This window comes from Lepidochelys kempii, chromosome 2 (genome assembly GCF_965140285.1).
Source record: "Lepidochelys kempii isolate rLepKem1 chromosome 2, rLepKem1.hap1, whole genome shotgun sequence".
NCBI classification, from domain to species: Eukaryota; Metazoa; Chordata; order Testudines; family Cheloniidae; genus Lepidochelys; species Lepidochelys kempii.
The window spans coordinates 148984903-149273260 of record NC_136381.1 but is presented as its reverse complement, the minus strand read 5'-3'; the positions used below and the strand labels follow the sequence as shown (position 1 = coordinate 149273260).

The window sequence follows — 288358 nt, the reverse complement described above, 5'->3', positions numbered from 1 at the left end:
GCCACCGTGGGAGCAGATCTCCTCACAGAGCCCCTGCTACACAACTCCCAGCTCCGTGTGCAGGTGGCAGAGTCCTGCTCGGTGCGCCAGAGTTTGGTCCTGGCAGAAGTCACGAGAGTCGGAGACCTCCTGGACTACGACCGGGGGAGACTGGCTGGATCCCCTGACGCTCGCCCGGCACATGGGGCTCTCCAGACCTCGTACCCCCCCGCGCGTACTTCAGGAGGTGAAGGCCACCTTGATGCCCGCTGCTCGGGCTTATCTTAATCGAGCCCTGCGCGAGGGCACACCCTGCCCACCCTCTAGCCCAGGCCCACCAGAACTTTCAATTGGGCCCCTACCCCGTAGATCCCAACAAACCCCTCACCCTTTCACTGCAAGCCGGCTGCATGAACTGCGGCCAGTCAGCTTCCAAATCGCGCCATGGAAATATTTGTACATACTCACACTTCATACCCTTCATGCCCACACCCTGGTATCCCGCCCCGATACAAAGTGGTGGGACCTCCTGCCACCTTTGGAGGGTGAGTGACCTCGGTGGGCCAGCCTGTATTCCACCTTGGTCCCGAGGCCCGTCGGGGACATTAGTTGGCGGCTCCTTCATGGAGCTGTGAGCACGGGTGTGTTTTTGACACGGTTCACCCCCATCCCGGATACTTGCCCTTTTTGCAGTGTGAGGGAAACCCTGGCGCATGTATATTTAGAGTGTGCCAGACTGCAGCCCCTTTTTCGGCTCCTCATGAATATTTTATTATGCTTTTGGCTACTCTTTTCCCCTCACCTTTTTAATCTACACACTCCCCATCCGTGGCCCCACAAAATCACGAGATCTCCTGGTTAACCTCCTCCTGGCCCTAGCTAAAACAGCCATTTATAAGACCAGAGAGGGGAGGTTGGCTAATGAAGCATCCTGCGATTGTAGGGCCGTTTTCCGATCCTCAGTACATTCACGTATCCGGGCGGAGTTCCTCTGGGCGGCATCCACCGACTCCCTTGATGCCTTCGAGGAGCGGTGGTCGCTATCCGAGGTTCTCTGCTCAGTGACCCCGTCCAGTTCCCTCCGTCTGACCCTTTGATTGAGGGGAAGAGCCAGAGACCCCAGCCCCAGCCGTTGCCACTGTGGATACCATCATCACTGTCACCTAGAAGGTGTCCTATCACACGTGGGTGTACGTCCGCCCTCCCACCCCCGCAAGCCGCCCACCCCGCAGCCATGCCCATCTTGCCGGGCACTCTCAGGAGAGGAATAATCGGTGACACTGGGCATGGCCCTAGGTAACTCGAGGGGGTGGAAGACCATGAGTGTCGAGGAAGTCCCCCCACTCTGGTCTCAGTCTAGGCTGAACGCTTCTCCCTCCTGAAGGCTGCTGTGTTATGCCTTGTGTTTGCTTTTGTTTTGTTGCATAGTTTTGCTTTATCCTTTTTGGTGATTCTTTGTAAGTGTTACACAAATAAAATTTTTTTTCTGCTTCAAAAAAAAAAATTACTCTCGTGTAGCCATCTGGCCCAACCCTGTTCCAGCGTCTATATATTGCTTGTAGTTTTTTAGATTTATTATTTAGTATCAAAATGCAATTTTTATTAGATTTAGAAAAATGATTCCATTTTTTATCTGGAGAAGATCACTAACATTTCCCAAGTACTCAGTAAGTGTAATCCCAAAATAATTATTTAATATGTTGTTTACAGAAGGAGAAATCTGAAAAGAAACATAAATCTCAAGATTTGAATATGCAAATACATCAGACTTTCTTGGGTGTTTTTAAAGTTTTTTTTTAAAAAAATCTGTTCTTTCTCAAAAGACATCAGATTTTTTTTCATCAGTGTAGTTCCAGTTGTTAAAATGCATTGTGCCCTTGAGCTATAAAAAATTAGACACAATTCTGCATGAGGATTTTAAACCCACACATATGCATGCACACACATATGCACACACACCCACTGATTGCATAGACATAATATTTGGGGGTTGGCTTCATATCTGAAAATTATATTTTTTTCTAAAATTCAGCTATGGGCCTTATTAGATTTCACACTTATTATAAACCTGGAAGCCCTTTCCCCTCTCTTTCTTGGTTGTATACTTCTGACCTGATGCAATCTGCCTGCAGGGGCAAATACAGTTATCTCCTTCTAAATTAAAATTGTAACTCATTTGGTACAGTTTACACAAGGCTTCTGCTTGACACATGCAATTACTATGAACATAGGAGGAACATGATTGCTGTGCGCCACCAGAAATAGAGTTTAATCAGAAAACATGGAGTTGTTCCAACAGATTTATAATTTCACTGCTTGCTATTTGTTTATGTTCTTGAGTGTTCAGATAATTAGATACACTAGTTCTTGCTTCTCAAGAGGCCAGAAAGGGCAAGATTCCTATTTTTACATTAAAATTAAATTATAATATCAACAATCTATAACTTTTCGTTGAGGTGACAAATTCACACTACACTAATTTTAGTGCTTACAAAATGTTACAAATAATTTATTTTGTAGTACTTGAATATTTCCCGCAATGTAGGCATTTGTGAATTAATTACTTATCCAAATTTACAGCCCAGTCTGACAACTTTTACTCACAAGAGAATCCTTATATAGGTCACCTATTCTAAATTTGTTTTCTTAAATAACCCTTAAATGAACATAAGGTTTATTTTCTGTTCTATTGCTATACTTAGTTTATAAAATGTACTACAGTTATTAAAGCAAAATTACAGATCTGGACAACCTCTCAAATTCTAAGATGTTCAAAATCTGGAGCTGAAACCAGATCTGAATTTTGGGCCTCAAGCCCATCTCTAAAAGGACATTTAAAATGAATTTAACTGAGTTAAATTAAACTCTTTAAGTTGAAAGAACAAAGCGACACTAAACATTGCATTTAGGAAGCAATGGTGTAAATTTCAATTACAGGATACCCTGCAATGTGCATCAGTACGTTCTCCTGAGAGTGGAGAACATTCATGAATTGACTCCTGCTGCCAATAAAACATCTGAACGGTAAATATTAACTAATTAATGAATTAATATAAATGTGTGACTTCATAGAATTATACAGGCTGTATAAATTGGGTTCAATAATATGTTCATGTTAATTATATTTTAATGCAAAGTTTTCCAAACTTATGGGTGGGACCCATGTGAGGGCTACAGACCAAGTTGAAGATTGGGGGGGTGGCACAGGGCAGTTTAAAATAGTGTGGGTGGAGAAAGTTGCGTGACTCCAGATACCAATATGCTCCTGCAACTCTGGCTAAAATTGTGGGTGCTTCTTTGAAACTCACCGGCTTTCTATTCCTGCTCCTATTTTGGCCATTAATGAAGTCAACACAGGAACAATTCATATTTGCAGGACTGCAGGCTCAAGCACCAGCCAGTTGTTTCAGACATATTTCCTCTGCTCCTATAATACTCTGCTCAACTGCAAGAGCATACATGATCTGTCTCTGTGACAGGGTGCTGAGCAAAGGCTTGCTGATTCATCCCTCTGTTACGCCAGTTCCCATTTAAGGGAATAAATTACAGCTGTCTGGAGGTAACCTGGCCCTAATTGGGAAAGCAGAGACAGCTGTCACCAAATTAGCCTGGGACTGCATAAAAGCCTGGCGGGGGAGGGCAGAAAAAAAGGGAAAAGGCAGGGAGTAGAAGCAGGGAGGTAGCTCTTCCCTGTCTGTAAATAGTGAAGGGCCAACTCTATATGGTGGCGGGAACAAGCCTGTGAATAAACTGCACCAGTGGTTACTAATCCCAGGGTCTTAGCTCTTTCCTCTGCTAGGTCCACAAAGTTACTCTAAGGGGGCCCTGCCATGCTCTGCTACATGCGAGGGCTTGTCCAGGGTCCCATGACAGAGCAAGTGTTTAGCAGCTTAGAGATAGAGGAGAACCTGCAATGGCTAATCAAGCAGCAGAAGGAGGTATAGAAGGTAATGCAGAGTTTTCAGCAAGCCCACCCGCTGAGAGACAGGCCTTGCTCACCTGGCCAGCAGAAGAGTGCAGCAGGGACAGAAGGACAGTGAAAAAATTTGGCAGCATGTGACCTCCAGAAGAAGAAAGGTGAGCATCCATGTACCAGTAATGCAGATAAAGGTAAGCAACTGTTTTCATGTTCTCTCCACAGGTACTAATGTGGAGAGTGGACAGATGATACATCTGAGGGAAGGGAGCAGAAGGAGACTCCGCCGATTAGAAGGCATGAGATGCCCTGTCCTAGGGATGGGGGTTCCATGACTACCACTCCCAAGAGAAGGAGGCAGGTGGTGGTGGTCAGGGACTCTCTCCTCAGGGGGACTGAGTCATCTATCTGCTGCCCTGACCAGGAAAACAGAGAAGTCTGCTGCTTGCCAGGAGCTAGGATTCATGACGTGACGGAGAGACTGCCGAGACTCATCGACCCCTCGGATCACTACCCCTTCCTGCTTCTCCACGTGGGCACCAATGATACTGCCAAGAATGACCTTGAGCAGATCACTGCAGACTACGTGGCTCTCGGAAGAAGGATAAAGGAGTTTGAGGCACAAGTGGTGTTCTCATCCATCCTCCCCATGGAAGGAAAAGGCCTGGGTAGAGACCGTCGAATCGCAGAACTCAAAAAATGGCCACACAGGTGGTGTGGGAGAAAAGGCTTTGCATTCTTTCACCATGGGATGGTGTTCCAAGAAGGAGGAGTGCTAGGCAGAGATGGACTCCACCTAACGAAGAGAGGGAAGAGCATCTTTGCAAGCCAGGCTGGCTAACTTAGTGAGGAGGGCTTTAAAACTAGGTTCACTGGGGGAAGGAGACCAGAAGCCCTGAAGTAAGTGGGGACGTGGGATACCAGGAGGAAGCATGAGCAGGAAAGCACAAGAGGGGAGGGCTCCTGCCTCAGACTAAGAAAGCAGGACAAAACAGCAAGTTATTTCAAGTGCCTATACACAAATGCAAGAAGTCTGGGAAACAAGCAGGGCGAGCTTGAAGTCCTGGCACAGTCAAGAAATTATGATGTGATTGGAATAACAGAGACTTGGTGGGATAACTCACATGACTGGAGTACTTTCATGGATGGATATAAACTGTTCAGGAAGGACAGGCAGGGCAGAAAAGGTGGGGGAGTTGCATTGTACGTAAGAGAGCAGTATGACATTGCATTGTACGTAAGAGAGCAGTATAAAACTGCAGGAAAACCTGAGAGTCTCTGGATTAAGTTTAGAAGAGTGAACAACAAGGCTGATGTCGTGGTGGGACTCTGCTATAGACCACCGGACCAGGGGGATGAGGCTTTCTTCTGGCAACTAACAGAAGTTACTAGAACGTAGGCCCTGGTTCTCATAGGAGACTTCAATCACCCTGATATCTGCTGGGAGAGCAATACAGCGGTGAACAGACAAACCAAGAAGTTTTTGGAAAGTGTAGGGGACAATTTCCTGGTGCAAGTGCTGGAGGAACCAACTAGGGGCAGAGCTCTTCTTGACCTGCTGCTCACAAACAGGGATGAATTAGTAGAGGAAGCACAAGTGGATGGGAACCTGGGAGGTGGTAGAGTTCAGGATCCTGACACAGGGAAGAAAGAGCAGCAGAATACAGATCCTGAATTTCAGAAAAGCAGACTTTGACGACCTCAGGGAACTGATGGGCAGGATCTCCTGGGAGAATAACATGAGGGGGAAAGGAGTCCAGGAGAGCTGGCTGTATTTTAAAGAACCCTTATTGAGGTTACAGGGACAAACCACTCTGATGTGTAGAAAGAATAGTAAATATGGCAGGCGACCAGCTTGGCTTAACAGTGAAATCCTTGCTGATCTTAAACACAAAAAAGAAGCTTACAAGAAGTGGAAGATTAGATAAATGACCAGGGAAGAGTATAAACATATTACTGAGGCATGCAGGAGTGAAATCAGGAAGGCCTAATCACACCTGGAGTTGCAGCTAGCAAGAGATGTTAAGAGTAACAAGAAGGGTTTCTTCAGGTCTGTTAGCAACAAGAAGAAAGTCAAGGAAAGTGTGGGCCCCTTACTGAACGAGGGAGGCAACCTAGTGACAGAGGATGTGGAAAAAGCTAATGTACTCAATGCTTTTTTTGCCTCTGTCTTCACGAACAAGGTCAGCTCCCAGACTGCTGCATTGGGCAGCACAGCATGGGGAGGAGGTGACCAGCCCTCTGTGAAGAAAGAAGTGGTTCGGGACTGTTTAGAAAAGCTGGATGAGCACAAGTCCATGGGGCCGGATGCACTGCATCCAAGAGTGCTAAAAGGAGTTGGTGGATGTGATTGCAGAGCCATTGGCCATTATCTTTGAAAACTCATTGCAATCGCGGGAGGTCCCAGATGACTGGAAAAAGGCTATGTAGTGCCCATCTTTTTTAAAAAAAGGGAAGGAGGAGGATCCTGGGAACTACAGTCCAGTCAGCCTCACCTCAGTTCCTGAAAAAATCATGGAGCAGGTCCTCAAGGAAACAATTCTGAAGCACTTAGAAGAGAGGAAAGTGATCAGGAACAGTCAGCATGGATTCAAGGGTAAGTCATGCCTCACTAATCTAATTGCCTTCTATGATGAGATAATTAGCTCTGTGGATGAGGGGAAAGCAGTAAATGTGGTGTTCCTTGACTTTAGCAAAGCTTTTGACATGGTCTCCCACAGTATTCTTGTCAGCAAGTTAAGGAAGTATGGGCTGGATGAATGCACTATAAGGTGGGTAGAAAGTTGGCTAGATCGTCGGGCTCAACGGGTAGTGATCAATGGCTCCATGTCTAGTTGGCAGCCGGTATCAAGTGGAGTGCCCCAAGGGTTGGTCCTGGGGCAGGTTTTGTTCAATATCTTCATTAATGATCAGGAGGATGGTGTGGATTGCACTCTCAGCAAATTTGCGGATGATACTAAACTGGGAGGAGTGATAGATACGCTGGAGGGGAGGGATAGGATACAGAAGGACCTAGACAAATTGGAGGATTGGGCCAAAAGAAATCTGATGAGGTTCAAAAAGGATAAGTGCAGGGTCCTGCACTTAGGATGGAAGAACCCAATGCACAGCTACAGACTAGGGACCGAATGGCTAGGCAGCAGTTCTGCGGAAAAGGACCTAGGGGTGACAGTGGACGAGAAGCTGGATATGAGTCAGCAGTGTGCCCTTGTTGCCAAGAAGGCCAATGGCATTTTGGGATGTATAAGTAGGGGCATAGCGAGCAGATCGAGGGACGTGATTGTTCCCCTCTATTCGACATTGGTGAGGCCTCATCTGGAGTACTGTGTCCAGTTTTGGGCCCCACACTACAAGAAGGATGTGGATAAATTGGAGGGAGTCCAGCGAAGAGCAACAAAAATGATTAGGGGTCTGGAACACATGAGTTATGAGGAGAGGCTGAGGGAACTGGGATTGTTTAGTCTGCAGAAGAGAAGAATGAGGGGGGATTTGATAGCTGCTTTCAACTACCTGAAAGGGGGCTCCAAAGAGGATGGCTCTAGACTGTTCTCAATGGTAGCAGATGACAGAACGAGGAGTAATGGTCTCAAGTTGCAGTGGGGGAGGTTTAGATTGGATATTAGGAAAAACTTTTTCACTAAGAGGGTGGTGAAACACTGGAATGCGTTACCTAGGGAGGTGGTAGAATCTCCTTCCTTAGAGGTTTTTAAGGTCAGGCTTGACAAAGCCCTGGCTGGGATTTAACTGGGAATTGGTCCTGCTTCGAGCAGGGGGTTGGACTAGATGACCTTCTGGGGTCATAGAATCATAGAATATCAGGGTTGGAAGGGACCCCAGAAGGTCATCTAGTCCAACCCCCTGCTCAAAGCAGGACCAATTCCCAGTTAAATCATCCCAGCCAGGGCTTTGTCAAGCCTGACCTTAAAAACCTCTAAGGAAGGAGATTCTACCACCTCCCTAGGTAACGCATTCCAGTGTTTCACCACCCTCTTAGTGAAAAAGTTTTTCCTAATATCCAATCTAAACCTCCCCCACTGCAACTTGACCTAATATCCAATCTAAACCTCCCCCACTGCAACTTGAAGGGTCCCTTCCAACCCTGATATTCTATGACTGGATGAATGGACTATAAGGTGGATAGAAAGCTGGGTAGATTGTCGGGCTCAATGGGTAGTGATCAATGGCTCCATGTCTAGTTGGCAGCTGGTATCAAGTAGAGTGCCCCAAGGGTCGGTGTTCGGGCAGGTTTTGTTCAATATCTTCAATGATCTGGAGGATGGCATGGATTGCACCCTCAGCAAGTTTGCTGATGACAGTAAACTGGGAGGAGAGGTAGATACGCTGGAGGGTAGGGATAGGATACAGAGGGCCCTAGACAAATGAGAGGATTGGGCCAAAAGAAATCTGATGAAGTTAACAAGGACAAGTGCAGAGTCCTGCACTTAGGTCAGAAGAATCCCATGCACCGCTACAGACTAGGGACCGAGTGGCTAGGCAGCAGTTCTGCAGAAAAGGACCTAGGGGTTACAGTGGATGAGAAGCTGGATATGAATCAACAGTGTGACCTTGTTGCCAAGAAGGCCAATGGCATTTTGGGATGTATAAGTAGGGGCATTGCCAGCAGATCGAGGGACGTGATCGCTTCCCTCTATTCGACATTGTTGAGGCCTCATCTGGAGTACCATGTCCAGTTTTGGGCCCCACACCACAAGAAGGATGTGGAAAAATTGGAAAGAGTCCAGCGGAGGGCAACAAAAATGATTAGGGGACTGGATCACATGACTTATGAGGAGAGTCTGAGGGAACTGGGATTGTTTAGTCTGCAGAAGAGAAGAATGAGGGGGGATTTGATAGTTGCTTCAACTACCTGAAAGGGGGTTCCAAAGAGGATGGATCTAGACTGTTCTCAGTGGTAGCAGATGACAGAATGAGGACTATTGGTCTCAAGTTGCAGTGGGGGAGGTTTAGGTTGGATAGTAGGAAAAACTTTTTCACTCAGAGGGTGGAGAAACACTGGAATGCGTTACCTAGGGAGGTGGTGGAATCTCCTTCCTTAGAAGTTTTTAAGGTCAGGCTTGACAAAGCCCTGGCTGGGATGATTTAGTTGGGGATTGGTCCTGCCAGGAGGTTGGACTAGATGACCTCCTGTGATCCCTTCCAACGCTGATATTCTATTCTATGATTCGGGAGCAGGCTAGTATTCCGTAACAGCTCCTGCACAAAGTGGTGAGTCCCACCAGAGGGGATGGTGTTTGGGCACTGGGCTTAGTACTTTGTAAAACTGGCCCAACAGATAACCCCAAGACCGTCCTACGCATCTTTGAGCGGGTGGGGGCAGGATGAGACAAGGTAACTTGTGACTGACTCCTATCTAGCCAGTGAAGCCCAAGCAGCCTACGTGGCCTTAAGTGAAGAGCAGGCCAGCAATTATGAAGCAGTAAAAGCATCCCTCCTGGATAGGGTGGGGCTCCCTGTGGAGAAGTACCGCCAGAAGTTCCAGTTGGTGAGGTGGACGGAGGGTTTGTGGCCCCAGATGTTTGCGCAAAAGTTAATGGACTGGGCCACCCACTGGCTGAGGCTAGATGCCCAGACAGTCAGGGAGATTATGGACAGGCTCATCCAACAGCAGTTTTTACAGGGCCTCCCAGAGAACATAAAGGTGTGGGTGAGGAGGCACTAACCAAATATGGTTGAGGTGGCCCTAAGGCTTACAGAGAAATACGCGGAGGCGGACTTCCCCAGGAAGCAGGGATAGCCAAGCAAGGAAGTGGATACCAGAAGAAGGCCCAGAGAACCCATGCCCAGAAAGGCCCTGGAGAATAAATGGGAGGACACCTGTGGGGCTCCCATGGCATCCAGACTGGTTGTCTGCTGGCAGTGCAGACAACCAGAACACAAGAAGGGGGACTGCCTGCACATGGATTGTGGGTGGGCGGGCAGAGTTTTTTGGCTGGGCAAATGCTGGAGGGCATGGGAAGGGGTGGAAGCTATCCACCATTCCAGTTATGGTGGGGAGGACATCCAAGCAAGGCCTGGTGGACTCTGACTGGGCCTGCTCTCTGGTACAAAGGAAGCTGGTGAGGCTGCACTGGTGGATTCACGGTGTGAAGATGGACATAGAATGCATCCATGGGGATCGAAGGCAATGCCCTATGGCCCCTTGAAGTTTGGGGCAGGTTTAAGTGGCAACGGGTTTGGGTAGTAAAGGGCTGCCATATCCAGTGGTAGTTGCTACAAACTGGGACCATTTTCCAGGGAACCTGGACAGAGGGAGAAAACCCAAGATAAGAAAAGGGGAGGTTCCCCAAGGATGAGCAGAAAACACCTAGACAACAAAGCCTGAGAAGGAAGAGGGAAGCTATGGTAAAGCCATCCACCCCAGGTCCTTGACCGCAGTGCAAGCCCGGCCGAGGTCCTTATTAGCAGACCCCCAAAGGAAGAGACCCAGGCCCTGCTGGATAAGCTTGGGGCACAGGAAGCCCTGAGGGTCCGAGAGAGGGCCAGGACCAACCCCAAGCTCATGATGGAAGCAGGGAAAACAGGGGAACACCCAGGGGGTTGTGAATGGTGCAAGGACCTGTGGGTTGTGGTGGAGCCTTCCACCCCTCACCTGTGGGTTGTGGTGTGCCGTCCACCCCACACACAAAGTAGTTTCTGGGGGTGGGGGATGGAGGAACTCCACACAGCAAACCCTGGGACTGACCCGAAAGAGAAGAAAAGACTCCCCAGTAGACACCCCCCCCCAGTAGAGGGAGGAGAGGAGCATAGGGATGAACCTGGCAATTGAGGAAGGTGTGAGACAGGGTGCTGTGCAAAGGGTTGCTGATTCAGCCCTCTCTCACGCTAGCTCCCATTTAGGGAAATAAATTAGAGCTGGCTGGAGATAACCTGGCCCTAATTGGGGAAGCAGAGACAACTGTCGCCTAATTAGCCTGGGGCTGTATAAAAGCTGCAGGAGAAGGAAGCCAAAGGAAGAGCAGAAAGAAAGGGAAAAGGCAGGGAGTGGAAGCAGGGAGGTAGCTCTTGCCTGCCTGCCTGCCTCCCTCCTGCAGACAGTGAAGGGCCAACTATACATGGTGAAGCAATGGTGGGAACAAGCCTATGAATAAACTGCACCAGTGGTTACTAACACCAGGGTCTCAGAGTGACTTTGTTGACCTAGCAGAGGCAAGGCCAAGGAAGCCCTGCCATGCTCTGCTACAGGCTCCATGGAGCCACAAAAGGATTTTCCCCAACTGCTCACTTGCTGACTGGGGGAAAAAGTGAGAGGAAGCCACAAAAGAATAAAAATTGCGAGCAAAACAAAATTAGAGCAGAAAAGACAAAGACTACGGGGGGAGGTGGGGGCAAGAATGCAAGAGCATGACACCAAGGGATGTAAGGGAAGTGCTCATCTCCATTGCAAGTGAGGCTTTTTTTCCTGTGAAGAGGCCTGTACTATCAGATGTCCAATGAAACAAAAGCTCAGCTTGTTACATAAAATTGTGACAGTCATTGAAAGTGGGAGAAAATAGGCTGGTATTACCTGAATTGTTTAAGTTAAAACTATGATAAGGGGATCATGGTAAAGTCTCGGGTTAGCATAAGAACAAGCTAAAAAGACTCCAGAAAAGGAAGAAAACATTTATACATGAAACCACCAAAATTTGTTTGGTTAATTCTTATGGAATAAAGGTATTGCCTCTTCCAGAAGACTGTTTATCTAAATGGGAGCTGTGGGACATGTGGACTGGAAGGATCAGACTTTACTACTATGGCTTATCACATCCACCATTCCCTGGAGCCACAAAATCCACCATGGGGCCTCTGTCTTCCTGATCCTATAAGGTGCATTTTCTAGACCTGCCAGAGAGAGGGAAACAGATGACATTGACCTCTTCTTTGGCTTCAGCTAAATCCTGAACAATACCTGGGATGTGAGACCTAGGATCCTGCTCTTACCTCTCCTTTGTCTGTCAGTTTCCCTTCTTACTTTATTTCTCCCCTTTTCTAATTCTTCCTTTTTGTCTTCGGGTTTAAATGGCAACACTACTGTGAGCTTTTGAACAGAAAGGGAACTAAAAGCAATGCCTTAAATGGCCCAATGCAGATACAAATTTGCCATTTCTTGGAGTTGATGATTAGACCAATTTCTGGGTCTCTATTTCTCTAGCAGCAACTGAAAGTCAATATTAGAAACAGAAGCTACATTTTCTCTTTGCTGTTCTTTTCTCTCCCATTTGTGTTTTGTCTTAAAACAAGATTGGATTCCAGTACCACAACAGCAAAAACAACAATTCCAGACTATCTACATTAATTGTCCTTTTAGGAGAGAAAACAATGCCACCTTTAATACTATCTTACAGGCTTTTTTTTAAATAGGGAAAATTCCTGTATAGAGAGAACCAAATAAGGAGTGTTAAAACATTTGAAATGTACAGTTATTTATTTTAACTGTTTTTCCTTTTTTTCTGTCTTTAATAGAAAATTGTCAAGGTTCCTTCCCCACTCTGAACTCTAGAGTACAGATGTGGGGACCTGCATGAAAACCTCCTAAGCTTACTTTTACCAGCTTAGGTTAAAACTTCCCCAAAGGTACAAATTAATTTTACCCTTTGCCCTTGGAATTTCCACTGCCACCACCAGACTTTAACTGGGTTTACTGGGAAACGTAGTTTGGACACGTCTTTCCCCTCAAAATCCTCCCAACCCTTGCACCCCACTTCCTGGGGAAGGTTTAGTAAAAATCCTCGCCGATTTGCATAGGTGACCACAGACCCAAACCCTTGGATCTTAGAACAATGAAAATGCATTCAGTTTTCTTACAAGACGACTTTGAACAGAAGTAAAGGAATCACCTCTGTAAAATCAGGATGGTAGATACCTTACAGAGTAATTAGATTCAAAACATAGAGAATCCCTCTAGGCAAAGCCTTAAGTTACAAAAAAGACACACAGACAGGGATAGTCATTCTATTCAGCACAGTTCTTTTCTCAGCCATTTAAAGAAATCATAATCCAGCACATACCTAGCTAGATTACTTACTAAAAGTTCTAAGACTCCATTCCTGTTCTATCCCCGGCAAAAGCAGCCTACAAGACACAGACCCTTTGTTTCTCTCCCTCCTCCCAGCTTTTGAAAGTCTCTTGTCTCCTCATTGGTCATTTTGGTCAGGTGCCAGCGAGGTTACCTTTAGATTCTTAACCCTTTACAGGTGAGAGGTTTTTTCCTCTGGCCAGGAGGGATTTTAAAGGGGTTTACCCTTCCCTTTATATTTATGACAAAGATTAAAAAATTAATTGTGGGTATTACAATGGAAGCCATCAGCAATAATTTGACAAGAAACCCTGGACCACACTTAACTGTTAAATGTAGTAACAGCGAACAAGAATTTCATATTTTATCCCTTGCTGGTCCTAACACTCCTCCTTTTCAATAGATTACTGTTTTAATATCAGCCTTCATAGAATCATAGAATATCAGGGTTGGAAGGGACCCCAGAAGGTCATCTAGTCCAACCCCCTGCTCGAAGCAGGACCAATTCCCAGTTAAATCATCCCAGCCAGGGCTTTGTCAAGCCTGACCTTAAAAACCTCTAAGGAAGGAGATTCTACCACCTCCCTAGGTAACGCATTCCAGTGTTTCACCACCCTCTGAGTGAAAAAGTTTTTCCTAATATCCAATCTAAACCTCCCCCCCTGCAACTTGAGACCATTACTCCTCGTTCTGTCATCTGCTACCATTGAGAACAGTCTAGAGCCATCCTCTTTGGAGCCCCCTTTCAGGTAGTTGAAAGCAGCTATCAAATCCCCCCTCATTCTTCTCTTCTGCAGACTAAACAATCCCAGTTCCCTCAGCCTCTCCTCATAAGTCATGTGTTCTAGACCCCTAATCATTTTTGTTGCCCTTCGCTGGACTCTCTCCAATTTATCCACATCCTTCTTGTAGAGTGGGGCCCAAAACTGGACACAGTACTCCAGATGAGGCCTCACCAATGTCGAATAGAGGGGAACGATCACGTCCCTCGATCTGCTCGCTATACCCCTACTTATACACCTTTATCACCCACATGTTAAATTTTTAAACAAGCAGCTTCATGCTTTCTCTCATGCTTCCCTTTTTATATGGGAGTAGCTCCCTGTAAACATCTACAGCACTACTTAATTGTTCTCTTTCAGATCTACCCTTAAAACTCCTTTGCTGCGATGACTACAAAAAAAACTTGACAATGGTTAGGCAAATGATGTGTTTGGACTTTTACTTTCCACATATGTTTAGGGGTTAAAAAAATCAAAGGCACCTGTTCCAAGCTCTTCTATGATGTCATCACCAGTTTTTTAGTCCTTATGGAACTAGGAAATAATGTGATCATGCTGAGGTGACTAGACATTATGGTAGGTGCCTGAGGACACTTGTATTTGTAGATTTACATAATCGTCTGTCTGGGAGAAGGATAACCTGAGTAATCTAGCTCTCTCCACTACGCAAATTGTTGTTCATTGCTGGCTGAGAAAGTCTGAGAAAGATGTGCAATGCACAGATATCAACAGCAGAGTCTAAAAATGCTTGCTGAATTTAGAGTCCCTTTCCGGTAACTGTCAAATAGTTAGTCATTTAGACATTTCAGGAAACTCAATTTCCCCCTTCATTCAGTCCCCAGTTTGTGTTAGCAGTCACAGGTATGTGGAATGGTGAAGGTGTGCTCTCTCCTCTAACATTTCCTGTTCCCTCACCACCACCACCACAATATGCTGAGAGCAAGGCCCAAACTGAGTCCTCATACATGCTCCCCAAGCCAGAAGTATCAAAAGAACATGTTTCTAAACCACTAACATCTAATCTTGCCCTCATCAGTGACCCAACAGTATCTGACACAGACCCCGACTCTTTTACAGTTTCATTCCCCACCACTGACACCTTTCAGCAGCACACTGTTGCTCTCTCCCTACTGCATAGGGAGAGCAGAGTTGTCGAGCATAAGCTAGTGCTGCTGTGCCTTACGGACACAACATATGTGGCCCTCTGAGAAAGCAACCAGAAAAGAAGGGACAAAAAGATGATAGGATGCAGGTGAAGCAATCATCCCATTCCCCACCCCCTCCACCTTATGAGCTGTCAAGGTTCCTTCCCCACTCTGAACTCTAGGGTACAGATGTGGGGATCTGCATGAAAACCCCCTAAGCTTATTTTTACCAGCTTAGGTTAAAACTTCCCCAAGGTACAAACTATTTTACCTTTTGCCCTTGTACTTTATTGCTGCCACCACCAAATGTCTAACAGATATATAACTGGGAAAGAGCCCGCTTGGAAATGTCTTTCCCCCCAAAATCCTCCCAAACCCTACACCCCCTTTCCTGGGAAAGGTTTCATAAAAATCCTCACCAATTTGCATAGGTGACCACAGACTCAAACCCTTGGATCTTAAGAACAATGAAAAAGCAATCAGATTCTTAAAAGAAGAATTTTAACGGAAGAAAAAGTAAAAGAATCACCTCTGTAAGATCAGGATGGTAAATACCTTACAGGGTAATTAGATTCAAAACACAGAGAATCCCTCTAGGCAAAACCTTAAGTTACAAAAAGACACAAAAACAGGAATATACATTTTTGTTCAATATCTTCATAAATGATCTGGAGGATGGTGTGGATTGCACTCTCAGCAAATTTGCAGATGATACTAAACTGGGAGGAGTGGTAGATACGCTGGAGGGGAGGGATAGAATACAGAAGGACCTAGACAAATTGGAGGATTGGGCCAAAAGAAATCTGATGAGGTTCAATAAGGATAAGTGCAGGGTCCTGCACTTAGGACGGAAGAACCCAATGCACAGCTACAGACTAGGGACCGAATGGCTAGGCAGTAGTTCTGCAGAAAAGGACCTAGGGGTGACAGTGGACGAGAAGCTGGATATGAGTCAGCAGTGTGCCCTTGTTGCCAAGAAGGCCAATGGCATTTTGGGATGTATAAGTAGGGGCATAGCGAGCAGATCGAGGGACATGATCGTCCCCCTCTATTCGACATTGGTGAGGCCTCATCTGGAGTACTGTGTCCAGTTTTGGGCCCCACACTTCAAGAAGGATGTGGATAAATTGGAGAGAGTCCAGCGAAGGGCAACAAAAATGATTAGGGGTCTAGAACACATGAGTTATGAGGAGAGGCTGAGGGAGCTGGGATTGTTTAGCCTGCAGAAGAGAAGAATGAGGGGGGATTTGATAGCTGCTTTCAACTACCTGAAAGGGGGCTCCATAGAGGATGGCTCTAGACTGTTCTCAATGGTAGCAGATGACAGAACGAGGAGTAATGGTCTCAAGTTGCAGTGGGGGAGGTTTAGATTGGATATTAGGAAAAACTTTTTCACTCAGAGGGTGGTGAAACACTGGAATGCGTTACCTAGGGAGGTGGTAGAATCTCCTTCCTTAGAGGTTTTTAAGGTCAGGCTTGACAAAGCCCTGGCTGGGATGATTTAACTGGGAATTGGTCCTGCTTCGAGCAGGGGGTTGGACTAGATGACCTTCTGGGGTCCCTTCCAACCCTGATATTCTATGATTCCATTCAGCACAGCCATTTAAAGAAAACAGAATCTAACTCATATCTAGCTCGATCACTTACTAAATTCTAAGATTCCATTCCTGTTCTGTCCCTGGCAAAAGCATCACACAGTCAGAGAGAGAGGCTTTGTTTCTCCCTCCCCCCAGCTTTTGAAAGTATCTTGTCTCCTCATTGGTCATTTTGGTCAGGTGCCACCAAGGTTGTCCTAGCTTCTTAACCCTTTACAGGTGAAAGGGTTTTTCCTCTGGCCAGGAGGGATTTAAAGGTGTTTACCCTTCCCTTTATATTTATGACATGAGCACATTGTAATTGCAGATTGTTTTTCATATTCATAGATTTTAATACCAAAAGAGACCATTATTATGATCATCTAGTCGATTTCCTGCATAACACAGCCCAGAGAATTTCATCAAATGATTCCTGCTTTTAGACAATTTCTGGTTCAGCTAAGATATTAAGGTATATCTTTTAGAAAGACGCCCAAACTTCAAGTGATAGAGAATCCACAATATAGGTAAATTGCTCTAATAGTTAATTACCCTCACTTATTTATTCTTAGTCTAGCTTCAGCTTCCAACTATTGGGTCTTGTTGTGCCTTTATCTGTTAGATTAAAGGGCCCCTCTACTATCGGAAATCTTTTCTGCCTATACAGACACTTCTTATCTTTCTCTTGGTTAAACGAAGTCGACTGAGCTTCTTTAGTCTCTAACTTTGTCTGTTTTTCCAGACTTAAAACAATTCTTGTAGTTTTTTAATTTGTCATCATCCTTTTTAAAGTGCAGACACCAAAACTGGACACAGTTTGGCTTTGGGCATAGTCATCATCATGGTATTAAAGGGTAGATTTTTGGCCTATCTATGAGAGTATGGCTAATTTCACTATTATGTAATCCTTTTTTATTTCCCACTTGCAAAATAGTTAACAATCACCTATCCCTAATATAGCTGGTCAAAACAGAATTTCCAATTCACAGGATATCTTGACATTTTGTAATTTCCCTCCCCCTCCCCCAGTCCCCAATTTGGGGCAGCAACTTGAATTTTTGAAATTTTCAGTAAACTGGACTTTCTGAAACATTTCAATTTCAGAAAATTTTTGGTTTTGGAATTTCACAGATTCTAAGGCCAGAAAGGACCACTGTGATCATCTAGTCCAGTGTGTCTCAACCTTTCCAGACTACTGTACCCCTTCCAGGAGTCTGATTTCTCATGAGCCCCCCCACCCCACGTTACACCTCACTTAAAAATTACTTGCTTACAAAATCAGACATAAAAATACAAAAGTGTCACAGCACACTATTACTGAAAAATTGCTTACTTTCTCATTTTTACCATACAATTATAAAATCAATTGGAATATAAATATTATACTTTCATTTCAGTGTATATAAAGTAGTATATACGAGTCATCTGTATGAAATTTTAGTTTGCACGGACTTCACTAGTGCTTTATATGTAGCCTATTGTAAACCTAGGCAAATATCTAGATGAGTACACCCTGGAAGATCTCTCTGTGCTGACAGGGGTATGTGTACCCCTGCTTGAAAATGACTGATTTAGTCTTACCTCATGTGTAACACAGGCCATTTCAAAATTTCAGTTCAGATTTCAGAATTTTGTTCATAACTTTAAAATGTATTTCAAGTGTTATTATATGAGGGTTTTTAATTTTTATTTTACATTCGTTTTTGATGTCTTAAAATGACAATATAATTGTTGAAATATTGTATTTGTTTGTTTTTGAAATCAGCATAGACGCCAACTCCGTGGGTGCTCTGGGACTCAAGCACCTATGGAAAAAAAACTAGACGGTGGTCAGCACCCACTTGCCACAGCTGTTCAGTGGGGCCACCAATAAGCTGTTTGGTGGTGGGCAGGAGGCCCTCGGAGGAGGGCAGAGAGCGGTGGGTGGGAGGACTCAGGAAGGGGCGGAGTGGGGGCAGGACCTTGGGGCAGAATCGGGGTGGAGAACCCACTGGGAAAAATAATTTAGCGCCTGTGAAGGGCATTTGCTACTTAATACTGATTAACATGTCTTGTCTTTTCTAGATCAAAAAGTGTCTCTTGTTTGTGTTGTAATGAAACAGTTTCATACAAAGGACTCAGACTTTAAGGTCAGAAGGGACAATCGGAATCATCTAGTCTGACCTCCTGCACTTTGCAGGCCACAGAACCTCACCCACCCACTCCTGTAGTAGACCCATAACCTCTGGCTGTTACTGAAGTCTTCAAATCATGATTTAAAGACTTCAAATTAAGGAGAAGCCACCATCTACACTAGTTTAAACATACAAGCGACCTGTGACCTATGCCTATAGAGGAAGGCAAAAAAAAAAACCACAGAGTCTGACCTGGGGGAAAATTCTTTCCTGACCCCAAATCTGGCAATCAGTTAGACCCTGAGCATGTGGGCAAGACTCACCAGCCAGACACCTGAGAAAGAATTCTCTGTAGTAACTCTGAGCCCTCCACATGTAGTGTCCCATCACCAGCCATTGGAGATATTTGCTGGAAGCAGTTGCAGGTGAGCTACATGCCTCTGTAGCTCATCTCCTTCTATTATCCCCTCTATAAATTTATCAAGCTCAATCTTGAAGCCAGTTAGGTTTTTTGCTTCCACTGTTCTCCTTAGAAGGCTGTTCCAGAACTTCACTCCTCTGGCAGTTAGAATTCTCTGTCCAATTAGAAGCTTAAACTTGTTCATGGCCAGTCTATATCCATTTGTTCTTGTGTCCACATTGGTGCTTAACTTAAATAACTGCTCTCTTTCTCTGGTATTTATCCCTCTGATTTATTTATAGAGAGCAATCCAGTCAAGGTTCCTCCCCCACTCTGAACTCTAGGGTACAGATGTGGGGACCTGCATGAAAACCTCCTAAGCTTACTTTTACCAGCTTAGGTTAAAACTTCCCCAAGGTACAAATTAATTTTATCCTTTGTCCTTGGAATATCCACTGCCACCACCAAACTCTAACTGGGTTTACTGGGAAATGTAGTTTGGACACGTCTTTCCCCCCAAAATCCTCCCAACCCTTGCACCCCACTTCCTGGGAAAGGTTTGGTAAAAATCCTCACCAATTTGCATAGGTGACCACAGACCCAACCCTTGGATCTGAGAACAATGAAAAAGCATTCAGTTTTCTTACAAGAAGACTTTTAATACAAATAAGAAGTAAATAGAAGTAAAGGAATCACCTCTATAAAATCAGGATGGTAGATACCTTACAAGGTAATTAGATTCAAAACATAGAGAATCCCTCTAGGCAAAACCTTAAGTTACAAAAAAGACACACAGACAGAAATAGTCATTCTATTCAGCACAGTTCTTTTCTCAGCCATTTAAAGAAATCATAATCCAGCACATACCTAGCTAGATTACTTACTAAAAGTTCTAAGACTCCATTCCTGTTCTATCCCCGGCAAAAGCAGCCTACAAGACACAGACCCTTTGTTTCTCTCCCTCCTCCCAGCTTTTGAAAGTCTCTTGTCTCCTCATTGGTCATTTTGGTCAGGTGCCAGTGAGGTTACCTTTAGCTTCTTAACCCTTTACAGGTGAGAGGTTTTTTCCTCTGGCCAGGAGGGATTTTAAAGGGGTTTACCCTTCCCTTTATATTTATGACAAATCCTATCTCCCCTCAGCCTTCTTTTGGTTAGGCTAAACAAGCTAAGCTCTTTCAGTCTCCTCTCATAAGGCAGGCTTCCCATTCCTTGGATCATCCTAGTAGCCCTTCTCTGCACCTATTCCAATTTAAATTCATCTTTCTTAAACATGGGAGACCAGAACTGCACACAGTATTCCAGATGAAGTCTCAGTGCCTTGTATAAATGGTACTAAACACTTCCCCCTCTCTACTAGAAATACCTCTCCTGACGCATCCTAGGATTGCATTAGCCTTTTTCATGGCGCATCATATAGGCAGCTCATCGTCATCCTGAGTTCAACCAATACAGCCAGGTCTTTCTCCTCCTCTGTCACTTCCAACTGATAAGTTCCCAGCTTATAGCAAAAATTCTTCACCAAGCATTCTCAAAACTACGATACCCGCACGAGGAAATAAGGAAACAGATCAACAGAGCCAGACTTGTACCCGGAAGCCTCCTGCTGCAAGACAAGCCCAAGAAAAAAACCAGCAGAACTCCACTGGCCATCAAACGCAGTCCTCAGCTAAAACCTCTCCAGCGCATCATCAGTGATCTACAACCCATCCTGGACAATGATCCCTCACTTTCACAGGCCTTGGGAGGCAGGCCAGTCTGGGAGGCAGGCCAGTCCTCGCCCACAGACAACCCACCAACCTGAAGCATATTCTTACCAACAATGACACACCACACCATAGTAACTCTAACTCAGGAACCAATCCATGCAACAAACCTCGATGCCAACTCTGCCCACATATCTACACCAGTGACACCATCACAGGACCTAACCAGATCAGCCACACCTTCACCGGTTCATTCACCTGCACGTCCACCAATGTAATATATGCCATCATGTGCTAGCAATGCCCCTCTGCTATGTACATTGGCCAAACTGGACAGTCCCTATGTAAAAGAATAAAGGGACACAAATCAGATATTAGGAATGGCAATATACAAAAACCTGTAGGAGAACACTTCAATATCCCTGGACACACAATAGCAGATTTAAAGGTAGCCTTCCTGCAGCAAAAAAACTTCAGGACCAGACTTCAAAGAGAAATTGCTGAGCTTCAGTTCAGTTCATTTGCAAATTTGACACCATCAGCTCAGGATTAAACAAAGACTGTGAATGGCTAGCCAACTACAAAAGCAGTTTCTCCTCCCTTGGTGTTCACACCTAAACTGCTAGAAGAGGGCCGCATCCTCCCTGATTGAACTAACCTCGTTATCCCTAGCCTGATTCTTGCTTGCATATTTATACCTGCCTCTGGAAATTTCCACTACATGTATCCGATGAAGTGGGTATTCACCCATGAAAGCTTCTGCTCTAATATGTCTGTTAGTCCTGTGGCACCTTATAGACTCTTTGCCACTTTTACAGATCCAGACTAACACGGCTACCCTTCTGATACTTGAGGGGACTGTGACTCAAGTGTAAAACTGGTATAGTGATCCACGAGTTCACATTTGTTACTGGCTTGATGAAAACTAATTAATACACCAGTTTGGGGTATCTGCCCTTGTTTTCTGATGGTCTGCTCTGAGATAGGCACATACAGTTGATCCACTCCAGATAGTGTTTCAGAGTTGCAGCAGTGTTAGTCTGTATCCGCAAAAAGAAAAGGAATACTTGTGGCACCTTAGAGACTAACAAATTTATTTGAGCATAAGCTTTCGTGAGCTACAGCTCACTTCATCGGATGCAGAAGAGTGTGACAGCTTCCACTTTGCCCAATAGTAAGCCCCTTCGTTTTCAGTTTAAACTGATTTTTTACTGAAAAATTCCTGGGTTTTCCAAGAAGTAGTGTTTAGCTTTTTCCAATTTCACCCTATTTTTGTATCAAAAATGTAAAACATAACTTGTTTTATCAGGAAAATACAATAGATTGGATGAGATACATGTATTATGATAAATACATTAGTCTTTGTGTATATGCAAAGCTGCCTGTTGAAGTAAGGCTATGTTTTAATCTAGAAGATACACACAATAAACAAACAGGCATGCACGCAAGCTCTGACATGCATCTGTATGTGAACGTACTAATGAATCTCATGCACACCACATACATATTTCAAGCTGCTAGCAGATAACGGTTTAAAGGTATGACATACTAAAATGGGACAAAAATGAAAATCTATCAGAATACATTTCAGAATGCAAGGAACTACTCAAAAGTTTAAAAAAGATCAAAACCAGGAGAAAAGGATGAAGTTGGGTGTATGCACTGCAAATGGCATTGCCCACTTATTAAATGTAAATATTTATAGGCTAATAGTTCTAAGTCTACAACAGTAAACTGTTTATTCAAATAAAAAGTTTTTGGAGGGAATAGAGATATATTGTTTTCTTAAACTCAGAGGTGTCATGTTTTGAGTTCTGTTTTAGTTCTGCAGCAAACCATATTGATGAACAGAATTCAAACCATTTATCTACTGAAGACTTTTTTGCCTGTCTTTCTATTCACCAAAAGAAACCCTGATATTTACCCAGAAAAATTAATAGTTTTTGCACTGATTTTTTCACTTGATTTTGTGGTTGTACTAATAAACATTGAAATTTCTGGGAAAAATTAAATAAAATAAAAACTGAAAAACAAAGGTCCCTGCCAATAAGCTATCCTGGTAGAGGATATTCTACCACTGAGTAAGACCTGTCAAATGGCTACCAAACATCCCTCTTCCTCCTCATTCACTCACAAAGCCTCCATGCCATGAGATGCAAGGAGCTGAGCATGGTATGGAAGTGTGGCCATTATTCTGCATGAGCAAGTCAGGATGGAGAGAAAGGGATATGGGAAGCTGAATAGCAGCACAAGGTCAGAAAACCAGCCCTATTTCAGCCACACGGGAGTGATGAGGATGAGCTTGGCCCAATCTGCTTTCAGTTTGAGGATAACCTGTGGCGTGATTGGGATTGGAGGAAAAGCATACAGGAGAGCCAATTGCCAGCTAATGTAGAAGGTGTCCCACAGGGATCCCACACTGAGGCCTCCTCAAGAGCAGAACAGATGGCATTTCCTGTTGTAGTGAACAGGTCGATCATTGGAACATCCCATGCTGCAAAGCTCATAGAATCACAGAAGATTAGGGTTGAAGAGACCTCAGGAGGTCATCTAATCCAACTCCCTGCTCCTCCCAAAGCAGGACCATCACCAACTAAATCATCCAAAGCAGGGTATTGCCAGCACGCAGTGCCAGAGGCGAGCAACAGCAGGGGGTTCGCTGCCCCGTGTGCGTCACCCAATGATCACAATGGGGTGGCGAAGCAGAAAAGTTTATTTGAAGCTTCAAAGAAGGTACAGGGAGATTAGAATCTCAAATCCTGCACACAGAGCAGGAAGTTACACAGGCTTTTATACATCCTTTCTTCAGCATACTTATCCAATAGCAAGCTGCCCTAAGTATCCATATAGCCAGCCAATCCAATTACCAGCTAGTTCCCTTGTTCTCTGTACCAGCTGTTAAATTATACATAAAGCTGCTTTATTCAGCATTGTTCTTCCATATCTGTCTTGTTTGGCCTTGTTTAGTTTCAGGCAGTCTGACTCTGCAACATATTGTTGCAGATCCTCAGCATAACTGCTGCGAGTTCCTCCCGGCGGGGGGGGGGCAAGGACACTTGGGCCTAGTGCGAGGGGGCTTCATCGACACTCATGGTCTTCCATCCCCTCGAGTTACCTAGTGGCCATGCCCAGTGTCCCCAACAAGGGCTTTGTCAAGTCGGGCCTTAAAAAGCTCTAAGGATGGAGATTCCACCACCACCTCCCTCGGTAACCCACTCCAGTGCTTCACCACCCTTCTAGTGAAATAGTTTTTCCTAATAGCCACCCTAGACCTCCCCCACTACATCTTGAGACTATTGCTCCTTGTTCTGTTATCTCCCACCACTGAGAACAGCCTAGCTCCATCCTCTTTGGAACCCCTCCCCCCCCTTCAGATACTCTTCTCTTCTGCAGACTAAACAAGCCCAGTTCCCTCAGCCTCTAATAAGCCATGTGCCCGAGCCCCCTAATCATTTTCATTGCCTTCCACTGGACTTTCTACAATTTGTCCACATCCTTTCTGTAGTGGGAGGCCCAAAACTGGATGTAATACTCCAGGTGTGGCTTCACCAGTGCCGAATAGAGGGGAATAATCACTTCCCTCAATCTGCTGGCAATGCTCCTACTGCAGCCCAATATGCCATTAGCCTTCTTGGCAACAAGGGCACACTGTTGACTCATATTCAGCTTTTCATCCACTGTAATCACCAGGTCCTTTTCTGCAGAACGGCTGCTTAGCCAGTCAGTCCCCAGCCTGTAGCAATGCATGGGATTCTGCACTTGTCCTTGTTGAACCTCATCAGATTTCTTTTGGCCCAATCCTGGGACACTCTGGACCGTATGCCTTCCCTCCAGTGTATCCACCTCTCCCCCCAGCTTAGTGTCCTCCACGAACTTGCTAAGGGTGCAATCCATCCCATCATCCAGATCATTAATGAAGATGTTGAACAAAACCGGCCCCAGGACCAACCGACTCACTGAACACTGGGCTTCAGAGACCACTCGTGGTTTAGGGAAAAATTCCTGATGAGATGGTCCATGAGATGAGTCTGGACTGTGACAAGTGACCAGCTACCACAGTGATAGCTCATCAATGCAGAACTGCCACAGCCTGATTGACTCTTGGCAGAGTGCCCTGGAGTGTGCGCCACCTTGCCTGTTCACATAATACATCAAAATGTAGGATGGCCTAGGATCCTTGAAGGAGTGTAGGGTCTTGTCCGTCTTGACTTAAAACAACAACCCAGCCATCAAAAAGCAAATCCTCTATGGCTTGCTGCACGTCAGGAGCAAAGCCTGAATTCTGCAGCCATGACACCATTCTCACCTAACTCTGGTCTATGATGTCCAGCACAGACTGCAATGTTGTCTTGGCCACCAAACAACCTTCATTGATAAAGGCCCAAAATTCCTCTCTGGAGGCATGGACGAATCATGACTCCCTATACTGTGGGGGGCACAATCCAAAGGGGAGACATGTGACTACCCTATGTGTCTCCTCTGCCCAACGACACACACCCCCAACCCTGTACCCAGCATGGGGCTTCTTCGCTCTCCCTGCCCCATCAGAGTTACCTGGGGGAGGGCTCCGTCCTTCTCCTGCCATGCCTGCCCCATGGCACTTTTGACTGGTCTCCCTGGCAGCTGGGCCCAGGCGGGGAATGGGAGAGAGTCGCTTCTCACGTGCCTGAAGCTGGCCGCTCTGGGTCACTGTTCTGTGCAGCTCAGCAGCTGCCTGCGAGAGACTGGCTGGGGAGGTAGCAGTGGTGGCCTGCTCCCTGCCCAGGCCCGGCTGAGGCCAAATGTGCCAAGGGAGACAGGAGACTCCAGCTCACTCAGCCCCTGTCCCTGGCAGCCAGGCTTGGGCTAGGGGCAGCCCTCTGCCACCCCAGCCAGGCTGTCTCTCAGCAGCAGCCATACTGCACAGAGCAGTGAGCAAGTGGTCTGCATGAGAAGTGACTGATCCTGCACCTTCCACTCCTCGCTCGGGCCCAGCTGTTAGAGACAAGGGACAAGTATGCTGGGGGGCAGGCACAGTGGGAGAAGGACAAACAGAAGTCTGTCGTCCTCCCCAGCAAGCCAATCAGAAGTCTGGGGGGCACTTGACTCCGCATGACCCCCCTACATGTCACCTCTGTCTGGAGGTTTCAGGCAGCTGGTCCACAAACCTGGACATAACAGTCCAAAGTACAAAGTCATACATGGACAGCAATGCCTGCTGGTTGGCAATCCATATGTGCACAGCTAACAGTTTCACAGAATTGTTTTATTGTGAATATGCAAAGTTAGCAAAGCATTTATACATTGAAAATTATGTCCATGTCAATCTTTCCTGGTCTTATGGACTATACATTCATCTTGTGAAATGGTCACATGTCTGTCAAATAGCTATTCTTGCCTCTTAATTGCTCTGATGGGAGAACGCTTGCCAGTTAAATGCAGAGGCAACAGAAGAACTAATCCTAATGTTTGCCCCTGCTCATATTCTAAAATATACACATTCGAAGATGTACATGATGGTGTATTGTGTGTCTTGAGATGTGACTATTTATCAATTTAACAGAACTGCTGTGCACACTTAAGCCACAGCCCTGATAAGATTTATATGGGTGCTTAATTTTAGACACTGAGTAGTCCTGTTGAAGTCAATAAGCTTACGCATAGCCCACAAAGTTAAGTATTTGCATGAGCCTTTGCAGGATTAGGGCCTCAGATGGCACATGTTCATAAAACAAAACCAAATTTAGTTCTAATTTCTTAATTTTTAAATATCTCCATGTGAAATTTCAAGTTCAAACTTCACTTATATTTTGCTGCAATCTTGTTAAAAAAACTTGTGGGTAGGTTTTTAAAATTTATTTTTAATGGGGAAAAATATAATTTTGTACCCACACCAAATTTTAGCACAGCCAAAATATTTTTACTCAAATTTCCAACAACAAGACAGCTTTGGGCAAAAAAGAAGAATGGAAAATTTCCTACAGAAATAGAAATGTTTTTGTAAATTATGAGCATGTTTATAGCAGAAAATTAGTAGGTAATGGTCACAACTGGGTGCATCGTATACTAACCTTAAATTGATAGAAAAGGACACATTTTCATTAACCCAAAGCAAAACTACTCTGCAGTCATCTAGTGATGTTATGCACCTTAAAAAACAGCTTTTAGAGCTTTAACAATAACTCTAGTATAGATACAATATATAGAAGAATTAAAATGAGATATTGATAGTTATTTTTATAGCTACTTTGCAATTTCTGTTATCACTCTTTCATTGTTTCTAGGTTGTTTTAAATAAAAACTGGTAAATTTTACAACATCCCTTTTTATACCTAAAATGGACACCACTGTAATGGCATAAGAACATACTTTGTTTTTTATATAATAGACTTTATTCTGTATTCCTTTTGTGACTTGAACTAATCTCCTTTAATCTTTGGAAACAATAGAACTAACACTAAATTACTATATTCGCTTTTTTAAAATTGCAAAGTAGAGCTCTCTGTCTTATCATCCTGTTGCTTGCACTGTTTGCTGGTTTAGCAAGTACAAAATATTAGATGGCCACCAGGTGGTACTATTAGCTTTATAAATGTCATATGCAGGTAGAAATATGAACTGGTGAGATGGAGATAAAAAAGATCAGTAGATAGCATAAAGCTCACTTTTATACACTCCCCTGATTTAAGTTAGAGCAGCGTTCAGTGCTAGTTCTCCAGCAGCCAACAGTCCCAAGCAACCAAAATGGCAGCAAGGGTCTGGCAAACTGTAGGGAAGCCCCAGACATACCCCTTTGCTCTGTCCAGCAGCAGAGAGGGATAAGGTTTAAGAGCCATCATACCAGGTCTGTGTCATCAGAAGATCCCCTGGAGTGATTTTCCCAAGGCCAGATGCACTAGCTTTATCTTCAGATTCTACCAGTGGCACCAGAAAGTCACATTCCACCCAAGAAGTTGGCCCAAAGTGTCTGTAAGTGCACTAGAGCACTGGCCAGGTTTCCTGACTAGTAAACAACTTTTAAAATGCATCTAACACAGTAAGAGAATGTATTATTAATTATTGTAATTACTATTATTTGTATTGCAGTGGGACCCAAGGGTACAATCACAGATCAGGGTCTATGCCCTGTTAGACACTGTACAAAGAATTGTTTACTGCACATACACCTCTCCTGTTAAATGTGTAAAGCCACTAAAAGTAATAGTGAGGTGGTGTGGGCTGCTTTCTACAATATGCAAGTCCGTTAGACTCAGATAGTGAAGATAAGTGACTTTCCCAGTAGCTAGCTGCAGCTTGGTCGACATTACAAACTTATGCTGATATAACTACGTTGCTCAGGGGAGTGGATGGAGAGCTTCTCCCATCAACGTAGCTACTGCCTCTCGGGGAGGAGGAGTACTTATGTCAATGGGAGAAGCTTCACTAAGCGCTACAGCAGTGCAGCTGTAAGTGTAGACAAGCCCTAGAAACTTGCATAAGAAATGGCTGATTGAAGGATCTGCAATGACATTGAGATTGTCCTGATAACATGAAATTATGGAAGCATTGTCCATGACTCCACAGTTAAGGCTGAACTAAATTTTGTACTTAAAGCTGGAATTCAAACTCTTTATTAGATATTAGGAATATACTTTATCTCCCTAAAAATTATAGCACATGCGCTCTCACACAATTTTGTGAGAATTTACTAGTTCCACAAATTGTTTATTATTTTACACTAATTTAAAAATTTGGTACATTTAACTCCAATTATCTCCGTAATGGATAAAACACATTGAAATCTTGTGCATAAACCACATTTAAATAAAATAGATTGTAGCTAAACTAAGTTTGCTGTATCTCATTGTTATGACTATAAACTACATCGGGGGGCAAGACAACAACTCAAGTCACTTAACTAGAGCTGATCAAAATTTTTCACATATTAATTTTTTCTGTTGGAAATTACAGTTCTATCAAAATGTGGAAAAATGTTGCTTTGAACAAAATGTTTACATTTTCTGATTGGAGAACTGAAACAAAGAACTTTGTTTCAAGTTGACCATTTTAAAATAAAATATTTTGCCTTTTGAAATATTGATTCAAAACAACATTTTTCATTTTGATCAAAATTGTTTAATTGTTCATTTTGATCAAACATTACATTATTTTCGACATTTCCTGTTTGAAATTTTTCAGTTTTTTGTTTTGTAAAAATGTTTAATATTTCAAATTTTTGTTCAGATTTAAAACAAACTAAATTTCAAAATATCAAAAATTCTCAAAGGAAGAAAATTCTATTTTCAAAACACGGATGGGGGAGGGATAGCTCAATGGTTTGAGCATTGGCCTGCTAAACCCAGGGTTGTGAGTTCAATCCTTGAGATGGCCATTTAGGGATCTGGGGCAAAAATTGGGGATTGGTCCTGCTTTGAGCAGGGGGTTCATAGAATATAGATTATCAGGGTTAGAAGGGACCTCAGGAGGTCATCTAGTCCAACCCCCAGCTCAAAGCAGGACCAATCCCCAATTAAATCATCCCAGCCAGGGCTTTGTCAAGCCTGACCTTGAAAACTTCTAAGGAAGGAGATTCTACCACCTCCCTAGGTAACGCATTCCAGTGTTTCACCACCCTCCTAGTGAAAAAGTTTTTCCTAATATCCCACCTAAACCTCCCCCACTGCAACTTGAGACCATTACTCCTTGTCCTGTCCTCTTCCACCACTGAGAATAGTCTAGAACCATCCTCTCTGGAACCACCTCTCAGGTAGTTGAAAGCAGCTATCAAATCCCCCTCATTCTTCTCTTCTGCAGACTAAACAGTCCCAGTTGCCTCAGCCTCTCCTCATAAGTCATGTGTTCCAGACCCCTAATCATTTTTGTTGCCCTTCGCTGGACTCTTTCCAATTTATCCATAACCTTCTTGTAGTGTGGGGCCCAAAACTGGACACAGTACTCCAGATGAGGCCTCACCAATGTCGAATAGAGGGGGACGATCACGTCCCTCGATCTGCTCGCTATGCCCCTACTTATACATCCCAAAATGCCATTGGCCTTCTTGGCAACAAGGGCATACTGCTGACTCATATCCAGCTTCTCGTCCACTGTCACCCCTAGGTCCTTTTCTGCAGAACTGCTGCCTAGCCTTTCGGTCCCTAGTCTGTAGCTGTGCATTGGGTTCTTCTGTCCTAAGTGCAGGACCCTGCACTTATCCTTATTGAACCTCATCAGATTTCTTTTGGCCCAATCCTCCAATTTGTCTAGGTCCCTCTGTATCCTATCCGTACCCTCCAGCGTGTCTACCACTCCTCCCAATTTAGTATCATCCGCAAATTTGCTGAGAGTGCAATCCACACCATCCTCCAGATCATTTATGAAGATATTGAACACATGAACAAGTATGAACTGTTTAAATCCAAGGCGAGAGTCAGAATGGGGATAACACCCGAGCATTCTTGTCAGAGGTTCAGAGCCCTAAGGTGGAAACCAGACTTGTCATTTACCCGACATGCCTACCACATTGTGAAACATTGGGATGCCTGGATATCAGGAGCAAGTGTTGAATCTCCAGTAAATTTGCCCTTCCTAATGCAAATGGAACAATTCTTAGAGGGTGTTCCTGAGGAAATAGAAAGATACATCCTGGATGGGAAGCCCAAAACTGTAATAGAGGCAGGAGAGATTGTAGCCAGATGGGTGGAGGTGGCAGAGAAGAAGAAAACTGGTCACAGTTGGAGCGGAGACCAGAAGGGACAACCCCAGACCACACCCGATTACCGGGGGCCACCCAAGGCCCCACCTACCTCCCAAAGAATCCTCCAGACACCTTATCGTCCCACCACCCCGTTCTCCAGCAACCCACCTCGCCCCAGTGACCCGTCAGCTGGACGATGTTTTAAATGTAATGAGCTGGGGCATGTAAAGGCCAACTGCCCCAAGAACCCCAACAGATTACAGTTTATTGCTCCGGAATCACACCAGAGGTCCGCAGGCCCAGATACTTCCCAGATACCCTTGGAGCACAGGGAAACTGTGAGTGTGGGCGGGAAGAAGGTCACCACGTGGAGGGACACCGGAGCACAAGTGTCAGCTATCCATGCTTCCTTAGTGGACCCCAATTTAATCAACCCAGAGATCCAAGTGACGATTCAACCCTTCAAGTCCAACTCTTTCGATTTGCCTACAGCCAAGTTGCCTGTCCAGTACCAGGGCTGGTCAGGAATGTGGACTTTTGCAGTCTATGATGATTATCCCATCCCCATGCTGTTGGGGGAAGACTTGGCCAATCATGTGAAGCGGGCCAGGAGGGTGGGAATGGTCACCCGCAGCCAGGCTAAACAAGCTATGAGGCCTAGCTCTGTTCCGGAAACTATCTATCAGGACCCAGTCATAGGTGATGGACCCAGACCCCAGGCCAATGTCTGCAACAGCAATAGTAGATCCGGGGCAAAGATAAAATTAATCTGTACTTTGGGGAAGTTTTAACCTAAGCTGGTGAAAGTAAGCTTAGGAGGTTTTCATGCAGGTCCCCACATCTGTACACTAGAGTTCAGAGTGGGGAAGGAACCTTGACAGAGGTGAACTCTGCAGATGCACCTCTGGACTCTGGGTCTGCACTGTCCAAGGACAGCAACTATGAGTGGGGTTCACAGAAGGGATGGGCACATTAAAGGGACTTTTGGGTTGCTGGATTTAAGAATGTGAGGGGAAAAGGACACTGCCCAACTTACATGGTGGTGGGTTTTTTGCTCATGGTTTGTTTATAAATCCTGTTTGTGATGTTTCCCCAAATTAATGCTGCATTATCTCCCTCCTTTTATTAAAAGCTTTTTGCTACACTCAGTGCTTGCAAAAGGGAAAGTATTGCCTCTTAGAGGCACTCAAGGGGTGGTGTGTAATTGTTCAAGCTCACTTGGTGGGGGCTCGAGCCAGTCTTCTGTTGTATTGTTGAAAAGGAACCTGTAGATACTGAACCCAGCCCTTGTTGCTGCCAACTCTGACTGGCAGAAGGGTTACACAAATATAGTGCCCATCTTTACGAAAGGGAAGAAGGAGAATCTGGGGAACTACAGCCTCACCACTGTTCCTGGAAAAATCATGGAGCAGGTCCTCAAGGAATCTATTTTGAAGCACTTGGAGGAGAGGAAGGTGATCAGGAACAGTCGACATGGATTCACCAAGGGCAAGTCATGCCTGAGCAACCTAATTGCCTTCTATGATGAGATAACTAGCTCTATGGATATGGGGGAAAGGGTGGATGTGATATACCTTGACTTTAGCAAAGCTTTTGATACAGTCTCCCACAGTATTCTTGCCAGCAACTTAAAGTATGGATTGGATGAATGGACTATAAGGTGGATAAAAAGCTGGCTAGATCATGGGGCTCAATGGGTAGTGATCAACGGCTCAATGTCTAGTTGGCAACCAGTATCAAGCGGAATGCCCCAGGGATCAGTCCTGGGGCTGGTTTTGTTCAACATCTTCATTAACGATCTGGATGATGGGATGGATTGCACCCTCAGCAAGTTTGTGAATTACAGTAAGATGGGGGGAGAGGTAGATACACAGGGAGCTGTAAACAGGGAAGTTTGAGTGGGAGTTTTTAAGGGGAGTTTGTATTGTGGTGCTTGTTTGGGGTTTGTTTTTGCTGTGGGTGGTGTTTTGGTGTAGTTTGTGTTTCCCAGATTAACAGGATTTAGGTGGGAAGGCTATGACAGATACAGAGGCAGAAGTGGGAGTGACTCATGTAGTGGAAGACACAATGAAGATGACTGGATGTGGAAGCTGCAGTATGTACATGATCCTGGAGGGGGTACCTGGTAAGAGTTTTGTCTGCGTGAAATGCCATCTGATAGAGCTGATGGAAGAGAAGATCCGAGGTTGCAAAATGCAGGTGGAAAGTCTGGTTGAGTTTAGAAGGGGGTTCGAGCAGATTATGGAGCAAAGACATGAGGTATCTGAAGGGAAAAGCTCAGACTTGCAGATGGAAGCAGGACTGAGGAATTCTGAGGGGAGACCGTGTGAGGAAAGTGGTCAGTGGAAGCATGTGACTAAAAGAACCAGGCAGAGGAAAAGACAGGCTAGTGAAGGAGAAATAGAGCTCAAGAACAGGTTTGCAGAGTTGGAAAATGAAGAAGGGGTGCAGCAGGTAGTCACTGAACGTGGAAGGGCAAGGAAGAAGAGAAGAGCGGCTAGTCCTACAGGAAAACGGGAAGAGTCAATGGAGACAACACCAAATATGAGCCCCAGGAGGATACAGGATGGGTTGAAGAGGATTACAAGGGAGAATAGGAATGGAAAGAACTTGCAGCCAGAGGGAACAGGGGATAGACTGGAGAATAGCACCGTCACCAGGAAAAGGCAGGTCTATGTGATTGGGGATTCTTTACTGAGAAGAATAGACAGGCCTGTAACCAGAGGTGATCCAGAGAACAGAAAGGTGTGCCGTCTTCCAGGTGCTAAGATACGGGATGTAGACCTGAGGTTGAAAAGGATCCTAAAGGGAGCAGGAAAGAATCCCCTAATTATCCTTCATGTGTGAACAAATGATACGGCTAGATTCTCGCTGGAAAGTATTAAGGGAGACTATGCTAGGCTGGGGAAGACGCTTAAGGAAATCAAGGCTCAGGTGATCTTTAGTGGGATTATGCCTGTTCCTAGAGAAGGGCAACAAAGGTGTGATAAGATTATGACTAGCAACAGATGGCTTAGGCAGTGGTGCTATAAGGAGGGCTTTGGGATGTATGGCCACTGGGAGGCATTCATGGACAGAGGAGAGTTCTCTCAGGATGGACTTCATCTGAGTAGGGAAGGAAATAGACTTCTAGGATGGAGGCTGGCACAACTGATCAAGAGAGCTTTAAACTAGGAATTTGGGGGAGATGGTTGGGAGATGTCCAGGTAATCGCCATGCCGGATTTTAACATTGAGAGGGAAGAAAACGAAGTAAGAGAGGATACAGCTGTGGGTAGGAGAATGGACATAAGGAGGAAGGGCAGTGTGGATTCCAGTCTAATAGGTTATACTGGCTGTAGAATGACTGTGCCCAATAGAATAGGTACAGAATGTGAGCGAGGCCAAACAGCAAAAATTAAGATGTTTGTACACCAATGCGAGGAGCCTAGGCAACAAAATGGAGGAACTAGAGCTACTGGTGCAGGAAGTGAAACCAGATATTATAAGGATAAGAGAAACACGGTGGAATAGTCGTCATGACTGGACTACAGGTATTGAAGGGTATGTGCTGTTTAGGAAAGACAGAAATAAAGGTAAAGGTGATGGAGTAGCACTGTATATCAATGTTGAGGTAGACTGTAAAGAAATAAGAAGTGATGGAATGGATAAGACAGAGTCTGTCTGGGTAAAATTACATTGGGGAAGAAAACTACTCGAGCCTCCCCTGGGATAGTGCTTCGGGTGTGCCGGGATCTAATTTGGATATGGATAGAGCCCTCTTTAATGTTTTTAATGACGTAAATACTAATGGAAACTGCGTGATCATGGGAGACTTTAACTTCCCAGATAGACTGGAGGATGAGTGCTAGTAATAATAATAGAGCTCAGATTTTCCTAGATGTGATAGCTGATAGATTCCTTCATCAAGTAGTTGCTGAACTCACTAGAGGGGATGCCATTTTTAGATTTGGTTTTGGTGAGCAGTGAGGACCTCATAGAAGAAATGGTTGTAGGGGACAATCTTGGTTCAAGTAATCATGAGCTAATTCAGTTCAAACTGAATGGAAGGATAAACAAAAATCTGCAACTAGTGTTTTTGATTTCAAAAGGGCTGACTTTCGAAAATTAAGGAAATTAGTTAGGGAAGTGGATTGGACTGAAGAACTTATGGATCTAAAGGCAGAGGAGGCCTGGGATTACTTTAAATGAAAGCTACAGAAGCTATCAGAAGCCTGCATCCCTAGAAAGGGGAAAAATTCATAGGCAGAAGTTGTAGACCAAGCTGGATAAGGAAGCATCTCAGAGAGGTGATTAAGAAAAGCAGAAAGCCTACAGGGAGTGGAAGATGGGAGGGATCAGCAAGGAAAGCTACCTTATTGAGGTCAGAACATGTAGGGATAAAGTGAGACAGGCCAAAAGCCATGTAGAGTTGGACCTTGCAAAGGGAATTAAAGCCAATAATAAAAGGTTCTATAGCCATATAAATAAGAAGAAAACAAAGAAAGAAGAAGTGGGACCGCTAAACACTGAGGATGGAGTGGAGGTCAAGGATAATCTAGGCATGGCCCAATATCTAAACAAATACTTTGCCTCAGTCTTTAATAAGACTGAAGAGGATCTTAGGGATAATGGTAGCATGACAAATGGGGATGAGGATATGGAGGTAGATATTACCATATCTGAGGTAGAAGCGAAACTCAAACAGTTTAATGGGACTAAATCGGGGGGCCCAGATAATCTTCATCCAAGAATATTAAAGGAATTGGCACATGAAATTGCAAGCCCATTAGCAAGAATTTTTAATAAATCTGTAAACTCAGGGCTTGTACCATATGACTGGAGAATTGCTAACATAGTTCCTATTTTTAAGAAAGGGAAAAAAAGTGATCCTGGTAACTACAGGCCTGTTTGTTTGATATCTGTAGTATGCAAGGTCTTGGAAAAAATTTTGAAGGAGAAAGTAGTTAAGGACATTGAGATCAATGGTAAATGGGACAAAATACAACATGGTTTTACAAAAGGTAGATCGTGCCAAACCAACCTGATCGCCTTCTTTGAGAAAGTAACAGATATTTTAGACATAGGAAACGCAGTGGATCTAATTTATCGAGATTTTAGTAAGGCGTTTGATACCGTGCCACATAGGGAATTATTAGTTAAATTGGAAAAGATGGGGATCAATATGAAAATTGAAAGGTGGATAAGGAATTGGTTAACAGGGAGACTACAGCGGGTCCTACTGAAAGGTGAACTGTCAGGCTGGAGGGAGGTTACCAGTGGAGTTCCTCAGGGATCAATTTTGGGACCAATCTTTTTATTACTGACCTCAGCACAAAAAGTGGGAATGTGCTAATAAAGTTTGTGGATGATACAAAGCTGGGAGGTATTGCCAATTTAAAGAAGGACCGGGAAATCATACAGGAGGATCTGGATGACCTTGTAAACTGGAGTAATAGTAATAGGATGAAATTTAATAGTGAGAAGTGTAAGTTTATGCATTTAGGGATTAATAACAAGAATGTTAGTTATAAACTGGGGACGCATCAATTAGAAGTTTTGGAGGAGGAGAAGGACCTTGGAGTATTGGTTGATCATAGGATGATTATGAGCTGCCAATGTGATATGGCTGTGAAAAAAGCTAATGCGGTGTTGGGATGCATCAGGCGATACATTTCCAGTAGAGATAAGGAGGTTTTAGTACCGTTATGCAAGGCACTGGTGAAACCTCAGCTGGATTACTCTGTACAGTTCTGGTCTCCCATGTTTAAGAAGGATGAATTCAAACTGGAACAGGTACAGAGAAGGGCTACTAGGATGATCCAGGGAATGGAAAACCTGTCTTATGAAAGGAGACTCAAGGAGCTTGGCTTGTTTAGCCTAACTAAAAAGGTTGAGGGGAGATGTGATTTGCTCTCTATAAATATATCAGAGGGATAAATACCAGAGAGAGAGAGGAATTATTTAAGCTCAGTACCAATGTGGACACAAGAACAAATGGATATAAACTGGTCATTGGGAAGTTTAGACTTGAAATTAGACTAAGGTTTCTAACCATCAGAGGAGTGAAGTTTTGGAATAGCCTTCCAAGGGAAGCAGTGGGGGCAAAAGACCTATCTGGCTTTAAGATTAAATTTATCCAGTTTAATCTTAATGGAGGAGATGGTATGATGGGATAACATGATTTTGGTAATTAATTGATCTTTAAATATTCATGGTAAATAGGCCCAATGGCCTATGATGGGATGTTAAATGGGGTGGGATCTGAGTTACTGCAGAAAATTTCTTTCTTGGGTATCTGGCTGGTGAATCTTGCCCATATGCTCAGTGTTTAGCTGATCGCCATATCTGGGGTCGGGAAGGAATTTTCCTCCAGGGCAGATTGGAAGAATCCCTGGAGTTTTTTTGCCTTCCTCTGTAGCATGGGGCACGGGTCAATTGCTGGAGGATTCTCTGCTCCTTGAAGTCTTTAAACCATGATTTCAGGACTTCAATAGCTCAAACATAGGTGAGAGTTTTTTCACAGGAGTGGATGGGTGAGATTCTGTGGCCTGCGTTGTGCCGGAGGTCAGACTAGACTATCATAATGGTCCCTTCTGACCTTAGTGTCTATGAGGAAGGTAGGGATTGGGTCCAGAGTGACCTAGACAAATCTGAGGATTGGGCTAAAAGAAATCTGATTAGGTTCAACAAGGACAAGTACAGAATCCTGCTCTTATGACAGAAGAATCCCATACATTGCTGCAGGCTGGGGACTAACTGGCTAAGCAGCAGTTCTGCAGAAAAGTCCCTGGGGATTACAGTGGACAAGAAGCTGAATCTGAGTCAACAGCGTGCCCTTGTTGCCAAGAACGCTAATGGCATATTGGGCTGTATTAGTAGGAGCACTGCCAGCAGATTGAGGGACATGATTATTACCCCCTATTCAGCACTGGTGAGGCCACATCTGGAGTTTTGGGGTCCCCACTATGGAAAACATGTGGACAAATTGGAGAGAGTCCAGCTGAGGGCAACAAAAATGATTAGGGGACTGGAACACATGACTTATGAGGAGAGGCTGAGGGAACTGGGATTATTTAGTCTGCAGAAGAGAAGAATGAGGGGGGATTTGATAGCTGCTTTCAACTACCTGAAAGGGTGGGGGGGCGGGCATTCCGAAGAGGATGGAGCTAGGCTGTTCTCAGTGGTGGCAGATAACAGAACAAGGAGCAATGGTCTCAATGCAGTGGGAAGGTCTGGGGTGGCTATTAGGAAAAACTTTAACTAGGAAGGTGGTGAAGCACTGGAGTGGGTTACCTAGCGAGATGGTGGAATCTTCATCCTTCGAGATTTTTAAGGCCTGACTTGACAAAGCCCTGCTTGGGATGATTAAGTTGGTATTGGTCCTGCTTTGAGCAGGGAGTTGGACTAGATGACCTCCTGAGGTCTCTTCCCATCCTATTCTATGATTCTTACTCCTGAGGGCATTTTGCTCCAAAAAATTAAAATTCTGCTCACAATATTTTAAATTTCTCAAAAATTCTGCAAATTTTATTTTTCAAATAAATGTGGAGGCTACAGCATGGCAGTGGGGAGCACAAGCCACTGGCTGCACAGAGGTGGGAGATCACTGTGCAGCTTTCCCCCTCCCCCAGGACACAGACTCTGGTGATGCTGCCCCCAACCCTGACACAGTACAAGGATGGTGCCTGCCACAGAAACACCCCAGGGCCTTGCCCCTCTGAGCCAGGTGCACCAGGTGTGGGCAGGCAGGCTCAGAAAGGCAGGATCCAAGTGTGGAAGGGCTTAGTTGGGGGGAAGATCCAGGTGTGGGTTGAGAGGGTTCTGTGTGGGGCAATCTGGATGCAGGTGGCTCAGTACGGGATCCAGGTGTGGAAGGGATCTGGATGCACAGGGGTTTGGGGGGGATTGTGGGTGCAATGATAATGTGACTCTCCAGGGGGGTCCAGGTGAAGGTGGTTGGGGCAATGGGGGGGATCTTGGTGTGGGAGGGATAGAGCTTGGCAGGGAGTGTGGGGGGGCTCAGTGGGGGCTCCAGATACTGGGGGAGTGGGGTGGGGATCAAGGTGCAGCTGGTTGGGGCTCAGTGGGGTGGGGAGCTGGGTGCATGTGGCTTCTCAGGGTGGTACAAGTACAGGGGAAATGGGATTCATCAGGGGGGTTTCTGAATGCGGGGGATGAGGTTCGGTGGAAGGATCTGAGTATGAGGGGGTCTGGATGCATGGGGGTTGGGCAGATGGAGGAGCAGCTTCCTGTACAGGGATCCCTCCCCCTGCAGGTGAGGAGCGATAAGTGCAGGAAGTGGAGGGGGGAGTTTTCAGAGCTTCCTGCAGCCAGGGAATAAATCTGGGGTGGGTCTGACCCAGCCTCAGATGCTGTGCAGGGATAGAGTAAGTCCCCATTCTCCCCAGCCCAGCCCGGACTAGCAGCTGATCCTGGCACAGGGTAGGAGCCACCAGCCAGGTCTTCCCCAGTTCCGCCTCCTGCCCCATTGTGATTTACCTCTCCTCTGGCTGCTCTGGGCACCCAAAACATACTGCTGGGGAGGGTCGCATGACCGTTCTTGTGGCTTCCCTTTGCTTCCACATCATAAAGTCATTTTTCTGCAGGGAACCAAAGAAATCTGCGGGGGACATAAATTCTGCATATGTGCAGGAGTAGATTCTATGATACTGTGTCCAGTTCTGGTGCCCATAATTCAACAAGGATGTTAATAAATTGGAGAAGGGTTCAGAGAACAGTCACCAAAACGATTAAAGGAATGGAAAACATGCCTTACAGTGACTATCTATTTAGCTGAAAAAAGAGACAGTTAAGGGCTAATTTGATCATAGTTTATAAATATCTATGTGAGGAAGAAAAATATTATTAATAGGCCCTTCAATCTCTAGCAGACAAAGACATAACAAGATCCAATGGCTGGAAGTTGAAGTTAGACAAATTCAGATTAGAAATAATACATGTTTAAGTATGAGGGTAATTAACCACTGGGAACAACTTACCAAGGGTTGTGGTATATTCTCCAAAGCTGGCAATTTTTTTTAATTTAAATTGGATAGTTTTCAAAAAGATATGCTGCAGTTCAAACAGGAATTCAAGAAAACCCATGGCCTGTGTTATGCAAGAAATCAGGTGAAATGATTACAGTAGCCTCTTTTGGCGTCATAAGCTATGCTTTTTATAAAACCATTTTATATAAATCCTTTCTATGGCCCCAAATACAGTGTTTACTATATAGGTCTTGCAGATTTTTTTTCTCCATACCTCCCACATTGCGTTTTTTCAAGTTTTTCAATCCTATTTTGTTATTTTCTCTTCACTTTTCTAAATCACTCTATCATAGAATATCAGGGTTGGAAGGGTCCTCAGGAGGACATCTAGTCCAACCTCCTGCTCAAAGCAGGACCAATCCCCAATATTTGTCCCAGATCCCAAATGGCCCCCTTCAAGGATTGAACTCACAACCCTGGGTTTAGCAGGCCAATGCTCAAACCACTGAGCTATCCCTCTCCCACTTATTTCTGAGCCCTGATTGGTGATGTTTACAGCTTCTTCCAATTTAGTGTAATTATGAATTCCAACCATATACAGTTTACTCCCTCTTCCAAATCATTCATGAAGAGTCGATACTGATCCCTATTAACAACACTAGACATCTTACCCCCAATCTGATACACTGTCTTGTATCATTACCTAATTTTTATTGTCTTTTATCCAGTTTTTACTTCACCAGGCAATGTGTTTACCAAAACTAATCTGCATTAATTATTAAATTTGCATAAGACAATGTTTTACTGAAAGACAAATCTACAGGATTCTGTAGTTGCATTAACATTGTAATTCTACCAAGAAAGCAATCAAGTTTCTCTGGCAATTTTTTCCCCATAAAGTTCATGGTTATACCTATTCTTCCTGGTTAGGTTGCCCTTACCCTCTAGATATGTAATGAGAAAAGGAGTACTTGTGGCACCTTAGAGACTAACCAATTTATTTAATTGGTTAGTCTCTAAGGTGCCACAAGTACTCCTTTTCTTTTTGAGAATTCAGACTAACACAGCTGTTACTCTGAAACCTGTAGATATGTAATGTTATTTCTAGGACTGTCAAGCAATTTAAAAAATGAATCACTGTTAATCACCGTTTTAATCACACTGTTAAACAATAATAGATTACTCAATGCTTTTTTTGCCTCTGTCTTCACAAACAAGGTCAGCTCCCAGACTACTGCACTGGGCAGCACAGCATGTGGAGGAGGTGACCAGCCCTCTGTGAAGAAAGAAGTAGTTTGAGACTATTTAGAAAAGCTGGACGAACACAAGTCCCTGGGGCCGGATGCGCTGCATCCGAGAGTGCTAAAGGAGTTGACGGATGTGATTGCAGAGCCATTGGCCATTATCTTTGAAAACTCATGGCGATCGGGGGAGGTCCCGGATGACTGGAAAAAGGCTAATGTAGTTCCCATCTTTAAAAAAGGGAAAAAGGAGGATCCTGGGAACTACAGGCCAGTCAGCCTCACCTCAGTCCCTGGAAAAATCATGGAGCAGGACCTCAAGGAATCAATTTTGAAGCACTCAGAGGAGAGGAAAGTGATCAGAAACAGTCAGCATGGATTCACCAAGGGCAAGTCATGCCTGACTAACCTAATTGTCTTCTATGACAAGATAATTGTCTCTGTGGATGAGGGGGAAGCAGTGGATGTGTTATTCTTTGACTTTAGCAAAGCTTTTCATATGGTCTCCCACAGTATTCTTGCCAGCAAGTTAAAGAAGTATGGTCTGGATGAATGGACTTGTCATAAATATAAATTCCTCCTGGCCAGAGGAAAAACCCTTTCAGCTGTAAAGGATTAAGAAGCTAAGATAATCTCACTGGCACCTGACCAAAACGACCAATGAGGAGACAAGATACTTTCAAAGCTGGAGCCGGGGAGGAGAAACAGTTTCTCTCTGTCTGTGTGATGCTTTTGCCGGGAACAGAACAGGAATGGCGTCTTAGAACTTAGGAAGTAATCTAGCTAGATATGCGTTAGATTCTGATTTTTTTAAATGGCTGATAAAATAAGTTGTGCTGAATGGGATGTATATTCCTGTTTTTGTGTCTTCTTGTAACTTAAGATTTTGCCTCGAGGGATTCTCTGTTTTGAATCTGATTACCCTGTAAGGTATTTACCATCCTGATTTTACAGAGGTGATTCTTTTACATTTTCTTTAATGAAAATCCTTCTTTTAAGAACCTGACTGATTTTTCCTTGTTCTTAAGATCCAAGGGTTTGGGTCCGTGTTCACCTATGCAAATTGGTGAGGATTTTTATCAGGCCTTCCCCAGGAAAGGAAGTGTAGGGCTTGGGGGGATATTTTGGGAGGGGGAGACGTTTCCAAGTGGGCACTTCCGCTGTTATTATTGTTAGACACTTTGGTGGTGGCAGCTTTTAACCTAAGCTGGTAAGAATAAGCTTCGGGGGTCTTTCATGCAGGTCCCCACATCTGTGACCTAGAGTTCAGAGTGGGGAAGGAACCTTGACAGGACTATAAGGTGGACAGAAAACTGGCTAGATCATCGGACTCAACAGGTAGTGATCAATAGCTCCATGTCTAGTTGGCAGCCGGTATTAAGCGGGGTGCCCCAAGGGTCAGTCCTAGGGCGTGTTTTGCTCAATATCTTCATTAATGATCAGAAGAATGGCATGGATTGCACCCTCAGCAAGTTTGCAGATGACACGGGACTGGAAGGAGTGATAGATATGTTGGAGAGTAGTGATAGGATACAGAGGGACCTAGACAAATTAGAGGATTGGGCCAAAAGAAATCTGATGAGGTTCAACAAGGACAAGTGCAGAATCCTGCACTTAGGACGGAAGAATCCCATGCACTGCTACAGACTAGGGACCGAATGGCTCGGCAGCAGTTCTGCAGAAAAGGACCTGGGGTTACAGTGGACAAGAAGCTGGATATGAGTCAACAGTGTGCCCTTGTTCTCAAGTAGGCTAATGGCATTTTGGGCTGTATAAGTAGGATCATTACCAGCAGGTCGAAGGACGTGATTATTCCCCTCTATTTGGCATTGGTGAGGTCTCATCTGGAGTACTGTGTCCAGTTTTGGGCCCCAAACTACAAGAAGGATGTGGAAAAATTGGAAAACGTCCAGCGGAGGGCAACAAAAATGATTCGGGGACTGGAACACACGACTTATGAGGAGAGGCTAAGGGAACTGGGATTGATTAGTCTGCAGAAGAGAAGAATGAGGGGGGATTTGATAGCTGCTTTCAACTACCTGAAAGGGGGTTCCAAAGAGGATGGATCTAGACTGTTCTCAGTGGTAGCAGATGACAGAACAAGGAGTAATGGTCTCAAGTTGCAGTAGGGGAGGTTTAGGTTGGATATTAGGAAAAACTTCTTCACTAGGAGGGTGGTGAAACACTGGAATGTCTTACCTAGGGAGGTGGTGGAATCTCCTTCCTTAGAAGTTTTTAAGTTCAGGCTTGAGAAAGCCCTGGCTTGGATGATTTAATTGGGGATTGGTCCTGCTTTGAGCAGGGGGTTGGACTGGATGACCTCCTGAGGTCCCTTCCAACCCTGATATTCTATGATTCTATAATTGGCCGGTGCAGTCAGTCCCAGAAGAGACGAATCCATCGCTTACACCCCAGCCCTGCACCCCCCTAGGGACGGTCCTGCCAGCAGACTCCTTCCTTCCCCCACTACGTCTGGCTGGCCAATGCCCCGGGAAAGCACAAGACTCTCCAGTCCAGGGCACTGGCCAGTGTTAGAATATAGATATTCAGGCCTGCCTGTAAAGGCCTGTACTTTAAGAACTTAGCTGTATTTTTATCACTTAGCTAGTTATAGAGGTATAAAACAAAGAATCAAAATCACAAGTCTGGCTGTGTATGGGCCTTCTCTCACTAGGATAGTCTGAAGCCTTGTTCTCAGGCTAAGGCCTTTGGCTAATTAGCAGGGCAGCCATAAGCTGGGAAGCATATGGTCACATCCTCACATCCCAAACCAATCACATTGAAATAAAGTGGTATTGAGCTGTTAGGAAGACTATCCTGTCCTGATACTGCCCATCACCACCAGATAAAGAAACAAATCTTAAGATGCTTAAAGAAAACTTAGTTTAATAGCATCCTGTCTGGCAAGAAATCACTTATCAATGGTTGTGGTTGTGAAACTCTCATTTCTGTATTGTTTTATCTTTATGGCCCCCACTTTTCTATGATTAATCTGTATGGTTCTCTAATTGTTTCTGTCTGCTGTGTAATTAATTTTGCTAGGTGTAAATTAATTAGTTAGATAATTATGTTACAATATGTTAGGATTGGTTAGTTAAATTTCAGTAAAATGATTGGTTAAGGTATAGCTAAGAATATTGCTATATAAACTGGGGGGAGGGGAATCCATGGCTCAGCTTGTGGGGTGAGAGGGTGCGGGTATGTGGCGGGACGGGTTGTGTGTGTCTGGCTCCCCCAGCTGGGCTCGGGGAGAAGGTGGGGGAGGAAGGGAGCAGAGAAAACTGGGTTGTCATAGGGGCTTTTTAATTCTCTACTCCTGCGGGAATTTTTGTGTGTGTGTCTGTCTGCATTTTTACAGACATATTTGCTGACTGGTACTTTGAAATAAATTACCAAACTATTAAAACTCGTGTAATTTTATAGTGTTATTTTGACAACTAAAATTTGCCGAATTTTGCAAATATTGTGCACAGAATTTTTAATCTTTTGGTGTGGAATGCCCCCTGGAGTAATTCTCAAATAATAAGATTATAGCAATAGCGATATATTGCTGCCCACCTGACCAGGATGGTGCCATTGACTGTGAAATGCTCAGGGTGACATTGACTGTGAAATGCTCAGGGAAATTAGAGAGAATATTAAAATAATAAAATTCAGTAATAATGGGGGATTTCAGCTATCCCCATATTGACTGGGTACAAGTCACCTCAGGACAGGATGCAGAGACAAAATTTCTTGATGCCTTAAATGACTGCTTCCTGGAGCAGCTAGTCCTGAACACACAAAAGGAGAGGCAATTCTTAATTTAGTCCTAAATGGAGCACAGGATCTGATCCAAGAGGTGAATATAGCTCGACCGCTTGGTAACAGTGACCAGAATATAATTAAATTTAACATCCCTGTGAGGGGGAAAACACCACAGCAGCCCAGCATAGAAGCATTTAATTTCAGAAAGGGGAACTACACAAAAATGAGGAAGTTAGTCAGGGCTGGCCTTAGGGAAAATGGCACCCTGGGCAAACTTGCATTAGAATCATAGAATATCAGGGTTGGAAGGGACCTCAGGAGGTCATCTAGTCCAACCCCCTGCTCAAAGCAGGACCAATCCCCAACTAAATCATCCCAGCCAGGGCTTTCTCAAGCCTGACCTTAAAAACTTCTAAGGAAGAAGATTCCACCACCTTCCTAGGTAACCCATTCCAGTGTTTCACCACCCTCCTACTGAAAAAGGTTTGCTTAATATCCAACCTAAACCTCCCCTACTGCAACTTGAGACCATTACTCCTTGTTCTGTCATCTGCTACCACTGAAAACAGTCTAGATCCATCCTCTTTGTAACCCCCTTTCAGGTAGTTGAAAGCAGCTATCAAATCCCCCCTCATTCTTCTCTTCCGCAGACTAATCAATCCCAGTTCCCTCAGCCTCTCCTCATAAGTCGTGTGTTCCAGTCCCCGAATCATTTTTGTTGCCCTCCGCTGGACGTTTTCCAGTTTTTCCACATCCTTCTTGTAGTTTGGGGCCCAAAACTGGACACAGTACTCCAGATGAGGCCTCACCAATGTCAAATAGAGGGGACCAATCACGTCCCTCGATCTGCTGGCAATGCCCCTACTTATACAGCCCAAAATGCCATTGGCCTTCTTGGCAACAAGGGCACACTGTTGACTCATATCCAGCTTCTCGTCCACTGTAACCCCTACGTCCTTTTCTGCAGAACTGCTGCCGAGCCATTCAGTCCCTAGTCTGTAGCAGTGCATGGGATTCTTCCTTCCTAAGTGCAAGACTCTGCATTTTTCCTTGTTGAACCTCATCAGATTTCTTTTGGCCCAATCCTCTAATTTGTCTAGGGCCCTCTGTATCCTATCCCTACCCTCCAAAGTATCTACCTCTCCTCCCAGTTTAGTGTCATCTGCAAACTTGCTGAGGGTGCGATCCACACCATCCTCCAGATCATTAATGAAGATATTAAACAAAATCAGCCCCAGGACTGACCCTTCGGGCACTCCACTTGATACCGGCTGCCAACTCGACATGGAGCCATTGATCACTACCCATTGAGCCCGACAATCTAGCCAGCTTTCTATATATCCACTTTATAGTCCATTCATCCAGCCCATACTTCTTTAACTTGCTGGCAAGAATACTGTGGGAGACTGTGTCAAAAGCTTTGCTAAAGTCAAGAAACAACACGTCCACTGCTTTCCCCTCATCCACAGAGCCAGTTTTCTCGTCATAGAAGGCAATTAGATTAGTCAGGCATGACTTGCCCTTGGTGAATCCATGCTGACTGTTCCTGATCACTTTCCTCTCCTGTAAGTGCTTCAGAATTGATTCCTTGAGGACCTGCTCCATGATTTTTCCAGGGACTGAGGTGAGGCTGACTGGCCTGTAGTTCCCAGGATCCTCCTTCTTCCCTTTTTTAAAGATGGGCACTACATTAGCCTTTTTCCAGTCATCCGGGACCTCCCCCGATCGCCATGAGTTTTCAAAGATAATGGCCAATGGCTCTGCAATCACATCCGCCAACTCCTTTAGCAGTCTCGGATGCAGCGCATCCGGCCCCAGGGACTTGTGCTCGTCCAGCTTTTCTAAATAGTCCCAAACCACTTCTTTCTTCACAGAGGGCTCGTCACCTCCTTCACATGTTGTGCTGCCCAGTACAGGAGTCTGGGGAGCTGACCTTGTTTGTGAAGACAGAGGCAAAAAAAGCATTGAGTACATTAGCTTTTTCCACTTCCTCTGTCACTAGGTTGTCTCTCTCATTCAGTAAGGGGACCACACTTTCCTTGACTTTCTTCTTGTTGCTAACAGACCTGAAGAAACCCTTCTTCTTACTCTTAACATCTCTTGCTAGCTGCAACTCCAGGTGTGATTTGGCCTTCCAGATTTCACTCCTGCATGCCTCAGCAATATGTTCATTCTCTTCCCTGGTCATTTGTCCAATCTTCCACTTCTTGTAAGCTTCTTTTTTGTGTTTAAGATAAACAAGGATTTCACTGTTAAGCCAAGCTGGTTGCCTGCCATATTCACTATTCTTTCTACACATCCGAATGGTTTGTTCCTGTAACTTCAATAAGGATTCTTTAAAATACAGCCAGCTCTCCTGGACTCCTTTCTCCTCATGTCATTCTCCCAGGGGATCCTGCCCATCAGTTCCCTGAGGTTGTCAAAACCTGCTTTTCTGAAGTCCAGGGTCCGTATTCTGCTGCTCTCCTTTCTTCCCTGTGTCAGGATCCTGAACTCTACCATCTCATGGTCACCACCTCCCAGGTTCCCATCCACTTTAGCTTCCCCTACTAATTCTTCCCGGTTTATGAGCAGCAGGTCAAGAAGAGCTCTGCCCCTAGTTGGTTCCTCCAGCACTTGCACTAGGAAATTGTCCCCTACACTTTCCAAAAACTTCCTGGATTGTCTGTGCATTGCTGTATTGCTCTCCCAGAAGGTATCAGGCTGATTTGAAGTCTCCCATGAGAACCAGGGCTTGCGATCTAGTAACTTCCGTGAGTTGCCGGAAGAAAGCCTCATCCACCTCATCCCCCTGATCCGGTGGTCTATAGCAGACTCCCACCATGACATCAGCCTTGTTGCTCACACTTCTAAACTTAATCCAGAGACACTCAGGTTTTTCTGCAGTTTCATAACGGAGCTCTGAGCAGTCATAATGCTCTCTTACGTACAATGCAACTCCCCCACCTTTTCTGCCCTGCCTGTCCTTCCTGAACAGTTTATATCCATCCATGACGGTACTCCAGTCATGTGAGTTATCCCACCACATCTCTGTTATTCCAATCACATCATAATTCCTTGACTGTGCCAGGACTTCCAGTTCTCCCTGCTAGTTTCCCAGGCTTCTTGCATTTGTGTATAGGCACTTGAGAGAACTTGTTGTTTGTCCTGCTTTCTTAGTATGAGGCAGGAGCCCTTCCTTTTTGCGTTCTCCTGCTCGTGCTTCCTCCCGGTATCCCACGTCCCCACTTACCTCAGGGCTTTGGTCTCCTTCCCCCGGTGAACCTAGTTTAAAACCCTCCTCACTAGGTTAGTCAGCCTGCTTCCAAAGATGCTCTTCTCTCTCTTCGTTAGGTGGAGTCAGTCTCTGCCTAGCACTCCTCCTTCTTGGGACACCATCCCATGGTGAAAGAATCCAAAGCCTTCTCTCCAACACCACCTGCGTACCCATTCATTGACTTTCACGATTTGACGGTCTCTACCCAGGCCTTTTCCTTCTATGGGGAGAATGGATGAAAACACCACTTGCGCCTCAAACTCTTTTATCCTTCTTCCCAGAGCCATGTAGTCCGCAGTGATCCGCTCAAGGTCATTCTTGGCAGTATCATTGGTGCCCACGTGGAGAAGCAGGAAGGGGTAGAGATCCAAGGGCTTGATGAGTCTCGGCAGTCTCTCCATCACATTGTTTCTTGCCAGGAGCTAGGATTCACAGACTTCTCAGTTTTCCCATTTGGGGGGCATGCCATGCCCACAAGGGCCAGATGCACCAAACTGCCCTAGCCCCCGTGGGCTCCCCACCCTCCCTTCACTCCTAACTGGTGCACTGTGCCCCCTTCACCTCTAACCCCTGCCCCCTCCTGCACCTTAACCTGCATCAACCCCTCCACTCCTCTCCTGTGCACTAACTCCTGCACCGTGCCTTCTTCACTCCTAATCCCTGCACTCCCCTTCTGTACCCCTAACCCCTGCACTGTGCTCAGGGCTGGCTCAGAACATTTTGGCACCTGAGGCTGGGAGCTCAAATGATGCCCCTATGCCCCCTTGCTTGGGCCAAAACTTGAAAGGTCTCAATTCTGCCTTCTTCCTGTTCTACTCCTCTCATTGTACTGCTCTGCTACCTACCCCAATAAAGGAGAACTAACAACTATAAATGCCTTGTTCAAAAATTTTAAACTCCTGAACAGCAAATGTAACTTTTCTTGTCTGTATAGTAAACACTGGCATTTTTATCTGTTTGAATAATCAAAGTGGCACTTTCTGGGCCTTCTTGGTTGCAAAGATTTGAACTGCTTCCTGCTGAAGGTCCACAGTCTGGGCCAGCTCATGCTCTATTGAGATGGTTGCAAGGCTTACCAGCCTCTCCTGTGTCATTGTGGAGCATAGATGTGTTTTTATTAACTTCAGCTTGGAGAAGCTGCGTTCTCCACTGGCAACTGTTCCAGGAAGTGTTAGAAGTATGCACAGAGCAACAAAAGCATTTGGAAAGAGGGTGGTAATCTTATTTGTGCACATATATTCCAGAACAGCCTTTGGAGTTGATCCTGCTGAAATGTATCTTGAAAGGGCTTTCAGTTCATCACCGAAATCGCTCGCATCAATATCGCGCATGTCATCATGTGTCAATACTGTCTCTAGTGCCCTGCATTGCTGGGGTAGGTCTTCTTCAGGTATAGTGAGGAGATTTGGAATATCATACAACATCCCAAATATACTCCTGTGTTCCTTGAGCTGCATGACACGTTCTTCAACTGACTGTATTGCACAATCTAGCACCTGGTTAAAGAATTCAACTTTGAATTGTTGTTTGGGGACTCTTATGGGATTATCCCATGTCTCGTAATCAAAATGTCTTCTTCAGTGACTCTTGTATTCTTGAACGTGTGGGAAAATAGCTTCAGTGTGAAGTTCCTCTGCCAACTTCTGTGCACTCTTCAGAACATTTTGAAATCCCTCATCTGACTGGTAAGACTATAGGTACGACTTTGCTTTGTCCAGTTGTTCCATTGCTCCAGATATATCAAGGTCAACACCTTGGAGTCTCTTGCTTACAACATTTATTTCATTTTTAACTGGCTCCTACTACTTCAGTTGACTGCCTGTTCTCCTCAGGTGGGTTCAGGGAAGCAGCAGGAAACAGGAAGCTCCCTGAGAAGCTGGTGTTAATCGGTCCATGCTCCTGGGGGGTGCTAGAGAGGTTCATAAGAGGCTCCTCCTCCTCCTCTCTCTCTCCTTGCAGCTCCTGCTGCTTTCTGTCATTCCCGCTCACCTTTTCTCCTGCCTACCTGTTATGTCTCTTGTGCCCTCCTTCCTCCAGCACAGCACTCCACCATCTCCGTGCATGTAGAGCAGAGAGAATACGTATGCACCAGCAGCAGACACAATTTTCTACACTCTGGGTCCTAGTGGCACCCCCGCCCCCTCCCCCCACCACAGTCTGGCCAGTCGCCTCATGGTAAGGCCAGCCCTGACTGTGCCCCCTTCACGCCTAATCCCTCCACTCCCCTCCTGTACCCTAACCCCTGCACTGTGCCCCCTTCACACCTACCCCCTTCACCCCTAACTTCTGCATCCCCCTCCTGCACCCATGTGGAAAAAATGACCTGGATGCACAGACGGAGTAGCTGCCATTGCTGCTCGCTCCCCCACTGAACTGCTGCTCCTCTGACCTGCGCACCCCCTAGGGGGCTGTGAGTGGAGGAGTGAGGAGCAACATCAGGGCTCCTTGCATCCAGATCACTTTCCCCACAAGGGCAGCATAAGAAGGGGGCAGGAGAGCAGCAACTCCTGATGCTCGCTTCATAGTGCACACAGCCTAGTGTGTTTTGGGGGGACTCTGTGAGTGAGAGAGAGTATGAGCACACTGTTTCTTTAAGAAAGCACTCAGGGTCAGGTGCCTGAAGGTTTATTCAGATACAAGCAGCTGCCAGCAGCTCCTGGACCCAGAGAGGCGGCAGCAGCACACACAGAGACCCCCTATCCTGTCACCCCAACTCCAGTGGAAACCAGATACACAGGCGAGGGGAGGGGAACACACCAACATCAGCTTCCCTTCCTCCCACTCCGCAGAGCAGTCCAGAGTGGCCAGGGGCAGCTCCAGGTAAGGAACCGGGGGCGGGGGGGAGGAGAGAAATAGGAGCAGTGGCACCTGCGTACAGCAGTAGAGCCAGGGGTTACCCCTGCTCCAGAGAAAAGTCACCTGGCTCGGCTGGTCATCCAACTGCCCGCTGCACCTCAGGTCCCTCCCCTCTCTCCAGATGCTGCTGCTCCACCTTCCTGCAGCCTCTGTCAGCCCAGCTGGCTCTCGGCAGGTCAGGTAAGAATCAGGCAAACCCTGCACATGGCGCCCTCTTTGGCAGGCCGCCCTGGGCTGCTGCCCGGAACACCCACTCCCAGGGCAGGCCTTAAGTTAAACAGAAATTAGAAGGTCCAGGGCCAAAAAGTGAAATTCCTGCAAGCTGTATGGAAACTTCTTAAATGTTGGGAATCATTCAGAAAGGGATAGATAATAAGAGAAAATATCACGTTGCCTCTATAAATCCATGATACGCCCACATCTTGAATACTGTGTGTAGATGTGGTTACCTCATCTAAAAAAAAAAGATATATTGTAATTGGAAAAGGTTCAGAAAAGAGCAACAAAAAGGATTAGGGGTATGGAACAGCTGCCATATGAGGAGCGATTAAAAGATTGGGACTTCTCAGCTTGGAAAAGAGACGACAAAGAGGGGATATGATAAAGGTCTATAAATTCATGACTGGTGTGGAGAAAGTAAATAAGGAAGTGTTATTTACTCCTGCTTATAACACAAGAATTAGGGGTCACCCAATGAAATTAACAGGCAGCAGGTTAAAAACAAACAAAAGGAAGTATTTCTTCACTCAACGCACAGTCAACCTGTGAAACTCTTTGCCAGAGGATGTTATGAAGGCCAAGGCTATAACAGGGTTCAAAAAGAAACTAGATAAATTCATGGAGGACAGGTTCATCAATGGCTATTAGCCAGGATGGACAGGGATGGTGTCCCTAGCCTCCGTTTGTCAAAAGCTGGGAATGGGCAACAGCGGATGGATCACTAGATGATTACCTGTTCTGTTCATTCCCTGTAGGGCACCTGGCATTGGCCACTGTCGGAAGACAGGATACTGGACTAAATTGATGTTTGGTCTGACCAAATATGGCTGTTCCTATGTTACATTAATAATACATAAAACTCCTAAATAATCAAAGCCATTTTGAGCAACTGCTTTACTTAAATGTAATTAAATGACTGTTTTTAAATAAAGATAGTGTAACGAAAAATCTAGGTAAGCAAATAACATAACTTACTGATGAAAATTCCTATCAGGCAAGTACACTAGAAAAGAACATATGCAAGTTCAAAGCTCTAATGTGTTGGAATTCAAAGGATTTTGTAATATTTACACAAAGATATACTTATGAGGTCTGCAGAAAGCTTAAGACATCCTTAAAATGTCCTTATCTAAATTAAATAATTTGTTCTGGAAAAAAGTAACATTCTTTAAGACGGAAAATATTGACATAGTACTTCTTATGTCAAGCTGAAGAAATAAATAGGCCAGTAATGTTACATAAGTGCAATATTAGCTAATTTGTAATTGTGCATGGATTTCAAAGGACACTGAGAGAGAGCTTCTTTTGATTATATAAAATTTATCCAGAGAATTTAAGAGAATATATGTTCCGCCTCAGCCAACAGATCTGCAGATTTACAAATATTGTTGTTCACAGATTTCCTCCCAGAAGTTGCTAAGAACAGTATAATGGTACAGTATTTCCAACTTTATAGGTATGTCTACACTGCAATTAGACACCTGCAGCTGATTCAGGCTCTCTGGGGTCAGACTAAGGGGTGGTTTCATTGCAGTGTAGACATTTTGGCTTGGGCTGCAGTCCAAGTTCTGGGGCCCTTCCACCTCACAGGGTCCCTGAGCCCAGGCTCCAGACCAAGCCCAAACATCTACACCAGTGGTTCTCAACTTTTCCAGGTGACTGTATTCCTTCCAGGAGTTTGATTTGTCTTGTGTACCCCCAAGTTATGCCTCACTTAAAAACTACTTGCTTACAAAATCAGACATAAAAACACAAAAGTGTCTCAACACACTATTACTGAAAAATTGCTTAGTTTCTTATTTTTACAATATAATTATAAAATAAATCAATTGGAATAATGTTAGTTTGTACTGACTTCACTAGTACTTTTTAGTAGCCTGTTGTAAAATTAGGCAAATATCTAGAGGAGTTGATGTACCCCTCTGCATACACCCAGAGGTACGTGTACCCCTGCTTGAGAACCACTGATCTACACAGCAATTAAACATCCCCTTAACCCAAGCCACACAAGCCGGAGTCAGCTGGCACAGGCCAGCCATGGGTTTTTAATTGTGGTGTAGACATACCCCAAATGTTCACTTTTGCTGCAGGATCCTCCACAGCCCTCCTTCTAGGGGCTCTATCTCTGTCCTGACAAGCTTCCCCAGCTATTACTCGCTTCGCTCTACCACAGGAGACTTCTTACTCCCTGTGAATCAGCAGCCCATCTTATAGGAGGTGCCACTTCTGGGCTGCTGTCACATGACTTACAGGCCAGTGACTGGGGCCTTTACCTCTTACAGATGCAGTTCACCCTGTGAAAGGAGAAAACTATGGCATTTTTATTTCCCTAGGTTGAGCTTTTCCCTTGGGGCTAGAATCATTTTTTTAAAATAAATAAATAAGTAAACAGAGCCCACAGCTAAGAAATCTAGAGACATGAAGAAAAGGTAAGGTCTATGAAGAGAAAAAAAGGCTACAAATAAAGCCAACTACAGCTATATTAATTTATTGAAAAATATTTATTATTTAAAATTTATTTCTAAATTAATTTGCCTTAAAGCCAAACTTTTCATAGGCTACATCTGCACTAAGAGTGAGGTGTGTAACTCCCCAGAGCTAGCATGAGTATAAATAGCAAAGTAGCCACAGTAGTGGCAGTGGAGGCATCATTGAACCAAGTACATATCCACCAGTTTAAGGTTGGTTTGCACTCAATACAGTTCAGACGTGCCTCTGCTGCTGCTGCTACTAGTGCTACTGTAGCTACACTTTTATTTATACTCGTACTAGCTTGATGAGAGCTAGCATGACTATGTGTGCATAGGCAGTGGTATCACACCCATCTTATAATGCAGGACATAGTTAGGACATGGTGCTGAGTTCTTCAAGACTATTCATTTATGCATGCCTTTCACAGAGGGTTAATTTGTGACTGCTCCACAGCTAGAGCAGAGCTGTCTGGTAGAGGTGTGCCAAATATGGAACTCTCTCTCCTATTGAAGCTGCTCCATTTATTATAAAATAATTAGATATTTATTCAAGCAGGAACCTGAACCCACCCAGGTCTGCCCACCACACCAGTAGGCTACACAGTCAGTCGCACTTTTTTCTTTGCTACCCCAATGACTATTTAAGAATTTCATGCAAAGTAGAATTTCAACAGAAAAGAAATGAACCCTAGAAGATTCTTCTGTAATCCAGGAGTTAGGACACTTACCTGGGACAAATGGGTTCAAATGTCCAATTTGAATCAGGCAGAGGAATGGTTTGAACTTCGGTCTCCTGCATCTTAGATGCATGTGCTGGGTAGTGGATACGGGGGTGGGGGGATGCAACACAACTTCTTTGAGAGTGGTAGCCATATTAGTCTGTATCAGCAAAAACAACGAGGAGTTCTTGTGGCACCTTAGAGACTAACAAAATTATTTGGGCATAAGCTTTTGTGGGCTAAAACCCACTTCAGCAGATGCATGGAGAGGAACATACAGTAGGGAGGTATAAATACACAGCATATGAAAAGATGGGAGTTGCCTTTCCAAGTGTGGGGGTCAGTGCTAACAAGCCAGTTCAATTAAGTTGGAAGTGGGCTATTCTCAACAGTAAACAAGAAGGGGTGGAAATCACTTTTGTAGTGCTAATGAGGCCAATGTAAACAAGGTGGCCCATTTCAAACAGTTGACAAGAAGGTGTCAGTATCAGCAGGGGGAAATTAGTTTTCGTAGTGATCCATGAACTCCCAGTCTTTATTCAGGCCTAATTCAATGGTGTTCAGTTTGCAAATTAATTCCAGTTCTGCAGTTTCTCATTGAGTCTGTTTTTGAAGTGTTTTTGTTGAAGAATTGCCACTTTTAAGTCTGTTATTGAGTGTCCAGGGAGATTGAAGTGTTCTCCGACTGGTTTTTGAATGTTATAATTCTTGATGTCAGATTTGTGTCCATTTATTCTTTTATGTAGAGACCGTCCAGTTTGGCCAATGTACATGGCAAAGGGGCATTGCTGGCACATGATGGCATATATCACATTGGTAGATGTGCAGGTGAACAAGCCCCTGATGGTGTGGCTGATGTGGTTAGGTCCTATGATGGTGTCCCCTGAATAGATAGGCAGACAGAGTTGGCCACAGGGTTTGTTGCATGGATTGGTTCCTGGGTTAGTGTTTTTGCTGTGTAGTTGCTGGTGAGTATTTGCTTCAGGTTCGGGAGCTGTCTGTCAGCAAGGACTGGATAGTCTCCCAAGGTCTGTGAGAGTGAGGGATCGTCCTTCAGGATAGGTTGTAGATCCTTGATGATGTGCTGGAGAGGTTTTAGTTGGGGGCTATAGGTGACGGCTTGTGGCGTTCTGTTAGTTTCTTTGTTGGGCCTGTCCTGTAGTAGGTGTAGTACTTCTGGGTACCCTTCTGGCTCTATCAATCTCTTTCTTCACTTCCGCAGGTAGGTATTGTAGTTGTAAGAATGCTTGATAGAGATCCTGTAGAGATCCTTAAAGACGGGCACTACATTAGCCTTTTTCCAGTCATCCAGGATGTCCCCCAATCACCATAAGTTTTCAAAGATAATGGCCAATGGTTCTACAATCACATCCGCCAACTCCTTTAGCACCCTTGGATGCAGTGCATCTGGCTCCATGGACTTGTGCTCATCCAGCTTTTCTAAATAGTCCTGCACCACTTCTTTCTCCACAAAGGGCTGGTCACATCCTCCCCATGCTGTGCTGCCCAGTGCAGTAATCTGGGAGCTGACCTTGTTCATGAAGACAGAGGCAAAAAAAGCATTGTATACATTAGCCTTTTCCAGATTCTCTGTCACTAGGTTGCCTCCCCCATTCAGTAAGGGGCCCACACTTTCCTTGACTTTCTTCTTGTTACTAACATACCTGTAGAAACCCTTCTTCTTACTCTTAACATCCGTTGCTAGCTGCAACTCCAAGTGTGATTTAGCCTTCCTGATTTCACTCCTCTATGCCTCAGCAATATTTTTATACTCTTCCCTGGTCATTTGTCCAGTCTTCTACTTCTTGTAAGCTTCTTTTTTGTGTTTGAGATCAGCAAGGATTTCACTGTTAAGCCAAGCTGGTTGCCTGCCATATTTACTATTCTTTCTACACATCGGGATGGTTTGTTCCTGCAGCCTCAATAAGGATTCTGTAAAATACAGCCAGTTCTCCTGGACTCCTTTCCCCCTCATGTTATTCTCCCAGGGGATCCTGCCCATCAGTTCCCTGAGGTTGTCAAAACCTGCTTTTCTGAACTCCAGGGTCCGTATTTTGCTGCTCTCCTTTCTTCCTTTTGTCAGGATACTGAACTCGACCATCTCATGGTCACTGCCTCCCAGGTTCACATCCACTTTTGCTTCCCCTACTAATTCTTCCCGGTTTGTGAGCAGCAGGTCAAGAAGAGCTCTGCCCCTAGTTGGTTCCTCCAGCACTTGCATCAGGAAATTGTCCCCTACACTTTCCAAAAACTTCCTGGATTGTCTGTGCATCGCTGTATTGCTCTCCCAGAAGATATCAGCGTGATTGAAATTCCCCGTGAGAACCAGGGCCTGTGATCTAGTAACTTCTATTAGTTGCCGGAAGAACTCCTCTTCCACCTCATCCCCTGGGTCTGGTGGTCTATAGAAGACTCCCACCATGACATCACCCTTGTTGCTCATACTTCTAAACTTAATCCAGAGACTCTCAGGTTTTTCTACAGTTTCATAACAGAGCTCTGAGCAGTCATACTGCTCTCTTACATACAATGCAACTCCCCCACCTTTTCTGCCCTGCCTGTCCTTCCTGAACAGTTTATATCCATCCATGACGGTACTCCAGTCACGTGAGTTATCTCACCAAATCTCTGTTATTCCAATCACATAATAATTCCTTGACTGTGCCAGGACTTCCAGTTCTCCCTGCTTGTTTCCCAGGCTTCTTCAATTGTGTATAGGAACTTAAGATAACTCACTGATTGTCCTGCTTTCTCAGTATAAGGCAGGAGTCCTCCCCTCTTGCACTCTCCTGCTCATGCTTTCTCCTGGTATCCCACTTCCCCACTTACCTCAGGGCTTTGGTCTCCTTCCCCCAATGATCCTAGTTTAAAGCCCTCCTCACTAGGTTAGCCAGCCTGCTTCCAAAGATGCTCTTCCCTCTTTTCGTTAGGTGGAGCCCATCTCTGCCTAGCAATCCTCCTTCTTGGAACACCATCCCATGGTCAAAGAATCCAAAGCCTTCTCTCTGACACCACCTGCGTAGCCATTTGTTGACTTCCACAATTTGACAGTCTTTAGCTGAGCCTTTTCCTTCCACAGAGAGGATGGACGAGAACACCACTTGCGCCTCAAACTCCTGTATCCTTCTTCCCAGAGCCACACAGTCTGCAGTGATCTGCTCAAGATCATTCTTGGCATCATCATTGGTGCCCACATGGAGAAGCATGAAGGGGTAGCGATCCAAGGGCTTGATGCATCTAGGCAGTCTCTCTGTCACATCGTGAATCCTAGCTCCTGGCAAGCACCACACATCTCAGCTTTTCCGGTCAGTACAGCAGATGGATGACTCAGTCCCCCTTAGGACCCTGACCACCGCCACCAGCCTCCTTCTCTTGGGAGTGGTGGTCGTGGAACCCGCATCCCCAGGACAGTGCATCTAGTGCCTTCCAGTTGGTGGAGTCTCCTAAGTGAAAGAAGTATGGGCTGGATGAATGGACTATAGAAAGCTGGCTAGATCATCAGGCTCAATGGGTCGTGATCAATGGCTCCATGTTGAGTTCGCAGCTGGTATCAAACGGAGTGCCCCAAGGGTCAGTCCTGGGGCTGGTTTAGTTCAATATCTTCATTAATGATCTGGAGGATTGTGTGGATTGCACCCTCAGCAAGTTTGCAGATGACACTAAACTGGGAGGAGAGGTAGATACGCTGGAGGGTAGGGATAGGATACAGAGGGCCCTAGACAAATGAGAGGATTGGGCCAAAAGAAATCTGATGAGGTTTAACAAGGACAAGTGCAGAGTTCTGCACTTAGGACAGAAGAATCCCATGCACCGCTACAGACTAGGAACTGTGTGGCTCGGCAGCAGTTCTGCAGAAAAGGACCTAGAGGTTACAGTGGACAAGAAGCTGGATATGAGTCAGTTGCCCTTGCTATTCAGAGCAGGAGATCAATGATGAGTTGGCCTTTATGGAGGCTCCCACAACTTAGCCTCATTCATAGACTTATCTATTCACATTGTTATACAACTGTGGGAGCAAAGAGAAGAGAAGAAGGGAACCACATTGCCACCCTCCCCTCAAGCTCTGTTTTGGGACCGTCTCGGGCTGCCAAGGCTCTTGCCAAGAAGTACATACATCTCCCATCATCATTGTGTAATACCCATTTCAGCATCTGCACAAAGTGCTCTGCCAATACATTTTATGTTGGGTGATAGACAGCCAGCCTAGTATGTTTTGCATAATTTTGCCATGTAAATGTCTGAAAATCCTCAGAAATATGTTGTGGACCATTATCTGTAGGAAAAAAAAAACTCCTCACATTACCCATAGGTGGCAATCATATTGAGAAGCATTTCAGTTGTTTTTACAGAAGAGGTTGTTGTCATGTGCGCCACCTATGGCTACTGAGAATAAGCATTAACCATTATTAAATACATATGCTTATTTTTTTTCTGTAAAGTCAACGTGCAGCCATTGCCAGGGCTTCATAGCCATTTCCATAGGAAGCATGGTGCCTTTTCTGGCATGATTCAATGGCTATTACAGAAGTCTCAATAGCTACTTTCAATTTCTATACCCTTCCATTTTTATTACCCCTTGGTGCTGGTCATGTAATTCCACTAGCATCCTTTTCTGTCAACGTTTTGGTATTATTACTTATAGCCAGCAACCATCCTCCATGGATAACTCCAGTTTCCTGAAAGAGTAATTTTAATTTCTCTGTATTATGTGATGGGGCTACCCCGAAACTGCATAATCAATCACCTTAACCAAAATGGGTCTTTTATTGTTTCCAGAGCAATTTCCTTATGTATAATAGGAAGCTCATTTGGAAAGAGACTCTATATACAGAATATTCCTCTCTATATTTCCCTGTGTATAGGGCCACACAGGACAGTGCATCTGCATGAGTGTGTTTTTCTGATGATCTACAATAAATGTCAAACTGGTAGGCAGCTGAGATCTGCAACCTAGCTGCTGCAATTGGTGGAACACCTACCTTTGGGTATTTTTAACAATTGTTTATGATCAGTGATGAGGGGTTCCCCCTCCAAACAGGTATGCACAGAATGTAACCCCAAAACTGGTGCTTAAAGCCTCTTTTTCTATCTGTGAATAGTTTCTCTCATCTTTTGATGATGTGATGGAAGTTAAGAGTTTTCACTCCCATCTTTACAAATATATACGACAGCCCCAACTCATACAGGAGAGGCATCACAGGCTATATTAAGGGAAGTTCTGGATTACAATGTTCCAAAAAGCTGGAACTACTCAGTTTCTTTCTCACTTCCTCAAAAGCCTTATTTTCGTTTTCTGTCCAAACCCACTTCATATTTTTCTGTATCAGGACAGACATTGGACTGATTAATGTTGATAAGCTTGAGAATATGTATATATATTTGATAAGTTTGATAATGTGTGTTATATATATATTATTTTTCTCTGTGATGTTTTTGTCCTTAAAATAAAGGTGTTTACTTAAAAATAGTTATGAGGTAACTTGTAACTGCTGGGCAGCCAAATAGTGGTGGCTGCTGACTGAGGGCCCAGTTCTGCAGGCAGCAGTGCAGAAGTAAGGGTGGCAATACCATACCATGCCATCCTTACTTCTGCAATGGTGCTGGCAATGATTCTTCCTTCATAGCTGGGCTCCTGGCCAGCAGCTGCCGCCCTCCAGCTGCCCAGCTCTGAAGGCAGTGCTGCAGTCTGCAGCAGCGCAGAAGTAAGAATAGCACTGCCGCAACCCCCCCTACAATAACCATCTCCTTTTTGGGTCAGGATCCCTAAAATTACAACACTGAGAAATTTCAGGTGTAAATAGCTGAAATCATGAGATTTCCTATTTTTAAAATCCTAGGACTGTGAAATTGACCAAAATGGACCATGAATTTGATAGGGCACTACTCATAGCCTTTGGAGAGAAAGCAACAGAGGTGCTAGCCGTTAGGCAGACTGGCCTGCTGGGGATATCACAGTGTAAGGCGGGAAGCTGTGATGCCTTAAAACCCCTGGTCAGATACGAGTGGGGCAAGAGTCCCTGCCCAGAGACTGGTGGTGGCTGGAGACTTGAGATCTGATTGGGCACTCCTGGAGTGGATCATGGTGTGGGAGAGGGGAGTACAGGTGCAGTTACTCAGAAACTGTGACTGTACTAAATATAGCTTTGTATTTTTCTTTCAGTTCCCTCATTCCATCTTTCATGTGGTGTACCATACTCCAATACAAGTTAAGCTTGTATAGCCAATTTCTGCCCATTAGTGGGGGGCCACTTCCTTCACTTCCAAGTAACTTTAATAGTGGACACATACCTTGATAAATTACAGAGACAGGTAGACTGCCTATACTCTTATCTGCCCTTTATTGTGATTTTGTAAAAGCACATTAGTTTCTCTTAGTCTTACCACCAGGAAATATTTTTTTGTACAGAAATCACAGATGTTGCCACTGCTGTATCTATTTCCATTTTCTATATCATATCATTTACTATTATGCTACCATAAAAAGGGAGAGGCAAGTGATATGTCTGTTTGCACACAGTTCTATGAAATGATACTGTCAAGGTTCCTTCCCCACTCTGAACTCTAGGGTACAGATGTGGGGACCTGCATGAAAGCCTCCTAAGCTTATTTTTACCAGCTTAGGTTAAAACTTCCCCAAGGTACAAACTATTTTCCTTTTGCCCTTGGACTTTCTTGCTGCCAGCACCAAGCGTCTAAAAGATATATAACCAGGAAAGAGCTTGCTTGGAAACGTCTTTCCCCAAAATCCTCCCCTAACTCTATACCACCTTTCCTGGGGAAGGCTTGATAAAAATCCTCACCAATTTGCAGAGGTGAGCACAGACCCAAACCCTTAGATCTTAACAACAATGAAAAAAGCAATCAGGTTCTTAAAAGAAGAATATTAATTGAAGAAAAAGTATAAGAATCAGCTCTGTAAAATCAGGATGCTAAATACCTAACAGAGTAATTAGATTCAAAACATAGAGAATCCCTCTAGGCAAAACTTTAAGTTACAAAAAGACACAAAAACAAGAATATCCATTCCATTCAGCACAGCTTATTTTCTCAGCCATTTAAACAAAACAGAATCTAACACATATCTAGCTAGATTACTTACTAAGTTCTAAGACTCCATTCCTTTCTGTTCCTGGCAAATGCATCACACACACACAGAGAGAGAGAGAGAGCGCGCCTTTGTTTCTCCCCCGCTCCAGCTTTGAAAGTATCTTGTCTCCTCATTGGTCATTTTGGTCAGGTGCCTGTGAGGTTATCCTAGCTTCTGAACCCATTACAGGTGAAAGAGTTTTTCCTCTGGCCAAGAGGGATTTTAAAGGTGTTTACCCTTCCCTTTATATTTATGACACGCCCCACAAATCACAGATAGAGTGAAACGCTTTCTGTGATTTCTTCCTGGAGCTCTAGGAGAAAACAGAGTTAATAAGACACATGGACCTCTAAATATACTACCAAGTATATAAAGACTAACAATATTTTCCACATCTCAAGGACGATTTTAACCAGATGATTCTGGGAAATTTTCACGGGAGAGTGCATCAGCCACTTTGTTAGAAGCTCCTGAGATGTGTTGGATGTCAAAATCAAAATCTTGGAGAGCTAAACTCCACTGACTAAGTTTTTTGTTATTTCCCGTGATGGTATGAAGCCACTGTAGCGCAGCATGGTCGGTTTGCAGGTGAAAACGCCGTCCCCAAACATATGGGCGTAGCTTTTCCAGGGTGTAGACAATGGCGTAACATTCTTTTACACTGACTGACCAGTTGCTTTCTCCCTCAGACAGCTTCTTGCTGAGAAACACTACAGGGTGGAATTCTTGATCTGGTCCTTCCTACATTAAAACTGCTCCCATACCATGCTCGGATGCATATGTGGTTACTAGGAACGGTTTGTCAAAGTCTGGGGCCCTTAGTACAGGGTTAGACATGAGTGTCGCTTTAAGCTGGTTACAGGCCTTCTGACATTCTTCAGTCCACTGAACGGCCTTTGGATGTTTCTTTTTGGTTAGGTCTGTCAGTGGGGCAGCGATTTGGCTGTATTGTGGTACAAGTCACCTGTATAACCGGCCAAGCATAAGAAGGATGGAACCTGTTTCTTTGACTTTGGGACAGGCCACTTTTGGATAGCATCCACTTTGGCCTGTTCCTTGACCCATCTACTGTCCAAGGTAAGTCACTCTATTTAGGCCTATTTGACACTTCTTAGCCTTAACAGTTAATCCTGCCTCCCTTATGCGCTCAAAGACTTTTTTTAGATGTTCTAGGTGTTCTGCCCAGGAATCCAAAAATATGGCCACATCATCAAGGTAGGCGACTGCATATTCTTCTAATCCCGCTAGGAGACCATCCACAAGTCTTTGGAAGGTGGCAGGTGCATTCCGCAGCCTAAAAGGGAGTATGTTAAATTCATACAGCCCGACATGTGTGGTGAAGGCTGACCTTTCCTTGGCGGATTCATCTAGCGGTACCTGCCAGTACCCCTTGGTTAAGTCCAAGGTAGAGGTGAACTGGGCCTGTCCCAGTTTCTCTAATAGTTCATCTGTGCGTGGCATTGGAGAGTTGTCTGGGCTAGTGACAGCATTTAGCTTACTTTTTTGCGTGGACTACTGTATCTCCTCATCTGGTATGGGATCTAAAACGACTGGAGATACCCATGCACTGCCAGAGGGGCTGATTACACCCATCTGTAACATATCCTGCATCTCCCGTTATACACAGTTTTAGCTTGAGGAGACACCCGGTAAGGTTGGACTTTAATTGGGTGAGCATTATCTGTGTCAATGGAATGGTATGCCCGTTCAGTAAGTCCTGGGGTGGTTGAGAACGTCGGCGCGTAGCTAGTGCACAGCTCCTGGATCTGCTGTCGTTGCATACACCCAAGGGTCATGGAGAGTTTCACCTCTTCCACGCCACCAGCACTTTTCCCTTCGTAGTAGACACCTTCAGGCCACTCAGCATCATCTCCTCCCTGGGCTGTAAACTGACAAACCTTTAATTCTCTGGAATAAAAGGGCTTTAGAGAATTAATATGGTATATCTTAGGCTTTCGGTTGGAGGTGGGGAATGCTATGAGATAATTAACGGCTCCCAGGTGCTCCTGAACCATGAATGGCCCTTCCCACGACACTTCCATTTTATGGGCCTGGAGCGCCTTTAAGACCATGACCTGGTCCCCTACTTCGAAGGAATGCTCTCTGGGATGTTTATCATACCAGGCTTTTTGCTCTTTTTGAGCATCCTGTATGTTTTCTTTAGCAAGGGCTAGAGAGGTTTGGAGGGTGTTTTGTAGGTTGGTTATTAAGTCCAGAATGTTAGTTCCTGGAGAAGGTGTAAATCCCTCCCATTGCTGCTTCACCAACTAGACAAATTGGAGGATTGGGCCAAAAGAAATCTGATGAGGTTCAATAAGGATAAGTGCAGGGTCCTGCACTTAGGACGGAAGAACCCAATGCACAGCTACAGACTAGGGACCGAATGGCTAGGCAGCAGTTCTGCAGAAAAGGACCTAGGGGTGACAGTGGACGAGAAGCTGGATATGAGCCAGCAGTGTGCCCTTGTTGCCAAGAAGGCCAATGGCATTTTGGGATGTATAAGTAGGGGCATAGCGAGCAGATCGAGGGACGTGATCGTCCCCCTCTATTCGACATTGGTGAGGCCTCATCTGGAGTACTGTGTCCAGTTTTGGGCCCCACACTACAAGAAGGATGTGGATAAATTGGAGAGAGTCCAGTGAAGGGCAACAAAAATGATTAGGGGTCTGGAACACATGAGTTATGAGGAGAGGCTGAGGGAGCTGGGATTGTTTAGTCTGCAGAAGAGAAGAATGAGGGGGGATTTGATAGCTGCTTTCAACTACCTGAGAGGTAGTTCCAGGGAGGATGGTTCTAGACTATTCTCAGTGGTGGAAGAGGACAGGACAAGGAGTAATGGTCTCAAGTTGCAGTGGGGGAGATTTAGGTTGGATATTAGGAAAAACTTTTTCACTAGGAGGGTGGTGAAACACTGGAATGCGTTGCCTAGGGAGGTGGTGGAATCTCCTTCCTTAGAAGTTTTTAAGGTCAGGCTTGACAAAGCCCTGGCTGGGATGATTTAATTGGGGATGGGTCCTGCTTTTGAGCAGGGGATTGGACTAGATGACCTCCTGAGGTCCCTTCCAACCCTGATATTCTATGATTCTATGATAATGGCTCCTTAACCTCACAGCCATATACAAGTTCAAATGGGGAAAACCCTAAACTGGAATGTGGTACAGCTCTGTAGGCAAAGAGCAACTGCTGCAATATTAGGTCCCAATCATTGGAGTGCTCATTTACGAATCTACGTATCATGGCCCCCAAAGTTCCATTAAACTTCTCAACCATGCCATTTGTTTGATGATGGTAAGGAGTGGCAACCATTTACCTCATGAGCTTCCCAGAGGTTTTCCATAGTTCCTGCCAGAAAATTAGTCCCTGCATCTATGAGGATGTCAGAGGGCCAGGCTACCCTGGCAAAAATGTCTGCTAGTGCCTGGCACATACTTTTAGCCCTGGGGTTTCTTAGAGCTACTGCTTCCGGCCATCGGGTGGCAAAATCCATGAAAGTCAGTATGTATTGCTTTCCTCTGGGTGTCTTTTTTGGAAAAGGACCCAGAATATCCACAGCTACTCGCTGAAATGGAACCTCAATGATTGGGAGTGGCTGGAGAGGGGCTTTGACCTGGTCTTGGGGTTTTCCCACTTTTTGACATACCTCACAAGACCGGACATAGGTAGACACATCCTTGCCCATTCCCTCCCAGTGGAATGACCTCCGTAAACAGTCTTTGGTCCTGTTCACCCCAGCACAGCCACTAGGATGATCGTGGGCTAAACTCAAGAGCTCGACACGGTACTTAGTTGGAACTACCAACTGTCTCTGAGGATGCCAGTCTTCCTGGTGTCCACCAGGAAGAGTTTCCTTGTATAAAAGTCCTCTTTCTACAACAAACCTGGATCGATTAGAAGAGCTGAGGGGTGGTGGGTTGCTCTGGGCCACCATCCAAGCTCTCTGGAGGCTTTCATCTGCTTCCTGTTTGATCTGGAACTGTTCCCTTGATGCTGGAGACATCAGTTCCTCATTGGATTGTGAGCCTATGCTTGGTCCCTCTGGAAGCGATGTAGGGGATGGGGATGTTTCCGTTGACTGTGAACCGCTCTCTGCTGGTGCACTATGTTGGGGTTCAGGCTCCAGCTGAGCCTCTTGTGTAGGGTTATTGGTTGCTGCTGGTTCAGGTTCAGTGGGGCCCTCTGGTGTTGGGGTTGCAAGTTCTGGATTCAGTGCTGGCAATGGGTCTGGTGCTAGTTGTTCTGCTGATTCCAGTCCTGGGACTGGCTCTGTCTGGGTTTCTGGGATTGGATACACTCCTGCTGTTACAGATGTTGGCCTGGGGTCCGGGTCCAGGTCCATCACCTCTGCCTGGTCCTGGTAGAAGTTTCGGGAACAGAACTCGGTGTGATGGCTTGTTTAGCCTGGCTGCGGGTGACCATTCCCACCCTCTCAGCTAGCTTCACACGATTGGCCAAGTCTTCCCCCAACAGCATGGGGATGGGATAATCATCATACACTGCAAAAGTCCACGTTCCTGACCAGCCCTGGTACTGGACAGGCAACTTGGCTGTAGGCAAATCGAAAGAGTTGGACTTGAAGGGTTGAATCGTCACTTGGATCTCTGGGTCAATTAAATTGGGGTCCACTAAGGAAGCATGGCTGGCTGACACTTGTGCTCCGGTGTCCGTCCACGCGGTGACCTTCTTCCTGCCCACACTCACAGTTTCCCTCCGCTCCAAGCTTATCTGGGAGGTATCTGGGCCTGAGGACCTCTGGTGTGATTCCGGTGCAATGAACTGTAATCTGTTGGGGTTCTTGGGGCAATTGGTCTTTACATGCCCTGGATCGTTACATTTAAAACATCATCCAGCTGACGGGTCACTGGGGTGAGGTGGGTTGCTGGAGAATGGTGTGGCGGGACGATAAGGTGTCTGGAGGGTTCCTTGGGGGATAGTTGGGGCCTTGGGCTGCCCCCGGTAGTAGGGTGTGGTCTGAGGTTGTCCCTTCTGGTATCCGCTCCAACTGCGACCAGTTTTTTTCTTTTCTGCCACCTCCACCCATTTGACTCCAATCTTCCCTGCCTCGATTACAGTTTTGGGCTTCCCATCTAGGATGTATCTTTCTATTTCCTCAGGAACATCCTCTAAGAACTGCTCCATTTCCATTAGGAAGGGCAAATCTTCTGGAGATTTAACACTTGCTTCTGATATCCAGACACCCCAATGTTTCACAATGTGGTAGGCATGTCGGGTAAATGACATGTCTGGTTTCCACCTTACAGCTCTGAACTGCCGACAGAAATGCTCAGGTGTTAGCCCCATTCTGACTCTCGCCTTGGTTTTAAACAGTTAATATTGGTTCACGTGTTCCTTAGGCATTTCAGCCGCCACCTCAGCTAAGGGTCCACTGAGCTGCGGCCTCAGCTCTACCATGTATTGGTCTGTAGAGATGCTGTACCCAAGGCAGGCCCTTTCAAAGTTTTCTAGGAAGGCTTCGGTATCATTGCCTGCCTTGTAGGTGGGCAACTTTCTGGGATGGGAAGTGGTACCTGGAGAAGGATTGCTAGGGTTTGTTGGTATATTCTGTAAAATCAGGATGGTAAATACCTTACAGGGTAATCAGATTCAAAACATAGAGAATCCCTCTAGGCAAAACCTTAAGTTACAAAAAGACACAAAAACAGGAATATCCATTCCATTCAGCACAGCTTATTTTTTCAGCCATTTAAACAAACAGAATCTAACGCATATCTAGCTAGATTACTTACTAAGTTCTAAGGCTCCTTTCCTTTCTGTTCCCAGCAAATGCATCACACACACACAGACACATACACACACACACAGCCTTTGTTTCTCCCCCGCTCCAGCTTTGAAAGTATCTTGTTTCCTCGTTGGTCATTTTGGTCAGGTGCCAGCAAGGTTATCCTAGCTTCTTAACCCTTTATAGGTGAAAGGGTTTTTCCTCTGGCCAGGAGGGATTTTAAAGGTGTTTACCCTTCCCTTTATATTTATGACAGATACATTTCACACATTCTTTCATCCAGGGGACAACCTGATTCTGAGCTTGACTCCTCCACAGTCACATAACAAGTGCAGGTTTCAGAGTGGTAACCGTGTTAGTCTGTATCAGCAAAAACAACGCAGAGTCCTTGTGGCACCTTAGAGACTAACATATTTATTTGGGCATAAGCTTTCGTGGGCTAAAACTCACTTCATCAGATGCATAGAGTGAAAAATACAGTAAGCAGTATATATATGTATGAAAAGATGGGAGTTCTCTTACCAAGTGGGAGGTCAGTGCTAATGAGGACAATGCAAATAAGGTGGAAGTGGCCTATTCTCAATGGTTGATTAATTTTGTTGTGCTAATGAGGCCAGTGCAATCAAGGTAGAAGTCATCCATTTCCAACAGTTGACAAAAAGGTGTGAGTATCAGCAGAGGGAAAATTTTGTAGTGACCCATCCACTCCCAGTCTTTATCCAGGCCTAATTTGATGGTGTCTATGTGGGTACCCATAGCAATGCTGCTGACTTGAAGGTATAAATTGTCCCCAAATCTGAAATACTTGTGGATGAGGACAAAGTCAAAAAGCTCAGCCACCAGGTTTACCATGATATTATCAGGGATACTGTTCCTGATGGCTTGAGGTCCATCTTTGTGTGGAATGTTGGTGTAGAGAACTTCTACATCCATAGTGGCTAGGATAGTGTTTTGTGGAAGATCACCAATGGATTGTAGTTTCCTCAGGAAGTCAGTGGTGTGAAGTCAGGGGCACTACTATAGGTACCCACATGGCCCCACAGTATGCCAACATTTTTATGTCTGACTTAGAACAATGCTTCCTCAGCTCTCACCCCCTAGCTCATCCCGCTACTCTACTTGCGCTACATTGATGACATCTTCATCATCTGGACCCATGGGAAGGAGGCCCTTGAGGAATTCCACCAGGATTTCAACACTTTCCACCCCACCATCAACCTCAGCCTGGACCAGACAATACGAGATCCACTTCCTGGACACTACAGTTCAAATAAGTGATGGTCACATAAACACCACCTTATACCGGAAACCTACTGACCGCTATACTTACCTACATGCCTCCAGCTTTCATCCAGACCACATCATAGGATCCATTGTCTACAGCCAAGCAATAAGATACCTCATTTGCTCCAACCCCTCAGACAGAGAGAAACACCTACAAGATCTCTATCAAGAGTTCTTAAAACTACAGTACCCACCTGCTGAAGCAAAGAAACAGATTGACAGAGCCAGAAGGGTACCCAGAAGTCACCTACTACAGGACAGGCCCAACAAAGAAACTAACAGAACACCACTAGCCGTCACCTACAGCCCCCAACTAAAACCTCTCCAACGCATCATCAAGGATCTACAACCTATCCTGATGGACGATCCCTCACTCTCACAGACCTTAGGAGACAGGCCAGTCCTCGCTTACAGACAGCCCCCAAACCTGAAGCAAATACTCACCAGCAACTACACACCACACAACAAAAACACTAACACAGGAACCAATGCATGCAATAAACCCTGTTGCCAACTCTGTCTGCATATCTATTCAAGGGACACCATCATAGGACCTAATCACATCAGCCACACCATCAGGGGCTCATTCACCTGCACATCTACCAATGTGATATAGGCCATCATATGCCAGCAATACCCCTCTGCCATGTACATTGGCCAAACTGGACAGTCTCTACATAAAAGAATAAATGGACACAAATCTGACATCAAGAATTGTAATATTCAAAAACCAGAAGGAGAGGACTTCAATCTCCCTGGACATTCAATAACAGACTTAAAAGTGCCAATTCTTCAACAACAAAAACCTTCAAAAACAGACTTCAATGAGAATCTGCAGAACTGGAATTATTTTGCAAACTGGACACCATCAAATTAGGCCTGAATAAAGACTCGGTGTGGATGGGTCACTACAAAAAGTAATTTTCCTTCTGCTGATAGTCACACCTTCTTGTCAACTGTTGGAAATGGACGACATCCACCTTGATTGCATTGGCCTCATTAGCACTACAAAAGTAATCAACTGTTGAGAATAAGCCACTTCCACCTTAATTGTATTGTCCTCATTAGCACTGACCCCCCCACTTGGCAAGGCAACTCCCATTATTTTCATATATATACTGCTTACTGTATTTTTCACTCCTTGCATCTGATGAAGTGAGTTTTAGCCCATGAAAACTTATCCCCAAATAAATGTGTTAGTCTCTAAGGTGTCACAAGGACTCCTCTTTGTTATAACTAGTGCAGTGGCTCCTAGCTTTAGGCACTGACAGCTTTCTATGGCATATGGTTTTATGCCATGGTGCACTCTGGCAAGCCTGGGCATCAGCTTAGTGCTCCTTATGGTGTGATGTCCCTAAACAGTGGAAACATGGCTCTCTCCATTCTGTATCAGAGGTGCCAAATTGTATCAATATCTTCTTCAGCCCCTGCTTGAGTCCTTTCTTCCCAGACATGGCACAATGAGACTAGTTTATTGTCAAATTGTGGCTCATTTTCCTTTGTTGATTCAAACAGATCAGTCTCCTCAGTCCCATTTAGTGGCAGTTCATTGTTACACACAATATTCTCTGCCTCTTTTAGAAAATAACCAAAACAATAAGTAGCATACAGTTTTTTCACACTTTCAAAAAATTTAGAGAGATTTTCTCTTTCTATTTGTTTTCTTAGATTAAACCTGTATCGTTCTGTTAAAAAATGGGTGGTAGGCACAATTTTTTTTAGAATTTCTATTATGTCATTATACTCCAGTTCACCCAGTTCTTGTGGAAAAATATAAATTTTTAAGCACTCCAAGTGCTGTTTTGCCCACCAGTGTTAGGAAAACAGCCCTTTGTTTATAAGTGTGTTCTATAGTATTTACATAAAAACACTGCTCAAGTCTCTGAATATAGGTCAGAAAATCTTACCCTTTTCATTAGACTCTCTCTAATATAATAATCCTCATCACCAGTTTTCTGTGTTATGTTCACACCATACACATAGAGAAATGAGATAAAAGTATAAATACTCTTCCTGGAAGGTTGCAACATAACACTGTGTAGTGAGGTGGACTGGCACTCCCCAGACTCAGAGGAAGAGGGTGGCTCCACTTCCTCATGGGCCCTACCCCCTAGCTCCACCCACCAGAAGCTAAGGGGCGGAGATGGTATAAAGGCGGGACCCGGAACCTCAGTCAGGGCCCAGACACTGGAGGGGACAGATGCATCCCCTGAGCACTCATGCTGGGAGGTGGCAGCAGCAGGCCTGCAGAGTGCAGATGACTAGCCTGGACCCAGGACAACCCAGCCCCATAGGAAGCAGATGACTGGCCTGGACCACCCGGACTACTGGACAACCCGGCCCCACAGGAGACAGACTGCTGGTCCGGACCGCCAGCTGGTCCAACCCTGGCAGAGCTTCTGCTGGCAACTGAGGCCCCACCAATCGCCTTACCTCACTAGACCAGCAGGTACCCTTGGAGGGGGAGCGTGGAAGTGACCCAGGGATAGTAGACCCCTGTCTGGCTGCAACGCTGGCAGAGGGTGAGTCAGCGTGTTGCGGCTTGGATCCCTGTTGACATGGTGGCAGACCCCTCCACCACCCTTAGTGCCCTGGGCTGGAACACAATGGAGTGGGAGGGCCTGCATCCCCCTTGCCAGCCAAGCGGTGCCTGGCAGTCTCACCCTCCCTCAGGCTAGCTGCAGGAAAGCCTGAGTAAACTGACTTTGGTTTGCAGACCCACCTGAATACAGGTTGGAGCTGAGAGACTTTGTTTACTGCCCTGCTCTGAACCAGAGCCTAGGCGGATTGACTGTTTGTTGCTCAGGCTGAGTGCAGATACTGAGTGCTGAGCGTGATACTCTTTGCTGCCCCACCCCAACCAGGAGCTGGGGCTCCATAACTGTGTTTATTGTTCAGCTCTGACCACAGGCCTGAGCTCATGTCTCCTGTCGCCCCACTGATTCCCCACATCAGGAAACCCCCAGAGACATTGTGGAGCGGATTGCCCACCCACAGACCCAGGGGAGGAGGAGCCACTCCCTCAACAGACTACACACTACTTTATCATTCAGAATAATAACAGAACAGAAACAGAGAGAAAGAAAACAGGTTACTCCGCAAGGCAGTGAGACACAATTCAACTACTTTGCTTTAAGCTAGTTCTTTTCAGACTGACTCTGCTTGCACACTTTCCATACAGCCTCTTTGCCTGCATGCAGGATCAGGAAATCCCCTTGCTTTTAAAGTAATATCTTGCAATTCCAACACAGTCTTCAATATACCACACAAGACACAGAACAAAAGTTAATAATTACAAATTATAACAAGAGTTTAATTCAAACTACAGGGTTGTTTAAAATTGTAGTTTTTGTTTTCTTTTTTCAATTTTTTTCTCTGTTTCTGACATGATTAATTTGCACAGCAAACGTTGCTTATGTTATTGCATTTGCAAGAAAGATTTTTTTTAAAAAGTTTTTTATTACCGTTAGCACTGCAAAATAGTTTTATTACTACAGAATCTGTTAGTACTGTGCTCAGCTATGTTGTCATTAAGAAATAATCTTAATTATTAAGATTAGCTAGTTTCTATTCTGCCTCAGCAAAATTGCTAATAAATCCTCATTGCAGAATCTGTATTACTGGTGCCGACACAGAATAAAAACATTTCGATTTTCTGTTCCCAACTTGAGTTTGCATTAAGGATTTTTGAAAACACAGCCTTTGATTTATACACTGAACAAATTTGTGATGGGAGTCATTGAGAGAAAATAAATATGGAGCTCCATGATATCAACTGTAAAAAGCTCAATTTATAGAGTACACCCTCACTTGAAGGGCATTCCGAGAGGGAGCAACCGGTTCTACTGCATATAAAGAAAGTTGAACTACCATTTTAAAAATCAAAGCAAGGACTAAGACTCATTGTTCTCTGGTATGAAGGATATTTCATTTTTGTGCAGTACGGTGGTGAGACTACTGTATTTGCTTTTTATAAAGCTTAGTTTGATTTACTTTTAAAGACAACCACTTTGGGTTCAGATGTTAAATATTGAAGTGTCCTCTTCCCTCCTCTTGGCTCTATGAGATGTACTTCATAGTCAATATCTGTATGCTTTTTATACATAGTAATATTATTTATACAGCTTATATATATAAACCATATAGGTTAGCATGGAAAAGACCTATTAGATCATCCAGTCCAGCTTTGTGCCAGTGCAGGATGGCTGCTACAGTATTACTTTGGACAAAACAATCTAGTTTTAAAAGTTCTAAGTTCTATAGGTTTCAGAGTAGCAGCCATGTTAGTCTGTATTCGCAAAAAAAAAAGGAGTACTTGTGGCACCTTAGAGACTAACCAATTTATCTGAGCATAAGTTTTCGTGAGCTACAGCTCACTTCACTGGATGCATTTCTTGCTATTTTCATGCACAAGTGCCACAAGTACTCCTTTTCTTTGTAAGTTCCACAGTCTCTCCTGGGAGGTATTTCCAAAGCCTAATATCTTATCAGGAATTCAGTCTAATTTTTAAATTTCATCATAATGCACCTAGTTAGATTTCATTTTTGTATGGTAAATATTTTTTCTCTATTCTTTCTGTTTACTGTACATCCTTCAATTATTTATTCTCTGCTAAAATCATTGCTTAGGCAAGCTACATTATAGATAGCAACTCCATAGTCATGGTTGCATTGTGATTTTCACTTAAAGCAGGACTATACGCCCTGTTTTATACTCTAATGATTGCATTTAGTCTCCAATTTTGCTTACAAAAAATTATGCTAGGGTTGATTTAACATGCAATATTTATATCATGTAGCCTTTTGGGATATAGGACTACAAAACACCAGAACTGAACTCCTGAAAACCAGCACAGTTAAAATATTGACATCATGGCAGTATACCCGCACAATTTTTCCTCTACCTGCTTAGGGATTTAAAAAAAAAAAAATCAGAACAGGTGAAATCTTGCAGTCCAGTCTCAGGGAAGGGGCAGCTAAAATGGCTTTACTGCTGAGTTGCCTGTGGACACCAGCACTCACCTTCTTCTGAAGCCTTCCCCTTGCATGCCCCCATGCTAGAACTTGTGGAAGAGGCCTTGTCTTACTCAATGCCTGCACTGGGGCAATTGCCTTCAGGGCTTTTAAAGTCTTTCTATGCTGCCACAAAGTAAAGGGGCCATAACAAAAGGGAGAATCCCTTCCCTCAAATTTAAGAAAAAACAGGAAATGAACAGTTAATGTCTCCTACAACACAATTTGGTTGTGCACAGTTGAGGGAGCATTTGAAATGGTCATAAGAGTCTGTGTAATCACATAAAATCCCAGAACCTCATAGAAACCTCATTTACTTCCTTGTAACAGTCAATGCAGCACCAATCTCATATATAATACACAAACCTGCTATGAAAATAGCAATAAATGCAGCAAAATGCTTGCAAATTTAATACAAAGAAATATGACACACATAGCCTTTACTAATGTGTAACTCCCTTGGGTTTTAAAGAACATGACCCTTTGAAAACCTCATCCTGTAGGAGAGGAAGTTCTGGTTGTTCCAGGCAGAAGAAGTGCTGATTGTGCCAGGGGGAGGACAGTGGAGAAAAAGTGTGACAGGGGCGTGGTGTATCTGGAGCGCCAGACAAGAGTGCACAAATCCTCATGTAGCAAAGCAGCCAAGAACTAGGCCAAAGTCCAGGAGGTACACAGCTGCCAGCTGTGTACACCCAAGGACAGGAGCCAGGAGGAGCACCATGCCAGGCAGGAAACATCTGAGAGGGACAAACTGGACCCAGACTCAATATCACTGTTGCCCAGAACTGCATGGGACCATGAGTACTGGGGCTTGTGAATTGCATTGGGATAAGGAGGTAGGCTGTAGCTAATTAAGTGGAGAGATTGTTGGTCTGTGTAGATTCGCAGAGAGTAGCAGAAGAGGGCACCAGAGGGGTTTGTTGGAGAAAGTTTACTGGTGCCGAAGATGACCAGGAGCACCCAAGACTCCCTGCTGGACTGGAACTCTAGCTCAGGATTCCTGAGCTTTAAGTCTAGACACATTGCTCAACATCTTTGCTTTTATACTGTGATACCACTAGGCCTGTAAGTCCTTGTCATGTAGGGGACCCTATTTTATCACTCCCCCAATCTTCTTCTCCCGCTGGTTTTTCTCCATTCATCCCTCTGTAAATAAATATTTCCCTTTGCTATATTTGTTGTACTATTCAGTGTGTGTGTGTGTGTGTGTGTGTGTTTGTTTACTTCAGGGGGGTTGGAACGGGTGCCCCGGAGGTGGAAGGGAGTTTCCACGTTGTGCTTCTGGGAGTATCTTTTCTTGGCTGGAGCCTCCTGCAGAGCACATTCCATCTTAGCCATGAGAGTATCATAGTTAAACGATTCTAAAAAGAAAACTTTGTATAAATAGTAGATGAACTCTAATTATTTCTTGTAAATTTCTATACCTCCCTCACTGGACATCACAATTCTAGAAGATACTACAAATGTCATAAGCATTTATATGAAGAATGTAAAATTATTTCACCTCACTTCAGAATCAGCTGTTGGCTTAGGAAAATTGAGAAGAAATAGATTCTAAAGCCAGAAGGGATCATTAGATCATCTAGTCTGATCTGTTTATTAAAGGCTATGAAATTACACCCAGTTATCTCTGTTTTGAGCCCAACAACCTGTGTTTGACTAAAGCATATCTAAGGTGCCACAAGTACTCCTGTTCTTTTTGCGGATACAGACTAACACAGCTGCTACTCTGAAGCATATCTTCCAGAAAGGCAACCAGTCTCAATTTGAAGACATCAGGAAATGAAGAATCTACCACATCCCTTCATAGTTGGTTCCAAACACCCTAACTGTTAAAAAATTAGTGCCTTATTTCCAATTTGAATTTGTCTGGCTTCCAGCTATTGGTTTTTGTTATGCTTTTGTTCAAAAAGAGACCCAGTATTTTCTCCCTGTGAAAATACTTACACTCTGTAATCAAGTCACCTCTGAATCTTCTTTTTAAATAAGAAAAAGAAATTAAGCTTTGCAAGTGTCTCAACTGTTAAGGCATTTTCTTGACATTGTTTTTGTGGCTCTTTTCTGCATCCTCTCCATTTTTCAACATCCTTTTTGAAACATGACACCAGAACTGTATGCAATATTCCAATATCAGCCTCACTAATGTTGTATACACTGAAGTAAAATCACTTCCCTACATCTATTCGCTACTTCCATGTATACATTCAAGGATTGCATTAGCCCTTTTTGCCACAGCATCACACCAGGAGCTCATGTTGAGTTGCTTGTCCACTGTGACTCCGAAATCATTTTCAGTCACCGCTTTCCAGCATAGTTCCCCATTATGTAAGGCCTGCTTTCCTTGTTCCTGGATGTATAACTTTATATTTAGCTCTATTAAAGTGCATTTTGTTTGAATGGGTCCATCTTATCAACAGATCCAGATCACTCTGTAGGACTGCCCTGTCTTCATCATTACCACTCCACCAATCTTTGTGTCTTCCACAAATTTTATCAGCAGTAATTTTAAGTAAACTTAATTTTAAGTTTAAGATCACTGATGAAAATGTTGAACACTGAGCCTAATCCAATCCCCGTGAAACCCCACTAGAAACAACCCTGCTTGATGAGGATACCCCATTGACAACTACTTTTTGAGATCTGATGGTCAGTTCTTAATCCCTTTAATGTGTGCTTCACCAATATTGATAGTGTTAACTTTTAAATCAGAATGTCATATGTTACTAAGTCAAATGCCTTACAAAAGTTTAAATATATTACATCTACATAAAGAACTTGTGGCACCTTAGAGACTAACAAACATAGTTAACAACATTAGCACTCTTTCAGTCTTCTGGAATTTCCCTGGTATGCCAAGATTTATTAAAAAGTCACATCTGCCAGCTCTTTTAGGACTCTTGGATGCAAGTTATAGAGACTGCTCATTTAAAAATATGTATCCTTAGTAGCTATTAACAGCCTCCTTGGTTACTAATGGCTTGGAAGGGACTTCATCGTTCTTATGTGACAAGCACATCATCCTTCTTCTTTCCAAATACAGAACAGAAATATTTATGGAACACTTCTGCTTTTGGGCATCATCATTAACAATTTTACATCTCCCTCTAATTATGGGCCTATATCATTGCTATGATTTCTTTTGTTCCTAATATACTTCAAAGCTCCTGCTTATTGTTTCTAGTGCTGCCATCCATGAATTTTTCCCTGATTTCTTTAGCTTCTCTCACCAATTTTCTACACTTCATAATGTCAGGAATGAGGACTTGCAGCTGCCCAGCCTCTGGGCAGCCTATGAGCTCAGCAGAGTTGCAGCAGGGCCACCTGATTGACCACTCCACCTGATTGGCCAAGGATCTCAGCAAGCTTGTTCTTAAGCCCAACAGCAACAACTGCTCTCTTGCTGTTCAATGTACATGCCTGCAGCTTCATTCTCTCCTGAGCTTGCCCCTAGCCTTGCTCCAGCCCTGATCCTGCCTTGCTCCTGTCCTACCCAGACCACTCCAGCCCAGCTTCCCTGCTAACTTTCTGAGTCCAGCTCTGCCCTTAGGTTTTGGTTTCTGACTCTGACCCCTCAGCTCTGGTTACTGGCTTCCAGACTCTAGCTCCTGCTCTAACCATGAGGTTTGGCTCTGGCCCCAACCAGTAGATCTGACAGCCCACATCCTGGTTTGCAACACAACTTCTAATTTACATTCATTGCTATAGATTTCCTTCCCCTCCCCTCTTTGCCCCCCCCCACATATATTTTTCTAATTGCTGCTTTCATTTTGCCACTGAACCAGGATGGGTTTTTAGCCAAAGTTGTCTTCTTTCTTGGGTGTGGAATGATGGCTTTTTGGCCATTCAATAAACAATTCCTAAAGAACACCCAATCTAAACATTTACACCAGTCAATTTCACTCAATTGGAGGACAAAATAAGGAGGAGATAGGCTATTCCACCTATCACTCCCTTTTGGGGTCCTTAAAAAGAGACCCTGTGGAGAAAAATGGGCTACTATAATGAGTTTCACTATCATGGCTGCCACCCCCACCATCTCCTGGGACCCTTCATCATCCTAATTCTGAAAGATGTCCTGACCAGACACGGCTAGAGAGAGGGAGTGAGATGAAATCACCAGCTCCAGCTGAATCCTAACCACCACCTGGGATGTGAAACTTTGTCTCTCTTCCCTCACACAAAGTTTTCCTTCCTACCTTATTTATCCTCTTTCCTATCTCCCTTCTTTTTCCTTTTGTCTAATACAGTGGTTCTCAAACTTCTGTAGTGGTGACTCCTTTCACATAGCAAGCCTCTGAGTGCAACCCCCTTTAAATATATAAAAAAGTGTTTTTAATTTATAACACCATTATAAATGCTGGATGCAAAGCGGAGTTTGGGGTGCAAGCTGACAGCTTGTGACCCCCCCATATAATAACCCAACCCCCAGTTTGAGAACCCCTGGTCTAATAAGAGTCTAGCTTAGCTGGCCAAGACCGCATATTTTGCAACACTGCTATAAGCCTGTGCCCAGAAAAAGACAATTGAAAGCAATGCCCTAAACAGCCCATTACTGGTAAAAGTTTTCCAGGTCTTGGAGTGGCTGAAAGACACTGTGTTTTGCCTGTTTTTCCAGCAGCGAGGCTACAAGCGGGGGTCAACACTAGAGACAGAATCTGAATTTTCTATGTGTGACAGGTTCAGTCACAGAGACCCCCTTGAGACTGCCACCTGATGTACTGAGACTACCTCTGAGCCCGTTTCCCCTGCCAGCTTGGGACTTCAGAACCTTGCCTTGTTGAGCCAGACATGCTAGCCTGCCTGATGCAAACACAGACCCAGGTCTGAACCACATCCCCAAAACTGCAGACTTAACTGAAAACAGCTTAAGAAGTGCTCCTGTCTCCAGCACCCAGACACCCAACTCCCAATGGGATCCAAACCCCAAATAAATCCATTTTACTCTGTATACAGCTTATACAGGGTAAATTCATAAATTGTCCACCCTATATAACACTGATAGAGAGAATGCACAGCTGTTTGCGCCCCCAGGTATTAGTCACTAACTCTGGGTTCAATAATAAGCAAAAGTGATTTTATTAAGTAGGATTTAAGTGATTCCAAGTAACAACAGACAGAACAAAGTTACCAAGCAAAATAAAGCAAAACATGCAAGTCTAAGCCTAATACATTAAGAAGCTGATTTCAGATAAAATCTCACCATCAGAGATGTTCCAATGAGCTTCTTTCACAGAACAGACTCCTTTCTGGTCTGGACCCAATACTTTCCCCGGTACAGTCCTTGTTCCAGCTCAGGTGGTAGCTAGGGGGTTTCTCATGATTGCTACCTCCTTTGTTCTGTTCCACCCCCTTTATAGCTTTGGCACAAGGTGGGAATCTTTTGTCTCTCTGGGTCCCCACCCTTCCTTCTAAATGGCAAAGCACCAGGTTTAAGATGGATTCCAGTACCAGGTGACATGGTCACATGTCCTGTGAGACCCCAAGCCTTCATTCTTCCTGGCCTGACTCACAGGAAGGCTTTCAAGTAAACAGAGCCATTTACAATCAATCGTCCTAGTTGATGGAAGACATCAAGATTCCAAACCACCATTAATGGCCGACACTTGTGGTCTATTCCCACCACAGCAGTCACCTGGACCCCAACTTTCACCTCCAGGATACATGTCTCTGTGCACCTCTTCCACTCCATTACAGCCAGTTTATGCTTCTGGGTCTCAATTTCTGCTTGTCTCTGGGCCTCAATTTCTTTGTCTTTTAAGTCCAAGGTTTGTTGGTAGGCAGCCTTTTCTTTTTCCAAGGCAAATTGCGCATCAATTTCCATTTGTCTTCCTTTGAGACTGTCACTCAATGAGCTGGGATACCACAGAGAACCCCCTCCTGCCAGAACAGGCGCTCCTCCACTCCTGTCTTCCTGAGTTAGACACTCCAGTCAGCTTCAGCACAGACCCAGAGGTTAGGCCACACCCCTCTGCAGTTCACTGAAACTGAGATCCACTCAGCTCAGGGGCTTCTTAGTTAACAGAGACTTTCCCAGCATCCAGTGTTCAGCCTTTCTGGGCAATTTGCAGCTTGTGCAGTTCTAGCTTCTTCTGATCTTCACTCTTACTTATTTTGCTTACTTTTCTGTCCCTATTTCCCTTACCCAAAATAAGCAAACAGAAAATAACAAACCAGTAACCACTTTGTCTGTTCTCCAGCCAGCACACTTAAAACTCACTTAAAATCACGACCAGCATTTCAAAGCAATCAGCTCTGCACAGATTCTGTTCGACTCACAGGAAGGCTTGCAAGTAAACAGAGCCATTTACAACCAATTGTCCTAGTCAATGGGAGACATCAAGATTCCCTTAATGGAATCTTGCATAATTACAATATGACCTCAGAGTTATATTTCATATTTCTAGTTCTGATACAAGAATGATACATTTATACAAATAGGATGATCACACTCAGTAGATTATAAGCTTTGTAATGATACCTTACAAGAGATCTTTTGCATGAAGCATATTCCAGTTACATTATATCCACACTCATTAGCATATTTTCATAGACTCATATGGAATGCAATGTCACACTATGGCCTAGTCTACACTAAAAAGTTAGGTTGATGTAAGATGCCTTGTATCAACCTAGTTGTGCATGTGTCTACATATATTTGTCTCCCATTGATGTAGATACCCCATTACAGCAACACAGTAACACTTCAACCCCGAATGGTGTTGTGCTATGATTGACCTGCTGTCATTGAGGCAGCATGAGTATAGATAGTTTGTGACCACATCAATCCTAACAGTCCTCCAGCAGCTGTCCTCCAGCTCTGCTCACAGTTGTGAACTCCACTGTCCAGGGATCATGGAGACCAGAAGCCCCCTAACCTCTTCAAAACCCCATGTATTTTTGAAATGCCTTTTCCTGATTGCCCAGCGTGGTGAGCACACCTATCAGCTCTCTCTTGTTCTGTGCAACTGCCCAACCAACCATGCCAGCTCTGGACATGCTTCTGTCTGGAGTAGACACTAAACTGGGAGGAGAGGTAGACACGCTGGAGGGTAGGGATAGGATACAGAGGGCCCTAGACAAAAGAGAGGATTGGGCCAAAATAAATCTGATGAGGTTCAATAAGGACAAGTGCAGAGTCCTGCACTTAGGATGGAAGAATCCCATGCACAGCTACAGACTAGGGACTGAATGGCTCGGCAGCAGTTCTGCAGAAAAGGACCTAGGGGTTACAGTGGACGAGAAGCTGGATGTGAGTCAACAGTGTGCCCTTGTTTCCAAGAAGGCCAATGGCATTTTGGGCTGTATAAGTAGAGGCATTGCCAGCAGATCGAGGGACGTGATCGTTCCCCTCTATTCAACATTGGTGAGGGCTCATCTGGAGTATTGTGTGCAGTTTTGGGCCCCACACTACAAGGAGGATGTGGAAAAATTGGAAGGAGTCCAGTGGAGGACAACAAAAATGATTAGGGGACTGGAACACATGAGTTATGAGGAGAGGCTGAGGGAGCTGGGATTGTTTAGTCTGCAGAAGAGAAGAATGAGGGGGGATTTGATAGCTGCTTTCAACTACCTGAGAGGGGGTTCCAAAGAGGATGGATCTAGACTGTTCTCAGTGATAGCTGATGACAGAACAAGGAGTAATAGTCTCAAGTTGCAGTGGGGGAGGTTTAGGTTGGATATTAGGAAAAACTTTTTCACTAAGAGGGTGGTGAAACACTGGAATGCGTTACCTAGGGAGGTGGTGGAATCTCCTTCCTTAGAAGTTTTTAAGGTCAGGCTTGACAAAGCCCTGGCTGGGACGGTTTAGTTGGGGATTGTTCCTGCTTTGAACAGGGGGTTGGACTAGATGGCTTCCTGAGGTCCCTTCCAACCCTGAGATTCTATGATTCTTATGGGCCTGTGGGGAGAAGAGGCTGTGCAGGCACAGCTACAGAGCAGTCACAGAGCTATGGACATCTATGAGCAGATTGCATGGGGAATGCTGGTGAAGAGGTATGACTGGGATCAGCAGCCACACCATGTAAAAATGAAGGAATCGCATCAGGCATACCAGAAGGCCAACAATCTGCCACTTTTACAGCAAGTTGCATGCCTTATTAAGTGGAGACTCCACCACCAATGCACAGAGCCCCATAGATATCTCCAAGGAGACCGAGATACAAACCCCTGCTGTGAACAGCGTGGCAGAGGAAGATGTCAGACATGTGACCGGGGAGTCCAGCTGTGTTGTGAGCCAGGATCTATATGAGGCTCCAACACCATAGTCTAGTCATTAGCTGCACCCGAGCACAGGCAAGATTGACGTTGGGGAAGGAACTTCAGATAAGTGTGTTCATGCATTTCCAATGTTTAAATGTACAGATGGCACCTGACCCCAATGTACCAGGACACCGGTTTCATCTTTTCATTAATTTACTCATGCTAGAAGAGGTAGTGAAACCACAAACAGAGGTAGAGTTATCTCCTTTTCATTCCCCTGTAGAGTTAGCCAGAGTGGGACAGGCAGAGCAGTTTGCTTATGTACACCTGGATGTCTCTTGCATCATCCTGAGAGATCTTGATTAAACTTTCATGGAGGGTACTCTGCAGTCCTCCCCTGAAGGTTTCTACGAAAGGCACCCTTATTGCTTCCTCTGCAGTAGGGCGCTTTGGCACACCAGTCCATAATGACTTCAGCAAGCAGTATTGCAGTAAACAGGCTAGCAGCTGTTACCCTAAAAGTATCCCAATGTAAGAGAGCAAGCAGCTCACTGGTAGTGAGTTTCAGTGGGCCTGACCAGTTCAGTGTACCAACTCACTAATATCATGACCTGTATCTAAAAGGTGTCGTAAGATATCAATAGAAAACTAATAACATACTGATCATTAATATTATTGGATGGTGTATATATGGAGGACAAATGCAAAATTACAAACATATTAGGAATTTTGTTCTTCAAGCGTGCTGCCTGTCAGAGCTGATGCTACCCCACCCTAGACAAAGGAATGTGACTCCACAACTTTGAAGGTACTTCCAAGGTACATTAAGAGACAATGGGAATCAATTTACCTAAAAGGTAAACAAAACCATCAAGCTAACAAGGGAAGGAGATATCCTCCCCTGCTATGATGCTGAGTGATTATTGCAGGGGCAGATCAATCTGCACTTTAGCAAACACCAGTGTGGGAAGAAACCAGCATGAAACTTCCTTCACTACCAGACCCCATGTATCTTTACTCTGAGGGAGGAATCCTTTGGAGGAATCCATTTCAAAGGTTCACTAGACTATAGAAGAGAAGGGCAAAGAACCCGGGGTTACCTTTCACCTAGGAAGACAAGGGGAATGAGCACCCCCTTGTACTTTACTTCTATGGACGGACCTGACTGAGAGATGAAGAATGACTGGTGAGAGAAACCATCTTAAACAAATACGATATCTTGCTTGATTAAGTTGTAGACTTTTAACTGAGTGTCATGGGGCTCGTACATCATGTCCCCTTTCGGAGAGGAATAGAGGGACACACGTCATGGCCCCATGACTGAGTTTGGATGTCTGCCCCTGGCCTTGGGACTGTATGGCCTAATGGCCAGAATCAATAGAATTGGCCTGTCAGGACTGGGTGGCCTAATGGCAAAAGTCAGTAGGATAGAGCCAATGGAATTGCCCTTCTGGTCACCATTGTGTGGCCCAGCAGTCAGGGTCAATAGAGTTGGTGAATTGGGCCACCACTCCAGGGTGGGCGGCGGCAAGGGTAGGAGCACCTGGGCCCTCCCTCTCCACCAGGTCCCAACCCAGGGCCCTGTTGGTGGCAGGGTTGCCTGCCACCAGCTTGGCAGAGATCCTGCCAAAACACACCAAGCTAGTCTCCACAAAGTTTACCTGGGTCACTTCCTACCAATTTCTCCACAGCTAGCCAGCTCGGGATCCCCACAGTCTCTCCTCCCTCTGCAGCATCCCAAGCTTGGGCGTCATGGGTCATCTCCATCTAGCTTGCCTCTGTTTCCTGGAATACAGGCAGTCATTCCACAGGAGCCAGCGGTGCACCTCCCTCCTCTCTAAAGATCAGCCCAGACCAAGTATGCCCAGCAGAACCGAGGGTGCAGGGCCTCCTCAGCCCAAAGAGAAGGATTAACCCCTGCTGCACCAGATGATGCTGGTACACCCCATCACACTGAGTATTTTCACTTTTATTTGCTCATAACCATCTCTACCTCTTTCTTTTTTGTGGCTTCACCTAACCTATATCCTGTTAATAAACTTGTTTTATTTTAATCAAAACCAACTCACTGTTGTATTTGAATTGAAGTGATTGTTAACTCCAACTAATGTGGCAAACTGCTGAGTATTGTCTCTTTAAAGATGCAAACAAACCTTCTTATTTCTCTGAGTGGTCCAGGAGGGGACTGGATATTTCAGGGCAGATGGTCTTGGGGAAATTCAGGACTGGGGGTGTGTTTTGGTCAGATGGCTAGTAATAATCAAGGCTGCTGGAGACCAGAGTGTGGCTGTGGTGTAACAAGTAGGCTGCTGGAGTCAGAGTTGCTGATCTGGGGATGCATATTACAGACATACAGTGCATGCTTGTATGCTGGCTGGGAGTAGCTAGAAAAGAAAGCTACAGTAATAGAGCATTTTAAGGCAACCAGAATTATAGGGCAGATAGTGACACAAACTCTCACTGCTCTGCATTTCACCCCAAAACATGATAGCAGCATATTGGCCCAGCCATCTTCAGGATGTCATTAGCAGCTGTGCTTTCTGTGCCTGTTACCCTGAAGAGTGAGATACCAGCTAAAATCACCACTGCATGTGGAAAAGAGTGCCAAGGCTTCAGTGCCATTGCCTTGCCCTCATACCGATGGAAATGGGGCAAAGTTTTACTTCATGCAACTGAACAATTCCCTCTGCATTCCCCACCCCCACCCCAAAGCACTTCGCCCGAGAGCAGGCTGACCACTAGCCCCACCTTGCCCATTTGTCTGGTGTGGGGGGGGGGGGGGTGGAACAGGAAAGGCACCCTATATTGGTTCAGGAACTCCCAGAATTTCCAACGATCCCCATCAAACCATTCAGAGAGTGCCACAGCAGGAACCAGTTCAGGGAATGGGTGCTCTGTTTAGGCATGTAGCGTCACTGCTTCTCCCTGTGAGTGTGCTAGTTGCTCATATATGATCTGTGCTTCCTGGGCCAGCAACAGGAATAACTACTCGTACAGGCCAGTCAGCCTCACCTCAGTCCCTGGAAAAATCATGGAGCAGGTCCTCAAAGAATCAATCCTGAAGCACTTGCATGAGAGGAAAGTGATCAGGAACAGCCAGCATGGATTCACCAAGGGAAGGTCATGCCTGACTAATCTAATCGCCTTTTATGATGAGATTACTGCTTCTGTGGATGAAGGGAAAGCAGTGGATGTATTGTTTCTTGACTTTAGCAAAGCTTTTGACACGGTCTCCCATAGTATTCTTGTCACCAAGTTAAGGAAGTATGGGCTGGATGAATGCACTATAAGGCGGGTAGAAAGCTGGCTAGATTGTCGGGCTCAACGGGTAGTGATCAATGGCTCCATGTCTAGTTGGCAGCCAGTATCAAGTGGAGTGCCCCAAGGGTCGGTCCTGGGGCCGGTTTTATTCAATATCTTCATAAATGATCTGGAGGATGGTGTGGATTGCACTCTCAGCAAATTTGCGGATGATACTAAACTGGGAGGAGTGGTAGATACGCTGGAGGGGAGGGATAGGATACAGAAGGACCTAGACCAATTGGAAGATTGGGCCAAAAGGAATCTGATGAGGTTCAATAAGGATAAGTGCAGGGTCCTGCACTTAGGACGGAAGAACCCAATGCACAGCTACAGACTAGGGACCGAATGGCTAGGCAGCAGTTCTGCGGAAAAGGACCTAGGGGTGACAGTGGACGAGAAGCTGGATATGAGTCAGCAGTGTGCCCTTGTTGCCAAGAAGGCCAATGGCATTTTGGGATGTATAAGTAGGGGCATAGCGAGCAGATCGAGGGACGTGATCGTTCCCCTCTATTCGACATTGGTGAGGCCTCATCTGGAGTACTGTGTCCAGTTTTGGGCCCCACACTTCAAGAAGGATGTGGATAAATTGGAGAGAGTCCAGCGAAGGGCAACAAAAATGATTAGGGGACTGGAACACATGAGTTATGAGGAGAGGCTGAGGGAGCTGGGATTGTTTAGCCTGCAGAAGAGAAGAATGAGGGGGGATTTGATAGCTGCTTTCAACTACCTGAAAGGGGGTTCCAAAGAGGATGGCTCTAGACTGTTCTCAATGGTAGCAGATGACAGAACGAGGAGTAATGGTCTCAAGTTGCAGTGGGGGAGGTTTAGATTGGATATTAGGAAAAACTTTTTCACTAAGAGGGTGGTGAAACACTGGAATGAGTTACCCAGGGAGGTGGTAGAATCTCCTTCCTTAGAGGTTTTTAAGGTCAGGCTTGACAAAGCCCTGGCTGGGATGATTTAACTGGGAATTGGTCCTGCTTTGAGCAGGGGGTTGGACTAGATGACCTTCTGGGGTCCCTTCCAACCCTGATATTCTATGATTCTATGATTCTATAGGCTCTGTGCTTCAATTGCACACTGTATAGCTTGGGTCTTTAGTTCAAGGTTCTCCACCTGCAGAGGAGCAACTTGGTTCTGTGCCACCACAGAGCGACTGGTTGGAGGGTCGCCTGCCCCTTTCATCATCTTCAGAGGGGAGGAGCGGAAAGCAGTATGAGAAAACTGTTGGGGCCAGGACAGGGGCAGCTTGCGTGCACTGGTCAGCTGCGAAATTGCTGTCAGGCTGAGTAGAGGGGTTGGAAGCAAGTGGAGTCAGAATGCCAGGAAGTCATGGTGAGGCACCAAGTTGCAGGCAAATAATAGAGTTGGAGTAGAGGCAGGTCAGGATTTCAGGAAATCAGGATCAGGTTATAGACAACAAGAAAATAACGAAGTTGAGAACAAACCAGGATCAGAAGCCAGAGTCTGGGGTTTCCAGCAAGTCTGGAGCAGAAGCAAACTGGCTGGCTGCATTGTTGCTCAGACAACTCCCTATAAGGGTTTCCTGGTTTAAATACTAGGATCAGCCAATCAGCAGGCTGTAAGGGGCTGCCATTCAGGCCCTGCTGTGTGGACTTCCTGCAGAAGCTAGCTCCACAGATTAACTCGGGTTAAAGTAATAATCTGAACTTTTGTCTCTTTAAAGGAGCAACAAACCTAGTTAATTCTCTAAGTGTTCCAGAAGAGGGATAGATACTACAGGACAGAAGGTTTTGGGGAAATTCAGGACTGGGGGTGTGATGGGGTGTCAGAGTTCCCTCCCCACTCTGAATTTTTGGGTATAGATGTGGGGACCCGCATGAAAGACCCCCTAAGCTTATTTTTACCAGTTTAGGTTAAAAGCTTTCCCAAGGCACAAACTTCACCTTGTCTTTGAACAGTATGCTGCCACCACCAAGAGATTTAGACAAAGAACAGGGAAAGGACCACTTCAAGTTCCTATTTCCCCAAAATATCCCCCCAAGCCCTTACACCACTTTCCTGGGGAGGCTTGAGAATAAAAAAGATGAGCACAAACCAGCCTTGGATTTTTAAGACCCAAAAAACCCAATCAGATTCCTAAAAAACAGAACTTTATTAGAAGAATAAAAAAAGATAAGAGAACAACTCTGTAAGATCGAAATGGAAGATAATCTTACAGCCCAGATTCAAAACATAGAGAATCCCTCTAGGCAAACCTTAAGTTACAAAAAGACACAAAAACAGGAATACACATTTCCTCCAGCACAGCAAATTTCACAAGCCAAAACAAAGAAAACCTAACGCATTTTCTAGCTAGATTACTTACTAACTTTACAGGAGTTGGAGGGCTTGCATCCTTGATCTGTTCCCGGCAAAGGTATCACACAGACATACAAAAGCCTTTCCCCGCACTCCAGATTTCAAAGTATCTTGTGCCCTCATTGGTCATTTTGGGTCAGGTGCCAGCCAGGTTACCTGAGCTTCTTAACCCTTTACAGGTAAAAGGACATTGCCTCTGGCTAGGAGGGATTTTATAGCACTGTATACAGAAAGGTGGTTATCCTTCCCTTGGTATTTATGACATGGGGTCATCCTGCAAGTAGTAATCAAGGCTGGTGGAGACCTGGATGGGGCTGTTACATTGTAGGCAAACTGTTGGGGTCAGAGTGCTGAACCATTCAGGGAACTGCATGCTTGTCTGTGAGCTGTTGGTGTCCAGGCTGAAAAGCAGTAGAGCACAGGGTTTCAGGGCAGGTGGTGGCAAAACTCTCACTAGTCTGGGTTGAACCTCAAATCATGACAGCGATATGCTAACTGCAACAGCTTTATGTCTATGTAACTTACGTCAATCAAAGTTGGTCGTGTATACATGGCCTGTGTGTGCTATTCTTCTTTCTCCCCTTTTGTGTGTGTTTGTCTTGTTTTGTCTTTTGGGAAACAGGATCTTTAACAACAACAGCAACAATGACAGGCTAAAGGCCATTCCAACTAGCTTCTTCTCTTTTTCTCCAAAAGGACAGTTATTGCCTATTTAATATCATCTAAGAGACTGCCAAACAAGGAGGGTTTTTCTTCTAAAAACTCTCTTCAGCTAAAGGCAACAAAGGATATTGTTAAAATGAAAGCCTTACTTAATACTTTACATTTCAAATGCTTTAACTGATTACCTTTTTTTTTCTGTATCTTTAATAAAAGGTGAAATGATGTTTAATTGCGTGTTTGCTATACTATTAGGCAGACTGAGGTCTCTATGACATGAAACCCTGCTTAACACAGTTTAATGTTGGACAGTGACTGGGTTATGTAAACACCTTTTACCCTTTGAGTTTGGACCATGTATTCATTCTAAATGAATAAAACACCACATCCACTCCCACACACTTTACAGACGGGTACTTAAGGAGTAACTCATCCTGATCTCTGGTTTGATTCAGTGGTCTTTAATTACACAGTCCTGGGCATTGTTAGTTAACACATTGGTGCAGATGCAATAAAAATTCTGAAAATACAGAAGGCATCAGGATCCAACGGGTTTTGGGCCAGATTTCTACTACTCATTAAGAGATATTTATATTGAAGTGTTTCCTATAAAATTGACATTCAGAGATGGGCAAGGAAAATTATTAGAGTAATGGAAAATTTCCATATGAAGATTGATTACTTTAAAATGGAGATGAGTAAGAGGACCACTAATAGGCATAATGCAACCTTTAACTGAGCTGGTTAGGAAGAAGCTTTCCCTATGGTCAAGATGTAATACACAGGCGCCTCAGCAAAGGGTCCCCTTTTCTTTGCAAACAACTCTCACCTCAGACCTAACAAACTTGCTACACCAGACATTTCTTACAGGATATTTCTCCATAAAGAATAGCATGTAAGGCATCTACAGAAAGCTTGTAACTTGTTAAGATTCATAATCATTGAGTTGTATGCATGGATACCATTTCAGTAATAATGTAATTATACTGAAAATATACTTTATGGACTCAGAGTAAAAGTTAATCAGGGATAAAATGTCTCAGTGATGGCCCATTCACGCAGGAGGGAATTTTCACTCTGTCCTGTTCAGCTGATGCTGTAATGCAAGACTTAATGGTCTAGCTTGCCTTGCTCCATCCCAAGACTTAACAATGGAAAACCATCAGAGACAACTTCAGACAACTGAAACCACTTGGAGATAAAAAAGTAGTATTATAACAGACAATCACGTTGCGTAGGGATAAACACAAAGGACTATTTCTGTATAACAGAGGGTTTGGAAAAGCACTGTATCCTTTGATCTTGGGGATTGGGAACATTCTCACAAAAAATTAAATCCTGGTTCCTGTGAAGCCTGTCAGCTCTGCAACAGACTGAACTTTGGGGTGGAAATCTTCTGTATTCCTTAGGAAAGATGACTAATTAATCATTGTAGACCCAGGTTTGTGGTTTTTTATTTTGTTATTGTATTATTTTGTTTTGTATTTTAACCATTTATTTCGACAACTCTCTCGTTTCTAGTCAACTCCCCATTCTTTCTTCAATTATTTCTTTTGTTTTATTATAAGTATTGAACAGTGTTGTGTGTTATACAGGAGCAGTGATTTAAACTGGTAAACTGAGTACGCTGCCCTTTGAGGAGTGCTGAGGATCTGGGAATTCTGTGATAGCCAGGGAAAGGGGCTAGATGTCACAAAGGAATGATTCAAAGTGATTCTGGGACTGGGGTGTACCTACTGTTAATCTGCAAGAAACAGGTCTGGCATTGCCCAGAGAAGAGTGCTTGAGTGGCTGAAAGGCTGGTGGTGTTAGGGAGCTAATGCCCAGATACCAAACACAACACTGTCTTGCTGGGGGCAGGAGGGGGTAACAAGGTGACTCTCAGTCCTGAGTGTCCCAAGAATGGCCACACAAGTTATTTCATAGCTGCCAAATTTAGGGGGTTTTGTACCGTCCTCTGAAACATTTGGTACTGGCATCTCTAATACAGGAAACGGGACGAAAAGGACCATTGGTGTGATCCACTGGCAATTCCCACAATCCTATTTAACCATCTTCTATCCTGTTTCTAGACAGGGCATGTCAAAATCTTGCTGCGTTTTCCATCACATTTACAAGATCCAGCCCTTCTTCCATCTGCATCATCAAAATTCAGGTTGAAATTATCTTCCATCTTGACCCTAGAATAGGCCAGGTAATAGGCTGGCAGTCCAGCGCTTCTTTTTGAGGATGCCATCTTTTTTTTCCAGAATCTCAGCTTTCATTTTAAAAAAGTAAGTTTTAAAAATATTTCTAGCTCTTATGATTGCACAGAAAATTTTGAAAACACAAGATAAATGTAACCAATTTAATGATGTGTGCCTGAAACTAAACCACCTGAAACAATAGCTCTGAGAGGTGTAAACTGCCCAGTTACCTCAGAACTCCAGTACCCCAACAACAGCCCCCCAACTCCTGGAATAGCTCCCTCTATGCTCCCAGAACAAAACCTTAACCTCCACCTGAAAACAGTCTCCCCTGTCCCCCAAAACAAACACCCAACTCCCTGGGGAAACAACCCCTCCCCCGAACTCAGATACCCAATTATAATTTAAATGTCAATATTAACTATTGCACTGATTTCAAAGTATGTAAGAAATGTGAAAAGAATCACAGATTTGTATAATCTACCGCAGTGGTTCTCAACCAGCCGGCCGTGGCCCCCTGGGGGTCTGCGAGCCCTTTCAGGGAGTCCAGGGGGCCCTGTGGCTGAAACCCAGACACTGAGCCTTAGCACCCCCGCAGGGCTGAAGACCCAATCCCCGCCGGCACCCTTCGCAGGGCTGAAGCTGGGAGGCACAGGGCTGAAGCCCAGATCCTCAGCACTCCCTGAGGGGCTGAAGCCGGGACGCCTAGGAGGTGCAGGTCTGAAACCCCAAGCCCTGGTGATGTAATAGCACAAACAGCTCCCTGGCAGAATTTCCTATCTAGGTTTTATTGATCATGCTCACCCGAACTGAACAGGCTCAGTAGGTAACTGCTATTGGTGGGAAAATGTGCCAACTGCTGTTTCTGCCATTACTCTGGGCAGTGCAGGGCAGCTGCTGCTCTGACTGGTGCCATGGAGCAGGCAGCCACAGCATTCCCTCCTCTCCTGCTGGTGCCGCAGGATGAAGCTGCTCCTCAGTTCCTGAGTCCCAGCCCACTTTGCTCCCGCAGAGGCAGCCAGTAAGAGCCGCCTGGGTGGGGACACCCGGCTCTGTGGCTAACAGACCCTTCCGGGAACAGGGGCTGCAGGGGAGCCCTCCCAGCACACAGTCCCTAGTACCCCTCTTCCTGCACCCTGAGCTACCCCGTCTGCACAAAAACCCAGCCACCCCCTTCCCTGCACCCTGAGCTACCTGCACAGCCCCTAGCCACCCCACTCCTTGCACCCACAGCCACCCAGTGTGTACACAGCCCCAGATACACTCTCTCTGCACCTTGAGCTACCCCATCTGCACACAGCCCCTAGCTACTCTGCCCGAACACCCTGAGCTACTCCACTGCCTGCACACAGCCCCTAGTTACCCTTCCCTGTGCCCTAAGCTGTTGAGGTGAGTCAGGGGGTGGAGGTGGCACTCCCTGGACCGCTGTCCCCTGCTCTCCCCTCCCCCCGCAATAGAAGTAAAACTATGTCTATGCCCAAAGCCCCTGCCCGAAGGCCCTCCCCCACCCAGGCCCAGGAGCTTTTATAGCATGTTGAAGGAGGCCTCAGAGAGAAAAAGGTTGAGAACCCCTGACAGGGCCGGCCCACAACATTTTGGCATCTGAGGTAGGGAGCTCAAATGACGCCCCATGCCCCCTCTCTTGGGCCAAAACTTTGAAAGGTCTCAATTCTGCCTTCTTCCTGTTCTACTCCTCTCATCGTACTGCTCTGCTACCTACCCCAACAAAGGAGAACTAACAACTTTAAATGCCTTGTTCAAAAATTTTAACTAACACTTAACTTTCAAACACCTGAACAGCAAATGTAACTTTTGTCTGCATAGTAAACACTGGCATTTTTATCTGTTTGAATAATCAAAGTGGTGCTTTCCATGCCTTCTTGGTTGCAAAGATTTGAACTGCTTCCTGCTGAAGGTCCACAGTCTGGGCCACCTCATGCTCTACTGAGATGGTTGCAAGGCCAACCAGTCTCTCCTGTGTCATTGTGGAGCGTAGATGTGTTTTTATTAACTTCAGCTTGGAGAACCTGCGTTCTCCACTGGCAACTGTTCCAGGAAGTGTTAGAAGTATGCACAGAGCAACAAAAGCATTTGAAAAGAGGGTGGTCATCTTATTTGTGCACATATATTCCAGAACAGCCTTTGGAGTTGATCCTGCTGAAATGTCTCTTGAAAGGGCTTGCAGTTTGTGATAAATATAAAGGGAAGGGTAAACATCTTTAAAATCCCTCCTGGCCAGAGGAAAAACCCTTTCACCTGTAAAGGGTTAAGAAGCTAGGATAACCTCACTGGCACCTGACCAAAACGACCAATGAGGAGACAAGATACTTTCAAAGCTGGAGCCGGGGAGGAGAAACAGTTTCTCTCTGTCTGTGTGATGCTTTTGCCGGGAACAGAACAGGAATGGCGTCTTAGAACTTAGGAAGTAATCTAGCTAGATATGCGTTAGATTCTGATTTCTTTAAATGGCTGAGAAAATAAGCTGTGCTGAATGGAATGGATATTCCTGTTTTTGTGTCTTTTTGTAACTTAAGGTTTTGCCTAGAGGAATTCTCTATGTTTTGAATCTGATTACTCTGTAAGTTATTTAGCATCCTGATTTTACAGAGGTGATTCTTTTACTTTTTTTCTTCAATTAAAATTCTTTTTTTTAAGAACCTGATTGCTTTTTCATTGTTCTTAAGATCCAAGGGTTTCGATCTGTGGTCACTTATGCAAATTGGTGAGGATTTTTATCAAACCTTCCCCAGGAAAGGGGTATAAGATTTGGGAGGATTTTGGGGGGAAAGACGTTTCCAAACGGACTCGTTCCCAGTAAACAGTGTTAGATGTTTGGTGGTGGCAGCGAAAGTCCACGGCAAAAGGTAAAATAGTTTGTACCTTGGGGAAGTTTTAACCTAAGCTGGTAAAAAGAAGCTTAGGAGGTTTTCATGCAGGTCCCCACATCTGTACCCTAGAGTTCAGAGTTGGAAAGGAACTTTGACAGGGTGGCAGAGCGGTGGTATTAACTTGAAATCATTTTGAGATCAATTTGAGATTTTTTTGAACAAGAAGCACAGATTTGAAAAGGAAATATTTGTTTTTTTTCCTTTGGGCTGCTGGAAAGCAGGATTTAAAGTTAAAGCACTTAGAGTTTTATTTTCTCTGTTTTGGGGCCAGAGCAGAGACAAAAGGGAATTGTCTTTTGTGAGCTGGAGTTTTCTCTACCAAAAGGCAGGGTAGTTAACCTCCTGCAGGGAAATTCACAAGTCTTCAAAGACCTGAAGTTGTTTTTTACCTAAGAGGAACTAGAGGGGTTTTCTATCTATTTGCCTGGAGACAAAGGTGTTAGTTTTTTTGTTCTTTTTTTAAAGGATTTCTCTGTAGGCTGACAATCACTATCAGAGAACATAGGTATCCGGACAGCACAGCAAAATTTTACAAGCCAAGCTTTTGTTTTGTTTTGTTTTCTTTCTAACTCTTGGGTGTAAAGTTAGTTAAAAACAGAGAGGTTAGGATGACAGACTCCATGGTTCAACAAAAGCTGGAATTAGCCAGATCTGAGTCTGAGGAAAAACAAAAGGAACATGAAAGACAGATAGAACTCATGCGGATGAACATGGAGGAGAAGGAAAAAGAGAGGAAGCATACACTGGAGATGGAGAAGGCAAAGGCTCAGCAGAATATACCAAAAAACCCTAGCAATCCTTCTCCAGGAACCACTTCCCATCCCAGAAAGTTGCCCACCTACAAGGCAGGCAATGATACCGAGGCCTTCCTAGAAAACTTCGAAAGGGCCTGCCTTGGGTACAACATCTCTACAGACCAATACATGGTAGAGCTGAGGCCGCAGCTCAGTGGACCCTTAGCTGAGGTGGCGGCTGAAATGCCTAAGGAACACGTGAACCAGTACAAACTGTTTAAAACCAAGGCGAGAGTCAGAATGGGGCTAACACACGAGCATTCCCGTCAGCGGTTCAGAGCTGTAAGGTGGAAACCAGACATGTCATTTACCCGACAAGCCTACCACATTGTGAAGCATTGGGATGCCTGGATATCAGGAGCAAGTGTTAAATCTCCAGAAGATTTGCCCTTCCTAATGGAAATGGAGCAGTTCTTAGAGGATGTTCCTGAGGAAATAGAAAGATACATCCTAGATGGGAAGCCCAAAACTGTAATCGAGGTGGGAGAGATTGGAGTCAAATGGGTGGAGGTGGCAGAAAAGAAAAAAACTGGTCGCAGTTGGAGTGGATACCAGAAGGGACAACCTCAGACCACATCCTACTACCGGGGGCAGCCCAAGGACGCAACTACCCCCCAAGGAACCCTCCAGACACCTTATCGTCCCGCCACACCATTCTCCAGCAACCCACCTCACCCCAGTGACCCGTCAGCTGGACGATGTTTTAAATGCAATGAGCCGGGGCATGTGAAGGCCAGCTGCCCCAAGAACCCCAACAGATTACAGTTCATTGCACCGGAATCACACCAGAGGTCCTCAGGCCCAGATACCTCCCAGATAAGCTTGGAGCGGAGGGAAACTCTGAGTGTAGGTGGGAAGAAGGTCACCGCGTGGAGGGACACCGGAGCACAAGTGTCGGTTATCCATGCTTCCTTAGTGGACCCCAATTTAATTGACCCAGAGATCCAGATGGCCAGAAGCAGTAGCTCTAAGCAACATCAGGGCTAAAAGTGTGTGCCAGGCACTAGCAGACATTTTTGCCAGGGTAGTCTGGCCCTCCGACATCCTCACAGACGCAGGAACTAATTTCCTGGCAGGAACTATGGAAAGCCTTTGGGAAGCTCATGGGGTAAATCACGTGGTTGCCACTCCTTACCACCATCAAACAATTGCATGGTGGAGAAGTTTAATGGAACTTTGGGGGCCATGATACATAAATTCGTAAATGAGCACTCCAGTGATTGGGACCTAGTGTTGCAGCAGTTGCTATTTGCCTACAGAGCTGTACCACATCCCAGTTTAGGGTTTTCACCATTTGAACTTATACATGGCCACGAGGTTAAGGGGCCATTACAGTTGGTGAAACAGCAATGGGAGGGATTTACACCTTCTCCAGGAACTAACATTCTGGACTTTGTAACCAACCTACAAAACACCCTCCGAACCTCTGTAGCCCTTGCTAAAGAAAACATACAGGATGCTCAAAAAGAGCAAAAAGCGTGGCATGATAAATATCCCAGAGAGCGTTCCTTCAAAGTAGGCGACCAGGTCATGGTCTTAAAGGCGCTTCAGGCCCATAAAATGGAGGTGTCGTGGGAAGGGCCATTCATCGTTCAGGAGCACCTGGGAGCTGCTAATTATCTCATAGCATTCCCCACCTCCAACCGAAAGCCTAAGGTATACCATATTAATTCTCTAAAGCCCTTTTATTCCAGAGAATTAAAGGTTTGTCAGTTTACAGCCCAGTGAGGAGATGACACTTAGTGGCCTGAAGGTGTCCACTACGAAGGGACAAGTGCTGGTGGCGTGGAAGAGGTGAACCTCTCCATGACCCTTGGGCATATGCAGCGAGAGCAGATCAAGGAGCTGAGCACTAGCTATGCACTAACAATCTCAGTCACCCGAGGAGTGACTGAGATTGTTAGTGCATAGCTAGTGCTCAGCTCCTTGATCTGCTCTCGCTGCATATGCCACTCCATTGACACAGATAATGCTCACCAATTAAAGTCCAACCTTACCGGGTGTCTCCTCAAGCTAAAACTGCTATAGAACAGGAGATCCAGGATATGTTACAGATGGGTATAATCTGCCCCTCTGGCAGTGCATGGGCATCTCCAGTGGTTCTAGTTCCCAGCCTAGATGGGGAGATACATTTTTGTGTGGACTACCATAAGCTAAATGCTGTCACTCACCCAGACAACTATCCAATGCCACACACAGATGAACTATTAGAGAAACTGGGACGGACCCAGTTCATCTCTACCTTGGACTTAACCAAGGGGTACTGGCAGGTACCGCTAGATGAATCCGCCAAGGAAAGGTCAGCCTTTACCAGACATGTCGGGCTGTATGAATTTAACATACTTCCTTTCGGGCTGCGGAATGCACCCGCCACCTTCCAAAGACTTGTAGATGGTCTCCTAGCGGGATTAGGAGAATATGCAGTCGCCTACCTTGACGATGTGGCCATATTTTCGGATTCCTGGCAGAATACCTGGAACATCTACAAAAAGTCTTCGAGTGCATAAGGGAGGCAGGACAAACTGTTAAGGCTAAGAAGTGTCAAATAGGCTTAAACCGAGTGACTTACCTTGGACACCAGGTGGGTCCAGGAACTATCAACCCCCTACAGGCCGAAGTGGATGCTATCCAAAAGTGGCCTGTCCCAAAGTCAAAGAAACAGGTCCAGTCTTTCTGAGGCTTGGCTGGTTATTACAGGCGATTTGCACAGCAATACAGCCAAATCGCCGCCCCACTGACAGACCTAAGCAAAAAGAAACAGCCAAATGCCATTCAGTGAACTGAAGAGTGTCAGAAGGCCTTTAACCAGTTTAAAGTGACACTCATGTCTGACCCTGTGCTAAGGGCCCCAGACTTTGACAAACCGTTCCTAGTAACCACATATGCGTCCGAGCGTGGTGTGGGAGCAGTTTTAATGCAGGAAGGACCAGATCAAGAATTCCACCCTGTAGGGTTTCTCAGCAAGAAACTGACTGAGAGGGAAAGCAATTGGTCAGTTAGTGAAAAAGAATGTTACGCCATTATCTACACTCTGGAAAAGCTACACCCATGTGTTTGGGGACGGCGTTTCCATGTGCAAACCAACCATGCTGCGCTACAGTGGCTTCATACCGCCATGGGAAATAACAAAAAACTTATTCGGTGGAGTTTAGCTCTCCAAGATTTTGATTTTGACATCCAACACATCACAGGAGCTTCTAACAAAGTGGCTGATGCACTCTCCCATGAAAGTTTCCCAGAATCAACTTGTTAAAATCGTCCTTGAGATGTGGAAAATATTGTTAGTCTTTATATACTTGGTAGTATATTTAGAGGTCCATGTGTCTTATTAACTCTGTTTTCTCCTAGAGCTCCAGGAAGAAATCACAGAAAGCGTTTCACCCTATCTGTGATTTGTGGGGCATGTCATAAATATAAAGGGAAGGGTAAACACCTTTAAAATCCCTCCTGGCCAGAGGAAAAACCCTTTCACCTGTAAAGGGTTAAGAAGCTAGGATAACCTCACTGGCACCTGACCAAAACGACCAATGAGGAGACAAGATACTTTCAAAGCTGGAGCCGGGGAGGAGAAACAGTTTCTCTCTGTCTGTGTGATGCTTTTGCCGGGAACAGAACAGGAATGGCGTCTTAGAACTTAGGAAGTAATCTAGCTAGATATGCGTTAGATTCTGATTTCTTTAAATGGCTGAGAAAATAAGCTGTGCTGAATGGAATGGATATTCCTGTTTTTGTGTCTTTTTGTAACTTAAGGTTTTGCCTAGAGGGATTCTCTATGTTTTGAATCTGATTACTCTGTAAGTTATTTACCATCCTGATTTTACAGAGGTGATTCTTTTACTTTTTTTCTTCAATTAAAATTCTTTTTTTTTAAGAACCTGATTGTTTTTTCATTGTTCTTAAGATCCAACGATTTGGGTCTGTGTTCACCTATGCAAATTGGTGAGGGTTTTTATCAAGGCTTCCCAAGGAAAGGGGGTGTAGGGTTTGGGGAGGATTTTGGGGGGAAAGACGTTTCCAAGCAGGCTCTTTCCTGGTTATATATGTTAGACGCTTGGTGGTGGCAGCAATAAAGTCCAAGGGAAAAAGGAAAATAGTTTGTACCTTGGGGAAGTTTTAACCTAAGCTGGTAAAAATAAGCTTAGGGGGGTTTCATGCAGGTCCCCACATCTGTACCCTAGAGTTCAGAGTGGGGAAGGGACCTTGACAGTGGCCTTTAACCTTAGTCTCATCTCAAGCTCTTTCCAGGTATGGAATGCTCTCTGGTGATTTGCTACCTTCTCATGGCATGCCAGATTTCTAGCCAGATTTTTCCAGTGCTTTGTTCCTGTAGAACCCAATGTGGCTGGAACATTAGACTGGAAGAGTTTGCAACAAAAACAGTATGCAGCATTCTGGGTTTTTGAGTACATAAGCCATGGCTTCTCCACTTTGTCACCATTAGGGATTTCATGCCAGTAATGTGTTGGATGGAAACTTCTATTTTCATTGTCTTTGGGGAACATGAAGTTTTTCACTTGCTGTGGCCCACGCAGTACAAGGAAGTCCCTCAGGCTACTGCTCAAGTGGGTCCACAGTCCTGGATCATCTAGACTTAAGGAACTAAACTCAACAGCAGCTGTTTCTTGTGCCTCCACCACATTCTTCTCTGATCTACACTTTTCTTCAGGAATGTGTATGGTTACATCCATTTGAGATGGAGATATGGATGCTGCAGCACCTGCACTCTGACTAACTGGATGATCAGGCATCTCCTCACCACTCACATCATCACTGGGGCCAGAGGCTCACCGTGAACATTTGTATCTCAGGAGAGCTCCTTCCTGCTTAGATAGAAAAGCTTCCTTTGCTTGCTTTCTTTTTCTGAATGCTGTCTCCGCGGGGCGTTTTCTTCTTTCACTCATGACTGGTGTTCTGTGCCAGCTATAGTGGCTCTCAACACTCAATTGAAGGGGACAAATAAGCAGGCTGGTAGCAGGGCCTGAGTGAGGGAAGATAGCTTCTTAAGGGCCTAATTGGCTCCTACTACTTCAGTTGACTGCCTGGTCTCCTCAAGTAGGTTACTCCCTGAGAAGCTGGTGTTAATCAGGCTCCTGGGGGTGCTAGAGAGGTACATAACAGACTCCTCCTCCTCTCTCTCTTCCTGCAGCTCCTGCTGCTTTCTCTTATTCCCTCTCACCTTTTCTCCTGCCTGCCTGTTATGTCTCTTGTGCCCTCCTTCCTCCAGCACAGCACTGCACCAGCTCTGTGTATCTAGAGTAGAGACAATACATATTCACCAGCAGCAAACACAATTTTCTACACTCTGGGTCCTAGAGGTGCCCCCACACAGTCTGGCACCTGAGGTGGCCGTCTCAGTTCAACTTATGGTAAGGCCAGCTGTGACCCAATCTACTGTGAATGGTGTCTCATTTTAGTGCTACCATTGATGACATTTGAGAGAAGATTGCCACTTTCCCCCAATCTGACCTGTAGAGCCAAAAGTTTAGAAACAGCCCAGAAGGCATTTGAGCCCCTAAGAAGGGGAAGCCAATCCCATAGACCCCAGCTGGCAACATTACCAACCTTGGTGATTTTTTGCAGATTGGGCCACTTTTGAAAAGCTATAGCAACAATAAATCTTGAATCTGCAATAGCTGACTTTCTGGGCTACAAATTTCTTTATGAAATTTGGATGATTTTATTGCAGCAACCTGGTGGCCTCTCAAATCAGCAGATACTGAGATGCATGCACAGCTCGATCAAAACCACCTTTGCCAGCCAGCAGAAGACATGATGCAGCTTATGTACCATTAGGAACAGAGCCCCATCAGCCGCGGCAAAGTAGGGCTTCTCATTGCCCGCTATTAGGGGTGTGGCTAAAGTTTTGTTGGGGGGGGAGGCTGTCTTCCAGTGGGGGTTAGGGTTTTGTTTTGGGGTCATGGAGGACTGTTCCAGGGGTGGGTTTGGGTTTTGTTTCCTAGGAGTTGGTTCCAATGGGGTTGTGGGGTTTTTTTTCCTGGGAGCGATTTGGGGGGCGATTCTGGAGGAGTTGGGGGGGAGGCTGATGTAGGGTGGCGGTGGGTCCAGGAGTTGCGGGAAGGCTGGTGCAGGCTGGGTCGGGGAGTTGCGGGGCGGAGGTGATGTGGCGGGGCGTGATAGGTCCGAGAGTCGCGGGAGGGAGGGCTGATGCGGGCTGAGTCCGGGTGCTCCGGGGTGTGGGGGCGGCTGATGCGGGCTGAGTCCGGGTGCTGCGGGGTGGGGGCTGGGTCGGGGGATGATGCGAGTTGGGTCCGGGTGTTGCGGGGGGCGGCTGCTGGGGGTGTGGGGCAGGGTCCGAGAGTTGCGGGGGGACTGATGCGGGGGGGGTCCCTCCTCTCGATTCCCGGCGGGTGTCCCGAGCTGCCTCCCACACGCATAGAGAGGAGCTCCGCTGCAGCCTCCTTGCCGTCCAGGCGCATGCGCGGGTCCCCGGGAGGGCGGGGCAGGCGAGCGGCTGCGTTGGTCCGATCCGGGTCGCGCATCCTCCTGCTGCCGCCGCTGCCGGGTTCTGGGTTGCGCAGCATCGTCCGCCGCGCTCCCCGCTTTGCCGCGCCCCCGCCAGGACCAGCCCGGTCGTCGTGCGCGCCCTACCCTACGATGAGGCTGAGCAGCCGCGGCCGGGGATGCTGCGCGGCGGGCGGCAGAGAGCGCGGCCCGCCCCCGCCGCCGCCGCGGAGCCCCTTCGTGCACAAGCTGCGTCCCAGCGCTCTGCAGAAAGCCAAGGTGGGTGCCCGCTTCTTCCGCCCGCCGGCGTGCCTGTGCCTGTCTGGCCGCGCTGGGGCGGGGATCCCCGCTGCTGCCTTGCGGGGCCCCGCCGGGTCACAGGGCGCATGGCCCGGCTGAGCCGCTGACATGCTGCCCGCCCAAAGCGTTGCCGCCTTCCCCGCGGGACCCCGCCTGGCTCACCAAAGCCCCTGCTGCTCGGCAAATCCTCTGCACTGCGCTGGCCCCAGCGCGAGCCCCCGGAGGAAAGACTTGCTAGAAACATCTCGTTTACGTGAACTGCACGATAAAAGGACTAAGGGGGAAATTTGAAAGCAAACATAATTCACCAAATTTTTTCTTAGGCAAAAAGTCGTGTGTGTGTGTGCAAGTTTATATTCACAGGAGTTGTGTGCAAGTAAACATTTTTTTATACGTTTATCAGCCGTGCCTTGGAGGTGCAAGTTTTAACGCAGTGAAATAAATACGTTTTATCATCGTTTGGTTTTCATATTCGTGAGGGGCTATGTTATTGCCTACCACATTGCTCATAAATTTCCCTGAGTGCATGGATACTGTATGTATTCTTTTGCATGCAAAAAACATCTTGAGAGAAGAAAACAATGACAAGAAACAAATGTTTCCAAATTAAAAATGACCTTTTTCTAGATTGGGAGGGATTGTATGATTTGAGAAGGATAGGTGGGAGAATTGCCTTTCATAAGCCATAGAGTATGGCAACACTTTGAATGTTTGCAAGTTCTTTCTTGGGTAAGCCTTTTTTTTTTAATTTAAGGATATGGTGTTTGTTTCACTGAAAAGCTGTGAGCTATCCATGCAGCAGGTGGGTCATTATGACATGAAAGTGAATAGATCATGAAAATAGTGATTTTGTTTTGTTGTTGTAACTACATGGTAACAAAATACCATCATTGGAAGTAATGAATTTGTTTGGTTGCTCCTAGCAGAATTTTGAAAGGAGATATTCTTAATTTCCTAAGAAATTATATATCCCTCCTTTATCCTCCTGGGTGCAAGTATGTTTTTCAAATGGAAAGTCAAGAATTCAGAAATAAGTAAATGCCAGAACTAAGATAGCCTATGCGACTTTAATTCAGTGGCCTTGTGAGCATACATCTTTTAATAACATGACTGCTTACTGTCTTTTTCCACTGGACCCCTGCCTCATTCAGGTCATAAGATGGATGGTGCTCTTCAATAGCTATTCAATATTACTTTTTATCCTTGTCATTCAGTGTGTGGCTTCAGGCTTTATTAATGATCTGCTGTTCAAAGTCGACACTAAATTAATTTCCTTATGGCCTTTTCTTCCTAAAGCATTCGTCACTAACATCTGAGTTTTCACAAACGTTAACTAATCTTCACAATATGCCTGTCAGGTAAGCTGTTGTTTTTAAAGCTGGGCTGAAAAAGGGAATCCCTTTCTGTGAAAAATCTTGCATTTTTTTTAAAAAAAATGCATTTGAATAATGCTGAAAATGTGAACTGTTTACACAGAAAGGGATTTAAAGCAAAATTTTGATTAGGGAGGGTGGAACCAGAATTTTCTGGCTGCCTCTCCCCCCAGGCTGTTGCCAGTTTCCCTGGTTAAATTGACAAGAGCCTTCCACTGAGCTGCTGAAGAGGCAGAGCACTTTGACTCCTCACCTCCTCCTTAGGCCTGGGGAAAGAGAGGCAGACCACCTGGTTTCTTTTCCTGTCCCAAAGCTGGAGAGGAGGTAGGGAGGCAAGGTAAGGCAGAGTGCCCTGGTGTTCTGCCCCTCTCTCTCTCCCAGAGCTAGCCCTCCTGGAAATCTTGCGTCCATTTCACTGGAAGAAAGAGAAATTGACAACAGCAATTCAGGCAGGGAGCCATCATTTCTATTTTCCCAGCGGAAAATTGAAATAGGTTGGCAAAACTGAAATTTGTCTCAAAGAAAATTTTGGTTTTGAAAAAGGGCATTTTTTGGTCAGAAAAGCATTTTGACAAAAAACTTTCAAGGAGCTCTAGGTGTTTTTTCCGAATTTAAAGATGGGAGTCTTTGCTAAGATCATAAAGTATTTACTTTTGGGTGCACAAGCTGACATGCCTTGGGCTTGATTTTTTTCATAGTATTTAGGGGGTTTTTTAATAGCATTTTATATGTTCAAAATACAGCTCACAGGTACCTCAGTGATAGATATGAGTGCTCAGCCCTTCTGCGAATTAGGCCCCAAGATGTCCCAAGTTAAACAATCATCAGATGATGTCCCCTGTGGAAAAGCTTTTGGCTTAAGTGACTTTCTCAGAATGACAGAACTGTGAGGCACTGACAAGGCCAGATTTCAATTTAGGGTGGATGCAGATGTTTTAACCAACTTTTTCTTTCTTAAACCTCTGGCCTTATTCTCTACCTTCTTATGGCTTGTGGGTGGGATGCCCTGTTCCTGTTGGTGCTAGAGGAGGAGACTGGTGGTGGTGGTGTTGCATGGCTTCTGCTTAGCTGTTGCTGGGAGGGAGAGGAAGTAGTATGGAGCTCTCTCTCCACCCCATCCACTCCCCAACTGTTTCTGCTGACCAACCGCATGCCTCCAGCTGCCTGGAGCTGTAGCAGCATAACTTCCTGCTTCCTTGCAAAATGCATGTGGGTACATGTGCTCCTCCTTGAACTTTCCACCCCTTTCTTCTGTTAGCCTACACTGGGCTGGTGAGCCTCCTTCTGCCTGACTACCAGCCTCCGCTCCCCCCTTTGTGTTTCGCTGTTCTCATCCATTTTGCATGGGTCCCCCTTCCCAACCTTGTGACTTGCTGCTCCCACCTGTCTGTCTCAGGGAGATCTGTCCCCTTTGCAGCTCTCTGCTTCTGCCTGTCTGTCTCATGTGGGTCGTCCCCCCCCCTTTTCAGTTTGCTGCTTCCATGGGTCCCCTGCCTCTTTGTGGTTCAGTGCTCCCATCTGTCTATCTCGCATGGGTCCCCCCCCCATCCACCCTTTGGTTCGCTGCTCCTGCAAATCTTGTGTGGTGCCTCTTGTGATCGCCTCTCTCCTGCTGTTTGTTGCTCATTGCCTTTCCTAGCCCAGTTTTCCTGTGTATTTGTGCATGCCTGTGCTTGTTTCTCCCTTCCCCATCCACTGTGCTTTTCTGCTTATATATGCTCTCTCACTCCGAGTGCAACCGGAGTCTATCATCTTTCCCCACATAATGTTTGCTGTATTCCCTATTTCCTATCATTTGTTTGATTAACTTTGCATTTATGCCTTCCTTACGCATATGCAGGCTAGTGGGGAGGAGTGGTTAGCCTCTTCCCCTCCCCGCCTTTGGTGGCTCTTTCCCCTCACCCGAACTTGATGGAGGACCTGGAAACAGCCCTGCGTGAGGCTTCTGCTCCAGCAGCTTTGTTTGCGGAGGGAAGGGAGGTGCTGCGGGGCAATCTCTGGCCACTGTCATCACTCCACTTTGGCTCTCTGCGCCATCTACCCCCCAGGTCTACCACCAACACCTTTTCCAGTGCCGTCATCTCCACCAGGAAGGCTGCGGAAAGCACAGACAGGGACTCCACTGTCAAAACTGGGACCACCAATGGAGCCCTCTCAGTCAGCAAGGACCATGACAGAATAAAAGGGAAGAGCCTGCCCAGAAGGCTCCTTCTGCAGCAGTGGTTACTACTACTGCTGCTCTGCTGTCAGCTGAGGCTCCCCCTCATCCTTCTGTCCTTTCCACCAGCTCTGGGGGTGCTGCCAGAGCTCAGGGGTCCTAACCCAGTAACCATAACACCTACTACCAAGGCTGCAGGCATTGGGTCCAGTGTGATGCCCACGACTGGTGTTGTGGAAGAGCCCCCGACTCTGTCCCTCTAATTCCTGTGATTGATGGTGCTGCCCTCAGCAGTATGGCTGCTGTGGACCCCAAGCTCATTCCTGACCCGTCCCCTTTATGGCATTCCAGGGTGCAATCCAGACCAAGGAGGGGCTGTGTCACCCTTTCTCTGCAAACTGGGGCACCTCACAATTCTTTGCTGCTGTAGCTCCCAACCTTGCAGATAACACCCTGAGTGTCTGTGTATAGCTGCATCCTGCCAGCCACACATCAGTCACACTCTGGCTTCCACCAGTCTTGGTTATCAGTTGTGGAATGACCCCAACCCATTCCCAGATTTCCCCCCAAAACATGTATTCTGCACTGTCCAACTCTCTCCTGGAACCTTAGTCCATTGCATCTCTAAGGAATCAATGTACAACAGTCTGCTACTTTTAAATGACGTTCCCAGACAACTCACAACACTGGATTAATTTTAATTAAAGAATAAAACAAGTTTATTTAACTACAAGAAAGTTTTGAGTTAGTACAAGTATAAGACATTAAATTCAGAAATGGCTACAAGAGAAGTAAAGATAAAACACTTCCTAGTACTAACTTAACAAACTAGACTTGGTTCAAGTCTTTTACCACGTTTTCCCCGTAACACTGCTGATGAAACTCTCAAGGGAGGGTCTTCTCCCAAAGTCCAACAGCTGTTTATTTTGTCATCCTAGGTGAAAAGGAGAGACATGGACAGACAGAGATACCTTGGAGTTTTGCCCATTGCTTTTTTTGGTTCAGTCACCCTTTGTAATGTATTTTCCTGAGGGTTATCCCTAGATAAAGGTCATTCCTGCTGTGAGGTTGGAGTCAAGGAGTCTGATGGTGAAAGAGGTTCCATGCTGCTGTTTGATAAAATGCAGATCTGTTTGTTCCTGCCCATGTCCTTACCAAAGAGTAGCCATTGGATGGCATACCCTGAGTCTTTGCAGATGCCAATTACTCTAGACCTTTGGTGTGGGGGTATTCTGTGATCCTGTGATCATTCCGCAGAAGACTGTTGCCAGTCGAGCTACTGAAGCCAGATGGTGGCTGGAGATGGGGGGACAGGCTGTACACTCTCATTGAATTTTCAGGTGTCCTGGACAACTTTGTTCTCCCTAGACCGATGGCCTGAGGTGCTGGGGGCTGCTGATGTGCTAGGTCACCTGCTGCATCTCTAAAAGAAAAGGAGTACTTGTGGCACCTTAGAGACTAACCAATTTATTTGAGCATGCGCTTTCGTGAGCTACAGCTCAAGTGAGCTCAAGCTGTAGCTCACGAAAGCTCATGCTCAAATAAATTGGTTAGTCTCTAAGGTGCCACAAGTACTCCTTTTCTTTTTGCGAATACACACTAACACGGCTGTTACTCTGAATGCTGCATCTCTGGATCTGGGTGGGAGGGATCAACCTCATTTACTCTGGTACTGGACCTGAAGTGGGTGTGATTCTATTAGCAGGCATCCACCTTCCTCAGCATCTTGGATCATTGCAAGTGTCTGGTCCTAGGTGGGGAATTTAACTCCACCCTGAACATGCTGGACCGTGTTGGGAGATAGAAGTGCCAGACCACTGTGGATATTCTCATGAAGATAATTGACCATTACTTCCTGGTCCAGACAATTCTACCAGTTTGGCTGGGTGGAGGAGTCTCTATCATGCCATTTGCAGCAAGGCCACATCTACATCTCCTGTTTTAACATCTTGTAGGGCCACTTCTCCAGCATCAGCAAGGCCCTCTTCTTGGACCGCCACCTGGTGGTTGTGACAGTCTCTTTGACTCCTGAGCAGCCAAGGCCAGCCAACTGGCATTTCAGCAACAGCCTGCTGGAAGCCATGGCTTTCATGGCATCATTCTGGGAATTCTGGCTGGCCTTGTGGGGGCAGAGGCACATCTTTCCCTAGATACAGAGGTGGTGGGATGTGGGAAAGGTAGGTGCCTGGCTCTTCCACCACAACTACACCCAGGGAGCCAGTTGGAGGAGTGGTTTTGTGATAGAGCATTTGGAATGGGAGGTTTTGGAGCTGGAGAGGCACCTGGCTGCTTGCCCTGGGGATCCATCTGTCTGCAGAGTGTGTCGGGAGAAGCAGGGTGGGCTCTGGGCTCTAAATGACCATGGGCCAAAGGTACTTTTGTTCAGTTTTGTTCAGTTTCAGTAGCTCCTTCAGGAGATGGATTCTGATTCCCACTTTTTCTATACACTGGAGAGTAAGAGCAGTGCCAAAAACCACATTTCATGGCAGGGGTTGGCACAGTAGTGATGTGTGAGAAAGGTTGAGCACTTTCTGTGCTAACTTCTCCCCACATCTGACCAATGTTGATGCTTACAGAGTTCTCTGGGGTAAAATCCGTATGGTCAGTGTAGGTGACAGGGACTGGTTGGAGCTTTCTCTCTCTTTTGGAAATCCTTTGTCTGATGCCCACCAATAAATCTCTGGGTGTTGGTAGGCTGAGGGTGGAGTTCTGTCACGTGTGCTGGGATATGTTGTCTTGGACCTGTCGTGTTCACACTGCTGCCAAAGAAGGGGGCCTTTGATGACCTGAGGAATTGGCATTTGATATTGCTACTAAGCACAGATTGCAAGATCGCATTGAAGGCTGTGTCACTAAGGCTGAAGTCCTTGTGGGCAGACCTGGTCCACTCCAACCAGACCTATGCTTTTCTGGGCCAGATAGTCTTCAGTAATCTATATCTAGTCTAGGACCACCTTCATGTGGTGTGTAGGGATGGTCTGTCACTTGCCCACTTCTCCTTTGATCAGAAGATGGCGTTTGACATTGGTGGATCAGGGTATCTCATGGACATTCTCCTGGTGTTCAGATTCCTCCAGGTGATGTATACTTCTGAGGAGTGTTTGATAAAGGTCAGATGGACCCTGACCGAGCCTGACATCTTCAGTCAAGAAGTGCGTTCAGACTGCCTGCTCTGCGACCAACTGTATGCCAGTACCATTGAGCCCTTCCTTCATTTACTCTGCCGCTCTCTTGGTGGTCACTTTTCTGCCACTAATCCCTTCCTACTGTGGAAAATTGTCTGACCGTCTGCGGAAATGGACGAGGCTACTCCAGTACCTTTCCCTTTGTTGGAGGGTGCTGGTTATTAACCAGCTGGTCCTGTCCATGCGCTGCTACTAGTTCAAAATTGACAGCCTTCCCCCAGGGACCCTAGCCAGCTCCAGAGTATGATCCTGGAGTTCTGTCTGGGGAACCATTGGAGGTTCTTGAGCCTCCCTCCAGGAAAGGATGCGTAGGCCATGATCTGGATGTACAGCCAGGTCCACACTTTCTGCTTTGAGGCCCTTCTGAGATTCTTTTATGGTGCATGGAATGCCTTCCTCTGAGGGCTCCAATGTCACTCCCAGCTCTTTAATCTCCCCCTGAGAGGTCTCTCTCGAGACCTCGGAGTTGCTAGTCTTTTCTCAGGACCTGGAAACTATTTTCAGTGAACAGGTCTGTAGTGGCCACTGACAGGGAAGACCTCCTCACAGACCTCCTGTTACAAAACACACACTTTGGCGTGTGGGTGGTGGAGTCCCCCTTGGTGCACTGAAAGATGGCTCTAGCTGGCATCACCCGAATCGGAGACAAGGACTATGGTCGGAGGGACTGGGTGAACCTTGTGGCACTTGGCCAGTGCATTGGGTTACCCATCCCTTCTGTACCCTGTCATGTTCCAGGAGGTGAGAGTAGCCTGGTCCCCTGCCTCTTTCGCTTATCTTGAGTAGGTCCTGCAAGAAGGCATTCCCCACCCATCCCTCACTTTTGATGCTCCAGAGCTCGTCATTGGGTGTTGCCCTATGAGCCCCTCTTTCACTCCGCTGAATGCCTTTGATGCACCACTTGAGCAAGCTGAAATGACATCCAGCTGGTCTTTCACTGAACCACACCCCAGGAACATCTCTATGCGTTTGTACTCCCAACCAAGTGATGGGACCTGCTGCCACCTGTAGTCCTAAGCGCTCTATGGAGTCATGAGCTCAGGTGCATGGCTGACATGGTTCATGAAGTCTTCTGACAGTTGCCCGTTTTGCAGCGAGAAGGAGGCCCTGGTTTTGACAATCAGGGTCCATACACCCCAGGGAGAAAACGGGGGGCCTCAGCTGCTAAAAAATAAGCAATTGAGCCAGTTGGTTGTAGACAAAATTGTTGTGTATTAAAATATGTTGAGTTAAGTTTATTTGTGAAAGCTTGTAATGTCGTAAACTTGATGGTCATTACGAGATGTATACATGTTGTAGTTATGAGTGCATGCATGTATATGTGTGGCAAAAACTGTAACTATAGTGAAACTACAGTATCACATCACAGCAGTGTAGTGAGGCAGTCAGGCAGGGAGGGCACCTCCCAGACTAAGTGTTTACACAAAACTGGCTCCAAGCACCTAGCATTGTGCAGCCAGAAAGAGAAAATGCTAAGCCATTAAAGTTAATTGGAAAACATTGGAACAACTTGAAACTGAAAAGAACCCCTCAGCCTGGGAAACTTGCCCAGCTCTGTGTAACCATGAATTACCATGGAATGTGTGTGCGAGGAAAAGGAGAAAAAAAAAAAAAGAGAACCCTGCAAACCCTATTAAAAGAGAGGGCACTTGATGTGAAGGCTATCCAGAAACTGAGCGCCAACATTTAAGCTAGCTGCTGTCCATGAAATACTGGATCCTCTCCTGTGCTGTCGGGGAATGGCTTCACTGGCACTTTTGCTGCACAATGAGGTAGTACCCTCCATGTGGCATGATTTGATACAAAAACAGAATGGCACGCTCCATGGAGCTGTATGGAGGGTGCCATCTTATAGAGGAAAAACTGCATCCTCCTCACAGTGTGACCTCGCAGGATCCGTATGTGCTTGGCCACACTGGCAGGGATGGAATACCTGCATGTCAAATATTAGGATTGCACCACTGATCCCCTCTAGGTCAGAGGGCACACTGGGAAACTGTTCAGAGACAATATGTAACTTGTATTAGAAACAGGAACTGAGGTATTATGTAAAGCCTGAGATTGCACCTTTATTTTCTGTATAACTTGTATGTGTTTGCTTTTCCTTACCATTTTATCTTTGATTCTGTGATTTTTCTGTTAAATAAACTTTTTGTTTACTTTTAACTCAAGCTGGTCTCTGTTGTGCAAACTGTGTGGATTGTGTGTGCATGCCAAAGTGAACTGATAGTTGAAGGCAGGTTTCACATCTTTGAGGATGAACCAAAGGGAAAAAGTCTGAGTATCTGGTAGTTAAGAATGCAGAGACAGGTTTGGGGGGGGGACTCGGGACCAGAAGGGATTGTTGAGGTCACCCTGAAAGAAGTAACTATGGTGGTGGAAGCCATGGTGGAACCATTATGCTTGTAGGCTGGCTACTGGTGTCAGAATGGTGAACCACAGCAGCTTAGCATTAAGACATCCAATGTTAGAAGGCAGGTGGTAACAGAACCCTCTGTTCTGGGTGATCCCCAAAATGTTATAGTGGCACAGTTGTTACAGGGCTTGCACCACAATGTCAGTGAACGGAGGTTTGCACATGAAACACTTGTGGTAACAGACCCTAATGGATCCTAAAGTAAGGAAGCAAAGTACAAGCTTACAGTTTATTTCATAGAATATTAGGGTTGGAAGAGACCTCAGGAGGTCATCTAGTCCAATCCCCTGCTCAAAGCAGGACCAACACCAACTAAATCATCCCAGCCAAGGTTTTGTCAAGCTGGGCCTTAAAAACCTCTAAGGATGGAGATTCCAACACCTAGATGGAGATTCCAACACCAAGTCTATCAACACCATGGAGATTCCAACACCTAGTAACCCATTCCTGTGTGTCACCAACCTCCTAGTGAAATAATGTTTCCTAATATCCAACCTAGATCTCCCCCACTGCAACTTGAGACCATTGCTTCTTGTTCTGTCATCTGCCACCACTGAGAAAAATCTAGCTCCATCCTCTTTGAAACCCGTCTTCAGGTAGTTGAAGGTTACTATCAAATCCCGCCTCACTCTTCTCTTCTGCAGACTAGATAACCCCAGTTCCCTCAGCCTCTCCTTGTAAGACATGTGCCCCAGCCCTGTAATAATTTTTGTTGCCCTCCACTGGACTCTCTCCAATTTGTCCACGTCCCTTCTGTAGTGGGGGGACCAAAACTGGATGCAGTACTCCATGTGTGGAATAAAGGGGAATAATCACTTCCCTCAACAAAAATGGCTGCTTGAACACCTTTTAGGAGCAGTGGGCACTGTCTAGGGTTCTCTGCTTAGAATTCCACTCTGGATCCCTTGTTTTGGCCCTTTGACTTCGATTCCTGTCACTAGTTTCTTAGTTTTTGTCCCTTAAACTCAGCTGTGGCCTGGGCTTTGTGGTTCCCTCCTTCTCCCACCTCAATTGAGGGAGTGGCCTTTAGTTTTTGGCAGGCCTAGGCCCACCCATCCTAGTTTTCACTTTCCAGTTTTCACAACAAATGAGGCAAACATTTGGCAGACAATAGCTTCTTTCTCTATACTCCTGCAGAGCGCCATCCATCCATCTTGTGCACTGAATGAGGCAGGGGTACTGTGAGGAAAAATAGTGTGTAATCATTTAAAGACCGTATTAGAAGGCATACGGACAAGGATATTTTGCGTACTTGACTTCACAACTGTAACACACTTTTAATGTATTTTTTATATAATTTGATGCTTTAAAAAAGCAAACTGAAAACTGCAAATTCTATCAAGTGACTCCTATTACTGACTCCTTCATATGTTACCAAGAGTGTCGGAACTTTTAAATCCACGCCACAGTGCTCTAAGCATTGCAGACCCCTTTGAGTGCCTTGTGGAGAAAACAGGCACCTTTGTAATTTTGTCTGAATACATTTTTCTCTTACTACTTGTCTGCTGTTTTTAAGGCAGTTTTCTGAACAATACATAGCAAACGACTACAGACCTGTCACAGTATGTAGAGCAGCTAAGAGGAGTAGCTAGTACAAGGAAACAGGCATGTGTAATTCCATGGACAAGTTAGTGGTAGAAAGGTGAGGGATTTGTCATTTGAGTAAAAATCTACAGAATCATAATTTCAGTGGCATTACCTTCTGCAGTGTTCAGTGTACTTACTGCCACCAAACTCCTGGCTCCGAGCTCCAAGTCCTCCAGTTGCTGGAAATCTTCTAATCGGAAATAGGTTGTTTGGTATAATTTAAAAGCCCTTTCTTCTAGGAACATAATGGTACCAAACTTGACAAATCTAGAACAATTATGTAGATATATATTCAAGAAAATATTTAAAAATCAACTTACTGATTTTTATTTAAGCAATATGTTGCTTAAATAAAAAAAAAAATCTTTGGTAATCCTAGGGAAGGTAGCTTTGACATGTAGGACTGAAAATATTTATTCATCAGTTGTTGCCATCATCATCATCTCCGTTTAGGACACCACTGCTCCTTGTCCATGCTACACTCGTACATCTCTGTACAAGGCAGATTGCTGGCCAAACATTTGCAGGGCGGTGAGAATCTGGTCTTGCAAATGAGCATTTGATTATCTGCATGATTGATTTGGGACACATGGTATTTCATACATAACTGGTGTGATCCAAGACCAATCCATGCCTGATAGTCAAGGGTAGTTTTGGATGATATTCCACTGCTTGATAATTTGCCCTCTTGTTAGCAGGTATACTTATTCACTGTGGCAATTTTTCTCCATTTGTGGTTTTCTTGGAAAACACCCACCAGCAGCTTTGCAGAGAGTGTAGTGTTTGTCTTTAAACAGTAAACTTGGCATATGAATGCCTGCAGTGCATTTCTGACCTCATCAGTGACTGTCTCAGCCATTCTGAGTACCTTCAAAGCAGGAGAGAGTCTTTGGAGGTAGATTCAAATGCCTTCCAGTAAGATAATTTTGTTTTTCCAAACTAAATGGAAGAAATTGCACCTTTTTTTTTTCTTCTGAGTCAGTTTAGTTAAATTAATATAATCCTCCTGTGTGGATGCTCTTAAGATCATTTAGGAGTGACCATACAATGGGCTCATACCAGTTTAACTAAATTGACATACACAGTTTTAACAAAATGTTTTTCTATAAACCCAGGTTTCAGAGTAGCAGCCATGTTAGTCTGTATTCGCAAAAAGAAAAGGAGTACTTGTGGCACCGTAGAGACTAACAGATTTATTTGAGCATAAGCTTTCGTGAGCTACAGCTCACTTCATCGGATGTATTCAGTGGAAAATACAGTGGGGAGATTTATATACATAGAGAACATGAAACAATGGGTGTTACCTTACACACTGTAACAAGAGAGTGATCACTGAAGGTGAGTTGTTACCAGCGGGGGGGGGGGGGGGGGGGAACCTTTTGTAATGATGATCAACGTGGGCCATTTCCAGCAGTTGACAAGAACGTCTGAGGAACAGTGCGGGGTGGAGGTGGGGAATAAACATGGGGAAATAGTTTTACTTTGTGTAATGACCCATCCACTCCCAGTTGCTATTCAAGCCTAAGTTAGTTGTGTCCAGTTTGCAAATTAATTCCAATTCAGCAGTCTCTCATTGGAGTCTGGTTTTGAAGTTTTTTTTGTTGAAGAATTGCAACTTTTAGGTCTGTAATCGAGTGACCAAAGAGATTGAAGTGTTCTCCAACTGGTTTTTGAATGTTATAATTCTTGACATCTGATTTGTGTCCATTTATTCTTTTACGTAGGGACTGTCCAGTTTGACCAATGTACATGGCAGAGGGGCATTGCTGGCACATGATGGCATATATCACATTGTAGATGTGCAGGTGAACGAGCCTCTGATAGTGTTGCTGGTGTGATTAGGCCCTATGATGGTGTCCCCTGAATAGATATGTGGACACAGTTGGCAATGGGCTTTGTTGCAAGGATAGATTCCTGGGTTAGTGGTTCTGTTGTGTGGTTGCTGGTGAGTACTTGCTTCAGGTTGGAGGGCTGTCTGTAAGCAAGGACTGGCCTGTCTCCCTAGAGCCGTGAGAATGATGGGTCGTCCTTCAGGATAGGTTGTAGATCCTTGATGATGCGTTGGAGAGGTTTTAGTTGGGGGCTGTAGGTGATGGCTAGTGGTGTTCTGTTAGTTTCTTTGTTGAGCCTATCGTGTAGTAGGTGACTTCTGGGTACTGTTCTGGCTCTGTCAATCTGTTTCTTCATTTCAGCAGGTGGGTATTGTAGTTGTAAGAACGCTTGATAGAGATCTTGTAGGTGTTTGTTTCTGTCTGAGGGGTTGGAGCAAATGCGGTTGTATCATAGAGCTTGGCTGTAGACAGTGGATCATGTGATGTGGTCTGGATGAAAGCTGGAGGCATGTAGGTAAGTATAGCGGTCAGTAGGTTTCCGGTATAGGGTGGTGTTTATGTGACCATCGCTTATGAGCACTGTAGTGTCCAGGAAGTGGATCTCCAGGCTGAGGTTGATGGTGGGATGGAAATTGTTGAAATCATGGTAGAATTCCTCATGGGCTTCTTTTCCATGGGTCCAGATGATGAAGATGTCATCAGTGTAGCGCAAATAGAGTAGGGGCATTAGGGGACCGGAGCTGAGGAAGTGTTGTTCTAATTTTTGTTATAAACTGGGGACAGATCAAGGTCTTTCTCCTCCTCTGTTACTCCCAAGTGGAGTATTGGTTGATCACAGGATGACTGTGAGCCACCAATGTGATATGGCCGTGAAAAAAGCTAATGCGCTCTTGGGATGCATCAGGCGAGGTATTTCCCATAGAGATAAGGAGCTGTTCATACCATTATACAAGGCACTGGTGAGACATCATCTGTAATATTGTGTGCAGTTCTGGTCTCCCATGTTTAAGAAAGATGAATTGAAACGGGAACAGGTACAGAGAAGGGCTACTAGGATGATCCGAGGAATGGAAAACCTGTCTTATGAAAGGAGACTCAAGGAGCTTGGCTTGTTTAGTCTAACCAAAAGAAGGCTGAAAGGAGATATGATTGCTCTCTATAAATATATCAGAGGCATAAATACCATGTAGGGAAAGGTTTCAGAGTAACAGCCGTGTTAGTCTGTATTTGCAAAAAGAAAAGGAGTACTTGTGGCACCTTAGAGAGTAACCAATTTATTTGAGCATAAGCTTTCGTGAGCTACAGCTCACTTCATCGGATATATACTGTGGAAAATACAGAAGATGTTCTTATACATACAAACCATGAAAAAATGGGTGTTTACCAGTACAAAAGGTTTTCTCTCCCCCCCACCCCATTCTCCTGCTGGTAATAGCTTATCTAAAGTGATCACTCTCCTTACAACGTGTATGATAATCAAGCTGGGCCATTTCCAGCACAAATCCAGGGTTTAATAGGAAGGAAAAGAATTATTTAAACTGAGTACCAATGCGGAAACAAGAACAAATGGATATAAACTGGCCATCAGGAAGTTTAGACTTGAAATTAGACAAAGGTTTATAACCATCAGAGGAGTGAAGTTTTGGAACAGACTTCCAAGGGAAGCAGTGGGGGGAAAAGACATATCTGGCTTCAAGACTAATCGTGATAAGTTTATGGAAGGGATGATATGATGGGATAGCCTAATTTTGGCAATTAATTGATCTTTGACTATTAGCAGTAGATATGCCCAATGGCCTGTGATGGGATGTTAGATGGGGTGGGATCTGAGTTCCTACAGAGAATTCTTTCCTGCGTGTCTGGCTAGTGAGTCTTGTCCACATGCTCAGGGTTTAGCTGATCGCCATATTTGGGGTTGGGAAGGAATTTTCCTCCAGGGCAGATTGTCAGAAGCCCTGGGGGTTTTTCACTTTCCTCTGCGGCGTGAGGCACGAGTCGCTTGCTGGCGGATTCTCTGCATCTTGAAATCTATAAACCATGATTTGAGGACTTCAGTAGCTTAGACATAGGTTAGGAGTTTTTTACAGGAGTGGGTGGGTGAGATTCTGTGGCCTGTGTTGTGCAGGAGGTCAGACTAGATGATCATAATGGTCTCTTCTGACCTTAAAGTCTGTGATGCTATGTGAGGTATCAGGGGAAAGGTTATGATCTGCTGAAACCCACTGTTCCATCTAATATATGTTGTTTATGCATATGAAGTTATGAGAATTGTGTTGTATGATGGTCACTAAAATGTGTTGTGGGTTTGGGAAGAGCCCAGATACTAGCTTCCCAAAGACAGTAACCAGGGGGATAACCAATGCCCGGGCTGGTGTTGAACAACTGTCAAAAGCCATTGTCCAACAAGGGAGCTACAATGCAGTGACTCACTTGCCCAACGCCACACCAGGGGAATTGCTCAACCTTGCAATGCACACCAGATATCCCTGGACTTCTCTTCTCCAAGCACATGGACTAAGGGTATAAAACAGAACACAATGGCCCCATGCTTTGCCTTTTCTCTTCTGCCTACCTACGCTGCAAGCAACAAGGACGCTCAGAAGACTGAAGACTCCAACAGAGGAGACTGGTCCAAGTTTAAGAGACAAACCTGTATATTAAGGACTGTAAGATCCAGTGGGGTGAGAACATTGCTTGATCTAAATACTTTCTAGTGTGATAAGGGTTAAGGTTCAGACTGCATGCTTATATTTTCTTTTCTTTTCTTTTGGTAGCCACTCTGACTTTTTGCGTATCACTTGTAATCACGTAAAAACTGTCTTTTGTAATCAGTAAACTTGTTTTACTGTTTATCTTTACCAGTGAGTTTGCCTGAAGTGCTTGGTAAATCTGCTCAGGTTTACAAATGCTGGTATATATCTACTTTCCATTGATGAAGTGGTGAACCAATTAATAAACTTGCATTACTCAAGAAAGGGACTTGAACAGCGCAAGACGGTATAATCTGAGGTACAAGGCTGGGAGCTTGGGGGATTTCTCTGGTGCTTTTCTCTGTGTGATTTCATGAGTGGTTCATGCAATCTAGCTGGGTGTGGGGCTCCACATGCTGTTGTGCTGAGAGATAACAGTGCCTGGAGGGGTTCGCTGCTTGTCACTAGCAAAGCATTGTGAGAGAGAGCCCTGGCTGGAGAGTTAAGGTGGCACAGTTGTGCCACAGTCCCAGGCTGCACCCTGGGGATCCCATCACAATGTACTTTTAGTGTAACTTTGTGTGTAATATATAATATATTTTTCATATAATAACAAAAGTATATTTTTTTATTTTTCAAATGATTGACCCTTTTTGTCTCAAAATTTATTTAAGGAAAAAAATAGTTAAGAATTCACCCTTACGCATGGAAATTTTTTTTTTTAACTAACATTCTTTTTAAGTTTCAGAGTGGTAGCTGTGTTAGTCTGGATCAGCAAAAACAACTGAGACCTTGTTCTTTTTAAGTGTTTCTTAAAATAGTAAACTTTTTTCCCATCAATCTAGATTACATATTAAAATAACAAAATTGTTTGGGTTTTGCAGATTGCCTTCATGACCTTGACTTTGTTCCCCATCCGACTCTTTTTTGCTGCTTTTATGATGTTACTGGCCTGGCCTTTTGCATTCATTGCTTCAATGGGATCTGCTGAGAGAGAACTGGAAAGGCCTCTCTCCTGGTGGCGAAAGTGAGTCAATGCATTCGTTGATTTGGTAAAGCATACACTGCGGTACAATAAATAGATAACCATTATATAACTTAGCAGCTTCAAGGAGAGAAGTCCTGGAATAACCTGACAGTACTAGACAGTTTTCTTTTTAATATGGGAAAGGCAAATCTGTGGCAAGTGTAAAATCTATCATTTTTGAGAAGTTAAAAAAATGAGAAGTTAAAAATATGTGAATTGACGAATACATATCTGCATTATCAGTTGGCCCTTAGATTGCAGAGAAAGAGGGGGATTTAACTTGGTTTTGTGAAGCACAATTTTTGCAGTGTCATTTTAATATTCTTTAACTTGCATTATTTCTATAAATATCTATTTCTCCTTACTGCAAAGAAGGTTTTCTGGAAAGGTTAAGAAACCACCAACAGTTATGTAATTTTTAAATTAAGGTCTCTGCTAAAGTCAAGATGACATTTTATAGAAAATATTCTTAATAATCTTAAAGGTCTGTACCCAGTGATGGTTTTCTTAGTGGTCAAAATCAGTTAGTGTTCATTGCTTCAAAATTGGGGATTTCTGTGTAAGAAAGATGCCTAAAATACTCAGGAATTAAATAAAATATAACTGAACTAGATGCTGTTGGTTTGAAAATGGCTTACACATGTTCAGAAAATGAGAACAAAATAACTTTAATAAATGTTTCTGGTTCAATAAAACAGAATACTTAGGTTTGGAAGGATTAGATTTTTATTGATAAATGTCAGTAAACATCAATTTCACCATATACATACAAATCAATAAAAACATTTCCATTGATTATCAAAATTTTCATGTAAGCTAAGTAAGAAAAGGCTTGGTACAAATGGAATAGCAAATGAACAGTAAAAACAGATATAATGTATTGTTTTAAGTATATTTGCTTTGTATATCTTGATGTGATATTGAAAATGTGTTTTAACTGTTTAAAGCTTTAATTTCTTGAATATACACAACACATTGATTTAAAAACAATGTTTGTAACACTTTTACATTACTGAAGTAATGTAACCATTATCTAAATTGTTTACAGAGTAGTGGACTTTTTGCTGAAAGCAATCATGAGAACAATGTGGTTTGCTGGAGGATTCCATTGGATAAATGTAAAGGGCAGACAGGCTTTACCAGCAGAAGCAGCAATATTAACTCTGGCTCCACATTCCTCATACTTCGATGCCATTCCTGTGACCATGACTATGGCTTCCATTGTGATGAAGGCAGAAAGCAAAGATATTCCTGTATGGGGAAGTAAGTTCAGTTAGTCAAAATTTTATTTTCCAAGTAAGATTAAAAATAAAGTCCTAGAAATGTCATGACTGCATATTAAATTTGGCAGATCGGGGATGGACCGTAAGCAAAGCAACAAAGTTGTTAGAACAAGTGAGGAAGTAAAATTTTACAGGGTTGTTTTGATTATTAAATGAGTTAACTGAAAAATATGACATGGTTGTTTCAAAAGGTAAATGACTGTAGGAAGCAAAACCAAATATTCCACAGAATCCAGAGGTAAGTCATGAATTCAAGTTTTTCAGAACACAACATCCAGAGGGCAGAGTGTGGACTGTAAGAGCAGGGAGAGAGACAACTGTTTAAAGTTCTGGTATGTAGGGACACTGTAGAACAAGTCCACCCAGAATTTCTTTCCTTTGATTTTTCCACTTGAGGAAGCTGGTCTCGTGAAAGGAAGAGACCTAGGTGGAATGGAGGGACATATTTCTTCTGACTGAGATAGGGGAGGCTGATTGTCCCTCCTGCACCAAGCACGTGGCTCTAGGCAATGGTGCTACAGATCTGAGAGAGAGGCAGACTGGGGTGGTTTGGAGTTTGGTCACTAGAAACATAGATGGCTCAGAGATACCAGTTCTTCAGCTATCTTGCAAACAGCTAAACAAACTTCTAGTCAGTGTGGGACGAAGCCTGTGGTTGTGGTACATATTGATGACATAAGGAGGTATAGGAGAGAGGTTGTGGAAGCTGAATTCAGATTGTTAGGAAGGTCACTGGTTGGAAGCATTTCAGAGAAAAGCTACTAGTTTCATGCACGGGGTCAGCTAGACAGAGCTCAGCATCTCAGTATATGGATATAAAGACCTATAAAAAGAGAGTGGGTTTAAATTAGACCCTGGATGGGGTACACTTTGGGGTAGAGAGAGCCTAGATAGATGCGATGAATTCCACCTTAATCAAGAGGAACCAGACTATTGACACATATGAATAATAAAGTTTTTGGGACTTGGTTAAACTGGAAATTGGAGCAGAACTGACAAATGTTGAGCAATCAAGTCTGATGAAGACATCTGTTAGAGAAGTCAGTGATACAGATGTATCTCTATATCAAGTGAAGGATAGGCTAGAACTACAGCAGAACCGGAAACGTCAAGGTCACAGAGCCAAATTCTGTTAAATTAAGTCAGAATACTAAAGACTTTTGTAGAAGTAGACACATGGTTAAAAACAAAAACTACAAATTTCTGAATATAAGTGAATGAAGCCTAAAAGCAAAAAATAGTTCATCTGAAAGTAGAAGAGGATCTTGCTATAAGAGTGATTACTGAAATGTGGTGGAATGACAAAAATCGGTGGGATATTATGTCTGCCTAAATTCCACAAAGGAAGGCTAGATTGTGTAGAAGAAAGTACTTCTGTTTAAAAGATTACGTAGTGATCGAAGTTCCAAGGAGATGTGATCATGAAGTTGAATCTGTAGGGATACATAGAGTGAAGATAAAATTCAAATTTGACAGGTACAAAGTAATGCACACTGAGTAATTCAAATTATTTCCTCTATAAACTTCACTGGGTTCTAAATTAACTGTATTAACCTAAGGAAAAGACTTGGAGCAAAATCCTGCCCCTTTCGAAGTAAAAGGCTAAATTCCCATTGACTTCCCCAGAGCCAGGATTTAATCCGTGAGTGTTGTTATAGACAGGTCCACGAACACTTGTGCTCAATGTCCAGCAGCCGTCAAAAATCAGTCACGCTAGACTGTATAAGAAATTAGATGGAAAAATATGGAAAGCATTATATCATCATGTAAATCAATGGTACATTCTTATTTGGAATACTGCATTCAGTTCTTGTCACCCCCATCTTCACAAGAACAGATTTGGAGAGTGTCTGAACATGGACAATAAGACTGATTAGAAACATGGAAAAGAGAGAAAAGATTGGAACTGTTCATTTTAGAGAGGAGATGAACAGGTGGAGCATAATAAAAAAGGAGTTTGATCAGTAATGTAGTCACCTTTTATGGTAATGAAAGATTAAGGAATGTTCAGTGAAATTGAAAGGTAGCAAATTCAAAACTGGTAAAAAGAAATACAACATACTGTGGTCATTAAAGGGACCAAGAGCTTAACAGGATTCAAAAAAGGATTAGACATTTATATGAATAACAGCAAGTATTTAAAAAATAAATAAGAGCCTTGAATGGGATGTAAATCATTAAATTGCAGGGTATAAACCTACTTCTAACCTTTGGGTTTTAGGAGGAAACTTGCCCTGTAGAGCTGCTTCTTCTGAAGCAGTTGGTAATGCTCATTGTCGCATAGGATACTGGAGTAAATGGAACTACTGGTCTGATTCAGCATGGAAATTCCTGTGTTCCTATCTATATTCTGACTTTGGATATGCTTCATATTGGAGTTATGTTGTTTATGATCCACCAAAACTGGGTCCCTATATTTTTTGGATTGCAGAGTTGATTCTGAGAGAGTTTTTTTTTTTAATAATCTAGTACATTACTTTGAAACTAATGAACACGTTGAAAGGTTTAATTATTTGTATTTTGTCAGTGCTGTGACCTAGAAATAATTTAGTCTGAAATTTGTTTTTGGATTCTTAAGGCTTTGTAGTATGTGATTTTTAGCAGTGGTTTTATTGCAAACAAATTTCTAGAGTTACATCACAACTCTGCAGGGCAGTAAGAAGTTACATATGACTGTCTTAGGAAGGGTGGTCCCCAAATATCTCTGGCTCTGAGTAATTGAATTTTACATAATTGGTAACACCAAAAGCAAGTGGTTAACTGAAGAATTTCAATTTAAGTATTCAGTGTAGATCCCTACTCTTAGGAGGACTTGAACTTCTGACACTGATGGCCAGAATACTCTGGAAAGCAGTGTATGCTCTATGCAGAGCTGAATATTGTGAGATACAAAGAAATGTAGCTCCATTTCCATCTCATACCTTTAGACTAGTATGTGAGGTTTCTGCTCTCTGGCTCCTCAACCTTTTATCATTATGTCTGTTTCTAGGCTGGGCACATTACTGTAAAATAGGATGTAGAAGGCATTTTTGGAGAAAAGTAGATAAACAAGTTATCTTTCATAATTTTAATGTGCTGAAACTGAAAAAAAAAAATGTTTACCAGGGTGAAGTTTGAACATTTCACTTTCTAAATTGGAGATGATAATTTAAATACAATTTGAAAAATTAGTATATTTCTATGGTTTTTATTCCACTACATACAGTTATTATATATTCCGCACATTGTTTAGACAAGCATAATTTAACAGTTTCTACATATGCCAATGTGCTCCTTGCAGCTACAGGCTGCAATCTATGCCAGTGTGGCATTTCTGCAGCTACAGCATTGTGATATACATTCTTTGATGCATCCACAGTGGTAATTTCTGTACAGCTGTCAGGTATTGGCTACATTGACATAAGCTTGGGTATCCGTCCTCCATTGTGTTTGGTCCAACCCATATTCTCCAGTGGGATAGCTGCATTTGCTTGCCTCCAGATCATGACTTGAAAGTGAGCTCTTTGGGTGTAATAGCATGGTGCATCTCTAGTTGGGACAGAGCATCTGGTGATAGATACTTGGAGAAGAATATCACCCATGCTTTGTCACAGTTGTTCCTCATCAGGCAAATTGTACGTGTTACAACTCTTCTGCTGAAATGGGAAGGATGATCTACAGAATCAACCAACTTCCTTAAAGTCCCTGTTTCTCCATGAATATTGTCAAAGCCATTTTCTTGCTGTGCCAAGCAATATGGGAAACTGTATCACAGCCTGTCAGGACATGGAAGGAGAGTATTGTTCCTATGTCTGCTTCACGATATACAGGCAGAAGCTTCATTCAGATAGTATGCACAAGAATGTGCATAAAAAAAACCCAAATACAATTTGCTGCAAGGCATTTTGTCAGTGTGCTACTAACAGAAGAACGTCAGTGTCTTTTGCTGACACGATGACACAATCAGCATCTATATGCATACAGTGCAGTACAGTCCTGGTGTCTGCCTCTTCATGGTCAGCTTTGCAACTCACTTGTGTCCACAGGTGGGTTTGATGTACGGTCTTCTTTGAACCCTCCGGATATGAAAATTGTTTTGGTATGTGGAGCATTGGGTAGGAGTTTTTCAGAGATGAAAGAAGGCAGATCAGCTTTATTTTTCGGATGGGTCAAGTGGTCTGGTGAGCAGTTGAGTGGAACAAATCTGTCTTCAATCATTTTCCAAATTGTTCTAGAAGCTTTGGAGCACTTCTGTTGCATCATTCCGTTAATAGAATCCTGTGTGTACTTGTCAAAGGTATAGTCCTGCTGAAATGCTGTCCAGAATGATGAACTCACTCCACAAAAACGTTTGCAAGGTTTCCAATGATTGTACATTGAAGAGGTTTTCCTAGTGCCATTACATGTTTTTGGCTATCCATCACCAGAGAGGATGTACTATCAAGTGTTATCTCACAAGGAGAAGGATCTTTGGTTAACATGTCTATCATAACAGGCTTATTTCTAACTTCAGACACCTGTTTACCTCAGCAAGAGTAAATGGAACTAGCATTAGCTCAGGACACAATGTCCTTATAGGCAGTAACTATGCACTTAGTATCAGAAGATCAGCCTTTATTGTGACTACCTTGTCTTTGCTTTTCATTTCTTTTCCAGCTGCATAGAGGGAGGAAAATGTCAGAGCCCTTGTCCTTTTCATGGAATTTGGTTTGGGCACTTCCTTCCTTTGGTGTCATGAGCCTTTCCTGAACAAAGATATTAAGGGCATTTCTGCACTACGAAATTAGGTTGATTTTATAGAAGTTGATCTTTAGCAACTGATTTTATACAGTTGATCATGCATGTCCCCACTAAGCGCATTAGGTCATAGAATCATAGAATATCAGGGTTAGAAGGGACCTCAGGAGGTCATCTAGTCCAACCCCTGCTCAAAGGAGGACCTATCCCCAGTTTTTGCCCCAGATCCCTAAATGGCCCCCTCAAGGATTGAACTCACAATCCTGGGTTTAGCAGGCCAATGCTCCAACCATTGAGCTATCCCTCCCCCTCACTGAGCTATCCCTCCCCCTCCCCAGGTCAGCGGAGTGCATCCTCATTACCGTGACTAGTATCGACTCAAGGAGTGGTGCACTGTAGGTAGCTATCCCGCAGTCCCCGCTGCCCATTGGAATTCTGGGTTAAGCTCCCAATGCCTGAGGGGGCAAAAACATTGTCACAGGTGCTTTTGGGTACATGTGGTGAGTCTCCCCTCCTCCCTCTCTCGTTGAAAGCAATGGCAAAAAATCATTTTGCGCCTTTTTTCCTGGATTATCCGTGCAGACGCCATAGCACAGCTGTGCACTGCTTTTGTGAACATTGCAAACACTTGCGCATTATCCTGCAGTATGTGCAGAACCTAGCTAGGAGCCGCCGGCATGAGGAAGATTCAGAGGAGGACATGGACACAGACGTTCCTGAAAGCACGAGATGTGGCAGTTGGGATAGCATGGCGGCATGTTGATACAGTGGAACACAGATTTTGGGCCTGGCAAACAAGTACAGGCTGGTGGGAACCGCATAATGTTGCAGTTATGGGATGATTCCCAGTATCTGCAAAACTTTCGCATGCGTAAGGCCACTTTCATGGAACTTGTGAGTAGCTGTCCCCCACCCTGAAGCGCAGGAATACCAAGATGAGACCTGCCCTGACAGTTGAGAAGCGAGTGGCGATAGCCATATGGAAGCTTGCAGTGCCTGACTGCTACGGTCAGTCGGGAATCAATTTGGAGAGGGCAAATCTACCGTGGGGGCTGCTGAGATCCAAGTAGCCAGGGCAATCAATACCCTTCTGCTAAGAAGGGTAGTGACTCTGGGAAATGTGCAGTGCATAGTGGATGGCTTTGCTGCAATCAGGTTCCTTAACTGTGGTGGGGCGATAGGCGGAATGCGCATTCCTATCTTGGCCCTGGACCACCTTGCCAAAGAGTACATAAACCACAAGGGGTACTTCTCAATGGTGTTGCAAGCACCGGTGGATCACAAGGGCCATTTCACCGACATCAACGTGGGATGGTCAGGAAAGGTGCATGACACTCGCATCTTTCTGAACTCCAGGCTGTTTGGAAAGCTGCAAGAAGGGACTTTCTTCCTAGACTGGAAAATTACCATTGGGGATGTTAAATTGCCAATAGTTCATAGAATCATAGAATATCAGGGTTGGAAGGGACCTCAGGAGGTCATCTAGTCCAACCCCCTGCTCAAAGCAGGACCAATCCCCAACTAAATCATCCCAGCCAGGGCTTTGTCAAGCCTGACCTTAAAAACTTCTAAGGAAGGAGATTCCACCACTTCCCTAGGTAATGCATTCCAGTGTTTCAACACGCTCTTAGTGAAAAAGTTTTTCCTAATATCCAACCTAAACCTCCCCCACTGCAACTTGAGACCACTACTCCTTTGTTCTGTCATCTGCTACCACTGAGAACAGTCTAGATCCATCCTCTTTGGAACCCCCTTTCAGGGAGTTGAAAGCAGCTATCAAATCTCCCCCCTCATTCTTCTCTTCCGCAGACCTAGCCTACCCCTTGCTCCCACAGCTCATGATGCCGTACATTGGCAGCCTGGACAGCAGTAAGGAGCAGTTCAGCTATAGGCTGAGCAAGTGCAGAATGGTGGTAGAATGTGCCTTTGGGCGTTTAAAAGGATACTGGTGCAGTTTACTGAGTAGGTTAGACCTCAGTGAAAGCAATATTCCTATTGTTATTGCTGCTTGCTGTGTGCTCCATAATATCTCTGAGAGTAAGGTGGAGACGTTTATGGCGGGGTGGGAGGTGGAGTCTGATCACCTGGTAGCCAATTTTGAACAGTCAAGCATCAGGGCAATTAGAAGAGCACACCGAGACACGCTGCGCATCAGAGAGGCTTTGAAAAACAGTTTCATGACTGACCAGGCTATGGTGTGACAGTTGTGTGTGTTTGTCCTTGATGCAAAGCTGCCCGCTTTGGTGAATGTACTTCCCTGTAAGCTTAAATCCCCCTCCCCCCTTTGACCATTATCTGGCACAGGAAATAAAGTCCTTATTGTTCTGAATCCATTCATTATTTATTAAAAAAAACTTGAGATCACTGGCAACGCTGACTAGTAAAAGGAAGCCTGGGTGTACAAAGCATTTGATAACGGGGTGTGGTGGGGGAGGAGGGAAGGACAAGGCCACATTGCTTATTGTAGCCACACTATAAATCAAAGCTGTTTGAATGACAGCCTTCTGTTGCATGGGCCATCCCCTGGAGTTGAGTGGCAGGGTGCCTGGAGCCAGCCTCCCCCTGTGTTTTTAGGCATCTGGATGAGGAGGATATGGAACTTGGCAAGGAGGGCAGGCGGTTACACAGTGGCTGCAGCAGGGGTCTGTAGTCTAGTTTCCTTTCCTGCAGCTCCACCAGACACCTCATCATGTCTGTTTGCTCCCCCATTAGTATCTCCTCCTGAGTATTATGATCACGCTCACTGTATGCTTTCCTGGCCTCTGCCACCAATGCCTCCATGCATTCAGCTGTTCCGTATCAGTGCAGGAGGATTGCATGAGCTCTGAAAACATGTCATTGCAAGTGCTTTTTTTTTTCACCTTCTAATCTGCGATAACCTCAGGGATGGAGTTGATGCGGGGAGCATAGAAACGCTTGCAGTTGCAGGGGGAAAAAAACGGGAGAGTAGGCTTTACAGAAGATACATTTTTGAGAACAAAAGGGGAGACTCTTTCACAGTGAATCAAGCAATTCACAGCAGACAGTTGTTGAAAGTGCTGTCCAGAACGGTCACATTGGAGCACTCTGGGATAGCTCCTGGAGGCCAATACCATTGAATTGCACAGTGCTGTGTCTACACTACCCGAAATTCAACCCAGGAAGGTTGATTTTAGTGCTGCTCTCCTTGTCAGGGAGGAGTACAGCAGTCAATTTTAAGAGCTCTTTAGATCGGCGGCAGGGGGTTGATTGTTTAGACGCATTCATTATAAAATCGACGTAATGCTGCTAAATTCGACCTGACCTTGTAGTGTAGCGTAGTTACTTCTGGCCAAATATTTCCTCATTCAGCAGAGCTTCCTGAGTCACTTTTGTAGCCAAATCTTTCTTTGCAATGTTTTGCAGTGTGCTGGAGGCTGGCTCACTAGTGAATAATTTGAATTTTTGAAGTATCATTAGCTCTTTATTTTCATCAACATGGTCACCTTGCTTTTGTGCTGGTGTTGATTCATTGTATGTCATTTGAAGATCAGATCCAAGACTGAACGATTTGCTGGTTTGGATTGCAATTTGGGTACATAGGTTATAGGAGAGAGCCCATCTGCTGAGTGCTAAGGCCATAATTCCGATACCTTTAATTCCTTCTCTTTTACCAGTGACATTGAGGCACTCTTGAGAGTGATCCAGATCTACCTGAGAAAGGGATGCGAAGGAATTTGACAGGCACTAATAATGTTTGTCTCTGAAACAGGCTGAGCATGTAAGACAATTAACTCATAAGTACCATCAAGATGTAAAACAAGTTTTTCTTTGAAGGTTGCCGTATGACTTACAAATGAATGTGGGACCTTTCCACCAGTTTCATTTGAGAGAAAACAATGAATACATACCTGTGAAAGTTCCAAAACACAGCCTTTTTCTGCTCAGTGCTTTAACTCATTTCTAAGCCAGACCATTGCCAAGTCAGTTCCACTGTGAGGGATTTGATGCTTAGTTTTTGTTGCTTTTCTCAAGAAATGCTTATAGCAATTGGGTGGTATTTCCCTTCTGTGATTATAAGGTCACTTACACCAGCTACATATAGACTGAGTTCATGTTCATACTCTGCTACCTCAAGTATTTTTTTTTTCATTTTGAATGTTGTTACAGAAAAGTTTTTTTGTTTGAAATGTCCATCCTGACAGAAAATTCAAAGACTCCAGTTCATTGGGGGAACCTTACTCTGAAGCACTGTTGAGGTTTTGGTGATTGTAAAACAAGATTAGATTTGCTGTTCACCCTTACTGGTTGATGAAGTAGCTTCAACAGATTTACGAAGTCTGCTAATTTTACTGTTATTTGTTTATATTGATAAATGTCTTCATTCAGATGGAAGAGCTATTTGGAGTCTGTCAGTTGCATCCCTGTTTTGGAAATCCCTGAGTTCATCTTGCATTGGCTGCCTCTTGTATTGTAACCAATACCTGTTCCTAGAAGCAGAAATAATCCTTTTTCGTTGTTGGCAAATAATGCAATGTCCATAAGATAAATATTGAGGGATACTTCAGGTATAAGATTGCATCTGTTTCATCTTTAGAATAATGACGATGAAAATAAATATAATTAATAACTACCACATGAATATTGCATACATAATAAATATTTGCTAGTATGTATCTTATGCCATGCCATAGGTATCTAAATCAATACTCAACTCATTTACACTGTAAGCAAAAGCCAGTTAGGTTAGATTAGTGTTTCGGCTAATGATTAGCTAATAATAATTTATATTTTTGAAAGAGGAGAACTTATGGAAATAACTATATCATAGTGTGTTGTGTATGATTCTTTGTGTAATCCTTATCAGTGCATTTAACTCCTCCAAAAATACCTGGAAAAGTAGTTAGTTTACTTAGTCGTAAATGTCATTCTCACTGCAAAACCTAACAAAATTTAAGTGCATATCATCACATGACTAGAAGAAGTAGAGTATGATCTTCAGCAGATATCATTCCCTGCATTTTCTGATAGTACAGTATTCCAAATTGGGAATGTATTCCATATTTAGTATCTCTCTTTTACTTTCTGTTTATTTTTTTTAATTACAAATGGTAACCATTTTTCTTTTTTGTTTTTACTTATCTTGAAGTTCAAAATTCAGTTTGGTAAACATCATTTTCAGATTCAGCCCTTGGTTTTAGGATTAGTTATTTATTTAGTTAAAATTCTTTAGTTCCCCCCTCCCCCAACTTCACCCATTGGCAACGAAATACTTCCTCTCAGGCTATTTATGCCTTTGGTGTTCAGGCAAAATCTCTCTAGACTCTGAGTCCTATCTATCCTTCTGTGATGCTTCTGTGCCCCTGAATGATGGGCACATCAAGTGCTTTTCTTGTGGATGAAAACCATATCCCAGATCAGTACTCCATCTGCCACTCCTCAGAAAGGACATAGAGATCCAGGGATATTAATCCCCAGCTTTTCCTGTTCGAGCATTCAATGGGAGCAGCAGATTCTATGATGAGTGAGACCCAAACAGAAGTGGGACTGTGGCCCTGTGAGCTGGGACTCTGATCACCTTGAGCCACTGGTACCAGTGATGTGGATGTGGCTCGAGCATCTGCTGCCTTTCCAGACACCTCTGAGCCCAGCACTGGCTCCTGGTACTGCCTTGAGCTTTTCTAGCTAGGGCAAAAAGAAGCACAGCTCCAAAACTAACTCTAGACATCAGGCTCCCTCTCCGACACAGATTGGAAAAAAAATTGGTCACCATGTCCATGACTCTTCTAAAGTCACACCTTCTAAATCAGTGACGAGCCTGGCTCTACAATCACTCCTGAGACCCCCTTACTGAGCGTGCCAATAAGTATGTTGCCACTAAACCATATCCAGGGAAGCTCTCCTGCTTTAGTACTGATTTCCTCTGTGCCAGTCTTGGTGTTGCAACCATTGATACCAATCATACTGGTACCAACCAGATTTTCAATATCAGTGGGTTCTTCTGAGTAGGCAACAAGAATCCTAAATCTAGTACCAATTATGATACCAAGACCCACGATACCAATACCTATAGTACTCTCACTCCTATGGGCATTATAGTGCCCCCTCATCCTAGAGCACCAGTAACACCAGGGAAATCTGACTCCTCTTTGACATCTATTCCATCACCTCTTCCTCCCCATCAACCCATTAGGGAGCCATCATCTGAACCCAACCCTTGTTCATCCTCACAGAACCAAGGCTGAGATCTCATTCTCTGGCTAGACTCCGGAGCACAACTAAGCCATCTGAGCCAACATGGGTGACAGGAATAGAGCCCCTAGAGGATTAAGGAGAGGGAAGTGTTGACTACCAAGAGGAAGATGTCTTCTAATCCGCCTGCAGTTCCCTCACTATCTCCTCCCCCGTTCTGGAGGATACTGGAACTTCAAATATCCTTTCCCCTCCAGATGACTTGAAATTCTTCCAAGATCACTTGAGCCATAGTGCTAACACTCTGGACATACAACTCAAAGTTGTCTAAGACAATTGATGACATTTTTTGATAGTCTTCATTCTTCTGCAGCTGACAGACTAACTATGCCAATCAATGGTGGGTTTGAGCCTGTCAAGGCAAATCCATCCTGTATATCTCCCACAACTAAGGCCATGTCTACACTGCTGCAGTTGATGCTCTCTCCCATCGACTCCGGTATTGAAGCTGCCCGAGAAGCATCTCCTGTTGATACAGCACGGTGTAGACACCTTGGTAAGTTGACCTAAGGTACGTTGACTTCAGTTACATTATTCACATACAGAAGTAGCATAACTTAGGTTGACTTACTGTGGTAATGTAGACAAGGCCTAAGAGAGCTGATCAGCATTACTAGCCCTTCCCCTTCCCTCCCACCCAAGAGGTTTCAAATATTTCTACATGAACTAAGCTGTGTGCTGTTAGGTATTTGGAGTACATGAGAAATCTAAACAGCTGGCAGGTCTCAAAATGACATTGTAGGACAATGACCCCAAAAGGCTGGAACTCTTTGGCTGAAAGGTCTGTTCTTCCACCAGTCTCCAAATGCACATAGTAAATTATCAAGTTGTTCTAGTGAAATGTGACTACCTCCAGTGGAATAAAGTGCTTCAGTTTCTGGAAGAGCTGAAGGCCATCTCAACTGGAGGCCAATTTGTCAAGACAGTGTTGCTTCTATCACATCTGCCTGTGCTATGCCTACCTCAGTTTCCATGCACAAATTACCATGATTTCAATGCTCTGGCATTTCTAAAGAAGTCTAGATAATAGAAGACCTGACCTTTAAGGGGCTGCAGCTATTCCACAGCAAGACAGATACTGCTGTCCATACTCCAACTCCAGAGCCACTCTGTGGTCTTTGGGCCTCTATATCTTATCTCTAATCCAAAGACATACAACTGTCAAGTGCTCTTCAGACAACTTGCTTCTCTTACCAACAACAGAAGACAGTTGGCCTTCTTGAAAAGGCCTCATTGTTCAAGAAGTTCAGCCTCCATTGGTACTATCCACATGGCATCATCAACCAGGCATCAGGTTTGATGACTTTTGACAAGAGCCCTGTACCAATTCTTGTGGATCCCCTCATTTTGGCAATAGCCTTGCCTTTCTTTTGTCAGCATAGGCTGGAATCACGATGGACTGGTGGGTCCTGGAGATAACTGACAAAGACGATTTAGTGTGATTCCATCTCTACATATTCCTCCACCCACTTCCTCATTCCTCTTCAGGGATCCTTCTCATGAGACATCATTAAGAAAAGCAGACTCCCTATTGCAATATGAGCAGTAGAAGAGTTGTTGCAGGAGGTTTTATTGCTCTTATTTTCTCATCTCGAAGAGGTCTCTGCTCCATTCTAAATCTGAGAAGACAAAACAGATTAATCCACCTTAAGTTCAGAATGGTGACCTCAGTCTCAATTATTCCCTCAGAGGACCACCAAAATTTGTTTGTGACACTTGACCTTGAGGACACCTATTTTTACCTGGCAATTTATGCAACACACAGAAAATACTTGCATTCAGTAGTAGAGAAACAACCACTACCTGTATACATTTCTACCCTTTGGTCTGTGCACAGCACTAAAGGGGTTTGCCAAACGATTGACACTCGTGGTTGCTCACTTACGACATTCAAGGCATTGACATACCTCTCCTGACAATTAGCTAATGTGAGGAAAATCCTCTTGTGACACTCTGTATCTATCTACAGTACCCACCTGCTGAAGTGAAGAAACAGATTGACAGAGCCGGAAGAGTACCTAGAAGTCACCTGCTACAGGTCAGGCCCAACAAAGAAAATAACAGAACGCCACTAGCCATCACCTTCAGCCCCCAACTAAAATCTCTCCAACGCATCATCAAGGATCTACAACCTATCCTGAAGGACGACCCATCACTCTCACAAATCTTGGGAGACAGGCCAGTCCTTGCTTACAGACAGGCCCCCAACCTGAAGCAAATACTCACCAGCAACCACACAACAGAACCACTAACCCAGGAATCTATCCTTGCAACAAAGCCCATTGCCAACTGTGTCCACATATCTATTCAGGGGACACCATCATAGGGCCTAATCACATCAGCCACACTATCAGAGGCTCGTTCACCTGCATATCTACCAATGTGATATATGCCATCATGTGCCAGCAATGCCCCTCTGCCATTACATTGGCCAAACTGGACAGTCTCTACGTAAAAGAATAAATGGACACAAATCAGATGTCAAGAATTATAACATTCAAAAACCAGTTGGAGAACACTTCAGTCTCTTTGTTCCCTTGATTACAGACCTAAAAGTTGCAATTCTTCAACAAAAAAACTTCAAAACCAGACTCCAACGAGAGACTGCTGAATTGGAATTAATTTGCAAACTGGATACAATTAACTTAGGCTTGAATAGAGACTGGGAGTGGATGGGTCATTACACAAAGTAAAACTATTTCCCCATGTTTATTCCCCCCTTGCACCGCCCACTGTTCCTCAGACGTTCTTGTCAACTGCTGGAAATGGCCCACCTTGATTATCATTACAAAAGGTTCCCTCCCCCCTCCGCTCTCCTGCTGGTAATAGCTCACCTTAAGTGATCACTCTCTTGTTACAGTGTGTAAGGTAACACCCATTGTTTCATGTTCTCTATGTATATAAATCTCCCCACTGTATTTTCCACTGAATGCATCCGATGAAGTGAGCTGTAGCTCATGAAAGCTTATGCTCAAATAAATTTTAGTCTCTAAGGTGCCACAAGTACTCCTTTTTTTTCTGTATCTCAAAGTAGCACCCTGGAACCCCCATATGCACCATTGTGATATGACTATAATATGTTTTGTACAAAGTTTGCCTTGTGAGATATCATTTTGTAAGTCTTGATCTGTTGAACAATAATATCCTGTTGGATTTTATGCACGATTGTATGTGAAATTATGAAGTATTTCTATGTGTTACTGAAATATGCCTTTCAATTGCAACAAAGGAGGACTCAGACAGCGTTAATGGCCCATCAAGAAATATGCCTTTCAATTGCAACAAAGGAGGACTCAGACAGCGTTAATGGCCCATCAAGAAAACAATCCACTATCCCGGAGGCTTCTTATGAAGGCACATACAAAATGGAAACTGCTTGACTAATGGGGACTCACTGACCCCCATGTCACAGCAAGCATCGTTCTAGCAGCTGGAAGAAGGTATGAAAAGAGACAGTGATATCACCACTTGGCATTTCTACTTCCCCCCGCACCCCCGTATCTCAATACCTAGAGGAAAAAGACTTTGAACTGGGGAGGAATGGTCCCAGCCTGGAAAGGGACTCCAGTCTGTGTATTGAGGAACTGTAACCTGCGTGTACCATCTGTTAGGGTGAGACATTGCTTGATTTAAATCTTGCTTAGTGTGCTAAGTGAAAAAGGAAGTGATATTTTACCCATTTAATCAACACAAGAACCAGGGGTAAAATAACACTTCCTTTTTCACTTAGCACACTAAGCAAGGTTTAAACCAACACAAGAATTAGACTGTGAATTTATTTTTGTTTCTTAGGTAACCAACTTTGATCTCTATGCCTGCTAGTTAAAATCACTTAATCTGTTTTTTTGTTGTTAATAAATCTGTTTTATAGTTTACCTAAAACTGTGTTTTGGTGGAAGTGCTTGGGAAATCTCAGATCGGATTACAAAGGCTGGTGCATGTCCACTTTCCTATGAAGAGGAGGCAAACTAAGTAATGAACTTACACTGGTCTGGCTTCTGACCAGTGCACAACAGTACAGTTTGGGGGTGCAAGGCTGGGGAGTTGCGGGGGAATTAGCTGGAGGCTCTATTTTGATGGTTCATGAGTGGATGCAAGATCATTCATGTAACACAGTTGGGTGTATCCCTTCCTGTGGATGTCTGTATAAGTGCAGTGGCTGTTAGGCTTGTAGCTTGACATCAGCATCAAGAGGCAGCCCAGGTTGGTGGGACAGATGGCTTAGTAGTCCCAGAGTCCAGGTTGCACCCCAGGGACCCATCACAGAGGTGAGGTGACCAGTTCTTTATGCACAATCCTGACCTCATCTCCCTGGGACTCAAGTAAATTAAAGTTAACTCCAACGCGAATCATAAAGTTTACAGAGGTAGTCATGGACTCAAAATAAGCAAAAGTTTACATCCCTTTGGAAAAGTTTTCACTACAACTTCATCTCTAGCCTCCAAAAACTTGGAGAACTTGCCTCAGATTTCTGGGGCATAAGAACATAAGAATGACTATACTGGGTCAGACTAATGGTCCATCTAGCCCAGTACCCTGTCTTCTGAGTGGCCAGTGCCAGATGCTTCAGAGGGAATGAACAGCACAGGGCCATTATCAAGTGATCCATACACTATCATTCATTCCCAGGTCATTGATGGACCTATGCTCCATTAATTTATCTTATTCTTTTTTAAACCCAGTTATAGTTTTGGCCTTCACAGCATCTCCTGGTAACAAGTTCCACGAATTAACTGTGTATTGTGTGAAGAAGCACTTCCTTATGTTTGTTTTAAACTTGCTGCCTATTAATATAATATAACCAGGTGACCCTGGTTCTTGTGTTGGTTAAAGGGGTAAAATATCACTTCCTTTTTCACTTTCTCCATGCTATTAATCGTTTTATAGACCTCTCCTCCCTTAGTCATCTCTTTTCTAAGATTAACAGTCCCGCTCTTTTTAATCTCTCCTTTTATGGAACCTGTTCATTTTTGTTGCCCTTTTTTGTTGTTCTGTCCAATTCGAATATATCTTTTTTTGAAATGGGGCAACCACAGTACAGTAGAACCTCAGAGTTACGAACTGACCAGTTAACCGCACACCTCTTTTGGAACCGGAAGTGCGTAATCAGGCAGTAGCAGAGACAGAAAAGAAAAAAAAAATAGCAAATACAGTATAGTACTGTGTTAAACATAAGCTATTAAAAAATAAAGGGAAAGCAGCATTTTTTTCTGATAATAAAGTTTCAAAGCTGTATTACGTTAATGTTCAGTTGTAAACTTTTGAAAGAACAAGAACAGGTATAACGTTTTGTTCAGAGTTATGAACAACCTCTGTTCCCAAGGTGTTCGTAACTGAGGTTCTACTCAATTCAAGGTGTGGGTGTACTTTGGATTTATATAGTGGCATTATATTTTCTATCTTATTATTCATCCCCTTCCTAATGGTTCCTAACATTCTGTTAGCTTTTGTGACTGCAGCTGCACATGGAGCACATGTTTTCAGAGAACTATTTATGATAATTACAAGATCTTTCTTGAGTGGTAAGAGCTAATTTAGAACCCATAGTTTTGTATGTGTAATTGGGGTTATTTTTTCCAATGTGCATTACTTCACACTTATAAGCATTGAATTTCAACTGCCCTTTTGTTGCCCACTTATAAAGTTTAGTGAGATCTCTTTGTAACTTGTCACAGTCAGCTTTGGACTTAACTGTCCTGAGTAATTTTGTATCATCTGCAAACTTTGCCACCTCACTGTTTATCCACTTTTCCAGATCACTTATGAATATGTTGAACAGCACAAGTCTCGGTACAGAGCCTTGGGGGACCCCACTGTTTACCTCTATTCTGAAAATTGACCATTTATTCCTGTACTTTGTTTCCCGTCTTTTCACCAGTTACAGATCCATGAAATCACCTTCCTTTTTATCCCATGACTGCTTTGTTTGCTTAAGAGCCTTTGGTCTGGGACCTTGTCAAGGGCTTTCTGGAAATCCAAGTACACTATATCCACTGGATCACCCTTGTCCACATGCTTATTGACTCCCTCAAACAATTCCAATACATTGGTGAGGCATAATTTCCCTTTACAAAAGCAGTGTTGACTCTTCCCAACAACTCGTGTTCATCTGTGTGTCTGATAATTCTGTTTTTTACTATAGTCTTAACCAATTTGGTTGGTACTGACATTAGGTTTACCAACCTGTAATTGCCAGGATTGTCTCTTGAGCCTTTTTTTAAAAAATTGGAGTTACATTCGCAATTCTCCAATCATCTGGTATACAGGCTGATGTAGGTGATAGGTTATATACCACAGTTAAAAGAAAAGGAGTACTTGTGGCACCTTAGAGACTAACAAATTTATTAGAGCATAAGCTTTCGTGAGCTACAGCTCACTTAATCAGATGCATGAGCTATAGCTCACAAAAGCTTATGCTTTAATAAATTTGTTAGTCTCTAAGGTGCCACAAGTACTCCTTTTCTTTTTATGGATACAGACTAACGCGGCTGCTACTCTGAAACATACCACAGTTAGGAGTTCTGCAATTTCATATTTGAGTTCCTTCAGAACTCTTGGATGAATACCATCTGGTCCTGGTGACTTATGACTGTTCAATTTATCAATTTGTTCCAAAACCTTCTATACTGACACTTCAATCTGGGATAGTTCCTTAGATTTTTCGCCTGAAAAGTGTGGCTCAGGTATGGAAATATCCCTCACATCCTTCACAGTGAAGACCAATGCAAAGAATTCCTTTAGCTTCTCTGCAATGGCCTTGTCTTCCCAGAGTGCTCCTTTGCACCTAAATTGTCTAGTGGCCCCACTGACTGATTGACAGCTTCCTGCTTCTGCTGTATATAAACAGATTTTTGCTGTTAGTTTGTCTTTTGCTACTTGCTCTTCAAATTCTTTTTTAGCCTGCCTAATTATACTTTTACACTTGCAAGAGCTTATTCTCCTTTCTGTTTTCTTCAGTAGGTTTTGACTTCCGATTTCTGAAGGATACATTTTTGCCTCTAAGCCCCTTTTTACTGTGTTTAGCCATGGTGGCGTTTTTTTGGTCCTCTTACTATTTTTTTGTTTGGGGCATACATGTAATTTTTGAGCCTCTGTTATGGTGTTCTTAAAAAGTGTCCATGCAACTTGCAGGCATTTCACTCTTGTGACTGTTCCTTGTAATTTCCTTTTAGGAGTCTCCTCATTTGTGTAGTTTCCCCCTTTTGAACTTAAATGCTACTATGGTGGGTTTCTTTGGTATTCTTCCCCCTACAAGGATTTTAAATGTTATTACATTGTGAGTGGTAATACCTGCACCACTTATGTACACAGGGTGTCATGTACGTAGATGGTGCAGGTTGCCAGCCTTCAGTCCTGGTCTCCTGAATTGGTGGTAGAACGAGATAAGGAAAAAGGTACTCTTTCGTGGAGTTGGAGTGGGTTTTTTCCATTACACTAATGATACATGAAGAGCTCACCTAGACTACTTCCAGATGCTGAGTGTTTGGTTCCCACAAGTTTCATCTCAGAGCTTACAAAGGAACAACTACATTGGAATGATGTTCCTCCAAAACATTCCTGCCTCTGCTGAAAGGGAGCCACAGTCCAAATTCTATAAGACAATACTATGCCATGCATTATACTTACCAGGAAGAGGGAGCAAGTTTATCACTTGTCAGTCAAGAAGCTTTTGAACCTTTGGAACTGCTCCATCTGACATCAAATTGCACCCTGCATCTCCCAGGTGTGCACAATGATTTATCAAGTTATCTGAGCAGGAAATATATGACCAATCTTAGAAATCCAGGTCTGGAAGGGACCTGAAGAGATCAGTGTACTCCGTCACCCTGGGTTGAGGCAGGATTAAATATACCTACACCATCCTTGAAAGATATTTGTCTAATCTGTTCTTAAAACCTCCAAAGACTCTGTCCAACAACCAATATTTCACAATTAGGGACTGCTAAGATTGAACTCTTTTCCACCAATCACATCACCAAATTTGCACTTTTTCAATCCGGGGGAGGCACAAGTTCAAGTTTCCTACACAATGTTTTCTTGATACCCTAGAAGAAGGACTGCTTCTACTGACTTTCTTAGTACTTTTGTTAGGACTCTGGGTAAGGCAGGGTGCAACATCTGTGATTCTGATAGCCCCTGAATCAGCCAGACAGTTTTCATTCTCAGACTTGTTTTGTCTATCAATATGGCTCTCAATTTCCTCAGCTGACCTGCTCCATCTTATCTCTGAGTTCTGGACAAATTTTTCACCAGGATTTTTCACCTATGCTTGACTGCCCCGATATAGATTGGCTAAGCAACATGGACAAAAGTTGCCCTTCAAAAGTCAAAGCAGACTTCCATAAGAACAATATACGAGTCCAGTGGAAAAGATGTTCTCTGTGCCTTGGAACAGCACCTTAACCCACTAAAAGAGCTGGCTGAGGAGATCTTTAGCCTGCTGATAATTTTTAATAAATCATGTAATACCAGGGAAATTCCAGAAGACTGAAAAGCAGTTAATGTACCAATATTCAAAAAGGCGAGTTAGACCAGTTAGCTTGACATCAGTTCTGGGCAAATTAATGGAAAAACTGGTGTGGATTCAATTAATAAAGAATTAAAGGATAGGACTATAGTTAAACCATTCAATATGGTTTTATGGAAAATAAGTCTAGTCAAACAAACCTGATTTAATTTTTTGAGATGACAAGTTTGGTTGATGTAAAAGACTTAGGTTTTTGAAAGGCATTTGACTAAATACCACATGGCATTGTGATGAATAAATTATCACTATACAGTATCAATAAAGCATATGTTAAGTGGATAAAGAAATGGGTAGCTCACATCTCAAAAAGTAGCTGTCAATGAGGAATCATTGTTGAATGAGGATGTTTCTAGTGGGATTTCACAGGAATCAATACTAGGGCCAATGCTTTTCAACGTTTTCATTGATTTAGAAATAAAATCACTGCTGATTAAAATTTGCAGATGACCAACAGATTGGCAGAATGGTAAATAATGGTGAGACCGGGGCAGTCATGCAGAGCAATCTGGATTGCTTAATAACCTGAGGCCATAAAAAGAAATTTTTTTACTACCGAGTTATATTTAGGAACAAGGAATTGGGGCCACAGCTACAGTATGGGGAACCGTATCCTGGAAAACAGTGACTCATCAAGCCCTGGGATCGCTACCCCTTCCTGCTTCTCCACGTGGGCACCAATGATACTGCCAAGAATGACCTTGAGCGGATCACTGCGGACTATGTGGCTCTAGGAAGAAGAATAAAGGAGTTGGAGGCGCAAGTGGTGTTCTCGTCCATCCTCCCCGTGGAAGGAAAAGGCCTAGGTAGGGAGCGTCGAATCGTGGAAGTCAACGAATGGCTACGCAGATGGTGTCGGAGAGAAGGCTTTGGTTTCTTTGACCATGGGATGGTGTTCCATGAAGGAGGAGTGCTGGGTAGAGACGGGCTCCATCTTACAAAGAGAGGGAAGAGCATCTTTGCCAGCAGGCTGGCTAACCTAGTGAGGAGGGCTTTAAACTAGGTTCACCGGGGGAAGGAGACCAAAGCCCTGAGGTAAGTGGGAAAGCGGGATACCGGGAGGAAGCACAGGCAGCAATGTCTGTGAGGGGAGGGCTCCTGCCTCATACTGGCAATGAGGGGCGATCAACAGGTTATCTCAAGTGCTTATATACAAATGCACAAAGCCTTGGAAACAAGCAGGGAGAACTGGAGGTCCTGGTGATGTCAAGGAACTATGACGTGATCGGAATAACAGAGACTTGGTGGGATAACTCGTATGACTGGAGTACTGTCATGGATGGTTATAAACTGTTCAGGAAGGACAGGCAGGGCAGAAAAGGTGGGGGAGTAGCACTGTATGTAAGGGAGCAGTATGACTGCTCAGAGCTCCGGTACGAAACTGCAGAAAAACCTGAGTGTCTCTGGATTAAGTTTAGAAGTGTGTGCAACAAGAGTGATGTAGTGGTGGGAGTCTGCTATAGACCACCGGACCAGGGGGATGAGGTGGATGAGGCTTTCTTCCGGCAGCTCACGGAAGCTACTAGATAGCATGCCCTGATTCTCATGGGTGACTTTAATTTTCCTGATATCTGCTGGGAGAGCAATACAGCGGTGCATAGACAATCCAGGAAGTTTTTGGAAAGCGTAGGGGACAATTTCCTGGCGCAAGTGCTAGAGGAGCCAACTAGGGGGGGTGCTTTTCTTGACCTGCTGCTCACAAACCGGGTAGAATTAGTGGGGGAAGCAAAAGTGGATGGGAATCTGGGAGGCAGTGACCATGAGTTGGTTGAGTTCAGGATCCTGACGCAGGGAACAAAGGTAAGCAGCAGGATACGGACCCTGGACTTCAGGAAAGCAGACTTCGACTCCCTCAGGGAACGGATGGCCAGGATCCCCTGGGGGACTAACTTGAAGGGGAAAGGAGTCCAGGAGAGCTGGCTGTATTTCAAGGAATCCCTGTTGAGGTTACAGGGACAAACCATCCCGATGAGTCGAAAGAATAGTAAATATGGCAGGCGACCAACTTGGCTTAATGGTGAAATCCTAGCGGATCTTAAACATAAAAAAGAAGCTTACAAGAAGTGGAAGGTTGGACATATGACCAGGGAAGAGTATAAAAATATTGCTCGGGCATGTAGGAATGTTATCAGGAGGGCCAAATCGCACCTGGAGCTGCAGCTAGCCAGAGATGTCAAGAGTAACAAGAAGGGTTTCTTCAGGTATGTTGGCAACAAGAAGAAAGCCAAGGAATGTGTGGGCCCCTTACTGAATGAGGGAGGCAACCTAGTGACAGAGGATGTGGAAAAAGCTAATGTACTCAATGCTTTTTTTGCCTCTGTTTTCACTAACAAGGTCAGCTCCCAGACTGCTGCGCTGGGCATCACAAAATGCGGAAGAGATGGCCAGCCCTCTGTGGAGATAGAGGCGGTTAGGGACTATTTAGAAAAGCTGGACGTGCACAAGTCCATGGGGCCGGACGAGTTGCATCCGAGAGTGCTGAAGGAATTGGCGGCTGTGATTGCAGAGCCACTGGCCATTATCTTTGAAAACTCGTGGCGAACCGGGGAAGTCCCGGATGACTGGAAAAAGGCTAATGTAGTGCCAATCTTTAAAAAAGGGAAGAAGGAAGATCCTGGGAACTACAGGCCAGTCAGCCTCACCTCAGTCCCTGGAAAAATCATGGAGCAGGTCCTCAAAGAATCAATCCTGAAGCACTTGCATGAGAGGAAAGTGATCAGGAACAGCCAGCATGGATTCACCAAGGGAAGGTCATGCCTGACTAATCTAATCGCCTTTTATGATGAGATTACTGGTTCTGTGGATGAAGGGAAAGCAGTGGATGTATTGTTTCTTGACTTTAGCAAAGCTTTTGACACGGTCTCCCATAGTATTCTTGTCAGCAAGTTAAGGAAGTATGGGCTGGATGAATGCACTATAAGGTGGGTAGAAAGCTGGCTAAATTGTCGGGCTCAACGTGTAGTGATCAATGGCTCCATGTCTAGTTGGCAGCCGGTATCAAGTGGAGTGCCCCAAGGGTCGGTCCTGGGGCCAGTTTTATTCAATATCTTCATAAATGATCTGGAGGATGGTGTGGATTGCACTCTCAGCAAATTTGCGGATGATACTAAACTGGGAGGAGTGGTAGATACGCTGGAGGGGAGGGATAGGATACAGAAGGACCTAGACCAATTGGAAGATTGGGCCAAAAGGAATCTGATGAGGTTCAATAAGGATAAGTGCAGGGTCCTGCACTTAGGACGGAAGAACCCAATGCACAGCTACAGACTAGGGACCGAATGGCTAGGCAGCAGTTCTGCAGAAAAGGACCTAGGGGTGACAGTGGACGAGAAGCTGGATATGAGTCAGCAGTGTGCCCTTGTTGCCAAGAAGGCCAATGGCATTTTGGGATGTATAAGTAGGGGCATAGCGAGCAGATCGAGGGACGTGATCGTTCCCCTCTATTCGACATTGGTGAGGCCTCATCTGGAGTATTGTGTCCAGTTTTGGGCCCCACACTTCAAGAAGGATGTGGATAAATTGGAGAGAGTCCAGCGAAGGGCAACAAAAATGATTAGGGGACTGGAACACATGAGTTATGAGGAGAGGCTGAGGGAGCTGGGATTGTTTAGCCTGCAGAAGAGAAGAATGAGGGGGGATTTGATAGCTGCTTTCAACTACCTGAAAGGGGGTTCCAAAGAGGATGGCTCTAGACTGTTCTCAATGGTAGCAGATGACAGAACGAGGAGTAATGGTCTCAAGTTGCAGTGGGGGAGGTTTAGATTGGATATTAGGAAAAACTTTTTCACTAAGAGGGTGGTGAAACACTGGAATGCGTTACCTAGGGAGGTGGTAGAATCTCCTTCCTTAGAGGTTTTTAAGGTCAGGCTTGACAAAGCCCTGGCTGGGATGATTTAACTGGGAATTGGTCCTGCTTTGAGCAGGGGGTTGGACTAGATGACCTTCTGGGGTCCCTTCCAACCCTGATATTCTATGATTCTATGACTATGAAAAGGATTTAGGGGTCATAGTGGACATGTAACTCAACACTTTCCCAATGTGATTCTGTGTCAAAAATGGCTAATGTGTGTATAAACTGGGGAGTAGTGAGTAGGAGTAGGGATATGAATTTTTACCTTTATATATGGTATGGCTAGACCAATTGTGGAATACTGCATACAGTTCTGGTGTCTGTGATTTTAAAAGGGTGTTGAAACTTTGAAAAGGGTACAGAAAAGAACCACAAAGTGATTTGAGGGCTGCAGAACAATGCCTTACAGCGGGGGTGCCCAACCTACGGCCTACATGGCCCACCAGAGCATTTTGATAAGACCTGCAGCCTGCTTCAACACAGTATATTAACAGCCACTTCATTAGCATTTGTCGTCATGTTTACATCATTTTAATTTACATAAGTGGGGATTTAACTGGGAATTGGTCCTGCTTCGAGCAGGGGGTTGGGCTAGATGACCTTCTGGGGTCCCTTCCAACCCTGATATTCTATGATTCTAAGTGTGTAACTGGACAATACTGTACATAGAAACAACCTACCTAAATACATACGAAGCAAGTTGAACTTAAATATAAGTCAATGAACTTAAAATATAAGTCAGTACAGGTGACTTTAAATCTTATTAAAATATGTGGAATCTGTTTGGCCCACACAAGGTTATACTTAGGTTTATGTGGCCCTCCTATGTAATAAGGTTGGGCACAGGAAGAGACTTTGGGAGCTCAGTCACTTTAGCTTATCAAGAAGATTAGAAGGTGACTTAATTATGATATATAAATTCCTTCACAGGAGAAAATACTGGCTTACTAAAGGTGATTTTAATCTAGCCCAGAAAATCAAATAGATGATGTGTTGCCTATGAGGAGAACTGCTTAATGGAGACTTGTAAAGTAGCAATATGAAGTTCCAAACACCTTTACCAAGCCAGGTTTGGGGTGTGCCTTGTGAATTACTGCACAACAGAAGAAATCCTGCTTTCCAGTAGGATTGTGAGGGGGATCTCAATGAGGGAGATGCTTACAGAGATTCTCCTCTCTTAAGTCACAGGAGGAAATGTTCTGGCACATGGGTGATCAAACATAACTATTTTGCTGCCCCAAAAAAGTAAGTGTGCATTAAACGGTACAGTCAAATTCCTATTTTAGAATCACATTCACATAAAGTTTCCTGTTACAAATAAGGTCTTGGTCTATTACAAGTCCATTTAAAAAATCTAGTTTAATTTTCATTTTTCATTTAACTCTTTGCATTTCTCTCAGGTAATGAAAATGGATCAAGGATTTGCTTTAATTTTACATTGAAATATAACAATATAAGCCAATCAAAAAGAGTCGTTATTTGCTTGTAACAAAGACTGCTGTTCAAAGGATGGCCATGATATAACATGAATTTATTTAGCTTAACAAAGAAAAGATTTAAGGGTGACTTAATTACAGTCTGTAAGTACCTACAGGGGGAACAAATATTTAATAATGGGCTTTTCAGTCTAGCAGTGAAAAGTATAATGCTAGAAATTGAGGCAACACAAATTCAGACTGGAAATAAGGCGTAAAAATTTAATTAACCATTGGAACAATTAACCCAGGTCATGGTGGATTCTCCCTCACTGACCATTTTTAAATCAAAGATTAGATGTTGTCTCTCAAAGCTATGCTCTCGGAATTATTTTGGGGAAGTTCTGTGGCCTGTTATACAGGAGGTCAGACTAGATGATCACAGTGGTCCCTTCTGTCCTTGAATATTTCATATATTCATAGATTTTTAAAGCAGTTCTATGCAAAATTTGTGTTTTTTCTTTTCAGCTTTAATAAAATATATACGACCGGTATTTGTGTCTCGGTCAGACCAGGATTCTCGCAGAAAAACTGTTGAAGAGATAAAGAGACGTGCTCAATCTGATGGCAAATGGCCACAGGTATGGTATAACCTCTTTTATGTGATATTTGACATTTGTTGGTTTTGAGAAACAAATTTTAGTCTTTTTTTCTCCATAGAGGAAACGCTAGACCAGTGGTTCTTAACCTGGGGTGCACGCACCCCCTGGGGGTGTGAGATACCCTTTCTGGGGATGTGAGGCCAGATTTTTTTTAGAAGGTAAATCTTCGAAAACACAAATTGAGCACAGGCACATAAGTACAACTATTTTGTTTCGTCAAACCTATATATTTATTAACATACTTTTTTTTAACAATTACTGAAATATACAAACAAAAATATATCTAGGTTTAAAGAACTGACCTACTTCAACAATTTTTGATAAGGGGTGTGAGAACATATTTTGATTTTTGATAAGGGGTACGAGAACATATTTTGAGTGTAAATACACTAGATTAGATAAAACAAGTTTAACTAAAAAGAGATTTTGGGAGTACAAGTGATGAGGCATTAAAGTCAGAAATGGTTACAAGAAAAATAAAGATAAAACTTAACTAGTGCCTTATTTAACAAACTACACTAAGCAAAGTTTATTTCACCACATACTCTCAGCAGTCTCACTGACCAAGCTTCTTAGGTCAGTGTTACCAGATTTGTCCATTACCTTGGGGTACGCTCATTTCTTAGGGTTACTCTTCTGGGGGTAGGAGAGGAGGTTCTGTAATTCTGTCAGTGTACTGCTTGTGTCACGTGTTTTCATATGGAGCTCTACTTCTCCCTTCTGCAAGTTCCCTCCCAAAGGAGCTGTCCTGCAGGATCTAGGTTCCCCAGGGCTGGGTTCCTCCCGCCCAGGAATCACAGACACACACACACACACCATGTCCGTTAGCATGTGTGTGGTCCTCTGAGCGGACCGGGTCAGTCAGCACTCCCAAGCTTTCACCTTATATGCCCTTGGACTCAGAAGGCTGGGTCGAACAGCACTTCCAAGCTGCCACCCTCATATGCCACGGCCACCACACCAGAATAGAATATGCCTGAGCAGACTGGGTTGAGCAGCACTTTCAGGCTGCCACCCTTATCTGCCCCTGGACTCAGCAGGCTGGGTCGAGCAGCACGTTTAAGATGCCATCCTCCTATGCCACAGGTTCAGTACGTTCCTGTCCCCACTTTCACGTTACAGCTGTTCTGGTAGTAACCCACTTGATGAGCAAACCCCACAGGATTTTTGGGCACTACACGGATCTTTAGCTTAGGTAAGACGTTGCTGTAGAGCAAATGGGGAAGCCAAAAACACGAGGGAGGGAGGGAGGGAAGCAATCAGCTTAACCATAAAAGTTATTTATTGCCTGGTAATAACCATACAAGGAGTGCCAAGCAAACAAAACAGTTACAATATTAAATCTAGCTTAAATTTGATTACAAAATTCAGGTTTAGAAAACGATACCTGATCACCCTAGTCAGGGTTAGAAAGCTATACCTAGAGTAGGAAAAAAAACAAAAACAGAGAGAGAGAGAGAGAAGGAGGGAGAGTTGGGGTCTCACCACTCCGTGAAGCTTGAACTGGTCGGGGTTCCCAGGTGGTGGTGGTAGCTGAGGGTCTGGAGTGCTGGAGATAGGCAGAGCCCCCAGCACGATCATTCAGGAGAAGATACAGTCCCAATGGAACTGATTCAGATTTTGGATCCAGGCATCAGAACCCTTACTTGAGCGTGAGTAGTGATTTTTGTAGGGAAACAACAGTGGTTCAAGGGAGAACACTAGATTTGTTTATGGGTAAACTGATGGTTCAGAGGAGTATACCAAAGTCATTTTGTTCAGGCTAGACAATAGGAACTGATCATTCCTGGCTATGGGCGGTGTTCCTTCGAGGGAGTTCACAATACAATTAGGCAGCTTCAGTATTTTGGATACAAATAAAGGATTTATTACTAGATTTGGTGTGATAACTACTGAGCTGGGTGTGTGCAGGCGTGTGTTCATTAACATCTGGAGCAAAGATCCTCCATCATGCAGTGCTTCCCTGCTTTTCTGGTCCCAGAGTTCAGTGCGGTTCTTGCCTTGGAACCTCTGTTCTCCATTTTGTATGCTAATGGAGATGCCTCCCTGTCCCATCTTTGATGCAAATAAGGCTAGGAGAGTTGCCTTAATCCTGTCACCCTTGTCCGGAGGGGTTTAGGTGTGTCTCCCACTCTTTACAAGTCTTTCTTCTGGTCAGTTTTGGCTCAAGCAGAGGCTGGGGTGGGGCGTCCTTCATGAGTCCGACAGGCTGAATACTGCGCCCTGGTACCCCAAGAACACGTCGCTGACAGGTAACATCAGGACCCCTTCTCCAGTTCAGTAGCTGCTTCCTTTGTTCCTTTTGGTGTAGTGAATCGATGGACAGATTCCTACATGCTCTGAATACTGAAGTAGTTATCAGTGTTGACATTTAAAGTATTGTTGCAAAGTTAGCACCTGTGGAAATGAATGTAACAGTTACATCTGAGAACCATTGGTTGTGCTATGCTCTCTTCAAACTCAAGCAGGCCTCTCTCCATCAGTTACACCTGGTTAGTGTGTTTTTTAAAATGAAACTGAGAATCTGGAAAATAGTTTGGTGGTCTGTTCCCCCTGTTCTCCCACCAACTAGTCCTTCATGCTGCCCTGTGCCGTGGAAAACACTGGTTTAAAGAATAAATAAAATATCCTATTCCACAGTTTGTGCCAGATTCTATGCATCTGAAAGTCTTCGTGACTTCAAAAGACCATGCTATCATTTAAACATTTTCTTTAATTTGCTTACTTTTTCTTAAATTACTATAATTCAAATGTGAGGAGTTTTAATATTGGTTTTGAAAAGATGTAAATACAACAAATATTCTGTAACAGTAAATTTTGTTTTTGCTTCAAGATAATGATATTCCCAGAAGGAACTTGCACAAACCGATCTTGTCTAATTACCTTCAAGCCTGGTAGGTATGAAGCATATCTTTCTTTATAGAATGTTCTCATATTGCATGATTTTTAAAATATATTGGTTGCCATTGTAAACGGTTTGCTGTTATAGAATTTGAATAAAAAAACTGCTAATGAGGTGTGGTTGAAGTGGAAGTTTTTGATCCTATAGATGGACTCTAGTTTTATCGTTACACAAAACGTACATCTAATTAAATTATCATTTTTGACTGTTTTCTGGAATGTGTATAAGAATCTGAAAGACAAGTGTTTCTCCGACTGAATTTTTGCATTCCCTATGATGGTGAAGTGGTCTTAGCACCCCTCTGAAACATAGTCTAAGGATTCAATGCACATCTGTAACTATTTGAGGCTACTACAATACTTGCTTCTGGGCAGTCTGTAGTTGACTCTCCTCTTCCCATTGGATGCCACACTTGTTCTTCAGCGGCGGTGCCCTCTAGCCAGGCCTATGCTAAGACTTTTGGCAGTATAGTAATGTCAGTTAAGGGGACTCCCCCCTACCCCTTACCCTTTAGCCCTGGTCAACATTTCTGTACTCCCAAAAGCCCTACTGTAAACACAGTTATAGTAGTACAAAAGTGCTTTTGCTGGTATAGCTTATTTGGCATAGTTTGTCAACTCAGTATAAGCTATACCAGCAAAAGCACTTCTATACTAATATAAATGTGAGTATATTAGGAGGTGTTGCTGGCTCTCCTGCTCCCCATTGCACTCTAGACCACCCAGAAACCTGCTACCAGATCCCTTTACTGCCTCAAGTTCCTATTGTACCCACACTTCCAGTTTCCCACTGATCCAGCCCATTCTGCTCTCCACCCCCACTGCAAATGTACTCAACCTCCCTATTTCCCCTGGCCCTAGCTGTCTTAGTCTCCACTCCCTTCACCCACTTCCTCTGAAATCTTATTGCCTCTGACTTTTCCACTTGTTTCTTGGTGCCATAAGTCCTTTTCAAAGTTATTGCTTTGCAGAATACATTTCCCCATTCTGTATGGCCTACATTCTTTGTTCCTAGCTGGGTGACCTTCCAGATGCATTTTAATACAGGCAAATGGTTCATATGAGCTGTTCTTGCCAGGCACTCCAGATTACTCTGTGTAAGTGGTAAATGACAACAGATCACCTGACAGATCTTTATCTGCAAACTTTACTGGTAGAGATTGTATATGTTCTTCCTGATCACTGGTAGACATTAAATACCACTGAGACAAGAACAGATTGTGCTTGACTCCCCTCAAAGCACCTTAAGTTGGTGGTGGTAGATCCACATTAACAATTACATTTTGTACAATAGTTTCTAATATTTCGTTATTTATTATAGAGTGCTATTTTTCATCAGAATGTATTGTAGTACAAAGTCAAATGCCCTACAGAAGTTTATGTCCACATAGTTACCTTTATCAACAAAACTGGTAACTTCATAAAAATATATCAAATTTGTTTGCGAGACTTTTTTACGAGATACTTGACTATCAGATCTTTACCAAATTCACATCTGACAATAACTGTTAAAAGGCAGAAACAACAAATATATATAAAAAATCAACAATCCTGACCATGAGTCAAATTAAGGCTGTAATAAAATGTGTCTTCATAATTGATTGTTTTATGTAGGTTTTGGTGGATTTTGAATGTCTATATTTCCATTCTTGTAAATGCTTGTTTCTTCTAAATAAGATAGGTATATACACTGTCAATTACCAACACTGTCTTTTTTTTAAATGACTTTTTCTGTGGAATATTGGTATATATTTTGCTACTTCCAGATCTTGTATTCTTTCCACTAACATGTTATGAATTTGTGCTACTATATACACCAGACTAACCATGTAACCAGTAGTCACATAATCTTTTTTGATAATGAGTAATTTATTTGACAATAAGAAAATATGCCAAAGAGTAATGATGTGTAATGTGTGCTTTCCAGGAGCATTTATTCCTGGAGTTCCTGTCCAGCCAGTAGTTTTACGTTATCCGAACAAATTGGTAAGTTCAGCTTGCTCTGCAGATTAATGGTTACTTTTTGTTACTTTTTTGGACCTAACATTGCCAGCCCCACTAGTTGGAACTAGGAACAATTAGAAAAGAGAAACTGTCCACAGATTGTAGGAGGGAATGTACAGACCATTGGACACTTGGGCAATGAATGTATGGATGAGTAAAGCAAAATGGCCAAGAAAAAGTGTTTAGTCCACCGGGTCATTTTCAGTTCATTTATTATGCTTTTCTGGGATGATGGGTAAACATCCTGCCCATAAAAAGACAAAAAGGAAGGGACTGTAGGCCTTGCAGGAGCCCTAGGCATAACTAGCTGTGTGAACCAAAGATTGTGAAGCAGAGTAGGACTGGCCTTAGCAGAATAGTAACTCACTTGGTGTCTGCTAACCAAGTAAGCACGTTCCTGACTGGAGAGGATGGTACAAAAAGACACAGATCTCTCAAGTAACTATTTAAAAGCATTCATAAGAGATGATACAAGAATGCACTGACCCCTTGTAAAGATAAGGAGGGGATGACAGGATATGGATAGGGATCTTTTTTTCGAGCTCAGGTGTATGAGGATTAGGGTGGTAACTAACACCAACTGGAGTATAGTAGCTAACTTGTTTGTATCAATGTAGAAAAGGAGAAATGATACGAGGGGAATCTTTGTGCTAGTCTAGGAGACAGGATCCTGGTATTCTGATTGAACTGGTATCATTGTTGCAGGCATACATGTGTTAGTGTACCTGTAGCTCCTATGAGGCACTTGTACTGTGCTTTGTCAACAATAAACCTGGCTGAGCGCCTTTGCCACTGAACCGAACCTTGTGGTCTTTCTTTATGAAGAATGTCAAGGGTTGTTCAATCAGCAAGCTGCACTCTCTGGTAGTGCAGCTAACACTGCAGCTCCAAGGACAACAGCACTAGTAACAATAACTTAGCAGCCTTAACAACACTCCACAACACTAATTCCACCTGCTTTTCTCATGTATTCCTTTCATGCTCCTTCATATTCTGCTGCATGATAATTTCCTTTGTTTCCCTCATCTTTACTTAAAGCCACGACAACAGTTTTGCTTATTCGATTGCTTTGCAGATTTCCATGGCTTGTTCTCCAGTCAACTAACAATTTCTGCATAAATATGTGCTTTCTCATCTCTGTAGCCTACCACCAGCCTGTCTCTTACCAGGAACTCCTCAAAGGGGCCTTAAAATGGCAAGACTGGCTCTTGAGCATTGAGCTTGTGACACATTCTTCAATACAGTAACTCCCCACTTAACGTCCTCTCGCTTAATGTTGTTTCAATCTTACGTCCCTGCTCAATTACAGAACATTAAATTAATTTAAAGTTGTGCAATGCTTCGCTATAACGTCGTTTTGGCTGCCTGCTTTGTCCACAGCTGGCAGCCCCGCATCAGCTCCCCTACGCCCCCCCACCCCACACAGCGCCTCCTGCCCGCCAGCAGACTCCGCGGATCAGCGCCTCCCCCCTCCTCCTACCGCCTCCTGCCTGCGGAAATCAGCTGGCTTGCAGTGTTCAGGAGGGAGGAGGAAGGAGTGAGGACTCGGAACACAGGCTCCCCCTCCCTCCCCTGCCTCTTTAACGCCGCAAATCAGCTTGCTGCGGGCAGGAGTCAGGGAAGGGAGGGGCAAGGCTGCACACCAAGTCCTCGCTCCTCCCCCCTCCCTCCTGCCCCCTGAACGCCACAAGCCAGCTGATTGCCGTGGGCAGGAGCGAGGACATGGTGTGCCTCTCCCCTGCCTCTTGCCCACGGCAATCACCTGGCTTGCAGCACTGAGGAGGGAGGGAGGGGGAGCCTGCGCACCATGTCCATGCTCTTCCCACTGCCTCCTGAACACCGCAAGCCAGCTGATTGCCGGAGGCAGAGGAAGGAGGGGGGAGGAGCAAGGACACAGCGTGCGGAGTAAAGGGGGATGAGGGGGGGAAGAAGAGGCGGGTTAAGGGTGGGGAAGGGGTCGAGTGGGCGGGATGAGGGTGAGCCCCTTGCCCCAGTGCTTGCAGAGTAGGGGAAGCTGCTGCTGCTGTGCAACATGCTTCTCCTAGCTTACAGCACCTTCAGCCTCTTTGCCTGTCTCATTGTCTCCAGTGCCAGTGGGCTGTGCCTGTGTGGGGTAAGGCCGGGGCACCTCCCAACTATAGTACTGTACTGTATGGCAAAAAATAATGTCCCTGGAACCTAACCCCGCCCCCCCAACGCATTTATATTCATTCTTATGGGCAAATTGGATTTGCTTAACATCGTTTCACTTAAAGTTGCATTTTTCAGGAACATAATTACAATGTTAAGTGAGGAGTTACTGTACTTTCTTGTTTCTTTTGCACTCTTGTGTGGAAGAGGAATCTTTCTGGATACACAAGCTTCAACCTGTGCTATGACCCTATCATAATTAGTGCTGTCCATGAGTGAGAGCTGGAAGCTATTATAAATACATATTTAGAGCATCTATACCAGCCAGATAACATCACTTTTCTGGCACTACTCGTTGTCTGTGTTTACATAACAGGGTAGTGAGAGCCTATTATAAGCTTCAGCCAGTCTGTCTCATGCAGCGCGGAACCCCGCCTTCCAAAATACAGACTGATCATTGGTCTTTGCAGCCACTGCCCATATCCTTACTCAGTAATGATAGCCAATCCACAGGTGCGGCGGAATGCCTACATAAGTTACAACTGTTTGAGGTGACTTTTGGGTTGAGAGTTTTTTGCCCAGGAATGTTAACAGATGCAACAAACTGCTAGAATTTCCCAGGTCAGAGAGGTCATATCAGCTGCTTAAAGTGGTGGCTAGAATACTGAGTTGAATCCATTACCTAATGATATCACTGCCCAGAAAAGAGATACTATGAAATTACCCACTTTTGAGAACTGATTGTCCTATTTGCTAGTCAAATAGTGGCAATCTAGGCAGGAGGCTTAATTTCTCTGGTATCTACAGGACTGTGGTTGCTGTTGTAGGCCATAGGTGTACTCTCTGATTTGAAAGATTCAGGCAAACACTCAGAAGCTTGAGGGAGGGTGCCTGAAAAGGAAGGACTCCTACAAAAGAAACCCACACTTAATAGGTCTGCACTCCCAAGGTACTTTAGCCGCACCAGGATCACCAGTAGCAACCCTTCTAACAATGGAAGATTACAATTGGTTGTTGGAAGTTGCCACATCACCCTAGAAGTAGGGTGAGTCTTAAGTCACATTCCAGCATTGGCTGTGGTGGAAAGTGCCCCTTTTTCTTTGAATATAACATATTTTTGTTTTTATCGAGATCAGAAACAATTTAAACTCAGGATTTAACTTCAGCCATTATAGTCAATTCACTGTTTCTTTTTCTTGGCTCCTGACCTTTCAGATTCATTTAAGTATATTTAAACTTTGATTTTTGTGTTTTTGTACCTGCTACTTTCTTTTATTCTGTTTCTGTTTTAAGAAATGATGAAGGTATTAAAGCAAGATTTTGACATTATCCATAACTTTCAAGATCCTGGGACTCTTAATCTTATTGATTCTAAATTGAGTTTGGGTACCTAGCATCAAATTTAGAAATACACAGTTAAGAGGGAGTAGTGCTTAAACTACTATCTGTCTGATATTTCCTTTTTGAAAACTAAACTCCTTATCTTTCTTCCAAAACCTCTTTACTCCTCCATTTTCCGTTGGTATCTTATTATACCCATCTACCTAGTTGCTCAAGCCAGTAATCTGGAAGTCATTGTAAACTCCTCCCCCTCCCTTACACCGCAAAATTCAGGTCTTTGCCAAATCTTGCATTTTCTTCCTCCAGCATTTCTAAGCTTCTCACCTCTTCCCCCTCCTCCCCCCCCCCCCCCCCCACACAATTAAAACTCATTTTTTATAGGCCCTCAATCTTCCCTTTTGGCTGCTGTCCCCTTCTCCTTTCTTGCCTCCTTGACACCAATGTTGTTACCCTCTTCCAATTCCTGTCCATTCAGAACATGGGCACTAAGAAAACCTTCCTCACTTGATCTAAATATTGCATCTCACCATTATTCGTTTCTTCACTGGATCAAGTTTGTTTCTTGATCTCCTCTTCTAGGCCCTGCATAACTATCCCTTCCTACTTTCTACCCCATCTCTTATGTTATGTTTCACTCCTTTTACTCCAGCCTTGATACCGAGCTTGTCCACTTCTTCCACAATAATTTCTGTGCTTTTTTCCAGGCTTCCACTTTTCTGAACTAGTCCACAAATGCAGTACCCTCTCCTGTTTCAAATACCTCTTAAAGTCCCACTTCTACTATAATGCCAACAAAAAGGTAGCCAGCTCATATTGGCAAGGTAGAGGTGCAATTGAGAATAGCTTTATTTCTGTGTGCCTTTACTGGCAATTCTCTTGTCACAGTCAGCGCAGACCTCCAACAAGATTAAGCTAATTAAGGAAGAATTTACAAGGCGGAGTCCATAGAGTAATCGTAATGTTTTCAGAGTAACAGCCGTGTTAGTCTGTATTCTCAAAAAGAAAAGGAGTACTTGTGGCACCTTAGAGACTAACCAATTTATTTGAGCATGAGCTATTACCAGCAGGAGAGTGAGTTTGTGTGTGTATGGGGGTGGGGGGGTGAGAAAACCTGGATTTGTGCTGGAAATGGCCCAACTTGATTATCATGCACATTGTAGGGAGAGTGGGCACTTTGGATAAGCTATTACCAGCAGGAGAGTGAGTTTGTGTGTGTGGTTTTTGGAGGGGGGTGAGGGAGTGAGAGAACCTGGATTTGTGCAGGAAATGGCCCACCTTGATTATCATACACATTGTGAAGAGAGTGGTCACTTTGGATGGGCTATTACCAGCAGGAGAGTGAGTTTGGGGGGGGGGGGGGGGCGAGAAAACCTGGATTTGTGCTGGAAATGGCCCAACTTGATGATCACTTTAGATAAGCTATTACCAGCAGGACAATGGGGTGGGAGGAGGTATTGTTTCATGGTCTCTGTGTGTATATAATGTCTTCTGCAGTTTCCATGGTATGCATCCGATGAAGTGAGCTATAGCTCATGAAAGCTCATGCTCAAATAAATTGGTTAGTCTCTAAGGTGCCACAAGTACTCCTTTTCTTTTTGTAATGTTTTCGGGGTTTTTTTGTGTACTGCATCTTCAATTTTCTATGGCTGTCTTTCTTCAGAGAAAAAGAAGTATTTTATGTTCAGGCCAATACAGAGTCAGAGGGAGAGCCAATGTAATCTCTCAAGACAGTACTTCTGTTCCTTTACTGTTTTGTTCTCTTAAGCAAAAGTTAAGGATGCTGCCTAAGTGTTTGCTTTTTGTATGTGAAAAATTTGTTAATCAGGGAAACGAATCTGCACTGTATTTATTTCTAAATATATTTTTCAGTGTTTTGTGTTTCGAGGGATTTCTGGGTCTGTAGGTGGGCTATAAATTGGATTATTTTGTGTGTAAAAGCTGGGCTTAACCAATATTTGTTTTGTAGCTTTTCAAAGGCAGATTGAAGTTCCTGTCTTAGTGGACTTACTTTAATATAAGATAGATTTTTAAAATAGTGGATTGTGGTTTCCATGAAAATTTAAAGCATGTACCATGCATTGTTCTGTGAAAGAGTAATTGAATTTGCAATGTGTCTTTTTTTGTTTGTAGGATACTATCACATGGACATGGCAAGGTCCAGGAGCGTAAGTCAATCCTATTTTATTCCTTTGTGCCGCAATTGCTTTCCTGAATTAGTTTGGTATTGTTATATGAAATGGTACAAGTGTGCTTTTAAATATTTTAGCTCTATTCTCACCCAGAAGAAGTCTGGAGATAGAGGGTTTTGTATAAGAAATTAATGACAGATTTTGAATCTTGTAGACCAAGAGGAAAAGTGAATTCTATGGAAAATGCCCTGCCATCAGCCTCCTCCTATATCTGAGCTATTAGCTGAGTGCCTTAATTGATCTTACCTGCTGTAATATAGCATCAAGATAAGAGTTGGTTTTTCAGGCAGCCAGAACTCTAATCATTTAAAGCTTTGTAGGTTTAAACCAGCACCTCAAATTGAATCAGAAACCAGTATGGGCTAAGGTGTAAGATGTTTTCTGGGAAAATATCTCTGAGTGGGCTGCCACACTCAGAACTTGTGAAAGTTTCTTCCAGACAGCTCTGTTCAATCAACATGGTACTTGACAAATGTCAAGCAAAGAAGACTCTACATTTGTCTGTCCCCCACCAGAAAAGGGTCTGTTCCATAAAGGCAAACAATCCATTCTGAATCCAGGCGGTCTGTGACTCCTGACAGTACAAAACATATAAAACTTTGCTACTGATTGGAGGTAACTCAGATTCACCAGGCTGTTCCTCATCTGCTTCAGTTCCTTGGTGAATCAGTGCCTTAGGGACTTCTGTAGCTGTAGTGGAAGACAAAATATTTTAGAACCCTACTCTCCAGGCAGCCAAATAATGGTTTAGTAGTTTCTCTGTGCCGTCTGAAACAGAACTGGTTCTGTTATGTTCCAAGGCTAGACTAATAAAACATCTTCTGCTTTTACACCCAACTTCAAAATAAAGGTGGGTAATAGTTTGTTGCACAAGTCAAAACAAAAAGTCTCAGCAACTTCTGACTTCTTTATTTAAACGACATAGGTGTTCATCATGACACTTTTTAAAGCAAATTTACTACTTTGTTAAAAGTATATAAATGTGGACTTGTTACATAATGAATGTCACTTTTTCTGCAGCTTCAGATTTCCCACTTTATTGCCTTGCTTTTAATATGCAACTTTGGAATAAACATTCTTAGACAGATGGTCACAGAAAGCAGTAAAAACACGTAAAGGTGCAATCCAAAAGTAGTTTTATTTTCTAAAGATGCATCTTACCTGAAAAACATAATGTTAGGTGAAGAGTTCAGCATGCTGTGTATTGCTTATTTGCTACATTCAAAACTTGTCTTTTTTTATTTTTTAAGGCTGGAAATTCTGTGGCTTACCTTGTGTCAGTTTCACAATTTTGTGGAAATTGAGGTTAGTATAAAAGCAGTACTGCTTTCTATTTTAGGCAATACCAAACTTCATTTCTTGTAGACTGTGTAAACATGATAAACTATTATTTCTGCAGCAAAACAGTGTAATTAAAATGTATAATCAGACTTAAAATGTTAACACTGCATTGCACGCAGACTGAATATAACTCACATTTTGCATAAATAGCTCTGTTGAAAGCTTGACTCACCAAGTTTCAGCAGAACTAGCCTTCCTCTGCACTTGCAAGATTAACCTCTTAATCACCATGTAGTTCTGTCTGCTAAGGGATGGTTATGCATAAAAATGCTTTCGAAGGGCATGTTAACATACTGGTAACTATTTATACCTTATTTTAGATGTTAGTATTGATGTGCAACTAAGGATTTTCTTCCGGAATAAAAGTAACTGCATACAATTTCTTCTCATCCAAACAAACTCTTACTTCATGCCACAAATATTAAAGTTGCACAGTTAAGCACACAAGAGTCAAGAAATGAAAAGTTAAGGTTTCCTGTACAACCTTAACTTTGTTCCCTTGTTTATTTTTACTACAATAGTCTTCTTTTACATGATCACATACTATTTTTCTCAAAAGATATAGTTTAATATACATTTTTCTATAGCATTGCTTATGTATTTTATAGCACTTTGTACTGTATTTCATTCTTGAATGCTTATACTATTTTGATTGTTATAATTGTCCAGGGTATCTTTGATTGTTTTATTTTAATGTTTTCTTCTCTCAGGTACATATTTTAATAACTTGCCAGCTGTTTCTCTCAGAATAACACAACCGTCCTTAGGTGCAGTAGATTCCTAGATTAAGGCCAGAAGGCACCATTGTGATCATCTAATCTAATAATTTAGCAGAGGAGATAAGGCAGTTAGTTTGCAGTTAACACTTACTATTGCTCTGTTACACAGTGTACCACTGGTTAAGTATAAGTTACTTTTAAAAACAATATATGGCATAAAGAGGGTAGTACACAGTAAAGTTGCTAAACAAATTTGTCTCAGGTCATAGAAACACTTGTACAATATCTTATTGGAGTATTTGCATGCAGTTAACTTTTGTGTTTCCTGATTTTTTTCAGTGCTTAACCATGTGTTCTTTAATGTTCTTAGCATAATTAAATTAATTTCCCAGACTTTTTATGAAAAAGTAAAAAGTAGTTCCCTTCCAGGGCTTCAGAATTCTGTTGGTTTACAAAAATTGGCAAATAAATCTGAAACTATTTAACTAGAAAGCACTGAATCTTTGTCCTATGCCATTCTTGTGCACCTCATAGAAAGGTGAGCTTAAAAGTTATGTGGCAGGGGATGACATTTTATTCTTTAAGGCACATTAGAGTGGAGCTCCCTCCTGTACACCTCCATAATCTGCGTAGGAACACTAACTCAGTTACTTTAACTTTACAACATCTACAGGCTATAAAGGGTCTGGTTCTGTTACCCTTTGTCATTCTTGGATAGTATCTTATGTTGCCCTTGGTCCAAATTTATGTTTGTGGTAAATTGAATGGAAAATCAATATTACTGTTTACACAGTTAATTGTTTCTCGGAGAAATTAAAGCCAGCGGAATCAGACTCTTGGTGTGCAGGAACCTTCTTTCAACCCCTGCTCACTTTATTATCTTGAACTTTATATGTTACATAAGGTGACCCAGGGATAACGACTTTTAAGTCAGTGGAATTCATTTAGATATATACAATTGTAATTGAGAAAAATATGCCTTTATGGGGTTCTGTACAGAGAGAAGGTCACACTCCCTGTCCCAAAGAAGGATTAATCATTTTATATTGGTGCACTTAACTTTGTGAACAGATTGAGAAGTTTTCCAGATTTCAAAATGGAATAATAATATTTAATCAGCTAGTGTTAAAAAGAAAGAAATAAAAAGAAAAGCTGAGACCCGAACAACCATCTCTTTGACAACTGGGTATTTGAAATAAAATGAAAAAAAATTCTGCTACTAATTGAGATAAAGTAACTTTTATAAAAAATATATTTCACAAGTAGACTGTTAAAGGTTTTTTAGTAAAATCTATATTTTTGTACATTTTGAACAAGTTTAAATAGAATCCATTCCAAATACATTTTAAAGTTCTCTACAGACATTATGCACTGGGTATCTATTCAAGGATGTTGGGCTTCCAGTGTAAGACAGCAAAGAACTCTTAGCTGTCAAAGGTATCTTGGTTCTCTAAATCAGTGTTTCTCAACCTTTTTGATACTAGGGACTGGCTTGCTGCCTTCCTAAATGGTGTCATGGAGATCTCAGGAACCCTCACTGGTCCATGAACCCATTGTTGGGAAACAATGCTCTAAATTACTGGTAGCTCAGACACATTTTAACTTGCCCCTGGAATATCCAGTGTTGCTCCAGTTTCCTCTTTGGCTGGCTAAGATTGCCAGCTTCCATTTGATACCTATCCAGAAAGTAGAAATGACTTGATAGGCTTCCAAAACAAATTATTGTCCCCTTGATATTAAATGGGGTTTAAGACCGCATAATCTGTTCAAATTACTCTACTCTCCCAGTGTATTCAACAGTTTAAAAAATGGAGTGGATTTTCAAGAGTTTAGCTTTGGTTTAACACTCCTCCCATTGAAATTAATCTGAGTTTTACCATGGACTTTAATAGAAGCAGAGGTAGGCCATTCTGAGTACATTTTAAAATGCATGGGATTTTGCCTCAAGCCCATGGGAGAGTTTGGTGCTTCAGATAGCTTTGGCTAGATGATAAATTGGCCAAACTTATTAAAGTAACTTCTTACTTAACATTGTCCCGGTTAACGTTGTTTCACTGTTACGTTGCTGATCTATTAGAGAACATGCTTGTTTAAAGTTGCACAATTCTCCCTTATAACGTTGTTGGGCAGCCGCCTGCTTTGTCCACTGCTTGCAGGAAGAGCAGCCCGTTGAAGCCAGCTGGTGGGGGCTTGGAACCAGGGTGGACCGGCAGTCCCCCTATCAGCTTCCCTAAGTTTCCCAACAGGCTATTAATTGCCGGGCAGTTCAAGTGTCCCTCCCCCCACTGCCATGTGCTGCTCCTGCCCTCTGCCTTGGAGCCGCTCCTGGGAGCCTCCTGCTTGCTGTGCAGACAGTGTGGGGGAAGAGGGGTGCTGATGTCAGGTCCCCCTCCCCCCGCTCCTGTACCCCATCTCCGACAGGGCTCAGAATGGAGGGAACTTGCTGGCAGCAGCTGCTGTCTCAACTTGCTGATCTACTTAAAAAGGCAGTGTACTAAGAGTGGGGTCAGCATACTTAAAGGGGCAATGTGCGTCTCTCTCGCATGCACGCGCACACACATACATGGTGTGTGTCTGTCTCTCACACATGCGCTCCCTGGCACTTTGGAAAGTGGAGGGAGTTGTGCACTCCATTGGGATAGTGTGGGTTCATCATCACATTCAGCCACTGCCATGCATTTATAGTGTCTCCACCCTCAATTTGTGCTGCCTTGTAGAGTGTGAGGCTACATTAACAACGTGTTAACCCTTGAGGGCTCAACCAAGTGCTAGTTCATCATTTAGCAGCAAGGCATTCCCTGGGAAATATCCCACTCTCTGACTCTACCACCTCAACCAAGTCTGGCAAAAAAAATTTCCCTGAAATTTTCCTAACTCCTCCATTTACATTAATTCTTATGGGGAAATTGGATTCACTTAACATCGTTTCACTTAAAGTAGCATTTTTCAAGAACATAACTACAACGTTAAGTGAGGAGTTACTGTACATAGCACCCACAAACTCTAATATTGGTTACTGAGACACTCATAGTGAAAGGTCTTGCTCATAAAGAGTCACGGTACTCTGTTGCAGACTACCAGACCTATTTAACTAAATAATTTAGTCATGTGGAATGTCTTCAGCAAAAATTTAGTGTTCAAAAAAGTTGCTTTAGCAAGTATAAGCTGGGCCTGGCCTGGCCCAAGATGTTGGATGGCCTTTGATGCAGGCAATACAATGGTGAAAGTTGTGATGCCCATAGATACTCATGTCTATTCACTTCAGTTTTTAGGAGATCCATATGCTTTTATGCAGCATTTTCCCTTGGCCTCCATATCTGATGCCTAGTTTGGGCAAGCTATCTTGCAGCCTTTTTTATATCTTTTAGAGGAAGTAAAGATGTTGTAATTCTTGTTAGCTAAAGATACTAGGCCAGATTCTTACAGCTAAACCACACAGAACACATGCCGGGGGGGGGATGGTAGTGCAAAGGATGTGTTCAGTTAATTTTTGTGTGTTCTGAACACCTTGCAATGTATTTGAGCGCTCTTGGGCTACTTTCACCATGCTGAGCTGCAATGGCCATGTGGGGAAGAAAACAGTGTAGGACGGAGGTAGCAGTCTGACTACTCTCTTCCCTTGCTACACTGGCAGAAGGGATAAGGGGGTTGTAGATTAAAAACTCCTAGATCATCTCTGGGCTATCAAAGGATCATCCTCATATTGGCCTGTTTATTCATATTGTGATTGTCTGATCTGCCGTTTTCTATAACTCAGGCCATAGGACTTGGTTGTATTAATTTCTGCTTCAAGTCCAATAGCTGTAGTATAACTACAGTATTTCTTTTGCAAAACTATCTAATCTTCATTTTAAAATTGCCAGCAGTGGAGACCTGGAGCTTACAAAGCTGTTCCACTGATTAATTGCCTTCCCTGTTAAAAAAAAAAACCAAACAAACAAAAAAAAAACCCAAAAATGAGCCTTATTTATCGTCTGAATTTTCCTGGCTTCAGCTTCCATCCATTGGTTCTTTTTATACCTTTGTCTGCTATATTGAAGAGTCTTCTGTTATCAAATATTTGTTCCTCAAGAAGGAACATATAGATTGTGATCAACTCACCCGTTAACCTTCTCTTTGATAGACTCAAGGGACTCAATCTATTTAGCTTATCACTCAAAGGCATGTTTTTCAATCTTTTAATCATTCTTCAGCTCTTCTCTGAACTCTTTCCATTTTTCAAAATCTTTCTTGAACTGTTGACAGAATTAGATATAAAATAACCTTTTGACCATTACTCAGTATTCCCTTTTGTAAACCGAAAGTTAGCATTAGCCCTTTTGGCCAAAGCATTGCACTGTGAGTTCATGTTCAGCTGATTATCTACTATGACCCCCGAGTCTTTTCAGAGTTGTTGCTTCCCAGGATAGTCTCTCTCCTCCTGCCATTGGCACTCACTGCCATTTGGGCAGAGGGCCCAAAGCTGAAGCCCAAGAACTTCAACCTCAGGTGGTGGGGCTCGGGCTTCAGCTTTGGCCCTGGGTGGTGGGGCTTGAGCTTTGGCTCCAGGCCCCAGGAAGTCTAATGCCAGCTCTGGTGACCCCATTAAAATGGGGGTCCCCACTTTGGGTCCCAAACCACAGTTTGAGAACTGCTGGCTAGGATTAATAGCAGGCTGACAGGCCTATATTTATCCAGATCTTCCTGTGTATCCATTTTAAATATTGGCACATTATTAGCTTTCTTTCAGTCCCCTGGAATTTTCCCAGTGTTCCAATAGTTACTGAACATCAACATTAATGATCCAAAGTGCAAGGGTGGATCTTGGGTGCAAGTTAGCTGGATCTGCTGATTTAAGTGTCTAACTTATTAGTGGCTGCTGTTTAATGTCAGACTTAATTACTATTAGAATGAAAAGTATTTCTTCATATGCTATATACAGTTGCTTCTGTCACTAATACAGAACAGAAATATTTATTGAACCCTTCTGACTTTTCTGCATTATGATTGACAATTCTACCATGTCTGTCTAGGAATGGACCAGCACCGTTGTTAAGATTCCTTTTTGGTTTTGATATACTTTACAATAAATAAATAAAACCTCCTTATTATCCTTAACTCTGCTTTCCATAAATTTCTCATTGTGTCCCTTTGCTGGTTTACACCAGCTTTAGTAACACATTATGTCAGAAGCCTCATTGGATTTGAGACTTTGACCCAGCAAATCACTGGCCTCCCACTCTCTTTAAAAGTTGAAATGTTATTCATACATCTGGATTTTTTGGTATAATTTTAATGTCTGAATTGACTGAAATTTAGGAGCCATTGCTTTCCACTGATAAAGGAATTGATTTAGAAGATTTTAGCAGGAGAAGAGGTACTAATGAATAGTAAGAAAACTGTAGGTTACAGCTACCAGTACCACAGAGATCCCAAAAAAACTTTGTGTGAGGAAAATGTATGGTTGACTGCACTGGTAGCTCAAGAATGAAATCCGGTGATATACCTTCAGAGCACAAGCATTAAAAGGGTACTTCGATCATAAATTGTGTTCCTCTGAAAGCAAGTAATTTTCTCATAAGTCACTTTAATATTCTTTTGTCATACTGTTAAATTTTCACTATTAGACACCTTTCGCAATCCAGATAAGTGAGGGATTGTCACCACCTGCCCTGCAACCTTGGGTGCCTCACAATGCTTTGATGATGTAGCTCCCAACCTGGGCCACTCACAGAAAGCCTGTTAGCATGCAGGTCACACACTGACTGTGTATAGCTGCAGCCCTGGTCCAGCAGCTCTGACCCCTAGCAGCCTGTCAGCAACACCACCGGTCACACTCTGGCTTCCACCAGCCTTGGTTACTACTTGCCGGTTGACCCCCAACACACTCCTAGTGCCAAATTTGTCCAACAATGAGAGTTCTTCACTATCCAGGCCACTCCTGGATACTTCAGATATTAAAGGTCAGTTGCCCTTGTAAAGGGTCAATATTCAACAGTTTGCCACTTTAACTGGAATTCCCAAACAGTTCAGTTTAAACACAGAATTGGATTGGTTTGGATTAAAAAATCTTAATTTATTATAAAAGAAGATAGGATTTGAAGTGAATTCAAGTATCAGGTATTAAAGTCAGAAATGGAGTACAAGAAAAATAAAGATGAAATGTTTTTTCTTAGCTAAAACTTAATCTAAATATGGTTAAAGGTAAAATCCTTACCATATGTTTCCAGCAACATGGCTGACCAAATTCTCAGGTCAGGATCTCCCCCCAAAATCAAAGGGCTGGTTCCTTTGTTGTCTTTGGTGAAAGAGAGTGAGTTTGAGGTTTTCTGCCATTTACTACAGACTAACACGGCTGCTACTCTCAAACCTCGTATAGTCCAGTTAATCTTTGAAGTGGATTCTTCTGAGGGTTACCCCTTAAAGCAAAGTTTATTCAACAGTAAAGAAGGTGACATGGAGTCTGGTGGTGAAGGAGGCTCCCATGCTCTTTCTTCTCACTTGTGTTTGGTGAAATGCAATTTTTCTTTATCTCCTGCCATTTCCTCTGCCTGCTGTCTCACAGACCCTTTTTACTACTTATATATAAATAGAGGCACACACATTTCTTCGTTCAGAAACCTTCTGCCTGGGCAGGGTTGCTGCATGGGTTTGAACATGTGCTAAGAACATCAAGCGGGGAGATTTCATAACTTTACATATGTTGCTACATATATTTCACCATGATATTATTGGCCAGCGAGTTAGTTTTCACAAGGTATATTTTGTACAAAGATTATTGTCGTGAGTAGAATGTGAATATGTGGTGTTTTCGGTCACAGTACCCAAAAAGGGAGAAAAGCCAGAGACTCCATGATGTCCACTAAGATCTTCACTATTCCTAATCTGTTTTATGTGAAAGGTGTTTGAACGTTGGGATAAGCAGCATCTTATAATCCTAAAATAGATAATGAAATCAGTAAGTATGCCTAATGAATTAGAACCATCTAAGTTCTCAAAACAGTGTATGGATCACTACCAGTATTGGTGTGGTCACTGCTCTTCCTGGTTATCCACATAGCCAGGAACAAACGAACCAGGAACCAGATAATGGAGGATTGAAAGATTTGAGGTATGGGAAGGGTCCATAAAACAAATGTTCTCTTATGAAATGGTGTGCAGAATGAAGATGGAGAATCATTGAGTTTGGGAAGACAGTTAATATCTTCCTGCTCCCAACTCAGAGGAGGAAATCAAACATCACTTAATCTGTGTCTGTAAGGTAGAAATAAGCAGAGCTATACCTGTATGGTCATCTGTAGCATTTGGTGTGGCTTTTCTAAACTCAGGGTGTGAAGATTTAATTTTCTAAATGTTATTTTTGATTGCTTGATTGCTTTCAACTTGATATTGTTGCAGTCCTATAAATATAAGTAGCAGTTCTATTTTATTTTTCATTGTAATGTTATAATACAAATGTTTTTAAATGTTAAATATTTTGATATAATTTAGTTTTCTATGTACAGTTCCTACCTGTTTATATACCTTCAGAAGAGGAAAAGAAAAATCCATCTTTGTATGCAAATAATGTCAGAAGTGTAATGGCAGAGTAAGTATGCTGATAATATATTGGATTATAGACTAGAAATAGACGCTTGATTTCACTTTGGTATCAAAAAGAAGTATTGAAGGTTATCAGTATTTGCCTGCCTGCAGATAAATGTAGGTTATATTTCAAAATGATATATTTAAAACTTCTTACATATTTTTAACTTTTCTTTCTGATGTATTTTGCTATTTGAGAAAAGTAAGAAACTGCAGTGATTGGCAGAAAGCAAGTACTATAGCAACACTAAACTGCCTTTATTGTAATTCCTTTAGCTTTCTATATACCTCAGATCTTAACATGGTACTTATCACATTTTGTTATGGTGTAAGAACTTGGCAAAAAGAAATAGCGACTATAACTTGAAGTTTAGCTTTGTAAGAGAATTTACTTGTTTAAAAGTTTTATGGCAACTTTATGGAAAAATCAGTTTTCATTTTATTTTTTGTCTAGTTAGAAATATATACAACCTTTAAATCAGTGTTTGAGTATAAATTCTACACATATTCATATGTCAAATTAAAGTAACAGCTTAGAAACTCTGATGAGATGGCCGCCAGGCTATGTGGGTTGAAGGACACTAAGGCTACCCTTTGCTCGTTGGGCATGCATACCCCACAGTCTGCCAGAAAGCCATTTCAGCGTCCGCTGCCGTCGAGGCCTTGGCAAACTCGACAGGGATCTGGGTTTAACCATCGCTACCCTTCCTCCTCTTGCTCGCCAGCCCAGCCTGGACCCACTAAGTACCCAGGGGGGCCAAAAGCAATAGTTTTGAGGGTGCGCTCGAGAGTGACACCCCAGTCATCTGGCTGCATCCTGCACATCGTTTCCTCAACCACCTTTTCCCTCCTGTTTGGCCTGGTCGCAGGTTACCTCTGACTGCTGGGTCCTGGACATAGTAGCTCGGGACTATACCCTGCAGTTTTTGGATACCCCTCCTTCCAGCCCCCCTGCTCCTTGTCTCTCTTCAGGGACCGCTTTCATGAACAACAACTGGTTCAGCAGGTCAACAAGCTCATGCAGTTGGGGGTGGTTCCTCAAGACATGGAAAGCGGAGGATTCTATTCCCCATACTTCCTAATCCCAAAGGCCAAAGGGGACCCTCAGACCCATCCTGGACCTGCGTGGCCTCAATAAGTCTCTCAAGAAGTTGAAGTTCCTCGTGGTCTCCTTGGCCTTCATTATCACATCCCTGAATCTGGGGGACTGGTATGCCACTCTTGACTTAAAGGATGCTTGCTTCCATGTCTCCATATTCCCAGGACACAGACGTTTCCTGCATTTCATAGTGGCTGGGCGCCACTTCCAGTTCATGGTGCTGCCCTTTGGCCTGTCCTCGGCCACCAGGGTGTTCACGAAATGCATGGTGCCGGTAGCAGCTTACCTCAGACGTTGAGGGATTCCAATCTTTCTGTATCTCAATGGTTGGTTCATCAAGGACAGGTCTCCAGAGTAGGTGCATAGAAGTCTCAACCAAGTGCACTCCACTTGCAGCAAGCTGGGCCTGTTAATAAACATAGAAAAGTCCACGTTAACACCGGTCCAGCTCATAGAGTTTATCGGAGCGGTTCTGGACTCCACGCGAGCCAATGCCATCCTTTCGGAAGCACGCTTTCAGGCCATGTTGGATCTCATTGCCCACATAAGGAGGCATACGATCACTACGGCTCACACAAGTCTGCGGCTGATGGGCCACATGGCAACATGCACGTACATTGTCAGTCAGGCCTGGCTTCATCTGTGACCTCTGCAGACGTGGTTGGCAACGTGGTCTATGTTCCCAACAGGCACCCCCTGGACCGAGTGGTCACGGTACTGAGCCACGTCCTCTTGTCCTTGGATCGGTGGCTAGACCCCAAGTCAGTGCTGCAGGGAGTTCCCTTTCTGTCACCATCACCATCGCTCATCCTGGTCTCAAACATGTCGGACCTGAGCTGTGGGCCCCACCTGCGTGAGCTCAACACCCAGGGCCGTTGGCTGCAGCACGATCTTGCCTTCCATATCAACATCAGGGAGCTCAAGGCAGCGTGCCGGGCCTCTGAGGTGTTCTTGCCCCACCTGAAAGGCAAGGTGGTGCAGGTCCTCATGGACAATACAGCGGCAATTTATTACATCAACAGGCAGGGTGGCACCAGGTCGTCACCCCTGTGTTGGGAGGCACTCAGCCTCTGGGACTTCTGCATGCTGTGCGGCATGCCATCCATCTGGTGGTCACCCACCTTTCCGGAACCAAGAATGTCCTGGCAGATCACCTCATCAGCATCTTCTCATCTCACCACGAATGGTCCCTCCATCCAGAGGTGGTCAGCCTTATCTTCCAAAGGCGGGGGACTCCCCAGGTGGACCTATTTGTGTCCAGATGGAACAGGAAGTGCCACATATACTGTTCCTTGCACAGCAGAGACAAGTAATTCCTAGTGGACGCCTTCCTGATTCCATGGTCGGGAGCGCTGATATATGCCTTTCCGCCGTTGCCATTTGTCCACAGGGTCCTGCTCAAGGCAAAGCAAGACAAAGTATCTCTCATCCTCATAGCCCTGGTATGGCCTTGCCAGCACTGGTTTGGCATGCTGCTGAGTCTTTCGGTGGCCGACCCGCTGCAGTTACCTCTCAGGCTAGATCTGCTGTCCTAGAACCACAGCAACCTGCCGCACCTGATGGCGTGGCTGCTGTGTGGCTAAGTACTGATGAGCGGGAGTGCTCAGCTGCAATCCAAAAGGTCCTGCTGGGCAGCAGGATACCTTCCACTAGGGCTACCTATGTTGCAAAGTGAAAGTGCTTCACATGTTGGGCCTCAGACAAGTACATTCATCCAGAAGAAGCCTTACTGCAGGACATCCTGGACTATTTGTTGCATCTTAAGCTCCAGGGCTTGTCTGAGGGAACTGGGATTGTTTAGTCTGCAGAAGAGAATGATGAGGCGGGATTTGATAGCTGCTTTCAACTACCTAAAAGAGGGTTCCAAAGAGGATGGATCTAGACTGTTCTCAGAGGTAGCAGATGACAGAACAAGGAGTAATGGTCTTAAGTTGCAGTGGGGGAGGTTTAGATTGGATATTAGGAAAAACTTTTTCAGTAGGAGGGTGGTGAAACACTGGAATGCGTTACCTAGGGAGGTGGTGGAATCTCCTTCCTTAGAAGTTTTTAAGGTCAGGCTTGACAAAGCCCTGGCTGGGATGATTTAATTGGGGATTGGTCCTGCTTTGAGCAGGGGGTTGGACTAGATGACCTCCTGAGGTCCCTTCCAACCCTGATATTCTATGATTATAAGATTCTCTTCAGTCAAGGTACACCTGGCGGCCATTTTGGCGTTCCACCCGCCGCTTAAAGGGAGGTCAGTCTTCGCCAATCCCAAGACGGGACGATTCCTGAAAGGTCTAGAACACCTGTACCTGCACATCCGGGACCAGGTCCCCCCGTGGGACCTGAATCTTGTGCTTTCGAAGCTCACGGGACACCCTTTTGAACCCTTAGCTTCCTCCTGCCTTCTGCTTCTCTCCTGGAAGGTGTCCTTCTGCGTTGCTATAACTTTGGCTGGCAGATGTCCTATACGGTCTTCTACAAGGACAAGGTCCAGCTGCACCTGCACCTGGCTTTTCTGCCCAGGGTCGTTTCCCAGTTCCATACTGGCCAAGACATTTACTTACCGGTCCTCTGTCTAAAGCCTCGTAAATCAGATGAGGAGTACAGGTTGCATACTCTGGATGTCAGACGGGTGCTGGCCTTCTACACTGACAGAACACGGCCATTCCATAAGTCAGCCCAGAGAATCTCATCTTAGATTGCGGCCTGCATCCGCTATTGCTACGAGCTGGCAAAACAGTGCCCCCACCGGCAATCGTGACGCTCACTCGACTCGGGCGCAGGCATTTTCGGTGGACTTCCTGGCGCGGGTGCTGATCCAAGAAATTTGTCGGGCCGCTACTTGGTTTTCTGTTCATATCGCACTGTGCGCTGACCCAGCAGGCTCAAGATGACATTGGCTTTGGCAGAGCTGTACTACAAGCTGCACAGTGGTGAACTCTGAGCCCACCTCCATTGATACTGCTTGCAAGTCACCTAGAATGGAATCGACATGAGCAAGCACTCGAAGAAGAAAAAACAGTTTCCTACCTTTTGTAACTGTTGTTCTTCTAGGTGTGTTGCTCACGTCCATTCCATTACCCACCCGCCCTGCCCCTCTGTTGGAGTTGTCTGCAAGAAGGAACTGAGAGGATGTGGGCTGGCAACACCTGATATACCTTGACATGAGTGCCACTCTAAAGGGCGCCACAGCTGGCCCTATGGGTACCGCTAAGGCAAAAATCTCTGGCTGCACGCACACCTAGAATGGAATCTACATGAGCAACACATCTTGAAGAACAACAGTTAAGAAAGGTAGATAACCATTTTTTTTTTTCAGCTAAATAGATTGACTCAAAGAGTACAGTCAGACTATAAGGCATATTTTCTAATCCTTTTATCATTATCATGGCTCTTTGAGCCTTCTCCAGTTTATCAAACTCCATCTTGAACTGTGGACACCAGAGATGGACATAGTATTCAGGAGTGGTTGCAACAGAGCCAAATAGAGAGAATAATCTCTCTCTTTGTACTTGAGATTCCCATGTTTATGCATCTCAGGATTGCATTAGCCCTTTTGGCCACAGTGTCGCACTGAGAGCTTATGTTCAGCTATTATCCACCTCAATCCCTAAATCTTTTGCAGATTCATGACTTCCCAGGATAGAGTCCCCCACTGTGTAAGTATGGCCTACATTCTTTGTTCCTAGATTTATACATTTGCATTAGCGTTATTAAAATGCATGTCATTTGCTTGTGCCTAGGTTACCAAGCAATCCAGATCACATCTGTCTTCTTCTTTATTTACTACTCCTCCAATTTTTATTCATCTGCTAAGTTTATTAGTGATCTTTAGGTTTTTTTCCAGGCCATTAATAAAAATGTTACCATCTAGGGCCAAGAACCAATCCTTGCAGGACCCGACTAGAAACAGAGCTGTTGGATTCCCTGTTTACAGTTACCTTTTGAGACCTATCAGTCAGTCAGGTTTTAATCTATTAAAGTGTGGCATGTTAATTTTATATTCTGTTTTTTTAAAATTAAAATGGTATGCAATACCAAGTCAAACACCTTATAGAAGTCGAAGTATATTGTGTCAACACTATTGCTTTTATCAACCAAACTTGTAATGTCATCAAAAAAGATACCTAGTTAGTTTGATAGGATCTATTTCCATAAGCCCATGTTTATTGATATTAATTATATTGGCCTCCATTAATTCCTTATTAATCAAGTCCTGTATCAGCCACTCCATTACCTTGCCTGGTGTCAATGTCAGACTGACAGGCAGAATTCAATACCCCAGATATCCCATTTACCCTTTTTAAATGTTGGCACGATATTAGCTTTTGTTTAGTTTTCTGGAACTTATTGAACATCAACAGTACAGGAAGCTCCTCATCTATTTCTTTTAAAACTTGGATTTGAGTTATCCAGACCTGCTGATTTAAAAATGCATAAAATTTAGCAACCTCTGTTTAACTTCCTCCTGAGATGCTAGTGGAATGGAAAGAGTAATCATATGAGATTACTATGATCTGCTTTTTCCCAAAGGCAGAACTGAAATATTTATTGACACTTCTGCCTTTTCTGCATTTATGAATGGTAATTGTACCATTTCCATTTAGGAATGGACCAATACCATTTTCAGGATTCTTTTTGTTCTTAATATATTTTAAAAAATGCCTTACTGTTCTGGCCATAGATTTCTCCTTGTGTCCCTTTGCTTCTCTTATTAATTTTTCTTCAATTTCTAGCTTCTGATTCATATTCATTACTATGAACGTTTCGTGATTTTTAACGTTCCAATCACATGAATACTCCCACTATGGTTCAATAACAATTTACATAAATGAGTACTTTTTATTCATCTTGTTTGTTATCCAGGTCTGCTAGCATTGGTATATAAACAATAATTTCTTGTCTTAATATCCCTTAACACCTTTATTCATTACATTTATGATACCCTGAGTCTGAGTTATGTGTGATTATTTGTTCTGTTTACCCACTTAACCTCTCCTTTTGTTTCCAGTGTAATGCCCTTTTGACTAATCTAGCTAGTCTGTCACCCAGAAGATTGATTGGTTCCCCTCTATTGACATGATGATTGTCTAAACCTTTTACCACAGAAGGTGGCCTTTTGAAGGTCCCATAAAACCAAAACCCTCTAATGTATGCCACTTTCCTAGCCTTTATTATTTTGTCATCTCTTCTCTTCGTCTTCTATATTGGTCTTCCTTCCAAGGTCCCTGAAGTCTTCGTTTTTCTGTTAAATGCCATCTGAAGCAGTGTCATTCATGCTTACATGTGTCATAAACAGGAAAGCTTTCCCTGCTGATTTTATGCTCCTCACCAGTCTTTCGGTGATGTCTTGTCTTTGCTCCAGGAAGACAGTACACCATCCTGCTGTCCTTTTATGCCTTGCAGAGTGTTCTCTCTACTCTAACAGTCCCCAGTGAGGATAATCCATTGTCTTTGGACAACATTTGGACATAGTTTCTATCTGGCTGTGTCTGAATAGAAACCAGTGCAAATGACTGTGATTTAATGGAGGGCTTGTGATGCAGTCATTTTGTAAAATTAGAAATGGAGTGAGATACCTGCATTGGTTGTGTTTCAAACTCATTTGGTTATTTATTACATTGTCTGTTACTTTAATTTTAAAATCTTCCTAGTGTAACTGAATTCTCCCCTTTTTTAGTTTCAGAAACAAAATGTCTTTGCATGGTAAAAAATGTACACTTAAAGACACTTGGAATTCTTGTACTTTTAGTTTTATGTAATAAAATAAAATATTTTAGTATTTAAAGTTGCAAGTCTCTGACTTCAACAATAACTCAATCACCTGGCTTTCACTGAAGCTCTCCCTAAGCAAGTGACTTTTAATTTTTTTGAGGCAGGTCCCCAATTGCATCTCCTATTTTGCTTCCTGTTTTCGCTTGGCTTCTTTTCCTCCTTGTATTTTCTGAATTTTTAATTCTTTTTTCCCCCATTATTAAATCTGTTGCCCTCTTTTGTTTTTTCGTAAAAACAACGAGGAGTCCTTGTGGCACCTTAGAGACTAACAAATTTATTTGGGCAAAAGCTTTCGTGGGCTATAACCCACTTCATCAGATGCATGGAGTGAAAAATACAGTAGGCAGTTATAAATATACAGCACATAAAAAGATGGGAGTTGCCTTACCAAGTTGGGGAGGGGGGGGGAATCAGTGCTAACGAGGCCAATTCAATCAGGGTGTATGTGGCCCATTCCCAACAGGTGATAAGAAAGTGTGAGTATCAACAGAGGGAAAATTGCTTTTTGTAGTGGTTTTTTTGGTTATACATGAGCAAATTTTGCAGCCAATTGTAGGCAAGTATTTTTCAAGGAACTGCTTGACATGCAGATCTGTTACTAAAGTTGCAGTGCCATGTGGAGTGATTCTACATCATTCAGCTGTCCTCATTATTTCTCCTCTTTGCACTCATGAATTAGGATGGGACCCCAGATTTTGGAAACGGTGCCATAACTCATCCCTTGGTGCAGATACAGTATTAGAGTGCTCCTCATTAGTATAGCTCAACAGTGATCTGTCATATGAGTTGCAATATGTATCCACCAAAAGGCTGAGGTCGTATGTATGTCTATAACACTTGTTTTTAAACTCCTTATTATTTTGGAAAAAAAGGACTTTGGAGATACCGTAATAACGAAGTATGTTTCATAGATGTCATAAAGTAAGGCCAGAAGGAACCATTATGATCATCTAGTCTGACTTCAGTGAGACAAGCCGTTAAATTATGCAACTGTTCAATTTTAAAAGTAGGAGTAAAGCGTAAAACAATGAAAGGGCTACACACAAATCTTACCTAATAATAATTCTCAATAATAGTGAGGGATTTCAATTATCCCCATATTGTCTGGGTATATGTCATCTCAGGATGAAATGCAGAGACAAAATTTCTTGATAATTTAAATGACTGCTTCTTGGAGCAGCTGGTACAGGAACCCACAAGGGGAGAGGCAACTCTCGATCTAGTCCAAGAGGTAACTATAACAGGACCGCTTGGAAATAGTGACCATAATATAATATTTAACATTCCTGTGGTGGGAAGAACACCTCAACACTGTGGCATTTAATTTCAGATACGGGAACTATGCAAAAATGAGGAGATTAGTTAAACAGCAATTAAAAGATACAGTGACTAGAGTGAAATCCCTGCAAGCTGCATAGACACTTTTCAAAGACACCATAATAGAGGCTCAACTTAAATGTATACCTCTAATTAAAAAACACAGGAAAAGAACTAAAAAAGAGCCACTGTATCTTAACCACCATGTAAAAGAAGCAGCGAGAGATAAAAAGGCATCTTTTAAAAAGTGGAAGTTAAATCTTGGTGAGGTAAATAGAAAGGAGGAAAAACACTGCCAAATTAAGAGTACAAATTCAATAAGAAAAGCCAAAAAAGTGTTTGAAGAACAGCTAGCCAAAAACTCAAAAGGTAATAACAAAATGTTTTTTAAATAGAAGCAGGAAGCCTGCTAAACAACCAGTGGGGCCCCTGGACGATCGAGATACAAAAGGAGCACTTAAAGATGATAAAGTCATTGTGGAGAAACTAAACGAATTCTTTGCTTCAGTCTTCACGGCTGAGGATGTTAAGGAGATTCCCAAACCTGAGTCTTTGTAGGTGACAAATCTGAGGAATTGTCACAGATTGAAGTGTCATTAGAGGAGGTTTTGGAATTAATTGATAAACTGAACAGTAACAAATCACTGGGACCAGATGGCATTCACCCAAGAGTTCTGAAAGAACTTAAATGTGAAATTGTGGAACTATTAACTATGGTTTGTAACCTGTCCTTTAAACCAGCTTCTGTACCCAATGACTGGAAGATAGTGTGAGAGACCCAGACCAGTGGGGTACAGGAGATGGGTAGAAGGCAAATATACTGGCCACTGGATGAATACTTTTCTGTTCCCTGAGTGACCAGAGCAGGGGCTGCACTAGGGCAATCAAGAACCTGCTAGAACCAATTAAGACAGGCAAGCTAATTAAGACACCTGGAGCCAATTAAGAACATACTAGAATCAATTATGGCAGGCAGACTAATCAGGACACCTGGTTAAAAAGGACCTCCCATCAGTTAGGGGAGAGGGTGCAAGGAGCAGGGAGTGAGAAGGCGTGCTGCTGCAGGACTGAGGAGTACAAGCAAGATCAGGCTTCAGGAGGAAGATCCTATGGTGAGGATAAAGAAGGTGTTGGAAGGAGGCCATGGGGAAGTAGCCCAGGGAGTTGTAGCTGTCATGCAGCTGTTACAAGAGACACTGTAGACAGTTGCAATCCACAGGGCCCTGGGCTGGAACCCGGAGTAGAGGGTGGGCCTGGGTTCACCCCATGGCCCTCAACTCCCTATTTGAGACAAGAGGAGGTGACCTGGACTGTGGAAGGCCCCTGGCCTATCCCCTGACCCACTAGGTGGGTCAGCAGACACTGCGGGGCTTGTTCTCCTCCCTTTTCCCATAATGGCCAGTGATGAGGTTAGCTGAGTGCACGGCAAGTTTGAGACACTAGGAAAAATGACCAACCTGAGGGCTGCCGTGAATCTCTGAGGCAAGCAAATCCATCAATAAGTGCAGGACCCACCAAGGCAGAGGAGGAACTTTGTCACAATAGCTAACGTAACACCAATATTTAAAAAGGGCTCTAGAGGTGATCCTGGCAATTATGGACTGGTAAGTCTAACATCAGTACTGGGCAAATTAGTCAAAACAATAGTAAAGAATAAAATTGTCAGACACATAGAAGAACATAAATTGTTGGGCAAAAGTCAACATGGTTTCCGTAAAGGGAAATCATGTCTTACTAATCTATTAGAGTTCTTTCAGGGGGTCAACATGTGCACAAGGAGGATCCAGTGGACATAGTATACTTAGATTTCCAGAAAGCCTTTTACAAGGTTCCTCATCAAAGGCCCAAAAAATTAAGTTGTCATAGGATAAAAGGTAAGATCCTTTCATGGATTGAGAACTGGTTAAAAGACAGGGAACAAAGGGTAGGAATAAATGGTAAATTTTCAGAATGGAAAGGGGTAACTAGTGGTGTTCCCCAAGAGTCAGTCCCAGGACTAATCCTATTCAACTTAATCATAAATGATCTGGAGAAAGGGGTAAACAGTGAGGTAGCAAAGTTTCCAGAAGATACTAAACTGCTCAAGATAGTTAAGACCAAATAGACCATGAAGAACTTCAAAAAGATCTCACAAAACTAAGTAATTGGGCAACAAAATGGCAAATGAAATTGAATGTGGATAAATGTAAAGTAATGCACATTGGAAAAAATAACCCCAACTATACATACAATATAATGGGGGCTAATATAGCTACAACTAATCAGGAAAGAGATCTTGGAGTCATCATGGATAGTTCTTAGAAGATGTCCACACAGTGTGCAGCGGCAGTCAAAAAAGCAAACAGGATGTTAGGAATCATTTAAAAAGGGATAGTGAATAAGACGGAGAATATCTTATTGCCCTTATATAAATCTGTGGTACGCTCACATCTTGAATACTGTGTACAGATGTGGTCTCCTTATCTCAAAAAAGAAATACTGGCATTGGAAAAGGTTCAGAGAAGGGCACACTAAAATGATTAGGGGTTTGGAACTGGTCCCATATGAGGAGAGATTAAAGAGACTAGGACTTTTCATCTTGGAAAAGAGGAGACTGAGAAGGATATGATAGAGGTATATATAATCATGAGTGGTGTGGAGAAAGTGAATAAGGAAAAGTTATTTACTTGTTCCCATAATATAAGAACTAGGGGCCACCAAATGAAATTCATGGGCAGCAGGTTTAAAACAAATAAAAGGAAGTTCACAGCACACAGACAACCTATGGATCTCCTTGCCTAAGGAGGTTGTGAAGGCTAGGACTAGAACAGGGTTTAAAAGAGAACTGGATAAATTCATGGAGGTTAAGTCCATTAATGGCTATTAGCCAGGATGGGTAAGGAATGGTGTTCCTAGCCTCTGTCTGTCAGAGGGTGGAGATGGATGACAGGAGAGAGATCACTTGATAATTACCTGTTAGGTTCACTTCCTCTGGGGCACCTGGCTTTGGCCACTGTTGGTAGACAGGGTACTGGGCTGGATGGACCTTTGGTCTGATCCAGTATGGCCATTCTTATGTTCTTATGTACCTAGAGTTTAACCATTCTTCATATGAGGACCATGGTAGGTCCAACTTCTCCAAAACATCCAATTTTTTTAGTCTCGCTTCACCTTAATCCAAAACCCGTCTTCCCCTTTGAAGGGAAATCCAGCTGAGACTGGCTACTCAAAATCAGTTTGAGGTCAGCAGAGTGTCAGAAGTGAAATTACAAAGGAGACAGCTCTGGCATTGTCAAGTGTTTGCTGTGAAGGGTATATCAGGATCCACCCCATTTTTCTGATGTATTTCCTGATGATCCTGCTATTGAATGAACTCTGTACATGTATACAGTATACATCCTTACAACAGTCAAGGAAACAGAATATATCATAAGAATGGCCATACTGGGTCAGACTGAAGGTCCATCTACCCCAGTATCCTGGCTTCTGATAGTGGCCAATGCCAGGTGCTCCAGAGGTACAGAGAACAGGTAATCAAGTGATCCATTCCCTGTTGCTCATTCCCAGCTTCTGGCAAACAGAAGCCAGGGACACCATCCCGGAAGTAGGCCAAAGGATACTCTCCAGGCATGTTTGAGTTACTTGGGGTAAGCCCTCCTACCAGCCAAAATTATTTCCGTTGCCCTAATCAACACAGCTCCATCAGTCATAGCAGACCCATTACTAGCTATTCATAATGTATATCCTGATGAGACTTCTCCAGAAAGAGTTCTCATTCATCATGTGACTCTGTCTGAATTAGATGAAATTATCTGGATATGGCCTCACTGCAAAATCAGCATATGCCAACCTAACTTTGCTTCTTATTTGATGGCTTCATTAAATATCTGAGCCGTGGCATCTTATAGGTCCTTATAATGATGTCCTTTGTGGGAGGCCCTCCAGTCATCCAAAATAACAGTTTAGTTTCTCACCCTCACATGTTGAGATAACCAAAACAGTGGCAAAACTTACTCTTCCAGTTAAAGTACTTATTAGTTGGAAGCTTAACTTGGAACTGGGGTGGTTGAGGAAATAATCTTTTAAATCAGTGGTGGGTTCTTTATTGTTCTTGTCACTTAAAGTTGCATTTTTTGTGGTCATAATTTGGGCGAGGAAGATCCAGTGAATTGTGTCCCTTATCCTTTAAGAAAGCCTTGAGTTCTTTCCTGACAGTGTGATTCTTTGGAGAACACCTGCACTGCTTCCTAAAACAGTGTTACCCTGTCATCTAAAGCAAGAGAGTACGCTGTCTTTATTCTGCTCTTATCCTCCTAAGGAAATAAGGTGGCTTTACCTAAATCTGTTAAGCTATAAAATTCTACTTAGGCAGAAAAAGTATTTCCAAAAAATGGGTGTTTTTTAAATCACTTATGCTGGCATGAATTGAGGTCTCAAAGCTTCAAAAGCAATTATTGCCCACTAGGTCTGAGGAGCAATTATTAATTATTATAAGAGAGAAAACATTTCTTCTTAGTCTAAAAAAGCTCTCTTTACAAGACCTATTTTTAACTTTTTGGGGAGTGAGAAAGGAGGGAGAAGTATAGCTTTCATGAGGAAATCTGCAAAGCAGCTATACGGAGGTCCTCCACTCTTGCATCCATTTTGTAATGTTTTGTGAATCATAAACAGCAGATGTTGCCTTTGTTGTCATGTCTTGCAGTCAGCTGCCATTTCCATTTGTTCTCTTTTCTTTCTGGGGTCTGAACTAATTGCTAATTCCCAGTAGTCTGTTCCAAACAATTGGGTTGTGTCTTAGAGAATAAGACAACTTTACAGTTAAGAATCAATTTGTTTTGTAATAGGGAGTCAGTCAGTCTAGATTTTTATTTCTTTAATTTTTAAATTATTTTTGGACTTTAAGTGGCAGAACATATGGGCTTGTGATGCAGTTCCTGAGTTTACATAGGGGGACTAGGTAAGCATCAAAACTTGGATCCGCTGAGCTGCTTCGTGAGAGCTTGTGGGTGTGGTTACCCAATAGTTTCATCTAGACTGATGGATTCTCTGTTATGAAAAGATAAATGTTCAGGTAAGAACAAAACTTCCTTATTTTGACTCTTCACTGAACTTTATTGCTCCCTCCATCACTTCTCCCACATCACTGCCATGATCTTACAATAGCAACCTGGATTCTCCCCTTCATTTTTGATGTTCTTGAATGTTCCTGCTCCCTTCTTTCCAACCCGTCACCTTGAAATAGACGCTTGACAAATATCTTTCAAAATCCTAACACTGGGCTCAACAGCTAAGATATTCTTTTGCTGGCCCACATCCACTGTTGAATTTAAAATTTCCTCTATCCCTCCCATCCCAAATATATAATGTCTGGAGAACATCCACTGTTCCATTATGTAGGATTAAAATAAATTAGGGATGTGAAGTCTCAGGTCGGAGTGTAAACTGACTGGTTAAGAAGAAATTTCACCTGCAAGCAGATTATTTTGTAATGGCTGTTTTTGAACTTCCTCTGAAGCATTTGGTACTGTCCACTGCCAGATACCCCATTCTGAGCCAAATTGGCCACTGGTTTGTCTCAACAGTGCGGTGCGTGGGCTGAAAAGATTTAAATCCTCTTCTCTGGGAGATGAGCCTACCGCCTCTCCACCTCCAGGGGTTCCAAAAAAGGTCATGTAGTGGCTACCCTCTTCCTTAGAGAGACATACACAGGATACATGCCATGCAGACTGTCCTGTCAGTCTCTCTGGTGGTGTACGCCCCCTCGTATGAACCATCTCCTACATATTGTAACAGTAGAACCACTTCTGTAGAGAGAGATTTTGGAAAGGGCACAAAATTCTTTATGGTAAAAGAGAAACAATGGCACATAGCCCATGTTGGACCTCTGGTCTCCAACAAGTCCATGAGGAGATCAGTATTCCAGATGGAGATACTGAAATTCATCATAACAGTATTCAGAGTAACAGCCGTGTTAGTCTGTATTCCCAAAAATACATATCAAATCATAACAGTATTGTCTTCCCAAACTTCAGAATATGAAAATAAACCTATTGGAGGTCTACTGGAGATATGATCAGGAACAGCCGCTGGAGATATTTTAGCTTCTGCTACAACAGGAAGCATTTTTAAAGCAGAGTACTCAGTTTTTAGACTCGAAACTTAAAAACAGATATTCAAAAATGTCACATCATCCCTCCCTTCAAGTTAAAGGGATACATGTCTTTCCTTGTCTGGAAGACTGTCTCATCGTGTTATGCAGGGCTCAGCAGCGATCGCTCAAAGCTTTCAGAAACATGGCTATGAGCAAAAAGTGGAAGGGCCAATTACAGCCTTCCCAAAACTCCATCATTTAAGTTGTTATTGTCAAAGACATTCTTTTATTTCAGAACAAGATAGTGTCTGATTTGCTAAACATTATCACTTACCTCTTCTCAGATAAAATCTCTGACTCAGCTCATAGGCTCAGTTGATCTCATGTGGATGCCAGACAGAGTTGTTGCTTAACTTCCAGCCAGCAATTGCAACAAATCAGTATATATAGCTCTTACTCCAGATCCAGTACTAGCATCTCTTAATTAATTCATTCTTAATATTATTTAGTTAGCCAGGCTAGATAAGCTGATCTTCACTACAGATACTAGACCCCATGTAGAAGGAACATATGCGGACTCCTATATGACTTGGGCTGGGATGTGGGCCCAAGGAGGAAACAGGAGGAAATGTGCCTCATGCTGTGGACCATCAAGCTCACACCTCCATTTCCAGCAGATTACTGGGGGACTGTATCCTGGAATGCAAAAAGAGTTGGAGATAAATGGTAGATAAACAATTAAATATGAACTCCTAGTATGATACTATAGCTAAGAGGGCTAATGTAATCTTCTCTAAGTTTTCACATCCGGGGTACATCTAAATCTTGAAGATCAGAAATATGGTGTGTATATAACTGCCAAAGAGACAGAAAACCTTCAGTACTGCTTAGAGAAGTAGCTTTGTTCACATCCTGGCAGAAGCTTTTGCCCCTGTTCCTTCGCGTTCTACACCAAGAAGAAAAATCAGGGTCAGATGGCTCAGCAAGGGATTGCAGTCCAGATCAGGTAGCTTTTTGGTACATCACAGGCCAGGTTGGAAGCTTGTTGATGAACCTGCTTGTATCAAAGTCCAATTGGGAAACCAAAAAAAAGGTACTGCAGAAGGAAGGCACTCAGAAGCAGAGGCTGTTGCTTCCTTATCTCAGAATTGGTCTAAAAGACTTTTATGTCTGTGAACTAACCAGGCTTCTATCCCCAAGATTACCGTGATCTTTCTCATATAATAGAAAGTGTTGAATCCAAACATAGTAAGTTTGTAATAGTAAGTAAGTAGAAATGTATGAGTTGATGTGAATAGAGTTACAGAGGAATAAAGCAGATACATTCAAATATAGCAGAGACATTCAAAGCCTCGTTACTATGCACTCTGAAAGGAGCAGCCGTTTTGTGGACGGAGAGATTGCTCATATTTTATGAGGAGTTCATAAGGCTACTACAGGCACTTCCATCCACACTTTCTCAAACAACATAGAGTCAACATCTTCACTCTTGCTGAGGCAAAAGAGTGTTCTGAAACAGGGAGCTCCGTTAACTCTTGAATGCCTTTTCAGATCTAGATGGATTAAATGAATCTTCCCTGTCTTCCTCCCTTGGGACAATTTACTGCTTTCTGCATCCCAAAGTATCTGTATGATATGGTGGAGACAGAGGGAAAATTCTTACCTATGAAATTATCGGACAATATGACCCTGCCTTGGAGAATTACATTATGTCCAGGGGGAAGTTCTGTCTATTGCATGCTTATTAAGTTTTTTGAAAGGAAAGAAGGCGTTCCTCCAGGAAATCTTTAAACTTCATGTCAAGGTTCCCTTGCAAATGGTTTGAGCTGAGTAGCACCGTTTAAACTTGTTTTATTTTTCAACTTTAGAAGCTATTGTTTTAGAGAGTTCTTCCTGATTACATCCTTATATCACCCTCAGTGTCTTTGCCTAGGACTGATATTATGCTAACCAGCCTGTACTTATTGGATCACCCCATTCATTCTTTTTAAATATTGGCATAACTGTTGCTTTTTTCTAATCCTATAGGACTTCCTCAGTATTCTACAGTTAGTTAAGTATCAAAATCAGTGCTTCAGAATTGCATCAGCCAATTTCTTTAAAACTCTTGGCTACTGCAGACATGAGTGTTTAGATTTAGCAGTCGTTTAGCATCCTGCCTCGATACTGTCAGAATAAAACGTATTTCATTATCACTGTAAACTATGAATAGTATCCAGCTTCTTTTCAAATACAGAATGCTAATAATAATAGAATATTTCTGCTTTTTTCCATCATTATTGATTGTTTTACCATCCTGATTTGTTAGCATCTAACCAGCGTAGTTTCTGCAAAGGAAAATCATGTCTTACTCATCTATTAGAATTCTTTGAACTTCTCAATAAATTGTAGATAAAGGAGAAGTGTTTGGGGCTTTTGACATTCTCCCTGAGAAGCAGCTACTAAATGATTTGGGGCTTAGGGGCAAAGTGTTGTCATGAATCAAAAACTAGCTAATATCCAGTGAATGAAGAATAGGATTAAATGGTCAATTTTCATCAGACATGAGGTTAGTGATGGCATGCTTCAAGGCTCTGTATTAGATTCAGTGTTTAATACATTTATGAATGATCTGGAAAGGAATATGAGCAATGAGATCACAAGATTTGCAGATAATGCAAAATTATTTAGGTTAGTCAAAGAGGACTGTAAGGAAATTCAGAGGAATTTAGCCAAAGTAGGTGAATGGGCTACACAATTGCAGATACAGTTCTTTGTTGATAAATGCAAAGTAATGCATGTTGGAAGGAAGCATTTTGAATTAATTGTATACCTTAGAGCAGTGGTTCTTAACCTTTACTGCAGCCTGCATCCCTTTGGTGCTCAAAATATGTTCTCGCGCCCCTTATCAAAAATAGTTGAAGTAGGTCAGTTCTTTAAACCTAGATATATTTTGTTTGTATATTACAGTAATTTGTTAAAAAATGTATAATGTTAATAAATACATAGGTGCTTAATTTGTGTTTTCGATGATGTACTTTCTAAAAAAATCTGGTATGTCTCGCACCCCCAGAAAGGGCGTCTCGCACCCCCAGAAAGGGCGTCTCGCACCCCCAGAAAGGGCGTCTCACACCCCAGGTTAAGAACCACTGCCTTAGAGGGTTCTAAATTATTATTTTGAAAAGCTGGTTTTAAAACTATATGTAGCAGTAGTCTCCATGGAATTTAAAGTGATTAAACACTTATTTCAGATGTTTTTCTCTGACCTTCAGTATAGCAAACACAGTGCTACTCAATCAAAAAAAAAATTACTCTGCAGAATCATGGCAGCTGAGGCCCCCTTTTTGGCACCTCGGAGTATCAAGCTCTATGAAGCAAAACTAAAAGTTCTTAATTTATTTTGGATTATGGGAACGTCAAGATTTTTTTTCTTTATATCACTTTTTGTCCCAACTATTTGGGAAAAAGTTAAGCTTGCTTGTATTTCATGCTAGGTACACACTTGTCTTTTTCATTGTGTACCTTTAGGAAATGTTCTGTGAGCTACAGTTTGAATAAAACCTTGAAGTAATGGTGGTGGTTCTTTGAGCTCCTGTGCATATGGATCCCATTCATGATGTGCTGTCACCCCTGCACAGGCGTTTGGATTCTTTTTTTAAATCTAGAAGTCGGGGGACGTGCATGTGTTCCTCATACTCTCAAGCTTCTGCCCTCAAGAGCAGAAGAGGAAGAGCGACCCCAACCTCCAATCAGCAATTTGTGGTTACCCTGTCGAAGAGTTGGAACTTCTCAGTGTTCCTTCTCCCACTCTATTTAGTTTTAGATTAAGATAAGTAGGTAGGATTTTTTTTCATAAAGCAGCTAGTTTAGATTTTCACATACTCCTTTCTATTTCTTTTTGGCTTATTGGTATTGAAAAAAAAAAAGCTTAAATACTAGGTTAGTTGTAGGAAATTAGTAAATTTCACTGGACTGCCTACAGTATGTCTCGTCCTCTATCTCCTGGCTTCAAGAGTGATACTTCTAAAAGAAAGACACAACTGTCTTCCTTGTATCTTCCTTGGGGAGAGTCACTTGACAGCAGTGTGTGTGATTTTCAAGGTTTTCAAGAACATACATGGCAGATTAGTGAATCAAGGCTTAAATCTGTTTCTTATGGAAAACTCCTTTAGAACATCTTCAAAGAGGCTTTGAGGGATCAGGTGACTTCCACCTGCTCTATTCATGCCTCCAGTACTTCGGAGATGAGGAAAATCTCTCTCCAAGCTGCAAAGGTCATAAGAGACCTTGTCAATATAAGAATTTGCCATAGCAGACTAAGATCCTATTGGAGCAGTCAGAGACCCCTTCTCCTCATGGGAGAAACAAACAAGACTCAGGCAAGCTGAGAAGTCATTCAAGCAGATGCCAACAGAGTGTGTCTCTACACCAAAGCACCCTTCTCATAGGGTGCCATCATCACTTTCACAAGCATTCTTGTCGGTTGCACCTATGAGTAAGGAGCCTTCATCAATTTTTCCTCAGCTCTGGGCTTCCTGGTCAATTTCAGTCTTTGGGCTCCCTGTGTCAGTTTCACCTTAGGACACCATCCTCCTCAGTTTCTGGGTATGTCTACACAGCAAAGAAAAACCCATGGCTGGCCCGTGCCAGCTGACTCAGGCTCACAGGGGATCGGGTTGTGGGGCTGTTTCAGTGCTGTGTAGAGTTCTGGGCTGGGGCTGGAGCTTGGGCTCTGGGACCCTGTAGGTCGGTGGTATTTTTTCCATGGTCATACTTCAGGAAGCTTTGATGTGAATTTTATTTCCTTATTTTTGTTCGCCTATTATATTATCCTTAGTGTTCTTTTCTTTTGTATCTCCTTGGACTTGTATCTGAAGAGTCAAAGTAAACATTCATGCAGCAGGTTTCCGTAGAATGTATCTTTAGTTTTTTATACACCTCTACCCTGATATAACGCGACCTGATATAACACGAATTTGGATATAACGCAGTAAAGCAGCGCTCGGGGGTGGGGTGAGGTGGGGCGGATCAGTGTATCTGGCTCCGACACGGTGCCAGGCCGGGGCTGAAGGGTTGGATAAGGGGCAGAGGGTCTCAGGGGTTGGTCAGGGGACCAGGAACAGGGGGGCTTAGATAGGGGGTGGGGTCTTGGGAGGTGTGGTTAGGGGCAGGGGGTCTCCGGAGAGGTAGTCGGGACAAGGAGCAGGGGGGGTTGGATGGGTCGGGGGTTTTGAGGGGTCAGTCGGGGCAGGAAGTGACTATTAATAACGGAAATGCTTGAGGGCAAAGCAAGTTTGATATAACGCGGTTTCATTTATAACACGGTAAGATTTTTTGGCTCCCGAGGACCGCGTTATATTGGGGTAGAGGTGTACTTACATTTTCCCCATTGTCTATTCACTTTTTAAATTTTCGCTTTGATATATTTGTATAGGGTTTAATGCTGTACAGAGCCAAGGTAATAAAGGGGTGGGAGGGTGTGTGTGTGTGTGTAAAAGATAGATTTGTGTATCAAAAGAGATGATATTTACTGTATCGGATTTCTTTACTCAAGGGCTTTGGGAGTTTCAGTAACAGACTACACATTTGAAGACTGCCAGCTAGCTTTGGCTGAAGGACAACTTCGTCTGCCTTCAAACACCTGCCTTTTAGAATTTGCAAAGCTTGTGAGAAGCCTTGGGTGAGCATATAAAATTATTTTTATTTATAAAGCATGATTATTATAATATTGTTTCACTGACATTTATACACACACAACTGTCTTAGTTACCTTTATGACTAGAAAATGGAATTTTATATTACAAAGAGAAAGCACTAATGTATATTACAAGAAGTACCTCACTCGAGGTCCCCTCCTATGCACCTTCCGAGGTTGGAGAGCCTTTGTCTGGACCAGCAGGTGAAAGAAAGTCTTTGGCTCCTTTAAGGATTGCCCCTCTTATTTCCTCCCTTCCTCATGGACTTGAGCGGGGAGGGGGAGAACCTTAACTGGCTGGCTGGACAGAAGGGTGCCATGTTAGTCTTTTGGCTCCTGAGCCATCAGCTGACAGTTTGTAAGCCCTTCCCCCTGCCTGAGGTGTCATTCTGCACCGTGAACAAAGCTCTTCCTCTTGGGATGAGAGTAGGATATCCAGGTTTTGGGGCCTTGCTTTGGGCATCATCCTAGTTATTTTTTGGGAGGATGGGAAGGAATTTTTCCCTCACTGCCAGATTGGCCTGGGCGCAATGTGGGGTTGTTTCACCTTCTCTTGAGCAGCCCAGGGAACTGGTGGGTTAGGACATATTGTAAAATTCATGTTGTCATAACTTGATGGATGCCTCATGTGAATAAGCATTTGATAGAGTGTCCAGTTCCACCACAGATTAGAGGGAATCTCCTAAAGAAAGTGGGAAATAGAATTGGGCCTCCTAATGTCTTGTATGGCAAGGAGTCAACCCACTCTTCCCTTAATTTTCATACAAGGGGTTGGGCAGTCAGAACCCAGTGCTGGGGTCAGTGTGTGGGGGAGTGAACTGGGGGCACCCCTCCCCCTGGTGGTAAAGAGAGAGAGATGTGGGGCAGCCAGTAGTGGCCACCTGGGTGGCACAACTTACAGAAAGAAGGATAACCTGCACTGGATGTCTTGTTGCCAGATAGTTCCCAGATGTGTTACTTAGCTAAAGTGTGGCCTAGCTAAACAATATTATTGGTGTTTTGTCTGTCTTCCTCAAGTGCCTGGAATCATCTCACTGGATTTATTTTTAAAATCCCACACTTGTTATACTTCAGACAAGTCTTGGATGATCTTATAAGACAACAAATGTACACAGTGCTTCAACTGGTTGCTCCTCTCCCAGCATGCCTAGAAAAAGCAGCTGTGGACAGCTTATGGTTCTATCTTCTGCCAATATTGATTAAGGCTGATGTGTGAGCACTATGGCTGTCAAGCAATTAAAAAAATTAATCACAATTAATCGCACTGTCAATAATAGAATACCATTTATTTAAATGTTTTTGGGTTTTTTCTACATTTTCAAATATATTGATTTCAATTATAACACAGAATACAAAGTGTATAGTTCCCACTTTATATTTATTTTTTATTACAAATATTTGCAATGTAAAAATCAAAAATAGTATTTTTCAATTCACCTAATACAAGCACTGTAGTGCAATCTCTTTATCATGAAAGTTGAACTTACAAATGTTGAATTATGTAAAAAAAAAAAAAATTGCATTCAAAAATAAAACAGTATAAAACTTTAGAGCCCACAAGTTCACTCAGTCCTATTTCTTGTTCAGCCAATGGCTCAGACATTCAAGTTTGTTTACATTTGTGGGAGATAATGCTGCCCGCTTCTTGTTTACAATGTCACCTGAAAGTGAGAACAGGCGTTTTCATGGCACTGTTGTAGCCAGTGTCGCAAGATATTTACATGCCAGATATGCTAAACATTAATATGTCCCTTCATGCTTCAACCACCATTCCAGAGGACATGCATCAATGCTGATGACCGGTTCTGCTCAATAATAATCCAAAGCAGTGCGGACCAAAGCATGTTCATTTTCATCATCTGAGTCAGATGCCATCAGCAGAAAGTTGATTTTCTTTTTTGGTGCTTCGGGTTCTGTAGTTTCTACATTGGAGTGTTGCTCTTTTAAGACTTTTGAAAACATGCTCCACACCTCATCTCTCTCAGATTTTGGAAGGCACTTTAGATTCTTAAACCTTGGGTCAAGTGCTGTAGCTATCTTTAGAAATCTCACATTGGTATCTTCTTTGCATTTTGTCAAATTTGCAGTGAAAGTGTTTTTAAAATGAACAACATGTGCTGGATCATCATCCGAGACTACTATAACATGAAATATATGGCAGGATGGGGTAAAATAGAACTGGAGACATACAATTCTCTACCTAGGGAGGTGGTAGAATCTCCTTCGTTAGAGGTTTTTAAGGTCAGGCTTGACAAAGCCCTGGCTGGGATGATTTAACTGGGAATTGGTCCTGCTTCGAGAAGGGGGTTGGACTAGATGACCTTCTGGGGTCTCTTCCAACCCTGATATTCTATGATTCTATGAATTCTCCCCCAAGGAGTTCAGTCACAAATTTAATTAACACATTATTTTGTTTAACGAGCATCATCGGCATGGAAACATGTCTTCTCAAATGGTAGCTGAAGCACAAAGAGGCATATGAATGTTTAACATATCTGGAACGTAAATACCTTGCAATGCCAGCTACAAAAGTCCCATGCGAACGCCTGTTCTCACTTTCTGGTGATACTGTAAATAAGAAGTGGGCAGCATTATCTCCCGTAAAGGTAAACAAACTTGTTTGTCTTAGCGATTGGCTGAACAAAAGGTAGGACCGAGTGTGGACTTGTAGGCTCTAAAGTTTTGCATTGTTTTGTTTTTGTAGTGCAGCTATGTAACAAAAAAAAAATCTACATTTGTAAGTTGTACTCTTACAATAAAGGGTTTGCACTACAGTACTTGTCTGAGGTGAATTGAAAAATAGTTTTTTGTTTATCACTTTCACAATGCAAATATTTGTAATAAAAAATAAATATAAACTGAGCAGTGTACACTTCGTATTCTGTATTGCAATTGAAATCAATATACTTTAAAATGTAGAAGAACATCCAAAATATTTTAATAAATTTCAATTGGTATTCTATTGTTTAACAATGCAATTAAAACGGCAATTAGTTTGTGATTAATTTTTTTAATAATGGTTAATTTTTTTGAGTTAATCACGTAAGTTAACTGCTATTAACAGCTATACAACAACCCGAGTAAGCACCAATCTGGCAACTTTCTTTCAAGTTTTCTTGTTTGCCTCCTCACCTGGAATCATGGAGTGTAGCCTCATGTTTTCTTTCCCAACTCTAATTGTTTCCTTTCCCAACTCTAATTATTTCCTTTCACTAATTAATCCTTTATTTTCCAGCAGCTGTACATACAAGGAAGGAAAGGAGAAAATAATTTCTAGTGTAGGAAATATAGAAGATAGAAGAACAACAGTAAGGATAAGTGCTTTTTCTGTAGAGACCTTACAGCTAAAAGGGTCTCCAACAGTACAATAGAGAATGCTACAGGGAGTCAGCAGAAACATTTTATTCTCCGCACCAAATTTACCCTAAAGGCTCTGAGCTGACCTGTACTCAATGTAAGCCCCTCGCCTTTAGTATGCAAGTGCTAATCCTAGGGCTCATTTTAGTCTCCTTGCAACATTGCTTGGCTTCTGTGCCTGCTCAGCAGGCTACCAATCAGCCTCAAAGCTGTTCACCCAAATTATGTCCTCTTGAATTCTGGATGTTAGTGGCTGTTGCGAAAACCAACAATGAAACTCTACTAAAATGGGCATTCTTCCTTGATTTTTCAGACGCTCTGTGACTCCTTGATTTGGGTGTCGGTCAGGGTGGACTGACTCCCTGAATTAGGTGTTTATCAGGGTGGATTGATTTAAATCACTAAGTGGAAAGCATTGATTTAAAAAATTAGTTTTAATCAACTTTTCCATTTTTACTCCAGTTATTTTCTAAAGAAAAGTGCATTCTCAGTGATTGATATAAGCATTAACAAATGTTGATTTACAACTAAATAGAGCCTTTATACTATATTTGGGACATCTTTTTGATAACTAGGATGGTACCCTATAACTGTATACATTTATTTAAGCAGTTATATAGCTTAATATTTTCAGATTCTTATTTATTGTACAGTTTTAGTATGTTAGAAAATGTTGAATGATATAATATTGCTTGTTTGTTAGATAATTAACTTTTTGCCCATGATTTGTGTCATGCTGCCTTAGAATGGTAACTGGAATTTAATTAAACAAGAAACAGCATATAAAATTCATTTTTTATTGAACAAAACCTTAAATGTTTTGGATAAGTAATTTTATCTTATCAAAACATGTTTCAAGTTTATAACTAAATTATTTATTAAACAGAGGGATTAATTGTAGTCAGTGAATTAAACTGATTATTTCAGGTCAGCCTGGGAAATATGTTTCAAATACGCCTAAATGAAAGGGACTGGAGTTTAAGTTCCTATTTGCTTCAGTTTTTTGAAAATGAGACAGTCTCCTAACTTACTTAGGCTGACCTGTTGTGCCTTATTTATAAAGCTTAGCCTCAAAAATTAGATGTTTTCCCCCAATACTTTCTTTATGTAGAAAAGAAGCCTTTAACTCATAGTTTTGATAGAGGCTTATGAATTCAGCGTATTTATTTTTTATTTAAATGTTTTAAGAGATTATAATAAGTTTAGGCCATATCATGTTTTTATATTGAATTCAGATTTAATTGTAAATGCGTGTATTTTTATAAAGAAAAAATTATAATTTAAATAAAATAAAAAATCTGATCATAAATTTTAAAAAATCTATTTATTTTTAAATCCATGAATTTTTATTCACTCTGGCATCTGTACACTGGGGGAAATCTCAGCTGTTCTTGGCTTTTCCCCACTAATAGGAAGACTGCAATCCTGTTTTTTTGCACAGTGGAATGTGGCTTGCAGTAGGACCCTCAACATACGCTTGCTTGAGGTGCAGTCACTACGCAGTTTATTCTTGATTTGAAGGCCAGAAAGGACTGTTGCAATTATATCGTTTGACTCGCCCCTAAAATGTCACTCAATAATTCCTACATCAAGCCCAAAAACTTGTGGTTGAACAAGAGCATGACTTCTAGGAAGATATCCAGTCTTAATTATAAAGATTTCAAATGATGTAGAATTTACCACATCCCTTAGTAGATTGTTCCAGTTAAAATTTACACTTTATTTCCAGTATGAATTTGTCTAGCTTTGAATTCCAGTCACTGGATCATGTTATAGCTTTGTCTGCTACATTGAATTGCTCTGTTTTCATAGATTTGTGGATTTTGAAGGCCAGAAGGGACCACTAGATTATGTATTCTGACCATTTCACTTAGTTAAACCTAAATCAAGCCCAGTAACTTGTTTGGTTAAAGCATATCTTCCAGAAAGGCATGCAGTCTTGCTTTGAAGACATCAAGAGATGGAATGTCCACCACATCTTTTGGTGGCTTGTTCCAATGCCAAATCACCCTCATAGTTAAAAATGTGTGCCTCATTTCTGATTTGAAGTTTGTCTGATTCCGGCTTTCAGCCATGTTATGCTTTTCTCTGCCAGATTAAAGAGCCTTTTGTAGCCAGTATTCTCACCCTCTGAAAGTACTTATACACTGTAATCAAGTCGCTCCCGGATCTTTTTGATAAGCTAATCAGATTGATCTCCGTAAGCCTCTCACTGTAAAGCATTTTCTCCAGCCCTCAAATAATTTTTGTGGCTCTTTTCTGCACCTTCTCTGGTTATTGAAAATCCATTTTAAAATGTGAACACCAAAACTGGATGATCACTTTAGATAAGCTATTACCAACAGGAGAGTGGGGTGGGAGGAGGTATTGTTTCATGGTCTCTGTGTATATAATGTCTTCTACAGTTTCCACGGTATGCATCTGATGAAGTGAGCTGTAGCTCACGAAAGCTCATGCTCAAATAAATTGGTTAGCCTCTAAGGTGCCACAAGTACTCCTTTTCTTTTTACAGTATTCCAGTATCACTCTTAGCAATGCCATAAACAGAGTTAAAATCATTTCCCTACTTCTACTCATGGCCCCCCGTTTATACGTCAAAGGATCATGTATTAGTCCTTTTTGCCACAGCATCACAATAGCAGATCATATTGAGTTGATTGTTCACTATGACCCCTAAACCTTTTTCAGAATCCCTGCTTTCTCAAACACAGTCCCACGTTCTATAGTGTGGCAAATTGCCAGCACTACTATGATGGGTCTCGCGCTTTCTCTTCTGGGGTGTGGGCTGTTCAGGGCACCATTTCTTGCCCTTGAACTGGAGTATTAACTGCCCCATAGTGTCCTAAAGGAGGGGAGTGGAGAGGGAGGGACCCAGGCCCGCCCTCTACTCTGGGTCCCAGCCCAGGGGCCCTAGGGATAGCAGTAAACCACTTGAACTAGCAGTTCCTTCCCCTGGGCTACTCCCTCTCCTGCCCTTCAGCTTGTGGGGCTTCCTGCCCTCCTTCTGCACAAACCAAGTGTCCCTTTACCTAGGGTCTTGATCGTCTTAGCCCCCTGCAGGACATCTAGTTGGCAGCCGGTATCAAGTGGAGTGCCCCAAGGGTCGGTCCTGGGGCCGGTTTTGTTCAATATCTTCATAAATGATCTGGAGGATGGTGTGGATTGCACTCTCAGCAAATTTGCGGATGATACTAAACTGGGAGGAGTGGTAGATACGCTGGAGGGGAGGGATAGGATACAGAAGGACCTAGACAAATTGGAGGATTGGGCCAAAAGAAATCTGATGAGGTTCAATAAGGATAAGTGCAGGGTCCTGCACTTAGGATGGAAGAATCCAATGCACTAGGGACCGAATGGCTAGGCAGCAGTTCTGCGGAAAAGGACCTAGGGGTGACAGTGGACGAGAAGCTGGATATGAGTCAGCAGTGTGCCCTTGTTGCCAAGAAGGCCAATGGCATTTTGGGATGTATAAGTAGGGGCATAGCGAGCAGATCGAGGGATGTGATCGTTGACATTGGTGAGGCCTCATCTGGAGTACTGTGTCCAGTTTTGGGCCCCACACTACAAGAAGGATGTGGATAAATTGGAGAGAGTCCAGCGAAGGGCAACAAAAATGATTAGGGGTCTAGAACACATGACTTATGAGGAGAGGCTGAGGGAGCTGGGATTGTACTCCTCATTCTGTCATCTGCTACCATTGAGAACAGTCTAGAGCCATCCTCTTTGGAACCCCCTTTCAGGTAGTTGAAAGCAGCTATCAAATCCCCCCTCATTCTTCTCTTCTGCAGGCTAAACAATCCCAGCTCCCTCAGCCTCTCCTCATAAGTCATGTGTTCTAGACCCCTAATCATTTTTGTTGCCCTTCGCTGGACTCTCTCCAATTTATCCACATCCTTCTTGTAGTGTGGGGCCCAAAACTGGACACAGTACTCCAGATGAGGCCTCACCAATGTCAATGATCACATCCCTCGATCTGCTCGCTATGCCCCTACTTATACATCCCAAAATGCCATTGGCCTTCTTGGCAACAAGGGCACACTGCTGACTCATATCCAGCTTCTCGTCCACTGTCACCCCTAGGTCCTTTTCCGCAGAACTGCTGCCTAGCCATTCGGTCCCTAGTGCATTGGATTCTTCCGTCCTAAGTGCAGGACCCTGCACTTATCCTTATTGAACCTCATCAGATTTCTTTTGGCCCAATCCTCCAATTTGTCTAGGTCCTTCTGTATCCTATCCCTCCCCTCCAGCGTATCTACCACTCCTCCCAGTTTAGTATCATCTGCAAATTTGCTGAGAGTGCAATCCACACCATCCTCCAGATCATTTATGAAGATATTGAACAAAACCGGCCCCAGGACCGACCCTTGGGGCACTCCACTTGATACCGGCTGCCAACTAGACATGGAGCCATTGATCACTACCCGTTGAGCCTGACAATCTAGCCAGCTTTCTACCCACCTCATAGTGCATATATACTTTCTTCCAGTCTTCCAAAGTTTGTTTAAAAATTAACATCAATGGTTTAGTGCTCCTTTGCCAACTCGCTTTCAGACTCTTGAGTGCAAGGCATTTGGATGTGCTCCATCTGAATGTTTAACTTTCAGTAAGACAAGGTAGATGAAGTAGTATCTTTGACTGCACCAATCTGAGACAAGCTTTTGTCTTTCATTGTCTTTCAAATATCCCAACACAGCTACAACACTGCATATAATTTTTTTGTAAAGCTGTTTAAATTCCTTCTTAGTTATAGTTAAACTAGATGCTGAAATACTTTCTATTTAATTTCCAAATACAGAACTGAAATATTTATTGAACACTTCTGCCTCTTCTGCATCAGTGACAGTTTTTTTACCTACATTTATAAATGAACCTATACCAGTGTTAGGATTCCTTTTATGCATGATTGTTTTTTTAAATTCCTTCTAATTGTCCTAACTCCAGTGGCCAATGACTTTTTCATTGTTAAGCTTCCCTTACCAATTTTCTGCATTCTTAACTTCTAATGTATATTCATTGCTATTGACTTCACCTTTTTTGTGTGTGTCTTTTTACATTTTTATGGTTGTTTTCACTTCCCGTCTAAACTAGGATTTTTTTAACCAATCTTATGTGATTGTGGGATTGTAGATTTTTAGGCATCTAGTTAAATCACAATATGTGGCAATGGTGCTTCCATCTCACTTGAGTGAAGTCAGAAAAGACTATCCCTATCAATGTAGGCCTCATAATGGTGGTGTCCAGACCACCCTTGAAAGTGTGTTTCTCTAAAGATACCACCTATTTAGGAGTCTCACTTGTAAGATCCTCCTAGTTTTCCAGCTTATCTTTGTGTAGCATGAAACTGACACAATTCTCTTTTCTGTTAAGTTTGGTTCTTATGATTACAGAGTAAGGCACGAGGCAGGCCCTCTATTGGCCAACACACATCACCCTGCTAACTATGAGCACTGGCTTCCAAACACTCTCATCAATTCCTTGACTGACTGCATTCCTCAAAGGAGCTGGTTGCAGGAATATCTCATTGGCAATCACTAGCTATTTACTAGATCCAAATAATAATTCATCAGATATCCTTTTCAGATCCTCCGTTCCAGTCAGGTCTGGTCAGCTCTCTACATTTTTGAGACCTTTGCCTCAAGTACTTTGGTGCATTTCCATGAAACATTGGGGTCCCCCTTAACCTTTTCTTTACCTTTTTTTCCTCAGTGCTTCATTGCTTTGGCAATGTCCTCGTTTTTTGGTACCTTGCTTTTATTTATTTTTAAGCACTTCCCTGTTTAAAATATAATAGTTGCAATCTCCTGGATGGATGTAGATTGGAAAAAAGCCATCCTGGATATTCACGAAACCCGATCATCAGACAATAGTTGAGAATTTAACCAGATTCCAAGTTATGAACTCAAGTGACAAATGGTGGATAGAAACACTCGGAACATGTAATCTGCACCAAGCCTTCTAATTGTGCTCCCCCACTTGCAAACATCACCATCACCATAGTTTTGTCTGGGTTGAACTTTAGCCAGGTGTCTATATGTAAGTGATTCTCAGCTAGATATTTAGTAAGACTATTGAAATAGATGGAGCTATAGTGCTGAGTGTTATCAATATACTGAAAACCATCAAAGCCCTTGCCTTTCCTGTTCTTCCTCCAAACTCCACCCAACACAAGGCTGAACAATGTAGAGATACAAATGGAGCCATGCAAAACTCCACATGAGATCCCTCATGACGGAAGAGCAATGAAACTACCTTCTGAGATATCCTAAAAATAAGAGAATGAAGCCATGTGAGACCAGCTCTGTCTAGAGGTTTGCAAAGGAATCAGCACTCCATAGTCAGTGTTGACGGGCACATGATAAATCTAATAATGATGTGGATACTTCATCACTAGGAACAAATAACTGACCACTGTTGCAGTCTCTCTACTGTATCCAGAATGAAAAGAAAGGAGAGTTGTATTACTACTTCCAGAGAGCATAACCTTTTCAATAATATCATAACTTTTTCAATAATAAGGGTACATTAAATACAGGGCAATAACTAAAAATCAGATTCTTTCTGTCAAGACATTGCCCTATTTCCTTGGGTGCAGACAGTTTGGTCTGAACCTGAGCAATTTTCTTGGGGCGAGGGGGAAGAAGTCCTCACAACAGAAGAATCTCAAATTAGGCCTCACAGCCAGACTCTTAGATTAGTGGTGTCCAGCTTGTGGTCCACTTATGGTCCTTGATGCTCTAAATTGTGGCCATTGAGACCATGGTGCTAAGAAGGAAATTTGTATTAGATTATGAATTGAAATGTACTTCCTAAGTTGCATCCTGTGATTTTTAAACTGAAGTGTTTGAATTAGCTGTAGAGAAGTGGTTAGGGGCTCTGTCTCCCTACTGCTTCTTTCAATTTCAGCTGCAGCCTCAGGACAGTTCTGGTCTAAGCTTAAAGCACTCTGAGTGGCTGTTCTCCCTTCCCTACTGCAGATCCTCCATTGGCTGATTACTGCATTATAGGAACGGAGGAGAGAATAGCTCTGTCTGCTTTGTGTGCTTCCCTAATGAGTGGTGGGCCTCACAGAGAGCTGAATAGGAGCTCAACAGTCCCTGGCAGAGCCTTGAGGAGTGCAAAGGATTACCCTCTCTCCCCCTTGCAGCAATCATGAGCAAGCCAGGAAAGGGGGAGAGTTAGGGGGGCATCAGTAGCCTATTCTGATTTCCTGATTGTCTCCTCCAATCCAGGATGGGGGCTGCTCTGACTTGAGCCACTGGGGATAGCCAGACCACAACACTAGGGCCTGCAAGGAAAAAAGGAGTTGTGTGACCTGACTGTGCCAGTTGTAAGTTGTAAATCACCCATAATTGCCCCCAACATGGGGGAATCCCCAGTGTGTTTCCTGCTCCCTTTATGTGCTGCCTCAGTAGCAGAAAGGGGAACAAACTAGGGCATAGACACTGCCCTTTACTATTGATTTCATTTACCTTTTGGAAATAAGGATTTGCCCTCTAACTGGAAAGGCCACATTGTGCTGAGTTAACTTGGCTATCCACCATTCAAAACAGATCTGCTGGTTGAGATTTTGTGGATGCTATGGTGGAAGGGCACAGAACTTATTCTTCATGCAACTCAAAGCATAACATTTTATAAGCTTTCAGCTTCCATCATTAGCACTTTAACTATATTACTATTTTGATTAAAAAGTCATATCCCTAACCAAAACAGTTATACCAGTACAAAATTTATGTGTAGACCAGGTCTGGATCTGTAATTGGAAAGGAAATGGGTGAACTCATGATTATATACTAACTAGCCTCAACTGATGGATCTTTTGGTCTCCTTGCTTGTTGTTAGGTGGCCCCATAATGCTGTCAGTAACTGCATGCGCAGGGTAGGATGTGAAAAGTGAGGACTCTGACAAACAGGATTAATTACTGTTACTATTAGTAATCTTGGTTTTAAACAACATGTATCAGGTCTTTCCCATTCGGTAACATTAGCAAGCGTGGAAATAATTGTTTGTCACTGTTCTACTAATAGTCTGCAATTGACAGTTGCATGAAAGGGTAAAGACTCAGCAGAGTGGGGTCCGGGTCCATGACTAGTGCTCTTAGACACTACACTTAATACAAATAATAATAATGAATATTAGGTTTTTGAGCTATTTTGGAAACTAAGTGGGTGATTTGTCTTTGAAGCCTTAAATATTGAGCCCCAGGCATTTTGGTTAATTCTGAATCAGAATAAGTAAGTCAGTGCTCTCATTTAGTGTTTTACACAATGCAAGGAACATTTAGTGATTTTAGAAGTAGGCTGCAATATTCCTTTTAAAGTAGTCTGAAAATGTCAAATGTTTTCCTTTTTGCTGTTGTTGTTGTTTGTCGTAGGCTGAAACCAGAGAAGCTTGAAAAAGATCTTGATAGATACTCTGAAAGTGCCAAGAAAAAGAAAGAGAAAAGAGTCAGTCTTAAAGAGTTTGCTGCATACTTGGAAGTCCCAATTTCTGACACGTTAGAAAATATGTTTGCTCTTTTTGTTGAGGTAAGAAATACCGGAATGTTGTAGAGAATTAAAAATTCATCCTTATATCTTTCTATTGGGGTTTTAAAAAATGCAGTCATTGACTTCAGTCTGAGAAGAGTACAGCGTGTGCTGAGCACTTTTTAAATCCCATTCTTGATATCCTTGTGCTTTTTTCTTATCTAGTAAGTCTAAATTAATCCAGTAAACTAAACAAAACATGGCTTAAGTGAAAGGTTAATGGTACAGAAATCGGACAAAACCAGTTTTGTTTTGGAGTACCAATTATGAAAAACAAAACTTTGTGTAGAGAAAAAATGAGCACAAAATATTATTCAATAAGATATATTTCTAATACTATAGCTGATTAGCATACAGAAATATTTTGGCCATATGAAATCTTCCTTAATAGAAACAAAGTGGGGAGGTGCGTGCGTGCATGTGCAATGAAGGAGGAGTCAGTTTTTATGTTATAGGATGCCACGCAAATGGAAATTCAAAACAGACTTTTCACACATGGATGCCTAAAGTAAGGCACCGAACTCCTACTGAGTTGCTTAGATAAATTGATTAAATTTTCAGGTGTCCTGAGCATCTGGAGTTCTCTTTGACCTTAATGGCACTTGCAAGTACTCGGCATCTTTTGCAAATCAGACAAATATTTGTAGGCAGTGCTGGTAGCAGTGCCTACAGTTTATGCTACCAGATGCTTTCCACTATAAGATGCTGTTTTCCGTTGCTTATAATTTTACTAAATGTAATCTGTTAGGGCTAGAATTTTCTATGCTGAATGTCTGTCTCTGGCTTAATTAATTTTAAAAACATTGGGGGAAGCTTCAGCAAAAACACTTCAGCCATTTCAGATAATGAGGTTAGGGGAAAATATGTTTTGTGCATGTTTTATTCTTATAACACTTTCATTGTGAAACTCTAGATTTATAGATTCCAAGGCTATAAAGGATGATTGTGATATATAACCTATAACCACTATAGTACACTGGTTACTATAGGGCCTATAACCACTACAGTACACTGACCTGCACAATACAGGCCATAGAACTTCCCCAAAATAATTCCTTTTGAACTAGAATATATCTTTTTAAAAATGCTTTGAAGCAGGGGGCTTGAAATGTGGTGTGGGGGAAAAGGGGTCATCCTTGTGTCAGGGATGTGCCTTTTGCCATCGTTCGTAAAATGCCACCCAAATCTGGCCAAGTTGTAAGCCTCTGAAAATTATAGTTCGCACATAGAATCATAGAATATCAGGGTTGGAAGGGACCCCAGAAGGTCATCTAGTCCAACCCCCTGCTCGAAGCAGGACCAATTCCCAGTTAAATCCCAGCCAGGGCTTTGTCAAGCCTGACCTTAAAAACCTCTAAGGAAGGAGATTCTACCACCTCCCTAGGTAACGCATTCCAGTGTTTCACCACCCTCTTAGTGAAAAAGTTTTTCCTAATATCCAATCTAAACCTCCCCCACTGCAACTTGAGACCATTACTCCTCGTTCTGTCATCTGCTACCATTGAGAACAGTCTAGAGCCATCCTCTTTGGAACCCCCTTTTAGGTAGTTGAAAGCAGCTATCAAATCCCCACTCATTCTTCTCTTCTGCAGGCTAAACAATCCCAGCTCCCTCAGCCTCTCCTCATAACTCATGTGTTCCAGACCCCTAATCATTTTTGTTGCCCTTCGCTGGACTCTCTCCAATTTATCCACATCCTTCTTGTAGTGTGGGGCCCAAAACTGGACACAGTACTCCAGATGAGGCCTCACCAATGTCGAATAGAGGGGGACGATCACGTCCCTCGATCTGCTCGCTATGCCCCTACTTATACATCCCAAAATGCCATTGGCCTTCTTGGCAACAAGGGCACACTGCTGACTCATATCCAGCTTCTCGTCCACTGTCACCCCTAGGTCCTTTTCCGCAGAACTGCTGCCTAGCCATTCGGTCCCTAGTCTGTAGCTGTGCATTGGATTCTTCCGTCCTAAGTGCAGGACCCTGCACTTATCCTTATTGAACCTCATCAGATTTCTTTTGGCCCAATCCTCCAATTTGTCTAGGTCCTTCTGTATCCTATCCCTCCCCTCCAGCGTATCTACCACTCCTCCCAGTTTAGTATCATCCGCAAACATGCTTAGTAGGTGTTTGTTTGAGGCTGATAGCTAAATTCTCGGAAGATTCTGTCTGCCTGAACGCTTTCCATCTGCATACAGCTTCTGTAAGCAACCAGACTGCCAGTGCTATCCCTTCAGAACACCTGAGCTTCCTGCAGGGGCTAAACTTGCAATTGCCCTTCCTGGTTGCTGGGGGCCTCTGTGGTGTTAGGCAACAAAAATAAAAACAAAAAGACTCTCTCCTTTTCTATTAGAGACTAACTAACTTCGGATGTAGCTCACGAAAGCTTATGCTCAAATAAATTGGTTAGTCTCTAAGGTGCCACAAGTACTCCTTTTCTCTTTGCGAATACAGACTAACACGGCTGTTACTCTGAAACCTTTTCTATTAGTGCATCTCCTGCTGGTGTCTAGACAGTGAGAAGGAGAGAGCAGCCTGACTCGATCCCAAGGAGTGAGGAGTAGCGGAGAGAGATAGAAGTAGGTGGCATGCGTGGGGGGAAATAGGACCATAGGGGAACAGGGACCAATAGAGTCAGAGAGGAAAATGGGGCAAGCAGAAGCAGGCAGGGATAGGGGCAGAGAAGGGCCTATAACCACTACAGTGCACGTCTCCAGAATGTGAAATTGAACCCAGGATACCTGAATCCCAGCATTCTTCTGCAGTCTAGCAAATAGCTGTACTGGCCAAATGTGTCTTCTTCTAATTCTCTCTGCATAGAAAGTCTCAAACTCTCCTTCTGGGTTGGAGCTAATAGCACACACTTCATCAGCAGGGTAAGTCAGGTGAAAATTACCTAACTTTAGATACCCAAGCTGCAACACTTTGGTACCAAACTCAAATTCTTACCAAATGATGTCATGGTTCTTTATATGCTGCTATTCTGGCAAGACCAAAGAATGTTCACTGAATAAGTATACAGTATTAATATTTTAATGCTGAAACCAAATTATTGTCTAATGTCTGAACCACAGCCTTAGAGTAAATTACAAAGCTTCCTCAGATTTCAATTTCTTCAAGTGCTTGCAGATGTCCATTCCAATGTAGGTGTATGTGCTCCCTGAGCACAGTTGTTGGAATTTTTTCCCTCAGTGGTATCTGTCGGGTCGACTCCAGCACCCTCTGGTTCTGTGCACAAATAGCACTGGTATAAAAGGCCACACCGACCCCATGCCCTTTCAGTTGCTGCTTACCACCCGGGATGATTGCTGAAATTTTCCTCTTGCTCAGACAATCTCACCTTGTGATTTTTCTTCTTTCTCATGTATATCGTTGTTGTAGTTTATTAGGAGTTTTAGTTGTTAGTGAGTTTTGGACACCTCTGGACTTTGTTGGAGAGGATTGTCCGTTCCCGTGGCATACCAAGCTTCAAGCCCTGTGCTTCCTGTGGCAATTTGATGCCCTGGAACAACACGCACTCTAGCTGTCTCAAGTGCTCATCGGAAAGACAATTGCCAAATCTGCAGGGACTTCAGACCCTGCACCAAGAAAGACCAGGAGGCAGCCTTAAGATCAGCATCAGAGCCGCGCTCGGACTTGGCACCAAGCATCTCCGCCTCGATGTGGAGCACTCCTTCCACTAGTTGAGAGCCCTGCACCGATCCTCCTCCCAGTGCAGGAGAAGCAGCACTGTAAGCACCAGATGAGTCATTCCCCAGTGCCAAAAGGAAGCAGGCAAAGGGATCTGGAAAGAGGGAGACCTGTGTCAGGCCACTATCCTTCTCCAGGACCTCAGCCAGCCTTGGTGCTTCTCTCAAGCTCCACTAATTCCAGCATGGGAAATGCCATCCTTCAACGAACAGCGGACTGGTCAGTTCTCAGAACCATCAACCCCAGAGGCGTTTGTGGCTGCTAGAGACCTACTCACTCTCCCAGTCCCAGGGTCCCCGGAGAGTTAGGACTTGGCACTGCTGGTACCAATGAGTGGCAGAGAACCATCCTCCAACTTTCATGTGGCACCACAGCCACCCTCTAGGCAAAAACCTCCTATGGTAGCCTCAACTCGGACCTCTCCGCAGTGCCATTCGCTGGCACCGAGAGGGTCAGCACTGCCTTGGTCTCCCCAGCATAGCTCGTCTTCCTCATCAGAGTCTGAAGTGGGGTTTCTGCTCTCCCCATCATCAAGACCTCTTGCACTACTCCCTTGCTGGGCCTCAGGCACTATGGTGCCCCTGAATACTTGGTCTCCAGGACTGGCCTTTTTGGAACCCTTGGGAGTTTCTCTTGTGTCAGGGCACCATTTTGACACATTCATATTCTGTGGCCTCAGAAAGTAGGACACTTCCAGTACCGCGCCATAAGACTTATTAAAGTAGGTGGCCTTGAATTTGGGTATCCACGCTGAGGTGTTCAGAGAGACGACACCTGGTTACTGGACATTTTGTCAGCAGCAGGTCCCTCAAGAGTGGCTTTACCCCTTAATGGGGTGATCATGGACCCAGTTAGAGTGTTCTAGCAGACCCCCGCTTCCCTCCCTCCTATAGCCAAAAGGACGGAGTGCAAATATTTCATACCAGCCAAGGGGTATGAATTTTTGTTTTCACACCCTCCACCAGGATCTCTAATAGTGGCAGCCACCAATGAGGGGGACCATCAAGGTCAAACAGGCCCCATGCCCAAGGCAAAGGACACCAAAAAGCTGGACTTGTTTGGCCAAAAAGCATATTCAGTGGGTGGGTTACAACTCCGAATAGTGAACCAGCAAGCTTTGCTAGGTTGCTATGATTTTAATGTGGGAAGCAATGCAGAAATTTAAGGACATGCTCCATCAAGAGGCCAGACAGGAGTTCTCTTCCTAGTCAAAGAAGGGAAGACAGTAGCCTGGGCATCCCTGCAGGCAGCCTTGAATGCTGCCGATTCTGGGGCCAGATCAATGGCCATGGCTGTTACCAGGCACAGAAGCTTGTGGTTACAGTCTTCAGGGTTTCCTTAAGAGGTGCAGCAAACCCTCCAGTATCTCCCATTTGAAGGGCCCTTGCTCTTCTCAGAGCAAACAGATGCTAAACTCCACGGACGTAAGGACTCCAAGGCGACCCTAAAATCTCAGGGTCCAGAAAACACTACAGGCCTCAACAAACAGGACACTATTTTGCGCAACCTGCCAGGCAGGACCAGTGGATGAGGAAGAGCAATTTCCTCTTCAGGGTTGACGCATTCTGCCCCTAAACACTCAAGTAGTTAAAGCACTGGTTTGGACAAGATTCTTGAAGATGACATATCAATTCTCTCAGTTCTGGATCCAGTTACCCGTTTGTTTTCCAAACGACTCTCCCACTTCCTCCGTGCTTGGACCCACATTACCTTGGACTGTTGGGTTCTAAACACAATAGAATTTGTATCCTTCAATTTTTATCCACCCTGCCTTCCCACACCCTGTCCCCATCCCTCTTTAGGGATCTTTCTCACAAACAACCATTGGAACAAGAAGTTCAGTCCCTCCTTTGGGTGGGAGCCGTGGAAGAGGTTGCACACTATCTAAGAGGAAAGGGGTTTTATTCCAGTTACTTCCTAATTCCAAAGGCCAAAGGGGATCTCAGACCGAACCTAGACCTGCATCATCTCAACCGCTATCTCAAGAGCTTGAAGTTCCGCATGGTCTCCTTGGGCACTATCATTACTTTGCTGGATCCAGGGGATTAGTATGCCGGCCTCTATCTAAAGGACACATACTTCCACATATCAATTTTCCAAGGCGACAGAAGGTTCCTAAGATTTGCCATGAACCAGACACATTACCAGTTTGCGGCTCTCTCATTTGGCCTGTTGGCCACCGCGCAGGTCTTCAACAAATGTATGGCAGTAGTAGCGGCTTTCCTCAGGAAAAAGGGGGTTCATGTATTCCCATATCTCAATGACTGGCTAATCCGGTCCAGACCTCAGGTGGAATCTCACTAGAAATACCCCCTTTTGAGCCACTTCTCATTCCATTAAATATGTGCTTTATTGGTATTGTATAGCACTGACTTTTTGAATCAGAATGTTGTGCAGTACCAAGTCAAATGCCTTATACAAGCCCAAGTATATTAGATCTAGGGAGTGTATCTAGTGTGTGTGTGGGGGGGGGAGGGCGCGGGGAAGTCTCGTGTGTTCTTGACTCAATGCTATCTTTATCAGTGATCTAGATGAAAGTATAAAATCATTGCATATGACACTAAGATTGGTGGATTTGGAACTAAGAGGACAGGTCAGTTATACAGAGTGATCTCTTCAGTGTGAGGGAAACATGATTAGTGCAAGACAATAAACCTGTTCTCATGAGTTTTACACTAATGTTACTTATCCGCTTATATATAATATATCTAAGTGATCAGTTGACAAAAGCTGCAGGGGTCAAGTAGTATAATAGTACTATCAAGTAGTAGTATTGGAGGTTTTTAAGAGCAGGTTAGACAAACACCTGTCAGGGATCATCTAGATAAGAATTAGTCCTAACATGACTGTAGAGGACAGGACCAGAAGACCTCTTGAGGTCCCTTCCAGTCCTATGATTCTATGGCTGCTGAGATTTGAGAGGGGGGTCCTCATTGCCATGAGGAGATGATCTATTAGACCTACAAGGTCCATGCCATATCCAAGTCTAATCACAGGAGGACTGAAGATGTCCATTGAATTTGTGTCTTATCTGGAGCTTGGTTTTCAGTACTTTCTTGATAATTTTGTTTTGGGAAGCTTACAAGAAGTGGAAATTTGGACAGATGACTAGGGAGGAGTATAAAAATATTGTTAGAGCATGCAGGGATGTAACCAGGAAGGCCAAGGCACAATTGGAGTTGCAGCTAGCAAGGGATGTGAAGGGTAACAAGAATAGTTTCCACAGGTATGTTAGCAACAAGAAGAAGGTCAGGGAAAGTGTGGGACCCTTACTGAATTGGGGAGGCAACATAGTGACTACTGATGTGGAAAAAGCTGAAGTACTCAAAGCTTTTTTTGCCTCAGTCTTCACAGCTCCCAGACTGCTGCACTGGGCGACATGGTATGGGGAGGAGGTGAGCAGCCCTCAGTGGTGAAAGAACAGGTTAAAGACTACTTAGAAAAGCTGGACATGCACAAGTCCATGGGTCCAGATCTAATGCAGCCAAAAGTACTGAGGGAGTTGGCTGATGTGATTGCAGAGCCATTGACCATTATCTCTGAAAATTCGTGGTGATCCAGAGAGGTCCCGGATGATTGGAAAAAGGCAAATATAGTGCCCATATTTTAAAAAGAGAAGAAAGACCCCGAGGAGCTACAGATTGGTCAGCCTCCCCTCAGTCCCTGGCAAAATCATGGAGCAGGTCCTCAAGGAATCCATTCTGAAGCATTTGGAGGAGAGTAAGGTGATCAAGAACAGTCAACATGGATTCAGCAAGGGCAAGTCATGCCTGATCAACCTGATTGCCTTCTATGATGAGACAACTGGCTCTATGGATATGGCGAAAGCGGTGGATGTGATATATCTTGAGTTTAGCAAAGCTTTTAATACTGTCTCCCACAGTACTCTTACCAGCAAGTTAAAAAAGTACGTTTTGGATGAAAGGACTATAAGGTGGATAGAAAACTGGCTAGATTGCTGGGCTCAACAGGTAGTGATCAACAGCTCAATGTCTAGTTGGCAGCCGGTATCAAGCAGAGTGCCCCAGGGGTCAGTCCTGGGGCCGGTTTTGTTCAACATCTTTATTAAAGATCTGGATGATGGGATGAATTGCACCCTCAACAAGTTTGCAGATGACATTAAGTTGGGGTGAGCGGTAGATACGCTGGAGGGTAGGGATAGGATCCAGAGTGACCAAGACAAATTGGGTGATTGGTCCAAAAGAACTCTGATGAAGTTAAACTAGGACAAGTGCAGAGTTCTGCACTTAGGAAAGAAGAATCCCATGGCTAAGCAGCAGTTCTGCAGAAAAGGACCAGGGGATTACAATGGATGAGAAGCTGGATATGAGTCAGCAGTGTGCCCTTGTTGCCAAGAAGGCCAACAGCATATTGGACTGTATTAGTAGGAGCATTGCCAGCAGATCAAGGGGAGTGATTATTCCCTTCTATTCGGCACTGGTGAGGCCACGCCTGGAGTATTGTGTCCAATTTTGGTCCCCCCAGTACAGAAGGGATGTGGACAAATTGGAAAGAGTCCAGCAAAGGGCAACAAAAATGATTAGGGGGCTGGGGCACATGACTTACGAGGAGAGGCTGAGGGAACTGGGGTTATTTAGTCTGCAGAAGAGAAGAATGAGGGGGGATTTGATAGCAATCTTCAACTACCTGAAGGAGGGTTCCAAAGAGGATGGAGCTAGGCTGTTCTCAGTGGTGGCAGATGGCAGAACAAGAAGCAATTGTCTCAAGTTGCAGTGGGGGAGGTCTAGGTTGAATATTAGGAAACACTATTTCACTAGAAGTGTGGTGAAGCACTGGAATGGGTTACCTAGGGAGGTGGTGGAATCTCCACCCTTAGGTTTTTTAAGGCCCAGTTTGACAAAGCCTTGGCTGGGATGATTTAATTGGTGTTGGTCCTGCTTTGAGCAGGGCATTGGACTAGATGACCACCTGAGGTCTCTTCCAACCCTAATATTATGTGATTCTGAAGGGAGTTGCAGACACATTCCAGCATCAAGTGTGGGTGAGGTTCAAGCGGGCTATTGCATTTTTCAGGAAGGCTGGCAGGTTTGCTTTCCCTAAAGAAAGTGTTAATAATTTCAATAGAATTGAGCTCAGTTCTGTTTGGCTTTCATCAGTTGGGGTGGGAGTTTTGTTTTGCAATGGGACCAAATTTGGGTGGCAGGGTGGTTATTGCTTTCTAATCTGACAGTTTTCTGTTTCAAAAAGTTCATCTTATATTTGTTGAATTTTCTGTCAAATGGGATGAGAGCTCTTTGCAGTGTTCAGTATTTCAGTCTGATGTTTGGTTAATGTAAGCCAAGTGACTTGCAAGTTCATTATGCAAAATAATTTTGCTGATTTTTGCAGCTGTAATGGCGGAGGACAGGGAATCATAGAATATCAGGGTTGGAAGGGACCTCAGGACATCATCTAGTCCAAATCCCTGCTCAAAGCAGGACCAATCCCCAACTAAATCATCCCAGCCAGTGCTTTGTCAAGCCTGACCTTAAAAACCTCAAAGGAAGGAGATTCCACCACCTCCCTAGGTAATGCATTCTAGTGCTTCACAACCAGGGACTTTCACTTCCTTTAGCAAAGTGGCATAATCCTATACTAAACCCATTGTGCTGTCAGCAGATGGGTTCAAATCAGGTTTTACGATCCTAGGGTTTGAGTCTGACTGCATGCTTCATCTGCCATAGTTCACTGATAAACCATAGAGATATTTGAGGTCAGTGTAAGGAAAGGTGGATTGTTCGGGGACAAGACATTGATGTCAGTGATTATAATATCTGCTAGTCCATCCGTACATTGGCCTTGTGGATGAATAATTTGATTTTCTTGGAACTGCTGAAAAGTTGAAGTATACACCTCTCCATCTCTCTGAGCTGTTAAGTCATATTCCCAGCGATGATGATTTAAAGGTCAGCTATTTGAGGGAGGGATAGCTCAGTGGTTTGATAAATAAACCCAGGGCTGTGAATTCAATCCTTGAGGGGGTCATTTAGGGATCTGGGGCAAAAATTGGAGATTGGTCCTGCTTTGAGTAGGGGGTTGGACTAGATGACCTCCTGAGGTCCCTTCCAACCCTGATATTCTATTATTCTATTTCACTGCTGGTCAAAGAATGTAACAAAGGAGAGGGACAATCATATTATGAAGATTTGCATAATCTACTGAGAGTGACATTCCATTTGGATGCCAGGAGTGGATTGCATTTGACAGTACCTGCACGTTTTTCCAGGATGCTATAACCAGGTTTTAAAACAACACATAGACTCTGCATTACGTACCATCTCCATTACAAAGATGACAAGGTTTTAAAATCTACTTGAGCTAATTGAATCTTAGCTTGTGTAATTATCCTTCCAAACAAGATATATTTGTCCACTGGAAGAAATAGTGATGTTTTCCATCAGATCCATAAGGACATCTTTGGCTATACAAATGAGAACTTTTGTAGAGTAACTTTTCAAAACAGTACCAAACCGTATAATTGACATCCACAATTTCCAAGCAAGGTATTAGGAAAATGACCATTCTCCATACCATGGTGGAAAATAAAATAAAATCTTTTCACTGTTAAAACTAACTTTTTTTGACTGAATTTTGATCATAGTAATTTGAACTTCATGTTGTTAGTTAGAAAAGATATGATCAGTATATATTTTCCTTTCTATGGTACATTTCATTCTTCAGTCCACTCCAAGTTAGAAATGCAAATTTTGGCATAGAATTACATTCTCTGATTGGTATTTTTTAAAAAACCAAGGGCGTTAAGCCCCCCTTTTTCAATGGAATTCAGTGGGAATTGGGATCTAACTCCTTTAGTCATCTTTGAAAATCTCAACCTCTAAATTTTACAAACATTTATCAGAATATCTTCATGTGGGTTTATGTGTATGTTATATTTAATAATATTTAACATTCCTTTCATAGCTTTTAAATGTTTATGGAGTTCTGAGGCAGATGACAGAATTCTGATTTATTTTATTTTATTTACAGAATGAAGATGGTGTAATTGATCTACGGGAATATGTGACTGCTCTATCTGTAGTATGTAGGCCATCCAAAACTTTAGAAACAATTCAATTGGCATTTAAGGCAAGTAGCAACTTCTTACAATGTTCTTCTCACAATATGTAGAAAATACAGAACCATTTAAAAAAAATCAATTTGATTACACTGAATTTTATTCTATATATTCTTATTCACATTTACACTTTTAAAAAAAGCATTAATACATTGCTTAGTTTCAGAGATCAAGCACCTCAGAAGTAATTAAATACAGATTTAGGCACTAGTCCTATCATATGATTGTAGCATGCTTTCCTCTGCATGAGCTGAGACCCACTGAGTTTGGTGCATCTCTACAGGGATCTGCATTAGCAAGTTGCATTGGATGACTGGGGGCCGTTATGTTGAAACCTCCAAACTTACCCCTTACCCATTGTGCTTATGCATTATTAAAATGTGTTTCTGTTGTAACCTCTTTTTTCACATGATTAACATTTTCTGAAACACTTACGTTTTGGGGTGAAATTTTACATGTTTGATTCACAGGAATACACCTTTCTCCCTCATCTCATTGTTTAGATCACTACTGCCCCCTTCATCCCAAACCCTACCACCAGGATCTTGTGCTTCTTGTGGTTCACAGAAATGCTCTTCCCTGAGATGCCTTTGATTGCCAGTCTCTCTCCTCCCCCTCCCCCAACTCCTGTAAGTCACAGGAGCCACAAGCACAAGATCTAGAAGAGAGTGGGGACAGGAGTGGGGAGGCGGGGATAGACTTGAGCTGAGAAGGGGCTGGCAGAGTCTGGATCACTGTTCGGAGTCTTTCAGGGGAAATAACATATCTGCCTGGAGATCATTCCTCATCTTCTGAGGTCCTAGGAGAATGCATTATATATTAAGAATTAGGGAAATCTTTAATGTCAGATCCATTAATAACGATATATTGTAGGGGTTTAAAAATAAATTCACATTAGTCTATTTGTGTACCAAATACGTGGTACATATTTGCAGTGTTGATGTGACTTTCTCCATTGCATTCTAATTAAAAAGGATAACTTAATACTTCCTTTGATATAGTATTGTCTTTAGCTAGCTTTGTCATATTGTGATCTTATCAGCCAGAGCCAAGATACATTAGCTTCTTGAATTGTCATAGAATCATAGAATATCAGGGTTGGAAGGAACCTCAGGAGGTCATCTAGTCCAACCCCCTGCTCAAAGCAGCACCAATCATCCCAGCCAGAGCTTTGTCAAGCCTGACCTTAAAAATATCTAAGGAAGGAGATTCCACCACCTCCCTAGGTAACAACCTCCTCCCTAGACACTCGTATTTATGAGGGTGGCAATTAGCAGCTTACACCATATGTGTGAGTTGGCCGGTTGTAACTATCTTAGTTTCTAAGAGAGATACTTGTCCACACTGGGGTATACTTGACTTTGCACAGGAGACTGTGATAAAGAAATAACCCATATGTATTTATTTTACTATTTGTGATTTCTTTGCATTTGTCAGGGGCAGAAGTAGTGAAATTCAACAGGCTTTTTAAAAATTTCTTTTTGGGGGAGGGGGGGAGGGATAGGAGAAACTGGTGGGGGGGGTAATATTTGTCCTCTGTTACCCAAAGGCCAGGTCTACACTAGAAAATATTTGCTGGTATAGCTGTGCCACCAATCCCTGCTAATGTAGATGCAGCTAATACTGGCAAAAGAGTTCTTTTGATGGCATTGCTTATATCAGTTCTTCAAGTGAAATACAAATTCTGCAAAAAACAAAACAAAACACCACACCGTTAAGCAAGAGATGTAGCTATCCAGCACTTAAGTTAATTAAAGATGAACCCTTAGAGTTGTTACTCTTGTTGAATTTTGCAAGTCTTGCATTCATCACTAAATATGAATTATGAACATGAGTGGCTAAGGAATAAAAAAAGATGATCAGAGTAAAAGTATATTATAGACTTTGCTATATCATTGTAAGTATTTTGCATGACATCTCTATCTTTTAGATCCTGTTCTCTGTGTAATTGAGTATCTACTTTTAAAGTGTAGATTAATTACAACAGCTCTTCTAGTGTCATATGTTGACTTCTGTAAGGATTACAGCTGTACTGTACATTCTTAAAGAGCAAAGTGTTTCAGAAGATAAGAAAGAGATTACTATTCAGCCACTTGATGCAGCATACAGCGGGAAATAATGTGAACTGAGGGCTCGTTGTCCATTTCTTTTCTTTTTTTTAAACTTAAACCACTCTCTTGTTAACTTGATGCTTTGCAGCATTGTCTGCTTTAGCTGCAGTCAAAGCGTTGCAGGTTTTAGAAAGAGGTATTGTGACATAGTTCAGTACAATAGAGAACGATGCCCTTCCTGATATTGTAAATGGTACTCACCATTTCCTTCCATAGCAATAATACACAACAGTGTGCATTAGTAGGCTTATAGGTATAAGCCCAAGTTAGCACCAAAGCTAAATGCCAAGTGCCTTCATCCATCCGAGAAATGCACAAGTAGGCTACTAATACACATCCTGAAATAGCTTATATATTCGAAAGCCTTGCTCATTCATTAAAATGCCTTATTTGAAAAAGAAAATACGCCTTTAGTTGGGGGGGGGGGAAGAAAATATTTCCCAGCAAAAGGATAAGAGATAATAGTAGGGGAAATGTTAGAAACTCCTTTTCCCTACTACTTTGAATGTTTTTAAATTTATTTTTGTAATCCTTCTTTGCTCTTTTTTTAAGGTTCCTTGACCCTTTTAGACCAGTTCTCCTGCCTCCTATATGAAGTCCAGCTGCCTTTTACTAGCATGCTGTGTCCCAACAAACACCAATCTCAGAGCTTCTGTATGTGGTGGGGTAATGTACTCTACAGGGGTGTAATTTCCAAAGCGCACTGACGCACTGTGCATTAATTGGTCCATGTAGACCTGAAGGTTCCTTAGTACACCTAAACGTGGTACTATTTATTCTACTAGAGAACCTTCAGTGCATACCAGCATGGTCTACACAGACCAGTTAATGTGCAGCACTTTAGTGTGCTTTGGACATCACACCCCTATAGAGCACATAACCCCACCGTGTAGACAAGTCCTTAGTTGCTGAACAGAAAGTTGGTAATAATTGGTTGGAAGCTCCAAACCACTGCTGAAATGGTATTTTAAGATGAGGGAGAAGTTGATGACATTCACCGTCTGTACAGTGTTCTTACTCTTAGGTTTGTGTTATCTAGCACAAAACAGTTCCAACTCCCACAAGTCAGATTTCTTGCCTACGGAGGGCAACAATAGCAGGATAGAGCTTGATCCAGGCCTCTACATTACATCCCCCTGCCTTAGACTATATCGCCATTGTTTGGACATTCTATACCAGTTCTTTCTTGGCTGCAGGCAGTAGAGGAGTGCCCTACTTTGTGGTCATCTTTGTGATAAGCTCAGTGGTTTCTTTTTCTGTCTAACCTTTCTAGTCAGCATCTGGTTTTGCCTAAGGTGATTCATTCGGGGCTCAAGTAGGTTCTTCCATGCCTCCATGCCACCTGTTTCAGTGCATCTGCACTTCACTCCCCTTGCTTAATGTTTGGCACTCCAGCAGCTTTGCTTGCAGTACACTGATTCATTACCTTTGCCGTGGTACTTTAGCACTGCTGTTTCAGCACTTGGCACTGCTCTTTTGGTATGCTGTGGCTTTGGTCTCTTTTTGCCTGCATCTTGTATACTTGACATCTTGAATCTTCAGTACTTTCAGCTTGGCACATCAGTGTCTCCTCACCCCTGTACCTCCTCAGCATCTTCAGGTTTCACTGTTGCTGCTTTGGTGCATTATTTAATTAGAGGGGTTTTCTATTTTTTCTTTTCCAACATGATGTTTTCCAAGAAGGAAAGAAACAAGGTGTTCGGCTTCAAAAATTATCACTTTGACAGAACCAATTCCAAGAAGGGATGGCTGTACCCATTATGTTCTCTGGCTGGGAGCCTCATGGTGAGCATGGTTGCAATATACATCAAGAGATACCTCCCTGCATGGTACGCATCTCCATTCCCTGACTGAAACACACCACAGAGGTTCTCATAAGTTCCTCACAAGGCTGGTCAAGAATGCAATGAAGGAAGGATCTTTTAAGCATATGTTTGTCAGCTCAGACTTGAGTGCCAAGACCAGTGGCACATGTGCAGACTTGGAGCCCTCCCCTTGTAAAGTCCCATGAGGCAGCCTTAATTCCAGAGCACCCAGCACAGTCACCCTCAAAGTCCTTGATTTTTATATCCACTATGAACACTTAATTTGAATAATCCCTTCAAGATGTGGGCATTACCGCAGGAGCAAATGTATTTGAAATACAGGTATACAGCCAGTGCTCATAACTTCAAATACAAAAATGATACATGCATACAAATAGCATAATCATATACAGCAAATCATAACCTTTCCATAGACACCTTACTTGACATAATTTGTACAAGATTTATTGCAATTATATAACAGTGTTAGCAACAATGATCTACATGGTCGTATTTAATCAGATAATGTCACAATCCCAACACAAAATTGATGCAGGAAGGGGTGTCCCAGGCACAGTTGAATGCATCATAGGAACTTCCCATTCTTGGTCCTGTATTACTACAGCTTCTCACCCAATATTAGAAGTATCGGCATATAACAGAAATGGTTTATCAAAATCATAGTTTGATCAAAACAGGCTTTTTCTTTGAAAGGTTCATTATGCAAATAATAATAATATTTGCAAAGCTGCTCTGCTGTGTAAAGCCAGGAATCCAGCCTTTCTTTTGAACCTGAGACATAAACTGTTCAATTCCAATATCAGTTAATTAAGCCTCCTTTTAAGCTATCCACACTAGATTTTTCCAAAGCAGATTCAGTGAGCTCATATACATCTGAAAGACTCTGGCAGTTAGGAACTGAAACAAATTTCTCAACAAATAAATTGTTGCCTTCTACAGACAGAAATTCACCCTGATTTACCTCAATTCACTTCCACACCCCTCAGTTACAGCAAACTGCTTGCAAAAACTACCATGAGGATTCTTCTCCTTAGGAGCTTCTTTTAGCAACAATTCACCTTCATCTTGCTCCACAGAAGCATTACTGTGCTGAGACGCAAGCAACTCCTTCTGAGTTTTACACCCAGAATCATCTCTGGCCCATTAGGAAGATTTTTACACAACCTCCTTTCAGGCAAGCTACAAGACTCCACAGTTAAAAAGTTAGAGGCACTCTCTTTCCCTTTACAGCTTCCCTCCTTGACAACGTGCAGGTTACCAGGCTCAATACACAGAAGCATAGGGACCATTCCCTTCTTGTCACAAGTTTCCATACTGTCAGTGAGTAACACAGTCAAATTACCTTTGTGCTCTCCTTGTGCTCTGGCCATGATATCAACCTGATTAAACAGAGTTGTCATACCTTTTCTCAGCAACACACTAGCAACCATCAAAATAGAAGCACCAGAATCACTTGGTTCCTGGGACTTTATTAGGACATTAACTGGGTACAACCTAGTTACAGTGTCATTCTCCCTAGCAGACACAAACTTAGGAACATTTTCTTCCTGGGCTTTAGTTAAATCCAGAACCAACTCTGAGGCAACTGATAAATTTTCAGCCATCAGAGGCTGACAAACTTCTGTCTGCTTCACAGACAAGGAATTGGAGAAAAACTTTTTCTCAGCAGGCATGCTGCTATTCTCAATAGACAAGCAATTGGAGATATCCTATCCCTTGTCCCAGCACCCATGGCTGACTGCAGACATATACTTCGAAAGTGAGACAGCTTCCTTAACAGTCAAGTTGCCAGTTCCAACAGATAAACTGCTATTCTCCACATATAGTCTCGTTACACTGAGCTACTTTAAATAAATTACTTCTACCTTGTTCAGGCTTACATTCACAAACTTCAATTGCCAACAATCCTTCACCCACAAAAAAATCTACCCTTTTCTTCCTCAATTAGGGCTTTAACCTGACCATCAACTTTAATCTGCTCTAAGAAACATTTTCGTGATCAATGAGTTCTCTCTCTGCTTCATCTAATTCCAGATTCACTTCTGAGATTGTAGATAAACATTCAGAAACTTAATTTACATACAAACTGCTTTTTTGTACAAACATCTATTTTCCAACTTCCCAACCTGGTCATAGCATAATTGGTTATGACAGACAACTGCTTAGAGTCGTACAACATACCAGCATTGTTATAAACTGGACTTCCAAGAAGATACAGTTTCTGCTGTTCTTCCATTGCTTTTTTGATTTGGAGCTTAAGTCTTGCAGTTACTTGTTGCATCTGGTGAGCCCTCTCCTCAGCAGCTAGCCGTTGCATTTGTCTCCAGTAAGCTTCTTTGGCTCTCTCTTCAGCTTGCTTGGCTCTCTCTGCAGCTTCTTTTTCCAGATGGGCCAAGGCTTGCTTCTCTTGCATTCTAAGTTCTGTCAGTCTTTGTTCATGTTCAGGAAACAGGCTCTCGGGGCTTGCAGTTTGATTGCTTCTGCTGATGCCATCTGGCTCATGGTCGCTGATCTTTAACCTTTAAAACTCTCAATATAAAATTTCAAAAGTATGGGGTTCTGATCCAAAGCTTAACTGACCTGGTTCTGTGGATTCTGTTGATCACACCACTGTAACCATGCCTTCATGGGTCACAACTCAGAATACCAAATTCAGGACAAACTGCTGAGAAATAGGGCAGACACACCTCAAAACTAGTGGTTATTCTCCCATAAGATATACCATCAAGCAACAAAAGTAAACTTCTGTTTCACCACACTAGCTAACAAGAAGTCAGAAAAGCAGTTCCCTTAGGTATTCCGGTGCTTGTATCACTACCAAAAACACTAGACTTAAAGATGGGTGGTTCCAATTTCATCACATAAAAGGTTCTTCTGATCCCAAAGGACCAGCCACACATCCAGGTCAATATACCACTCAGATCTTACCCAATAATCACGCTGTTGCCAATCCTTTAGTATCTAACATCTAAAAGTTTGTTTATAAAAAGAAAGAAGGAGAGAAAGAAAGAAAGAAAGGTGAGAATTAAAGGCTTGACAAAGCCCTCAGGCTTGACAAAGCCCTGGCTGGGATGATTTAACTGGGAATTGGTCCTGCTTTGAGCAGGGGGTTGGACTAGATGACCTTCTGGGGTCCCTTCCAACCCTGATATTCTATGATTCTATGATTCTATGAATTAAAATTGGCTAAAGGAATCGAATACATACAATAATTGCAAAGTTCTTGGATCAGGCTTGTAGCAGTGATGGAATAAACTGCTGGCTTAAGTCAAGTCTCTGGTTGCTTCCAAATCACTGGAAGGTCCTCAGTCCTTTGGTTAGAATGCTCCCATTAGTATAAGTTTATAGTCCAGAGGCTTAAGAAGGAAAGAGGCAAAATGGACATGTTTCCTGGGCCTTTTATAGCTTCTGGCATGTGGAGGGCAAGCCATTGTTTCAAACAAAGCCCTCAGCAAAGCTAGTGGAAAATTACAGGTAGCAAGATTGTGTTTGGAGTCACATGGGCAAGTCCCATGTCTATGCGTGATTTTACTTAGTCATAGTAGGAAAGTCCATTAAATGTAGATAGGCATCTTCCATGGTCCATTGTGAGTTAAGTATTCCTTAATGAGCCACTTAATTTGAATAGTCCCTTCAAGATGTGCAGGCTAAATACCTTGTGGACGTTACCCCAGGAACAAACGTATTTGAAATACAGGTATATAGCCAATGCTCGTAATTTCAAATACAAAAATGATACATGAATACAAATAGCATAATCATATTCAGCAAATCATAATCTTTCCACAGACACCTTACTTGACATAATTTATACAAGATTTGTTAAAAGAAAAGGAGTACTTGTGGCACTTCATCGAAGTGAGCTGTAGCTCATGAAAGCTTATGCGCAAATAAATTGGTTAGTCTCTAAGGTGCCACAAGTACTCCTTTTCTTTTTGCGAATACAGACTAACACGGCTGTTACTCTGAAACAAGATTTGTTGTAATTATATGCCAGTGGTAACAACAATGATCTACGTGGTCATATTTACCCCGATAACGTCACACCCTCCCCTTGCAAGGTCCAGTGAGGCAGCCTTAATTCCAGAGCACCCAGCACAGTTATATCCTCAAAGCTCCTCAAAGTCCTTGTTTTTTATTTCCACTATTCAAAGTTGGTGGTACTGAATTCAAGTACTTTGGATGAGATGTAGCCTCTGCAAAGAAGACGGAGCCTGGTGCTTTGAGATGGTTATAACTATAGGGCTCTGCTCAGTGCTGTGCACCTCAGATTTTAGACCTGCAAAACTGAAATCCATTTCAAAAACGGTTTATCAGTCTGCAGTTGCCGCCTCAGAACTGTGGATTACCAGGCTTACACATGTAAACTGTGAAGGTCTTCCCTGGGTTAATCCCTTTCCCTAGGGAGAAACAAACACAAAAACTCAAGAATCTTATGAAGGGTGTAGACGTGGCCTAGTATCAAGTTTGGATGGCCTTTGATGTCAGCATGGCAGGGGCTGCTACTTCAGGGGTGGAATTCCACAGGGGTGGTCTTGGCTGTAGGCATGTGGATTATAGGTCCAGAAGAAGCTCAAGGAGCTTCCATATAGCAGGGAGAGCTTGACTGGGAGAAGATAGAAGCATCATAACAAAATTCAAAATACGCTAAAGCCTTATTACATTCTTTCAAGTCTCTCTCATCCCTCATGACTTTCCTCTGAAGGAGAGAGGGGGAAAAGCTTTCTCTTCGAAAGCTATCCTTCATATCTATGACTAACTTCAAGGGAGCTCAGTGCCCCCATTGTCAAGACACTTGGCCTCATCACCACTAACATAAGGCAAAAGCTCTTAAGCTCCATTTTTCCAAGCATTAAAATTCAAAATGCTTTGGAGGGGTTCTGGCACATATGGACAGCCTGCCAACTCTATCTCAAGATCAGACTTTTTGAGGCTTTTAGCCCCAGTGATTCCCTCACCCCCCACCAATCATCACTGAAACATGGGTCCTGAGCACTGTTCAGTTGGGCAATACATTCAGCTTTTTTGAAAATGAAAACAACTTTCCAGTTCTCCCCAGCCCTGTGATTCTCTTAGATACCTCAATATGAGGAAGTGCTGTTGCATGAAATAAATCCCTCCTAGTAAAGACAGCCATCAGGCCTATGACATTGTGCAAAAGAAATAAGGGGCCTTAATCTAGTTACTTCCTGATTGTCAAAAAGGCAGAAGGGCACTGGCCAATCTCAGATATTGGGGAACTGAACTAGTATGCAGAAAAAATTAAAAAATCAAGACAATCATTTTGGTAGCCAGCACAATTTTTTTTTTTTTTTTTTTAAGAAAGTCGGTGTGGACTTTGGACTTTCAGGCACACACACACACACAGATATTTCCAGTGCTTGGCAAGCATTTCAGATTGTCAATTTTTGTTTTTTTTCCCCTTTTTGTCTAATGTTTTGTTTTCATGAAGTACTGGGAAGCAGTCATATCCTACTTGTCAAAGCTGTAAATCCACATTTCCTTACTCAGATGATTGATGGGCAGGGTTTGGGAGAGATTAAAAGGGTCAGTTATGTCACCATCAAGGTGCTGAAATCCTTAGGTTTTATAATAAACTTCCCAAAGTCCTAATTTATTCCTATTAGACATTAGGTATGTCTAGTAGAGCTTTGTACTCAAAACTGTAATCTTTCCTGCCCTGGCACAGAATCCAAGATATCTCCATTCTGGCAAAAAGATTAAACAAGAGACAGCAGGTGACAGCTTAAGCCGGGGTGGGCAAACTTTTTGGGCCGAGGGCCACATCTGGGTGGGGAAATTGTATGCAGGGCTGGGGCAGGGGTTTGGGATGCAGGAGGGAGTGCGGGGTGTGGGAGGGGGTGCAGTGTGCAGGAAAGGGCTCAGGGCAAGGGATTGGGGCAGAGGAGGGATGCGGGGTGTATGAGGGGGCTCAGGGAAGGGGGTTGGAGTGCAGGAGGGGGCTCAGGGCAGGAGCGCAGGAGGCATGGGGACTGCGGGAGGGAGCTCAGGGCAGGGGGTTGGGGTGCAGCGGGGGTCTCAGGGCAGGGGGTTGGGGTGCAGGAGGGCTGCGGGGTGTAGCAGGGGTCTCAGGGCAGGGGGTTGGGGGACAGGAGGGCTGCGAGGTGCAGGCAGGGGGCTCAGGGCAGGGAGTTGGGGTGCACAAGCAGTGTGAGGTGCAGGCAGAGTGTTGGTGAGCGGGGTGCAGGAGGGGTTTGAGCTCCAGCCCGGCGCCGCTTACCTAAAGCAGCTCCGGGGTGGCACAGGGTTCTGCGCGCTGCCTTTGCCATGCCTCCAGGTACCTCCCCTGAAGCTCCCATTGGCCATGGTTCCCTGTTCCCGGCCAATGGGAGCTGTGAGGGGTGGTGCTGGAGGCAAGGGAAATGGATGGAGCCCTCTGCCCCCCACCCGGGGCCCCAGGGACGTGGTGCCAGCCACTTCTGAGAGCGGCACGGGGCCTCCAGCACCACGGGGGGCAGTCCCGCAGGCCGGATCCAAAGCCCTGAGGGGCCGGTTCTGGCCCGCGGCCATAGTTTGCCCACCCCTGGCTTAGCCCGTGCTATGTTGTGACTGCTGGCCGTAACAGGGCTGACTTCATTGTTCCCTTGATACATTTCCAAATGGGGTGCTTTCAGTGGACTTTTTGAGATTCAAATGGAATCAAATATCAGAGATTCTTTGTGTTGCATCCTAATAAGTCTTAAGGTTTCTCAGGTCTGGTAGCAATCAGGGACAATCTACCACTAGGATTGGATGTCCAAAAAACTTCTGGTCTATATTGTGGTGACTATGGATGTGTCTGGTCTGATGAGATCACACAGAAAGTTTTCACATCCAGGGGACATAGTCTTTCCAGGAGTAGCTGCTGCACATAGTAGTTCTGGAGATGAGGCTGTCCTGTACATGCTGAGGACTTTTAAGCTACCAGGTCTCTGAAAGGTCCTGAGTCAAAGGACAATTAGGCCACCATGTTTTATAAGCAGGGAGGTAGCAGTCATACCCCTGTGTGAGAAACTCCTGCAGCTGCATGAGTGGACTCTGTCCTACAAGACTTTCCTAGTTGCTGTGCACTTGGCAGACACTGAGTGAATCCATTCTAGTTCCTCATAAGTAATGCATAGATCACAGTGTGGCAGATCAGAATTTCCTCTGGTGGGGCAAACTGACAGCAGACTGAATGAGAAACTTCCAGTGCTTTGCTTCTAGCACTGAGAAAAGATCTGTAGCCCACAGAGCTAGCTTAAAGGTGCTTTATGTAGCTGTAACACAAGAAACCTCTAGGCCTATATCCTGTAATCTAGCCTGAGCAGTTAGCATAAGGCTTTGAGGTCTATGAGTTTTAGCATAAGTGAGTTACGCAACAGTGACCCCAAGTTACTGGGGAACTGGAAATATTATGGTATGGGTATTTTTATGTAAAGTGATACCAGGTAACTGCAGGAATATGAACTGACACCAGCTTTTGGACATTTTAGGATAGGAACATCAGCAGGTGTGTAACCACAAATTTGCCTTGGCAACAAATTGACATATATGATGAGTTGAGATCATTAATATACTAACCTATAGAATAGAGTGAGTCAGTCAGTTATGGACAAAGGAGGCCAGATGTTTATATGAATATTCATGGCAGTCACAAGGCCCTATAACAGGCCAAACCACCACGTAAGATTTGAATTCTTGACCATCAGACTTGTTTCACATGCCAGAGGCAGGGTTGGACCATCATGGAACACAACCTGTCTCCCACTACTAGGTTTCCATGAGAGGACTGTGGCTATATGTAAGGGATGGTACAGGACACCATTCATACTGTACTATAACTATGCCTCCATTTGGGTTGAAGCCTTTGTGTTTTTACTAATTATGCTACTAAATGTATTTAAATTTTGCTCTACCCTCAGTATGAGTATTGCTGCTGTGTACATCAGGGTTCCCAACCAGATATTGAGCTTAATTCTGTTGTGCCTGATTCTGAGACTAGAACCTTTTAAAACCCTCGAATTGTAATCAGTGACTAAGTGGACATTTTTAAAATGAATATAATCAGTAAGAGTGGGGCAAATTTTATGCGGTTTGAAGCTTTATACATGTGTTAAAGTGGCTTTGTAAGTTGTGTTGTGTTGTGAAACTAAGTAAAGGTACCTAAAGTTGAATAAGCAGTAGCATCAGGGCCTGGTGACCCGCACTTTGAGGTGGCAAGGGAGCTGATTTTATTTTAGCTGCCAATAGGCCACAGTAGGTTGGCACCTGTCCAGATGTGTGAGTAGTCTGACAGAGTTTAACAAAAGTCCTACAGCTCCTCCAGACTGCAGCCCTGAGCCATACATTGTGGAAAGACTGTGCCATCTTACCCCTAGCTGCCACAGTGCCTGGTGGGCCCAAGCAGAGTAAATGCCTCTGGAGCTGCTAGAGCACAGTAGCCAACAAGGGAAGAGAGGGAAGTAACCCCCATCCTTCTACAGGTTAATTCTGGACTTGCCTACCTTCTACTAAGCATGGAGCCAGTTTAGCCTTTGGGACTGTTCAGAGTAGAGTAAATGTTGTAACCGGTTAACTAGGTAAGAGGTTTACCATTTTGGAAGGGAAGTGTCCACATTATGTGCTAATTATTGTGCAGACTTTGAATTCAGTAAGTGAGATAAAGCTTATTAGCTAGGGAATTGGGAGGGGAGTCAGCCGAGACTTCTGGAGACCAAGTCATGGTCGCCCTCAACAAGGTGTTGGAGACTTGTGAAAAGGAATGTTAAGAGTTATGAAGGAGACTTGATGCAGTTGAAGGACAGTCAAGCAGTGTTTTAGCATCCCAACCCATGGGATGTTGTCAGGTGTCTGAGGTTGAAGCAGGCAAAAGAAAGGGAAGGAAGTCTAGAGAATTGAAAGGGATACTGATTTAATGAATGTTTGTGGCATGTAACACGTTGGCACTTAAGTTGAAAAGGAGGGTGGATCAGCTTAGCCAGACACCGCAGGCTCTTGAGGAAGAGAGAAAAGTTATTCAGCAGTCAAAAGTCCAGCTGCGTTCCTCTACAGGGGAACAGCTGACTCTTTACTAAGAGACAGGAATTGGAGAAAATATTAGAGTGAAGTCAGAGTCAAACAAAGGATGTTTGGGACACAGCGCATTGTTGTCAGGCTAAGGCTTCTGTGTGCTCAAGGTCACTGGAAGGCTACCAGGCAGACGGGGAACTGCTGCTGGAGTTGATTAGGAGGTTAGAGAGTGTCTGTAATACTATGGAAAGACCAGGTGAACCAACAAGTGCTGGAGGTTGCAGGAGCCAGGGGCTAAAGGAAGCATTTTAGCCACAGGAGAGAGAGAATACAGAGAAGCGCAGGCTGTCTCACAGAGAGATACCGAGGAGGTAGGCAGCCAACCAGTGGTTCCTGTTGGCATGGTGGAACCACAGGGGACAGACTAACCCCCAGAACCAGTTACCAGCACCAGGAAAAAGAAGATAGCAGAAACAGGAGACCACAGCCTAGTGCTGTGTAACAGTCAGAGACTGCTGCAGCAGGGGAAGTTAAATGAGGAAGTTGATTATTTTGAAGTGATAGGTCACTCTCAAACAGAACAGGGGGGCCTGAGTACAGCAGAAGAGGAGGAGGAGTTAAGTGAACCCAACATTGTTCTTTTGGAGGTGGAGACTGATAACAAAGAGGGAAGTTCTGAGGGGAGTCAGGAGATTGACACGGAGCTGAAGCTCAGTTCAGGGGCAGAGACACAGACAGAGGGAGGAGCAGTATATACTTCCAACATACGGGGGGACCAATCGATATCCCCCCTTCCCCCCGCCAACTAATTTTGTCATGGGATTAGAAGACACAGTGTCTCAGGCATCCACTGCAAGCGAGGCTGGGATTTCTTGACTAAAATCAATAAAAAAGAAACACTCCCACCCTAGTGCCACAGGGCAGGACAAAGGAGCATTATCCTCATCTCTTGAGTTAGGGTCATCCAGCTCAGGAGAATGCAGCCTCTTCGGGACTCACCAAGGAGGGTGGTCACCTGCAGTCACCTGTCCTGCAAAGGATACTGGCAACTCAGTCATAGCCAATACCCACACCCAGACCACACAGGCTTTTCCTCCATCCATTGTGTTTACCTAAACTGTACCCTTCGTACCCACCCTATCTCTGAATTGGAGTCATAGAATCATAGAATATCAGGTTTGGAAAGGACCTCAGGAGGTCATCTAGTCCAACCCCCTGCTCAAAGCAGGACCAATCCCCAACTAAATCAGCCCAGCCAGGGCTTTGTCAAGCCTGACCTTAAAAACCTCTAAGAAAGGAGATTTCACCACCTTCCTAGGTAATGCAGTCCAGTGCTTCACCACCCTTCCAGTGAAAAAGTTTTTCCTAATATCCAACCTAAACCTCCCCCACTGCAACTTGAGACCACTACTCCTTTGTTCTGTCATCTGCTACCACTGAGAACAGTCTAGATCCATCCTCTTTGGAACCCCCTTTCAGGTAGTTGACAGCAGCTATCAAATCCCCCCTCATTCTTCTCTTCCGCAGACTAATCAATCCCAGTTCCCTCAGCCTCTCCTCATAAGTCATGTGCTCCAGCTCCCTAATCATGCTTGTTGCCTTCTGCTGGACTCTCTCCAAATTATCCACATCCTTCTTGTAGTGTGGGGCCCAAAACTGGACACAGTACTCCAGCTGAGGCCTCACCAATGTCAAATAGAGGGGAACGATCACGTCCCTCGATCTGCTGGCAATGCTCCTACTTATACATCCCAAAATGCCGTTAGCCTTCTTGGCAACAAGGGCACACTGTTGACTCATATCCAGCTTCTCGTCCACTGTAAATCCTAGGTCCTTTTCTGCAGAACTGTTGCCTAACCACTTGGTCCCTAGTCTGTAGCGATGCATGGGATTCTTCCATCCTAAGTGCAGGACTCTGCACTTGTCCTTGTTGAACTTCATCAGATTTCCTTTGGCCCAATCCTGTCTTTCGTCTAGGTCCCTCTGTATCCTATCTCTACACTCCAGCGTATCAACCACTCCTCCCAGTTTAGTGTCATCTGCAAACTTGCTGAGGGTGCAATCCACGCCATCCTCCAGATTGTTAATGAAGATATTGACCAAAACCGGCCCTCGGACCGACCCTTGGGGACTCCACTTGATACCAGCTGCCAACTAGACATGGAGCCAACTTTCTATCCACCTTATAGTCCATTCATCCAGCCCAAACTACTTTAACTCGCTGGCAAAAATACTGTGGGAGACGGTATCGAAAGCTTTGCTAAAGTTAAGAAATAACACGTCCACTGCTTTCCCATCATCCACAGAGCCAGTTATCTCGTCATAAAAGGCAATTAGCTTGGCCAGGCATGACTTGCCCTTGGTGAATCCATGCTGACTGTTCCTGATCACTTTCCTCTCCTCTAAGTGCTTCAGAATTGATTCCTTGAGGACCTGCTCCATGATTTTTCCAGGGACTGAGGTGAGACTGACTGGCCTGTAGTTTCCCAGATCCTCCTCCTTCCCTTTTTTAAAGATGGGCACTACATTAGCATTTTTCCAGTCATTCGGGACCTCCCTCGATCACCATGAGTTTTCAAAGATAATGGCCAATGGCTCTGCAATCACATCAGCCAACTCCTTTAGCACTCTCGGATACAGCGCATCCGGCCCCTTGGACTTGTGCTCGTCCAGCTTTTCTAAATAGTCCTGAACCACTTCTTTCTCCACAGAGGGCTCGTCACCTCCTCCCCATGCTGTGCTGCCCAGTGCAGTAGTCTGGGAGCTGACCTTGTTTGTGAAGACAGAGGCAAAAAAAGCATTGTGTACGTTAGCTTTTTCCACACCCTCTGTCACTAGTTGCCTCCCTCATTCAGTAAGGGGCCCACACTTTCCTTGACCACCTTCTTGTTGCTAACATACCTGAAGAAACCCTTCTTGTTACTCTTAACATCCCTTGCTAGCTGCAACTCCAGGTGTGATTTGGCCTTCCTGATTTTGCTCCTGCATGCCTGAGCAATATTTTTATATTCCTCCCTGGTCATTTGTCCAATCTTCCACTTCTTGTAAGCCTTTTTGTTTTTAAAATCAGCAAGAATTTCACTGTTAAGCCAAAGTGGTCACCTGCCATGTTTACTATTCTTTCTACACATCGTGATGGTTTGTTTCTGCAACCTCAATAAGGATTCTTTAAAATACAGCCAGCTCTCCTGGACTCCTTTCCCCTTCATGTTATTCTCCCAGGGGATTCTGCCCATCAGTCCCCTGAGGGAGTCATAGTCTGCTTTTCTGAAGTCCAGGGTCCGTATTCTGCTGCTCTCCTTTCTTCCTTACATCAGGATCCTGAACTCGACGATCTCATGGTCACTGCCTCCCAGGTTCCCATCCACTTTTGCTTCCCCTACTAATTCATCCCTGTTTGTGAGCAACAGGTCAAGAAGAGCTCTGCCCCTAGTTGGTTCCTCCAGTACTTGCACCAGGAAATTGTCCCCTACACTTTCCAAAAACTTCCTGGATTGTCCGTGCTCTGCTGTATTGCTCTCCCAGCAGATATCGGGGTGATTGATGTCCCCCATGAGGACCAGGGCCTGTGATCTAGTAACTTCTGTTAGTTGCCGGAAGAAAGCCTCGTCCCCCTGATCCGGTGGTCTATAGCAGACTCCCACCACGACATCAGCCTTGTTGCTTACACTTCTAAACTTAATCCAGAGACTCTCAGGTTTTTCTGCAGTTTTATACTGGAGCTCTGAGCAGTCATACTTCTCTCTTACATACAATGCAACTCCCCCACCTTTTCTGCCCTGCCTGTCCTTCCTGAACAGTTTATATCCATCCATGACGGTACTCCAGTCATGTGAGTTATCCCACCAAGTCTCTGTTATTCCAATCACATCATAATTCCTTGACTGTGCCAGGACTTCCAGTTCTCCCTGCTAGTTTCCCAGGCTTCTTGCATTTGTGTATAGGCACTGAAGATAACTCACGGATCATCCTGCTTTCTCAGTATGAGACAGGAGTCCTCCCCTCTTGCGCTGTCCTGTTCATGCTTCCTCCTGGTATCCCACTTACCTCAAGGCTTTGGTCTCCTTCCCACGGTGAACCTAGTTTAAAGCCCTCCTCACTAGGTTAGCCAGCCTGCTTGCAAAGATGCTCTTCCTTCTCTTCATTAGGTGGAGCCCGTCTATGCCTAGCAATCCTTCTTCTTGAAATACCATCCCATGGTCAAAGAATCCAAAGCCGCCTCTCTGATTCCACCTGTGTAGCCATTTGTTGACTTCCACGATTCGACAGTCTCTACCCGGGCCTTTTCCTTCCACGGGGAGGATGGACGAGAACACCACTTGCGCTTCGAACTCCTTTATCCTTCTTCCCAGAACCACGTATTCTTCAGTGATCCGCTCAAGGTCATTCTTGGAAGTATCATTGGCTCCCACATGGAGAAGCATGAAGAGGTAGCGATCCGAGGGCTTGATGGGTCTCGGCAGTCTCTCCATCACATCGTGAATCCTAGCTCCTGGCAAGCAGCCCACATCTCGGCTTTCCTGGTCAGGACAGCAGATAGATGACTCAGTCCCCCTTCGGAGGGAGTCCCCGACCACCATCACCCGCCTCCTTCTCTTGGGAGCGGTAGTCGTGGAATCCCCATCCCTAGGACAGTGCATCTCATGCCTTCCAATCAGTGAAGTCTCCTTCTGCTCCCTTCCCTCAGATGTATCATCCTAGTCCACTCTCTGCAGTAGTATCTGTGGAGAGAACATGAAAACGGTTGCTCACCTGTATCTGCATTGCTGGTACATGGATGCTCCTCTTTCTTCTTCTGGAGGTTACATGTTGCCAATTTTCTTCACCATCCTTATGTCCCAGCTGTGCAGCCTGCTCTGAGTCTTCAGAATGTTGTGCCAGTAGAAGCATATCCTGACGTCTGTCCAGGAAATCTCCATTTTCTCTTATGCAATGGAGATGTGGTTCTCAACTCCTATTTCAAGTGTGAAGGCTAATACTGTCAGGTTGAGGGACTGGCTCAGCCTAGATAATAGATAAATACGCTTCAGATGTAACCGATACACAAGATTTCTAGGAATTTTGCAGTTTCTGAATTATTCTGTTATCAAGATTATTTGGGAGAAAGAAAAGCTTTCACACCTGGTGCTAAAATTCTTAAAGGACCTATATTAAAGTTAATTGTAATTTATAAACCGATTTACTGTAACTTTTCACAAAATTCTCTATTCTCATTCTTTATTCAAAGAGTAAGATTTGGGACAGATACACTGTGTTCTTTATAAATAGCAAAGCGGTTGAAGCCTTGTGTTAAGGGCAAAACATAGCCTTCACTATGTAACTGTGACCAGTAATTCCATGATATAGCCGAAGAAAGGGTGACTGGAACAGCCTGTAAGGGGCCTGGCTCATACTCTCCCCTGTTACTGCCACCCTAGAAGGTCAAAAGACTTGAGCTATGGAAGTTCTGTTGGATGTAGGAGTGAGAGACCTACTAAATGAAGTCTTCAAAGAAGCAGAAATACAGGCAATAATTTTCCCTCTTTCTCCTTCTAATCCTTTCTTTCTCACCCACCTGTTCCTGTCTTCATTCCGATTTCTGCCAAAGCTAGTTATGTTCAATCTCATGTCGCCCTGCCACCACTGTAATTATTTATCCCAACCCAGGTAATTTAAATGAGGATTTAAATCTTTGCACAGCTTTTTGGGATTGTCAAAATGTTTCAGCTAACCTCTGAGTAGGTGTCGTTGCACAATCGTCCTCAGCCATGTGCTTTTATTAGTGTGTGGTCAATTGTGTTACTGATATAATTTCGTTGAATGATCTCTTAAAGTGAAAGGTTTTAATATTTTCCTTTAGGACTGGAAAAATTTATCAGATGCCAACCAGCCAGAGATTGAAACCTGCTAGACAGAGCAATCCCAAAAGATGGAAAAGGATTCAGTATTGAAGTCCAAGGGCAGCATGCTAGTGTGAATCCAAGGCCATCTCTCCTTCAGTTGCTAGGGAAGGAGTGGGGTTCTGGAAATCCTGCCAGGATGATATCCCTTGACTGTGCTTGGGACCCCTGCCTTCAGTATTTGCCTCTGAGCACTTAAGAATGACAGCAAACTAGTTTTTCTGTTGCAGTAGTCTGTCTCCAGCAGTGGGTAGTACTAGTTACTTAGGGGGAAAGTGCAAGAATGCTGTTGTAACTATGTATAGTCTTGTTATCCATAAAATGGCTGATCCTTTTTGATTCTACTAAACTCTTGGCCTTTGAAATCTTGCGGCAGTGAGTTCTACCTACTAATTTTTGTGTGCCAAGGTATTTCTTTTTATCCATATAGAGTTTGCCAACTTTTAGTTTAATTGATTATCTCCAGTTTTTTTAATAGAAGTCTGAAAAGAAGTTTCCAATCTACTTCTCTAACCCATTTGTTATTTTTAATATCTTTATCATATGTCTGAAAATTAGGCCCAATGCATTTCAAGCAGGGCTCCAAAGTGTATGCCTCCATTCTTGTAAAATGGGGATAATCAACTACTTTACAAAGTTTTATGATGCTTTATTCATTACTGATTATAAAGTATTCTAAGATCCTCACATGGAAAGCACTGTATGTGTGCAAAGATTTACTACTATTATTTATTTTATTATTATTATTGGCTATTCTTCTTTGCCATTTTCCTTTATTTCAGGTGGTAGAGCTGCTGTTCTTTATATATGAAAGATCATCAGTTCAGCATCCAGCAGGGAAAGATTAATTACAATCTTTTCACTAAGTACACAGTGGTTCATAAATGACTTGGCTGTGTCTACCCTTTATTTATTTCAGATAGGCCACCCACAAGCTCTCGCTTGATCATTATCAATTTGAGACTAACTTGGCTTTTCAGAAATAAATCTTACCCATATAAAATTATTTTAAATGTGTTGCTCTTCTGAAAATTAGTACTTGGCTTTGCAATGATTTGTCGTCCTGCCTTATTTCATAGATGTATGAATCACAAAATGGAACCATAATAGAAAACAACTTAGCTTGCATTCTGAAGACTGCCTTGGGTGTGTCAGACCTTAATGTAACAGACCTTTTTAAAGCTATAGATGCAGAAGAAAAAGGGAAAATCACATATGGTAAGTAATTAAATGATTTGAAAATCTCTACACAACTATGGATTATCAAAGATGTAGCTGCTAACTTTTTTCTTTTTCTTTTGTTTTATAGTAACTAAAAGTGTATCATTTGCAGTGTTTTTGCCAAGTTACTTAGGCCAAAAGTATGTATCTAAAACATCAAATGCCATAACGAGGTGTTTCCGTTTCAATATTTATTTAATTTCTTTACCTTAGGTTAGGTGATCCTGGATGAGGTCTTAGACAACACCTGCTCTGTGACTGATTTTCCTCTTGTCCTCTTTTATATGTGTTACATTGCTCCCTCTGTTTTTTAGTTTTGTATCTCTTTCCTGTTGTCTTTCAATTCTCATCCGTCTGAGATCTGGGGACAGGGGAACTTGCCCCCTCTGTTTGTAGACAGTTCAGGAACGGTAAAAAAGGTTGAGCTTTTGAATAAATTTGTTCTGAACTATTTGTTCAGTTCTAGTTATAACCAAGATGACCTGGAGAGAACTGTGCAGCAGAGAGGCATTGTAATCCCATAGACAGAGCACTGCACTGGGAGTCAAGGGACTCAAGTTGTATTCGAGGTTCTACTTGTGACTTGGGGCAAATTTCCTCTCCCTCCTTTTGTCTGTCCTGTCTATTTAGGCTGTAAGGTCTTTAGAGCAGGGAATGTCTCTTGCTATGTGTATGTACATTGCTCAGCACAATAAAGCCCTAATCTTTTTTGGAAACTTCAGAAGAATGTGAAGAAGAAGAATTAATAAATAAATAATAATAATAATCAAACAGCCCAACCTACCTGTGACTGATTCAGTTAAGGTTTGGATCCTGTAAACCTAAGGGCAACAGCATCCCCCAAATAGAAGTCCTTGTATAAGTAGGGGCATAGCGAGCAGATCGAGGGACGTGATCGTTCCCCTCTATTCGACATTGGTGAGGCCTCATCTGGAGTACTGTGTCCAGTTTTGGGCCCCACACTTCAAGAAGGATGTGGATAAATTGGAGAGAGTCCAGCGAAGGGCAACAAAAATGATTAGGGGACTGGAACACATGAGTTATGAGGAGAGGCTGAGGGAGCTGGGATTGTTTCGCCTGCAGAAGAGAAGAATGAGGGGGGATTTGATAGCTGCTTTCAACTACCTGAAAGGGGGTTCCAAAGAGGATGGCTCTAGACTGTTCTCAATGGTAGCAGATGACAGAACGAGGAGTAATGGTCTCAAGTTGCAGTGGGGGAGGTTTAGATTGGATATTAGGAAAAACTTTTTCACTAAGAGGGTGGTGAAACACTGGAATGCGTTACCTAGGGAGGTGGTAGAATCTCCTTCCTTAGAGGTTTTTAAGGTCAGGCTTGACAAAGCCCTGGCTGGGATGATTTAACTGGGAATTGGTCCTGCTTTGAGCAGGGGGTTGGACTAGATGACCTTCTGGGGTCCCTTCCAACCCTGATATTCTATGATTCTATGATTCTAAGTGATTGTGACTTCCACATATTTTTGTGGGTCTGATGCATAAACATAATATCTTACTGTAATAATTTTTCAAATTGTTTATTTTAAGAAAGTTTCATTTTAAAATGTATTGCATTGCTACAGAAATGTGGACACCAGAGCAGACTTCATTACACGTCATCAGTCATTAACCTTTAAATAGGAGTAATCAAAGAAAACCCTAAGGTAGATGGCCACTCAACTAGACTGTTAAGATGTGACCCAGCTGCTGGGTCTCTGGGTGTTTTTAAGCCTGCAGAGCCTGAATGGAGCCCAGCCGTTGCCCTTCACTTGGATCCGCAAGCATAATCTCAGGGGGCACATACCCACTATCTGGCATCCCCTCCTGAGAGCTGAACCCATTGTTCAGGTACCTGGGTTCCTGGCATTCCCTATTGCTTGAACACTCCCTCTCCCGGAACTCTACCAAAAGGTGTGAGCCTTCTGGGTTACCTCTTCCAGGGACCACGTGGTAGCTGTAAAGCATATAAGAGACAGACGTTTTGCACAAATTCTAACACTATTGTTCTTTTACTTACTCACAAGACCGTACAAATCACTTAGAACAAAACAAATTTCCTAAACGAAATGCCCCTCCTTTGCACATACTTCCCTTGGAAGTCCATCCGTGTTAGGAAGGTAGGCAGGGTCCCTGGTCTCATCAAGCACCTATTGCTGCTTCTTCCACTTCAGCTGGAGAAAAGAAGAACAGAGACCAAAAAGAGCAGCTTCTGCTCTTTTTATAACATTCCAGTTCCTCAGTCAAGTGACTTCCTGATCATCCTCAGCAGGTGATCAGAGTCCCAGCAGGTGACTTTGTTGCCAAGGCAACCTTTCACTCCTGATAAACCAGTTCTCCTGATTGGGAGCCAGTCTGTTTAGAGCTATTCCATTCAATAGGGAGAACACTTTAAGTCACTGACCCTCATTTGTTGTTCTTTTGCCATGAGCCTCTGGAATTTCAGTCCAAAATGAAGAAAATCAGCCAATAGACAAGGCAGAGAGGAAGCACACTCAAAATGGAATTTGCAGTCTGACATAGACATATACAGAGTTCATAATCTCAAACAATTCATAAATTGTACAGATTCCCCCAAACTGTCACATTTGGATAGAAATATAACGATGTTAAAACGTAGGAAGAGGACAAAATCAACAGCTATCTATAGAACAGATGTTACAATAAGGGATATAATGTAGGCATTGGCTTTTATGAACACTTTTGCTACTAAATAAACTGATGCCAAATCATTTATCAGACTAAGATGGTCCTGTTCTTTTATTCTCCATTTCAATTATAAGAATATCCCATGAAATAATGAAAAAGAAAACTCCCAAATCATATTTCATCATTCAACTGGAAAGCATCTAGTTAGAACTGAAAAGGTGGGGAATTAGTTGGATACATTTTATTGATAGGCACAGCATTGCTACGAAGGAGCGTGTGATGTAGTATACTAACTAGACCCATTGTGGACCCCTTCCGGAACCCCCATGGTCCTACTACACCCTGATCCAGGAAAGGAACAGCAAAGGTGGGCCTTTCAAGCCTGCCTAGAGAGGCTGCACGGAAGCAGCCAATAAGAACCCAGCAAGCTCAGACAGAGGCAGTTACAGCAAACTTAGGCCTTGGCTACACTTGCAAGTTATAGCGCAATAAAGGAGCCCGGGGCGCACTACCCATCCTCACTGGCAAGGCATGTAGAGTGCTCTGACTCTGCAGCTACAGCGCTGCTGGTACTCCACCTTGGCGAATGGAATAACGTTTGCTGTGCCGCTGCTGAAGAGCCGTGACACCAGTGTGGATGCCCTGGTCCTATAGTGAGTTCTGATCGGCCTCCAGAAGTGTCCCACAATGCCTGTGCTAGCCACTCAGGTCATCACTTTGAACTCTACTTCCCTCAGGTGACCAACTGTCAGACCCACCCTTTAAATTCTCTGGGAATTTTGAAAATTCCCTTCCTGTTTGCTCAGCAAGGTGTGGAGCGCTCTCAGTGAATCTTTCCAGGTCACCATGCCTCCATGCACCAGGCAAGCCCCAGTATGGAGCAATGGCGAGTTGCTGGACCTCATCAGTGTTTGGCGGGGAGGAAGCTGTCCAGTCCCAGCTGCGCTCCAGCTGTAGGAATTACAATACCTTCGGGCAGATATCAAGGGACATGATGGAAAGGAGCCATGACCGGGACACACTGCAGTGCAGGATTAAAGTGAAGGAGCTGTGGAATGCCTACCACAAAGCCCGTGAGGCAAACCGCTGTTCCGGTGCTGCCCCCACGACCAGAAGTTTCTACAAAGAGCTGGACACGATACTTGGGGGCGACCCCACCTCCACTCTGGGGACCACCATGGACACTTCAGAGCCCAGTGCAACAAGTCAGGAGGAGGAGGAAGAGCAAAGTGGGAGCGAGGATGCTGAGGCGGAGGAAGGCACCCCAGAATCCCTAGATGCATGCAGCCAGGAGGAAGGTAGCCTGTCGCAGTGGCCGGTGCTCAGGGAAGGACAAACACCAGAGGAGGTTCCCAGTAAGCAGCTTTTATTTTGGGAAGGAAGTTATTCAGTGCGGGCTCTTGGGGTGAGGAGGGTTAGAGCTGCATGCATGCCTAGATGCGGAATAGGGCATTGATGTGCGCTCTCACGTCGTGGTAATCTGCCTCGGTGATCTCTTCAAAGGTCTAATCCAGAACTTGGACAATGCACTTGTGCAGGTTTCTTGGGAGAATCACTGTGGTCCTTGTCCCAGTCAGGCTAACTTGTCTGCGCCACTGTGCCGTGAGGGGCGGAGGGACCATTGCTGCACACAGGCAAGCTGCATATGGGCCAGGGTGGAAGCTGAATTGCAGTAGACCCTCCCTTGCTTCCCAGGTCACCCTCAGCAGCAAGATATCTTCCAGGACTAACTCATCCTGTGGAAAATGTGGGAACAGTGTTCAGTAGAGGGGCCCCCTGCCGCTGTTGGCTCTCCCCAAGGCACAGAAACCCAGAGGACAGTACAGCCGTGAAACAATCAGTCATGCTTGACCGGTGCTTATTCACCATTTTGGGGCTCCAGTGGGTTATGCATGCTCGCTTTGAGACGGGCAAATTATGCTATTGTGTAGACTGTGCTTGCCTTTAAGTACGGGGGGAATCATTGCTCTGTCTGGTGTGAACAATGCTGCCTCTGTTTAGTGTTGCATTTTGCGTTTACAGATGCAACCTTGAGATCTCAGCCATCCATGTTACCACCGGCTGAAAGACTCCAAAGAATCAGAAAGAGGCCACATAGAAGCAAGGAAGACATGTTGCATGAAGTAATGCAGCATTCAAGTAATGAAAATCAAAAAGTGCAGGAGTGGTGGGAGAGTTCAAGGAGGGGTCTGCCAGCAGAATGCGGATCGCCGGCAGCAAAGCACGGAGTGGCTGCTAAGCATCATGGAGCGCCAAGCAGTCTCGATACAGGCGCTTGTAGCAATGCAGATGGAGCACTACCGGCCCCCCCGCAGCCCCTGTCCTAAAACTCTTTCCCTTGTGCCCCCATGTCACCTCCAACCCACTTTCCTCAACATCCGGGTTCTTACTGCCACCAGCTGCCTCCAACACCTGTATCTTCACCACCCAGTCCTGAAAACTACAACCCTTACCCACTGCACTCAACCCCCATCACCATGCAATATAGCCATTCTGAAGTGCAGCACTCATTGCACAGCACTCCAGACAGGACATACTCAAATCTGTGATTGTACCGTTTCCCACCCCCTTGCCCTTTCTGTTTCCCAAGCAGTTGCGTGTCTTTTCAATAAATGGATTTTTTTGGCTTTGAAAACATTCTTTATTATTGCATAAAGTAAAAGATACCTTAGCCCAGGAAAAAACAGGTACTGCAAGTCAGTGTAGCAAGCACAGATTCCTACTAACATTGGAAATACTGCACTTCACTCCTGTGCAGGGCACCAGACATTACTGGTGGTTTTTAGCCTCAAATTGCTCCCTCAAGGCATCCCTAATCCTTGCAGCCCCGCACTGGGCCCCTCTAATAGCCCTGCTCTCTGGCTGTTCCAATTCTGCCTCCAGGTGTTGAGCCTCCAAGTTCCATGCCTGAGTGGATCTTTCACCCTTCTCTTCACAAATGTTATGGATGGTACAGCGTGCGGATATAACCAGGATATATCGACCAGGTCCAGCTTCCCATACAGAGAGCACCAGTGGCCCTTTAAATGGCCAAAAGAACACTCCACAGTCATTCTGCACCAGCTCAGCCTGTTGTTGAACCGCTCCACTGCTGTCAAGGCTCCCTGTGTAGGGTTTCATGAGCATTAAAAGGTTATTGGGGTCTCCAAGGATCACAATGGGCATTTCGACTTCCCCTGTGATGATCTTCTGGTCTTGGAAAAAAGTCCAGGCTTGCAGCTTCCTGAACAGGCCAGTATTCCAAAAGATGTGTGCATCATTCACCTTTCCGGGCCAGCCTGCATTAATGTCAGTGAAGCGCCCACGGTGATCCACAAGCGCCTGGAGAACCATCGAGAAATACCCCTTCCGATTAACGTACTCAGAAGCTACGTGGGCTGGTGCCAGAATTGGAATATGCATGCCATCGGTCGCCCCTCCACAGTTAGGGAAAGCCATTTGTGCAAAGCCAGCCACAATGTCATGCACATTACCCAGAGTCCTGGTTCTTCTGAGAAGGATGGGATTAATGGCCCTGAAAACTTGCATCAACACGATTCCAACAGTCGACTTCCCCACTCCAAACTGGTTAGCGACCAATCAGTAGCTGTCTGGAGTTGCCAGCTTCCAGATTGCAATAGCCACCTGCTTCTCCACCATTAGGGCAGCTCTCAATCTTGTGTCCTTGCATGGCAGGGCGGGGGCGAGGTCCTCACAGAGTCCCATGAAAGTGGCTTTTCTCATCCAAAAGTTCTGCAGCCACTGCTCATCATCCCAGACATGCATGATGATGTGATCCCACCACTAAGTACTTCTTTCCCGAGCCCAAAAGCGGTGTTCCACAGTGGTGAGCATGTCCGTGCATGCCACAAGCAAACTCCTGTCATATGCGTTACTCGAGTCAATATCATTGTCGGAGCCCTCACTGTCACTTGGGATCATAGGGAATAACTCAACTGCCAATCGTGACGTGCTGGCAAGACTCATCAGCATACTCCTCAGCAGTTCTGGCTCTATTCCCGCAGACTGAAAGGGAAGACTGCGTACAAAAAAATTGACGGATGGCGACAAATGTGGATGGAAGCAAAGGGAATGCTGGGATGCGAACCGATGCATCACAGGGCATTGGGACAGGACCTAGAATGTCCTGCACTCCCTGCCCCCCTCCTACAAGCCACAGCACCAGAATAGAAAGAGTTGCTCTGTGGGATAGCTGCCCATAATGCACCGTTCCCAATGCTGCTGCAAGTGCTGCAAATGTGGCCACGCCAGTGTGCTTGCAGCGGTCAGTGTGGACAGACTGCAGCGCTTTCCCTACTGCGCTCTACGAAGACGGGTTTAACTCACAGCACTCTACATCTGCAAATGTAGCCATGCCCTTAGAGGTTCTGTTCCTGGCTGGGACCAAGGAACAAAAAAAGATAATCCTCTGTAGCCAAAGGAGTTTGAGGGATAACCAGTCTTTGGTTCTGGCTGCATTTGCTTAGCTGCAGGAGAGAGGATCTGAGAACTTCAACCCTGAGATAATGGGTGAAGATAAAGGGTCCAGGTGGGAAAGAGGCTCAGGGAAGCAGAAGTGATCATAGGATCATAGAATATCAGGGTTGGAAGGGACCTCATATTGGAAGGATGTCATCTAGTTCAAACCCCTGCTCAAAGCACGACCAATCCCCAACTAAGTTATCCCAGCCAGGGCTTTGTCAAGCCTTATCATAAAAACCTGAAAGGAAGGAGATTCCACCACCTCCCTAGATAACGCATTCTAGTGCTTCACCACCCTCCTAGTGAAAAAGTTTTTCCTAATATCCAATCTAAACCTCCCGCACTGCAACTTGAGACCATTACTCCTCATTGTGTCACCTGGTGCCTCTGAGAACAGTCTAGATCCATCCTGTTTGGAACCCCCTTTCAGGTAGTTGAAAGCAGCTATCAAATCCCCCCTCATTCTTCTCTTCTGCAGACTAAACAGTCCCAGTCCCCTCAGCCTCTCCTCATAAATTCTGTGCTCCAGCTCCCTAATCATTTTTGTTGTCCTCTGCTGGACTCTTTCTAATTTTGCCACCTTGTTCTTGTAGTGTGGGGCCCAAAACTGGACACAGTACTCCAAATGAGGCCTCACCAATGCCGAATACAGGAGAATGATCAGGTTCCTCAATCTGCTGGCAGTGCTCCTACTTATACAGCCCAAAATGCCGTTAGCCTTCTTGGTAACAAGGGCACACTGTTGACTCATATCCAGCTTCTTGTCCACTGTAACCCTAGGTCCTTTTCTGCAGAACTGCTGCCTAGCCACTCGGTCCCTAGTCTGTAGCAGTGCAAGTGTATCCTATCCCTACTCTCCAGAGTATCTACCACTCCTCCCAGTTTAGTGTCATCTGCAACCTTGCTGAGGGTGCAATCCACGCCATGCTCCAGATCATTAGTGAAGATATTGAAGAAAACCAGCCCCAGCACGCACCCTTCATAGAATCACAGAATATCAGGGTTGGAAGGGACTTCAGGAGGTCTAGTCCAACCCCCTGCTCAAAGCAGGACCTTATCCCCAACTAAATCAGCCTTGGGGCACTCCGCTTGGGGCTGCCAACTAGACATGGAGCCATTGATCACTACCTGTTGAGCCCAATGATCTAGCCAGATTTCTATCCACCATTCATCCAGCCCATACTTCTTTAACTTGCTGGCAAGAATACTGTGGGAGACCGTATCAAAAGCTTTGCTAAAGTCAAGGAATAACACATCCACCACTTTCCCCTCATCCACAGAGCTATACGTAACTGCTGTGTATAATGTCCCTGGGTGGGAACATGGAATAGTGAGAGGGCCTCGGTTACCCCACTGGCCACCGGTGAAGTGGTATAAACCCCAAGAAAAGTGGGGGACAAGCCTAACTTAAGCCCTGAGAAGGGGACAAGACTCATATGGAAACATGACCAAAGGGCTGAAAACACTGATAGTTTTGTTGGACTCTGCTATCCTGGAAGGGGTTCGTTTTGGTTGTGTGACCCAGCCAGAGAGCCGAGCCGCAGAAGGTCTGGAGCCAGAGGTAGATAGTCAGCAGGAGGCACTGGAGCCATTGAAGTAAGGTGAACAATATACAGGGGACTCCATGACCAGGAAAAGGCCTGCAATACCACACACAGCAGCAGGAGGCGCTCAAGAAGCGAGTGCCCCTCATTTCAGAGAGCCAGTGTCTGGCAACCATAATCATTCGTTGTTCTTGGAATATTTGTCCCTTGCTTTGCACTTGAAGTTGCTCTCTATGTGCCTGAGACTGGAAGATTTGCTAGCTGTATGCATTGGTCCACACATGCACCTTGCTTATTTTCATGTTGTTTACCAAGAGTATAACTGGTGGTATCAAACTGACCACCTCTCCAGTTCCATCTCACAGCCATTAGTCTGAGACAGAGCGCCAGGGTCTGCAGCTTCTTAACTTAGAAAACTTACATAGATAAAAATATATACAAATGCTTAGCTATTGTAAATGCAGTGGAACCTCAGAGTTATGAACACCTTGGGAATGGAGGTTGTTTGTAACTCTGAACAAAACATTATCGTTCTTTTAAAAGTTTACAACTGAGCGTTGACTTAATACAGCTTTGAAACTTTACTATGCAGAAGAAAAATGCTGCTTTTAACCATCTTAATTTAAACAAAACAAGCAAAGCTACAGTTTCCTTACTTTGTCAAATCTTCTTCAAGTGCTTGTTCAAATCGATTCTGTTGTAGGTGTGTGTGCTTCCATGTGCACCACTGTTGGAATTTTTTGCCTTAGTGGTTGGCTGACTCTGGCGCCCTCTGGAATCCCATGCTCATGCGCCAGTAAATGAGGCACCGCCGACCCTAAACCCTCTCAGGTCCTTCTCACCACCCGTGGTGGTTGGTCAGAGCAATAGCGTGTTTTCTCTGTGTATTTGTTTTATATAGTTCTCAATACTTAGTGTTAGTTTTTAATATAGTGTTCAGTAGTTAGATTCCCCATTGGAGACCTCATCCCAGGGACGGAGCATGCTGGATGGTCCCCAGGCTTAAAGCCGTGCTCGATCTGCAACAAGCCTGTGCCTGTTAGTGACCCCCATAGCAGCTGCCTAAAGTGTTTGGGGGAGTCGCATGTGAAGAAGAGATGTAGGATTTGCAAAAACATTTGTCCAAGGACTCAAAAAGAGCAGGACATTTGTCTTAAAGCCCTTTTCATGGAGGCTGCGCTCCTTCAGGCATCAGAGCTGTCCCACTACGACTCTATGCCAAGCACATCATCATTGGTGTGGAGCGCCCCATTGGCACCGGGTTCCTCCCAGCACCAATCCCCCTCACCGGCACTTAAGCACCAAAAGAAGCAGCACAGCCGCTCCCCAGCAGCAAGTACAGAGGGGAAGGTGGTATCTGGCAAAGGATCCTGTTCAGGCTGCCAGCTCACCCCAGAGCTCCAAGGGCGTACCTCTCCAGCTGGACCCCTTATCTTGCCCAGGGATCCACCTCTGACTTCACTTGTTAGTGCCTTCAAAACCCGGGGCCTTTCAGGTGGCTAGGAACCTTATGGCCCTATCAGCACCGCCTACACCTCGTCCCATGGTGGACACTATTAAGGCTCCCCAATCCAAGGTCAAGCCAGGCATGGGTCTCAAATGGCTGTAGAGTGTTGCTGGTCTCTAGAGCAGAGATGTCATTCCCAGACTCCACAACCTCGATCCCCGACACCGCAGTCACGGTCCCTGGCCAGGCAGCCAAGGTTACTGGTACTGCGTTCGCGGTCATAGAATCATAGAATATCAGGGTTGGAAGGGACCTCAGGAGGTCATCTAGTCGAACCTCCTGCTCAAAGCAAGCAGGACCAATCCCCAATTAAATCATCCCAGCCAGGGCTTTGTCAAGCCTGACCTTAAAAACTTCTAAGGAAGGAGATTCTACCACCTCCCTAGGTAACGCATTCCAGTGTTTCACCACCCTCCTAGTGAAAAAGTTTTTCCTAATATCCAACCTAAACCTCCCCCATGGCAACTTGAGACCATTACTCCTTGTCCTGTCCTCTTCTACCACTGAGAATAGTCTAGAACCATCCTCTCTGGAACCACCTCTCAGGTAGTTGAAAGCAGCTATCAAATCCCCCCTCATTCTTCTCTTCCGCAGACTAAAAAATCCCTGTTCCCTCAGCCTCTCCTCATAAGTCATGTGTTCCAGACCCCTAATCATTTTTGTTGCCCTTCAATGGACTCTCTCGAATTTATCCACATCCTTCTTGTAGTGTGGGACCCAAAACTGGACACAGTACTCCAGATGAGGCCTCACCAATGTCGAATAGAGGGGGAAGATCATGTCCCTCGATCTGCTCGCTATGCCCCTACTTATACATCCCAAAATGCCATTGGCCTTCTTGGCAACAAGGGCACACTGCTGACTCATATCCAGCTTCTCGTCCACTGTCACCCCTAGGTCCTTTTCTGCAGAACTGCTGCCTAGCCATTTGGTCCCTAGTCTGTAGCTGTACATTGGTTTCTTCCGTCCTAAGTGCAGGACCCTGCACTTATCGTTATTGAACCTCATCAGATTTCTTTTGGCCCAATCCTCCAATTTGTCTAGGTCCCTCTGTATCCTATCCCAGCGTATCTACCACTCCTCCCAGTTTAGTATCATCTGCAAATTTGCTGAGAGTGCAATCCACACCATCCTCCAGATCATTTATGAAGATATTGAACAAAACCGGCCCCAGGACTGACCCCTGGGGCACTCCACTTGACACCGGCTGCCAACTAGACATGGAGCCATTGATCACTACCCGTTGAGCCCGACAATCTAGCCAACTTTCTACCCACCTTATAGTGCATTCATCCAGCCCATACTTCTTTAACTTGCTGACAAGAATACTGTGGGAGATAGTGTCAAAAGCTTTGCTAAAGTCAAGAAACAATACATCCACTGCTTTCCCTTCATCCACAGAACCAGTAATCTCATCATAGAAGGCGATTAGATTAGTCAGGCATGACCTTCCCTTGGTGAATCCATGCTGACTGTTCCTGATCACTTTCCTCTCATGTAAGTGCTTCAGGATTGATTCTTTGAGGACCTGCTCCATGATTTTTCCGGGGACTGAGGTGAGGCTGACTGGCCTGTAGTTCCCAGGATCCTCCTCCTTCCCTTTTTTAAAGATGGGCACTACATTAGCCTTTTTCCAGTCATCTGGGACTTCCTCCGTTCGCCACGAGTTTTCAAAGATAATGGCCAATGGCTCTGCAATCACAGCCGCCAATTCCTTTAGCACTTTCGGGTGCAACTTGTCCAGCCCCATGGACTTGTGCTCGTCCAGCTTTTCTAAATAGTCCCTAACCACCAATGCAGTCCCCACCAATGCAGTGTGGATCTCCTGCCTCAAGGCATTGATCACCACACTCCCAGTACCAACCCTCCTCCCGGCAACCAACGCCTTGGCAGAAGTCCCCTTGCCCCAAATGGCCTCCGGCACACCAGTCACCACCTGTACGGAACCGCTTTCCACGTTCCCAGCACCAGTCTCCATCGCTCTCCAGAGAGGTATTGGTCACCACCCGTTAGGTGCCAGTGTCCCGTTCTTTGCGTCAGCTGGCAGACACAGGCAACCATAGCCCCTCCATGGTCCCTGAAGGGACTCGGACTGAGAATTCAGTCATTTGCTATGTAGGCAGCGGTCACCCTAGGTTCCGGAGGTCAGCCTGGCGCCGACGGCGGCCACGTGGCAACAGGGCCGCTTGCTGGCTCAGTGGTCCTATTGGAACCCGTGGGGTCTTCCAATGATGCTAGTGGTATATTCACATCACTCCTCAAGTTTCTCTTCCAGTCCTATGAATCTGTGAACTCCGAGCCCATCTTGTGAGTCACCAAGAATGGAATCAACATGAGCAAGCACTCAAAGAAGAAACAACAGTTACCTATCTTTCGTAACTGTTGTTCTTCAAGATCGGTTGCTCATGTCCATTCCATTACCTGCCCTCCTACCCCTCTGCCGGAATTACAGACAAGAAGGAACTGAAAGGGTATAGGGCTGGCAGCGCCTCAGATTCCCGCACAAGAGTGTGGGACTTTAGAGGGTGCCAGAGCCGGCCCTACAGATACCAGTAAAGCACAAAATTTTGACAACGGTGCACGTGGGCACGCACACACCTAGAGTGGAAGATACTTTTCAAACTGAACAGCAACTGGAGGAGGAACCACCTGACCAGAAAGGTACTGCTGTAGCTGTAGTTTTATTTGCTACAATTTTTTTTTATTTATAACTCAACCCAAAACACATTGCCAGACCGACATCCTTACTTATGCTGCCCATAAATAATCCCATTGTTTTCAATAGGACTACTCAAGGACTAGTTATACTTAGCATTGAGTAAGCTATAGCTCTTATCGTCCTTGCCAGTTGAGGCAGCCGCACCAAATTTGTCTTCAGTCCTGAATGACTTTAGAGCAGTGGTGGGCAACCTGCGGCCAGCAGGCCACATGCAGCCCATCAGGGTAATCCGATTGCGAGCTGCAAGACATTTTGCTGCCAGTGGGAGCTGCGGGAAGCAGCAGGTCGCAAGGATGTGCTGGCTGCCTCTTCCCGCAGCTCCCATTGGCTGGGAATGGCGACCACTGTGCCTGCGGACGGTCAATGTCAGCAAAATGTCTCGTGGCCCACAATCAGATTACCCTGAGGGGCCGCAGGTTGCCCACCACTGCTTTAGAGCCTTCCAGATGCTGTTAAGGAGGATAGCAGGGTTGCCCCAGATACCTTTAGAGGAGGTACATAAGATTCTACACAAATTATTGGATATTCTGCAAAGTTGCCCTAACAATTAACGATCTAATCCTGGAGCCTGCAGCAACATTGTGGTACACTGTGGCTATGATTGCCCCAACTCCAAAGAGAAAAGGAACTATTACATGCCACACAAAAGGGAGGAATAGACGACACTAGACAAAATCAACACGAGCATACCAGGATGCCAAGGACCTATTAGTAAGGTTACGATTTTGTCATGGATATTTTTAGTAAAAGTCATGGACAGATCATGGATAACAAACAAAAAATCACAGAAGCAGTGACTTTTTACCAAAAACATCCCTGACAAAACAGGGATGGAGGAGGGTTCAGAACCCGCCTCCCCCCCCTCCCCCCGCCCCTGTAGTGCCTGGAGCTGCAGGGACCCCATTGTATAGTGGCTTGTGGGGCTGGGAGCTGCAGGGAGTTCCCCACCAGGTGCAAGGGCAGGAGAGCTGCGGCAGCTGGGGAGCTTTGGGGGGGGGGGTACCCGCAGCCCTTGAGCAGCTCCAGAGTCCTGCTGCTATCTGAGAGCTGTGGGGGGGCCCAGCTGCTCACGGCGTTGGAGCCACTGGACAGCTCACGTGTTGCCACCAATAGCAGCAGCTGGTCAGTTGCAGGGGTCTCACCACCTGCAGCTCCCAGCCGGCAGCGGAGTCTGGGCTTTTGCCAGGGCCATCAATGTCACAGAGGTCGCTCGAAGTCACGGAATCCGTGACTTCCGCAACCTCCATGACATAATCGTAGCCTTACCTATTAGGTAGAAGGAACATCTGCTAGTTTCTAGTCTCACATTGCAAATTACCAGGTGCTTATGGCCAAGTATGATTTTATTAATTATAAATTGTCAGAATTGATGGACAAATTGCCTGAGGACAGTAAGCAAGAGTTCACCACATAGTTGAAGAAGGGAAATTGGAGGCTAGATTCACTCTCAAAGTGGCTTTAGATGCAGCAGATACAGCCTCTCACTTGATGGTGACTGCAGTCATGATGAGGTGCTCCTCATAACTCCACTCGTTGGGCTTTCCAAAAGAGGTGCAGATGACAGTGGAGGATTTGCCATTTGAAGGAAACAATGTATTTAGCAAAAAGAAGGATGTGTGACCACACTTTAAAAGACTCTACGGCCACCTTTTGTTCCCTTAGTATCTGTACCACTGCTCTGAAGAGGAAGGTCTCTAGATCCCAGCCATACCATAAGTAGAGCACTGTTCCAGTTATCATAACAGGGCATACCATCTCTCCATCCCTGCTTCCAACCTGCCGTCCCTGACCCATTTGAGACCACTCTCATGACAGGATACTGATGCAAGAGGTAGAATAATTTCTTCAGCTGCGAGCCATAGAACCGCCTCCTAAGCTCAGAGGGAAAGGCACTTTGAGGTACTTCCTGATCCCCAAAAGGAAGGGAAGTTGGAGGCCTATCTAGGATCTCAGGCTATTGAACACCTGCATGTGACACTGGAAGTTCAGGGTGATCACCCTCTCCCTGATAATCCCTGATCCAGGGATGGGAGATTGATATACAGGTCTTGACCAGAAAGAAGCTTACTTTCACATAGACATACACTCAGCACACAGGAGTTTCCTAAGGTTTACCATTGGCTTTGGACATTACCAATACATTACCCTTCTGAACACAGTGCTGAGATTGTTTACGTAGGTCCTGGCAGTAGTGGCAGCCCACTTGTGTCATCGAGGCATACCAGTATTCTTCTTCAAGTTGTTGTCCCTATGGGTGTTCCACTTCAGGTGTATGAGCATGCCTAAACCTTTCTGGTTAGATATTTTGATACCAGCATCCATATGGTCCACGCCTGAGCCCTGTATATCCTCATGCCCTGATTAGAAGGTATATAGGGGAGGGTGGATCTGCTGCAGCTCCAGTTTCTTTTCAAGTGCCTGTGGCCTAAGAGAGAGTTCTGTGGTGTCCGTTAGCTAGTCTGCTTGTTAATCCTTTCTTTATACCTTATTTATTTTCTTTAATTTATTTTCCTGTCATACCTTCTGTGTGTTCTGCCCCCCACTCCCCCACCACATTCCAGCATCTCCCTCAGTTCTGGACATCTGGGCTGCTCTCCTCTCTCAGCAATTCACAGAGGCAGATCAGCCTTTTGGTACCATCTATTCTAGCCATCTCCCTTCTGCTTGCTGCCAGATTCTCTGCCTGTGCAGCAGCAGGCAGTGATATCTTCTTTTTTGGTTCCTCTTTCTATTTTTGTCTTTTTTGGTTCCTCTTTCTATTTTAACTTTTTTGCCCTGTTTTTTGGGCAGTGGGGAACAGTGTTCTCTCTCCTCAGCATTCCTCCTCCTCCTCCCTGACTCAGTTAATCCCTAGAGGGTATTAACCATCCCTGAGTCTCCGCTGCAGTATCTCCTGCCAGCTCCTCTGCCCCTTACAGGCATAGCAGAGCAGCCAAGAAAGCCACAGGTTAAATTCAAGTGGTGCTGTATATGTGAGGCAGCCTTCCCAGGCTCGCAGACAGAGTTATGCCCAGCCTGCACCCAGCCTTCTGTCCTTAACTCCATTAGGTCTCAGGGCTACAAATTGGACAGGCAGGTGAGGTCCCATATCTATGAAGTCTTGCATTGCTCTTCTTGGGCACATCATCATGCACATACATAACACTGTTTGCAAGACTCCACCTCTGTTGTCTGCAGGTTTTGTCTCAGTGCTTGGGTGGGTGCTGGACTCCCTCACCAGGTTGAAAAATTTGAAGACAGTTTGTGTTGGAATCTGTTCATCCTGACTCTACCAGAAGATAAACTGTTACAGACTCTTCACTGCTGGTTTAGGAAGCCCATCTAGAAGGGCATAAAGCCCCTATCTCTTGGATTCAGTGTGGATTTTTTTAAATCAAAGAGATTTAAATCAGATTTTAATCAGCAAGTAGAAAACCTTTTTATCATGTAATTCAATTCACTAACTATAGTTAGTATTTCCTTTATTAAATAAAGTTAGTTTTAAATGAAAAACATGTTTGATAAACTTTTGGATAATCCAGCACATTTAAGGTAGCTTTGTTCAATTTCAAAAAAATTAAAATGCTATTTTTGAGCACTGTTAATTGAATTTGAATTTCCATTCAAATAGAGCTTGATACCAATTGCAAGTTAAAAAAAAATATCTAGTAAATAAGAAATGCATCATTCACCATTTGCTAACATAAAAAAGCTAAAAGTAAGAATCTGAATAAATGTCAGTTAAGCTATAGCTGTTAGAACCAGTAGATCTCATCCTCTCTCTCATTTTTTTTTATTCATGGATTGAAAGGGGAAAGTAAGCTTTCCTGCTTTTTCAGCTCCCAATTGGTTTCTTAACTTTGAATGGACTAGTCATCAAACTGAACTAGTTGAATAGACTGAAATGAAGAAACTGTTCTCTCTGCAAAGGAGGCTACTACTACCAAAAGTTGATTCAACACTTCAGCAAACTCTGGTTCTAAGTGCTTAGCCAATTACTTCTGCTAGTTCAGTGGACTTCCTTTATAACTTTGCAGCAAACTTTCTTAATGTAATATGCATTTAATATTATTTTTTGTGTTTACATGATTTGAATAGATTATAGTTAGTTTAGGCTTTAATCTAGGTTGTCAATTTCAAATTTAGTTTTAAATAGACTTCTTCTAAAAATAAAGCTGTATTTAATTTAAAAATCTGATTTTTTTTTTTTTTTTTAGATTTTTTAAAATCAACTTTTATCCACTCTGCTTGGACACTGTAAGAGTGTAAAAAGAAAAGGAGTACTTGTGGCACCTTAGAGACTAACCAATTTATTTGAGCATAAGCTTTCGTGAGCTACAGCTCACTTCATCGAATGCATCCGATGAAGTGAGTTGTAGCTCACGAAAGCTTATGCTCAAATAAATTGGTTAGTCTCTAAGGTGCCACAAGTACTCCTTTTCTTTTTGCCAATACAGACTAACATGGCTGCTACTCTGAAACCTGTAAGAGTGTAGTCTCCATATCAATGTATTTGAGCTATGTGCAGTGCGCAAGCCCTTCCTGCAGTTGATCTGGATTGTATACATTAGTCATGTCAGACAACAGGACAGCAGTTTATTATATCAACAGGCAAGAAGGGACAAGATACTCCTGCTTATGCATAGAGGTGTCAACCTTGGGAACAGGTGTATTTGCCATCATGTCCCCCTGTCTGATGTTCGCCGACCTGGAACACAAAACATGCTTACTGACGGTCACAGCAGATGTTTCTCCAAAGACCATGAATGGGAACTGCATTACTTCATAAACCAGGCTATATTCCAGCAGCAAGGCCATCCATCGTAGGACCACTTCTCATCAAATGAAAACAAGAAGCGCCAGAAGTATTGCTCCAAGGATGGTCGTGGCCAGCACTCTGTGGAGAATACATTTCTTGTCCAATTATCTCCACTACTGTTATATGCATTTTTCCCCTCGATTCACCTCCTGCCGAGAGTCCTGAGGAAAATCGAGCAGGACAAGGCAATGTTATTTGTGGTTACTTCCAGTGGCACCCACAATCACAACAATATTCAGATTACTTGTGATCCTGACGGACTAGTCACTTACCCCAGGTCAATGGTGCTTTAATCTTATACCAAAGATAACACTTGTAGCCAATCCTGTAGTAAACTATATGAAGGTTTATTAAACATGAAAAGGAAATTAGAGAGATATTTACAAGGTTAAAGCAAGCAACTATCGACACATGAATGAGTTAGAGTCTTAGGTTTCAAAAGGTAATAGGGGCTTCTATTTGTCCTTTAGAGCTAACCCAGGCTAAGCAGCTGGGGAGCTCTTTCTTATACCTAGAAACACCTTGCATCACCTGCCCCTCTCCAAGTCCAAGCAATATAGAGATCCTTGTTCGTTTTAGTTTTTATCCATCTCCTGCCAAGTGCTCTGAGCTGCAAGCTCCGGTGATTGGATCACAGAGAGGAGAACAGAACAATAAGAGTATTTAATCCTTTTGTTGGTAGATTGTTGGTATCCTCAGTCCAGATATGTGGAGTTATCCCCTTGTAAGATCTACCCATAACCTGTCTCGTAATCAACTGGTCTCCTCTTTCAGGGTGGAGGGTAACAATTTCTGTAGTAGAGCAGCTCTTCACACTAATTAATGTGCCTCTTCTGTGTGGTGGCGATTCATACACCCACTCAAATATTACACTACACTATGGAATACAGTTACGAGTAAGATGAATGCATGCAGCAGCTCACAAGCATTTGATAGTCTAAACACTAAATTCTTTCTTATAATTCTAATACCTATTCTATCAGTATTAACCCACAAGTGATCAAGACAGATTCCAGCTATGTATCTGTCAGTGTCCAATTGAGACATGGGGCTTTGGCATGAGCTGGCACCAAGCCTGCCAGCATCACACCAACACAAAAATGGTGTAGGAAGGAGTGTTACCAGTACTCCTGAATACACCTCAGGGTCCCCCTATTCTTGATAAGGTGTCATCCACTTCATTTTCTTTTCCCTTGATACGGATAATTTCCATGTCATACTCCTGTAGAGCCACACTCCAACACAGCAGTCTGTGCAACCATGTTAGTGGGGAGCAGTCCATTAGAGCGTTAAATTTGCTATTATATAATTATGGCTTAAGTTGTCTAATAACGCAAACCATAGCATAACATTTCCTCTCAATGACAGCATAGTTCTGTTCAATGGAAATCAGCTTTTTACTTACCAAGGCAATTAGGTGCCTCTTGTGCTCTGCCCCAGCCTACATAAGTACTGTAGCTAACCAGTATTGGAAGCATCAGTACACAGCACAAAAGGTTTGCTGAAATCAGGGCTGACTAAAGCTGGCTTTTTAAACAAAGCCTCTTTTATGTCCTTGAAGACTTTTTTTTACAGGCTTCAGTCCAGCTCACATTGTCTGGTTCCCCCCTTTTTTTGTAAGGTCAGTTTTAGGAACCACAATGTCACTAAATCCCTTTGTAAACCTTAGGTAGTAGCTGGCCAGGCTCATAAAGTATTGGACCTGCTTTCTGGTTTGTTTGACAGTTCCGAATAGCTTCTACTTTTAAAGGATTAGGGCAAACAAATCCCCCCCTACCCCCCGTCCTAAATAAGGTACCTCTCTGGGCCCTGTCTTACATTTGGACTCTTGACAGTGAGGTTGGCTTCTCTAAACCTCTGCAACACAATTCCAACATGATTCAGGTGGTCTTGCCAGGAGCTGCAAAAAATAGCTAAGTCATCCATGTCGGCCCAGGCAAAGGCTTGCAAGCACTTCATTGACAAGCCTCTGAAAGGTAGCCTCGGTGTTAATCAATCCAAATGGCATTGCTTTAAACTCAGGTCAGATTCCACATGAAACCTGACTTTTCCTTGGCATCAGCATCTGAGGGAATTTGCCAATAGCTGCAAGTTAAATCTAGAGTATTTAGGAATTTTGCACACACACCCCACCCAGTGGGTCCTCTAGCTGAGGTTTGAGGTAAGGATCAGGCTGAGTGATGGTGTTTACCCTTCTAAAACCTCATGGTTTTAATTCTTTTGGGTACTGTTACAATGGGAGATGTCCAGGGACTTTTCAATTTAGTAATCATCCCCATAACTTGCATGTTGTCCACCTCATCTTGAAACTGTCTTTGCACAGCCCTGTAGTTTCTATGGAATGCACCATTTTATTAGTTAAACCCGGCAAGTTGGAAAATGCTTGTCTGTGGCATGTCAAAGGAGCCAACATCTGCTTTTGGGTGGGGTCCAACCATTCCCAAACCTCAATGCTCTCTAGGGGAGTTTGTTCCTTACTCTTTTTGACTAAAGAATTAAAGGGCTGATAAATGTTCCCTTATCAGTACAACAAATCATAATCACCACCATCTCTCTTTCATGATAAGTTTTTAATCCGTTGACATGTACCAGGTGCACAGCTCCCCTGCCATAGAGCTTTTCTACATCGTAAGTAATCTCATTCACTCTGTCACCTCAAAAGATCCCTCCCAATAGTCTTGCGTATTGGTTTTTCCTCACTGGGATCAACAATAGCACCAGGTCACCAATATCAAAAGATCTTTCTCCAGCTTGCCTGTTGTACCATGTTTTCTGAGGGTTCTGATTCTTTTGAAGGTTCTGGTGCACTAAATCCATCATAGCCTTTAAATCTCCTTTAAAACAAGTGACATACTCCCCTACAGGCTGTCCTGGATCTTCTGTACTACCCTCACATGACCCTTGAATTAAATCTAAGGGTCCCCTTTTCTGTCTCCTGTAAAAGAGATCAAAGGGAGCAAACTGTGTGGACTCTTGCGGTACAATGCTGTATGTGAGTAACAATAAGGCAGTAACACATCCCAGTCATTTTCTCACCAAATGACGTACCTTCCCAGCATAGACTTCAATGTTCCATCGAATCTTTCTAGCAGATCACTTGTCTCTGGATGCTCAGGGGTGGCTTTTATATGCCTCACTCCACACAACTCCCATAACTTCTTGAAAACCACAGACGTGAAATTTGCACCACTGTCAGACAAGATTTCCATGGGAAAACCTATCCTGCTAAAAATGGTAATTAGGATTCGCCCTGCTAAAAATGGTAATTAGGGGCAGTAGCCACGGTTTCAGCTTCTATGTTAGATAGAGTTGTGGCTTCAGGGTACCTGGTGGCAGAATCCACCACAACCAGTATATATTTCTTTTCATTTCTAGAAGGTCTGGGTAGGGGTACCACAATATCTATGTACACTCTGGAAAACACCTCCTTAATGATGGGCAAAGGTGCCTAGCATGGTCCCCGTAACCTCTTATGCTTTTGACATAAAACAGCTCTTACTCTAATCTTTTACTGTCTTAAACATGTGAGGCAAATAGAAATTCTGTTTGAGCCTATCACAAGTTCTCTGCACTTCTAAATGCCCAGCAAAGGGACAGTCATGAGCTACCTGCAGCAACTCTGTCCTGTACTTAACAGGCACAAAGCACCTGCTTGAAAACCTCACCAAGGTGTCTCTTTTTCCTTACTGGAGCCTCCCTGTGCAACAAACCTCCTTCTAGAAAAAATCTACCTCAGCCAGGGTATTATTCTGAGCTGCATCACCTCACCATTCTCCCTACAGTCCAAGGCAGGCAAGACAAAGCCACACACTTGTTGACTGGGAGTTATGATATTAATCTGCTTAGACATGGCTACTATATAATGACCAATTAAAACATCAGCAGGGAGTAGATTTCTAATAGCCACAACACTATCTCCTTTAAAATTCTCACACTCAAGGTACAACTTGGCCAAAGTTACAGTTACAGGAAATTTGGCCAAAGCTAATATATTTAAGCTTTTACCAGGATGTCTGTCTTCCTTACCAAACTTTCTCTGACCAGAGTGACTTGGGATGCTGTGTCCCTCCAGCCCTTACAAGCTATGTCATTTACTTTAGCATTCCCCTCCCAAGATTCAGTCCTAATATAAGTCACTAGGATTTCCTCCTGCTCCACTACTGCCTCTGGAGCAATAGTGGAGGCGTTCATTGGGGCAGATGGGGTTGTGGATTGTGGGGTTATTTTGAGCAGTTAGGTTTTATATAGCTGGGAGTCCCATACTCGTGGCAGATAAATTGTTCTCCCTTTTAATATGGGATTTTAAACCCTGGGTTCTCTTGGCAAGGGAGGAGTTTTGAAAGTTGGGGTTAGGTTTATTTTCAGTCCTTTCTCCTTGCATAACCTGGGTGACAAGGGGATTTCCCTCCCCCTGGGATTTGTACCTCTGTGGGTCCTTGATTCTACATATTGGTCAGCAATTTCTGCAATCTATAAAACTGAATGGTTTTTAGGCACAGATGGCTGCTTTTACCTCATCTGTAACTGCCCATAACAATTGCTCCTGGGCCATCAGTTCAGACTGTTTTCCATAATCACCTTCAGCCCCCATCCCCATTATCTGTTTTCTCACAAAATCACACATTTTATGCACATAGTTAACATGAGCAATATTGTCTAATAGGCTGAGGTTTCTATACATCAATCAATCAATAGGTTTCAGAGGTAATCTTAAATCTTTTCAATACAATTTCTTTAAATTTCTTGTAGGCTTTAGCATCACCTTTCTCCATATATTTAAAAACTTGTCTCACTTCCCCAGTTAATCTGGTTAAGAGGATAGGCATCTGCTTATCCACTGGGATATTGTACATCCCATATAATCTTTCAAAGGAGGACGGGTACTCTTCTATGCAGTCAGTCTCCCTGATCATAGAATATCAGGGTTGGAAGAGACCTCAGGAGGTCATCTAGTCCAACCCCCTGCTCAAAGCAGGACCAATCCCCAATTTTTGGCCCAGATCCCTAAATGGCCCCCTCAAGGATTGAACTCACAACCTTGGGTTTAGCAGGCCAATGCTCAAACCACTGAGCTATCCCTCCCCCCAATCCACAATTTTGCCGTCAGTCTCTGGTACTCATGTTCTTCCTTGGCTCTTGGGTTCTGCAGTTGGCCCAGTTTCATTGCAGTAGTTGCCTCTGCGGGCTCTGAGATAGGATGGTTCTCACTCTCTGGATCTGATTCCATCTCGTGTTCTTCCCTTTGCACCTGATCAAAACTTACTAGCAAAGTTCTCAGCTCCTGATCTGGAGTTTTCCTTTTAAAGGATATTTCCTGTTGTGAACTCCGGTTCACTTCTTACGTCTATTCTTTTGCCTTCTAAAATTCTCAGTTTTAAGTTTAAATTTTAACAGCATGGGGTTATGGTCTCTAAACTTAATTGACCTGTGGTATGTGAATCCTGCCACAACTATGCCAGTATGATGCTCCTAACAGTGACGCAAGATGGTGAGTACCAACCTCAAGGCAGGCTGTTAACCAAGTCACAAACCCCAAATTGGTTTCGAGTTCTAGGCTTAGATTTCACCAACCAGCTGCACCAGGTGCAAACTCCTCAGGCACTTGAACAGCCTTAACACAGAGGCACAGACAGTGTGCTTGGGTACTCCAGTCTGTTTGGCCCCCCGCATTTGAGTGTATCTTTCTGATAGGTGGCCCCTTACACCAAGAATCACAACAATATTTAGGTTACTCCTAATCCCAACAGGCCAGTCATTTACCCCAGGTCGATGTGCTTTGGGTGTCACACCAAAGACAATGCATGTAGCCAATCCTATAGACTATAAGTCTAATCTAGCTGCATAAAGAAAAGGAGTACTTGTGGCACCTTAGAGACTAACCAATTTATTTCTAAGGTGCCACAAGTACGCCTTTTCTTTTTGCGAATACAGACTAATACGGCTGTTACTCTGAAACCTAGCTGCATAGTAATTAGACAGAGGGGGAGGTTGGGGATATCCTCCACTGCTCTCCACTCCTAGTCTCCATCCATTGTATTGCAGTTTAAATACATTACCAAAATAATTAAAACCAGCATGATTATACTATGTTATTTTGACAAAATATGTAGAATTTTAAAATATTGTGCACAGAATTTTTAATTTTTGGTGCAGAATTTTTAATATTTTGGCACAGAATTCCTGCAGGAGTAATGATTCCTCAATTCAGATATGGGGTGTTTCCAGTTGTAAAATCCCCCCGTAGCCTGTTTGCTATCAATGGGATTTTTGGGGGGTAACAGTTTGTATAAAAGTGCTTGTAAAATTCTATAGAATTTTACGTGTGAATCTTACGTTGCAATTGCAGCTCATTTATAGGGTCCAATGTAGTCTTCAAGCATGGAATTTGGACTACATAGAATCTACCCCATTGCCACACAACTATGCTCCAGATACAAGATGTCTTTTCTCAATGTTTTAGACCTCATAGTTGTGTCTTCCTGAATCTCTAGAAAGCCTGTAAAGAGAAATATGAACTATCCCATTCATCTCTATTAAATGGAAAATAGGACCGCATAGAATACATTCAATTTAATGTCAAAATAAATAACATAAGGGCTGCTGTAGAGACTGTATTATTCATTTTAATACAAAATTAAAAACCTGCATTTTAAACTTTAAATGAAAGTGCTCCAGCTTTTTTGTCTGTATCAGAAGACAGGAACCTTTCTGCAGAATTTAGGCTCAGCTTGCCACCCATTTATCTCAGTTTTTGGAAAGAAATGTTAGCAATCTCAGGGACATGTTTGGAAACATTATTTTCCTTCCTCTTTATGCCTGACTATCCTCAAAATAGATTAACCTTCCTTACTGCCACCTTAGGTGTAGAGTTCAGAAGCTGCGGCTAGACCAGACCTCTTGGATAAACTTTTGCAGAATTCACTTGGATAGAGCTGTGTTCGAGCAATATTAGGGGTTAAAATTTGATAGTTTGTCCCAATAGCTTTTCAAGTTAGTAAAACCTTTTGTGAGGTATTTTGGCTTTGGGACTCTACAGAAGATCCACTCCACATTGAGGTTCCCCAATATAGTGGATAGAATACAGAGGATAATGAAGAATTGCTGCAAGGACCCTTGATTCACACTCTCCTTTGAACTCCTTCCCCACCCCACCCCCACCCCCCAAAAAAAAACACTGCAGAAGAACATTCTTTAAGCAGTTTGATGACAACATTGTTCTTTTCTTGTACATTTGTTAGAGGCTAGGGATTTTTTTCTCTCCACACCAGAAGATTCAGGGAACTAATCCTTCCTATTCCCCAAAGAAAAGATTCTCCTAAGGAGCTCCTGATTCCTCTTATTAGTGGCATACTGTCTTTGAGCTGTTGGGTCTTTAGGATGAGAAGCAGAGTGCGTTGCTCACTGTGCCAGCTTTAGTTTTAGGAGCTGCAGTTGACAAGGACGGAGAATGAGATTAGACAGTGATTGTGGGTGAAGTGCATGATGTGGTAGGATGAGTTGGAAAAGCAGTTGGAAGGGCATTAATATACAGGAGAAGAAAGCAAAGAGAGAGAGTTGCATTTAAGTGAGGATATAAGTAAGACAAAAATAATATTTTTCTGCATTGTACTTACTATTGCCAATGTCAGAGATGCAGAGTCGGCCTGGACTAGATCACAAAAGAACTTAGGCACCTAAATTCACTTTAGCTACCTAAGTCTAACATTTAGGCATCACTGCGATCCTTAAAACCTTGCTCAGTTGCCAGCTAATCCAAGAGGTGTCTAAAGTATTGCACCACTTAAATTCCTCTGTAGACCTAGCCCCTTGAACTTTGGGGGCACTGTGATCTTATTTCAGGTAGTGCTTGATATCCAAAATGACAGGAGAACTCAGACCCATCCTGAAATTCAGGGACCTTAATTTTTGTCTAAAAAAGCAAACAAATGCACAATTACACGTTTTGTAAAGATAAGTGACTGACTATGCATGCACACATATGTTCACAGGATACATCAAAACACAGTATGTTATATCAGACTTGTAATAGAGGAATAACATTACCAATTTTGTATATTGCTTTTGAGGCTGACAATGTTTCATGAATATGTGGTGGCAGTTAACTCTGAACAAGAATACCATCTTGGAAGGGAATGGAAGGATCAATCTGTGCCACACTGAGTGTGCTATACTTACTGGGATTAAAAATAAACTACCTACATTTCTATCTCGGTCCTCGGGGACATTTGGTATACTTCGAACTTCTGCTATGTGACTCAATGTGACTCAATTGAGAGCCTTCCCTTCCCAGAACAGTATCTAGGACACAGCAGAAATGATGGGGATTTATTAGAGCCAGGCTACAGATGTTGAGCCTGGTGACAACAACTGTATTTATTATTCCCATGCTACTTCTCTGCATGAGTCTCTTGAGTGGACCTGATCAGCCCACAAAGGTTTACATGAACAAGCAGCAAGTAACAGGCTTATATCTTCTGCTTTTAAAAGTGTTACAAGTGTGGAATCAGGTGGTGTACCACAGGACATTCCTCTTAGGCACTTAAATGACAGGACATTAGTTGATAGACCTACAAGTGGTCACTGGATCAGATATTTCTTGAATGATAGGGAAAGTGGAGATAAATTTGTTTGCAGCACCCTTAATCAGCAGGCAACTCTTGGTTGAGAAAAAATATGGTTCTCAATCTTATTAAGGATTGGTGGTGGCTGAGGTCCATCATGCTAAGAGTCTGTCCTTATGATTATGCAGAACCAGAGCATTTTTCTCTCCCAGCCCCAGATGCCTCTTCTTGTCAGCATGCTCCTGTAGAAATTGAGGGGTTTTTTTCAGGTTGTCCTATGATGAATCTAGCATAAAGGCTTACAGCTGTAAGTGTAAAAGGTTTGTGGTCTGATCTGAAAAGGTCCACATGGTTACATTATTTTTACATGCATCACATAAACTGCTTGACTATCATGGGGTTCTTATTAAGCTGGTGAAAGCTCCAATTTGCTGGGATACATATCTTTAGAGAACAATTACAGGTAAACTATCTCATTATGTTCCGTACTAATTAATGTTACAAAATCTTATGAATTTGACAAGTGAAGAATAAGCTACTGATGAACTCCATATGAAAGAAATCTCTTCTTTCCATCCAAAGGAACATAGTAATTAAAGAAGACATTACTGAGAGAAAGGGAACAGAAAATGACAAGGGCAGAATTGTATTTATAATAGAATCTTTTTTAAGTTTGCCATGGCTTTTCAGCAGGGATTTTAAGGGTTTTTCTGAATTTTTGTTATAGCCACTTTTCTATTTGTGATATTAATGCTGTTTTCTTGGTTATTATGCTTTTAGGCACTTACATTAGCCTTTTTTCCACAGCACTGTATTGGAAAATTGTGATACTTAAATGTATAAACAGGGGAGTGGTGAGTAGGAAGGTTATTTTACCTCTATACAGGGCACTGTGAGGCTGATACTGGAATATTGTGTCCAGTTCTGATGTCCACGTTTCAAAAAGTATGTTGAAAAATTGGAGAGGGTGCAGAAAAGAGCCACAAAAACTATGCAAGGCTTGGAGAAAATGCCTTGCATTGCAAGATGCAAGACTTAAACGGTTCAATTGTTCATGCTATGCCTACACTACGAAATGAGGTCGAATTTATAGAAGTTGGTTTTGTAGAAAGCATTTTTATACAGTCGATTGTGTGTATCCCCACACAAATGGTCTTAGTGAATTTATCCGGCATTTAGTCAGCGGAGTGTGTCCACAGTACCGAGGCAACTGTCGACTTACAGAGCGTTGCACTGTGGGTAGCTATCCTACAGTTCCCGCAGTCTCCGCCGCCCATTTGAATTCTGGGTAGAAATCCCAATGCCTGATGGGGCAAAAACATTATCGCGGGTGATTCTGGGTACATATCATCAGGCCCCCGTTCCCTCCCTCCCTTCCTCCATGAAAACAACGCAGACAATTGTTTCGCGCCTTTTTTCCTGGGTTACCCGAGCAGCCGCCATACCACGGCAAGCATGGAGCCCGCTCAGCTCACTGCCACCGTATGTCTCTTGGGTGTTGGCAGAGGTGGTACTGCATTGCGACACCGCAGCCGCTCATTGCCTTTTGGCAGCAGACAGTGCAGTATGACTGGTAGCCATCATCGACGTACTCCAGGGTGCTCTTTTAACCGACCTCGGTAAGGTCAGGGGTGCCTGGGAAAACACGGGAGTGACTCAGCCAGGTCATTACTCTTTTAAGTTTCATCTCATGACGATTCAGTGCTGCCGGCAGTCCTACTGCACCGTCTTTTAATGAGCAGCCAGGAGATGACAATGGCCAGCAGTCATACTGCACCGTGTTCTGCCAAGCACCCAGGAGATGACGATGGCCAGCAGTCATACTGCACAGTCTGCTGCCAGCAAGATGTATAAAGATAGATGAAGTAGATCAAAACAAGAAATAGACCAGATTTGTTTTGTATTCATTTTCTCCTCCCTCCCTCCGTGAAATCAACGGCCTGCTAAACCCAGGGTTTTGAGTTCTATCCTTGAGGGGGCCATTCTGTTTCTCCTTGATGCAAAGCCACCCCCTTTGTTGATTTTAATTCCCTGTAAGCCAACCCTGTAAGTCGCCCCTCCCTCCATCAGAGCAACAGCAGACAATCGTTTTGCACCTTTTTTCAGTGCAGAAGCCATAGCACTGGGAAAAATGGAGCCCGCTCAGATCACCGCGGCAATTATGAGCACTATAAACACCGCACGCGTTATCCAGAAGGATATGCAGGACTATAACCTGCAAGAAAAACGAAACCAGGTGAGGAGGAGGTGATTGCAGCATGGTGACGAGAGTGATGAGGACATGGACATAGACTTCTCACAAAGTACGGGCCCCTGCAGTGTGCACATCATGGTGTCAGTTGGGCAGGTTCATGGCGTGGAACACCGATTCTGGGTCCAGGAAACAAGCACAGAGTGGTGGGACCGCATAGTGTTGCAGGTCTGGGACGATTCCCAGTGGCTGCGAAACTTTCACATGCATAAGGGCACTTTCATGGAACGTTGTGACTTGCTTTCCCCTGCCCTGAAGTGCAAGAATACCAAGATGAGAGCAGCCTTCACAGTTGAGAAGCGAGTGGTGATAGCCCTGTGGAAGCTTGCAACTCCAGACAGCTACCAGTCAGTCGGGAATCAATTTGGAGTGGGCAAATCTACTGTGGGGGCTGCTGTGATGCAAGTAGCCAACACTATCACTGAGCTTCTGATATCAAGGGTAGTGACTCTGGGAAATGTGCAGGTCATAGTGGATGGCTTTGCTGCAATGGGATTCCCTAACTGTGGTGGGGCGATAGACAGAACCCATATCCCTATCTTGGGACCAGAGCACCAAGGCAGCTAGTACATAAACCGCAAGGGGTACTTTTCAATGGTGCTGCAAGCACTGGTGGATCACAAGGGATGTTTCACCAACATCAACGTGGGATGGCCGGGAAAGGTACATGATGCTCGAATCTTCAGGAACTCTGGTCTGTTTCAAAAGCTGCAGCAAGGGACTTTCTTTCCAGACCAGAAAATTACTGTTGGGGATGTTGAAATGCCTATAGTTATCCTTGGGGACCCAGCCTACCTCTTAATGCCATGGCTCATGAAGCCATACACAGGCAGTCTGGACAGTAGTCAGGAGCTGTTCAACTATAAGCTGAGCAAGTGCAGAATGGTGGTAGAATGTGCATTTGGACATTTAAAGGGTCAGTTTACTGGACCCTGGACTTCAGGAAAGCAGACTTTGACTCCTTCAGGGAACGGATGGCCAGGATCCCCTGGGGGACTAACTTGAAGGGGAAAGGAGTCCAGGAGAGCTGGCTGTATTTCAAGGAATCCCTGTTGAGGTTACAGGGACAAACCATCCCGATGAGTCGAAAGAATAGTAAATATGGCAGGCGACCAGCTTGGCTTAATGGTGAAATCCTAGCAGATCTTAAACATAAAAAAGAAGCTTACAAGAAGTGGAAGGTTGGACATATGACCAGGGAAGAGTATAAAAATATTGCTCGGGCATGTAGGAATGTTATCAGGAGGGCCAAATCGCACCTGGAGCTGCAGCTAGCCAGAGATGTCAAGAGTAACAAGAAGGGTTTCTTCAGGTATGTTGGCAACAAGAAGAAAGCCAAGGAATGTGTGGGCCCCTTACTGAATGAGGGAGGCAACCTAGTGACAGAGGATGTGGAAAAAGCTAATGTACTCAATGCTTTTTTTGCCTCTGTTTTCACTAACAAGGTCAGCTCCCAGACTGCTGCGCTGGGCATCACAAAATGGGGAAGAGATGGCCTGCCCTCTGTGGAGATAGAGGTGGTTAGGGACTATTTAGAAAAGCTGGACGTGCACAAGTCCATGGGGCCGGACGAGTTGCATCCGAGAGTGCTGAAGGAATTGGCGGCTGTGATTGCAGAGCCACTGGCCATTATCTTTGAAAACTCGTGGCGAACCGGGGAAGTCCCGGATGACTGGAAAAAGGCTAATGTAGTGCCAATCTTTAAAAAAGGGAAGAAGGAAGATCCTGGGTACTACAGGCCAGTCAGCCTCACCTCAGTCCCTGGAAAAATCATGGAGCAGGTCCTCAAAGAATCAATCCTGAAGCACTTGCATGAGAGAAAAGTGATCAGGAACAGCCAGCATGGATTCACCAAGGGAAGGTCATGCCTGACTAATCTAATCGCCTTTTATGATGAGATTACTGGTTCTGTGGATGAAGGGAAAGCAGTGGATGTATTGTTTCTTGACTTTAGCAAAGCTTTTGACACGGTCTCCCATAGTATTCTTGTCAGCAAGTTAAGGAAGTATGGGCTGGATGAATGCACTATAAGGTGGGTAGAAAGCTGGCTAAATTGTTGGGCTCAACGGGTAGTGATCAATGGCTCCATGTCTAGTTGGCAGCCGGTATCAAGTGGAGTGCCCCAAGGGTCGGTCCTGGGGCCGGTTTTATTCAATATCTTCATAAATGATCTGGAGGATGGTATGGATTGCACTCTCAGCAAATTTGCGGATGATACTAAACTGGGAGGAGTGGTAGATACGCTGGAGGGGAGGGATAGGATACAGAAGGACCTAGACCAATTGGAAGATTGGGCCAAAAGGAATCTGATGAGGTTCAATAAGGATAAGTGCAGGGTCCTGCACTTAGGACGGAAGAACCCAATGCACAGCTACAGACTAGGGACCGAATGGCTAGGCAGCAGTTCTGCGGAAAAGGACCTAGGGGTGACAGTGGACGAAAAGCTGGATATGAGTCAGCAGTGTGCCCTTGTTGCCAAGAAGGCCAATGGCATTTTGGGATGTATAAGTAGGGGCATAGCGAGCAGATCGAGGGACGTGATCGTTCCCCTCTATTTGACATTGGTGAGGCCTCATCTGGAGTACTGTGTCCAGTTTTGGGCACCACACTTCAAGAAGGATGTGGATAAATTGGAGAGAGTCCAGCGAAGGGCAACAAAAATGATTAGGGGACTGGAACACATGAGTTATGAGGAGAGGCTGAGGGAGCTGGGATTGTTTAGCCTGCAGAAGAGAAGAATGAGGGGGGATTTGATAGCTGCTTTCAACTACCTGAAAGGGGGTTCCAAAGAGGATGGCTCTAGACTGTTCTCAATGGTAGCAGATGACAGAACGAGGAGTAATGGTCTCAAGTTGCAGTGGGGGAGGTTTAGATTGGATATTAGGAAAAACTTTTTCACTAAGAGGGTGGTGAAACACTGGAATGCGTTACCTAGGGAGGTGGTAGAATCTCCTTCCTTAGAGGTTTTTAAGGTCAGGCTTGACAAAGCCCTGGCTGGGATGATTTAACTGGGAATTGGTCCTGCTTTGAGCAGGGGGTTGGACTAGATGACCTTCTGGGGTCCCTTCCAACCCTGATATTCTATGATTCTATGACTCGCTCAGACCTCAGCGAAACCAGTGTTCCCATTGTAATTACTGTTTGCTGTGCACTCCACAATATCTATGAGAGTAAGGGGGAGACATTTATGGCGGGGTGGGAGGTTGAGGCAAATTGCCTGGCTGCTGATTATGCGCAGCCAGACACCAGGGCAGTTAGAAGAGTACAGGAGGACGCGGTGTGCATCAGAGAAGCTTTGAAAACCAGGTTCAGGAATGGCCAGGCTATGGTGTGAAAGTTCTGTTTGTTTCTCCTTGATGGAAACCCCCTCCCGGGTTCACTCTGCTTTCCTGTAAGCTAACCACCCTCCCCTCCCCCCTTCGATCACCACTTGCAGAAGCAATAAAGTCATTGTTGCTTCACATTCATGCATTCTTTATTTATTCATCACACAAACAGGGGGATAACTGCCAAGGTAGCCCGGGAGGGGTGGTGGAGGAGGGAAGGACAAGGCCACACAGCACTTTAAAACTTATTGAATGCCAGCCTTCTGTTGCTTGGGCAATCCTCTGGGGTGGAGTGGCTGAGTGGCCAAAGGCCCCCACACCGCATTCTTGGGCGTCTGGTGAGGAGGCTATGGAACTTGGGGAAGAGGGCGGTTGGTTACACAGGGTCTGTAGCGGTGGTCTGTTCTCCTGCTGCCTTTCCTGCAGCTCAGCCATACGCTGGAGCATATGAGTTTGATCCTCCATCAGCCTGAGCATTGACTCCTGCCTTCTTTCAGCAAGCTGATACCACCTACCATCTTCAGCCCACCACCTCTACTCGCGGTCATATTGTGTTTTCCTGCACTCTGAGATTGTCTGCCTCCACGTATTTTGCTGTGTTCTGTCAGTGTGGGAGGACAGCATGAGGTCAAAGAACATTTCATCATGAGTGCGTTTTTTTTTGCCTTCTAATCTTCGCTAGCCTAGGAGAAACATATGCAACTGGTAGAGGAAAAAAAGGGAGAGTGGTAGTTAAAAAGACACATTTTATAGAACAATGGGTACACGCTTTCACGGTAAACCTTGCTGTTAACATTACATAGCATATGTGCTTTCATTACAAGGTCCCATTTTGTCTCTTATTGAGGATATGCCAGTTTGGTGTGAGAAATCACTCACACAGGGCCGGGCAGCAGAATTCGGCTTGCAGGCAGCCATGGTAAGCCATAGTATTTTGGCTTCTTTAACTTTCATAACATGTGGGAATGGTTTCAAACAGCAGCGCCCTCATTTCCCATACTAAGTAGCCGTTGGGTTGCCTATAAAAAATGAGTTGGCAATTTAAAAGGAGGGGCTGCGGTTTCCGGGTTAACATGCAGCAGAAACCCAACTATTCCGCCCCCCCGCTCCAGCTCACACACACACACACGCACACAATTCTCTGGGATGATGGCTTCACCCCTCCCCACACCGCATGGCTAACAACAGGTAAGATTTCTGTGCAGCCACAGGCAAACAGCCCAGCAGGAACAGGCACCTCTGAATGTCTGCTTACTAAAGCCACCCTATTTCAACCAGGTGACCATGAATTATATCAGTCTCCTGAGCGTGACACAGAGAGATAAAAGACGGATGTTGTTTGAATGCCAGCAAACACTGGGACCATACGCTGCAATGCTTTGTTCCACAGTGATTCCCGAATACATGCTACTGGCCTGGCGTGGTAAAGTGTCCTACCATGGAGGACGGAATAAGGCTGCCCTCCCCAGAAACTTTCTGCAGAGGCTTTGGGAGTACATCCAGGAGAGCTTTATGGAGATGTCCTTGGAGGATTTCCGCTCCATCCCCAGACAAGTTAACAGACTTTTCCAGTAGCTGTACTGGCTGCGAATGCCAGGGCAAATTAATCATTAAACACGCTTGCTTTTAAACGATGTATAATATTTACAAAGGTACACTCACCAGAGGTCCCTTCTCCGCCTTCTCCACCTTCAGGGTCTGGGAGCCCGCCTTGGGTGGGTTCGGGGGGTACTGGGTCCAGGTCCAGGGTGAGAAACAGATCCTGGTGGTTGGGGACACCGGTTTGTCTGCTTCCTTGCTGTGAGCTATTTACAACCTCCTCATCATCATAGAATCATGGAATATCAGGGTTGGAAGGGACCTCAGGAGGTCATCTAGTCCAACTCCTTGCTCAAAGCAGGAACAATCCCCAACTAAATCAGCCCAGCAAGGGCTTTGTCAAGCCTGACCTTAAAAACTTCTAAGGAAGGAGATTCCATCACCTCCCTAGGTAACGCATTCCAGTGGTTCACCACCCTCCTAGTGAAAAAGTTTTTCTAATATCTAACCTAAACCTCCCCCACTGCAACTTGAGACCTTTACTCCTTGTTCTGTCATCCGCTACCACTGAGAACAGTCTAGATCTTTGGAACCCCCTTTCAGGTAGTTGAAAGCAGCTATCAAATCCCCCCTTATTCTTCTCTTCTGCAGACTAAATAATCACAGTTCCCTCAGCCGTTCCAGTCCCCAAGTCATTTTTGTTACCCTCCGCTGGATGTTTTCCAATTTTTCCACATCCTTCTTGTAGTGTGGGGCCCAAAACTGGACACAGTACTCCAGATGAGACCTCAACAATGTTGACTACAGGGGAACGATCACGACCCTCAATCTGCTGGCAATGCCCCTAATTATACATCCCAAAATGCCGTTGGCCTTCTTGGCAACAACGGCACACTGTTGACTTATATCCAGCTTCTCATCCACTGTAACCCCTAGGTCCTTTCCTGCACAACTGCTGCCTAGCCATTCTGTCCCTAGTCTGTAGCGGTGCATGGGATTCTTCCGTCCTAAGTGCAGGACTCTGCACTTGTCCTTGTTGAACCTCATCAGATTTTTTTTGGCCCAATCCTCTAATTTGTCTAGGGTCCTCTCTATCCTATCCCTACCCTCCAGCGTATCTACCTCTCCTCCCAGTTTAGTGTCATCTGCAAACTTGCTGAGGGTGCCATCCACACAATCCTCCAGATCATTAATGAAGATATTGAACAAAACCGGCCCCAGGACCAACCCTTCGGGCACTCCGTTTCATACCGGCTGCCAACTAGACACGGAGCTATTGATCACTACCGATTGAGCCCGACAATCTAGCCAGCTCCTAGGTTGCCTCCCTCATTCAGTAAGGAGCCCACACTTTCCTTGACTTTCTTCTTGTTGCTAACATACCCGAAGAAACCCTTCTTGTTACTCTTAACATCTCTTGCTAGCTGCACCTCCAGGTGTGATTTGGCCTTCCTAATTTCACTCCTGCATGCCTCAGCAATATGTTTATACTCTTTTCTGGTCATTTGTCCAATCTTCCACTTCTTGTAAGCTTCTTCTTTGTGTTTAAGATCAGCAAGTATTTCAATGTTAAGCCAAGCTGGTCGCCTGACATATTTACTATTCTTTCTACACATCGGGATGGTTTGTCCCTGTAACCTCAATAAGGATTCTTTAACATACAGCCAGCTCTCCTGGACTTCTTTCCCCCTCATGTTATTCTCCCAGGGGATCCTGCCCATCAGTTCCCTGAGGTTGTCAAAATCTGCTTTTCTGAAGTCCAGGGTCTGTATTCTGCTGCTCTCCTTTCTTCCCTGTGTCAGGATCCTGAACTTGAACATCTCATGGTCACTGCCTCCCAGGTTCCCATCCACTTTTGCTTCCCCTACTAATTCTTCCTGGTTTGTGAGCAGCAGGTCAAGAAGAGCTCTGCCCCTAGTTGGTTCCTCCAGCACTTGCACCAGGAAATCGTCCCCTACCCTTTCCAAAAACTTCCTGGATTGTCTGTGCAGCGCTGTATTGCTCTCCCAGCAGATATCAGGGTGATTGAAGTCTCCCATGAGAACCAGGGCCTGCGATCTAGTAACTTCTGTGAGTTGCTGGAAGAAAGCCTCGTCCACCTCATCCCCCTAATCTGGTGGTCTATAGCAGACTCCCACCACGACATCAGCCTTGTTGCTCACACTTCTAAACTTAATCCAGAGACACTCAGATTTTTCTGCAGTTTCATACCAGAGCTCTGAGCAGTCATACTGCTCTCTTACATACAATGCAACTCCCGGACCTTTTCTGCCCTGCCTGTCCTTCCTGAACAGTTTATATCCATCCATGACAGTACTCCAGTCATGTGAGTTATCCCACCAAATCTCTGTTATTCCAATCACATCATAATTCCTTGACTGTGCCAGGACTTCCAGTTCTCCCTGCTTGTTTCTCAGGCTTCTTGCATTTGTGTATAGGCGCTTGAGAGAACTTGCTGTTTGTCCTGCTTTCTTAGTATGAGGCAGGAGCCCTCCCCTTTCGCGTTCTCCTGCTCGTGCTTCCTCCCGGTATCCCACTTACCTCAAGGCTTTGGTCTCCTTCTCCCGGTGAACCTAGTTTAAAGCCCTCTTCACTAGGTTAGCCAGCCTGCTTGCGAAGATGCTCTTCCCTCTCTTGGTTAGGTGGAGCCCATCTCTGCCTTGCACTCCTCCTTCTTGGAACACCATCCCATGGTGAAAGAATCCAAAGCCTTCTCTTCGACACCACCTGCGTAGCCATTTGTTGACTTCTATGATTCGACGGTCTTTACCCAGGCCTTTTCCTTCCATGGGGAGGATGGACGAAAACACCACTTGCACCTCAAACTCCTCTATTCTTATTCCCAGAGTTACATAGTCTGTAGTGATCCGCTCAAGGTCATTCTTGGCAGTATCATGGTGCCCACGTGGAGAAGCAGGAAAGGATAGCGATCCGAGGGCTTGATGAGTCTCGGCAGTCTCTCCATCACATCATGAATCCTAGCTCCTGGCAAGCAGCAGACATCTCGGTTTTCCCGGTCGGGGCGGCAGATAGATGACTCAGTCCCCCTGAGGAGAGACCACCCACCTCCTCCTCTTGGGAGCGGTGGTCGTGGAACCCCGATCCCTAGGACAGTGCATCTCATGCCTTCGAATCGATGGAGTCTTTCTGTTCCCTTCCCTAAGATGTATCATCTAGTCCACTCTCCGCATTAGTACCTGTGGAGAGAACAAGAAAATGGTTTCTTACCTGTATCTGCGCTGCTGGTACATGGACGCTCCTCTTTCTTCTTCTGGAGGTCACATGCTGCCAAATTTCTTCACCGTCCTCCTGTCCCCGCTGCACTGCCTGCTCTGAATCTTCAGAACATTGTGCCCGTAGAAGCATATCCTGACGTCTGTCCAGAAAATTTCAGTTTCTCTTATGCAACGCCGGGTCGATACTAGTTTCTCCAGACCTTGAACCTTCTCTTCCAATATGGAGACCAACTTGCACTTTGTACAGACAAAGTCGCTTCTGTCCTGTGGAAGAAAGACAAACATGGCACATCCAGTGCAGATCACAACAGCTGAACACTCCCCATCCATATTACCTTCCTTCTACGAGCTTCCTCAGGAGTTGTACTAACTACTCAGAGAAGCCAGCAAGATGAAAGCCTCAGTGGGCTCTCAACCCAGCCAACTCCCAGGCAAACTCCCTCTGTTAGCCTCGCTGCTGTTCGCCACTCAGCTAGTTCACAGCTGACTGGCTTTTTATAACAGTCAGACCCACTCAAGTCTCACCTGGAACAAAGCACTCCCAATTCACACTGTTCAAACAAAGAACCAGTCAAGCACACGGTCAAACTGTCCCCACAACAGAGACTCAGATACTCACCAACACAGCCTCCCTAATGCAGACCTTAGCGTACCTCCTCTCAGACAGATTCCAGGCAAACTCCCTCTGTTAGCCTCTCTGCTGTTCGCCACTCAGCTGGTTCGCAGGTCATGTCTTCCTCGCCCCCAAAACCTGCTTCCGTGTTGCCTCCCACTCCTTGGATGGAGTCAAAGCACAGGGTTGGGGTAGAATGGTATGCAACTCATCATAGAAGCGGCATGTCTTGGGCTGTGAACCGGAGTGGCCGTTTGCCTCTCTGGTTTTTTGGTAGGCTTGCCTGAGCGCCTTAATTTTCATGTGACACTGCTGTGGGTCCCTGTTATAGCCACCGTCCTTCATGCCATTAGAGATTATTTTGACATTTCATCTTTTCTAATGGAGTTCTGCCAGCATGGATTCGTCTCCCAGTACAGCGGTCAGATCCCGTACCTCCTGTTCGGTCCATGCTGGAGCTCTTCGGCGATTCTGGGACTGCATGGTCTCCTGTGATGATGAGCTCTGCATGGTGACCTGTGCAGGTGAGCTCGCCACTCTGGCCAAACAGGAAATGAGATTCAAAAGTCCGCAGGCTTTTTCCTGTATACCTGGCCAGTGCATCTGAGTTGAGAGCGCTGTCCAGAGCGGTTACAACTGAGCACTGTGGGATAGCTCCCGGAGGCCAATACTGTCGAATTGCATCCACAGTACCCAAATTTGACCCAGCAAGGCCAATTTCAGCGCTAATCCCCTCATCGGGGGTGGAGTAAAGAAATAAATTTTAAGAGCCCTTTAAGTCAAAAAAAAGGGCTTAGTCGTGTGGACAGGTGCAGGGTTAAATCAAGATAACGCTGCTAAATTCGACCTAAACTCATAGTGTAGACCAAGCCTGAGTTTATCAAAAAGAAGATTGAGAGATGACTTGATTGCAGTGTATAAGTACTTCCATGGGGAAAAAATAGCAGGTATTTAGAATATACCAAAGAGGTCTTTAATCTAAAAAAGAAAGGCCTAACAAAAACCAGTATCTGGAAGCCAAAGCCAGACAAATTCAAATTGGAAATAAAGCACAATTTTTTTAACAGTGAGGGTGACTAACCATTGGAAAAAACTATCAAGGGAAATGGTGTATTCTCCAGCTCTTCATGTCTTCAGATCATGACTGATTCATAGATACTAAGGTCAGAAGGGACCATTATGATCATCTAGTCTGACCTCCTGCACAACGCAGGCCGCAGAATCTCACCAAACCACTCCTGAAAAACCTCACCTATGTCTGAGCTATTGAAGTCCTCAAATCGTGGTTTAAAGACTTCAAGGAGCAGAGAATCCTCCAGCAAGTGACCTGTGCCCCATGCTACAGAGGAAGGCGAAAAACCTCCAGAGCCTCTTCCAATCTGCCCTGGAGGAAAATTCCTTCCCAACCCCAAATATGGCAATCAGCTAAACCTTGAGCGTATGGGCAAGATTCACCAGCCAGATACTAAAGAAAATTCTTTCCTGGGTAACTCAGATCCCACCCCATCTAACATCCCATCACAGGCCATTAGGCCTATTTACCATGAATATTTAAAGATCAGTTAATTACCAAAATCATGTAATGATTATCCTATCATACCTGGATCCTATCATACCTGGATACTTTTCTGGAACTTATGCTTTAGTTAAGCACAAGTTACTGGGATCAATATAGGGCTAACTGGATGAAATTTAAGCGCTTGTGGTACACAGGTCAGACTTGATGATCGAATGGGTCCCTACTGGCCTTAAACTCTGTGAGTCTGTGAAGCCTACTACAAAATTATTGTATAGTTCAATGTGGAAAAAAAATTCCATCTAGGCTTCACTACATTGTGCAAACCTATTAGAAGGCCTTATTCCCAAGATTTTGGACTGCAACTTTCAACTCAAGCTATTGAGCCTAATCATTGTTTCTATCAGGGTCCACTTAGTTGCAGTTTCAACATGCCATTTTCCAGTACACATTCATATAGTGTTCAACCTTTAAATTATTTCAGAATTTTTAAAAAGACTGCTCCATGCCTATCCCATAGTTTGTGAGCCCCCTGTTTCCTGGGACTTAAATGTAATTCTTATGGGCCTTATGGAACCTCAGTCCAAGTGCTCTCTCCACCAACTTCCTGGTGGTTATCACCTCAGCCAGGAATTGAGATTCCAAGCACTGATGGAAAACATACGGTCTTCCATGGGGATAAGGGGGTAGTGATACCCTCTCCTAAATTTCTTACCAAGGTGGTATCAGATTTTCATTTAAAACAAACCAACCTCCCCATTTTCTTCCCCAAACCACGCTTAAACTCAGGAGACCATGCCCAAACTCCATACCACACTCAAGATCCATACTTTAGATGTTTCCAGAATCCTTCTTTATTATTCAGCTAGGAAAATGTATTCAGGAAACCATTCTATTTATTTGTGGCATTGGGACGGTCTGTGAAAGGTCAGGCCCTCTCTTCCCAGAGATTATGCAAGTGCATCAAAATTTACCAACTAGCAGATACGCTGCTTCTCTCGGGTATTAGGGCCCACTCAACTAGAGACCAAGCAACCTCTGCCAAATGCCTAAGAAATATTCCTACATCAGAGACTTGGAGCTGAGCCCATATCTTTACTAAACACTGCACCCTGGATTTGGTTGCTTGATCAAGGACATGCCTGACTAATCTAATTGCCTTCTATGACAAGATAACTGGCTCTGTGGATGAGGGGAATGCAGTGGACGTGTTATTCCTGGACTTTAGCAAAGCTTTTGATATGGTCTCCCACACTATTCTTGCCAGCAAGTTAAAGTAGTATGGGCTGGATGAATAGACTATAAGGTGGATAGAATGCTGGCTAGATCGTCGGGCTCAACGGGTAGTGATTAATGGCTCCACGTCTAGTTGGCAGCCGATATCAAGCGGAGTGCCCCAAGGGTCGGTCCTGGGGCCGGGTTCGTTCAATATCTTCATTAATGACCTGGAGGATGGCGTGGACTGCACCCTCAGCAAGTTTGCAGAGACACTAAACTGGGAGGAGTGGTAGATATGCTGGAGGGTAGGATAGGATACAGAGGGCCCTAGACAAATTAGAGGATTGGGCCAAAAGAAATCTGATGAGGTTCAACAAGGACAAGTGCAGAGTCCTGCATTTAGGATGGAAGAATCCCATGCACCACTACAGACTAGGGACAGAATGGCTAGGCAGCAGTTCTGCAGAAAAGGACCTAGGGGTTACAGTGGATGAGAAGCTGGATATGAGTCAACAATGTGCCCTTGTTGCCAAGAAGGCTAATGGCATTTTGGGCTGTATAAGTAGGGGCATTGCCAGCAGATCGAGGGACATGATTGTTCCCCTCTATTCGACATTGGTGAGTCCTCATCTGGAGTACTGTGTCCAGTGTTGGGCCCCACGCTACAAGAAGGATGTGAAAAAATTGGAAAGCATCCAGCGGAGGGCAACAAAAATGATTAGGGGACTGGAACACATGAGTTATGAGGAGAGGCTGAGGGAACTGTGATTATTTAGTCTGCAGAAGAGAAGAATAAGGGGGGATTTGATAGCTGCTTTCAACTACCTGAAAGAGGGTTCCAAAGAGGATCAATCTAGACTGTTCTCAGTGGTAGCTGATGACAGAACGAGGAGTAATGGTCTCAAGTTGCAGTGGGGGAGATTTAGGTTGGATATTGGGAAAAACTTTTTCACTAGGAGGGTGGTGAAGCACTGGAATGTGTTACCTAGGGAAGTGGTGGAATCTCCTTCCTTTGAGATTTTTAAGGTCAGGCTGGACAACGCCCTGGCTGGGCCGATTTAGTTGGGGATTGTTCCTGCTTTGAGCAGGGGGTTGGACTAGATGACCTTCTGAGATCCCTTCCAACTCTGATATTCTATGATCAGATGCCAAAGTTGGGAGTGCATTTCTGCAATCCTTATTTTGATAACTGTAGGTATGACTCCTTAGATCCCTTTATTAATCTGGCAACTACTAGCTCATAACCATTCATCGTTCTAGGCTTTGTCTGTGTGAATCTCACTTATGGTAATTTAACTTTTGTTTTTTGAGGTGTTTTTTTTCCATCTGAGTCCCATGACCTGCCCTCATCCCTGCTCCATCAGAGTCCATTTCTTCTGGGATTATGAATTAGCATGCGTAAGGGCCACTCTACCATATATGCCCTTGGATCAGAGGGCATGTGGACATGCAGGGGGCTGGTCAAAAAATTCCAATCATACATGTGAGGCACATGCACTCCATAAGTGGGACATAGACAAAATATCTCTAAGAACAAGTTACTGCAAGATAAGTAAGCATTCAGCCTCATAAAGCCTCTCTTTCTACTTTTGCCTTTCCACACTTTGCTATGAGTGCTAGCAATAAAATTAAAGCAATTATATCTAAAGTGCTCTGTGTAGGTGATTCATAAATTGAGGTATAGGTCAATTTTATTCCCTTTTAAGAACAGGACGAGCAGAGTGGACAACACAGAAGACTGAAGAGATAGGTGGGATGACTTTGAAACCCCTCCCCCAATTCAAGAAAAAGTGGCATGTATGGCCTTCTATGCTGCAGAATGAAGGGGACTCCTGCAAATTTTGACTGCAACAATGGGACTGCTGTTCTTTTAGTTTCTTCTCGTGTTCTCTTGCCTTCTTTCGCATTACATAAGTCCTATCTTCCATGTGTCATATTATGCCATCTGTATAAGATTTCAGGATTGTCACTCTGTCTCTGAAGCCAGTTATCTGTCAGTTAGTGTGAAGCAATGGAAATAGCTACAGGGATGGCTGAGCTCTTTTTGTTCAGATATCACCAGGTTCAATCATCACTGGGTTTCATAGTCTATTACTGTCCGATTTTTAAGTTCTCGGACATGTTGACTTTAAATTCTTGCAGTGTACAGGTACAGAAAGGCCATGCCAAGAGTCCTAGACTCTTGTGATATCAGAGGTAACTCAGCCAGGCACCACCCTTATTCTGTAGTTAATTTGCAGGCAGCAATCTCATTGGTTGTATGAGGAAAACTGCACAGATGGTTGATTACTTGGCCCAGCTGCCACACCCATGTGTCCACCTGCACAAGCAACACAAATCTCCCAGCATAACGCCCCCGGACACAAATCAACACAATCACACACATAGCAACACAACTAGCCTACACAATAACCACAAACATGCATGCCCCTCACCACAGCAGACACTCCTCATTCACCATCCACACAACTGTTCCAACACAATCCCCCAAGACACAAATCAACAATCACCCACACAGCAACACAGCCAGCACACACAATAACCCCAAACATCACTCTGAAACCTAGAATATCTGAGTCACTGTGAAGTGATAGAGACAGCTACAAGCATGTTTGAGTGCTCTTTGTGTTTAGAATATCACCAAATTCGTTTATCACTGGAATTCATAGTCTGTGAACTTCCAATTTTTAAGTTCTCGGCCATTTTCAGATTTTTTTACTCGCATGAATATGAATTATACCTGTGTGACAGCTTTCGGCTACTAGTATTCTTGTAACTATCACATTTGTTGAGTGTAGTAAATGGTTCTGGTTCTGAAGGATTAGTTAATGTATAATAAAATTATTTATTTTAAATATGTGATTGCATTTAGTAAGAATTTTTTTAAAACTCTGTTTTAAATAGATGTTCTAGGCAGAATGAGGTTTTTCAATTGATTAGGGAAACTGTGAGGATGAGTTTGAGTGTCCAGTCTTTGCTACCAGATGATATCAGTGCAATGAAAGACTGTTCTTTGGTTGGGATTTTTTGTTTGTTTTTTACCCAGTCATGCCACAATGTACAGCTACTCCAAATAATTTTTCCAGAATATTTTTTTTGTGAAGAGATTTTGTTTCCACTAGAGACTTCAGAATATGTTTAAATTCACTTCTTGGCCTCAGTTGAATACAGTCATTGCTTGGGGACTTTGGAGGCAGGAGGGAAAAATTCAGAATCAAATACACATTTTAAAAGGATAGAATACATTTTTCAATGCATGACATAGGGCCAGATTGTGAGGTGCTGAACATCATCTTCTATTTCAGTCACAGGATTAAGGTCTGAGAGAGGACCTGTGCTTGTAAAATGTAAGATAAAACATGGAACAAAATATAACTGGCCATATTGTAACTGGATTGCAAAGGAAGGTGCAGGGATAGACTTGGTAAAATCACTCACCCTTTTAAACACCCATTCAAAGACTATCCAGTGCTCACCTAAGCAAAATGACTTCCCCCTCCACTAAGGACACATATCACCCCAAATGGGGTAAGGAAAAGAGGCTATTGCCACCTTCTGGTTCCATGCCAATCCAGATGCACATGGGGGAGCAGTTTGCACCTCTCTGCAGCTGTAGCATGTGTAGTGAAGACACACTATGCCAATGGGAGAGCGCTTTCCCATCAGCATAATTACTCCACCTCAGCAAGAAGCAGAAGCTATGTCGGCAGGAGAGCATCTACCACCAACATAATGCTGGTGTGGACAGCACAAAACTTGTGTTGCTCAGGGGATGGGCTTTTTCACATCCCTGAGAGACATAAGTTATATTGAGTTAGGCTGTAGGGTAGACCTGCCCTAAAGAATAGTGCAGCCCTTGCACGCCTAGCACTCCAGGGAAATGAAGCACAATCCTTCCCCAAGCTTTTCTGGAATGGTGCAGTGATCAGACATATTCAAGCACTATTAATATAGCATGTTTGTATGTAAAATACTATGAGGTATAGTGTGAATATAGCAATTGCTACAATTTGCACTTTACTTCCTCCAAAGTCAGCGTCCTTTACGATGTGAAAATTTCTTCTTATGACTTGAGCTCTCCAAGGTATTTTACAGTTCCAGTCATGTCTGAGTAAATATCAGCACAACACTTAGTGGCAAGGTGCCAGCGGCAGATTCATTAATACAAAACAGAAGCTTTTTTGGCATAAAAAGGAAATCCTTTTTCACAAAGAGGTCTTGTTTGTTTCCTTTGCATCAGCACATCAAGGGACAAAATGAAAAATCGGCTTTTCACAATGAGGAAAACTGTACTTACAAAGTGAAATGTTTTAGTTGAATTAGTAAATGAATACATTATTTTTTAATACACCTTTTTACTAAAGGTCCAGTTGTGGGAGGCTGGATATTGAAAGAGGAGGAGGACAATAGTGACAGTTTTCCTCTCGTAGAAGAGAATTATCAGTGAAATATGAATTGCTCTAAGTATGCAAAAGTTAGATGGTCTTTGTTTTAGTGGTAGTAGCTTCCATGTAACACAAATGTCTGTTTTTAGATGACTTCTACAGATATACAGAAATGTATCCAGACTTTGCAGAAGAGTATCTGTACCATGATCAGATGGAAGTTGAGAATTGTTTGAAGACTTCTCTTCCAGCCCCTAATGGATTCTGTACTGACTTCAGCCCCGAAAATGCTGATGATAAAAAGAATCCCCTGCAGAAGAAACTGAATTAAAACTGCAGACATCCTACTCCTCTCCTGGTGAGAGGAATATTTCCTTTCCTGGAATCTTCATAGTCACTCCAACTATACAGCAACTATAACTTTTGTGTGTGAAAGATTTACTACCTTAATACTGTTCTTTAATTCCCACATGCTGTATTTATCAATATCTTCAAGCTTAATTGTCAGGAGATGGGTTTTATTTTCTTTTTTTTTTTCAGAAAGGTCTTTGCAAGCCAAGAATATGATGTGCTTCATTATTAATGTGCATACTTAAAGGGAAGCTACATATTTATTTATATTTGATTGGTTAGTTTCATGTACAGAATGTTGCACAAAGTGTGCATGTGTAAAGAATTGGAGCTAATATGGTGGTGAGTGCACTTTGGTGATGTTTTTTCCCTATTTAGGAAGGTGTTTATTTAGGGCCAGATCTGCTGTCCTTATTCACATAGCAGTGTCACTGACTTCAGTAGGATTATTCTCATGAGAAAAGCAAGCACATTTTGGCCCCTTGTGTTGGTTTCAGTAAATAGTGCAAGAAACAATTATGAAAAAAAAATTTTTTTGACCAAGGATTACTTGCTTTTTATTTTTGTTGTTAAATCATAAAGTTGTCTCGGTCTTTCAGTTCATTACAGGGTAGAATCAAAAGGGAAGGGGCTTTAGCTCCCATACATTTATTCTCATATACTTATCTGCAGACCACAGTGAAATATGGAATGCTTTCAAAACAGACATGATATGTCTATGTGTACAAATGTGTGGCAAACAAACCATGCTCTCCATGCTTTTCTGTAAAATTATTCAAACATTTCCACTTATTAATTATATGAGGAATTTATTATAAACTAATCCCTTATGTATTTAATTTAGATATTAACCAGGAATCACACAGGTGCAGCTTCTTTGGTAAAAATCTGATGACAGATACACGTGCACATGTGTGCATATACAGTCAAATACATATTGTAATGTGGAATAAAGATTTTTATCAGCATTAATCTGGAAAGATTGCATTAGTTAGGAGTGGCAAAGCCATAAGTGAGTTATATAAGACATCCCAAAGGAATGCCTTAAAACTTTATATTACTATGGTATATATTCTGTATGATGCAGATGTTACCCCAAAAAAATTAGGAATGTTTTACAGAAGTTTTAAAAAATGTTAATGGCACTATTTCTTATTTCTTTCCTTTTGTAAATCTAGGTACTTTAGTTACAAGGAATAAAACTGAGCAGGGCTCAGAAGGAGAGAGACATCAAAACTAATATAAAAAACTTCCCAAAATTATGTAGTTTTTCTGAATATAAAAGTCTCAGAACTTGAAAGCCCAAAATGTGCCTTTAAGGGCTAGAAGTAATGCTGGCTCCCAATGGGACCAAAGGAATTTCTCTCCTTCTGAATGGTAAAAATTCTTAATCCTGCATGGTTAGTAACCCCATTACTAACCCTGTAGAGCTGCACTATATCAGACTTCAAAACTCAGGCATTTTTATAATTAGAAAAGCAGACACTGACTTAGGATTTGAATCTTATCCATCCTTGGCCAACAAACAGTGCTAATTTCAGGCCATGAGTGGAGAGGGGAGAGAGAAGGAGGAGGAAGTCTTTCTCTGGCTGGTTGGTTTTTAAAAATGGCAGTTGCTTGAAACTGGTTAAGGTTTAGAATGTGTCCTGGAGAGACATATTAACTTGTAGAGGGCAGATGATTTCATTAAAAGTAAGTAATCAATAAATTAGTGCACATATATATGCAAATTATCATACATGTAGCACATTGTTGTGTATAGTATGCTACATACTACACACACCATACAGTAGAACTTCAGAGTTCTAAACACCAGAATTACAAACTGACCCATCAACCACACACCTCATCTGGAATCAGAAGTACGCAATCAGGCAGCAACAGAGACAAAACAAAACAGTACAGTACTGTGTTAAACGTAAACTACTAAAAAGAAAGGGAAAGTTTAAAAAAAAAGATTTGACAAGGTAAGGAAACTGTGCTTATTTCACTTAAATTAAGATGGTAAAAAGCAGCATTTTTCTTCTGCATAGTAAAGTTTCAAAGCTGTATTAGGTCAATGTTCAGCTATAAACTTTTGAAAGAACAACCATAATGTTTTGTTCAGAGTTATGAACATTTCAGAGCCACAAACAGCCTCCATTCACAAGGTGTTTGTAACGCTGAAGTTCTCCTGTATATATGGAGGTACTCTCTCTATGTGGTATATTGTGTAATAATATGTAAAATTAACATAATATTAATTAATGCCTAACCTACATGTTGTTTACTTCTTCTCCTCCTCCCCCTCCCACCCACAACCCCAGGACTTGCTCTAACATTATAAATTTCTGAGCAGCTTCAAACAGTCACCATTTTTAAAAGGAAATTAACCTGACAGAAATTTTTTTCCTTGTTTTCCCCAAATAGGAAATTTACCAACACCCTGAAACCACAGTGGACTGAGAAACACAGTGAACAGTATTCAGTCCTGGAATACTGTTAGATTTAAGATCCAGTAACTTGCAGCAAAACAGGGCTAAAAATGGGAGTTTTTAGATGCTTGGAAAATATTGAAATTTTGACATTTTTAGGTATAATACAAGAAAAAATATTCTGGGTTAATTTTAGATATTTTGGCACCTGCTGGCACTCTTACATTTGGGCTCATGCTATCTGCAGCACCTAGATTTACAGGTGGAGGACTATAAAAAAGTTCCAATAATTTTAATCTAAAATTGTTTCTCTGTGACACATATGAGATATACAGAATACATGGTGCAATGAGGTTTAACATTTTTATCAGGAGTCATTTGTGATGACCTGCATAAATTGCTTATTGCTTTTCCTGTTGTTAGTAATACTGCCATCCTATTCTTATACCAATAAAGCCCATATAGCAGACTAAATGATCATATATTATGTACTGAAGATAGCTATAGACTCAGCCAAAGATTCATTAATCTGAAGTTCTATAACAAACCTTTTTGGAAAAACCCTGAAAACAAACAAACAAACAACAACAAAAAAAACACTTGTAAAAAAAATGTAAAACTTTAGAAACCCAAGCCATCCAAAGATTCCACTTCTAACCTCTCCACCCCTGAAAAACATTAGAAGGTATAGAAATGCTTAGTGGAGATCTCCCAAAGAATCTTAACTCTAGCCCTCTACTGTTACCAACTTCCATATTCCAGCCTTCCTTCTTTCCTTACATACCTGCCATGTAAGATGTGATCTCTTAATTAGTGCTTTTTCCTGAAAGTTTAATTAAAATTTTCATTTTTGTAAAGACTTTTAAAAGTCTATAGTCTGTGTCTGTGATTCTTACATTTGGAACTGCCAATATAACATGGATTGTATAGTCTTGGTTTTATAGATCTAATGCCAAGAATGATTCTTCACCACTAAAGTCATTGATCTTTCCCTTTTATTTCCCTAAGTAAGGGTTAGAGGCCGAGGGAGTAGGGCTAGATACATAAAGGAACGCCTAAATTTTAGGCCCCTTGAAAATCACAGGAACATCACTGCACTTTGCAAAGTCTGATTTAGGTGGTTAGGCTCTCTATACAGTGCACAGGGAGATCTACAAAAGCCAGCATACTAGCTAGGAAGTGATCTAAGCTAGTCAGCGGGAGATGCCAATGACAGAGGTGTGTCCTAAAACCCACTCCTCTCATGGAGATAGGCAACTGAACCCAGGCTACCGGGAGGCAGGTTTAGGTTGGATATTAGGAAAAACTTTTTCACTAGGAGGGTGGTGAAACACTGGAATGCATTGCCTAGGGAGGTGGTGGAATCTCCTTCCTTAGAAGTTTTTAAGGTCAGGCTTGACAGAGCCCTGGCTGGGATGATTTAATTGGGTATGGGTCCTGCTTTTGAGCAGGGGGTTGGACTAGATGACCTCCTGAGGTCCCTTCCAACCCTGATATTCTATGATTCTATGAGGCACCTATGTCTGCTAGTGATTCACAACTGGGAACTCCTATCTTGGAGTCAAGCAGCTTAGGCACATATGGTATTGCTTGTGAGAATTAGCTAAGCACCTGCTTCACTCCACCCAAAACATACCACATGTGTGTTGCCGTCACCACCACTCATTTTATAACTTGGAATGTGGGAGACACATGTTCAATTCCCTCATTCGCCATGCGGGGAGAAGGGGAGAACGAAGTTGCCTACCTCCCAAGGGAGTGCTCTAACTACTGAGTTACAGAATATTCTTATGTGGGGTTCCATCAGTCTCTCCTGGTGAAGTTATTCCATATTGGATAAATATTTAGTGGGCCAGAGAGTGAGAGAATGACTCTATAGTCTGCTGGTTAGGGTAACCATTTAGGAGGTGGGATAGCCAGGGTCCAGTCCGCCTGCTCCCAATGACTCTAATTATTTATACAGTGGAACAACTTTACCAGCAGAGATTGAGGGATCCCTGCATCAGACTCTCCCATAGCTCAGATGTTAGATCACTCTTCTGTTCAGATCTTTCTCCCAGTCTAGCAAAGGGAAGAAAGAAAGGGAATCCTGGGCCTCCCAGATGAGTGCTCTAACTACTGAGATAAAAGTTATAAGTTTACCTCTACTAGCCAGATTTTGAATGGGATCTGATCCAGTAGGCAGCTTCTGAGTACACCTATGTGATCAGGCCCTGCACAAAAATTTAGGCAGATAAACCCCTATCTTCCCCATTTTCTGAATTGCTCTGCAGCTTAGGCAGGCTATAGGCATCTAGATGCCTAGAGGGAGGCAGCAGTGCTTATGGCCAGAGGCAGAAACTTAGGCTGCTAGGAAACTTTTACCCTGAAAATATAGGCCCTGAGTGAATTTAGGTGTCTAGAGGATTTAGTGGGAGTTTTGTGAATTGTAGTAGAGCCTAAAACTTGGATTTAGGTGCCTAAACCCAGGCATAGGCACCTAAATCAGGTTTAGGCACCAAAGTACCTTTGTGAATCTAATCCTCTGTATCTGTAGGAAGATGAGCTCTGTGGCTAATCACACATAATGGCTTACATATTAACTTCAGGGAACAGTGGACTATATTTATAGTTTATGTCGTCCTGAAGTCAGTGATGTAAACAGATCCCGTTTATCTTTGAATAGTACTTTATGTAATCAGTGGGGACCAGATTCTATCACCCCTAATTATGTTGACTAATTCTTCACTCCACATGCAATCCCACTAATATCAATGGGATTACATACAGAGCAAACTACTACTCATTGTAAGGTTGATATAATGTGGTCCTGCAAGATTAAAAGTGGAGTAATCTAGTAAGAAATGTTCTTTATTGTTGGAGTCACTGATTACCTATCTGCTCATGGAAATAATTTTGTATCTAAATTTCCCTTTGTTTTGATGAGGATGGTTTGGTTAAAGTTATTGGACGGATGACTTTAAAGAGGTATTTCTATACCTTCCACTGATTTTTTTTTTTAATGGAATCTTAACTTGGGATCTTTCCAAGGATTCCAAAGTTTAGGGCTTTTTTTAAAATGGTAACTTTATTGGTCTGTTCAATCGGAACTTCAGGTTAAGATTTTGTCTGACAATTTCCTTAGATTTTTTTTTTTAAGTTAAAATGCTATGGGGAGCGAGGACTTCAGCAGACCTATCATTCTACATAGGAATGGATCCCAATCATTCCCCTTTTTGGCCTTCCTCTTTATCTTTCTCCTCTCACTCTTTTGTGCTCATCACTTTACTAACTGAATAATTATGCACGTAAAGTAACCAAAGTTATATGTGGTATTCTCACATAATACCTTTGGAAGCCACAATTAGGGGCTGCATTAACTTTCTGGTAAATTCCCCATGGCATTGGTTGGGGCACAGTGTGCATCCCCCTTCTGTCCCCTCCACCACATTTAGAGAGAGCGCGTATGCCATGTAAGATATGCCATGTAAGGTATGGAGGAAACCAACCATATCTTTCACTGCAAGCAGTTCTACCCCACATGTGGATCTTGTTACATTATGTACTTGTAATAGACTATATTGGCCACAGCAAATGTTTATTCTTCCAAATTTTATAAAGTTGCAAGAAATTCCTGAGCATGCCTTTTTGAAAGATCAGTTTGTAAACTAAATCAGAAATTCTCTCATACCATAGAATTTCCAATGTATGTTATAATCATTAGTCAGAATTTTGTTTCTCTATGCTCAAAGGGAGTACAGTCTTCTGTCACTGCCATGTTTACTAATTCCATTATAAAATTCTCTATTCATGAGCCACAAAATTATTCCTATGGGGAAACAACTGGGTGATAGGGAACTGATTTGCTTCCTCTCAGGAGGCAAAATAACTACCAAGAGAAGTAAATAAAACTAATGGTTTTGCTTGTAGTAGTAGAGCAAGATCTCAGTTCATATTTAGTGCTTATCACATTTGTAAACTGATTCATCCCCAGAGTTGGTCGAAATTACACATAAATAAGTTTTCACATTGTTCACTTCATAGAAGCATGTAGTAGATATGCTTCTGAAGAAAAAATGGTGGCATTTTAATGTTTTCTTGAAGTAGTTCTAGTAAATATTACAAACAATAAATGTAGAGGTTGCCTTGATCAAGAAAGTCAAGTGATCTCTATATTTGGTTAAGGCAGAATCTGTACTGGATCACCTTTGGTAATCTCATCATTAAAAGGATTTTCACAAATTATGCTATCATATATTAAGTACAGCACTAATTTCCCATCTTTTCATGTGCTGTAATATTTATACTGCTTACTGTATTTTTTACTCCATGCATCTGATGAAGTGGGTTTTAGCCTACGAAAGCTTATGCCCAAATAAATTTGTTACTCTCTAAGGTGGCGCAAGGACTCCTTGTTGTTTATGTTAAAACTGTAATTTTATTACACCAAAATACTAAATATTTCTATAATTAAAACACTATTTTTGCCCCACGCCATGGAAATAAAAAAGAATTTTTAATTTTCTGTCCCAAGAGACTTACTGATCACTTGATTTTCTTTTTCTTCTAATCTGTAGTGACTATAAGAACATACAATACATATTAGATTCAGCTCAAATGTGACTAATGTACTGAAAAGAATGCTTAAGACCTCAAAAGCAATATTGAACATAGCAATTACTGTGCAGCTCTCCTTATCTACCTATCTGTATTATCATTTTCTATAGAGCACATTAGACTAATATCTAAAGTGCTGTGAAGCTAGGTTTTTTTAACAAAAGTTTATTTTTTGTAAACATATCAGTTATGGTATGGAAGCTTTAACATATAGTTGGGTCTTCAGCATGCTCTATAATAGGTCAAGACTTTGACTATCTTTAATCTTCTCAGGTTGCCCATTCCATTAAAAAAAAACCCTTTCAGCTGACATCATGGTACTTCCAGCTTCCATGTACTTTGCCTGTATTTTGTTAGTTGCATCAGCCTAGAGAACCACAGCTGTCTTGGCAGGTTGTGGATGGAAAGGCAGCTACTGATGTACTAGGGTCCTGCTCCATTCATGGCTTTGAAGATGAGGACCCAGGCTTTTAATTTAATCAGAAATTATGGTTGAGCTAATGTAGGATGCAGAGTTCAGGGATGATTTGCTCTAGGACCCAGATTTTTAAAGGTATTTAGGTGCCTGAGTCTCATTTGACTGTTTTGAGAATCACAGTCAGGTATAATGTGTTTCAGTATTCAGCTTTCAGAGTGGTAGCCAAGTTAGTCTGTACCAGCAAAAAGAACAAGGAGTACTTGTGGCACCTTAGAGATTAACAAATTTATTTGAGCATAAGCTTTCGTGGGCTAAAGCCCACTTCATCAGGTGCACGCAGTGGAAAATACAGTAGGAAGATATATATATTTACAGAGAACATAAAAAATGTGGATTGCCATACCAACCCTATCGATTAGTCTCGAAGATATATATATATCTTCCTACTGTATTTTCCAGTGCATGCATCTGATGAAGTGGGCTTTAGCCCACGAAAGCTTATGCTCAAATAAATTTGTCTCTAAGGTGCCACAAGTACTCCTCGTTCTTTTAGTATTCAGTTTGGAGGTGATAAACACATGAACCAAGATTTTTGAAAACTAGAGTCTAAAGTTGTGGTTCTAAATCCATATTTAGACACAGATACATGGTCTGATTTTCAAAATTGCAGGTCCCACTGGACTGAGCACTTTTATCTCTCAGACCACCTATTTTAGGTGCCTAACTATGAATTTAGGAAACTAACTTGAGCTGTTTCTAAAAATCTTGATCATGTATCTTTATAGCCACATCTGGTTTTTCCATGTGGCTTTCCTTCCTCAGAAAGGAAGAAGGATAAGCTCCTAGCAAGTTGAAAGTGAAGGTAAGCATTTCTAACCAGTACCACACTTGGTTGATGAGTCCAGCAAGGCCCCATGGTTTGGTTTATTGCCAAATGAAGGGTAGACATCACAATGAGGACAGAACTAATTCTTCTACATGTTTTCTGTTTTGAGGCAGACTTACTCCAGTCTTGCCTCTGTCCAGTTTGAGGCAGCTGCTCTTTGCCAGTCTCTTTCAGGCATTGTGACATCTTGTGAGGGCAACTTTCTGTGTCTGTTTAAAAGGAATTATACAGCTGGAGGTCATTGAGAGCATAATCTGAGATGTCTAATCATTTCTTCAAGTAGCCTGATGTGTATATTGAAAAGAAGGAGACAGATTAGACCTCTCTGGGATGCCACATGGAAATGTTCTTAAAGAGGTATGACCCTCTGGAACCTAGTGGGAGGAATGACTAGAGCCCTTGTAGTGTTGATGTATGTACTCTAGCCATATCACGCAAATAGATCAAAAGCACCTTGTCATCAATTGTGTCAAAAGATTCAGAGATTTAACAGTATGAGCACTGAGACTGGATCTCTATTATAGCCATGAGAAGATAATCCATTAGCACTATCAAGGCTTGTGTCCATGAGAAATTTCCTGTATCAAGTATTGGTGAGGGTCAAGCAGACTATTGCATTTTTCAGGAAGGCTGGAAGGTTTGCTTTCTGTAAAGGTGATGTGAATAATTTCAATGGCATTGAATTGAATTCTGTTTGGCTTTCACCAGTCAGGGGGACAGGAGTGTTCCTTGTTTTGCAGATGGGAGCTCAAATTTTTTAGGCCTTCTTTAATCATATGCAGTGGGACCAGACTTGGGTGGCAGGGTGGTGGTTGCTTTCTAATCTAAGTTTTCTGTCTCAGAAAGTTCATCTTAAATTGAATTTTCTGTGGAATGGCATGAGAGCTCTTTGCAGTAATCAATATTTTGGTCTGAGGTTTGATTTATGTAAGCCAGGTTGACTTGCAAGTTCATTATGCAAAATAATTTTGCTGACTGATTTTTGAAGCTGTTATGGCAGGAGACAGGGACTCTCATTTCCTTTAGTGAAGTGGCATAATCCTGTACTAAGCCCATTGTGCTGTCAGCAGATGGGTTCAGATCAGATTTTTACACTCCTGGAGTTGAATCTGCCTCCATGCTTCATCTAACATCCTCACTGATGAGCCATGAGGATCTCTGAGATCAGTGCAAGGAAAGGCATGTTGTTTGGGGCCAAGCCATTGATAATTGTGGTCAAGCCATTGATGTCAGTGGTCATCTGTGGTTACAACGTCATCAGTATGTTGGCCTCATGGATGGAAAATGTGCTCTTCTAGGAACTTATGAAAACTGAAAGGATTCAGAAGTTTTGGAATATCAGCCAGCTTTCATTACCCTGAAGAGGTGGCCATTATCTTTGTCTGGGTGAGGTGGTGGTTGGACTAGGAGACCAATATGTTTAGCATGTCCCCAGTGTTCTCTCCAAGGCTGAAGATTAGGTTTCACATATGCAGGGATTGAATTGGGCCAGGCTACCCAGTCATTTTAAGACTACCATCTGGCTCTCCAAAATCTCAATTTAAAATTAAAATTTTTGGGAAAAATAAATCTGAAACTATTATGGTGTCATGTAAAACTCTGAAACGCAAACTGAGTGCAGTGATGTCTGCTGAGAATCTTAAACACCTCACCAATTCTCTGAGCTTTTAAGTCACAAGCCCAGTGATGATGATTTAGAAGTGAGCTGTTTTACTGCTGGTGAAAGAATATAAGAAAGGAGAGGGACAACCATATTATTCAAGATTTGCACAATGTACTGTGAGCGACATTCCAGTGGGATGCCAGGAATGGGTGGCATTTGAGAGTACCAGCACTTTTCTTCACTCCAATCTTGACCTACAGAGCCAAAAAGCCAGAGGATGGCTTGGTTGGACTTCTGAAGACATGAAGACAGAACCAGTCCCACAGAGCTCAATACAACATCTATGCCTCCCCACTGAGCAGCCTGGCCTGGTCCCAGAGTAGTGGTGACCTGGCCTGCTAGCGTGCTAATGTGGGGCCCAGGCTACTTCCACTCTGGATCTTGTTGGCACTGTTCAGGCTGAGACATCGCTGCAACTGTTATACTCAGGTCATATTTACAAACTTTTCTTCACAACCATGAGGGTCAGAAACTTTTGAAATGAAAGCTGAGGCTCTGATGCCATCACAGGACTTTGGGAGGCAGGGCCCTAGGCAAATGGCTAATTGTGTCTATAGAGTGCCCCCCCACACACACACACACACATTCAAGCCTTGCATATGTGTTCAGTGGAGTGAGTGAGTCACAAGAGCCTGTAAGAAATCCCTGGTTTCTATGCAGGACAAGATATCAGATATTAGAATGGCTCTCCTTTGCAAACCACATCAAAGACATACAGTTAGTTCCATTCTAGTAAGTTTTCAGTTTATTTGATTGGAGACCTTTAAGTTACTCTTATCCTCTATAGATAGAAACATATGAAGTGTTATTCTGATACATTATTTTCAAAGAAAAATGTAGCATAAGAAACAAACAAAATAACAAAGGGATCAGTTAAGACAAGTTGGTTTTTCTGAAGGAAAATGCCCACTTACCACCCACCTGAAATGACTCCAAGTCTACAACTTGCATATAAAGAGCTTTTGTATGTTTTGAGAAGTTGGGACTTTTTAGAAAAACACATGCCCTACAAAATCTGAGTTGTGTATGTTTTGTAATAGTTACTGGTGGGTATTTTTTTATATTATCACCCTAGGTGGTGAGTGCCCATTACGCTATCATTTGACAATGTAGTGAATAGTTTGTTCTCGCAGATGCTGGAGAAAGGTGAAGCTGTAAGATTTTTCATGTTACCATGGTACTGAAAATGGAATTCATTTGACTTCTAAGGAATTTCTAAGTCTTTGAGTTTATATGGGAAATCCCAAATACATGTTTTTTTGTCACTAGCATGAAAATAATTTTGTATTTCAAATACTGAAGAAATAAACTGTAAAGATCTTGTATGCTGTCAGTATATATTTTTGTCATATATTGTCTTTTATTGTAAACTAGATAGTTCTTATATTTTGGAGGGAAGGTTTAAGCAAGTCAGTGTTGTGACTACTTTTCTAATCAGAAAATCAGTTTTTAAATAATCAAAAACTGAAACTGTTTTAAAAAAAAGAGGTAGAATAAAATTCCTTAAAGAAGTTACACTTGAGTCTATTAGCAACCATATATATTTAAGTAGACAAAAAAGCTAAGCTACTGTAGCTGCTTGTCTGCGTAGTAATTTGTCTAGTGATTTGTTTACATTATAATTTTACTGCTTTCTGTAATAACTTTTTAGGGGTATTAAAATTACAACTAAACAATGTAGTAATCTTTTTAAAGAAGAAGAGTTTATGTTCTGAGGACCAAGGCTATCTACTAACTTTGTATTATATATATATTTAATTTCAGTGTTGCAACATTCTGCTCAGTGGGACCATTTTCTGACCTTTTTGTAATTCCTAATGTCCCTCCAGGTGTCTAAGAAAGACTTCTAGTTTGATCATTGATACTGGTTTATCTTTTTTTGGAAGAATAAAAGTTGAGTGGTCAAGCAAGTTGCAAATATTTCAGAAAAAAATATTTAATGTTTTAAAATCTCTTGAATTACCATTAAACTAGGATCAACATAGAGTTATGATGTATTGTGACATATTACATTATTATTTTTTTTAAATAGAGGATTTAAATTGGGATAGAAAACTTAGTCTTTAATTTATTTTTATTTTTAATTTTTTGCTACTCCTGCTTCCAGTACAGACTACTGCCATAAACAGAATAATTCTAATTGGGCCAGTGACCTGTGCCAGTATGGCAGTTCCTATGTTCTTACTGAAGAAAGCCAGTTTTGTAAGAAGCCACTTATTAGGTATTAGTGGCCCATTCCACCTCTAGTTGAAGTCAGTGGCATAAAACTCTCATAAACTTCAGTGCTGCTGGATCAAACCCTCTATTTAAATAAAGACACTCTGGCAACAAGTTTAACTTGTATCCTTTGAATATAATACATAAAACAATATATAGTTATAATGAATAGAAGCATCATAATATTGATGGTTTTTTCTACTGTAGATGTCCCTACTAGCAAGTTTCTATGGTATATATGTACATAGACCATTATCTTTGAACTGAATTATATTTCATAATTTTTTGAAAAAGGAAAGGAAAGTAATCAAATGTATTGTTCGGATAGTGGAGGTACTTTGACTAGATGTTAACCCTTTTCTAAATGAGGTATAGTTTCAGTGCTAAAAAAATGATTCTATAGTTTTTATTAAAATGCATGGAAAACAACATATTTAAAAAACTGGTTTTGTGTTTTGTATATTGTCTCAATTTTTAAACAGTCTGGGTCTAGCAGTACCTCCTAATACCAGTGATGTTCAGTAAGTAATTTCATAAAGGAAATACCTCAACTTGAGCAAATATTTTTTTCTTGTTAATTGTCAAGTGAATTGAAAATATGTCTTCTTTGATATTGACTATGAAGTGCTATAAACTGAATTGAGCCAAGCAGTAATGTAATTACGTAAGTTTAAACCATGCTTTGAGTGGTATGCTGATTTATTAAAAGAGAATTGATGTCAGTATTTATGAATGATTCCAGAAGCTTCTTATGAGTGTTAATGTGCATTAGGGAATAACTGCTCATTTTGCTCAATGGGACATTTTCCTTGTGACTCTCTTGCCGTAAATTGAATTTTCAGTGTGAAGCCAAATTAAAGAAAAACACAACAAAGTGTTTGGTTTTCTTTTGCTTTTTTACTTTAAGTTTTTGATATTAACTGCAATGGTCACAACAATAAGAAACTATATAAATGTTAAATAATTTGTAAAATTAAATCCCTATACAGCAATCAAAATACTTTACTGGTGTAAACCCTCAAAGGAAACATGGAAGGGAGCTTGAAATTTACATGATTCTTGTAAGTACTCTATAAAAGGGGGAATATCAAGTAGGAGTAAGAAGATGGTATTATCTATATAGAGAGCATTAGTGTGAGCATTACTAGAATACTGTGTCCAGTTCTGGTGTCCACACTTCAAAAAGGATGTTGAAAAATTGGAAAGCATTCAGAAAAAAGTGATTCAAGGCCTGGAAATGATTCAAAGATTGGAAAATAAGCCTTACAATGATAGACTAAAGCCCAATCTATTTAGTTTATCCAAGATAAAGTTAAGAGGTGATTTGATCACACTCTACGAGTATCTACATGACTAAGAGATTTCAGATAGTCAAGAATTCTTTAATCTAACAGACAAAGGCATAAAAAGATCCAAAGGCTGGAAGCATTCAAATTGGTAATAAGGCACACATTTAACAGTGAAGGTAAGTAAGCTGTTGGCCCCTTACTGAAACTTTGGTTGACTCTCTCCAACCAAAAACAGAGAAAGGGGAAGGGCTGAAGAGTCAAGATCCTGAGACTGACAGTCCCCAGGGCCAATGGGAAGAGTCCTCCAACTCAGCCAGATTGACAGGGTGGGCAGACCAATGGGGGAGTTGAGAGCCCACGGCCCATTCTCTGTGAGAGCTGGAGTTGCCAGGACAGAGTAAGGCAGAACCCGGGAGAATGCTGCAGCCCAGAGGCAGATCTGAGCTGGAGGCAGAGCAGCAGCCCAGAGCCAGAGCAGCAGAGACCGGCCACACTGATGGGGAGCCAGGACTGAACTACAGTGGGGAGCTGCAGGGCCAGAACCAGGATAGCGGAAGGCTAGCCATGCCACAAGTAATACTGGAGCTGAGCACAGTGAGCGGCTGGGGAGAGCAAGGTGGGGACCCTGGGCAGAGAGGGCCCAACACAGGAAGATATTGCCAGACAAGAGGGTCATGAAGGCTGGACTTCTGGGGGCAGGAGTGCAAACCTGACAGGAGAACCAATACTGAGAAGGGTCTCACCATCTGGACCCCGAGGGCATGTAGCCACCACCAGAGCAGGTGTCTTACCCATGGTATCAAGGCAGCAAATGCAGGTCCTGGGAAGGAGGCCTGGGACATGTAAGGAATAGGCTGTGAATTTTCTTGAGTTCCAGAGACTATTGTTTATGGTGTTCACCATGCCTGGATCCTTTAACCTGTATCCCTTATTTTTTACTACTGCTGTCTAATAAATTGCATGTGGTTTAAATTCACTGTAGTGATCACTAGGTCAGGGAAGTAGCCAGTGAGGAGAAAGTACACCAGAACGGGGACATCCTAGACTCTGTCTTGAGTGACCCACAAAGAGGCTGGTGGTTAAGCAGCCCAGGAATCCTGGGCCTAGCCTTATTGGGACAATGAGGACTCTGTCACATAGGAGAGTGGAAGAGGAGTCCTTGAGATGAGGCAGGCATCCAGGAAAAGGGAATTGGGGCAGGAACTCAGATACTTTTGCCATCTGATTCCACTAGGATGTTAGAGAAGCCAGGAAAATTCCACACGATTGTGGGACCATTCCCCTGCTTACATAATTGGCATCACAAACAGGATCCTATCCATAGCATTCACCCCATTCTGATAGCACTGTCCAGGTCTGATCGAGAACCCTACGGTGGCTGGAATTGAAGAACAACAGGCCCAGTTTGCTGAGCTTCAGCACAAATTATCAGACCAGGCTGAGGAGTTATGACAAGCTGGAACTGCAGAGAGAGAAGCCTTATCACTGGCTAAGGCTGTAATAGACCAACAGACAGTGGAAACTAAGAAAAACCCTACTATTAATGTCCCACAGGAGCAGAAGGTCACCGAGTTCAGTTATTTCCCAACTAGGCCAGGAGACCTTACAGTAGAGGAGAGGATCAAGTCTGTGAATGCAGCTATGTGCATGCAAAGAGTACCTAAAGAAGATCACATGCACTTCTTAGAGGAGCATCTCAACGGCCAGGCCAATGACACAGTAAAGTTTATGGCAATGGCGGACAAGAAAGGTTTGGAAAAGATATCTGAACTCTTAGAAGTGTTTGGAGACAAGGAACACGACTAAAGGAGTTCTTTAAAAGAAAACAGTAGTCTGGTGAAACTATCCGGGCAACACATATTGCCCCCTAGGAGAGAATAAATAAAGTGGAGCAGCGAAACCCTCTATGAGTGGCAAATGCAGATATGGTCCTAAAAGAGTAATTAATGCTATGGCTTTGGGATGACTCCCTCTGCCATGAAATGAAGACAAAGTTTAAAGAAGAGCCCAGTAAGAAGTTCCATGAACTCATGCAAACTGCCATTGTGTGGTCTGAAGGAGAGGAAGTTCAGGTGGAAGAGTTGGCTATGCCCAACCCCCATACACAAAATGTGGGCCTAGTGAATGTAGTTATTGGGGAAAAGGCCCTTGCCACAAACACAGTTTACACTGGAAAATTTAAATGAAGCTGTGCAGAAACTGACAGTCCAACAGGGGAGATGCTGAAATTGATGACCAAGGTGATGAAAGAAAAAATCTCCACTAGTACACCAAAATATCCAAGGGCACCGGGATCGTGAAGATCCCTGCTGCAGAACAACAAGGGAAGGTACATTTGTTACACTTGTGAAAGGCCAGGGCATACTAGCCAAAAATGTCCACTGAGAAGCAGACCAGAGTTCCAGGCACCCAAAACCAAAGGGGCACCAGGAACAAGCGACCCAGGTAGGGACAGAGGGGTTTCTACGGCTGTCCCCAGGAAAAGAGCAGCTCATGCCAACAATGAGCAGAACTCTGATGAAGCTGGTGTGCTCAGCAACTTCTGTTGTTGAGAATTCAAGGACTGCTTGACAGTGGAGATAACCATAGCAGGGGTCACAGAGTAGCAGCCGTGTTAGTCTGTATCCGCAAAAAGAAAAGGAGGACTTGTGGCACCTTAGAGACTAACAAATTTATTTGAGCATAAGCTTTCGTGAGCTACAGCTCACTTCATCGGATGCATTCAGTGGAAAATACAGTGGGGAGATTTATATACACAGAAACATGAAACAATGGGTGTTACCATACACACTGTAACGAGAGTGATCAGGTAAGGTGAGCTTTTACCAGCAGAAGAGCGGGGGGAAAAAACCTTTTGTAGTGATGATCAAGGTGGGCCATTTCCAGCAGTTGACAAGGATGTCTGAGGAACAGAGGGGGAAGGGGAATAAACATGGGGAAATAGTTTTACTTTGTGTAATGACGCATCCACTCCCAGTCTTTATTCAAGCCTAAGTTAATTGTATCCAGTTTGCAAATTAATTCCGTTTCAGCAGTCTCTCATTGGAGTCCGTTTTTGAAGGTTTTTTGTTGAAGAATTGCCACTTTTAGGTCTGTAATCGAGTGACCAGAGAGATTGAAGTGTTCTCTGACTGGTTTTTGAACGTTATAATTCTTGATGTCTGATTTGTGTCCATTTATTCTTTTACGTAGAGACTGTCCAGTTTGGCCAATGTAATGGCAGAGGGGCATTGCTGGCACATGATGGCATATATCACATTGGTAGATATGCAGGTGAACGAGCCTCTGATAGTGTGGCTGATGTGATTAGGCCCTATGATGCTGTTCTCTGAATAAATATGTGGACACAGTTGGCAACGGGCTTTGTTGCAAGGATAGATTCCCGGGTTAGTGGTTCTGTTGTGTGGTGTGTGGTTGCTGGTGAGTATTTGCTTCAGGTTGTGGGGCTGTCTGCAAGCAAGGACTGGCCTGTCTCCCAAGATCTGTGAGAGTGATGGGTCGTCCTTCAGGATAGGTTGTAGATCCTTGATGATGTGTTGGAGAGGTTTTAATTGGGGGCTGAAGGTGATGGCTAGTGGTGTTCTGTTATTTTCTTTGTTGGGCCTGTCCTGTAGTAGGTAACTTCTGGGTACTCTTCTGGCTCTGTCAGTCTGTTTCTTCACTTCAGCAGGTGGGTATTGTAGTTGTAAGAATGCTTGATAGAGATCTTGTAGGTGTTTGTCTCTGTCTGAGGGGTTGGAGCAAATGCAGTTGTATCGTGGAGATGGGCTGTAGACAATGGATCATGTGGTGTGGTGTGGATGAAAGCTGGAGGCGTGTAGATAAGCATAGCGGTCAGTAGGTTTCCGGAATAGGGTGGTGTTTATGTGTTCATCGCTTATTAGCACCGTAGTGTCCAGGAAGTGGATCTCTTGTGTGGACTGGTCCAGGCTGAGGTTGATGGTGGGATGGAAATCATTGAAATCATGGTGGAATTCCTCAAAGGCTTCTTTTCCATGAATCCAGATGATGAAGATGTCATCAGTGTAGCGTAAGTAGAGTAGGGGCATTAGAGGACGAGAGCTGAGGAAGCGTTGTTCTAAGTCAACCATAAAAATGTTGGCATACTGTTGGGCCATGCGGGTACCCATAGCAGTGCAGCTGACTTGAAGGTATACATTGTCCCCAAATGTGAAATAGTTATGGGTAAGGACAAAGTCACAAAGTTCAGCCACCAGGTTTGCCGTGACATTATCGGGGATACTGTTCCTGATGGCTCGTAGTCCATCTTTGTGTGGAATCTTGGTATAGAGGTCTTCTACATCCATAGTGGCTAGGATGGTGAGGACCCAAAGTTTGATAGACACTGTCTCAGAAGTCACCATCATTTCAATCATACTGCCAATACTAAGGGAGAAGATGACCATGCACAATACCCAATTTGTACAGCTAATGGCAGTTAATGGATAGTGGGATGTCTTGAAGCAGGTGTAGGGTACATGGGCCAAATAATCCTCCAGCAGTGGTCT

At 43.6% G+C, this 288358-nt stretch overlaps 2 protein-coding genes across 2 annotated transcripts; both read left to right on the top strand.

The window, feature by feature from the left end:
• Positions 1 to 99438: 99438 nt before the first annotated feature.
• On the top strand, positions 99439 to 278074 carry LPCAT1 (lysophosphatidylcholine acyltransferase 1). The gene is made up of 14 exons (XM_073332457.1): positions 99439 to 99972; positions 116119 to 116261; positions 117310 to 117524; positions 142788 to 142900; positions 145755 to 145815; positions 147750 to 147808; positions 153428 to 153462; positions 154737 to 154791; positions 163031 to 163113; positions 182889 to 183014; positions 194759 to 194912; positions 205587 to 205685; positions 225561 to 225699; positions 270166 to 278074. The coding sequence occupies exons 1-14, from the start codon at positions 99439 to 99441 to the stop codon at positions 270345 to 270347; spliced, it is 1998 nt and encodes a 665-aa protein (XP_073188558.1). The 3' UTR covers positions 270348 to 278074.
• On the top strand, positions 228950 to 230937 carry LOC144930161 (uncharacterized). The gene is made up of 2 exons (XM_078851301.1): positions 228950 to 229697; positions 230365 to 230937. Exons 1-2 carry the CDS (start codon positions 229226 to 229228, stop codon positions 230667 to 230669), a joined length of 777 nt encoding a protein of 258 aa, XP_078707427.1. The 5' UTR covers positions 228950 to 229225; the 3' UTR covers positions 230670 to 230937.
• Positions 278075 to 288358: the final 10284 nt, after the last annotated feature.

Coding starts and splice junctions, on each gene's coding strand:
- LOC144930161 (XM_078851301.1), top strand. CDS start 229,226: ATGGCGAGTTGCTGGACCTCATCAGTGTTTGGCGGGGAGGAAGCTGTC. Junction 229,698..230,364: donor AACACCAGAGGAGGTTCCCA/GTAAGCAGCTTT, acceptor TTGCGTTTACAG/ATGCAACCTTGAGATCTCAG.
- LPCAT1 (XM_073332457.1), top strand. CDS start 99,439: ATGCGGGCTGAGTCCGGGTGCTGCGGGGTGGGGGCTGGGTCGGGGGAT. Junction 99,973..116,118: donor GCGCTCTGCAGAAAGCCAAG/GTGGGTGCCCGC, acceptor TGGGTTTTGCAG/ATTGCCTTCATGACCTTGAC. Junction 163,114..182,888: donor GTCAGAAGTGTAATGGCAGA/GTAAGTATGCTG, acceptor TCTTTACTCAAG/GGCTTTGGGAGTTTCAGTAA.